At 36.6% G+C, this 243,793-nt stretch overlaps 3 protein-coding genes, 1 non-coding gene and 1 pseudogene across 10 annotated transcripts; 1 reads left to right on the top strand and 4 right to left on the bottom strand.

Annotated features, from left to right (window-relative positions):
* Positions 1-6,826: 6,826 nt before the first annotated feature.
* On the bottom strand, positions 6,827-57,296 carry ARSK (arylsulfatase family member K). Of its 6 annotated transcripts, none has more exons than XM_063665016.1 (9): positions 56,972-57,068; positions 55,726-56,036; positions 46,301-46,430; positions 44,372-44,531; positions 29,196-29,478; positions 25,642-25,813; positions 20,254-20,478; positions 10,806-11,030; positions 6,827-8,650 (listed from the first exon to the last, which is right to left on the bottom strand). In XM_063665016.1, exons 3-9 carry the CDS (start codon positions 46,368-46,370, stop codon positions 8,361-8,363), a joined length of 1,425 nt encoding a protein of 474 aa, XP_063521086.1. In that variant the 5' UTR covers positions 46,371-46,430; positions 55,726-56,036; positions 56,972-57,068; the 3' UTR covers positions 6,827-8,360. The 6 variants fall into 6 exon arrangements, with proteins under 6 accessions (XP_063521086.1, XP_054345161.1, XP_054345159.1 ...); XM_054489186.2 differs by lacking the exon at positions 56,972-57,068 and adding an exon at positions 50,189-50,417 and having other exon boundaries at positions 55,726-56,165; XM_054489184.2 differs by lacking the exon at positions 55,726-56,036 and having other exon boundaries at positions 56,972-57,296.
* A 56-nt stretch (positions 57,297-57,352) lies between these two features.
* On the top strand, positions 57,353-153,614 carry SKIC3 (SKI3 subunit of superkiller complex). Of its 2 annotated transcripts, none has more exons than XM_054488010.2 (43): positions 57,353-57,440; positions 61,733-61,804; positions 63,665-63,820; positions 65,228-65,318; positions 69,072-69,215; positions 70,489-70,580; positions 71,014-71,089; positions 71,570-71,710; positions 75,194-75,292; positions 75,410-75,518; positions 82,117-82,257; positions 83,240-83,341; positions 84,187-84,326; positions 86,691-86,777; positions 86,863-86,966; positions 87,795-87,921; positions 88,553-88,732; positions 89,060-89,184; positions 90,085-90,338; positions 91,571-91,673; positions 95,057-95,233; positions 95,323-95,467; positions 95,633-95,711; positions 95,797-95,858; positions 95,973-96,029; positions 97,464-97,532; positions 98,739-98,813; positions 99,766-99,907; positions 102,713-102,806; positions 105,385-105,462; positions 108,462-108,586; positions 109,401-109,524; positions 113,819-114,040; positions 114,957-115,029; positions 117,427-117,480; positions 117,652-117,763; positions 121,058-121,186; positions 127,171-127,292; positions 129,380-129,538; positions 133,554-133,706; positions 147,596-147,726; positions 149,517-149,640; positions 152,827-153,614. In XM_054488010.2, exons 4-43 carry the CDS (start codon positions 65,229-65,231, stop codon positions 152,899-152,901), a joined length of 4,695 nt encoding a protein of 1,564 aa, XP_054343985.1. In that variant the 5' UTR covers positions 57,353-57,440; positions 61,733-61,804; positions 63,665-63,820; position 65,228; the 3' UTR covers positions 152,902-153,614. The 2 variants fall into 2 exon arrangements, with proteins under 2 accessions (XP_054343985.1, XP_063521085.1); XM_063665015.1 differs by lacking the exon at positions 57,353-57,440 and adding an exon at positions 59,164-59,380.
* LOC129037661 (U6 spliceosomal RNA) lies at positions 90,912-91,018 on the bottom strand. The gene has a single exon (XR_008502896.1). It is a non-coding gene; the product is annotated as a U6 spliceosomal RNA (small nuclear RNA).
* Positions 153,615-167,053: 13,439 nt separating the features above from the next.
* FAM81B (family with sequence similarity 81 member B) lies at positions 167,054-227,540 on the bottom strand. Its single transcript, XM_054487111.2, is given in 11 exon segments — positions 167,054-167,344; positions 169,041-169,236; positions 170,780-170,915; positions 180,574-180,680; positions 188,782-188,911; positions 199,072-199,190; positions 205,274-205,517; positions 223,088-223,152; positions 226,031-226,134; positions 227,418-227,498; positions 227,501-227,540. Coding segments are annotated over 11 exon segments (1,356 nt in total). The 3' UTR covers positions 167,054-167,210.
* On the bottom strand, positions 170,818-179,357 carry LOC129037087 (RNA transcription, translation and transport factor protein-like; annotated as a pseudogene).
* Positions 227,541-243,793: the final 16,253 nt, after the last annotated feature.

The raw sequence follows: 243,793 nt of genomic DNA, 5'->3' as shown, positions 1-243,793 counted from the left end.
AGTCCTGGCTACTTTGGAGGCTAAGGTGGAAGGATTGCTTGAGTCTGGGAGATTGAAGGCTGCAGTGGGCTATGATTGCACCACTGCACTCTAGCTTGGGTGACAGAGTGAGACCTTGTCTCCAAAAAAATTTTTTTGGCGGTAAAAATTCTACCTAATGAAAGTTTAATATACATGATTGTAAATAATACATACATAATTGTAAACAATATATATGTATATGCACACAAATGCGTATGACCAGTGTAGAAGGGGGATAATAGTTCTAACACAGGTCTAGATGGTCTGCTTTCCACATGAGCTCCTTCTACCTAGTTTGTGTTGAGTCGTCTCTTTTTTGCTTCATGGCCCCTCATTACCAAGTTCTTAGTTTAATTCAGTGGTTTATAGTATGTTTTAATAGCCAGTAATATTAATCCCACCTTGATATTATTTTCCCATAATTTTATTACTTCAAATATTATTTTTTCCATAAAAACTATAAGACCATTTCATTCAATTTAAAAAAATCAAACAAAAATATATCTTTTCTGGAATAAAATCAGGATTGCACAAAATTTATACATTAATTTTGGGGAAGTGATATTTTGAGATTAGATCTTCCCATCCAAGAACATGCTGTCATTGCATATTCATATTTTGTTTATATACTTCAATAGAAGTTTATAGTTTTTAGAATCTAGGTTTGTATACCTCTCATTAAAATTTAAAGTATTTTCCAGCCTGACCAACATGGTGAGACCCTCATCTCTGGAAAAAAACTTAAAAATTAGCCAGGCATGGTGTTGCACACCTGTGGTCCCAACTACTCAGGGGGCTGGGGCAGGAAGATCACTTGAGCCCAGGAGGTTGAGACTGCAGTGAGCGAGCTGTGTTTGCACCACTGCACTCCAAACCTGGGTGACAAAGTAAGATCCTGTACCAAAAAGAAAGAAATAAGTAAACAAATAAATAAATATGTATAGGATAACATGAATGTAATATTTTCTCTAATTTCTGTTTTTACCTAGTGATTCCTATTACAGATACATGTTGAGTCAACATATCACTCTTGTTGCTCAGGCTGGAGTGCAGTGGTGTGATCTCGACTCACTGCAACCTCTGTCTCAAATGATTCTCTTGCCTCAGGCTCCCAAGTAGCTGGGATTACAGGCATCCGCCACCACACCCAGCTAATTGTTTGTATTTTTAGTAGAGATGGGCTTTCACAATGTTGGCCAGGCTGGTCTTGAAGTATTGACCTCAGGTGATCCACCTGCCTCAGCCTCCCAAAATGCTGGGATTATAGGCATGAACCACTGTGCCTGGCCGTTGATTTTTGTATATGCAGCCATTTAACAAATTCCATTCATTCTAGTAGTTTTTACGAGGATATCTTGGGTCTAATAAATTGAAAAACCACAAACAGTAGAAAGAATACAAAATCCATTAAAAAACAAAAACCAAAACAAGATAAGGCTCCTAGTCGATATGGATGCTTCTTTTCTGAGGATGGTAGTTTGAATAACAAGGTTCCAGACTAGTGGTTCCCAGATTTTGCTGCATATTAGAATCACCTGGGAAGCTTTTTATTTTTTTTTTTTTGAGCCTTTTTTTTCTGTCACCCAGGCTGGAGTGCAGTGGCGTGATCTCAGCTCACTGCAACTTCTGCCTCCTAGTTCAAGGGATTCTCCTGCCTCAGTCTCCCGAGTAGCTGGGATTACAGGTACGCGCCACCACGCCCGGCTAATTTTTGTATTTTTAGTAGAGACGGGGTTTCCCCATGTTGGCCAGGCTAGTCTTGAACTCCTGACCTCAGGTGATCTGCCTGCCTCAGCCTCCCAAAGTTCTGGGATTACAGGCTGGGAAGCTTTAAAACTCCTGCAGCCTGGGGTAGGAGCCAGGCAATGATAGTTTTTAAACATCCTCAGGTGATTCCAATTTGCAGCAAAGTTGCGAACTATTCTAGGCCAGCATTGAGCAAACTATGGCCCACAAGGCAAATCCTGCATTTTTGTAAACAAAGTTATATTGGAACATAGCCACGCTCATTTGTTTACATATTGTCTTGCTGCTTTCACACTTCAGCGGTAGAAATGAGTAGTTGTGAAAGAGACCGTATGGCTCACAAAGCCTAAAATATTTAGTATCTAGCCTTTTTTTAATAGAAAAAGATAGATCACAATGAGGTGTAATCTCACTCCAGTTAGAATGGTTATTATCAAAAGGACAAAGAATAACAAATGCTAGCAAGGATGAGGAGAAAGGGGAACTCTTTACACTGTTGATGGGAACGTAAATTAGTTCAGCCATTATGGAAAACAGTAAAATGGTTCCTTAAAAAACTAAAAATAGAAGCATCATGATCCAGCAATGCCACTATTAGGTAAATATCCAAAGGAAAGGAAATCAGTACATCAAAGGGATACATGCACCCCATGTTTACTGCAGCAGTATTCACAATAGCCAAGGTATGGAATCAACTTGTGTCCATCAACAGATGAATGGATAAAGCAAATGTGGTATATATACACAATGGAATACTATTTAGCTGTAAAAAGAATGAAATTCTATCATTTGCAGCGACATGGATGAAATTGAAGAACATTATGTTAAGTGAAATGAGTCAGGCACAGGAAGATAAGTACTGCATATTCTTACAAGTAGAGGCGAAAAAAAGCATTGATCTCATGGAGGTAGAGAGTAGAGCAGTGGTTACTAGAGGTGGGGATGGGTAAGGGGAGAGAGGAACAGCTAAAGATTCATTAACGAATACAAAAGTACAGTAGGATAGGAGGAATACATTCTAGTGTTCTATAGTACTATGGAGTGACTGTAATTAACAATAATTTATTATATATTTTCAAATAGAAGAACAGATTTTGAGTGTACACAAAGAAATGATCAATGTTTGAGGTAATTGATATGCTGATTACCCTGATTTGATCATTATACCTTGTATACATGTATGGAGGTATACTCTAGTCCATAAATAGGTATAATTATTTTATTTATTTATTTATTTATTTATTTATTTATTTTGAGATGGAGTTTTGCTCTTGTGCCCAGGCTGGGGTGCAATGGCGCAATCTCGGCTCACGGCAACCTCCGCCTCCCGGGTTCAAATGATTCTCCTGGCTCAGCCGCCTGAGTAGCTGGGACTATAGGCATGCGCCACCACACCTGGCTAATTTTGTATTTTTAGTAGAGACAGGGTTTCTGCATGTCTCTACTAAGACATGGAGAGGTTTGGTCAGGCTGGTCTCGAACTACTGACCTCAGGTGATCCGCCAGCCTTGGCCTCTCAAAGTGCTGGGATTACAGGCGTGAGCCACCGCACCTGGCCAATAGGTAGAATTATTATGTGTTGATTTTAAAAAGATAAAACAAAGGGGGATAGTGTCTATTTGTTAGTTCTTTTGTGTAAGATTTTGCTACAATTTACTGTTTCTAGAAGGCTTTGCTTTATTAAGAAAACTACTCCCTTGGCTGGGCTTGGTGGCTCATGCCTGTAATCTCAGCACTTTGGGAAGCCGAGGTTGGCAGATTGCCTGAGGTCAGGGGTTCAAGACCAGCCTGGCTAACATGGTGAAACGTCATCTCTAGTAAAAATACAAAAATTAGCCGGATGTGGTGGCACACGCCTATAGTCTCAGCTATTTGGGAGGCTGAGGCAGGAGAATCGCTTGAACCCAGGAGGCGGAGGTTGCAGCGAGCTGAGATGGCGCCACTGCACTCCAGCCCGGGTGACATAGCAAGACTCTATCTCAAAAAAAAAAAAAAAAAAAGCCTACTCCCTTTTACTCCCCACCCTGCTACAGCCCAAATTTGTTGGTTTTCTAAACTAATGTGATATTTGAAAAGCTGTAATTCCCAGTAAATTATTTCAAGTATTTACTAACCTTCTACTATGTGTTAGGCATTTGAGATACTTTACGGAGAAAAGGGACAAAATGCCATGCCTGTTTGGAGCTTTTATTCTAGTAGCATCAGGAAGGGTAAAAGACAGCTCAAACACATTAATTATGTAAAACACACACTAAATTAAATGGTAATAATTTCTATGGAGAAAAATAAAGCAGGAAAGTCTTTGTGAGATGGTGACATTTGAGCCATGACCTCAAGGAAATAACAGTGAGCCATGAAAATATCTGAAGGAAGAACTGCATTCTAGGCAGAAAAAATTGACAAGTGCAAAGAGGTCTTGGTGGTGCATGCCTAGTGTGTCTGTCTCGAAAGCAACAGGGATGCATGTGGCTGGAGCACAGTAAATCAGGTAGGAGTATAGGAGGAGAAGCGGTCTTAGAGAGAACATGCTACCAGATTATTTGGGGCCCATAGGCTATTGTAATGACTCTGGCTTTTACAGAAAAAGATGGGAAACCAGTGGGAGCTTTGAGTATCTAGGGGTGTGGTCTGTATTTTGACAGGCTCACTCTGGCTGCTGTTGAGAACAGACTGAAGAAAGCCAAGGACAGACTCATGGAGACCTCTTAAGAGTCAACAGCAAAATTCCAAGCACAGATCATGGTGGATTAGAACAAGAAGTTAGTAGTAGAGGTAGTAAAAATGGAAGCCCAAAGGTTATTCTCATTCCAGCTTCTAATTAGTGTCAGTTCCTCTCAGATTCTGGCATTAGATAATTGTCTTGATTTTGTAAGTTTTTCTTAATTTTCGGTTTTCATGATTGTTAGATACCATTCTGAATTAGATATTGTCCTGAATATTCAACTGTACCTAATTATGATCCTATACTTAATATGCTTAAAACATGGCAGATGCTTGGTAAATTCTTACAATGAATGTGTATCTTAAAGGGTTTGGGTGGAATGAAGTAGATTTATCTTCACAAGCCTATTTTCAGGACCACATTTCTATTATTATTGCTTTTCTCTCTATTATTAGCATATATACGCATACTTTAGCTACTTGTGTTCTTTAGGCTTATTTAGGAGATGGATGGTGGATTTGTACAGTTTAATTTTAACCTTAATACTCAGTCTTTCTTTTTAAGGGTTTCACTTCAGAATGTGTGTGTTTGTGTATGCATGTGTATATATTCAAAAGTAAAATTATTTCTCAGAAATTCATAATTACAAAGGTAAGCTCATATGAATTCACTGAAGAACGATAAACAAATAAATAAAGGAGATGAACTTACTCATGAAGAAAACTTCAAAGACAGTTTGAAGAAGTATTAAGTTGGGTAAAATTATTTGCAGGTAAGATTTTTACTTGGAAAATAATATATCACTTGAAAAACTATTACTATGAAGTGATTCAGCATAAAATAAATATGTGGAAATGGAGTGCACATATAAACAAGAAGATCTTCTCTTAGAGGATATAATGGAAGGAAGATTCACTTAAAATCACAATAACTGATAAAACAACTGGAAATAAAACCACCTCTGGCTACACATTAGAATCATGGCTGGAGGGATTGACCAGCAAGACAACAATAATAGCACAGCAGGCCCAGGCTGTCTTAGAAGCTCTAATCAACTGGTGTAGGTTAGGGCCTAGGGGGGTATTTTTTAAAGTCCCTGCTTTTCAAAAATTTTTCCAGAGAAATTGATCTATATGAAGAAAACTTAAGACTACTACTGAGGGATATAAAAGAAGACTTGAATAAAGGGAAAAACATACTAATTATTTAGAATAACTATCATAAAGAATTAAATTCTCTCTAAAGTAGGCTATACATTTAATGATTTCATTTAAAAGGCCAACAGGACTTTTCATTTTTGTTACTACACAAACTTATTCTAAATTTGTATGGAAAAATCAAGAGCTGCTAGGAAGGACAATTCTGGAAAAAGAAAACTATTGCAAAGGGACTAGTCCTACTGGATACTGTCTACCAGACTAATAAAATAGACTGGTCTGGCTGGGTGTGGTGGCTCATACCTGTAATCCCAGCACTTTGCGAGGCTGAGGCAGTCAGGTTGCTTGAGTGCAGGACTTTAAGACCAGTCTGGGCAACACAGCGAAACCCTGTCTCTATAAAAATTTAAAAAATTAGCTGAGTTTTGTGGCGTGTGCCTGCAGTCCCAGCTACTAGGGAGGCTGAGGTGGGAGGGTCACCTGAACCTATGAGATTGAGGTTGCAGTGAGCAGTGATTGTGCCACTGCACTCCAACCTGAGTGACAAGGCAAGACCCTGTCTCAAAAAAAACAAAAACAAAACAGAAACAAAAAAAATAGAATGGTCCAGTGCAAAATAAAGTGTTCAGAAATGGCATAAGTATAAATGGGACTTTGGTATAGATAAAAATGGCATCGCAAATCAAGGGGGGAAAAGATAATGTGTTCAACCAAAGGTATTATATGATGAAGTGACATTTTTACGAATGGGAGAAGAGACAGTTTACTCAATGAAAGATCAATGGGTAGGCATATTTAAAAAAACAACTAAAGTTAGATTTCCAATATGTTTAATACATTCCAGCTGGGTCAAAGATCCAAAGGTGAAAAATAAAATTCTAAAAGAAGACAAGTGGAGGCTGGGCGCAGTGGCTCATGCCTGTAATCCCAGCACTTTGGGAGGCCGAGGTGGGTGGATCACCCGGTCAGGAGATCAAGACCATCCTGGCTAACACGGTGAAACCCTGTCTCTACTAAAAGTACAAGCCGGGTGTGGTGGCGGGTGCCTGTAATCCAGCTACTTGGGCGGCTGAGGCAGGGGAATCACTTGAAACGGGGATCGCGCCATTGCACTCCAGCCTGGGTGACAAAGCGAGACTCTGTCTCAAAAAAAAAAAAAAAAAAAAAAAATGACAAGTGGAGAAGGCCATTCTAAACATGATACAAAATCCCACAAGCCACAAAAGCAAAGATCTGTAAATTTTGTATTAATATTTTTAATTGACAAATCATAATTGTATATACTTATGGGGTACAAAGATTCATAAATTTGCTTACATGAAAATAAAAATTTCTACATATCAAAAAATACCAGAACAAAGTCAAAAGACAAATGACAATGACAAACTGGAAAGAAGATATTTGCAGGATCTCTTACAAAAAGCTAATATCTAAAGCACACCTGTAATACAAAACAAAGACCAACAACCAACAGAAAAATAGGCAAAGAATAGAAATAGGAAAGGCCATGGTAAGCAGATTCCAGTGGCTGTTAAATACATGAAAATATGCTCTACCTTACTCATAAAAATAAAAATAAAAATAGAACATTTTTATCTGTTAGGTTGGCAAAGGATAAGAAGACATGCATTGATGGTGAGATTATCAGTTAGTATACCTTCTTTAGAGGTAATTTGTAGAATCTAGTGTAATTTTTCTAAATATAGTCTTGACTCAGTAATTTCACCTCTAGATATCTACTGTTAAGTGAAAAAAAAAAAAAAGGAAAAAGAAGCAACATGCAGAACAATGTGTGCAGTATGTTACCGTTTGTGTAGGGGGAAAGGAATATACACATTTGTTTATAAATTTGTGGCCAATCTCTAAAAACCCATAAGCAGGTGGTTTCGATACCTGCTTCTTGGAGGGGGAACTGGATGGCAGGGAAGAGGGAAAGGACAGAGACTTCATGATCACTGTTAACCCTTTTGTACCATTTGAAGCTTTTGCTCTGTATATATATTACCTATTAAAAGAAAACAGTAACAAAATCAGGTACATCCAGGATATACATCCCGTTAAATACTCCAAATACTCCCATCAAATACAATCCAAACAGTCCCATCAGATACAAGTAACTCATCATGCACCATCAAATGCTCACACACAACTATTTTATGATACGTATTATTACAACATTTTATATTCTCTATTATTTAAAGCAACATAACTGTTAGAGTATTTGCTTCAATCCTTTTGATACTTCCACTAAATTGTTAGAAATTGTACAAAGGTCTAAATAATAACCATTTTTGAAAATATGTGATTTTATAATCATTGGCATTTTATCTTAAAATACACTACATTCTTACAAAGTAATGAAAAGTTGGTAATTATTATTATTATTATTATTTTTTAAGACAGAGTCTCACTCTGTCACCAGGCTGGAGTACAGTGGCACGATCTCAGCTCACTGCAACTGCTGCCTCCCGGGTTCAAGCCATCCTCCTGCCTCAGCCTTGTGAGTAGCTGAGACTACAGGTGCGCACCACCATGCCCAGCTAATTTTTGTATTTTTAGTAGAGATGGGGTTTCACCATGTTGGCCAGGATGGTCTCGATCTCTTGACCTTGTGATCTGCCTTCCTCAGCCTCCCAAAGTCCTGGGATTATAGATGTGAGCCACTGCGCCTGACCAAAACTTGGTAATTATTAGAACTTTCATTTAAAATACATAATTATGATCTTGTAATATATTTATATGTATCTCTAGAACATTATTTTTAAACCTTTTGTTCAAACTGCTCTTGGATTCATATGGGTTTTAAGCCACTGATCAATTGCATTTTCATACTTCTTTGGTTCCTTCTGCCAGTCTTGATGCCACCTAAGATTTGCTATAACGTTTGAATAATTCTGTCCTATACTTTGTTTCCACTTGATAAACTGCTCTTTATTATATTGGTGGACAGAAGCAGAAACTTTAGGGTAGTTTATAATGGAACGAAGCTTCTGATCCAAAGAGTAAGTAATTTCTGGAAATTTTACAGCAACATTTGTTAATTCATCTGGATCCGAGGAAAGATCTGAAAGAAAAAAATTAAATATCTGTCAAAATAGTGACCTGCTAAAAATTATTTTAGAATGTCATTATGACAGGTAATGTATTAGATTTTTTTTTTAGATTTTCAGTTCCTGTTAGTGTAATAAAATGAAGGACAGTATAAATGGTAAAATAACATACCAGGAGTTAAACACCCTATGTTGCATGCCCAAATTCCCTCCTTCCTACCATTGTCCAGCTATTCCACTTTTTTTTTTCTTTTCTTAAATGCCAGAAAAAGTCAAACTTTTATCATTAGTAAGCTGGTTTAGATCAAGTTCTTCCTGTTTTTGATGTCCTGCCTACATTGACAGGCAGAAATGAATACAGTAATGCTTATACTGTACCATTTCAACAGCCTCAAACTTTCTACAAATTCTGTATATAGATAAGTCACGTTCCTGCAACTTTACTTAGTCCTAGTTTTCTTTACATATTAGTATCTTATGCTTGGAGTTTTGAAAGTTACATTCGGCAGTACTGTCCATTTGAACAAACAGCCATGGAAATACAAACTTCTCAATCACTGCCAGCAAGAAAATAATGATAAATATTTCAGATCCATAAAGATACTTTTTAGATATAGTGTGGGAAGACAGGGATATAACTAGTATACCAATCTAATTGGAAAAACAGCAAGTCAGAGATCTTATGACAATTAACTTCAGATAGTAAATGAACACTGTATGTTGAGGGAAAAACCTCCATAGGCCTACTTAAGTACACTAGCCAAGAGGCCCCTGAAGAGATATGTGACTTTGCTAGGTAATTTCAGATGGCATATTTTTAGGAAAGGGAAATCAATAAGCCCTAAGAAGTGCAGAAAAGGGTGATTCCCCACTTCTGACATTTTGACTGTCACGTCAGTTTTTTGGTAGAACATGGTATAAAAAACAAAATTTCAACAAATTTAAAGATCAAATTGGCTTTTATTTAATGATTCCTGAATTGGGCAGCAACCCCTTTAAAGATTTAGAAAAGGCATTCTGATGAGCTGAGCAGAGAAGGTGGGCTTTATAGGCAGAAAAAGGCTGATGAAAAAGTCCCAGAAACATGGAACAAAAAGCAGATTCGTCATTATAGTGTTACTTTCTTTGTCCAGTAAAAACAGAGGAGACTTCCTTATGCTGGTTCAGGTAAAATGAGCCCCTTCGGATTGGTTATTGTGATCCTTTTTTTTTCTAAAGTTCAGTTTGATTATGGGGCACCTACTGCCAGTGACCCCATTCTGGTTTGATTTGGTCTGTTGAGCCTGGCGTAGGAACTCAGTTCAAAACAATGGCCTCCCATGAATTTCATTTGACAATGGCTAATGAACAAGCAAGAGATGCCCATTACTCATCAGGATGAAAATGTAAAGACTTCCTTTTTCAGCCAAGAATCCTCCACTCTTAAAGTGAAGGGGGTTAGCCAGTTTGGCCCCCAAAGTATTATTTTGATAATAATTTTGCTATTTGTAACTGGGAAGGAGCCTTAGGGAGAAATAAATATTACTAATGGCTTTAGCACATATTTTATGTACTAAATGGGGACAAAGGGTAAGTAAAACCCTGAATCTAAAAATGCTGCTTAAAAATTAATTCATAGAGTAGTGAAGCTGGCAGACTTTAGAAGCTGTAAGAAGCATCGATTTTACAGTCACAGCTTCGTTGAAATCTCAGTTCTGCTACTTCTTAGCTGTGAGACCTCACACAGGTATCCAAATTTCTCTCATAGACTCCTCTGTAAAATGAGGATAATGGTACTATCTTGTGGGGTTGTGGTGAACATTAAATAATACATGTAAAATGTCAGGCTTCATAAGATAGGTGTTAATCCTTCAGAACAATGAGGTACAATGAGGTGTTGACTTCAAATTGGGAAAGATAACCATGAGTACTGAAAGATGCCCTGATCAGAGAAAACTGGTTTCAATCATGAGATCCAGATCAAAAGCCTTAGGACACTTTCTCTGAAATTCAGCTGCTGATCTGCAAAGAGGCTGTTCCTCACATGGGCAACATTTTGTAGATCGTCCTAGCATGAGAAGCAGCAGATATTCATTTATTTAACAAGGATTATTGGATATCTTGAGCGATGCTACATAGGGCAGTTCATTACACATAATATTACACTTAAAAATATATTAACAAATTTACCAAAGAGTTGAGGCAATATTGAAGCGCCATCCGAGTAGGCTATATATTTCCAGTGGTTAGTTCGAAGCATGTAGGTGGAGGCATTCACATTACATCCATGGAATTCACTCAGAATCCAGGGTGGATGCAGGTTTTTGACTTTATGTTCATTCTTAAATGTTTCTGATGATAACGGCAATAAAGAGTATCCACTCAGGTTCTGAGGCAGAGGAATTCCAGCAATATCTATGTAACAAAAATAACCAAATATCTTAAAATAGCTCATTCTTTTATTAGCTGAACATTCACAAATAGCATCATTCACATTTTTTTCATACCATTAAATGCCATGGAGACTGGAGATTGTATATGGATTTTGTAAACAGGCTGCCAAAATTCACATGCTTACCCCACTTGCCATGTGGACTTCAGCAAGTCATTTACTTATCTCAACCTCAGTTTTCTCATCTGTAAGAAGGGGATGACCACAGTACTTGTATTTATTAGGTTCATTTTAGGTTTAAATAAGATACTTTATGTAAAATTCTAAGAACTCTGAGGACAATGCCTGGCAGATAGGAGCCTTCAACAAATAGTTAATATCACTAGTCCTTTTTTCTCTAAATGATTAAATAATCATAGTTGTTTCTCAAAGTTTCTTTCATGGGATATTAACAAGTCTTATACAAGAAAGGGGTTTAGTAGTCTTATATGTTTGCAAAACAATGGTTAAACAAAATTAAATACATAAATTTGTTGTAGATGTAAATTTATTGCCAATATATACGATAAACCTTCAGGAGTGGTATACAGTATACTATGTGCCCCAAAATTATGTGATAACAGAGCTTTTTAAATTCTCAAGTAGCATCTTGAGGGACTAGCATCTTGAAAAACATGCTTTCAGGAATTGCCGATTATATTTATAAAGGGAAAAATAATTTTTAACTTACCAAATATAGACATATAGAACAACAGCATGAGAAATGTTCAACTGAAAAATAGCTTATACTTTTAAAAATTGCTTTCAAGGTAATTAGACCTTAAACTTCCCTGTTCCTATAGAAAAATTACCATTAATTATGTCTGGGTAATTAGGGTTGTTCCAAAATGAGTCTGCAGTTGTCTTCCCCAGCCCTTTTCTGGTTTCAATGTTCATATTTTATGTATAAATATTTCCAATGAAAAATAGAATTATATTTGTAATGTTAGAAATTAAACCAAGTTGAATAAGAAAATTAATTTAACTTGACTATCTTTGACAAAAACTGGTTAATTAAAGGATAATAGGGAAGTAGATGAAGACCGCTATAAATCTTCTGAAGGTAGTTGTTTCATATGTAACTTGATAAAAACAAGTTTGTATCTTCCATTTTCCTTGGAGGAAGACTATCACAAGTATTAGTTTTCTGCCAACCAATCAAAATTAGTGGCTTTTTTGTTCAGAGATAAGGAAAGAAAGAAGAGAGGAGTATTTCAGAGGTGACTGGTTAAAAACAAAAAGAGGAGAAAAGAGGTTAAAGAGGATGCGCCCGGGAGAGAAGGCTTGCCAGGGTGAAACTAACTGTGCTCCAAGACACAGAGACTACCTAATGTAAGCAGTGGAAAGAAGGCAGTGAGGGAAGAGGCTGGGTAAGGGTGGTCTGTGTGTCACTCAACAGGAGGCACCACCAGCAAGGCATGTAGAGAGAAGAAGTCTTTAAGGAAGGTTGGGAGGCAGGAACTAACTGGCACATACTCATGACTATCGCAAGTTCTTGTACTCAGCATTTTAATAACCTTTAATACTTAGAAATGCCTTATTTTAGAACCATTCTTAATTTTCCTAAGGAAGCTTGGAAGACTAAGAAACTTATGTTTCTCCTGTGTTTATGAGAAGTCAGTAGTAAACTGGGAAAGAGTCCATCCAAGTGTTCATTTTTAAAATTCATTCAGCAAACCAGGTGCTGTTCTAGCTGTAGGGAAACAACACTGGACAAGGCAGAAAAGCTCTCCCAGAGCTAACATTCTAATGTGGGCAGACAGAAACAGCTGTGTCAGATGGTGGTAAGTGCAATGAAGAAGAAAGCAGGGTAAGGGAGATAGAGAGTGATGGCAGGCATGTGGGTATGTGCTGTTTTATACACGGTGGTCAGGGAAGGCCCCTCTGAGAAGGTCACATTTAGACAGTGTCCCGAGGAGGAGCTAGAGTGAGCCCTACAGTTATCTGGGGAAAGGGCATTCCCCCAGGGGAATAGCAAGTGTACAGTCCCCAAGGCAGGAACCTACTTGGTTTATTCCCCAAACACCAAGCAGACCTGTTTGGCTGGAGTAGAGTAAGTGAGGGATAAAATTATAAGAGATGAGTTGGGGAAGAGAAGAGATCATGTTGGACTCTCAAAGCCTAATTAAAGACACTGAATTTTTACTCTAGGTGAAATGGTAAATCAGTAGAGGGTTTTGAACAGAGGTGTGACAGTCTGACACTAACAACGGAATGGTGAATTGACTAAAAGTGGGTAAGGGCAGAAGGACAGAGAGAGTTAGGAAGCTATTGCAGGAATCCAGGCAAGAGATAAGGGGAACTTAGGATTCCAGTCTATTATTGATAGAATAAAATACCTTTGTAAATTGATAAAACCCATGCGAAATATCCATAATATTTAATAAATACTTCAAGTATTTATTGGTTTTTCTGTGCCTCAGAAAATTGGGTTTTCATTTTTCATATATTTATCAATAATTTCCTTAAAAGCACTTTAGCTTAGACTGCTTTTCAAAAAGCTGTTTTATTTTTATTTAAAATCATTTTTCATATTTATTTCTCCTGGCAAACCTGTCATTCTAACTCCATTTTAAATAAGCTTCATCTTTCATGGGAGTATAAGCACAGACTAGAAGTAACCGCAGGGTTCTTAAGCAAGAGTGACTTAAATGTAAAACAGTAAACAAATGGTAAAAATGCAGGCCTGGATCTGTCTGATGATCTCCTGAAGAGAGATGATATTATATTTCTTCCTGGCCATATCAGTACATAATGGATTTGAGTGGTATGGCAACGATGCAAACGAATATACACATTTTTTAGAGCATATCTAAGAAGAATGAAACATATTAATGATAACCATAACTAACATTTAATTGTTTACCATGTTCCAGGCATTGTTCTGAGCTATGAAATAGCCACTATTACCCCCATTTTTTTTTTTTTTTTTTTTGAGGCAGAGTATCACTCTGTCACCCAGGCTGGAGTATAGTGGCGCAATCTTGGCTCACTGCAACCTCTGCCTCCCAGGTTCAAGTGATTCTCCTGCCTCAGCCTCCTGAGTATCTGGGATTACAGGCGCACGTCACCACGCCCAGCTGATTTTCGTATTTTTAGTAGAAACAGGGTTTCACCATGTTGGCCAGGCTGGTCTTGAACTCTTGACCTCAAGTGATCTGCCCGCCCTGGTCTCCCAAAGTGCTGCGATTACAGGCGTGAGCCACCATGCCTGGCCTATCCCCATTTTCATTGATGAGAAAATTGAAGACCAGACATGTTGAGTAACCTGCCCAAGGTTACGCAGTTGGTAACGAGTAAAGAGGGGTTTGAACTTAGGCAGTCTGACCTCACAATCTCTGTACTTTTAATATTACACCATAAGTCTTGCCTTACTGTGGTTAGCCAACTTCATAATATTCCTCAGCCAATAAAAACACAAGAATCTATGCAAAACACCTGCCAACCCCCAGGCTTCCACTAAGGTCCTGTAACAAGAAGGGTTTTGAAATTTAAATCACTAGCAATGAAATATTCTTTTAACTACAACTGCATTTTTATATAATTACATTCTCAAAATTAAAAAAATCTAGACTTATCTTTTAAGTGGAGAAAGGCAGGTGTTTTACAGAAAGACTATTACGGAAAACAATTCACATGAAAATAAGCTTAAAAATAAAAATCAAAACAATTTTAACTACAAAACGAGACACCTTTAGTTCTTACTGAGCTAAAGGATACTGATACTAGGTATTAGAGAAGAAAATATTTTGGGAAGTAATTTTTAAATAATCTCAGAAATAATAACAACTTTAATATTAATATTATAAAGAATTCCTATTCATAAATGTCATTTTCCTGCTGGTATTAGGAAATGATAATGTAATAGTATCCTATCACACTAGTGATAGAATTAGTTTATTTGATCCAAAAGCACAAATAAGCTAAGCATATTCTTCCTACTTTATCATAAAATATTTTATTTAAAAAAAACCACTCTTTTAAAATACCTTTTAAAAAATGACTTGTAAATTCAAACTTTTAAATAAAGTATTGTTGCATCTTAAATTTCAATAGCCTCTTGATAGTAAGATAGGTTTATTAAAACAGGAATTCCAATTGGTTTTTCCTATTCAATATCTTTCTATTGAAGGTAGAATAATCATCTTTTATACATTTCTAAGATCCATAGAATGGAAGTGAGGAGAAAATATCGCTTGAGGTTTTGGCTTGAGATATATATATATATATTTTTTGATACCGGAAATGTTTATTTCTGTTTAACAGACACTTCAGGATTTTAATTTCATTTTTAGTTTCCAGAAGACTCAAATACTTTAAAATTCAAATACACTATAAGCAAAGTTTATCCTTGAAAAATCAATTTCAAAACAAATTTTTCTCTTTGTATCATTTTTCTTTATAAGCTCTAAACAGGATTCATACAAAATAATACAGGTACAGCTAAGCTAATAAAGAAAGGACTTTGAGAGCTCTAGAAATACATACTGGCTTATATCTATTTTAAGCTCCTAATTGGTTAGAACAAAATAAGAAGTCCTTTGTAGATGCTTTATCAAAATATGTATAAGTTTGTTTATTAAGCAGAGGTGAAGTAGAACATACTGTCTCACAGGTCTAATTTTAGAATTAATCACTAATAAAGTAGCTTTAAACTGTTCCAGCACTGAGGAATCTTATCTTAAAAGGTTGAATGATCCATCAGATTAAACGTAGACCATCAGAATGATCTTTGTTTTGTTGGCTCCTAAGGCTGTTAAATAAAGAACAGCCTCAGTTTCTGCCTGTTAATGCTGGTGTAATTGTTAATAGTACTCTAAAAACTTGCTAATTTGGACGGTAAATTAGATGGACACAGTATCTAAAAAGGAAACAAAACAAAACAAAAACATCAATTTGTACAGTTTTAAAGCCTTCATTTTCTTTTTAATACATGGGGGCAATTTTCACACATTTCACTTTTTAAAATTAATTGACTTTTTTATTTCAACGTTTTAGATTCAGTGGGTACGTCTGCAGGTTTGTTCCCTGGGTGTATTACTTGATGTTGAGGTTTGGGATAGGAATGATTACATCACCCAGGTACTGGGCATAGTGCCCAACAGTTTTTCAACCTCTGGCCCTCTGGCCCCCTCCCTCCCTCCCTCCCTCCCTCTGTCTCCCTTCTAGTAGTCCCCAGTGTTTCTTGTTGGCATTTTTATGTCCATGAGTAACCAATGTTTAGTTATCACTTATAAGTGAGAACATCCGGTATTTGGTTTTCTGTTATTGTGTTAATTTGCTTAGGATAATGGCCTCCAGCTCCATTCATGTTGCTGCAAAGGCCATTATTTCATTTTTGATGGCTTTGTAGTATTCCATGGTATATATGTGCCACATTTTCTTTATTCAGTTCACCACTGATGGGCACCTAGGTTGATTCCATGCCTTTAGTATTGTGAATAGTGCTGCAAGTACATGTCTTTTTGGTAGAATGATTTATGTATTTTTTGGTATATACCCAGTAATGGGATTGCTGGGTCTAATGGTAGCTCTGTTTTAAGTTCTTTGAGAAATCTCCAAACTGCTTCCCACAGTGGCTGAACTAATTTACACTCCCACCAACACTGTATAAGTGTTCCGCTTTCTCTGCAGCCTCACCAACATCTGTTGCTTTTTGACTTTTTAATAATTGCCATTTTGACTGTTGTGAGATGATATCTCATTGTGGTTTTGATTTGCATTAGAATTGACTATTTTTAATCCAATCCATTACTACTAGATATTCATATTGTTTCTAATTCTTAATATGGTAATAAATATCCAGGGAGATAAATATTCATGTATATCTAAGGGTTATTTCCTAAAATTAGGATTTCTAGGTCAAAACATATGCACATTTCTAAGAAATTTTAAATGTAATGCCACATTTGCCTACAAAACATTTGTATCGGTTTACATTCCCAGTAGCAGTATATGAGAAGGACTATTTCTTTTTTTTTTTTTGAGAGGGAGCCTCGCTCTGTTGCCCAGGCTGGAGTGCAGTGGCACGACCTTGGCTCACTGCAAGCTCTGCCCCCTGGGTTCACGCCATTCTCTTGCCTCAGCCTCCCGAGTAGCTGGGACTACAGGCGCCCGCTACCACGCCGGCTAATTTTTTGCATTTTTAGTAGAGACGGGGTTTCACCATGTTAGCCAGGATGGTCTCGATCTCCTGACCTCGTGATCCGCCCGCCTCCACCTCCCAAAGTGTTGGGATTACAGGCGTGAGCCACTGCGCCCAGCAAGGACTATTTCTAATATAAGATTTTCTAATTCTTCTTAACCTTTGTAAACTTTATATGTGAAAGAAAAATATTTTTCTGTTTTAATATTTTTATGACCACTGACTTTGATTCTTTAAAAATATATTGGCCATTTGTGTATATTTTTTGTTGTGAATTGCTTATTTCTTTTGATCCATCTGTTAATAAGGTATTCCTCTTTTTCTTACAGATTTATAAGAGCTCTATGAATACTAAACCTTTATCATTTATAAAAAGATTGATTTAAGTAAATAATTGTGTTACAATGTTGTCTCCTGGCTCCAGCATAAGGCTCTTGTTGCATTGTTCTCTTTCTACCATTATCACTGGTTAACATCTGGTTAATAGAATGTTTCAGTGTTTATATAAAGAACCATCCATAGGTATTCTCCTCCACTCACTCTTCCCCAACTAAAAAAATCGTTTAAATGTAGCTTTCCCTCTTCTAATAATAAAAATAATATTTAATGTGAAACACATTATAAACTGTGCTAAGCCATGAAGATGTTAATTTTTCAGTTTAGAATTGGAGAGATTTATTTTTGACTTTATTTCCTTTACTCTTATTGAGGAGGTCTAATCAACACATGATCTAAATGCTGTTAATAAAACATATTCTGCAGGGAAATGTGACTTAGAAGGAGTCTATTACCAAGAATCTTATGAAAAATAAAAATCTATATAAAACTATAGTTTTAGAAAATTATAATAATTGACAAATTGCAGGAAAAAACCTACAGTTGCAGGGAATTTACATCATTTACAAAAGAGTTGGGACGGAATTTAGAGGGGTTTCTGAGACAGTATTTTCTTAGCTAGAGAAATTCTTATTAGCAAGTAACATAAATTAGGCAGTGATAGGTAGATGCATGAGAATTTCCCCATTCTAACAAATTTTATTTAGTATTTTCTTATATGACCTGTTAAATACATTATGAAATCTGCTAGTCTGCAGATGACCTTTAACTTTTATGATGTATAAAATGCAAGAAGTAATAATGGTATCTTCTCAAGATTGTAGAGTACAAAATTTGCATTGTGGGCAAATATAAAATAATGTTTAAAGAAAAATGATTTAAACCATGCATTTTAATTAACTAACATATATGATGACAGAATGTCTAAGAATTGAATAGGGCTCACTGTAGACAACTCCCTAAAGATATTTAACTATTTAGCTGCTAGAGTCAAATAGATAAAATGGCAACTAGCACTATGAAATATACTGAGGGAAAAACGGAGAAAGAATCACCCCAGCTTTCCATAATCTTTTACAATACCTTTTTGCAGTTGTGGTCACTATACCTCAAGAAAACAGAATGAGGCTAAAAAGTCAAGCAAAGATGACCCAAGGAAGATTTTCTTTGGGAATGGGGAGGGTAGGGAGAGTTCTACATGAAGAAAAATTAAGGAAGGAAATTGTAAAGAATATAGGCATATATTCATAAAACTCTAAGTTCATATATATTCATAAAACTCTAAATATGCTAATAACAGAGACCCAAATATACACAATTCTATAAAAACTTCTTTAAAAAAACACAGAAATGAGGAAAAGTAATAGTGATCGGCTAGAAACTAATGGAATGAGAAAGTGGCCAAGATATGGCTGAGTGTGATCATTACTTTGGGATAAAGGGAAACCAGCAAATGATGACTAAGAAACAGAAGAGATTAAAAATTCAAAGAACTGGCCAGGCTTAGTGGCTCATGCCTGTAATCCCAGCACTTTGGGAGGCTGAGGTGGGCAGATCACAAGGTCAGGAGTTTGAGGCCAGCCTGGCCAACATGGTGAAACCCCATCTCTACTAAAAACACAAAAATTAGCTGGGCATGGTGGCAGGCGCCTGTAATCCCAGCTACTCAGGAGGCTGAGGCAGGAGAATCACTTGAAACTGTTAGGCAGAGGTTGCAGTGAGCCGAAATCACGCCACTGCACTCCAGCCTGGGTGAAAGAGCAAAACTCCATCACAAAAAAAAAAAAAAAAAAAAAAAAAGTTCAAGGAACTGGAAAGAAGTATGTGTAATTATATGAGAAGGGATATGAAATAAAAGAGAAAAGGAAAGGACGCTGGTTTAAATTAACTCTAAATAAATTTAGTTAAATTAAGGGAAGAACTTTGTGGCAGAAGGAAGCAGATAAAAAGAACTCTGATTTCTTTGATTTTAAGATGCATCTTTCTTTCACATTTTAACATTTCTGAAATTAGAGAACATATCTTGTGCTATTTTTTTTCTTTCACCAAAATTTATGAATTGAGGGTACTTCTTCCAATTGATGGTACCTTAGAACAGAGAAACTAGTGTTTAAATGCTAATGAATTTAAAGTACTTTGCTAAATTAGATAGAAACTAGAAGTTAGTTCTGTGATTTCCTTTGAATTTGATTATGTCGTTATTCTAGTATCTTCAACAAAAACTGCTAACTACCCTTATCCATATGTTGCTTTTCTAGACATATGGCTATGCTTGTAGACATTAAGAAGCTAGTAAAGCAAATAGTACAGAACTATCTAAAGAGTCTGAGGAGGAATATGTTCATATTAGTTTCAAAGTGGATAGAATAATTCAGAAAGGAAATGCTTACATTTTAAGGAGGTGGTGGTAGACAATCAAATGATGTACAAATCATATCTATAAGGTTATGAACCCGAATATCCTACATGGCTTACTTTACAGTCATATCCTGAATACAAATCTTTTGAGGGAAAATGACTATAGTAAGTGAAGGCCACAGGGACATGAAAAACAATCTCTTCATTCTTCAGAGTACAGATTTGACTCAGAGTTGAATGAGTTGCTCAGGGTTATAAACAAGTCAGCAGGGCCTCTGACTACTAACTGAAAGACTGACTAACTGACCTCTTCAGTTGCATTCTCCAGCATTATTACAAATAAATATTTACAGAACTGCATTACTTACTAAGCATGGTAGGGTAAATATCCACAAGAGAAACCACATTTGACACTTGTAGGCCGGCTTTAATTCCTGGTCCCATCATCAAAAGTGGAACATGCGCACTAGCCTCGTACATGCTCATTTTATAAAACTGTCGATGTTCCATGGCCAGCTCTCCATGGTCTGAGGAGTATATGACAATAGTTTTCTGAAGAAGATCTAATTGATGAAGGGCCAAAATAATTTCACCTACAATAGAAATCACGATAAACCGATTAAAACTTTCAGTTCATGTTTTATTCTATCATATTAAGTTTATAACCACTCTACCCTATAAGAGTTTGTTACTATGCTTCTTAACATCTGAATATTACCTACTGTTCTCAAGTTAAGTCTAAAGTTGACAGTGGTCTGTCTACTGCTTGCTCTTCAGCTGACTAGAGGAAGAAGAAAATATAATACCCATGGGAACTCTTGCTCAAAGCTGCTTATCTGGAGCTCATGCCGGCTTGTTTTCTAGGTTTCTATCAGGGAATAGGGGAAAAAATCTTCCCCTAGTGCCTTGAATGAGAAAAGAAAGATCAGTCGGATATGAGCACTTTACATGTCTCAGATGATAAAAAGATTGGTATCACCTCTGACCCACAGTTTCTGTGCAACAGAAAGTGGTAAGAGCAGTCAGAACTCCTCTTCTCTGCTACTTTTTCTCTCAAATCTCTAAGCAATCACCAGATCATGCTCATAAAGTTGGCTGAGGATTATGGAAATCCCACCTTTGAAGAATGGCTGGAAGCAGGACAGATAGTGCACAAGTTTGATTTAGCATCTTCTTGGATAGGGAATAATGGGACAGTAAAATTCCTCTGACCAGTTCCTGTCTCAGTGTTCTCAAACTTCCTCCTACTGTAATTAAGAGAATCACAAGAAAGCACAGGTCAGAGAGAGGGGTCATCCCTATTTTGGCAGTTCCTGAATCTGGGTAGAAGAGTCTATATTAATTTAAAAACCTACAGATTCTGAGGTGTAATCAGGATTGACACTCACTGCTCTATGGAGTTATTCGCAGAGTTGAGACTCTCTTGATTTTTCAACTAGACAACTGGAATTACTTCCTAATCGGTATTGCCCCTACTCCTCTTTCCTCTGCTTGTACTATCCTGGTGTCTATCTTTCTAAATTACCTAATCACTCCATCGTGTCACATCCCTGCTTGAAACTTTTCCATGGCTGCCCACTGTCGAATTCTTTAGCATAACAAGCAAGGCCCCTGTCCACCCTCCACACTCAGCACCCTCGGCTACCTGCTAGACCTTTACCTTTCAACAATCCTAACCTGCTCAGAACCTCCTAAACACACACCATATTAGTTTACGCTTTCTTGCCTCTGCATATACTCTGCCATCTATGGTGAATGCCCTTTCTCCCAAAGTCTACTTGACAAATTCCTATTCTTCCTTTATGACCCAGCTCAAACATGCATTATCTCTCTGGCAAAGCATCATTCCCTGCTCTTCTAGGTAGAGTAAATCACTTTGTTCTTCAGGATGCCTACAACTTGCCTATTACTGTAGTTACAACAACATATTGTAATTCTTAGCATTTATGCTAATTCAATAAATGTTTACCGAGTGCTTACTATATGCCAAGCACTATAGATATGATGCTAAGCACCTAGGATGCAATGTTGAATAACAATGATTAAAGACTTACATGTAAAACTCAAAACTATAAAAAACCCTAGAAGAAAATCTAGGCAATACCATTCAGGACATAGGCACAGGCAAAGATTTCATGACAAATTCACTGAAAGCAATTGCAACAAAAGCAAAAATTGACAAATGGGGTCTAATTAAATGAAAGTGCTTCTGCATAGCAAAAGAAACTATCATCAGAATGAACAAGCAACCTACAAAATGGGAGAAAATTTTTGCAATCTATCCATCTGACAAAGGTTTAATATCCAGTATCTAAAAGGAACTTAACCAAATGTACAAGAAAAACACAACCAACCCCATTAAAAAGCGGGCAAAGGATATGAATGGACACTTCTCAAAAGACATTTATGCGGCCAACATATTAAAAAAAAGCTCAACATCACTGATCACTAGATAAATGCAAACCAAAACCACAATGAGATACCATCTCATGCCAGTTAGAATGGCAATTATTAAAAAGTCAATAAACTACAGATGTTGGAGAGGTTGTGGAGAAATAGGAACACTTTTATACTGTTGGTGGGAATGCAAATTAGTTCAGCCATTGTGGAAGACAGTGTGGCAATTCCTCAAAAATTTAGAACCAGAAACACCGTTTGACCTAGCAATCCCATTACTGGGTATATACCCAAGGGAATATACATCATTCTGTTACAAAGATACATGCACACGTGTGTTCACTGCAGCACTATTCACAATAGCAAAGACATGGAATCAACACAAATGCCCATCAATGATAGACTGGATAAAGAAAATATGGTACATATACACCATGCAATACTACCCAGCCATAAAAAGGAATGAGATCATGTCCTTTGCAGGGACATGGATGGAGCTAGAAGCCATTATCTTTAGCAAACTAACAGAGGAACAGAAAACCAAACACTGCATATTCTCACTTATAAGTGGGAGCTGAACAATGAGAACACATGAACACAGGGAGGGAACAACACACACTGGGGCCTGTCGGGGAAGGGAAAGCATTAGGAAAAATAGCTAATGCATGCTGGGCTTAATACCTAGGTGATGGGTTGAGAGGTACAGCAAACCACCATGGCACACGTTTACCTATGTAACAAACCTGCACACCCTGCACATGTACCCTGGAACTTAAAATAAAAATAAAAATAAAAATAAAAGAATGTCCCTGCCCTTATGAAGCTTGTGTTCTTCAAGGGAGACAGATGGTAAACAGACAAAAGAATTAGTACTACTATGTAAACAACATGACAAGGTATAAAGTAAGCAGAATGATGGAGCTGGTACACTGAGTTAGAGTGGTTGGGGAAGACATTCCTGAGGAGGTAACAACTGAGCTGAGAGCTAAAGACAGAATAACCCAGCCATGTAGAAAGCAAAGGGAAGGGTGTTCCAGGCAGACGAAACAGAAAACATAAGACGCTGAGGTGGGAAAAGACCTTAGAATGTCTTTAATTTTTTTTATTTGTTTTTGAGACGGATTCTCGCTCTGTCACCAGGCTGGAGTGCGGTGGCATGATCTTGGTTCACTGCAACCTCCGCCTCCCGGGTTCAAGTGATTCTCCTGCCTCAGCCTCCGGAGTAGCCGGGACTACAGGCGCACACTGCCACACCCAGCTAATTTTTGTATTTTTAGTAGAGACGGGGTTTCACCATGTTGGCCAGGATCGTCTTGATCCCTTGACCTTGTGATCCGCTTGCTTCGGCCTCCCAAAGTGCTGGGATTACAGGTGTGAGCCACAAATGTCTTTAATTAATGAGTAATTTCTTAATAGTATTCAACATACTATACTCCCCCAGTGCCCAACATAGTGCCTGACAGCTAGTAGGTACTTAATGTTTGTTAACAAACACAATGAACAGTATTAAATACTATTTGGTGACAAGACCAGTGTAGATTTTAAAATTTACAGGCCAGTCACGGTGGCTCATGCCCGTAATCCCAGCACTTTGGGAGGCCGAGGTGGGTGGATCATGAGGTCAGGAGATTGAGACCAGCCTGACCAACATGGTGAAACCCCTTCTCTACTAAAAATACAAAAATTAGCTGGGCGTGGTGGTGCATGCCTATAATCCCAGCTACTCGGGAGGCTGAGGCAGGAGAATCGCTTGAACCCGGGAGGCAGAGGGTGCAGTGAGCAGAGACCCCGCTACTGCACTCCAGCCTGGAGACAGAGCTAGATTCTATCTCAAAAAAAAAAAATTAAGATACAATATATTCCATAAACTTTGTAACTTGATATAAGCGAGTTGCTACATATTTTTCTTCTCCCAAGAAACTTCAAGAGTAGTATTCCCACACTCCCTACGGCAACATTCTTTCATTTTAATAGATACGGATGAATGAATGGCTATAAACTTTCAAATGCAATTTCTAGTGTGCAAATGGGAGGATATTCTCTAACATCAGAGAATATCAATGAAATACAATTTGACAGATGTGCTCATGATTAAAGAAAATTACTTAAGATCTTATTTGCATTGAGTACTTGGAAAGTTCTTATGAGTCCTTAAATACATTTTTTTTTTTTTTGAGACGTAGTCTTGCTCTGTCACCCAGGCTGGAGTGCAGTGGCATGATCTCCACTCACTGCAACCTCTGCCTCCCAGGTGCAAGTGATTCTCTTCTCAGTCCCCTAAGTAGCTGGGATCACATGTGCGCGCCACCACACCCGGCTAATTTTTGTATTTTAGTAGAGACAGGGTTTAGCCATGTTGGCCAGGCTGGTCTTGAACTCCTGACCTCAGGTGATCCGCCTGCCTCGGCCTCCCAAAGTGCTGGGATTATAGGCATGAGCCATCGTACCTGGCCAATACATTTTTATACTTGCTATATTATAAATAATTTGTCCATATGGCCTTTTTGCTTCTTGCTGTATACTTTTCTATTTTTACCTAATGAATTTTTTTTTTTAACAAAAAACATTCACTTGTCACTTCCAAAGTTTACTCTGTACAGAAGAGGTGCTACCTACGCTTCACTAGTACAATTATGCTTCATTCCTAAGTGCAGCAAAATAAATGACATTACTTTATGAAAATAACTTTTGTTATAAAACAGATTTTTAAACCAGGGTTTTTCCACACATGAACTGGAAACTTCCATAGCTCTATAAGTGAGCAGGCAAAACGTCTTGACAGTCATGTGATGAAGGCAGTTTTAGTTTTGAGCTGGTCCTGAGCTTGAATGAGGGAAGAAAATTCAGTATGATTCTGGACCAGAATATACATGGAGAAACTTTAGTTAAGCCATGCTCTAAAGGGCCTGCGGAGAATGAATTTGTTTCATGGTTATTATAAGTTTGGGGGAGTCACAAGATTCTACAAGTAAATTTTCTCATCTCTAGAAACCTAAGCTGCCTTACAATTACCCATCACATGTGTACCTGTGTTTGGCTGAATATTGATTCCTGTTTAAGGACAGTAAAATGTTTCAAGTAGATGATAGCCTTCCGTGACCCTTTCTTTATGTATGAATAAATCTAAGCATTTATGAATCTGAGAATTTCTGAATCATTAAGATATAAAGAGCTTTTCATTCTATCAATAACGCAAGTTATCAAGTTTTAATAAGTGTCAAGATTCCTATAGTTATAAGCAACTGTTGTAAGAAATATCTGAGGCTGTTCATGCAAGTCACCAAGCAGCATGATTACAGACTGTTGGAAAAATATTATACTTTTTCTTCATGTAATTGCTTATTAATTATACCACCTACCAAGCATGGCATCTGTCTCAGCACACATAGCATAATAAAATGCTCTAATATTCTTCATTTCTTTTTTTGTAAATCTTCCAGTGCAGTTTTTTGTATAAGAAGAGTAATAATCTACAGGGTGCATTTCTGACAAAGGTGACCACTTTGGGATTTTGATGGCATCATGAGACACCTAAAAAGGGGAGAAAAAACTTAGTTATGCTAGCAAAATAGTGCTATTTCTTTCCTCCAATAAGTATGTATGGTGAAATCAACAATGTTTAATTACTTAGAATAGTAGAAAAGAACAGTGTAAATATGTAAATAAAATAGTAAATCAATACATAAATTAGGAACAAATTGTTAATACTGTCATAACAACAAAAGGTATATATCAGTACCTGTATATATATCATGAGATAGTGGTAAATTTTTTAAAATTATACAGGCCAATGAAAAATATGAGCTATACTAGACAGTACATGCTAGTCCAGAAAAGTATCCAAGCACTTTAATATATAGTTGTGTGACCAAAACTTCAGAATCAACAACCTAAGAATACGGACTTCTTTTCTCCAATAATTCACTAGTAAAAATGACAATATCTAGTGAGATAGCCAAGCACTTGTCAAAAACAAATATGACTTTTTAACACATATAAATGCTTACGTACAGTGTTGGTAAAAAAAACAATTAGAACTAGATCTTTAATTCATATATATTTTAGTCATGTAACTTTCAAAAAGTTCAAACATTTACTTAGTATTTGGTTGAAAGTCATTTAACTCATGTCATTTGGCTAGTACTAACTCCAGACAAATTTTTGAAGATGAAACCACTTAGAACTTTTAAAGAAGATATAAAGTATCTAAAACACTGACATTATTTTCTTTAAAATAGGATGGACTAAATAGTGTTTCTGATTAGTTTTTTTAAACTAACTTTTAATTTCCACAGGTTTTTGGGGAACAGGCGTGGTTGCATGAATAAGTTCTTTAGGGTGATTTCTGAGATTTTGGTGCACTCATCACCCAAGCAGTATATACTGTACCCAATTTGTAGTCTTTTATCCCTCACCCCTATCCACCTTCCCCCAACTAGTCCCCAAAGTCCACTGTATTATTTTTATGCCTCTGCGTCCTCATAGCTTAGCTCCCACTTATTAGAGAGAACATATGATATTTGGTTTTCTATTCCTGAGTCACTTCATTTAGAATAACGGTCTCCAATTTCATCCAGGTTGCTGCAAATGATTCATTCCTTTCTTACGGCTGAGTAGTATTTCATGGTATATATACCACAGTTTCGTTATCCACTGGTTAAGTGATGGGCATTTGGGCCGGTTTTATATTTTTGCAATTGTGAATTGTGCTGCTATAAACACGGGAGAGCAAGTATCTTTTTCGTATAATGACTTCTTTTCCTCTGAGTAGATACCATGTAGTGGGATTGCTGGATCAGAAGGTAGTTCTACTTTTAGCTAAGGAATCTCCACACTGTTTTCCATTGTGGTTGTACTAGTTTACATTCCCAGCAGCAGTGTAAAATTGTTCCCTTTTCACCACATCCCCGCCAACATCTATTATTTTTTGATTTTTTTTGATTATGGCCATTCTTGCAGGAGTAAGGTGGTATCACATTATGGTTCTAATTTGCATTTCCCTGATCATTGGTGATGTTGAGCATTTTCTCATATATTTGTTGGCCATTTGTATATCTTCTTTTGAGAACTGTCTATTCATGTCCTCTTTTTTCTTTGAGATGGAGAGTTTTGCTCTTGTCGCCCAGGCTGGGGTGCAATGGCGCAATCTCGGCTCACTGTAACCTCCACCTTCCAGGTTCAAGCGATTCTCCAGCCTTAACCTCCTGAGTAGCTGGGATTACAGGTACACACCACCACACCTGCTAATTTTCATATTTTTGGTAGAGACGGGGTTTCACCATGTTGGTCTGGCTGGTCTCCAACTCCTGACCTCAGGTGATCCACCCGCCTCAGCTTTCCAAAGTGCTGGGATTACAGGCGTGAGCCCTATTCATGTCCTTAGCCCACTTTTTGATGGGATTGTTTTTTTTTTTTTCTTGCTACTCTGTTTGAGTTTCTTGTAGGTTCTGGATATTAGTCTTTTGTCAGATGTATAGATTGCGAAGATTTTCTCACATTCTGTGGGTTGTTCATTATGCTGATTATTTCTTTTGCTGTGCAGACGCTTTTTAGTTGAATTAACCGATTAGTTTTTAAAGTAACTTAAAATTGATTTAATATTACACATTTCAAAATACAGGTAGACCATGCATCATGGGGTTTGATATGCATGAATTTCAGTTATCACAGTGTTGTTAAATAATACCAGTCCCCTAACAAAATTACCCCGGTAGATTTCAGTTACCAGGGTATGTTAACTGTGAATAACTGCAAGAAGTACAAACTTTCACACTGATATGCTGCTAGCTCTTTAGTATAAATCACTGAGTATACAACAGATATGTATGCCATTCAGTGACTAATCATTATTTCTTTTAAAATGTGTCAGTGATTAGTTATCTGGTACATGCACAGACAACAAAGCATGTACTTGTATCCTAGTAATAAATTAATGTGACACTTTATAAAAAGAGATAATGAAGGGAAGTCAACAAAGATGAACATGGGTAAAAAAAGGAAAAGTGACAAGGCTGGAAGTGAAATTCAAATCAAATGTAAATGAAGTTATAGAAGAAATAGCTGAGCTGGGAATGTTGACACTGCTGTCATTCAAGAGACACTAGAAATGTAGCCAGAGGAACTTAGTGAAGGCACATTTACCAGCATAAATGAGGAAGGCTGTTGTGAAGAAAAGGACAAAGGTGTCCCATAGAAAGCGATATTGGCAAAATTTTTCACATTAAAGGAACTTGGAGATATATCATTACATTGAAAGTGCAAAAGTTAAAGTGTTGGAAGGTAATCCAAATTTAGAAAGAAATAATGACAATTTGCCAAGTCTTAGAAAAGATGCTTTCTCTGTATCATAGGTTTTATGATGAGACAGCAAGCACTCTTCAATCTACTGGTAAGTTTTTTTAACCAAAAAAATTCCCTCTTTAATTCTCAATGTTTCTAGTGTTTTCATTATAGTGTACTACATAAATATTAGTTTATTTTTTCTTTTTCAATTTTTAACCAAAAGTAACATAATTCAAAATATTTTGATAAATGTTTTTAAAGGTGCCAGAAAATGGTCATTTTCCCCATTTATTAAGGTTGTTTTACATGGTTTCAGCTTGCATGGTCATTTTTACAATCTGGAATGGTGCAAAGTGAGAACTGCCTATATTTCTAAGAGAATGCCTTTCAGTTTCTCTTTTTATAGACATATCCTTAGCAAATGAATTCAATCCAGAAGCAGGCTTCTGACTTTTAACACTTATTTCTGTAAAATTGTCCCTTAAGTATTTATCATACTAGTTATTGGTCAAGTTTGAATATATAATTTTCAAATTTTTCTTTAAAAGCGATAATAAAAGAAACAATGAGCAAATACCAATAAGCCACATATATAAATCTACTTTTGAGCACACACAATGTAGTTACTTACTTTTTCAAGCCAATAAAGAGATGTGTGAAATGTTGAAGATCCAAAATTTTCTCCAGAAGATGGTGAAGGGTAAGGGTGTGGTAAATTTAATCCCAAGTAAAGAACAAATGGTTCAGTGTAATTAATTGCTTCCTTTCTTAACCAATTTACTGCTTTGTGTGTATTCTGCCAATCCCTTTCCATTACTCTGACTTTAGTCCTGTTATGGATAAGATTAACCATGGGCCTGCCTTCTTGTCTGAGTAAAAAAGCAACATCTCTTGTCCACGCTTCCACACGATTACTGAGGGAGCAAAAAGACACGTATATTGTCAGGTATATTAAAAAGTTTTACAAACATACTAAGCATACACTAAGAAAACAACATGGAAAACAATTTTTAGACTCAGTCTTGTAAATGTTCAGAATAACTATATTAGATCTCAAAAAGAAAGTTATTGAGCATTACAAATTAAAAAAATAGAAAAAAGCCAAGAATTGAATATTCACTTATGCGTTCTTTAAAACTATGAAAGATTATGTAGAATGGTTAACTTTTCTTACAGCAAGATATTTAAACAAAATGTTTTAGATTTCTAGTATTTCTCCTTATTTATTGAATTTTCTAACATTCTTCTTTTTTTCACTTAGAAGATATTATTCCTAACCAAAGCTACTATAATTTCCTTTTATCACTAAATATTTATAGTTTTAAAAATCTACCTACCATGTATACTTCATGTGTTGCTGAAGTTTCAGGTTTTAAATTGTTTCCAGCTCTATCATTTTTTATTAAAAGAACAATTTTAACTGTTCTTTTAATAAAAGAACAGTTGTTTAATCTGAGCAATCTAAGCTAATAGTGATACAAATTTCATATCCATTATAAACCAGAGATATTTTCTTTATTACTGATTTACAAATTAAATAATTCAATTAATTCACTTTCTCAAACGATTAATTCACTTTCTCTAAATCTTTATTTTATCTGACTGCTTGATTTTTCTCAATCAAGCTCTAAGTATATGTAGCTGACATAATTGGTTAGAAAGCAGTCCTGGGCATTTCTAGGAGGCTTGCTTTTTAAGTTTCTGTTGAAATAGGTATTTCTGAAGTGATCTATCAATTGAGAAAAGTGTTTTAAAAATCCAGATACCAACTCACAAATAAAAAATATTTTATACTAAAACATAATACTCCACTTAAGAGAAATTGCAATCCATACAAAATGACTAACCACCCATACATAAGCTAAAATAGAAAAATTTTATGCCCTGCCTTCTGAATGCAGGTAAATAAATTTAAATAGCTATAATAAAAATTCATTTTTCTTTGTAGATATTCAATATATTTTGATAAAAATAATAAAAACCATAATTTCAGCAGAATTACATCTATCCAACAGATTCTAATTAATTCTAACAGATGGGAAACCCTAAAATAGGAAGTTTTGTATTCATCACACCATCAAAACAATCTGACATTGGCGTCTCATCTTTTGCTTAAATCATAGCTAAACTCTTACTATATGTGACTATTAGTATTGTTGCAGAGGTGGAATTTTAGGGGTTTATAACACCAGCAGTATGTGTGGTAGAACTCAGATTTTGAGAGAAGGAATAGGACACAGATTTATATAGTATGTTTAGGAACCAAAGTACTTTCTTTTCAATCTGAGAGTATTACATGAGAAAATTTGGCTGAGAAACTATTACAACAAGCAGGCTTTTAATACAACCTAATTAGTTGCCACTCTTTGGATTAACTCAGGTTAGACTATTGCCCTGATTGTGCTAACTGACCTAACCACTGGACTTCACGATGTAGTCTAGACCATGAGCGAGTCTAGACCATCTCAAGGAAAGATTTTCAAGCCTTGAAAGATGGCTATATTGAACCCAGCTTGCTGCATCTTTTGCTACAACAGTGATTAAGTGTGACATCATTTAACCTTTCTGGTAATAAATTTATGCCTTCTCCCTATTTTTTTTTAACTGTGTTCCTGAGATTCTTTTAACTGAGGTCCCCTTAAGTGTAAAATGGCCAAATAAAGTTAATTTTGGCCTACTCTAATCATTATGGCCAGATTTCAGACTTGGCTTTTAACTAAATCATATGCGATTGTCCTCTAACTAAATAATATGTGATTTCTCTATTATCTTAGTGGTATCCTCTCTTGTCTTTTCATAAGTATGGCTTTAGCATGCTTCCCATAACTGCTGGTACTTAAGTAGAGTTGTAACAAATGATTTCAACCACTGCTAAGGCAGCAGAGACAAGATTATGGTTAAAGGTAAAAGGTATTTTTACCTTTCTCAAACTTTTTCACTTCTTTGATTAGTTGACCCATGTTCACTGTGCTTAAAGTGTAAAATAACAATTTATTTCTTCGCAACTTAGTGAGGAAGAACATGAGTATAAAGTGATGTATTCAGTAGATGAATATACTACAGTACTTTAAAATCATTTAGCACTTTTTAATGTATTCAAAAAAGATTAATAATTATAATCAATGACTCTCCATTCTACTTTCACTACTTCCTGGGCCAGCCCAACCTTCCTGGGCCATCGTGAAGCACAGTAAGAGCAGTAGATGCAGCCTAAACAGTAGGCTGCTACAGGAGCTGCAATTCTTAGTCCAGAAAGTCCCTCTTTCCGGCCCAAGGTAACTTCCAGTCAGCCAGTCCAACGAGTAAAATATAGAATGAGAATATGAATATGCAACTTCATAATCTATTACAATTACAATAACAAGATAACTCTTTTGACATTATAATTCTCTCTACTAATCAATGTATCCAGCCCCTTCTTACAAGAGTGATGGTCTCTTAATCAGGCTAAGCTATTGCACCTGGAAATCATATCCTTTGCTCATATGCTCAGAGCTACTTCTTTGTCTCATCCTTCTAAGTGTTCTTCCCCCTCACCAGTAATTGCTATAACTTCTTCCAAATATAAGCCTTCTAATTACTTAACCACTGGGAGTATTTTGAACCAATTTTTTACCATTCCATTTCTATGTATTTTGTCCAGAATACCAAGAGTATGGTTTCAGTCAGGACAATTGAAAAGGGCTTGCATCAATGAGGAGGATCCAAAACTACCTGTGGCTCAGATATTTTATGATTCAGTGGCTGTTCTCAATATAAATTTACCCTGCTGCTTGCAATAGGCACAGCTATACAATGTATAGTTTCCTCTACGCCAGCATCTCTCAAAGTGTAGTACAGGGATCCCTAAGGATTCCCAAGACACTCTCAGTGAGCCCATGAGGTCAAAACTATTGTCATAATAACAGTAAGATATTATTTACCTTTTTCATTCTCATTCTCTCATTACACACAGTGTGCAGTGGAAGAGACCACTCTAATCTATCCTCAGGTAGGAGCTCAGATATGGAGCATACCTATCTTGAAGAAGATTGTCCTCTATAAACTTAGAGAGGCTTCAGTGTTTCATTATATCATGCCCCTTTTAAGTGGCCCAATGTCTACTTCAACTCTTTATAGAAATATAAGAGGGGCTTTTCTTCTCAAAGGGATACAAATAATCATCACGCATTTCTGATAAAGATATTCACAATTTGTGAATCTTCTCCTACTTCCACCAGAGGTCCAGTTCTTTATATCCTTGCTACTCCAAGTGTGGTCCATGGACCAGCAACATCAGCAGCTCCTGGGAGATCCCATAATTCCCACATGTTGTGGGAGGGACCTGGTGGGACTCATCATAATTGAAACATGGGGGCGGTTTCCCCCATACTATTCTTGTGGTAGTGAATAAGTCTCCTAAGATCTGATGGTTTTTAAAAGGTTTCCCCTTTCACTTGATTTTTCATTCTCTTTTGCCTGCTGCCATGTAAGACGTGCCTTTCACCTTCCACCATGACTGTGAGGCCTCCCAAGTCACGTGGAACTGTGAGTCCATTAAACCTCTTTTTCTTTATAAATTACATCTTTATAAATTATGTCTTTAATTGTAGCATGAGAACAGACTAATACACCATCCTAGACTCATCGAATCACAAAGGGCATCTAAGAAGATGCCCAAGTCATTTGTATGTATATTAAAGTTTGAGACGCACAGTTTAAGAATTTTTTTTCTGCAAAAATCCTCAATTTTTAATCAAAATTCAATCAAAATGGAGGATAATCAAAATGGAGCTTCAACAGTAGCCTATAAGTAGGAGAATTTTCTACCTTGGTTCAATTCCAGAAAACAGATGATAGCCAAATATACTAACCAACAATCAGCAGTTAAATTCGTTATTTTTAACAACAAAAAACTCCTCACTAATACAAATGAAAAACAAAACTACTTAACACATCACCAACTAATTATTACATAAATTTGTATATTTGCCATTACTTTGTGGGTTTTCTGTCACAGTGTGCCAAATTCTACTGCTAAAATATTGGATACAATCAGTTTACAAGTAGCACAGGATTAGTTTACATAGTAACAATTATATCTGAAAAAATATACCTTAAAATTGATGATGAGAATATGACAGTTTTCTTTCCACATGAAGTAGGAGCCTAAACATAAACTTTCAGCTTCCTAAGAGTCTACTGAAGATGATTAACTATCTCAGACTTAGAAGTCTGTGATCTCTCTATTTTTCTCATTGTTATTGATGGGATTGTAGCAGCTAATGTGTTTCTGGTAAGTCTCACAGTCAAAAAATTGGAAAAACGATGATTCTGAAAAACGCCCTTGCAAATTTCTGTATCGACCTAATAAATTCTGTAAGAAAAAAAGGAATCTATATTCATTCCCATTAAATGCTCTTTTCTGGACTTGGTGTGGGGGCTCACACCTGTAATCCCAGGGCTTTGGGAGGCTGAGGTAGGAGGATTGTTTGAGCCCAGGAGTTTGAGACCAGCCAGGGCAACATAGTAAGACCTTGTCTCTACTAAAAAAAAAAAAAAAAAAAAAAAAAATCCTTAGCTGGGCATGGTGGTATGTGCCTGTGGTCCTAGCTACTTGGGAGGCTGACCAGGGAGGATCACTTATGGTCAGGAGTTTGAGGCTGCAGTGAGCTATGATCCTGCCACTTTACTCCAGCCTAGGTGACAAAGTGAGACCTCATCTCTTAAAAAGAATTCTTCTCTCAAATTTGAGAGAAACACACATACAATTTTTAAGAGGATTTACAAGGCTGTCATCCATCTTCTTTACATATGATCACTCCCAAAAATAGTCTGTTTTAGTTGAATGAATAACATCTACCCTGGCAAATTCAGGTTGGAACATCATTTTAAAATATACATTATTTAAACGCTCAAAATATGCATGCTTTTACATTTATTAGTTTTATTAATTCCAACCATTTCAGTTTTTGGTAAAATTATTATAGCTAATGCCCCTTAATCTTTTCTTATTCATGGATTTCTTTGTAAATATGATTAAAATCACAGATTTTTCTCTATTAAACAGTAATATTAATTATATCACAAATTATATTGGTTATAGGATAATAATAATAGTAAATATATTTCAAAGAAAAGTTTTGTTTGCATGTGTGTGTGTGGAGGTGAGTACTCAGGGATTTTATCTTGTGAAATCTCACCTAGCCATTTTCCGGTCTGCTTGTGAATTCATCATTGTGGAAGCACTAATATTTACAACTTTGAATTCCTAGATGACTATAGCCCTTGAGAGAGTATACATGTTTATTGTAGTCTGAGCTTAAACAAAGGCAGCCTTTTTGATTCAATTAAAGAAATAATGAATATGTACTACATGCAAGACATTGATCCAGGCAGGTGCTTAATGAGACTTGCTAAGCTAACAAATTGGTATTTCCACCTCATAATCACTCAGACATAAAACCCTCCTACTATTGTACTTTTAAAAATAAATGCCAAAGGCTACTTTATGGAAAAAACTGTAATAAAATACTTCAGCTATGAATCTAAAAATGGTTTAGATCACATTCACCATTTTATATCCAAAAGGAGATTATTTTTCTTATGCTTTTAAAGTAATTAACATATCAATTTGACTATAACATTTACAATTTTTGTAAACCTTTGTTTTTCAATATTATACAGAAAATGTAACCCAGACAAAATGCCATCAAATCTGAAAAAATAAAGCGGGTGGGTTATTCCCGGATTATCTGTTGTTAATAGAATTTACTAAGCAGTCATTGCAGCAGACACATCACCATATCCACAGCTCTTGCTGAAGGAGTGACCTAGTTGGCCACATTATGTAGGATTTAACTCCCTTTCTAGCCTGTCGACTGGCCAGGTATGGGCACCTAACGTAAGCACTAGCACTTAACGTGGCCAGCACTTAACTTATGATGGAGTCTTGCATGAAATATAAGTTAGGCCTACCATCCCTATTTACAGAATTTAAATTTAGAAAGAAAATAATCCAGTAACTGGTGGTTTTTAAGATGCAGCTACGAGGTAGAGAAAGAGTCACAAGGGAGATGGAACTTGAGCCAAAAAGGGTCTGGCAGGTCAAAGTTGGGATTAGAAGTGATATAGCTGAGAAGACCCAGAGTCTGGGTAGTTTTTTGTATTTCTAGTAGAGACAGGGTTTCACCATGTTGGCCAGGCTGGTCTCGAGCTCCTGAGCTCAAGTGATCTGCCCACCTTGGCCTCCCAAAGTGCTGGGGTTACAGGCATGAGATACCGCGCCCGGTCCCAATCCAAAAAACTTAATGAAAATGATCGCCATATTGAGAGTACTAAGTGCAAATCTCAATTTTTAAGTCTCAGAATAGAAGACATGAAAAGTATAGACTTGGCTGGGCGCAATGGCTCACGCCTGTAATCCCAGCAATTTGGGAGGCCGAGGCGGGCAGATCATGAGGTCAGCAGATCGAGACCATCCTGGCCAACATTGTGAAACCCCATCTCTACTAAAATACAAAAAATTAGCCAGGTGTAGTGGCGTGCACCTGTAGTTCCAGCTACTCAGGAGGCTAAGGTAGGAGAATCGTTTGAACCCGGGAGGTGGAGGTTGCAGTGAGCTGAGATCCTGCCATTGCACTCCAGCCTAGTGACAGAGCAAGACTCCATCTCAAAAAAAAAAAAAAAAATATACACTTATGTGAGACATCATATCAACAGAATGAAGGACAAAAACCATATGATCATTTCAACTGATGCTGAAAAAGCTTTTAATAAAATTCAACATCCCTTTATGGTTACCCACCCCCCACAACAAAAAATACTGGGTATAGAAGGAACATACCTCAACATAAAGACACATACAACAGACCCACAGCTAGTATCATGCTGAACAAGGAAAAACTGAAAGTCCTTCCTCTAAGATCTGGAAGACAACAAGAATTCCCACTGTCACCACTGTTATTCAACATAGTACTGCAAGTCCTAGCTAATAAGATAAGAGAAAGAAATAAAGGGCATCCAAATTGAAAAGGAAGGAGTCAAATTATTCTTGTTTGCAGATGATGTAAACTTTCATTTGGAAAAACATAAAGACTCCACCAAAAAACTATTAGAGATGATAAGTTCAGTAAAGTTGCAGGACACAAAATCAACAAAGATCAGTAGCATTTCTATACGCCAACAGCAAACAATCTTAAAAAGAAATGAAGAAAGTAATCCCATCCCATGAAGTAATCCTTCAGAAATGAAGAAAGTAACAGCTACAAAAAAATACTTAGGAATTAACTAAAGAAGTAAAAGATCTCTACAATGAACACTATAAAACACTGATGAAAGCAATTGAGAGGACACAAAAAACTGAAAAGATATTCCATGTTCATGGATTGGAAGAATCAATATTGATAAAATGTCCATACTACTGAAAGCAATTTACAGATTCAATGCAATCTATATCAAAATACCAATAACATTCTTCATAGAAATAGAAAAAAAATCCTAAAATTTATATGGAACCGCAAAAAAGAAAAAACAAACAAACAAACAACAACAACCCAGCATAGTCCAAGCTATCCTGAGCAAAAAGAACAAAATTGGAGGAATCATATTACCTGCCTTCAAATTATACTACAGAGCTTTAGTAACCAAAATAGCATGGTACTGGCATAAAAACAGACACGTAAGACCAATGGAACAGAACAGAGAACCCAGAAACAACTCCATACACCTACAGTGAACTCATTTTTGACAAACGTGCCAAGAACACACATTGGGGAAAGAACAGTCTCTTCAATAAATGGTGCTGGGAAAACTGGATATCCATATGCAGAAAAATGAAACTAGATCTCTCTTACCACATTAAAAATCAAATCAAAATGGATTAAAGACTTAAATCTGAGACCTCAAACTATGAAACTGCTAAAAGAAAGCATTGGGGAAACTCTCTAGGACACTGGACTGGACAAATATTTCTTGAGTAATACCCTGCAAACACAGACAACTAAAATAAAAATAGACAAATGGGATCACATTAAGTTAAAAAGCTTCTGCACAACAAGGGAAAAAATAAAAAAAAAGTGAAGAGACAACCCACAGATGGGAGAAAACATTTGAAAACTATCCATCTGACAAGATATTTATGACCAGAATATATAAGGAGCTCAAACAACTTAACAGGAAAAAAATCTAATAATCTGATTAAATAATGCGCAGAAGATCTGAACAGACATTTCTTAAAAGAAGACATACAAATGGCAAACAGATATATGAAAAGAGGCTCAGCAACATTGATCATTAGAGAAATGCAAATCAAAACTATAATGAGATATCGTCTCAGCTAAAATGGCTTTTATCCAAAAGTCAGGCAATAACAAATGCTGGCAAGGATATGGAGCAAATCCTCCATATCCTGTTACATTCCCACTGTTAGTGGGAAGGTAATTAGTACAACCACCATGATGAACAGTTTGGAGGTTCCTCAAAATACTAAAAATAGAGTTGCCATATGATCCAGCAATCTCACTAGGTATACACCCAAAAGAAAGAAAATCTCTATATCAAAGAGATATCTGCACTTCCATGTTGCTTATGGTACTAGTCACAATAAGCCAAGATTTGGAAGCAACCAAAGTGTCCACCAACAGACAAATGGATAAAGAAAATGTGGTACTTATACACAATGGAGTACTATTCAGCTATAAAAAAGAATGAGATCCAGTCATTTGCAACAACATGGATGGAACTGGAGGTCATTATGTTAAGTGAAATAAGCCAGGCACAGAAAGGCAAACTTCACATGTTCTCACTTATTTGTGGGAGCTGAAAATTAAACAATCGAAGCAGAATTATGGTTTATCAAAGGCTGGGCAGAATAGTTGGGGTGGGAGCAGTGGGAATGATTAATGGGTACAAAAAAATGGAAAGGATAAAATCTAATATTTGACAATAAAACAGGGTGACTATAGTCAATAATTGTACATTTTAAAATGACTAAGAGTATAATTGGATTGTTTGTAACACAAAGGACAAATGCTTCAAGGGGACGGATACTCCACTTACCTTGATGTTTTCATCACGCATTATATGTCTGTATCAAAATATCTCCTGTACTCCCTAAGTCTATATATGTATTACTATGTACATACAACAATTAAAAATATTGCTTATTTTGACTTGGCTTAGAAAAATATTAACCTACATGAGCAGACAACATACATAATTACAATGGTAAGATGAAATGATAGGGAATTTGATTTTAGATTTTCAACAAGATAGAAGCTAGGAAAAACAACACAGCAGCTTGTTTAATTTCTCTTCTGATAGCATTAGAATGTAAGTTCCATGACACTGGAGAATTTTGTGTTGTGACTGCTATTGTATTTGCATCATCTAAAAATAATGTCTGGCACATAGTAGCTGGCTCAAAAATATTAGCTTAGTGGATACTACAAATACCTGATTTTACTTTTGTAACTTAAATAAGGGTCATCTTCTAGTCTTAGTACTTTAAAGAATTCTACTTAATATTAAATTTTTTATTATACTGATGTTAGAAATTAAGTTTTTAAAATTTTCCGTATAAAATCAATTACCTCCTAATTCTATACACTTTCTATACACAATTCTATACATTTTTTGTTAATTCTAAAAAAAAAATTGATGTACTAGTGTCAAGTGGATTTGATCCCTTAGAATATGAAAGAATAAACAATATTTAAAATGTAGGCAATTATTTTAAGTGTGACATTCCTAAGACCAGGCTGACGAGCATAAAATATCTAGTTTTAGACACGTTTTCTCAATCTCTATACTTAAGACATTTTGGACTTGATGATTCTTTGTGAGGGAAGGGGCTGTTTTCTGCATTATAGACTGTTTAGCAGCAACCTTGGCCTCTACCCACCAGAGGCCAGCAAAATAACACCGGTGTTACCAACCAAAAATGTCTCCAGACATTGTCAAATGTCTTCTTGGCAGCCAACGGGTGAAGGTGGGGTGTATGGCGGGGAGGGGTGACTGCCCTCAGTTGAAAACCACAACTTTAGGAATACATAGGCAACAAAATTTTACCTGAAGGCAAATACAAATGTTTCCTTTTTTTTTTTTTTTTTTTTTGAGGCGGAGTCTCGTTGTTTCACCCAGGCCAGAGTGCAGTGGTGCAATCTCGGCTCACTGTAAGCTCCGCCTCCCAGGCTCACACCATTCTCCTGCCTCAGCCTCCCGAGTAGCTGGGACTACAGGCGCCCGCCACCGTGCCTGGCTAATTTTTTGTATTTTTAGTAGAGACGGGGTTTCACCGTGTTAGCCAAGATTGTCTCGATCTCCTGAACTCGTGATCCGCCCGCCTTGGCCTCCCAAAGTGCTGGGATTACAGGCGTGAGCCATCGCGCCCAGCCCAAATGTTTTCTTTCAATTGATAAGAAGACAGCAAATTTGAACTTAAACCTGTTATAACACAATACATATAATGTGAAGGGACAGATGAGTATCAGAAATTTATAAACCACTTAACTGTACTCCATTGGAGTTATAGAATTTCAGAGTAGAAGAACTTTTAAAGTCATCTAGTGAAAGCTCATCTGACTAAACTGGGATTCTAAGCAGATAAATTACTTGCTCAAGGTCTTATCATCAGTAAATGGCATTTTTATGAGTAATACTACCAGTATCTCTTTAACAACTCTCCAGATAAAACAACCGTGCAGCCCATAGAGATCCTAGTATGGTGTGGTGTGTCATATATAATAAGGGACACTTAATTAAATTAGTGTTCCTAAACTGGTACAAGAAGGAATGCCTAAAAAAGACAGATGGAAGTATTATAATAATAAAGAAACCTGTAATTCTGGCTGAAAATAAAAGCAGGTTCAAAAATGGCCAATTTCAGTAATAAAGAATTATAATAACTTGCATTTTGATTTTGAAAGTCAATCTATCAACAAGACTGAATGCCCCTATTTATGAAATTTGATATTGAGAGACCATGTTTTGTTCTGAGACCCATTTTTAAGTTTACACTGAAAAATAATGTGCTATAATTCATATAACCTTCAGACATGCTATTAACAGCAACCTTGACCTATTTGTCAGCCAAATGTCTGTGTGGGTACATACAGCGCTCATAAAAACACTCCTGGTGGCTTATTTCAATTTCCTAAGCTCTGATGAGAGTGTGAGTAAATGAAAATATGCTTTAAGCAAGTATTGCACTGAAAACCATCTTTGACGTCCCAAACATCAACATCTAAGTGTTTTTTTCCTCTACTAATTTTAGAATTCCACATGACAAAGAAAGAACTCCTAAATAATATTTAAAGAATTTTAAAAACTTAAAAACAGGATATCCTCTATTAGTTGTAGATATATACAAAATACTAATAATGAACAAGTGATATGATCCTGCGTTACACAGAATATCAATGTTTATCAAATAATAAACTGTAGGTACTTCAAAATAACTTTTTCATTCATCAAAAATTTAATTGTGAACCTACAATGTACTGGTACTATGCTGGCAAATGGGAATAAAGCAGAGAAGAAGAGATAAGGTCTTTGCTCTGCATGGATAATTATCCTGCTGCGGAATATAAGTCAGGTCATATTTTAACCGTGTCACATAGAAGAATAAAAGTTACAAGGAATATATGGCATTCAATCTTAGATTTCTTTTATTATAAACAGTTGTATCTTACTTTAGATTAAGCTTACATTCTAAAAAGGAGAAAGATTTTAAAGAGAAATTTGTGAAACTCCATAAAGTAACTAGCAATGCAACACTTTAGAAAAATGATGGTTATGGCCAGGTGCAGTGGCTCACGCCTATAATCCCAGCACTTTGGGAGGCCAAGGCGGTCCAGATCATGAGGTCAGGAGTTCGAGAACAGCCTGACCAACATGGTGAAACCCAATCTCTACTGAAAATACAAAAATTAGTTGGGCGTAGTGGCGCATGCCTATTATCCCAGCTACTCAGGAGGCTGAGACAGGAGAATCGCTGGAACCTGGGAGGCGGAGGTTGCAGCGAGCCGAGATCATGCTATTGCACTCCAGCCTGGGTGACAGAGCAAGACTGTGTCTCAAAAAAAAAAAAAAAAAAAAAAGATGGTTATATAAATGTTAGACTGCAATTCTGGTTAAGCCATTTTCATAATAATAATCTTTCCACTGAGTAAATGCTTACTCTGTGCCAGGCACTGTTAAATATTTTATATTATTCCGCTTAATCCTTGTATATTATCTTTTAACTCATATAAAACACAGTCATCCAATGAGGTAGGCATCATAATTCTTACAAATAACTTACAGAACACTGACACTTAATGCCAGGTAACTTGCCCAAGAATTCTTACAGAACACTGACACTCAATATCAAGTAACTTGCCCAAGGTTACAAGGATGGTGAGCAGGGAAGCTGGGCATCTGACTGCTCTGATGGACACAAAGCCTGTGCTCCTCCTCCTACATGTACTTCCTCAGCCTCCCTTTCTTTCTGATATTAGCAGGGAAGAGTAGGGGAACAGGATTTTGCTCAGAGAAACTAGCTCATGCAATAGTCCAGAAGTAGCAAAAAGCATATTAAGGAAAGTTTTAAAAGACCAGGTGCATACTGAGGGATGGAGAGAGTGGTATGAAATGAGACTGGAGGTAGACAGGGGCTAGATCATGTAGGGTCTCAAAAATCATGTTGTGGATTTGGGATTTTAACTAACCTGAAGAGAAAAACCATGGAAAGATTTTAAGCAAGTGTGTTATGTAATCAGACATACATCTAAGAAAGATCATTCTGGTTGCCTATAGAAAATGGGTCAGATAGAGTAAGAAGAGTCCAGGTAGAAGCCCATTTTAATAGTTTAGGCAAGAGATGACAGTAGCTTGGTGGAGAGAGTGAGAAGTGAGTAAGTTGGAGAACTATAATTCAGAAGTAGAACTGACTACATTTGGCAATGCATTAGAAGACAGAGTAAAGAATAGGAATGTCAGGATTACTTCTGCATTTCCTGTACTGCCATCTTTTAGATTTTGGAGGACAGAAAAGGGAAGAAATTAAACAGTAACTAAGAGAGCAATTTTAATGTTCAGATTATTTTAGATTATTTTAGTATCTGTTACCCAAAACTCACTGTATTCATCTCCTAGAATTGTCAGAATAAATTATTACAAACTGTGTGGCTTAAAACAACAGGAACCTGTTCTCCCACAGTTCTGGAAGCTGTAAGTCTAAAATCAAGGTGTCAGCAGAGACACATTCCCTCTGAAGACTCTGGCAGAATTTTTCCTTGCGTCTTCCTAACTTATGGTGATTCCTGGCAATCTTTCATTCTTTGGCTTGTAGCTGCCTCACTACTATCTCTGCCTCTGTCTTAACATTGTTTTCTTCTCTGTGTGCCTATGTCCTTGTTCCTCTTTTAATAAAGACAGCAGTCATGATTTCATCTGGAGATCCTTACTAATTACATCTGCAAATAGGGTCTATTTTCCAATAAGATCACATTCTGAAGTTCTTTCTAGGTGGTCACGAAATTTGGGGGAACATTATTCAACTCACTACATTCATCACTATTTTTGTTAACTTAATTTTTTCTTATTATTACTTATCATCATTAGTATCATCATCATCATCACAACAACCATTACCAATAACGCTCAATTAGCACTTGCCTAGGTAAGAAAGAGGCACTCTAATCCCTAATATGTATTTGTGCTGGGGTTCACAAGTGTTGGGGGATCCCAAGATCACACTGAAGTTCAGTAGGAGGAATTGCAGGACCCAGAATACAGCTGCACTCATGGCTATAATTTATTACATAAAAGGATACACAGCAAAATCAGCAAAGGGAAAAGGTGCTTAGGGCAAAGTCCAGAAGAAACTAGGCACAAGTGTCCAGTTGGAGTCGCAGAGGACATAATTCTTCCACCATCAAATTGCGACAACACATGTGAAGTGTTGTTTCTGCTCATTAGAGAATCAGTACCCAAGTTTTTTAGGCGGGGGTGCTGATTATATAAGCAACCTCTACTTCGCACATACCAAAATTCCAGACTCCTGGAAGGAAAGCTGGTATTCGGCATAAACCACAATGCACAAATGCTCCAGGCACACAATAGGCCACTCTTATCAGTTAAGGAATAGTGGGAATACTCCAGAAATCCAAGTTCCCAGATGCCAGACAGGGGCCAACTTTCCAAGCAGGCCTTTCTAAGCAGAGCAGTCTCAGGCCTCCTATGTTAGCTCTTTTCTGAACTTATTGATACATTTAATCCTCACAGCAAAGAAATTAAAGTACAGTGTGAACATTTAGACAATGTGTCCAAGATCAGACTACTACAATGCTAGTAGTAAACAGAAACTATAATCCAAAAGTAGGCAATCCGATTCTTGACCTCTACTCTTAACCACTTTGCTTGGCTGCCTGGTTTTTCAGGACTTGGTAAAATGAAAGAAAAAAAAGTTATAATAGACTCAAGTTAGAGAGAACTGACCAACGAAAGCAGCAAGAAGGCTATGGTTTTAAAAACAGATTTTAAAATTAATAATACAGTAGCCATTAAAGGAAATTCAGTGAAAATAAAGCATGGGCTAAACGAGTTTACAAACATTATTTATAGACCTTTAATATTTAAGAAAAACAAAATGACTAGTATATTAGTCATTTTAATGTTTTAGGAAGATGAAAGAAAGCTAAAATTTCAGCCTAATTAACACAATGAAGGGATTAAAAGATTTACTTTCACCTTTGTGGAAAAATAAAAAAATTAAAGTCAAAAAGAGTACATGTACATGCTATGGCAGAGGGCAGTCCATGAAGATTATTTTTGTTTTATTTTTACCTAATGGAGTGATGTCCTGAAGTATAGTCCAGTTTCCCAAATTTCTGTGTTCGGTAACCATGCCTCTCCATGACATCCATCCATGTTGGATAATTTGGATCTAGACCCTTAAAATTATTCCAAGATTCTGTTAAGTGAGTGAAGAGGCCACTCCACATTGCTGAGAAAAAAAAAAAAAAAAAAGGAATTGGGATTAAGGTAAAGGTTAACAATTTAACTATTAGGACAATTACTCTGAGAGAGCAGTCCACTAGTGTAGAGCTCATGCTCTGCAATAAGACGTACCCAGATTAGGTGCTTTACCAAACATTTCTGATTGTCACCTCATTTTATCAGGGTGATACTCTGTGGGGAGTTACTATTTCCATTTTACAGATGAGTTGACTAACGCTTAGTGGTTAAATTACTTAAGGTAAATACAGCTGGAATTAAATACAAAGCATGTGTGACTAGAGGCCTCTTTCAATCATAAAAACAATCCCTAAGTATTTATTCGTTAATTTTCTAAATCAGACAATTGAAGTACAGATCTCATTTCCCCAACATCCTTAAGGATCTTCCCTTATTCCCTGTCCTTTTGCTGGCTTTCCACAAAAAAATGTAAGTGTGTTATGCCTTATCTCTCACTTTCTACAACTATGATTGTTTATTCAATAAACACTTTTTTTCCTTTTCCCATTTCTGTGTACATAAATAGAAAGTTAGAATAAGCTTTCTGTTTTCATCTAGCAAGATGTTTTCTGAGAGGTGGGATGGGGGATTACCTGGGTTTGAATCCCAATAACACCAGTTACAGAGTGGTCTTTGACAAATTATTTAACCTTGCTTACTCTTCAAAATATACTTCTTCCAGAAAAAACATCTAACATTTTGAGACATCTAGGGTTCATTGGCCACTTTCTCATTCATTATTTAATGTGATGCTCAGAACAACCCTGTGAGGTACACAGTACACACAGCAATTTGCAGATAAGAAGACTGAGTGACTTGCATGAGGATTAGCATCCAGGTCATTGTCTCACCGTAGCCCACTGCTCATTCTCCTTTACAGTTAACAAAACTATTTTCTAATATGCCTGGTCCTTCATTATTGAAATATCATTTACAATATAGTTTAGTTTATTTTAATCACTGGTGATAATATAGTTGTTAGTGCTGAAAATATAGGTGAAAGAAGTTATAACTCAAATCACAGAGAAAATCATCTCATTTACAGACAAACCAAATCACTGAGTGCCGTTTATGGGTTCCAAGGCAACAAACATAAACCAGAAGACAGGGGAAAAGGAAAACAACCATCAGACAATAGATAGAATTTATAAAAATGGCAGTTTTTTCCTATTTGTTAATTATTCATGGCTTAATGTCACTGACATTCTGCCAATAAAACTATGCCTATTTGTTAAATTATTATAATAAAAGTGAACAATCTGACTTGGGATAAAAGTGAATTGAGACTGAAAGAAAGAGGTAAAGTATGTAATCTGAAATAATAAGAAATAATTCAGATAAATCTGAATATAAGTTGTAATACTTTATGGTATACTCTAATGTTCATAGAAGTCCTCCCAATTACCTATACCATTACTGAAAAATTTCCCTGGAAACAGAACTTTTCTAGGAAATATGAGTATTCCCTCATTTTCTTGGATGGTCAAAAGATTCTTAGTCCCCAGTCACAAGGAAATAAAATGGTAACACATGAACTAGACACCATTCTAAATGATAAAAATTCCTACTCTTGAAAAATACAATTTGAACAACCCCAATAGCCAACATATACCTTAAAACACACATCTTTTATAGTAAAACAATTTTATTGAGGCCAAATACTATTAACTATTCTACTTTTAGGTATAATCTTTTAAACTGTGAATATATTTTCAGTGTGTAGCCACTTTCTCCCATTCATATTAAGGATGTTCATACCTGCGCGTGATGGGCAACAGATTGGAGAGTTTGTGTAGGCATTCAGAAAGGAAGTCCCACGTGCCTTCATAAAGTTGATAAAAGGAAGTTTCACTACCTGACTTCCTGGATGAAATGTTAACCTTCCATCCTGGAAACAAAGAAATTTAATTAGCATTGATTACATTATCAAAGAAGAAAATTATTTTCTTCAACCATAAAATTTACAATAGCAGAAGACTTCAATATGATTTTAAGAATCCTCCAAAGATAAAAACAAAACAAGTATAGAGAGTGTTTCCAGTATCTGGTACATAAATAGCTAGAATTCAATGCAGTGTTACACTTGGATTCATTTCACTATGGTAAATAAAGGACTTCCTGGAACATTCTTTTGGGGGATGATGAACTGACTAAGTATTTATTGAATACTTAACTATGTGCCAGGCACTGTGCAAAATCTGAGAATGCAATGGTGAATAAAACAGAGTCCTAGGCCCCATGAAACTTACAGTCTAGTGGGAGAGGCAAAAAGTATACTGGCAAATCAACCATGAATAATTACAAATTATGATGTGTGCTTTGAAAAAAATCTGAGATACAGAAGGACAAGAGAGACCTATGTTAGACGGTGTGGACAGGGAAGACTTCTCTGGGATGTATGAGACCTAAAGAATGAACAGGATCCAGCTATTCAAAGAATTTAAGGGACAAACAAAGTTTGAGATATCTGTGAGATGGAAGTGGTGATATCAATTAGGCAGCTGGGGTGGGGTGTGGTGGCTCATGCCTATAATCCCAGCACTTTGGGAGGCTGAGGTGGGAGGATAGCTTGAGCTCAGGAGATCAAGACCAGCCTGGGCAACACAGGGAGACCCTGTTTCTACAAAAAAAATTAGGCAGCTTGATAAATGAGTCTGAAGATTAGGAGATGTTTGGGCTGGAGATATGCATTTTGGAGATGAACTGGGAATTGAAGAACTCACCTTGGTAAAGAGCAAGAACAGAAAAAAGAATGTTCCAGTCCTGGAGTTCTACCTATTATATGTTTTCAACATAATTATAAATAAATTCCAGTTTAGAACATGAGCCAACCCAAAATATAGAATATATCTAAACCTTTGAGATAGCTGAGATTCCCAAATAGAGATATGAAGTAGGCTGTTGGATACAGATAGGAATCTGGAGTTGAGAGAAGTCTATCTTGGCGAAATAAAACTTGGGAGTATTTAACATATTCATGGTTTTGAAAACTGTGAGATTAAATAAAACCTTTCAGGGAGAGAGAAGAAGGAGGGGAAAGAAAAGGGTCTAGAGGAAGCTATAAGGAGTCCCAAGTAAGAGGGGAAAGCAGCATGGGAAACTGAGAAAGAATGGCCAAGAGAGGAAGATGTGAGGAGACCGAGTGCCATGACAGCTGAGAGAAGACAGTGTGCCAAGAAAGAGGTAACATCTGCTGTGTTGAGAATGCACCTGAAATGAGGCCAGAAAATGCACATTGGAACTGGTAGTATGGAGACAGCTGGTGACCTTGACAAGAGCACTTTCAATGGGTGGTAAAGATGAACAGCTAAATTGGAAAGGGGAAGGAATGGGAGGCAGGAAAGTGAGGCAGCAGGGGGAAAAAAGAAAAGCTCTTTTGAGAAGTTATTTTGCAAAGCAAAACAGAAAAATGGGATGGATGTTAGAGAATGGTGTGTTAGCTGGAAGAAAATGTGGGATTAAAGTCAGTTCTTTTTTTAAGATGGGGAAAATTATGCATGTCTTATGTCAAAATAAATTACCACTTCTAGCAAAAGTAATCATTGAATGCTAAGCAAATACCTACTGATTTCCTCAATGATGAGCTAGAAAGCCGAAGACAAAAGTGCATAGTGGCCAGGCACAGTGGCTCATGCCTGTAATCCCAGCTCTTTGGGAGGCCGAGGCAGGCAGATCACCTGAGGTCAGGAGTTCAAAGCCAGTCAGGCCAACATGGTGAAACCTTGTGTCTACTAAAAATACAAAAATTAGCTAGGCGTGGTGGCAGGTGCCTGTGATCCCAGCTACTCGGGAGGCTGAGGCAAGAGAATCACTTGAATCCGGGAAGCAGAGGTTGCAGTGAGCTGAGATGGTACCACTGCACTCCAGCATGAGTGACAGAATGAGACTCCATCTCAAAAAAAAAAAAAAAAAAAAAGTGTATAGCCCTCTCTCATGAGAATTTAAGCCCTTCAATTCAAATTCTCAGAAATTTATCCTCACAAATTCCAAATGTATATATGTCTTATGCTTACAATCTTTTGAACATGGGGAGATAACAATTTGTGGCCACTGCCTAGAATCTAGACAACCCAGGCTTACCTGGTTGGGGGATGGAGCAGAAGGTCACAAGGTAGAACTGTCTTAAAGGTGCTATATAATTCAAATATTGGGATTTGGACTCCAAGTCCTGCAGGCTAGGTTCAAATTGGTGTAACTACCACTGCAAACGACTACTGCAGCATATCAATAACTAATGTGTCAGATTAAAATCGATGTTAGTGATTTCTTGACTCATCTCTATGACTAGTACAGGGACATTATCTGTATCAAAAGCAGGCTAGAAAGCAGGACTTTCTGAAATATAGTGGCAGAGATAACCAGAAAGGGAGGGGGCGACTGCCCTCATGTGGGAAAGTTCCCAACGATTCCATCAGTGAAAGATGATCTATGTTAAGATTGCTGTCTGAGATATATATAAGGCAGTGAGCGGTATGCAAATATTTAGTGAGTGAAATGAAATGAATCTCTAATCCAGAGATTTGTTGAATTTTAAAAAGAAGACAAATTTATGCTCAAAATTCAACAGTGTATTTTTGCAAAGCTTAATAAACTGGATTAAGCATATCAATAGCAAAATTTGGTTCCTAGGAAATATTTAAATTATGATATACATATTCTCAATGTCAGAAATATCAATAATAGTCTAAACGAAGACCAAAATGTTATTAGAGAAAATATTTAAAAATTTTCTAGAAGTTTTGGTTTTTGACTTCATGTAATTTTTACATACTAACAAATCATTTAAAAACTAGGCTACTACTAGTACTGCTGATAATGGTATCAATGGGAGACGGTCTATAGAATATTTCATTCTGAACTGAAAGGCATCTTAACACAGCTGGCTGATGAAAAACACAGAAAGTAAGTTTTCCATAGTATGTTAATGTGGTTTACAATGGATAGCCAGTTATAAGTGAAAACACAGTTCTGTCAAATTTAGTTGGGAGAGAAAATCTTGAAAAATGGCTTTTGGTATAACTTCTATAACTTACTAATAGCCCATTTCAATTTTCTCAAGTCCATTTAAGAAATAAAAATGACCCATTAATTGGCTTTCTGCAAAAGTGACAGAAATGATACCAACTGCCTTTAGTTGCTGCATTCTGCTCTTGTTAATTCTCATGGGTCCACACATTTTTCCCCCTTGGGGTGGGTAAGCCTTTTGGTAGATACGATTTTGTGATTTTGATTGCTCCTTCTGAACCATGGCTTGTACTTGGTTCCTTATCATTATGGGCCATGCAGAATCAGAGAAGTTTAGATTTGAATTCATCATCCTAATGAAAGAATGTAACAGCAACTTAAATTTGCCATGTTAGCATGGCAAGACTGCTTATAGTGTTCTTCCCAGATCTGTCCATCAGACTGAATGAGATTCTCACTAGACTCTCTAGTAAACACTCCTGTACCTACTCTCCCCCGCCACTCCTGAAACCTCAGCAAAACCAAAACTGACACAGGTGCAGTGGCAGGGAGTAGAGGTAGGAGTAGGAGTGGGGATGCAGAAGATGCCTCTGTCCTTTAAGACCCAGGCAGAGATGCTTCTTTTCTATTATTTATTTAATTTTTAAATTTTTATTTATTTTTTTTGAGACAAAGACTCACCCTGTCACCAAGGCTGGAGTCCAGTGGCACAATCTCGGTTCACTGCAACCTCCGAATTCTAGGTTCAAGCGATTCTCCTGACTCAGCCTCCTGAGTAGCTGGGCAGGTGCCCACCACCATGCCTGGCTAATTTTTGTATTCTTAGTAGAGACAGGGTTTCACCATGTTGGCCAGGTTGCTCTCGAACTTCTGACCTCAGGTGATCTGCTCGCTGTGGCTTCCCAAAGTGCTGGAATTACAGGTTTGAGCCACTGTGACTGGCCTGTTTTCTATTCTTTTAAAAATGGGTTTATTAAGATATAATTAACACACTAAACAACTCATCCATTTAAAGTGTACAATTCAATGGTTTTTAGTGTATTCAGAAAGCTGTGCAACCATTACCATAGTCGATTTTAGAATGTTCTCATTGTCCCCAAAAGACATTCTGCACTCTTTAGCCATTACTCTCTATTTGCCTGAAGCCTAGGCAACCACTAACCTACTTTCCGGCTCTACATATTTGCTTTTCGTGGACATTTCATATGAATGGAATCATACAATATGTGGTCCTTTGTGACTAGCTTCTTTCATTTAGCATAATCTTTTTAAGTTTCATCGGGCACATTGTAGCACGTACCATATTTTTTATTGTTGAATATTACCAAATTTTATTTATCCATTCATCAATTGATGGGCATTTGGGTTGTTTATACTGTTTGGCCATTATGTATAATGAACATTATAATGCTATGAACATTCATGTACAAGTTTTTGTGTAGACTTATATTTTCATTTCCCTTGAATATACACCTAGGAGTAAAACTGCTGGATTATACAGCAACTCTATGGTTAACCATTCGAGAAACTGCCAAACTGATTTCCAATGGCTGCATGATCCTACCAGCAGTGTATGGGTTGTAATTCCTCCACATTGTTGCCAACTCTAGTTATTGTCTTTTTCATTATAACCATCCCAGTGGGTATAACTGGTGTCTCACTGTGGTTTTGATTTACATTTCTTGAATGATTAATTATGTTGAGCATCTTTTCATGTATTTATTGGTCATCTGCAGATCTTCTGTGAAGAAATGTCTATTAAGATCTTTTGGCCGGGCATGGTGGCTCATGCCAGTAATCCCAGCACTTTGGGAGGCCTAGGCAAGTATATCCCAAGGTCAGGAGATCGAGACCATCCTGGCTAATACAGTGAAACCCCATCTCTACTAAAAATAAAAATAAAAAAATTATCTGGGTGTGGTGGCGGGCACCTCTAGTCCCAGCTACTCGGGAGACTGAGGCAGGAGAATGGCTTGAACCTGGGAGGCGGAAGTTGCAGTAAGCCGAGATTGCGCCACTGCACTCCGGCCTGGGTGACAGAGTGAGACTCCATCTCAAAAAAAAAAAAAAAAGATCTTTTGCCCATCTTTTAATTGCCTAATCCAAAATCACAAAGACTTACACCTATGTTTTCTTGTAAGAGTGTTTTAGTTTTACATTTGATTGATCAATCAATTTACTTAAAGTTTTTTTGTGTGTGTGTATGGTGCAAGGCAGGGTCCAAATTCATTCATATTTTTTTTTCCAGCACCATTTGTTTAAAAGATCATTCTTTCCCTATTAAATGGTCTTGGCACCCTTGTTGAAAAATCAATTTACTATAAACATGAGAGTTTACTTCTGGACTTTAGATTCTATTCCATTGATCTGTATGTCACCTATCCTTAAGCCAATAACATACTACATTGATTGGTGTAGTTAAGATGTAAGCTTTAAAATTGGGAGGTGTAAGTCTTTCAACTTTGTTCTTTTTATTTCAAGATTTATTTTTGGCTATTCTGGGTCCCTTGAATTTCCATATGAATTTTAGGATGGGTTTTTCCATCTCTGCAAAAAAAAAAAAGGTTCTAGGGATTTTGACAGGCGTTGAATTGAATCTGTAGATCAATTTGGTGAGTACTGCTATATTAACAATATTCAATCTTCTGATCCATGAAAAGGGGATGTGTGTTCTTTTATTTAAATGTTCTTTTATTTCTTTCAACAATGTTTTGTAGTTTTCAGAGTATAAGAACTACATTTCTTTGATTAGATTTATTTTAAGTATTTCATCCATTCTGATGTTACTTTAAATGGAAATGTTTTCTTAATTTGACTATAAGTGTGTTAATCAATTAAGTATATAAAATACTATTTATTTTTGTACACTGATCTGGTATACAGCCTTACTAATTTATTAGTTCAATAGTTTTGTAGTGGAGCCGTAGAATCCTACATACAAGATTACTGCAAGTATAGATACTTCTACTTCTTCCTTTCCAATGTGAATGCCTTTTATTTAATCTTTTTTCTAATTCTGTGGCTAGAACCGCCAGTACAATGCTGTATAGCAGTGGTGAGAACACACATCCTTGTCCTCTTCCTGATCTTAGTCAGAAAACTGATTTTTTTTTTTCTTTTAACCATTCAGTGTAAAGTTCTGGCTTTTTTTGTAGATGCCTTTTAGTTCCCTTTTATTTCTAGCCAGCTGAATGCGTAAGGATTGTTAAATCTTCTCAAATGCTTTTTCTGTATCTATTGAGATGATCACATGAGTTTTGTCCTTTATTCAGTCAACATGATGTATTACATTAATTGATTTTCAGATATTAAACTCATTGTACATTTTGGGAATAAATTCCACTTGGTAATGGTGAATAATCCTTCTTACATACCAATGAATTTGGTTTCCTAGTACATTTGTCCCTTGGTATCTGCAGGGGATTGTTTCCAGGACCTCCCAAGGATACCAAATCTTTGCAGGCTCAAGTCTCACAGTCAGCCTTGTGGAACCCATGGATAGGAGAAGTCAAGTTCTGTGAGTTCCACATCCCATAAATACCATATATTTTTATCTGAGGTTGGTGGAACCTGCGGATTCAGAACCTGTGAATATGGAGGGCCAAATCCATTTTGTTGAGGATCTTTGCTCTTATATTCCTAAGAAATACTAGTCTGTGGGTTTCTTTCCTTGTGATGTATGCCTGGCTTTGGAATCAGGCACGAACTGTTTGTTTGTTTGTTTGTTTTTGTTTTTTGAGATGGAGTCTTGCTCTTTCGTCCACGCTGGAGTGCAATGGCACGTCTCGGCTCACTGCAACCTCTGCCTTCTGGGTTCAAGCAATTCTCCCTGCCTCAGCCTCCTGAGTAGCTGGGATTACAGGTGCCTGCCACCACATCTGGCTAATTTTTGTATTTTTAGTAGAGACGGGGTTTCGCCATGTTGGCCAGGCTGGTCTTGAACTCCTGATCTCAGGTGATCCACCCACCTTGGTCTCTCAAATTGCTGGGATTACAGGTGTGAGCCACCGCGCCCGGCCAAACTGGTCTTATAGTTTGGAAGTGTTCTCTCCTAATTTTTGGAAGAGTAGATGAAGAATTAGTATTAATTATTCTTTAAGTATTTGGTAGAATTTATCAGTGAAACCGTTTGGGTCTGTGCTTTCCTTTGCTGGTAGTTTTAAAATTACCAGTTTACTCTCTTTACTTCTTATAGGTCTATTCAGATTGCCTATTTCTTCTTGAGTCAGTTTCAGTAGTTTCTGCCTTCCTAGCAATTTGTCCATTTCATTTAAGTTATCTAATTTGATGACATACAGTTGTTGTATGTAAGTATTCCCTTGTAATTCTTTTATTTCTTAAGATAATGTACCCACTATCTTTCATGATTTTAGTAATCTAGCTCTTTTGTCATTTTTCTTGTTCAGTATAGCTAAGGTTTGTCAATTTTGCTGATTTTGTCTAAGAACCAATTTTTGGTCTCATTGATTTTCTCTACTATTTTTCCATCCTCTATTTCTTTAATTTCTGCTCTAATCCTTATTATTTCCTCCATTCTGCTTGCTTTGCAGAAGCTTGTTTGGTCTTCTCAGCTTGTCTCTCCTGGTATGGAACCTCTGTCCTACTAGAGAGCTAGGGCCAGGGCAATTAGGGCCCTAGTATTCTCAACTTTCCACACCTGGCATAAAGCCTCTGTCCTGTAAGTGGGGGCTGACTGAAGTAAGGGAACCCTCAACTTCTCAGCTGCATTCATTAGGAATTTAACCTCTCCAACTTGGATTAGGAGAAGATGAGAAATCTCACAGCCTGTCCCTTCTGGTGAGATACCATAACTGGTGATTGGGAGCTGCGGGGGAGGAGTCCTATCTTCTTGGCCACACCCACCCGAGTGACACCTCTGTCAAAGCCATAGTTCACTGCCACAGACCCTTTTTGCTATTCTTACCAAGTTTTAACAGATTTTCTTGAATAAATGTTTCTTCATTTGGTGTATGCCCTTAGGACAATTTCCAGACACTTAAAGTGTTTCAAATATTTAATAGTTTTTATGTATAGTTTAAAAAAGAGTTTTCATTTGGTTTGCTTGTTTTCTTGGGAGTTGGTCTACAAAGCTCTTACGTTGCTATCCTGAAAGTAAAACCAATGTGCTATTTTCTTCCTCAATTATTTTCCAGCTCAACTGCTCTATCTTAGCCTGCAGAGTTTTAGAAATGATAAATCACAGTGTCAAGAATCTAACAGCATACCAAACTGGTATAATCATAGAGAGAGGAATTATTTTAAGTTTAAAGACCAATATTTTTACTATACAGTTGAATATACCTAAAACAAAAACTTCAAAGAAACTGTTAGCTGCACTCAGGATTAGCATTATTTCTAGTAATACTACAGTCTTATTTTCAAACACATTGATATATACATATTATATGTTTGGATAAAGCAAATAAGTAATTGTATTAATGTATTTAGACCAAAATATTTGGCATAAAACAAAAAAGATGTAAGTATAAAAATCAAAGAATAAACTTGTAATCTTAAATTTGAATAGAAAGTATCAGTATGATCTCACAATTTATTTTTCTCGTTCTAAAATATATATACTTTCTAGATTTGTCCACTGGAAAGGTCTAGAGGCAATGAACGCCCTAACACTCAGATTGTGGTCTCTAAATACAAGATGGGACAGGAAATATGCATTGTGGACATGGAACTCTGTTAAAGCAAGCTGTCAAATACTAATGGGGATGGGTCAAAAGGACTCAGAACCACCTGAAGGGGCTTCCACTGGCCAAAGATAGGACAGTTTGAATATTAACAAGTATGTGAATGCAAAATTTTTTTTTTACTTTTTATTATTTTTTAATTTTAATTTTAATTTTTTTTTGAGACGGACTCTCGCTCTGTCGCCCAGGCTGGAGTGCAGTGGTGCAATCTCAGGTCACTGCAAGCTCTGTCTCCCAGGTTCATGCCATTCTCCTGCTTCAGCCTCCCGAGTAGCTGGGACTACAGGCGCCCAAAACCACGCCCGGCTAATTTTTTTGTATTTTTAGTAAAGACGGGGTTTCACCGTGTTAGCTAGGATGGTCTCGATCTGTTGACCTCGTGATCCGCCCACCTCGGCCTCCCAAAGTGCTGGGATTACAGACCTGAGCCACCGCGCCCGGCCGTGAATGCAAAAAATTTAAGCACAAATATAGAAAAATCTATGCATTCATACTATACTAAAAAAAATAACAAACCTATGTATCTCAGTCATCTTTGGAAGTTTCTGGGATGTTGTGATCCACATCCGGATTCCCTTTAGGAATGAACAATTGCCTCTGCTGAAGATAGCTGCTTTGCCCAACATCATGCCCCATTCTAGGAGCAGCCCACAACCAGTGGCCATCCAACATGCAGGTAGAAAGGTCTGTTCTCCTCACTCCAACTGGAAAGCAGCTCTGAAGCACCATACTAGTTTGAGAACTGTCATTCATAAGATAGCAACAAAATTCAGCTTCTCCTCTGCACAATCCTGCTTCCTTCATTTGCCTTTGATTACAAGAGCACTCTGTAATAAAATGCCATCTAGTCAATTTCCAGTACTGCCCATTCTCTAAGTTTAAATCACAAAGATAACTTTAAGTAATATTTTCAAAAAATCCCATGGGCACATCCAGACTATGTAATTTTAATCATCAGGAATCTACGAGAAAGGAAATACAACATATGATTACAAACACTCTTTAGTGCCAGATATGCTTAACATCAACATCTGTGTGACCACAGTAACACCGAGTAATAAACTAATAATACAATCAATAACCAAACGATTGTCTAAGCAGCACTTTTTAAAACATGGATCATCCTAAAAGCATCGGGTAAGGTTGACAGTAGCACCTTTGGCTTGGGAAAGTTTCAAAAACTGTTTAAGTTTGGGATTCAGCCACATTACCAACACACACACATACACACAATTTCTCTGGAATACGGGGGAGTGAATCAAGTTATACCAACGATTCCATTTGAATCAGCACTAACAGGATTATCACAGACCTGGGTAATAAAAATAAACTTTCTTCACTTCTCACCCAAACATGAATTCCTGCAAACTTGAGGTGAACTGGAAAATGACTTTTGGAAAGCTAACACGCTTTTATGGAGATGCAGAATGTTATTTTACCACACAATTAAACCAAACGGGGGTATGGACTGAAAGTTCATTAGTAGTGGTAAAATAATTTAGCGAATCGAGGTCAGTATTAAAAAAAAAAGATCTGCAAAGATGTTTTCAGTGTTTCACTATTGTTTTACATGTTTGCATAGGTATGTGGTGTACGTGTGAGTACACGGGGCCTCACATAAAATGTATTTCTTTCTTTGCATCGGGGTAAAAGTTGTTTGAAAATGTCTCAGGTTCTGCTCCCCAAAGCCTGCAGCACAGGCGGCGGCAGGGAGGTCGCCGGTCCCTAGCGGGGCGCCCCTCCCCTGCCTCGCGGTACTTACGAAGGAGTCGCTCACGACCAGCGCCACATTGGGCGCTTTGGCTGCTCCCCGCCTCTGCTCCCCTGCTCCGGCGGCCAGTACTGCCAGCGCCGAGGCTGCGACCACCAACACCCACAACAGTAGCATCGCCGGGAGCGGTTCTGAGAGCCTGCCGCCGGGCCAGCCGCCTTCCTCTGGCGTTCTCTCCCTAGCAGAGCAGGGCAGGGACAGCGAACAACTCCCAAAGCTTGCAGTTTGGTTGCTTGATAGTAACGCCGAGCTCCACCCGCAGAACTACAACTCCCATCAGGCGGAGAGAACGCACATGCGTAACAGAGAAATCCCCGCTTTTACCCACGTTAAGACCTTTTAATCAAATACCGAGCAAATCAGAACCCAGCCACTTCCAGTCACGTGAATGAGTCCTGGGAAAGGCGCATGCGCTCTCATTGCAGCCTCGGCGTTTGTAGAAGAGGAGCATCTGTCCCAGGTGGGTTCGGATCTCTGTCGCTTTTGCACAAGGGATCCTAAAGGCGATTGAAATGGTACTTAGGGAAAGAAAGGATCGGGGCCGGGGCTGTTCATTTTGGGCCGCGCAAGCGTGGCTGAGTGTTCGGCGAGAGCGTGAACTGGGCGGCGATGAGGTGGCGGCGCGGCTGTCACTTAAGTTGAATAGGGCGGTTCCTTGTGGGGCCTCTGGGTGGACCGCCTCAGGTGCGCCGTGAATGCCTTAGAGCCCCCCGAATACCTTCCCAGGGAAATCTCTAGCCTGTCTCATCTTATTGCTTCTCTTACCCCGTGCAGTCAGGATTTACTGTGCTCCCATGGGGCGAGGAGCGGGGCCTAGTAAGGAGTTTCAGGCTGTAGGCAGGGGAAAGCATAGCTGTTCCTTGCCTTCAGAGAGCAAAGGAGATAAGCGAAACTGGAGGGGGAAATGGGCTGTGCGACATGTTCAGTTAGTTGACGTAAGTTCAGAATATCATTGTTTTGCTGCAGAATAAAAACCGATCTCTTCTGACTGTTCAATTCCTTTGGAGAGTTCTGGAAGAAGCAGATTTCTGTCCCAAAGCCAAATTCCAATTTCAGTATCTAGTTTCGGGTATATAATTTGCACATCACACTAGTAGTTTTAATATTCTGACAGTTAAAAGAGGAGTTATACTACTTACTTAAGTCAACTGAATACTAATATCTGGCAGGTTTTTTTTTGCCTAAGATAATTGTAATAAGGAACAGATTTATTTATTTCTCACATGGCACTTAGGTGCTGAGCGTTATACTAAGAATTTACTGAGCATCTGCTGCATGCTAGGTACTTTTATATGGAATATTTTCCATAATCCTCACTTTCACCATATTGCAGATAGGAAAACAGGCTTAGAGAGGTTAAATGACTGGCCTGACTTTACACAGGGAGCCAGTCAGAGCACGACTGAAAATTGAAGTCTGTGCCGTAACTCACTAAATGCTCTGTCTGCAGTTAATTACAAAATTTCATGACAGTCTGCTGAGTTTATCTGTTAGTGTAGCAGAATTGTTACTCAAGCAGCATGATAAAGATCTGCGGGAGCATGCAAAAACGTAAACAGTGTTGGGCCTGGTGGCTCACGCCTGTAATCCCAACACTTCGGGAGGCCGAGGCGGGCGGATCACCTAAGGTCAGGAGTTCGAGACCAGCCTGGCCAACATGGTGAAACCCCGCCTCTACGAAAAATACACAAAATACCGGACGTGGTGGCGGGCGTCTGTAATCCCAGCTGCTAGGGAGGCTGAGGCAGGAGAATCACTTGAACCCAGGAGGTGGAGGTTGCAGTGAGCCGAGATCGCACCATTGCACTCCAGCCTGGGCAACAAGAGCAAAACTCAGTCTCAAAAAAAAAAAAAACCTAAACAATAGTCTCAGTTTACACGAGTTTAGATTTCAGGGAAGCAAAACCTAGCATACATGAAATAATAATACAGCATGGAAGCTAATACAAGTGGGCTCTCTCATCAAAACAAATTTGTTTTGAGTTAATTTGGAATGTAGAACGTATTTTCTACCATAGTGTCAGTATTAACTGACATTTAAATTCATAAAATTTATATTTAATTTTGTGTCTGATTCCATAAACTGTGCTTACTCTCTACAGCCTTGTTTCCACAGGACATGTACTCTGATGACAGGCTTACAAGAATACATCTTTTTCTTCTTTCTCCCCTTGGCAGTGTCAATAGGAGCAGGTGCTGCAGTGATTTGGAGCAAGACAGATATTTTAGAGCCTTAGAGACATTGCGCTGGAAGAATCTAAGAGGCTTCTAGTCCTACTTCCCATCTGACATTCAGTTTATTCTAAAACATTCCTGCTGAGTGGATTGTCCAGCCTGTGCTTTTTTATCTCCAGTGATGGGAAACACTTCCATTGAGTACCTCATTCCACATTTATATAGGTCTCATTAAAAGTTCCTATTTTAAGTTGAAGTTAATCTTCCTCTATTTTTAACCATTCATTAGTGCATTTTTCTTCACTTTTACATGGATAATGTCTCCCTTTCAACAGTCCTTCCCCCAACTCCCTTGCCACCATTTATTTATTTTTCCTAGTCCCCAGTTTCTTCAGCTAGTTCTCATAATTTCAGGTTTCCTCATTGTTTTGATTACTCTTTTGTGAACATACAACATTTTTGCTAATCAATAACTCTATGCTATCAGAAAAGGTACTCAAGAGAATGTAACCATTTGCCTCACTGCCTCCTTCCCTCCCGCCATTTTTCACTCCTGCATGCTCTCCTCTAGAATACTGAGTTCCCAAAGCCCTCTTTGGAAAGTGGGGGTCACAGATGCTTCTGTGGCTTGTTTTTCCCCAGGCGTGTGCTCAAAGTATGGCTCAATAAACCTCTACTGATTGAGACACTTCCCTCAGTCACCCTTTTTTTTTATTAACACTGGTAAGCCTTAGAAGCTGGAAGATCATTAGCTATTTATTGAATATGTATTATCCAGTAAGTGTTGGGTATATAAGAAGCTCTGAAAATATAAGACTTAGACATCTAAGAATTTATTGAATTGGGAGACAGGTTATATCTATATAGGATAATAAAAATAATATTTGTTAAGTTGCAGTTGAGTAGCTCAGTTTGGAGGTTTGGAGGAGGGAGTGATCCCTGTTGTAGGCTGTACTCTAGTATTCATGTAGTGTAGTAACTAATATGAAGAGGATACTCATGTTTGATGATAGCTGTCTTGAGGAATACAGATGCTTCTTATGGTGGGTTACACCACGATAAACCCATTTTAACTTGAAAATATTGTAGGTCAAAATGCATTTAATACGCTGATAAGCCCATTGTAAAGTCAAAAAATTGTAAGTTCAACCATTTGTAAGTCAGGGGCCATTTGTATAGGTAAGAAGTTTACTTCTTGAGAGAGCAAGGAAGAAGGAGGCTGCAGGAGGGTTGGGGATTTGAATGTGTAGAGAAAATTTTTAACACTGAGTTATCACACTAGTTGTTTTAGGAATGGCAAGTAGCGAAGTTGATTGAGAGAATAACAGTAGATAGGACATTATTAGTGTAGATTATGTCCAAGTACTCCATCTATGTATGTATCAGGTAAGTGACGTAATTCTTACTTTACCAGTGAGGAAATGGGCTTTGAGTAATGAAGTCATGTACCCAAGGCCTAATGGCTTTGATCCTAGATCCATTTGATTTCCTAAGCTCACTCTCAACTAGGATAAGCCTTGGTGGGTGGATATGACAGATTAAATGGGCTGACAGGATCTAGGGTACTTTGTAAGAACAGAGTTGAAGTGACTGAGTGGGAAAACTAGATTGGGTGAGGAGGGCAGCCAAGTGTTAGCAGGGCTAAAGAAGCCAGTGAAATAGTCATGTTTGTACCTTTTTTTCTTTTTTAACTATTATCTTACTTTCCTAAACATTGTTTGGATTACCATACTTTCTTTTCTTACCAGTAAGACTTTCCACTGTTGGACTGACACTTCTATTTAGGTAGATCACTAATGAGTGTTTTGGTTAGGGTCATTCCTTGTTCATCCCTACCTGCCTCGCCTAAACATTGTTTACTTCCTAGTTCTGAAGTAGCATGTTTTTTTTCACTTTATTCAGTTTTTCAAAACCACCTCCATTCTCTCCAGGGACCATTCTAGATTATTTTTTGTTTGACAGAAGCCACTTCAGGGATGCTATCAAAATATCCTTAGAATCTGTAGATGTGTAGTTGTGTTACTATTTTTAATGACTATTTAAATGCATTATTAACCTTAAAAAATTCCTCTGTTTTCATTAGATTACAAACTAATATAATTGTATTATATTATACTTCTTATGTTCCTTAGAGAAAAGTTCTATTCTAATATAATTAGGCTGCAAATTGGGTGTAAATAAGTACCCTTAGTTGTCTGTAGGTGTCCTTGATTCAAAGCAAAAATGGCACAGAAATAGTAGATATTCTTCTTTGGCTCCATTTTTTTATATTGACATCAGTGTATTTTGGGTTTCTGAAATGGTTTTTCAAAATCCTTCTGATCTCTTGTAGAAGCTTCCTTTTATCATCTGAGGCCCTAGGAATATAGTTTAGACCAATTCAGAAATTTGGAGATTAAGAATAATGTCTCTCTGGGAAAGAATAAAAATACTAAAAATTATACATAATTATTTCTCATGTTTTAAATTATGACTTATGAAAATTGAATCTGATGCGTTAAAAAGTTTAGAAGGTTTTGGGTTGTGGGTGTCATCCTTTTTATATGACTGTCTCATACTTGTTTTTGTTTAATTTAGATGGAAAATGGGTAAGGAACAATCTGAAATTCAATTTGGGAAGAATGTAGAGGTGGTAATAATTGGTAAAAGGTAAGTGTCTACAATGCTAAATAATAAATTGGAATCTATTTTTACTTAATGATTGTTTTTACTCATTCCTTTCAGAAGAAAGATTTAATGGCATAGTTTTTTTTTTAAATGTCAGACTATGGGTCATTACAAAATACCTTTTGTTATTAGATTTAAAGGTATCATTTTTTTTCCTTTCTGTAATTAGCTTATATTGTCGTTATCATTACTATTTATTATTGTTGTTCTTTTAGCTTTGTGGAACCTTTGTATGAACATATGGGAATATTATTTAAGGTTTCATAGCCTCAACTGGGGACATATATATCATACCTATATACGTTGTCTTTGAGGAATATCATTACCTTTATGGCATGACTGTCACTTTCTAACTCTTTTTAAGTGCAGTTGTTGCCACTTTTTATGCTTGATTTATGTTGGATAAAAATATTTTGGGTTGGTAGTAGAAAAACTTGAGTGAAAACATACAAAATGAATACTCTTATTTAAAAAAAGTCAGTTGAGATTGAGGAGAATAGTGGGAAGAGAGGTATAAGGCGGAAAGAATTAATAGGGAGTTGTATTGTGGAAGAATATTAAAGACATCTCCCTCTCTTGCAAGAGAGCTAGATGTTTCTTTGACATGTTAGAAATCCTTACAATCAAGGGAAATATCCAAAATAGAGGAGTATGGGGTTACGTGGAATCATTTTGGGTAGTAGGTTTTTACCCTTGGAAGGAAAATGGGTTTAAGTGGTACCTAGTAGATGGTTGGATCTCAATAAGGGTTTGTTTAGAAAATTGGTGAATGGACGTTTCCCTTTCCCCTCAAAAATAAAAATTAAAATTAAAAAAAAGAGGAAGTAGTAGTTTTTAGAGTTGAAAAGGGGCAGATTATTTTGTCTTTTTAAAAATTAACCTTCTGAAACTTACATACATATATGTGTGTATGCATGAGTGAGAGAGGACCTCAGTGCTAGTGTATTGTGTTAAATGTTGCATCAAATGAAGAAGGAATTGGAAGAGAATAGAGGGTTCCATTGTAGCATGAATAATTGTAATTACATATGGAGACATACAGATACTGAAGGATATTTAATATTAGAATTGATTACCAAGAGAAAAATGGTGTTTGTTTCTATATAGTGGTCTTTAAAAACAACCTACTTAAAAATTCCTAATGGCTTCCTATTTGCTGCTGTATTTAACTTCACACTTGTCTGTTTGACTTTCAGGATCTGTAATCTGAGGCTCTATTTACATACCTAACCTAATTTTCTTCTCTATTAAGTCCCTTCTGATCCATTCAGCCTGGCTTTCTCACTGTTTCCTATACTTGTCACAACTCATTCCCACGTCTCTCACTTTGCTAATGCATTTGCCTCTGAGTAGAGCAATTTTCCTTCTTCGCTCCATTGTTAAGTCTTGTCATCTTCTATTAATAGAAGCCATTAATAACATCACACCACACACCTTTCCTTCTCAAAATTCCTATTGCACTTCCACTCATTACCCTTAGTTTAGCATTTGATTATTGAATGACTTATATGTCTTAAGTCTTTCTCTTGATTTAGATTATATTCTTTATATATTTTTTAATATCATGCACAGCAAATAGCTTGGGGGCTGCATGTAGTTTAGTAGTGGTTGGTTCTACCTTGTTTGTATACATACCCTCATGAATGTTGGGTGATAGAAGAGATGGTGAACTTCCTCTTTATGTAATGGTTGTGATCTTCTGTTTGTTTTTAATTTGAGACTGTTTTTGTTCCTTTTCAACTTGGACACCTTTTAATTTTTTTACTTGAGTGTCTCTTTTTGTCTCTTTTTATTGATCTAGATCAGTTGTCATCATCCTTGAAGTTATTTTCTTCTTTTTAGTCTGCAGGGTTTTTTTTAACCAAAGGAAACTGGCTTGAGAAAATTGTGAAATCAGCGTTGAAATTTGTTACCTACTCCAATCAAGATTTGCAAACTACAAAAAAATCATTCTGAAGCTTTCACCTATAAATATATACCAAGATAATTTCAGATAAGGTAGTAGTTTCTAAAGCAAGAACATATGAAATATGGTGCTTTAAATTATATAATTATTGTAACTAGGCAAAAAAGTTACTTATCTGCCTATTTAGGGAATCTGGTTCTAGCTGTAGATAAATTGATTTTATGGTATCTTAATTTTTCTATTATTTTGAATCCTAACATTTTTTAAGTCAAAAAGATTAAAAAATATATATCTAACTTCTCAAACTTCTTTGGTCTCATACTTCTGTGTTAGCTTCTTCTTTGGATATAAAGGACTGTCAGTGTACCATGTCAGTGATTCATCTTTTTGGTACCTTTTACTCCCTTGAGCATCTGAAGCCTATAAATACTTAATATTTACCCCAGCTTTGTTTTACCTTTCTATGAGATTAGAGGAGCTGACAGAAAATACAAATTGTTTCTTTTTTTCAACATTGAATTATGATTGAATTACACTTGTTTACAGGTAAGCCAGAATAAGTTGTGTAATCTTAAAATATGCTAATGTATTTAAAATTAATATATCTTAAGATTAAATGAAGAAATACTTTCTCTACTAATTAAAAAATCTTTTTATGGCTGAAATTAGTGTACAACCCTTTTGCATTATCCATTGCTTCCATTCAAGTTTAAACATTGTTTTTCTTTAGAGAAACTACGGGTAATAATGGTACAGTAATCCTTATTGTGAAGAAAGTTAATATCTTGATTTATGTTTCACAGAAACTAGCATTAAAACAATGCTTTCTTAAACTTTCATATCACAGTCACTGAAATTATTTGTGTTGGTGTTTTATCTGTGACTTGGGCTTATTCTACTAGATCTTGCTTTGTATAGAGTGGGAGAGTTGGATTGAGATTAGTATGTGTTTTGAGTCCTGATCAACAAGATCATTTGTATTTTAGCCAAAATATATAGAGAATGAATGTAAATAAATATAACTCAATTTCAACCTTATTAATTGATCATCTATAATTTAAGATACTAGGTCCTGGGGATGCGGCAGTGAAAAAAAAAATTCTTGCCTGCATGGAACTTACATTCTTGTGGGGTTGGGACCCAGAAAATAAATAGGATAAATAAGCAGAATATATAGTATATTAAATGTGACAAATGCTTTCAAGAAAAATAAAGCAATGGAAGAGGTTCAGGAAATACTGGGTTGTAGAGAGTAGGGGGATGGCAAGATTAAAATGTTAAATAGCATGTCAAAGGAAGGTTTCATTGAGGAAGTAACATTTGAGTACAGATTTGAAGAGGTTAAGGAATAAACTGTGTATATTCTAGAGGGAAGACTGTTCCAGAGAGAAGGAGTCTTTTCTTTTTCCAGGTTCCCTTTTCAGATGGCTAAGTTTGTTGGAAACTTTAGGGTTGGGTAGGTATTACTGTAGATTCACTCAGGCTTTCTGCCTTGACAGAATGTCCAGCAAGGAAGTGAAGACTGCTCTAAAAAGTGCTAGAGATGCAATCAGAAACAAAGAATACAAAGAAGCTTTGAAACACTGTAAGGTAACCAGTATTTTTTTCTTCCACAATGAAAGTATGTTACCCATTTATAAACATTGTTGATTTGTAATATGTGAATTATTTACTGTCCAAACAACAAAAATGGTAAGGCCATTTAGTAGAACCATTAGAATGGTTGGACTTTTAACCTCCAGTTAGCAGGATAAACTACCTCTGCCAAACTTAATTTTCTCTGTATTGGTAACTTACCAAAACCAAGTTCTTAAAACCTGAATATCCCATAAATGTCTTTTGATGGTTGTATCGTGGAATGCTACTGTATCTTAAAGTTTTCATTGTTTAATGGCATATTAGTGTTCTATTTCTATTTGGTTTGTGGATGAGAGGACCAAGATTATAAAGCTTATTTTTATGCTGATGGGAATGTTTCCATTCAGAGGGAGAAATTGGACTCGGGGGAGAGACAGAGGGTAGTGGTAGGAGTGAAGTCATCAGTAGGTGAGAGACACACTGGGCTCCAGAGCTTGAGGGAGCCCTTTAATCCTTCTTCCATCTTAGCAGGAGAGAAGATAGGTGCCCATCCATACAGGGTTGGGCTTGTAGATTTGGTGGTGGGAAAAGCTTTCTTCTCTAATGGCTTCTATTTTCTTGGTGAAGTATAATATGAGACTGGGAGAAGACTTGGTTAGGAGGTTTGAGATAACAGAAGGTATGAAATGGTTTCTTTCTTTCTTTTTTTTTTTTTTTTCATGGTGGGAAAACAAACTTGCTAGTAAGGATTGGAAAGATTAGCAGGCCCTAGTGATTGCCCATTTGAAGTTTCTAGCTATTAAAGTGAAATTAGTGAACTCCACTGTAGTTTTCTCTCTTTGTATTCAGCTTCTTAGGTTTGAAGATGGGCATGATGGGGTTCAAGCATGGATGGAGAGAAAGATGAGAGGAAAGACATGCAAAGGAGTAGAGGTTGCAATGACAAGGGAGTGATGACAGTGGTGAGCCCTGGAGTCTAAGCTGGATAAGGAGGAATGAGAAATGAGAAGTGGGCTGATAGGCAATGGAAAAAGGGGTTAGGATAGAAAAAATTAGAGAAATCAAAGGTTAAAGATTTGTTACCATGGGAACACTACAGTAATTGAAGTGGGATGGTAGGAGAGGAGCAGAATAGTACTGTGCTGGAAATTCAGATTTTGGATGGGTGAGTAGTGTGGAGGTCACATAACTGAGAGGCCAGAGTGTTCAACGGGATGTCAACATGAATGTTAGAATGAATACAGGCACTGAGGTGGAAAAGAAGGATACAGAATTTTCACTGAAGGAAAAGGGAGTTAGGAAGTCGGTAGATTGTAGCAACAAGAAGGCTATTTTTAGTAGTATAGTTGGATGGCCTGAGCTTCAAAGGTAGTGGGGTTGCTGAAGGAGGAAGGAGCAGTAGAGGACTGTAGGTGACAGTGTGAGCAAGGAGAAGTCGTTTCTCACCTCCTAGGCCTGTGGCATGTGAGCCGTAAAAGAAGTCAACTGCAATCTGTAGGATGTACAGGGGAATTAGCCATGTTTTCATTGAGGCAGAGTTTGGTGTGGTTAAAAGAAGGGTTAAAAATATGGAAGGAACTTGGCTGACCCAGATTGGGAGTTCCAGAGGGCACAATGAAGAATTTAGGAGAGTGGTAGGGAGGGAATTGGGCAAGACTCGGGGCAATACATGGCAATATGAGGATGAGTCTAAGGAGTAAACAGGTAAAGGATACCCTTGTGAGGTTTAGGTTTCTGGTGGTGACTGATGGAGCCCAGCAGGGATGCAAGGCCACGATAGTATTAATCTTGATATAGAAGAAGGTGGGCAGTATGTTCCAAGTGGGGACAGGTTATGGATGGAATACAAGAAGGGAAGAAGGACCGTTTCCTTCAGCACTAGGTTTATCTAATTGATGCACGTTTCAATTATTATATACAGGACCACCGTAGCTGTCTTCTTTCTGTAGACTTTCTGCAAAATTCAGATATGAATTCCACCAAATAGTTAATAATTTATACTAGAGAGACCGAATTAGAAAATGCAAATGGATAGCTAATCAGTTATAAATGCCTGATTACTAATGTATAGTAACCCAGAATATTGGTTGAGACTAAATGAATTTTTGAGTAAAGGAATGTTGCATTTGCTGTGGTTTTGTCTGTTCATCACCTTGTCTGCCTGTGGTGCTTTATCACATGGTATGAGTATCCCTTCAGGGAAGCCTTCTCCAGTTTGTGCAGAGTTCGGTACTTTTTTCTCTATGTTCTTTCAGAATCTCATACCTGCTTTCACCACATTGTTGATAATTATTTTCTTAAACATCCATTTCAGATTCTGAAAACCTGGTCATCAGGCAGATAGTCGGTACTTAACTAACTGCTGGTTGAGTATGACATTTTGTTCAGCAGTTAAGTGCCAGCCGTTGTACCTGGTGTTGGGAACATAAGCATTAATAAGGCCCCAGTGTTTAGAGCTTAACTTTGGTAGTTACATCATTGTTGTGGTTTGTTAGGAGGCAGCATTATTATGTTGAAGTCAAAATAAATAGAGAAACGAATATTTAAATTGAATTTTATTTTGGGAAGCAAGAATTGCAATTTGGGGCATACACACACAGGCTAAGTGGTCTTTTGTATGTCTGAAGAACAGAGAAGGTTGGCCATTTTATTGGAAAGAAAAGTGTTATGTATTATTTTGAAAGAAAGCTCACTGGTACTAGAGAAGCTTTTGGGAGCTGGCAGGCTCTGATTGGTGAGTGACAATGGTAAGTAAAACTAGACTTAGAGTCATGGCAGCTACTGGGGAAAACTGGTCTTAGGGTTACAGCAGGCCCTCTCAGCAGCTGGGTTTTTGGAAAATTTAAATCTTGGAGCAGGTGCTATGAGGCCTGAGTACCTTTTCCCCCTGGTGCTCCCTTTACTCTGACTTAGGTGACAATGACCCAATTTGTGTAATCAGTGTGTTCACAGATAGAATGAAGCTTGTACTGCATATTAGGGACAGATTATTAGAAGTGTTATGTGGATGCACTCAAGTCTAATAATATGACTGGCTTAACTCATGGAAATGTTCTTATTTTCTCTAGAATAATGTAAAACCTTAAGAGGCTAATTTCGTTTTAGCTACTGGTTTTGTTTTTCTTTCCCTAGAACATACTTGCTAACTGCTTCAAGCTATTTTATTTTACCTTAGCAAGTAGCTGTTATTTCTGAAAGCAATTATCTCTACATATAATTTTCATTCCAGTTGGCAGGTGTTGTTTAAACATTCGTTGCCACTATTTATTTTGAATATATTTGGTATAATCACACTGGGGTGAATCTACTTTCCTAGTCTTAATCTCGAGAAAAATCCATGTGTCTAATATGGGGAAACTATCATGGTGAAGGAAAATATGAGAGTTGGATTAAGTGAAATGAAATGGAGAACAGCTTTGTGAGTTTGACCAGTAGCAGTATGGAGACAGGCAGGATGATTGAGTAGTTACTGTTCTTTTTATACCCAGTATTCTCAAAGAGCATGGGGAGGCATTTGGTGGAGGTGTCAGTATCACTTGGGCAGCTTTAAAAAAACCACCTGTTATTTCAAAGCCATTGTGGTCACTCATACAGTCCAGCTCCTTCCCCTGAGGAAACTGAACACAGATAGGTTAAATGGCATTCTGAAGTTTGCCCTGTTGGTGGTAGATACAGATTTCCTGACTCATAGTAGACTTTCTGTTATTGTTAGTTCATTTGCTTCCAAAATTTACTGACCTGCTCTTTTAATTTTTTTTAAATCAGACAGTGTTAAAACAAGAGAAAAATAACTATAATGCCTGGGTTTTTATTGGTGTTGCTGCAGCTGAACTAGAACAACCTGATCAGGCCCAGAGTGCCTATAAAAAAGCTGCTGAATTAGAGCCAGACCAATTACTAGCTTGGCAGGTATGTAGAAATTTTTTTTTTCTGTATTATGGGAATGGATTTATTTTTTTTGCATTTTTCAGAATACAGGTTTCAACATTAAACTAAGCATTTAAACCTACATTTGCCCCATGTAAGAAAAAATTTAAATTTATTGGTTTTCTAAACCTAAAAGTTAGTTTAGAAAAAAAGTGGTGCAAAGAATGTTGTTTAACACTATTTAACATCCTACCTAATGGATTATTTCTAATGTAAGCACTCAAATATAAATCTCTACCTTAGTTATATGTGCATATAAAAGACCACAATATTATTCTTTATGCTTACCTGAGGAAAAAGAAATGTTTTTCAATGTTTCCTAAAAATAAAATAATATAAAAATGTTAATGTTTCTATCTTTGAGTGCAAGTTAAATTCTTTTTTCTTACTTAGTGGCCTTAATGTTTTTACTTAGATTCTCCAACTTTTTCACATTTAATAACTTTGTTTAGTATGTCAATCTCACCTTTGAAACTGATTAATACGATGTAGTCAGCCCTGGAGAGTGTGAACCTGTTTGTCTCAGGTTCATGTGAATAAGAACTTGAGGATATCTGGTAACACACTTAGAGAAATTGCTGCTTTGATAATGGACTGAGTGGTTTAGGATATCTGATCCTTCTTTAAAGCAAAAATGACAATTTTCACAGACTGCTTGATTTTTCTTTTTGTTTGATCATATCATAAAAGTAGTGTCACATAGATCTTAAAATTATATCTTCTCATCTCCCGCCCCCGCCCCGCCGAACCAATGGTAACTATGTAGCATGGTTATGCTAGTTAGCTTGATTATGGTGGTCATTTCACAGTGAATACATGTATCAACACATCAAGTTGTACACCTTAAAAACATACAATTTTTATATGCCAATGATATCGCAATAAAACACTTTAAAACACATGCTGAAATTAAAAAAAATAGTGTCATATAGTAATCTTAGATGGTAAGATTGTAGAATAGCCATTAAAAGTGTTTATTGTTGTGAAGCACTTCAAATAAATTTTCAAAAGAAAAGGGAATGGTATACCTCTTTGTTCCTGTCACCCATACTCAACAATATCCACTTTACCTGTGCCCTCTGACCCCCAGCTATTATATTTAGAGGCAAATCCCAGACAGATCATTTCATTTGTAAATTATAATCTTTTTCATAAATAATCTTTATAGATTATCATATTATTTAGCAAAATAAATGAATGTGAGAAGAGCAAATGTTTTAGGAAAAAGAATAATCATGAGTACTTCTTCTTTTAGGGGTTAGCAAACTTGTATGAGAAATATAATCACATAAATGCTAAGGATGACTTGCCTGGTGTTTACCAAAAGCTCCTGGATCTTTATGAAAGGTAGGAAATGTATGAGGAAAGTCCAGTTTCTTTCAAAACTTGAATTTTAATAAACTGATTAAAAATCATATAGAAGTATTCCAACATTTACTGGGAATTGGGAAGCTTTTTTCTTTCAAACATTTGTCACAGAATCTTTTGTGATTGAAATAGAATCAAAACACTACTAGTAAGAGGATTGACTAATTTTGGAACTTTGATATTATTTTCAGTCAATATAATAGAAGATAATATTTCTTAAACCTTTTCTTTTTTATGAGGAGCTCATTTTAGAAAATTTTACTGTAATATGAAAGAAGATATGTTCTAATTTAAAATAGTACCTGAAATTATTATTGGAATACTTAAATTTTAGTGTTTTAAGTCCTTGGTTATTTTTATTAATCAGATTCAAAATCCTTTTGTGTGTGTGTGTGTTTTGTTTTGTTCTAAGTGTTGACAAACTGAAGTGGTGTGATGTCTGCAAGAAACTTGTGGATCTATATTACCAAGAAAAGAAACACCTAGAGGTTGGTGAATGATTTTCTGACTTCTTTTAATAATAGATGGGCTGGGCGTGGTGACTCACACCTGTAATCCCAGCACTTTGGGAGGCTGAGGTGGGCAGATCACCTGAGGTCAGGAGTTTGAGACCAGTCAGACCAACATGGAGAAACCTTGTCTCTACTAAAAATACAAAATTAGCTGGGCATGGTGGCACATGCCTGTAATCCCAGCTACTCAGGAGGCTGAGGCAGGAGAATCACTTCAACCCAGGAGGCAGAGGTTGTGGTAAGCTGAGATTGTGCCATTGCACTCCAGCCTGGGCAACAAGAGCGAAACTCCATCTCAAAAAAATAAAATAAAATAAAATAAAAATAGATGGGGTTCTATGCTTTTGCTATTTTCATATATTAACAGATTAAAAATGTTTTTATTTGCAGATTTTACATTTTTATTGGCATTTTTACATTTTGGACAAAATAATTTAAAATCTCCTTCTTTAATAGGTGGCTCGAACATGGCACAAGTTGATAAAAACACGGCAGGAAGAAGGTGCAGACAACCAAGAGCTTCATCAACTATGGAGAAAATTGACTCAGTTCCTGGCTGAAAGTACAGAGGACCAGAATAATGAAACTCAGCAATTGGTATTGACTCATTTATTCCTCAAGTTTGTTCATGAAAATTGATCATTTAATTGAATTTAGAAAATGGAAACATAATTGATCATTGTCATTTTAATTTCCATTTCCCTAGTAATGTTGAGCATCTTTTCATGTGTTTATTTGCACCTGTATATTTTCTTTGGTGAAGTGTGTGTTCACATCTTTGCTCATTTTTTATTGGGTTTATTTCTTTCTATGGGGTTTTTTTAAAATTTTTAATTTTCATAGGTTTTTGAGGAACAGTTGGTATTTGGTCATGAGTAAGTTCTTCAGTAGTGATTTGTGAGATTTTGGTGCACCCATCACCCGAGTAGTATACACTGAACCCAATTTATAGTCTTTTATCCCTCACCTTCCCCTAAGTCCCCAAAGTCCATTGTATTATTCTTATGCCTTTGTGTCCTCATAGCTTAGAGTGAGAACATACAATGTTCTTATCATATGTTCACATATGAGTGAGAACATACGATGTTTGGTTTATCATTCCTGAGTTACTTCGCTTAGAATAATAGTCTCCAGTTCCATCCAGGTTGCTGCAAATGCTATTAATTCATTCCTTTTTATAGCTGAGTAGTATTCCATTGTGTGTGTATGTGTGTGTCTGTGTCTATCTATATATATATATCACAATTTCTTTATCCACTCATTGATTGATGGGCATTTGGGCTAGTTCTGTATTTTTGCAGTTGTGACTTGTGCCGCTATAAACATACATGTGCAAGTATCTTTTTTGTATAATGACTTCTTTTCCTCTGGGTAGATACCTAGTAGAGGGATTGCTGGATCAAATGGGAGTTCTACTTTTAGTTCTTTTTTTTTTTTTTTTTTGAGGCAGAGTGTCACTCTGTTGCCCAGGCTGGAGTGCAGTGGTGCAATCTCGGCTCACTGCAACCTCTGCCTCCTAGGTTCAAGCAATTCTCCTGCCTCAGCCTCACAAGTAGCTGGGATTACAGGCATGTGCCACGATGCCTGGCTAATTTTTGTATTTTTAGTACAGATGGGGTTTCACCATGTTGGCCAGGCTGATCTCAAACTCCTGACCTGAAGTGACCCGCCCATTTCAGCCCACACTGTTTTCCACAGACAGAGTCTCCACACTGTTTTCCATAATGGTTGTACTAGTTTACACTCCCACCAGCAGTGTAGAAGTGTTTCCTTTTTACCGCATCCACACCAACATCTATTTTTTTTATTTTTTGATTATGGTCATTCTTGCAGGAGTAAGGTGGTATTGCATTGTGGTTTTGATTTGCATTTCCCTGATCATTAGTGATGTTGAGCATTTTTTCATATGTTTGTCAGCCATTTGTATATCTTCTTTTGAGAATTTTCTATTCATGTCCTTAGCCAACTTTTTGATGGGATTTTTTTTTTTTTCTTGCTAATTTGTTTAAGTTCCTTATAGATTCTGGATATTAGTCCATGAATTACATTGGAAATAGGACATTCAATGATGATTCAATGGATGCTCAAAAAAAAAAGGATTGTATGTTAGACAAGGTATTTTGTAAATGTACAATTTTAAATTCACAGAGGCTCTTCTAGATAAAGTCAGAATTATTGGCCTGTAGTCTCATACGGAGTCTGGATGGAGTGGAATTGGTACTCATGGTATCAGAATTTCATTCTCTTGTGTTCATAAGAATCTGCAATACATCAGTAACTTAATCGCTGTAAAAAAGAAACTGAATTGGCTTTCACAAAACTGCTTATGGTGTCTAAAAAGTTATACCTTTAAAGGTGTGTTTCTTTACACTTCTGAACTAAGAGTACTGAATTACTTTGAGGTTTAGCAATTCCACTGTTTAGAGTATTTATATTTAGTATTTAGAGTAAATTTAGTATTTAATATATTTATATTTAGTATTTTTCACCTAGAAAAAAAGTCTTTATGGTGCAGATTTTAAAGTAATTGAGAAGAATTTTTGGAAGACTAAAAAATAATTGGTTTTGAACCACATTTGGAAAATATATCTGTCATTCTCCTTTTTTTATTTGTAACTTTAAAAGTCAACTTTATGTCTTATTATAGTAAATAGCTACTTAATGTACATTTGTTAAATTGAGTAGAATTTTTAAATAAACAAATATAGACTGTATAGGATAGGAAGTTCATTTCTTTGTATATGTGTTCATTTATTCACTCATCAATTTGTTTATTCAGAAAATATTTATTGACTAACTATTATGTGTCAGGCAGGGTCCTAAGAGCTGGGGATAAAAATGTGAGAATAAGATTTCTTTTTTGTGTGTGATAACATGATTTATCTGTGCATAGATTCAGTTGTGGAAAAAATTGAGCAGTGACAAAATTAGGTAGCTTAGCAGTTTCTCTTAAATTGTATATCATAATATAACTTTATTATTTTCCTTAAAATAGTGTAGGTTACCAGAATATCACACACATTTCAAAATAAGTAAAATAACTTTTTGGATGGTCTATCCTACCCTCCTCCATGACAGAGAATTAATTGTACTTATGATTTTAAGAATTGATTTCTAACTGGTAGTAATAGATAAAAGGATGGGGGGATTTATTGTTACCTACCTTGAATACTGAGTATTTAGAAAAAAATGTATTACAGATTTTTCATTTGGAATAATTTTATTACTGTTTTTAAAAATCTTTTATGCTAGACTGTTTTGAGCTATGTTCCTTCTTTGTAAGATTGTTAACTTTATCAGGGCAGCAAAATTTTACTTATTTACATAGACTTTATACCATACTTTCCAAAGAAATTTGAGATATTGAATTACATTATGGCTTTTTGGTATTAAGTCATGAGTATTCATTTTAAAATGCAGAACGTGTAGCCAGCTGAGTGGTATGAAGTGCTTTATACCACTTGCCTTGGATTCTAGTATTGCTGTTCTTATTCAAGACATATTTAGAAGGCCTGTTGGCCTTCAAAGCCAGTTAATACTGCATAAGAGAAGTGATGGAATGTTCTTCAGAGTCAGCTAATACTGCATAAGAGAAGTGATTTCATAACAGTTCAGTCATATCTCTGCTTTTCTTTTACCAAAAGTATCACCCAACTTTATAACTGTTTTTTAAAGGTTGAAGATTTGCTATCATTGAAGATATTTCAAAGGACGTGCTAGTGATTTCAGAATTGTTTTAAAAATGATATGTGAGCAGTAGCAGCTATACTAGCATATAAGACTACACTCTGGTTGACTACTTTGTAGGAGACAGCAGGCACTTGGAAGTGCGTTTTGTTAAATTAATGTTGTTAATGTATAGTTGTTACTTACCAGTTGAGTGCAGTTTGCTGGCCAGTTGGAGTTAGAATGCATTCCAAAACTTACATATACATTTTTTTCCTCATTGAAGTTGTCAGGGTCAGACTGTAGAATACATTTGCAGTTAATTGAAGGTGTAGTTTGTGTAAGAGAGTCTTATACATTTAATCATTTGTCATTTAAGTATGATACAGATGATAGCTTTTTTATTTGTTTCAGCTTTTAACTGCTTTTGAGAATGCACTGGGATTATCAGATAAGATTCCTAGTGAAGATCACCAAGTACTTTATAGGCATTTCATTCAGAGTTTATCCAAAGTAAGTTGATTTTTTAAATCTCTAATGTGACTGGTATGTATTTCTAATCAGGAAAGTGTTCATAAATACATTTTACTACTACTAGAATGTTGTGTATTTCGCTTTTATATTTTCAAGTTTCCTCATGAGTCTGCTAGATTGAAGAAGGCCTGTGAAGGAATGATAAACATCTATCCTACTGTACAGTATCCATTAGAAGTGCTTTGTTTGCATTTAATTGAATCAGGTAATTTCTTCCTTATTATAGTGTGTGTCCTAGAGGTGTGTGATTATGTGAGTGATGTTATTAATCAAAAAATGTTTTAGTGTCTACCATGTTTAAGGTGTTGTTTCTGTGTTTCTGGACATAAAAAGAAGTATAATGTGTAGTCTTTGTGTACATGAAAAGACTAATAAATATAGGAAAGTACAGTAATACAGAAGAATTATGGGTTGCCAGATTTATTGTTAGTCAGTGAAATCTTTTTAATGGTGGGAATTGGAGGGGGTCTTGAATTTAACTAGATAAACAGGAGTAGGGGAAATGTATTCCAGCTGGCATGAGCAGAGATGTGGAGCTGGGTGCATTTTTTAGGAATGGTAAAATAGGTTTACTTGCTATAGTGGAAGAAATAACTAAGATATATTTTGGCTAAATAGGTCAGGCTATATTACACAGAGCTATGAATATCACAGAAAGGATTTTTGGAAAGTTTAGCTGCCTCAGTGTTGATGTTATGTCACAGTGTCATAAGAACACTGTTATGAATACTGTAATATTATAAAGTAATTAAATTCCTGAATCTCCTTTTTTAATGAAATAGAGCATATTCAAGTGGGAGAATTTGTCTCTGTGTATACTTCATGCTCTTGTATCTTCATGTACTTTGTTTGGGAGGAAGAGAGAAGTGATGACAACTAGCTTGCTGGGAGTTGGCTAACCTGTAGCTGTGGATGTCTTGTGTCCAGGGCTGGTATTCCATTAGTTTACAAGAGGTTGGCTATATTGGTTTTTCACTAGCCTCTTTCCTTTTGGTCAGTATCTGTGCTGAATAGATTTTTTTTTTTTTTTTAAATAACCTGAATTTCATGCCTTATTCTCTTGAGGTGAACAAATTCACAGAAGTTAGTCACTGAAATAGAAATATTAGTACATACACCAGTGTGGTAGTGATTGTCAATTATTGTGGAGCTTTACTAATCCATTTAGTTTTTTTCACTTTGTTGCTAAATGAGTATGTACATGAGAATGCTTTGTATGTGAATGACCCTCACATGTGTCATAGTGAAAAAAGGGTTGAAAACTACTGCTAAAGATAACTGTGAAGGGAAAATTCCTTGGTAGAAAATGACCATTGCACCTATCTCAGTTCTCCTCATTTTAACTCTCCTTTAAAGTCCTCTTTTACTTTTTTTTTTTTTTCCCCTGGTGTCTGAATAAAAAAATGCTATTACCGGCCGGGCGCGGTGGCTCACGCCTGTAATCCCAGCACTTTGGGAGGCCGAGGCGGGCGGATCACGAGGTTAGGAGATCGAGACCATCTTGGCTAACACGGTGAAACCCCGTCTCTACTAAAAATACAAAAAATTAGCCGGGCGCGGTGGCAGGCGCCTGTAATCCCAGCTACTCAGGAGGCTGAGGCAGGAGAATGGCGTGAACCCGGGAGGCGGAGCTTGCAGTGAGCCGAGATAGCGCCACTGCACTCCGGCCTGGGCGAAAGAGCGAGACTCCTTCTCAAAAAATTAAAAAAAAAAAAAAAAAATGCTGTTACCTTCAGCTCTGGTTTTGGTAGAAGCAGATGCCCTTTGCCTTACTTTAGCTGAGTCAAAGATAGACTTAGGAGAGTACTTTTTACTACCATAAGAAGAAAGAGAACATAAAAAGTATAGTGAGTGGAGTATAAAGTCTTAAACTAACATGGTGTGCAGGACAGATTGTATAGAAGGTGGACCAGCTCCAGTAGACTAGGTGACACTAGGTTTGAATGAACGAGGAGTACGATAGTGAAGATAGAAAGGAACAGATGAATGAAAAAATGAAAGTGATTTCTTAGAGGGAAAGAGAGGCAAAAATCAATTTTAATTTTCACCTCTCCTGAAAAGTTGGCCCAATATGGCATGATGATTTGTGTGAAATGTAGGTTATTGAGAGGAGATGTTAATGGGGCAGTTAATGGGAAATGCCCATCAGTGGTTTGCCGATGAGAGATCAATACTAAGGGCAGACATATGGTTTGGAAGTCATTTGCATGTAGGTGAAAATGATGTGGAATGGTTGCCATCAGAGGAGGACTAAAGGGAAAAATACTGAGAAATGTACTTTGGGCAATGCTGGCTGGCTTGGAGGGAAAGAGATGAAAAAGAGAAAGGGAGTAAGTGGAGGAAGAGAAGGGATGAGGTCAGAGAAGAAGGTGGACTCTGACGAGAAGCAACACAGACGACAGGGAAAGAGCATTTCAGAAGTGAGATTATTATGGTCTGTCTTGACAGATTGAGCCAACTGAGTTTATGATTATGAGGCTTTTTATTAAGGCTATCTTTTTAAATGAAAGTGATTGAATTAGAGCTTAGATTACAGTGATGGGGAAAGAATGGGAAAAAGCAGGTATACAAAGGAAAGTGGACTTGACTAAGTGCATTAGGGAGTAGTAGGATGAGAAAGTGAAGCCCGCAGAAGGGATAGTAAGCTTTTAGAGGGGTGGCAGAAGAACTGCAATAGCTGCCTGGCAGGAGTGGTGTAAGAAGAAAGAGTTAGTAGGTTAGTTAGTTAACATTATGAGTGTTGCACTGAGGCTGAGGAGGATGAGGTACACCAAGTACAAGGAGCATACTTATGAAGTCTTGTGATTTTTTTTTTTTTTTTCCTGATAGGAAGCTTAGTTCCAAAATCACCCAGATCCTTCCAATTTTAATATAAGACTCAGTGTGTTCCAAAGATAAGTAGGCTGATTTTCTTTATTGTATGGCCCCTGGTACCAATTCTTTTTCCCTATTCTGCTGTTACTGTTGTTATTGAAAAATTAATGGCTGGTGTTCATTCTTTTCTCTTTATTTCCTATTCATCTGTTTAGGGTTTGCACCATTACCTCAGTCTTGCCTTGTTCGCATGCCAAATGACACAGTGAATACTTTGAAAATTCTTTTTGAGGACTAACGGAATGCTTTCTCAATAAGCATAAATGTACCTATAATATAGACTTGTCTTTATATTCTAAAAAGCCTACAAAATAATAGAAAAAAATAGGATCAACAAATAGTCTACAGAGTTTTGCATATAAATTCAGTGGTTGACAAAGTGCTCTGATAAAGAGATAGTGAAGGGATTATACTGATTGATTAGAAAGTGTCTTGGTTTAAATGAAAAAATCATTTTTGAATAAGGTTCTAGATTTGTATTATGTAGAATGGAAAGAAAAGAAGGTCTATATCACAGCAAAAAGAGTGTATATGTGGATATTTACAGATATGGTAAAACCAGGGAAGAGTTCTTTCCCTTCTGAATTGTGTTGCAGAGGAATTTGTGGAATTGAGCAATTTAGGTTTAGGTACATTTCAAGTTAAAGTAGTATTCTTGAGGTGGAAGTTCAATAGTTAATGTAGGACAATAGGAATCTATGCTTTTTTCTTTTTACTGCTCCTCTAAACCCGACTTTCAGTGTATTGAGAACTGAGAATCTGTAAGGTCTCTGAAGTCTGAGCCGCCCTCCCACAAAGTACTTCAGTATGTACAGAATTTGCTTCTTCACAGCAGTTAATCACTGGGTTCTCCTCCACTGAGAACAAATGTATTTCATTCTCCTTTGTCCTGCTTTGCCTGTTGAGAATTGAAAATTCGTTTTCAAAATGACTCAGTTTATTAAGCTTCATGTAACAAGTAGTGAATGGCTTTCACAGTTGTCATCTGTTGAAATTTTTTTTCATGCTAAATGACTTTTTTATTTATCTTATTTTGCTTTGTTGCTGAAATGGGGGAGGATAAAAAAGCTTGGTTCTTCAAATTCAAGCAGAAAAGAGCTGGTTTAAGATTTTGTGCTTTAAAACTATTAGAAAATCCAGGTGAAAATAAATATGAATGCCACCAAATTGTACATGTTTTTTGTTCCCCCTCTCAAGCTAAGTTTATTTAAAAGAAAAATTAGATAGTATTGATGAGCTTTTTTTGGGATGTCAGAAATTGATTTTTTTAAAACCGACTTTTTGTAGTAAACTTTAAGAAACAGAATTTCATAGTTATTACTTAGCATCCAACATGGACCTCTTCAGAATACCCTCTACCCTTGGAATTTTAGCATTCATCAGCCCCAAATCTGGCTTGCTTTTTTGAGAAATAAAAATAATATTGTCTGACTGTTTTAAAGTTGTTAAATGTGGAACCTTAGAATCCTTTAAATGTTAAAAAGAGCAGGTAAGTAAATGATTTTCTATTCATTTGCAATGAATAGAATTCAAAAGCAATGAATTCTATTTCCTCTGTTTTTGTCCTCCACCAAGGTATTTATTTAGCTAGTATTCTCAACAAGAATAAGTATGAAGAAGAGAAGGATTGAAAGTTGAAGCTGAAATATTCCTTGTCTCTTTATGCAAGGATTATTAGTGTTGTTATTACTGTTGCTAGTTTTGGGAACACTATAGAAAATTCCTCTCAGTGCCACTTGGTCATATGCAGAGAATTGTTACCCAGGGCTGAACATGAACATAGTCTCCCCAAATCTTATTTTGTTTTTATTGTTATGCTCCCAGGCTTTAGCAAAGGAAATATGTTAGGAAGGTTTACCTTGTTTTAAAAGTCATTTATGTTCATCTCAGCCTTTTGGAAACTATTTTCGTGTACCAACCCACACTTTGATTACCTGTGTGTTGTTTAAGCTACCCTAAATATGGATGTTCATTGGAGAGATGCAGATTTTTCTTTCCTGTTTTCATCCCAGGTATATTTCCTGTAATACAGGCAGTTTATGTAGTCAAGGTAGTCTGTCATAAATTATGTTTCTATGGAGGCAGAGTGTTTAGACTCAGTGGGTAGAGATAAAAGATAAGAGTTTGATAGCTGTTTTTTTTTTTAGGATGGTGAAGATTTTTAATTTTTTATAGTAATTTTCAGCTGTTACCTGTTAACAGACTAAGCCTTTTTGAACATCAGTTCATAATGGTATTTTTAAAGGATCGTCACAAAATTTAATGAACACCTACCATGTATCAGATGCCATGCCGGTCTCTACTCTCCAGAGGTTACCATTTAGCCACAGAGGCAATAAGGGCAGGATATACATGTTATAAGACTAATAGTAAAGGTGGTATATGGTGTTAGCAAATATTGTAGACCTGTGGCCTTTAAGTATGATCTCTGGACCAGTAGCATCAGCATCACCTGGTAATTTCTTAGAAATGCAAATTCTTAGGTCTTAAACAGACCTACTGAACCATAAACTTCAGGGATAGGGCTCAGCAGACTGTGTTTTAACAAGTCTTCCAAGTGATTCTGATAGTGCAGACAATGTCTAGTTTAGACAATACCACTGGATCAAAAGGGAAAAAGCCGCTAGTTTTCTTGGGAGGATATAGGGTGTATGGAACTAGGCATATCTATTTTTGGAATTCATATTTATGGAAGCTATGGTGAGAACATACTGACAAGGAAGTTCATGCCTGGAAGCATAATAGTAGCAGGCTTGTGTCTTTTTCACTGGCTTACTAATCAAAGTAGTATTTCTTCCAATTTGTTTTCATATTTTGCCAAACATACTGAAGTTTTAACTCTTTAGCCATTATGAATTCTTTTCATTTTTGGTGCTAACTTGGATTTCTAAATCAGTATTTAACATATTACTATGTATTACTAATGGATTATACATTGGTTTGCAAATGGTTTTCAAAAATTGGAAATATATGAGCTACATGGTATTATGCAAATAATTTACCTTTGACATCTGTGACTGAAACAGTGGTTCTACATGTGGTTTGGACTTATATGTTTTATATAGTTATTAAAGCATCGGGTCTTTTTTTTTCAGGAATTTTTTTTGTTTCCCATATTTATTGCTTCAAGTTGTAGTCTGTCTTTTTAAGAATTCTCCTGTGTGATTAAATGATTTATTAAACTTGTGAATGCTATTCACAATTTATTCTAAAACAGAAATTACAAATTGTTGTTTGTTTTTGTGCTTTTCTGGGATTGAGATTGGGGAAAATGGAAATATTACAAAATATATAATGTTTTCTAAACTATTTTACCAAAATAAATTTGAAAATAAAGTAAATGTAGGCATCGATGACTATTTCATAAGTGTCACAATTCACTTATATAGAAAAAGATAGTTTTAGAAAAATGTGGAAATGTACTGGTAAATTTGTAGACTTCAGAGGAATGTGACTAAGTCTTTGTGCAGTGTCCTGATGAGTAACCCGCCTATCTTGTGATCCTTGGATGCTGGAAGAGTCCGCTGGATCTGACTGCCATGTCTCTAGCAGCGCATGGTTGCCCAGGAAGAGAACTTGAGGAAGACTCTCTGCTGTGACAAGGGCCCCTTCATTTAACAACCAAATTGTTACAGCTGGCAAGCAGTAGACTATGCGGCTTAGTCTACTGGCAAGTAGCAGGTTTCTTGTCTGAAATCCTAAAGTGGTTTCTACTTACAGTATTTAAGAAGATGAAAAAGCATAATTATTTAAATTAAATGTTAATATTTTCTGCATTTGCTGGTCTATTTAAGTTTTTCATTTCTGGAGTCAGCATGTGGTGAAGGATGCATAAGAATATAAAGGCAGATTTTGAGATTTAAGAATATGGGTTTGGGCATTTAGAAACTCGATATATGTGTACTAATAACCTTTTCTTTTAATTCCAGGAAATCTTACTGATGAGGGGCAGCAGTATTGTTGTAGATTAGTGGAAATGGATTCAAAAAGTGGTCCAGGCCTCATTGGCTTAGGCATTAAAGCATTACAAGACAAAAAGTATGAAGATGCTGTTAGGAACCTAACAGAAGGTAAATGTACGGTGTATGGCATGTAACGTGAAGTATCATTATTATTCAGTCAGTAGGCATTTATCTTTGAGCCTTTCTTTAAGGAATGTCTATCTAAGATGGAAGGGAAAAAATGTACCTGCATACCTTGAACTCTGCTTAGGTTTGAACTCTGATTCTGCTTATCTCTAATTTCAAGACCTCAGAAGAATTAAACTTACTGTGTGTCAGTGTTTTCATTTGTAAAATAGGGATATCTATATAGAAAGAAAGAAAAAAGAAAGAAAGCAAAGCGAAAAGCAAATCGGGAGGGAGAGGGAGGGAGGGAGGAAGGCAGGAAGGCAGACATGTAGATATATATGCATTAGGAACTTAGGCTTTAACTTAGTCTTACTAGGTATGATGTTTCTGGAAGAATCTACATTCAAATTATAGATCTGAATGGTAAATACAAGCCAGGTAGGTGGTTGAAGGGAATGGGAAGAACATTTTAGGCAGAGATGAATCTGTGAAATAGCCTTAGCTAAGAGGAAAACTGTTGTTCAGAGAACTGCAGGTAGTTCACCAGGGTTTGAGAATGAAGTGTATGTACAGGAGGGGACAAGAAGTGAGATTGTAGAAGGGCCTAGCAAGACCTTGGTAAGGAGTTTGCACAGTATCCTGACAACAGTGGGGAATCAGTAAAAGATTTTTATCGGGGGAATTTTATAATCTGATTTGTTTTTTTAGAGATATTCTAGCTACAGTGTAAAGAATGCATTGGGGTGGATGGCAAGCACTTGTAGTGATTTGGGATAAAGATGGTGGAGGTCTGAACTGATGTGGAGATGGAGAAAAATGTATGGTGGGGAATGAATTGAGGCAGAGAATCAGTGTGACTTTGTGACTGATAAGATACGAGAAATGAAGAGGGGAGGAGTCTGATTTGGAGAGTAGGCATTGGTGCTGTTCATCTATGTAGTCACAGAAACCTTGTTTTTTGTGATTTTTTTTATCCTTTTAGGGTTAAAGGAAAGCCCTGTCTGCACAAGTGGATTGTATCATCTGGCAGAAGCCCAGGTCAAAATGCATAGACCTAAAGAAGCTATTCTTTCATGCAGTCAAGGTATTTTTGATACCTTTTGGGTTGACACATAAGGGTGACCAACCCTATTTGTTTTTATCTTAAAGGACAAAGATAGTGATTTTAAAAACCAAAATGCTATATTTTGTATTTTAAATTGCTAATTTTAATTTCAATGAGGTTAAATAAAAGTATGCATGCATGTGTACTAGTGTGTTTATTTTTAAACTGACAATGAATATTTAGCAAAATTTTCCTGCATTTGGAATATTGACATAGTCAGTTTAGGCTTGGGTGTAGAGGTCCTGTCTTTGTAACAAGGAAGTTTCTGGTGTGTCCAAGACACATGAGTTCTTAATTTCTCTGATATAGAGAGGGGAAACCTTAGGCATCTTGGAGCCTATTTGAATGTGACAGGGTGAGGGGTGGGGATAGGAAATCATGAAAGTGGTTCACTGTTTCTGACCCACCTGGTAGCTTGCCCCCTGTAACTAAGAAACAGTTCACCTTGGTCCATTCTAATTCAGCTGCTTTCCCCTTCCAGTATCCTTAATTTCTTATATTTGTTACAGGTGCTTTGGTTGTGGGCTAACCTTTATTGTTTAGCAAATATAGATAGCCATTGTCGTTTTTTAGGATATTCAGTTTTATTATATGTTGTGTGAAGATAGAGGTTTTAAATTCAGATATGTTCTGTTTTAAATTCAGGTCTTTCCATAAGGAAGTCAGGGAAGAATTTATATTTAGCTTTGAGTTAGTCTTCATGTATATTGTTTTGGAAATTTATGCTTATTGTATCTGCAATTTATTATATGTCATCCTTAAAAAAGAAAAAATAAACAGAAGTGATATGGCTGTCTTCATTTGGATACGCTTAATTTTGTCAGCTCTGAAGATCATAGATAATCTTGGTGCGTCTGGTAACAGTCTTTATCAGAGGAATCTTTGTCTTCGTTTGAAAGCAGAGGCTTTGATTAAACTCTCAGATTATGACTCTTCAGAGGAAGCAGTTCGTACGCTTGATCAGGTAGTCTTGTCAAGTTTTTTTCTTCAACTCTAGTTAGTTGTTTCCAATCAACCAGGCAACAACCATTCTCTGCCTACCACAAAATTTACTTATACGGATTTTGTGTTAGAGGTATGAATTCACATCTGCACTTTTATGAGTCATTCATACATTTGGGAACTTCTAAAGTTATTTGTTTGCTTTTTGATTAAGGACTTACAGTACTCATCATATAAGACTATTTCTTTAGTTCTAGACCTCATTCTCCTTTCTTCCTTTTGCCCTCTTAGGTTATTACTACTTGATTATTATTAATTTGAGATTCCAAATTTGTTGCTTCAGGAAGTGTTCTGCAGATTTGACAAGAATAGTTAAGGACACTGTTAGCTTCATGGTAGAGAATGTTTATTTGTTTCATTCAAAGAAAGATTGATATTTCATAATGAAACTGATTTCTTAGTGTTTTGAGTTAAAGCAATTTGAAATTCTATAGTGAAAAAAACAATAACTGGTAAATTATGAATTATAGCATTATGCCCTAAAGATTTTTGTCAGGTAAAGACTATTACTGGTCTAAAATTAAAATTGAGTTTTTAAATCAGTTTTATATATTTCAAAGGGCTTTGTATTTCATAATATTTCTTTAAAATCAGAACCGTTGTCAGCATCCTTCAACAATTAATATTTTCTTGTTTTCTTTTTGCCATCCCACCAATAATGTGTTTTGTGTGAATGCTTTATAAAGGTTTTTCAAATAATGTTTTCACAAAAAACGAATGACTGCTATTTTGGAGAACTAGCAGAGTCCAGGTCTGAGATAGAAAATGTACAAGATGAACCAAGAACACCTTGTCATGCTAGAAAGCAAGAAACTATAAACGGGCTCAGACTACAAAAGGGCTCAAGAGCTAGCATAAAGAGATTCTTACTGGCTAAAGAGGGCATTACTAATGTGGTATATTGAAACACATCAAATATTTTAAATCCATGTGTTCATGATGATTCAGAAAATTCAGCAAATATCCTCAAGAAAACAAATGTTTGGGGGGATGCTAAGAACCCAACTATGAAGAATGAAGGCATTTATCCTGCCTTTTCTATCTGAATCATTCCTCAGGATAATGAAATAATGAAGGTAGGAGAAATTTGCCTTTGTCAAAGTATTCTGTCTAATAAGAGAAAATGACAGAAAATCACCATTTTGCAATCCCCAATGAATTAATAGATCTAGGCATCAAGGGTTAATGGCTACTAACATCACACAAAGGCAATCAGGCTGGGCACAGTGGCTCATGCCTCTAATCCCAACACTTTGGGAGGCCGAGGCAGGTGGATCACTTGAGGTCAGGAGTTTGAGACCAGCCTGGCCAATATGGTGAAACCCTGTCTCTACTAAAAATAGAAAAATTAGTCTGGCTTGGTGGTGCGCACCTGTAATCCCAGCTACTTGGGAGGCTGAGGCAGGAGAATCACTTGAAGCCAGAAAGCAGAGGTTGCAGTGAGTCAAGATCAGACCATTGCACTCTAGCCTGGGCGTCGAAGCGAGACTCTTGTCTCTCAAAAAAAAAAAAAAAAAAAAAAAAAAGACAGTCAGACACAACCAAGTGCAAATACACCTGAAGACCTGAAGTATCCTTGGGAATCTTCAAACCTCTGAACCCAACTACTAATATAAAGAAAATACAGGGAACCAAGGAACATGTTAAACACCTTGAGAATACGTTTAGCAAAATCCAGACTCTGAGAAACTGTGACAAATAGGCCATATTTTTCAACAGTTAAATTGTAAGGAAATAAAAAAAAAAAGAAGGAGGGAGACCTTATTGAGTAAAAGAGACAAGGCATTATCAGTCAGTTCAAATGTATGTATCTTATTTAGATTTTGATTTTTAAAATTGTTCAAATATGAGGTGACTGAGAAATTTGATAGTGTTAAGGATGTTTGTTGGTTTTGTTTAGGTATGATAATGGTAATGTGGTTATGCAACTTAGAAATGAACTTTGAGATATAGATGCTGAAGTATTACAGGTAAAAAGTTAAAATATCTGGGATTTGTGTCAAAATAATCTGAGCAGAAGTGTGGTAAAATTAGTGGAAGTATAGATGAAAAAAATGATTGCTTGTGAGTTTGTGCTTTTGTAGCTGGATGATGGGTACATGTGGGTTTATTATACTAGTTTCTGTAATTTTTTTATGTATATGATATTTTCCCTAATAAAAAGGTTATGAAGAGTGAAGATGTGTTATTAGTGATAGAAATCAGGACCTCTATTTCTTTATTCTATTAGGACCCTGCTTTTCTGTGTTCGTTCTTTAATTAAAGCAAATATTGCTGTGGTTGTGTTGAAGGAGATTTATAGCAGTTCTTTACAATTTTTTTCTAGATTTCTGATGCAGATAATATCCCAGGACTTTTGGTTCTCAAAAGCTTGGCCTATCGGAACAAAGGTTCATTAGATGAAGCTACAAAGGTTGGCTTTTTTATTCAAACTGAGCATTTTTTGAGTTAAAAGCATTTTTATTTGGGTATAGAATTGACAGGTGTCTACTTTATAGATTATGGAAGACCTTCTCTCTTCTTACCCTGACCTAGCTGAAGTTCATGCCCTTGAGGCTTTGATTCATTTCACCAAAAAGGACTATCTACAAGCAGAAAAATGGTAAGGATATATAGATTGCTCATAGAACCATTTACATCTTAGTTCTTTATATTTCTGAAAAATTCAAAGTGAGTAGGCTTGATGAAGATTTGATTTTGCATGAATTTGATCTTTGCAGGCTTTAAGTTTTAGTATTTTAAAGAAATGTATTTAGCCTGTATTTAGAAATACATTTAGAAATGTATTTAGCTATAAAAAATTATATGATGGGTTTCAAATCTAATTAGCTGATCTTGGCCGGGCGTGGTGGCTCACACCTGTAATCTCAGCACTTTGGGAGGCCAAGGCAGGTGATCTCTTGAGCGCAGGAATTTAAGACCAGCCTGGGCAACACGACGAAACCCCATCTCTACTAAAAATACAAAAAGTAGCTGGGTGTGGTGGCACATGCCTGTAGACCCTGCTTCTCAGGAGGCTGAGGCACGAGAATTGCTTGAACCTGGGAGGTGGAGGTTGCAGTGACCCAGGACCATTCCACTGTACTCCAGCCTGGATGACAGAGCAAGACTCGGACTCAAAAAAAAAAAAAAAAAAAATCTAATTAGCTGATCATAATGTTCACTAAGCAGATGTAATGTTCAGTATAGTCTGAACACTTAGCACATGGTAGTGCTAAAAGGCCACTGTGCTTTTTTAAGATCCTCTTCTTCAAAAACAAATCACTTTTTTCCTTATGATAATATAAATCCTAAAGTGATGATTGGTTTCTAATTTGGCACCTCTGAATCACTCAAACTTTGATTGTTCCAACTAGGAGTCTCCTATATTGCATGTGGGTGTGTGTGTATTTGTTTTACTATTTCTTTTTATTACCCTTTGGTGACTTAGTTTTCAGAGAGCTCTTGAGAAAGATACTGAAGTTGCAGAATATCATTACCAACTTGGATTAACATACTGGTTCATGGGTGAAGAGACAAGAAAAGATAAAACAAAGGCTCTTACCCACTTTCTGAAGGTAAAGCAAGTGCTACAATTCAATTCCTAGTTGAAATGGCATTATAAAATAATAAATAATAATCATATACATTAGTTACAATTACTCTTTACTGAACTGTTTTTTGTGCTTTATCTTTCATATGTCAGGTTTTGTGATGGTGTTATATGGGTTTTCAAGGAAAAAATTAAAACATAAAATGTGAAAGTTACTTTTTAAAAAGCATGTGTTGTAGAAAACGAGACGTAATTATCTCTTGTAAACAACACTTTTTTAGGTAATTTTCACTGTAGTTTTATGAGCATACAAGTTAGATGTTTAAATTCCTGTTTTTTTAGATGTTTAACATCTATAAGTCCTACATTCTTATCTTGACTTGTAAGAGCAGATTAATTCAGTAACAGCTCTAATTTCACATTTCCGTTACCAAAAAAGAAAATATTTTTATATTTCCGTTTACTTTCTATAGGCAGTGAGGGACAGCTTTCCTGTCTGTTTTAAATCTTACATCAAAGGATTTTTTGGCATATTTTTGTATGTTTAATGAAATTATTTCTTTTTTCTTTAATCTGTGTATTTACCTTCTGTATTTGTAAAGATACTCATTAAATGAACTTTTAATGTTCTGGTATTATCAATATTTATTTCAAAGGCTGCAAGACTGGATACATATATGGGCACAGTTTTCTGCTATTTAGGTCATTATTATAGAGATGTAGTGGGAGATAAAAACAGAGCTCGTGGATGTTATAGGAAAGCCTTTGAATTAGATGACACTGATGCTGAATCTGGAGCTGCAGCGGTTGACCTAAGTGTGGAGCTTGAAGATATGGTATGTCTAATAACCACTTTTGCTTTTTGTTTTTTAATCCTGAGTATATAAATGAAAATATTTTTATATATGTATACTTGAAAGTTATCATTAGTTTTTTTTCTATAGGTGCAATATAAATATTTTTGCCTGTGTAAGTGAAGTTTTTTTCCATTGGCAAATACTAAATTACTAACCACTTGTTGTTGAAACTGTAGTTTGATGTATACCAGTGTAAGTTTAAAAAATCAGAAGTGGGAAATGAAAATATATTTGTGTACTTTACATGAGCGTTCTTTCTTTTTATAATGTTCAATATATCTAATATTAGTTTTTTCTTATTATTAGGAAACTGCTTTAGCTATCCTAACAACAGTAACTCAAAAGGCAAGTGCTGGAACAGCAAAATGGGCCTGGCTTAGGCGAGGACTATACTATTTGAAAGCTGGTCAGCATTCTCAAGCAGTGGCTGAGTAAGGCACCTTATTGTATTTAAACTATGTTAGACAAGCATAACGGTTCCTTAAATTAAGCATTTTAATTGTCTCTTACCAGGTTGTATTTTGAGAGAAGAAATAACAAAATTACTTTATGATTGATTGGTGTTTATTGTCTGCAGGGCAGTGGAATTGCAGAGATGGTTTAAATGGTGTCCTGTTGTTGAGGAGATAGCCAGATTAGTGAATTGAAGTCTTAAAAAATATGTATAGTAGTTCTCAATAGAAATGTTAGTGATGAGAAGCTGAGGTACATATCTTTGTTGTTCTGCTGACATACATTGTTTTTGGCAAGGGAGACATTTGGCAGCTTAAAGGGCATTGGGAGCAGCTCATATATGATCAATTTGAGTCATTTGATTTGAACAGTACTTAAATGTAAATAAATGTATTTGAATCAAGATAAAATTGTTTCTGGTTTATGTTAGTATCTAGATACAGGCATTTTCACGGAAATGGAATTTGATCAGATATTTAAAGCATGCCTATTGTTTCCATGTTTTAACTGTGGTATTTCTGTTTGGTAAAAGGATTGCTGGTGGGGGATTATGGGCTGATGTGACAAACTGAGATGGACACCTGTCCTGGTAGGATAGAAAACTCGAGTTCTTTGAGATAATCAAGGAAAAGAAATTTTGTTCAGCACTTTTTCAAAAAAAGCATTTTATTCTTATTTGTTATGAAATTAAAATAACATTTCTTAGTATTAAAAAATTAATCATAAAAGGAACAGATTTACCTGCTTTAAATAGCACTTTTGTAAGTAGAAGGAGCCACAGATATATATGATTACTTGAATTATTTATTTTATATTTTCCTTTCAGATTTGGAGATAGTTCTATACTTTTAGTTCTCTTACGGTTTTTTAAATTTTAGTTTACAGGCAGCATTAAGAGCAGACCCAAAGGACTTCAATTGTTGGGAATCGTTAGGAGAAGCATACTTAAGCAGAGGAGGCTACACAACAGCCTTGAAGTCCTTCACAAAAGCCAGTGAGCTGAACCCAGAATCCACATACAGTGTGTTTAAGGTTGCAGCAATACAGCAAATCCTAGGCAAATATAAGGAGGCTGTAGCTCAATACCAGATGATCATTAAAAAGACAGAAGATTATGTGCCTGCTTTAAAAGGTAATTTATTTTTAGTAGCTCCTTTGACTTTTATGATCCTGAAGTATAAAATCCTTGAGTAGATTTCCTGCCTAAATGTATTGAATAACTTGAAACGGACTTCTTTAGTCAACAGCAGGCATCCATATGAACGTCTTACAGTATAGCTTATATAAATTTGAATATAAAAATATCAAATCTTGTTTCATAAGTTAACAGTAATGTGATAGAGATTTAACTTTTAGACAAACAGTATGATAACTATTAGATCTAAAAAGCAATCCCTAAAACATGTTTCCCTACTCTTACATTTTGATAATTAATTCATCATGTCTCCAGAATATCTTAATACCTTTAATTACTTTGTAAGTTATATAGGCTCATTAAATTTTTTTTAAACTTCAGAGACAACTTGCATTGTTTTGTAGTTATCTAAGTCATTTTTGGTAATATAAAATAAAATACCACCATCCATATATAACCTACATTTGTAATGATTGTATTAAAAAAGCTGGGAGCTCATTATATATGCTTACTCTCCTCCATTTCCTTCTTTCTCCTTTTTAAAGAAACTGGTTTTTTTTTCTGTTTGTTTTTTTTAAGGAACGCTTTATGAATTTTTGTGTCATCCTTGCTCAGTAGCCATGCTAATCTTCTTTTTATCATTCCAGTTTTGGTATATGTGCTGCTGAAGTGAGCACATAAATAGTATATTGTAAATGACATATAACTCAGGGCTTGAAACTTTTTAAAAAAAATTTTGTAAAACTCTTTCCTCAAGAGAAGGATAACTCACATTTAAGAAATCTTTACTAGGCACTTTAGGTAATCACTATTTCATTGAATTCTTATAGTATAGCTTGCTATACAGATTTTAATATAAAAAGATCATATCTTGTTTCACAATAGTTAATAAATAGTAATATGATGGAGAGTAACATATAGATAATATCCGCATTTTTTGTAGCCAAAGTTTTAGCAGGTAAGTAACTTGCCCAAAGTCAAGGAAATTCTTGGGTTCCGTAGATAACTTTTTTATAACTTCTAGTGCATGTTTACTCCAACAGAATTCTTCCATTTGAATTTCTTATTGAGTGAATGTAGGATCATGCTTTAAGATAATTTTATAACATACCGTTAAGTTTTATTTTCTGGAAAGTGCTTTAAAATAACACCAATAACTTTATTTGAAGTTCATTTTAAGTGTTTGTTTTATATGTTTTAATAACAGTGACAAACTTACCTGATTTTAGGTTTGGGTGAATGCCATCTTATGATGGCAAAAGCAGCTCTAGTTGATTATCTTGATGGAAAAGCCATAGACTACATAGAAAAAGCACTGGAATATTTTACTTGGTTCGTATTATTCTTATTATTTATTGTTTATTTTTGTAATATTAAAATGAAGCCAAATTTAGAAGATCATTTTATGTATTCTGCTAGATATAGCAATTACTCAGAATGTCAAACATAAAGAATAACAGACAAGCTAATTCTATAACATACATGTTGTATTAATTTTGCACTTGGGGAAACAGATATAATTTCTTCTGCTCTTAGTAGTGGCTGGCATCCTAGATGCATAGGAAAGAATAGGAAGGAAGGAGCAGTCTGCTAGTGGAACAGCAGCTCTGACACCATGTGTTAATGTTCTCTTTCAGTAGGCCTGGAAATGAGTATCTTTAATTGGAACCGATTGGGAAATAGGGCTTCAGGTGCTCAATATGCTATACATTCAGTGGTAAGAGCCAATTGTAGGATTATTAGTAGGTCTTGAAGTTAAGGGGAAATGACAATCTAATTGCTCCTGAGGAGAAACTGAAGGAAAAAAGTGATGTGTCTAATAACAAGAAAGGAATCAGAAAATTTTGAGTAGATTTGTCATTTTATAGAACTGTGAATTCATTGGTTAGGTCAGAAAAAGTGTTATCTGTGGTAGATGACTTCCGAAAGTCCACAAGTTAGATGTACATTTGAATTTTTTGTAACTCTTAAACATCTTCTACTTCCCCTCTTTTCCTGCTTGGTTTCTCCTCTGTTTTCTATTTATTGGTTGTTCCAGAATTGCTTTTCATATGAACCAAATATGAAATGAAAACCTAACCCTTTTTTATCTCACTGAATTTTATTGCTACTTTTCAAGCCTCACATAATGTAGTTCTTTCTAAAGAGAAGGTTACTGTGTAAAGGGCATACTTTATTTGAACTGCTATTTCAGAGTAAATGTGAACCTTTGGGTGACAGTACCTTAGCTATAAATACTGCCTTTCTGAGCCTAGGAAATGTTATTCCGGATAACATGTAACATAACCCATTAGAAGGTGGCATATAAAACAATTATAATCTCCAAATTTATATTTACTTCCAGACTTACAAGGCGTTAATACTATCACAATTATTGTGTAAGGGTGATATAAGTTACTTCAATTTATAGATATTTTATTTTTATTGAACTTAAAATAAGAATTTAGGCTGTTAAAATCGCCTGTTTCACTTTTTTTCTCTCTTCTCATTTTTTGCTGTCAATTTTAGAAATTTTGCTAAGATATTTAGGCAAAGGAACTCCAAATCATATTGCCCTTCCTTTGGATTCTCAGTGGGCTTTTAGTCATGACCACAATAATTAATATTATTTCTTAGGAAGACATTGGAAAATTATTTTTGGCTGGACTCCATGAGTAGAAAAGGCTATGAAAAATGTTCCATCTGCTTTTCCATCTGCCAGTAACATAGCAGCTTGTGATAGCTGATTATTGAGACTTGGCTTAAATGAAATTGCCATGTTTTATTTATAAGATCTCAAGAAGAGAAAAATGAAGAAAAATGTATAGCTGAAGTTTTTCTCATTCCAAAAGGAATTGCCCTCTGTCACCATAATTAATATTTCTCTTTGCTTTTTGAGCTTGTTCATTCAGTCTGCTCTTGTTTCGGTAAATGTAGTTCTTCAGATTTTTATGTTTAGATTTTTGGGTTTTTTTGGTCTCAGGGTATTAATGTTCAACATCACCAATCATCAGGAAAATGCAAATCAAAACCACAGTAAGGTATCATGTCACCCAGTTAGGATGTCTGTTATTCAAAAGACAAAAAATAAAGGCTGGCAAGGATGTGGAGAAGAGGAAACTCTTATATGGTTTATGGGAATGCAAACTAGTATAGCCACTGTGGAGAACAGTATGGAGTTTTCTCAAAAAACTGCAAATAGAACTACCATATAATCCAGCAGACCCACTACTGGGAACTTATCCAAAGGAAAGAAAATCATTATATCAAAGAGACATCTGTACCCTCATGTTTATTGCAGCACCGTTCACAATAGTCAAGATATGGAATCAACCTAGATATTCAACAACAGATGAATGGATAAAGAAAATGTGGTATTCATATACAATGGAATACTATTCAGCCATAAAAAAGAATGAAATGCTATCATTTAAGGCAATTTGGATAGAACTGGGGGACATTATGTTAAGTGAAATAAGCCAGGAACAGAAAGTTAACCACCATATGTGCTTACTCATATGTGGAAGCTAAAAAAAAATTGATCTCATAGAAGTAAAAAGTAGAACAGAGGATACTAGAAGCTGGGAAGGGTAGGGGGAAAGGATATATGGGTAATACTTGTTAAAGGACACAAAATTACAGCTAGATAGGAGGAATAAGTTCTAGTGTTCTGTAGCACTGTAGGATGACTGTAGTTAACAATAATATATAGTTTCAAATAGCTAGAAGGAGGATAGTGAACATTCCTAACACAAAGAAATTATAAATGTTTGAGATGATTAATATGCTAATTACCCTGATCTGATCACAATACATTATATGTATCAAAAAATCTCTGTACCTCATGAATATATATAGTTATGCCAATTAAAAAATAAAATTTACAAAAATCTTTCAGATCTTACCAAATATATTTGGTATATTTTATTTGAGGTGTCTTCATCGATTTTTTGCTGCCATAACAGAATACCACGGACTGGTTAATTTACAAAGAATAGAAGTTTATTTGACTTGGTTCTGGAGGCTGATAAGTCCAGGAGCATGGTGCTGGCATCTTGGTGAGGGTCATCCTATGGCAGAAGGGCAGAATGCAAGAGAAAAAAATGGGACTGAACCTACCCTTTTATTAGGAGCTGACTCCTGTGACAACTAACCCATTCCTACAATAACAGTATTAATCCATTTAGGGAGGTAGAGCCCTCATGACATCATCACCTCTTAAAGGTCCTACTTCTCAACATTGTTGCCCTGGAGATTGAGTTCCCAACTCATGAACTTTGTAGTCAAAACTACACAGCATGAGAGAAGATCTAAAAGCAAAAACCTGAGTTTACAATTGTCAGTTGTAAGAGAGTTACGAACTTTACTGCCTTGGTCGTTGCTTAAACACAAAAAGCATAGTTTTAACATTTTAATATTAAAAGGAAATTGGTCCTGGAAAACTTATTTATTTATTTGTGTGATTGCTGCTACTTCTAATAAAAATCGTGAAGAGTAACAAAAAAAAGTGTCCACAAAATTTCTGGCACTTAAAGTAATCCCTTCCTCCTTCCCTTTCTGCTTTTCTTCTTCCCTTCCTATTAGGGAGGTGATATGATATAATTCAGTTAGGAGGAGGCTAGTAAAGCATTTGCAGTGCTTAATGTACAGTTTTTCTGTTTTAAGTAATAATCAGGGAGATAAACTTCATGCTTTTTATAAATAATTTGTAAGAATCACACTGTTTCTTTTTTTAGTGCTCTACAGCATCGAGCTGATGTGTCCTGCCTCTGGAAGCTAGCTGGGGATGCTTGTACCTGTCTGTATGCTGTCTCACCATCTAAAGTGAATGTTCATGTTTTAGGAGTCCTTCTAGGTCAGAAAGAAGGAAAACAAGTATTAAAGAAAAATGAGCTCCTCCACCTTGGAGGAAGGTAATTTGCAAGGATTGCCAGTTAATAACATTTGAATTGAATTAAGGCATTGTAACAAAAACATAACCTTCACTTTTGTATTCCCATAGGTGTTATGGTCGTGCATTAAAACTGATGTCTACATCTAATACATGGTGTGACCTTGGAATTAATTATTATCGCCAAGCACAACATCTAGCAGAAACAGGCAGCAACATGAATGATCTTAAGGAGTTGCTGGAGAAATCTTTACATGTATGGTATAAATAAATTTTTTATAAACTTTTTTAAAAATATAATGCTTTTCTTGAAGATGTTTTGGATGAAGTAAATAGTATTTTCACATAAAACCACATATATCTTGATATACATGCTGCTATTCCAAGAAATAAAAATTAATCTAATTTAACTTCTTTTCAGTGTCTGAAAAAAGCAGTGAGACTCGACAGTAATAATCACTTATACTGGAATGCTCTTGGTGTGGTTGCATGTTACAGTGGTGAGAATTGAGTAACACTTCAATATTTTTAGAAGATTGTGTATTTCAAACAAAGTTCAGTTTCATTAAGTTTTGTATTTTTCAGGTATTGGAAATTATGCCCTTGCTCAGCACTGTTTCATCAAATCAATCCAGTCAGAACAAATTGTGAGTATTCTATGTGTCTATGAAAAAGAACTTCAAAATTTAGTATTACTAATTTTCTGAGACTTTCAAGTAGACAAGGGGCCTATTTTAAGAAAAAAAATGTATGTTTTTTAGAATGCTGTTGCATGGACCAACTTGGGAGTGTTATACCTCACAAATGAAAATATTGAGGTAAATATGTTGCCTGTCTGTCATATTTAAAATAAAGAATGTTTTCTATATTATTATCTCCTCAATAGCTCAGCTTCTTGTGAAGAAATGTTTTTGCACATCGTTATCTAGCCAGTATGCTCTCCAGTATGCTAGTTAATTGATGATATTCAATTTATGTCGAATAATTAATGTGTAGGATTTATTTTCCTTTTTATGACCTTCAAGAAACTTCTGGTTTTGTGATTATGTTGGTTTTTCATTTAGAGATTAAAACGGTTCGATTCTGAATCAATTCGGCATTTTTTAAAATCTGTACACATGTAAGAGAAGTCCTATGTAGATAGTGCTGGAGGTGGAGTGGATGAGCGCAAGGGAGACAGTTAGTACTCTCTAGCAGCTTAAATTTAACCTTTCTTGGATGCTTTACATTTTGGCTTTAGTAGATACTAATCTCTTTAAATAGCAAGTGTAATTTGTCATACTTGAGCAATTATACATTAGGCAATTAGAACTAAAGTGACTGGGAGTATGTTTATAGGTCGGGTTTGGAAAGTTTCCATAAATCTATAGGTAATACCACGTCTGAACTGTTTTGTGTTTCAGCCGGTATATTGAATCTCATCCCAAAAAGCTTTCTTAATATTCTCAAGGATACATTAAGTCACTGCAAAAAAGACTGGATTTAGAAAATTGTAAATAGATTGAAGAAAATATTAATTTGGATTTTAAAATACATGAACTTTTAAAAATTTAAATAAAACAATGTCTTAATAAGCTATGGATGTGGTTTTATTGTAGCATGGGATAGTTATTGCCCATGAGCTTACTTTTTAAAAATAGGAAAAATAAGACTGTTTCCTGCCATACATAGATTGTTGAGAAAATAGTATAAAGCAGTGTGTAACAAAAAGTTATTTTTTGTAGCAGAAAAAAAAGCATCCGAGTTAATGTGTCCAAATTAGATATTTTTGAAGTTTCCTGATTGCTTAATGCAGAATTATGTTGTTGATCACTCCTTCTCTAGTAGCAGGTATATACATGTCTAGGACTTCATTGGTTAGGACTTCATTGGTTGTGAGTTCTTATCCTCCCAGTTAAGCTAAAAGAAAGGGGAATAGATAGCCTTATTTAATCATTGCCTTCAAACCTATGGCTAGCTAATGGATGGATGATTCGTTGGTTAAAAGTTCTGCAGACGACAAGGTAGAACCCTTTTTTGCTAGGGTTCAGAACTCCTAACCTGGGGAGAAATCTGTTGCACCCAGGAGTGTTCTAGAACTGGGTAGTTAAAACACTGCTTTTAAGCATTGCTAATTATGCTTAAACAGTGAAATTTTATGTTCATACATATTTATGATGAGAGGTTTGACTTATTTTATGCTTTTTAAACATAAGGGGTTTAATAAGTTTATAAAATGACTTGCTGTAATATTTTTTGCCTTTTTTTCCTAGCAAGCTCATGAAGCTTTCAAAATGGCCCAATCCCTTGATCCATCTTATTTAATGTGCTGGATTGGACAAGTAAGAAATATAATATATAGTTACTAATAAGCTTGTTGATATCAATAACTGACTAATATGCATAACAGTGATAATAATGGTAAGGTATAGCATTTGAGGGCTTACTTTGTGCCAGTCACTGTGCTTAGCTCTTTGTATACACTATTTCAGTTAATCTATCAATCATCAATTCTTTGAGATATGTTTGATGTTATACTCTCTTTATAGTTGTGGAAATAGAAACTCAGAGCTCCTAATGTCATTCCTAAGGCCACGTAGCTTGTAAGGATTTAACTCTGACTTGGGGGGCCTTTGAACACTTAGCAGTCTGACATTACCGTGCCTAAAAAATAAACCCAGAACTCTATTGTTTAACTCACATGTACAAAGAAAATGCACATTTACAAAGATCATTTTGAATATTATGTTTCTGTAAAACCTTCGTATTTGGTTTGTCACTTGTTTATGAGTATTCTTTCCTCCCCCAAATTCAGATTTTTGTATTGCCAAATAGGAATCAGGATACTTTGTTACTAGTCTGAGTCTGTTACCTACTGATTTTTTTTTCTTTTTTTTACCTTAACATATCACTTTTCTGGAATTTAATTTTCTCACCTGAAAAAGAAGGGGATTAGACTGAGTGGCCTTGAAGTTCTTGCCTGGTTGAGAAATTATAATGAATTAGTAAGCAGTCAGTTGCTTATCAGAAAATTATTAATCAGGGTTTAGAGATCTTTTGTTGTATTTTAGACTCTTGGGCCTAATTCTAGTTAATTGGTGAAGCAAGCAGAGCTAGAAAGGCAAACTCCTGTTCCTATTCACTGTGGTAGCATCTGGGAGCAGTGGCGTTACTATGCTAGCCTCTGTGTCAGCCATTGAACCCACTGAACCCAGGGAGCATTCTAACTGCTCCCAAGTGATGATTATGAGGCTGGTCCAAGGGACTTCACTTCGCGTAGTACTGCTCTAGCTCAGTAGATCTTAGATGATTATCAGAATCACTTTTTAATTTTTATTTTAAAAGTATTTTTGGTTTTAAAAATAATTTATTTTAGCAGGTAACTGGAAGATTTAGTTAAAATAATAACAATAGAAGTGAAAAACTTAGGTTAACTTTGCTGTTAAGCTCAGCTAGTAAACCTTTGGTTCTTCTAGACAGTTTCATTTTGTATTATTATTATTACTGTCTTTTAAACACATTAAGAGTCTGTTTTTTTCCTTTTATAGGCTCTTATTGCTGAGGCAGTTGGAAGTTATGACACCATGGATCTCTTCAGGCACACTACAGAACTAAATATGCATGTAAGAATCTGAACATTCTTCTCGAGGATTCATTAATGAGAAAAGTGTTATCCTTGTTAAGGGAATGAATAGATATTGGGCTAGGCATAGTGGCTTATGCCTGTAATCCCAGTGATTTGGGATGCCAAGGAGGATTGCTTGAGGCCAGCCTGGACAACATAGCAAGACCCTGTCTCTTAAAAAAAAAATTAAAAATTAGCCAGGTATGATGGTGTATACCTGTAGTCCTAGCTACTCAGGAGGCTGAGGCAGGAGGATTGTTTGAGTCCTGGAGTTTCAGGATACAGTGAGCTATGATCACACCATTGCACTCCAGCCTGGGCAACAGAGCAAGGTTCTGTCTCTAAGAAAATGAAAAAGAAAATGAATAGATAGTGGTATTAGACATTAATGACATCAGTTGTTTTTATTCTTTATTCTTTCTTAGAAACAGATTAGTTGTCTTGAATTAAAGAACTACCATTTTTCTTTTTTCTACAACTTTCAAGAGCTGGTGAAGAAATGACGTTGAGATTTAATAGATATAGTAGCAGTCATATATGAATAGAATAGAAACAGACTCTAGGAAAAAGATAGACATGAGATAAGGAGTAGGCATGGTAGACATTTCTAGATTATTTATGAAAATGTTTTAGAATTCATTTTTTTTTTTTTTGGTCTGACCTTTGGCAATGGTGCTGAGGAAGGGAAAGCCAGCCCATCAGGCAAGGCTCTGCTTTCTGCATTTTATCCCATTTGATTCTTCTAGTTAGCATTGGAGCAAATAATTTCAATATGTTCTTAGCTGTGTTTTATCATAGTGACCCTTCATTTAAAGGTACTTTTAACAGTTGACTTAAAGAACACTGAGATGTGATATTTATTGTATTGAAGTGCATTGTTTTACTTCTTATTATAATTTTTATTGACATATTTATTATCCTATGTCTGCTTAACGTTGGCTTTTTTAAAGACCGAAGGAGCATTAGGTTATGCGTATTGGGTCTGCACAACATTGCAAGATAAAAGCAACAGAGAAACAGAGCTGTACCAGTACAACATCCTCCAGATGAATGCTATTCCAGCAGCACAAGTTATTTTGAATAAATATGTAGGTAAGGTATCTGTTATATAATAGCAAGATATTTGAGTAACTATTGAAATAATTTAAATAATTTTTAAAATTAATTCATTTCAAATTAAATATTGGTGTTCTTTAAGACATGAATTTGCCTTCTTTTTGCAACAGCGAAGCAGTCTTTATTTTGTAAACTTTAATAAAGGCTTTTGAAGAAAGATAAAAATTGTTACCTAATGATGCAAGAAAAAAGTAATTTCATTGTTATAGTGGAGAGTGTATTAGGCTTTAATACACTCTCCACTATACACTATACACTAGAACAGTTGCTGCTGTTCTTGCTTTGCCTTTAACTTTCTCTGCAGTCTTAGGCCAAGTGTTTTTTACCACCCTTAACTTCTGTTTACTCCCTGGATAGTGGATATAACAATACCTGGATTGTAGAGTTGTGAGAACTAGATGAGATAATATAAATGAAATGCCAAACCCAGTGCCTTTAGCTTCCCCACTTAACACCTAATTTTTCTTGAAGATATTGGAAAAATACGGTTAGGTTTAGGAAATTGACAGAGTGGTGAAATTTTATTAACCATCTATTGTAATAATTCCATCTTTTTAAATAAAACTACCATTGGGTTTTAATCTCTGCTCCACCACTTAGTAGCCTTGACTGAAACCTTGGGCATGCTACCAAAATTCTCAACAGGAAAGTATTTATTGCTTAGTGTTTAAACAAGATGATTTGTACAAAATGTTACGCAGAGTGCCTGGCATATCCTAGATGCTCAAGAAATGTTAGTTTCATTAACTTTTGACAAAGTACTAATAAAGAAGCAAGGAGTTTAAGCAAGAATACTGAAAACAGTAAATATTGGCAGTCAAATAATAGAAAGAATCAGATAAATTGTGAAAAACGGGAGAGAAAATGCCTCACTGTAGATATTGTGGGGATTGTGGCACTCTGCATGCATTTAGCCTGAGGCACTAGAGACTAGGCAATTAATTTACAAAGGTCAGTACTTAGGGTGGGTTTGCCTTAGGGTGGGTGTGGCATGTGAAGGCATGGATCTCCTCATGCTTATTTTGTATTTATTTATTTATTTTTTGAGACGGGGTCTCTCTGTGTCACCCAGGCTAGAGTGCAGTGGCGCCATCTTGGCTCACTGCAACTTCATCTCCCAGGTTCAAGCCATTCTCTTGCCTTAGCCTTCCGATTAGCAGGTAGGCATTACAGGTGCATGCCACCACGCCCGGCTAATTTTTTGTTATTTTTAGTAGAGGTGAGGTTTCACCGTATTAGCCAGGATGGTCTCAATCTCCTGACCTGGTGATCCACCTGCCTCGGCCTCCCAAAGTGCTGGGATTATAGGCGTGAGCCACTGCGCCTGGCCTTCATGCTTATTATGACTCAATTTTGTTGACTCTTTCTTTTGTGACTTTAAGGATTTTTCAAGAATAACTTTGACTATTTGATTTTAACCTTAGTTGTTGATCGATCTTAGAACCTAACAATCACGTAAGATATGGTTAGTGTACTTTGTTAAATAATCTAAAGGATTTGAAGGCTTACTTTCCACTACTACTTTTAAGTACATTAGATCAGATATGTTTCTTTTTCTACATTTTACCTTCGTAGATAGGTAATCACCCAATGGGTTCACTTTGCCCGCTGCCTAGACAGAGCCAATGTATCAAGACAGGGGAACTGCAATAGAAAAAGAGTAATTCACACAGAGCCGGCTGTGTGGAGGACTAGAGTTTTATTATTACCGAAATCAGTCTCCCCGAGCAAGCATTTGGGGATCAGCATTTTTAAGAATAATTTGGTGGATGGTGGTGGGCAGGTAGTGAGTCGGGAGTGCTGATTAGTTGGGTCGGAGATGAAATCATAGGGAGTTGAAGCTGTCTTCTTGTGCAGAGTCAGTTCCTGGGTGGGGGCCACAAGATCAGATGAGCCAGTTTATCAATCTGGGTGATGCCAGCTGATCCATCAAGTGCAGGCTCTGAATAGTGATGTTATCCCCAGGAGCAATTTGGGGAGGGTCAGAATCTTGTAGCCTCCAGCTGTATGACTCCTAAACGATAATTAATCTTTTGACTAATTCGGTAGTCCTGCAAAGGCATGTCTAGTCGCTAGGCAAGAAGGGGGTTTGTTTTGGGAAAGGGCTGTTGTCATCTTTGTTTCAAACTATAAACTATAAATCAAGTTCCTCCCAAAGTTAGTTTAGCCTGCGCCCAGGAATGAACGAGGACAGCATGGAGGTTAGAAGCAAGATGGAGTTAGGCTGGATTTTTGTCACTGTCTCAGTTATAATTTTGAAATGGTGGTTTCAGATACATTATGTTTTTTGACATTAAAATTTCAAAATACTGCACCAAAAGTACCAAACTTTCCTTCTGTTTCTAGTGTACAATACTGACTTTGTTTTTTTTTTTAAATACATACATGTTGGAACAGAACCGCCAAGAGAAATTATTGCTAAATTTAATCACAGGAAGGCTTAAGTAATTAGCCAAAGAACTGAATTTCTTTATAAATCTCATGACTGGTTTTAACAAGAACTATAATTTCAAGTTATTATGCCTTTGGGCATAAAAATGTTTAAATTCTAAAATACAACTAAAAATCAAATATAACTATTAAACATTATTCAGTAATTAGAAGAGTTAATAAAGTTTTTACTGACATATTACATTCAAGATAAAATTAGGCCACTATTCTTAACAGTGTGAGTGATCTCAAGAGGTAATCTGATATTTAAAATACTGAAAAAATAAAACTAATATTTTGTTAATACCATCAGTATGCATATGTAAAATGAAGATATTTCTCATTTTCTAGAAAGAATTCAGAATTATGCTCCAGCTTTCACAATGTTGGGTTACTTAAACGAACATCTACAACTGAAAAAGGAAGCAGCAAATGCATACCAAAGGTAAACTACATTTAATTGTGATAGACGCAGGAGGAAGATGAGAGGAAGGGTTCCTGGAGAATCTCTGACTGGCCTGTGCATTGGGAGAATGGGTTGAAGCCAGGGGAAGTTCACGCCATTTGCAGGTGGGGAGGAGCCTGGCCTCTTCAGTTCTTGAGTGTGTGGCCTGGAATCAATCTGTGAGACGGGGGCCTCTTAGCAGGAACCCCTCTTGCTTTGCTGAGAGGTTTTTTTTCTTTTTTCCTTTTCACCCAATAAATCCATTCCCCTCACCCTTCAGTGTGTCTGTGTGCCTAACTTTTCCTGGTTGTGTGACAAGGACCCGGTTTTAGCTGAACTAAGGAACAAAGTTCTACATCAATTGCAATGTTATCATTGTTTATCGGTTATCTTTTCAAATGTTAGTTTCATTCTCAGGAAGAAGGTACTAAATAATTGTTTTGACTCCTTTCCTGATATTTCATTGTATACTATTATTACATCTTAGAAGATGAAAAGATGTGTTCCCAAATTTTCAGCTATATTTTGGTTTTTGTTGCTCATCTTAAGGAGGTGGGATAGAGAAATTGAGAGAGAGAAATCGATAGAAAAGAAAGAAGAAACAAAACAAAAATCTTCTCAGATTTTTAGAAAAGTCTGTCTTTTAAGAACTTGTCTAGCTTTATTAGATTTGAACATGTTTCAATGAAACAAGAAATGAGAACATTGTGATGTGTTTGTTTGAATGACTTTAATATCTACTATGTATTTATTCATTTAATAAATATTTGTTGACTACTGTGTGCCAAACAGTGTTCTTGGCACTGGCTATTTTGCAGTAAATTAAAAAAGACAAAGGCCCTGTTCTCATGGAGCATGTGTTCTGTGGCTGAAGAGACATGATAAGCTCATAAACATCTGTGATGATAGTAATTGCTAAGAAAGAAAATTAAAGTAGGGTAAAGGGCCAGAGAATGCAGGGCAGGAAGTGACATTTCAGGTGAGTTTAAGAATGGATAGGTTTACTAAGGAGGCAGTTGAGGCCTGACTTCAGTGAACTGAGGCCACAAGCCACTTGTTTATCTAGGCAGGACCATTCTAGGCAGAAGGAACAGCAAGAGAAGTGGAGAAGTGGAGAAGTGGATTTGGCATGTTTACAAAATAAGAAAGCCAGTGTGCTACAATGGAATGACCAGCTGGAGAGTGGTAGGAAATGAAATCTACATAAATTTCTATGTAAATTAATGGATAGGTGATAAGAAAATAACTATTGATCTCATGACCAACTACTAGATGAAAAGTAAAAAGACCTGGTTGCCTAATCTCTGAGGCACATTATTGCCCTAAATCTAAATAAATATTTACAAGAAGCCTTGTCAGGTAAAAAATAATTGAGGTGTCCTGAATGCTTTGCCATATGCTTTTGTGGATCTCTCTGTAGTTCAAAGGAGTAATCACTAGACGGTACTGGAGCCTGTGTAATCAAGAAGTTATTTTTCCAGGTGTGTATGGAAAGAAGTATATGAAAATAAATGTATATGAAAAACCACTATTTTGCTTCTTTCAAAGCCAACAAACTTACCAGTAAACTGTATAAATATGACAGACTGCAATAGTGAGCAAGATTTTTAAACAGAGAAGACTAGGCAGCTAGGGAGTTTGCTATTTTTTTTTTTTTTGGCACATATCGTTATTATTGCAGATATTGTGATTCTAACATTGGTTACACCTTAGGCTTAAAATGGCATCTCCACAGTCACTTGGGTGTATGTACCACTTTCTTGACTGATCATCACTGCTGTTTTCTGCTTTAAACAACTATTTCATGGTTGAAACCACAAATTAGGCATAAATCAAAATAGGGGTATAGTTTTTCATCTCTATAACACTGTCTTTAGGCTTCTCTAGCAAATTCTTGTTTTTCATGCAACATCAGGGAGATAAAAAATCTTTCTTGGCTATTTCTCCCTTGCCAGTCCTCTTTAAATGGGAAAGAAAATAAAAACCAAAAATCTTGTTAAATAGCCAACTCTTTATAGTCGTTAAGACATTTCCCTGCCTGCCCATAGGGAACTGAGCATGAGAAGGAAATACACGTTGTCAGCAGGTTATTTATTCCAATCCTTGAGGGACTTCTAGTGACTAGTCCCTTTCCCTCAACTTACTTTTCTTTAAATATTTTCCTGTATGTACAAGCAAGGGCACATGAAAGCATTCAATTTCCTGGCTTCCTAACTCAAACTACTAATATATAAATAGTTTCAAGAGTGTTTTCTATAAACTCCAAATATGTCAAAACTTTAAACTGTGACAGTCATTTCCCATATTTAGATTTTTGGAATATTTAGAACTCAAATGTCATAAATGATTTCACTTACTAAGAGGTCATTTAGATGTTATTTTCCTGACAGTCTAAAATCTAAGTATATATAAATGCTTTTGTGGTACCAACTTAATAAAATATGAATAAGCTATTGTAACTAGCACCAAAGAATTAGCAGAATTAAATGAACAAAAATCTGTGGATTCAGCTAAAGAGGAATGTAACAGAATGCTGTTGCACAGAGATAAATTAAAATACCTTTTTTTTTTTTTTAAGGGCAATTTTGTTGTTACAGACTGCAGAAGACCAAGATACTTACAATGTTGCAATAAGAAATTACGGCAGATTGTTATGGTAAGCATTTTTTTCTCTATTAATTCTGTCAATTGATTGTATTTTTCTGGTGAAAGCTATGGGACTGGTGATATGCTGACTAGTTCCTAGAATACTGGGACATGTAGGATACATAATTTCCATAGAAACAGGGTCTATTAACAGTTTCCTGTACCTATAATGGTAACCAACCCCAGTGTGCTTTATGTGGAGCAGAGTTAGAACTCATGGTTTGTTGACTGGAGATGAGAACATTTGGAAGAGAGGTAGTGACTGTCTTTAATAGTAGAAGCGTCGTTAATTGGAAGAGGAATTAGATTTATTCTGATTTGCTATATATTATTAAACTGGGGAGGGACATTAGGGGTCCAGTAACCCCTTTGAAATAGTACACAAAAATTGTTGCATGGGTACCTTTTGGGGATGGGGAAGGAGCTCTATATCTTTCCTCAGTTTTTCAGAGACTTCTAACTCTAAAAAAGAATAAAAGAAAGAAAGATTAAGAACCAGTTGTTTTAGAGGGTAGAACTAGGACCAGAGAATAGAAGTATTGTAGGAGGATGATTTTTGATTCAAGTTAAGGCAGCATCCTAGAGCTGCCCTAAAGTTGAATGGTACAGTTTGAAAAACACTCTTAGAACTATACTTTGATGTCTTAGGATTAGTGCTACATCTTTTAAGGAGCTACCTGGCAGACCTTAGGTAGCCAGTTATTTTCTTTTATAATTGTGTACCTGAATTATATCCAAAATTGGAAAATTGCACTGTTCTGACTGCCTCTCCTTTCAATTATTTTAAACTGTTAAATTTAAAAGTTGAAAAAAAATTTAAAATTTGATAGAGCTGTCAGATCCAAGATTTTGTTGAAGCAGAGGACAGATATTGTATAGAATAAAGTATCTGTTCTTTTTAGTTTTGATGTTTTGTATAATCTAAGTACTAATGTAAGTATTTTAGAAGAAAATATATACCTTCCATTGAAAACAGATTATGTTTTTTTAAATTTACTTTTATTATGAAATGTATGAAATGTGCAAACATGCAGTAAGTAATGGAATAATTTAATGAAAAGTCGCCAATCAAATTATATCTTAAAATTCTGTCAGCTTGCTTCAGGTTACTTTTTCTTTTTCTTTTCTTTTTTTTTTTTTAAAGACGGAGTCTCGCACTATTGCCCAAGCTGGAGTGCAGTGGCGTGATCTCGGCTTACTGCAACCTCCATCTCTGGGGCTCAAGAGATTCTCCTGCCTCAGCCTCTCGAGTAGCTGGGATTACAGGTGCCCACCACCATGCCCAGCTAATTTTTTGTATTTTTAGTAGAGACGGAGTTTCACCGTGTTGGCCAGGCTGGTCTCGAACTCCTGACCTCGTGATTCGCCTGTCTTGGCCTCCCAAGGTGCTGGAATTACAGGCGTGAGCCACCACGCCCGGCCTTCAGGTTACTTTTTCCAAAAAAATTTCAGATAGATTTGTTGAAGCACCCACATTCCCTTCTGTAGTTCCATTATTTTCTCCACAAAAACACGGACATCTTAGAAGATAGTGTTCATTTAAAGAAATACTTTTAATATATATGTATGTATTCAAAAACAATCTAAGGTAGTCCTCTTTCCTTTATCAAAATTTGAGTATTGATTTTATAAGTCCTTTCACCTTTATAGAACTTATTTAGAAGTGAAGGTTGCCTATATTTTTAGCCCCCATTCATATCTTCCAAGATTAAAAAGATTTTATAAAAAGATTTCCACAACACATTAAAAATAAAAACAGATTCAGGTTATAGTGATGGATACCAGAAAGAAGAATCTCAAAGATATAGTGTTTCTCTTCAGATGATGGCAGTTGAGCTTATACAAGTTCGTTTTATATTTAGGCAAAAACAAGTTATTTTTCTGTTATTAATAAGTATTGCACTTTAGTATATATTACAGTTTATATTTTCTTCCCTCTTTTTTTTTTTAAGATGGAGTTTCTCTGTTGTCGCCCAGGCTGGAGTGCAGTGATGCAATCTTGGCTCATTGCAACCTCCGCCTCCTGGGTTCAAGTGATTCTCCTGCCTCAGCCTCTCCAGTAGCTGGAATTACAGGCACCCGCCACCACGCCCGGGTAATTTTTGTATTTTTTTATTAGAGACGGGGTTTCATCATGTTGGCCAGGCTGGTCTTGAACTCCTGACCTCAAGGGATCCCCCTGTCTTGGCCTCCCAAAGTGCTGGGATTACAGGTATGAGCCACTGTGCCTGGCCTCCTCTCCCTTAAACACAAAAAAGAATAATATTTTGTTTGTGGAATTTTAGTGTATCTGTGTGCCCTCCAAAAAAGAAAAAAAAAATATGCAGATAAACAGCTTACACAAAAGATAGGTTTGATTCTGACTAGACATTTTATGACTTGTTAAGCTTGGCAAAGATGCTAGAACCATACTCATAGGGTGATATTTAATTAAGTATTCAGCTTAAAAAAATTAGAGATCCGTATTAAATTCAACTTCAAATCATTTTTATAATTTGGGATTTTAATTAAAGCTTGTTAAAAAAAAAAGAGACACTTTGTAATTTAGTAGACCACTATAAAAAAGGAAGTACACATGAAATTATCAAAAGAAACTTAGTGTAAATTTTTTTTTTTTGAGACCAGTCTTGCTCTGTCTTGCCCAGGGGCAAGATTGTGCAGTGGCACAATCTCAGCTCACTACAACCTCTGCCTCCTGGGTTCAAGCAATTCTCCTGCCTTAGCCTCCTGAGCAGCTAGGATTATTGGCATGTGCCACCACGTCGGGCTAATTTTTGTATTTTTAGTAGAGACGGGGTTTCACCATGTTGGCCAGGCTGGTCTCAAACTCCTGACCTTGTGATCCACCCCCTCCCCCCACCCCTCACCCCCTGCCTGGGCCTCCCAAAGTGCTGGGATTACAGATGTGAGCCACCGTGCCCGGCCTAACTTAGTGTAATTATATCTCAGTATTTTCATGATACACACCAGAATTTTGATATTAAAAGTAAGTTGTGTTTTACTTCTTAGTTCCATTGGTGAATATGATAAAGCTATCCAGGCTTTTAAGTCAACACCCCTTGAAGAGTTAGAAGACATCATAGGTTTTGCATTGGCTTTATTCATGAAGGGGCTTTATAAAGAGAGCAGCAAAGGTAAGTATATTGCTCTGAAGCTAAGGACACATTTAGAGTTGAGTTTAATCATGATGAGCATACATACAGAAAGATGTAATAATGAGATGGGGTGGGGGTTGCAATGTTTATTAAAATCTGACTAGGAGTCAGCAGCGATAGTAGGCACTTTTTTATCTGTTACCTCATTTAGAATGTTATTATGATGAATAGTCTTTATAGTAGTGTATAGAGCTGAGTATTCATTATACAGATGAGGAAACTGGGGCCCAAGATCACTTATGGCAAATATGTGACTTAGCATTTGAAAACAAATGTTTACTACTCTACACTGCTTAGATGTTAATTTCTGATAAATGAAGACCTCAACCACTGTTAGTAATAGATTTTGATTTCTCCAAATATGTTAAATGATGCATTTTCACGTATATGGGCTTAGCCCACATGTGTATAGAGCATTGAAGTATCTACTGCTTGATGGAGTTGCTGGGCTGCATGTGGGAATTTTGTTGATATCTCAGTGGCTGCAGGCCTCTGCTTCTGGCCCAAGTTGGCTCTTACAGACAGTGACCTGGATCCCCATATAGATTCTGAAGGTAGAAGTTAGGGATTGTCACATAATAATCCTAATGATACCTCAGAATCACCTTGGAACAGTGAAAACAAGTTAGATTATTATAAATTTTTATTCTATCTGCTTGAGAACAAGAGAATACAAAGATATAATTGTATTTAGACCTTTCTGAAAAATAGGATTCGGAAAGGAAATATCCCATGCTTCATCAATAAGGATGGCTTTTATATTGTTTTGTTTGTTTTCACTTCTATGTAACAGCCTATGAGAGAGCCTTGTCTATTGTTGAATCGGAGCAAGACAAAGCCCACATCTTGACAGCTCTGGCAATAACTGAATATAAACAAGGAAAAATGGATGTAGCCAAGACATTGCTATTTAAGTGGTATGTATAGTTGACATCAACACTTAACATGACCAGATACTTAGATATTTGGGTTGAGATTTGGAGCAATGTAAGTTCTTCATGTTTTAGGAACTTTTGGGTGAACAAAAGGGATTGGGCCCATGTAGTTCTGAATTGATAGTCACAGGTGGAGCTACAGATTGTGATTTAATTCCTATCCCTTGATCTATGGGATTCTTCAAAACTGTCCATTACTCTGTTGCATATTATTTGTTTTTTAAAAGAGAAACTGATCACCTGATAATTAGTATCTTAAAATTTTAATGAAGATAGTTGTAATGAAGCCTTGTCTTTTGGCTTCTTGGAATCCCAAAGAGATATTTTCTTCTTTCCTTTTCAAGATAACCTGTTAAAAGGTTCATTTAAAGGTAAATCTTTTTAAAAATGTTTAACAAAACTTAAAACTATTTCTGTGTTTTTGGAGTAGGTTAATAAAATAACGACCTGTGTTATTTGTGGTTACTTATATAATACTTTTTAACTTCTTGAAGATTAGTTTTTTGAAAAGTGACCTGAATTCCTTCACAAGCAGTAGTGATTAATGTATGCTATTAAACAGTGGCCTCAGTGAGTGTTCTATTGGCATTTTTGAGTGGTACCAATCTTCATGGTACAGAGATATCCTCCCATTGCAAAAAGCTTATATCCTTGCCTCCCACTCACTAAGTGCTAATATTAGCACTCCTCAGTCATTGTGACAACAAAAAGATTGCCTCTGTAACTACCCCATCTCCAAAGGTGGGGGGCTGGAGATGGTTAGATGGTACTTGTTGAGAACCAGTTCTATAGGATAAACTTTACATTTGTTTATTTGATGTAATGCCTTTGTCCTATCCTGTGCCATTACAATCATTTCCTTGTCTAATAAATAAGCAATTTTTTTCTTCTTCTTTGCTGGTTAGGAAAAACCAACCCATTTAAAAGAAAATTCTGTCACTTTACATGGCTATATCATTTTAACATGTATCTATCGTTATATATAACATGTTCCAAGAACTTAAATTTGCAAATGGCTTGGTGACAAGAATCGTAGATAACCATGATTACTGCAGTTATCAAGGGCAAAAGTAACCCCATATTAGAGTCATTAGATTAGTCTTTGGTTATTGCTTAAGAGAGGAAATGAAAGTGGGAAAAAATAAATATATATACAATCCTTTTTTTCTTTTTTTCCCCTTTTCCTATGTGAAGGAAAACCTTTAACCCGATGTTTTATGTTGTTGGATCCAAGCCTAGGTTTTTTGTTTTTTATGTTTCTTTCTTTGTTTTTGATTTTCTGCCTGTCTTCACCCAAACTTGACACTACCAACTGCTTCTGTCTCTACCCGTTGGCATTCTTTTGTTTGATTTTCTTTCTATGAAAAGTTCAGTTACTTAGTCTATATTGCTGTTGTTTGGCATTCATATGTTGTGAACTGAACAGTGTACTAGACACTGATTTAAGGGGAATACGATTAAGTTCATTATGGGAAAAAAATCTGGTTACCAACTTTATAGACTTTGTGATAATAAGTAACCATGTGTAAAATCCTTAGAACATGGTAAAAGACAACATACAGATATTGAGCATTCAGCATGTGTTTGCTTAATATTAGAATGTAGTCATTTCAGTCATAATTTAGATTTTGTTTATTAATAAGTGTTAAAGTAGGTAGTTTTTTTTCCTTTGAGCAAGGCACAAAGTAGAATTTCTTTTTTTGTTATCAATATTGAAATGTATATTTTACTATCTGCTTTTTGGCTTTGTTAGTTGTACCCATTAGCCATGTGGTTATTTGCTAGACATGACACTGACTGACATACTTCCATATCTGGACACATATGTATTAACTCTTATTGTAAAAAGAGTTACTATAGATACTTTAAGTAAGCTGTTTACTTCAGCACTGCCTCAGAAAATTCATGATTTGATACCTGTTTGTCAAAATGAAGTATAAAACTTTTAATTTCCCCCTTCCAAAAATAGTCCAAAGACGTAATGGTAGATATGTGACATTTTATAATGTTATAAATATTTGTTATATTTCAGTGAGCATTGTTTAAAACTTAGACCTGCTAAATTATTAGTTTATTTTTTATATAAGGTCATTTAAATGAAAAGTGATTAAAATATATTTTTCCTACACTGCCATCTACAAAACATCAGATATTACGGATGTTAGATTGCATCTCAGTGTTAAATCTTCACCGATAGATGTACTTATGTAAATCATGAAAATTCTACTTATAACTATAGAAGTGAATTGTGGACATAAAATGGTTATGCCATTTGGATAATGGCACTAGGCAGCATTTGTGTGATAACTAATGGCAAAAATTCATGGTTAGTGATGTATAAAATAAAATGTTATTTGAGTAAAATATTCCCTTTATTAATGTTATAGAAGGGGGGATACAACAAGGAACTAACGATTTGTATGACAGTGTCAGATATTATTTTGATTTTAGTATTTCCTGTTTTGGTTTATTTGCATCTTAAAAGAGCATAATGACATTGTTTGATGAAGCCTAATTATGCTGGACTGTTTTGACCTGGTTTAACCCTTCTGGTAGGAATTTAGGGATGAAAACCGAATAGTCTTTGCCTGGAGTGACACTACACTCTAGAATATCCACTTTAGAAAATACTCAGTTCTAACTTGTGATTCCTGGTACAACAAACTTTATTTTTCTAGCCTAGCAATGATCTAGAAGCAGAGGAATCCCAGTGCCTTTTAAAAGTTATTATGTGGTTTTCTTTTAAAAAGCTCCTGTTTTTGGAAAGTAGAATTTATGGGTACAACATCTGTTCATTATTTGCACATAAAATAAAACCACTTAAGTAAAAAAAAAAAAAAGTTTTTAAAAAATTCCTTTATTTTTATTACAGTATAAAATTCATAATAATTCTTATAAGTTTGGTTGTTAGTGGGGAGCTAAGATTTTCTTTATTTAAATTAACTGGGATTCCTAAACATTAATGAATTTTCCTCCATAAGGCTAAGTCAGATTTTATAGTTGAAAGAGGAAAAAACAGTGCTAGATGTTTACCTATAAAATGTAAATTATCCTTAAATTATAAAAATACTCGTTTGGAGTATAGTGGATATAGAGACAATTTGTACTTATTATGTAAAATGCTGGTTTCAATACCATAGAGCAAATAGGACAAATCTTTATCAGAAAGATAAAAATCATATTTTAATTGAAGATTTTTTTATTATTTATACCTTCTAAGATTTTATTGGAACTCAACATTTTAGCAAAATTGTGCTAATTACTTACCTGGAACTGAAACTCAAAGAAGCTAATTTATATTTGTTTCTAAAACTTAGTGTATTAGTTCTCACACTGCTATAAGAAATACCTGAGACTGAGTAATTTACAGAGAAAAGAGGTTAAATTGGCTCAAGGTTCTGCAGGCTGTACAGGAAATATGGCAGCATTGCTTCTGGGGCGGCCTCAGGAAACTTACAATCATGACAGGAAGTGAAGGGGAAGCAGGTATGTTTTACATGGCCAGAACAGAAGGAAGAGAAAAGTGCTGCACACTTTTAAACAACCAGATCACGTGAGAATTCACTATACAGTACCAAATGGAGGTGGTGCTAAACCATTCATGAGAACTCTGCCTCATGATCCAATCATCTCCCACTAGACCCACCGCCAACACTGGGGATTACAATTCAACATGGAATTTGGGCGGAGACACAGGTCCAAACCATATCACTTAGATGTAATGACCAGAAAATAAGTTTGGCTTTTGTTGCTCTGTGAAAAGTCATTGATGCTTTTAACTGCTTCAGTCAGGGAAATTGCTATCTCTAACCACCAAGAAATTTGCTTTTATATTAATCTTAAAGTTGAGTTTAGTTTGGTGACTCTTTACGTAAATTGCTTTTTATACTAAATAATGTTTTAATAGTTACAGATAAAGACTACTCTAGTCATAGGCCGGCCGCGGTGGCTCATGCCTGTAATCCCAGCACTTTGGGAGGCCGAGATGGGCGGATCACGAGATCAGGAGATCGAGACCATCCTGGCTAACACTGTGAAACCTCGTCTCTACTAAAAATACAAAAAATTAGCCAGGCATGATGGCGGGCGCCTGTAGTCCCAGCTACTCAGGAGGGTGAGGCAGGAGGATGGCGTGAACCTGGGAGGCGGAGCTTGCAGTGAGCCGAGATGGTGCCATTGCACTCCAGCCTGGGCGACAGAGTGAGACTCTGTCTCAAAAAAAAAAAGAAAAAAAGACTAGTCATAACTAATGGGTAATTTTAAAATATATTTACAGCTCTATCTTAAAGGAACCAACCACAGAAAGCCTTCAAGCCTTATGTGCTCTGGGGTTGGCAATGCAGGATGCTACACTGTCAAAAGCAGCACTTAATGAGTTACTGAAGCACATCAAACACAAAGACAGTAATTATCAGAGGTGCCTTCTTATATCAGCGATTTATGCACTCCAAGGCCGCAGCGTAGCAGTGCAAAAACAAGTATCTAAAGCTGTTCACAGGTAAATTCTGTATTTGTGAACTTGGAACCTAATTATACTTGATATGGTTGCATTTGACATTTGGACTTTATTAATACTATAAAATAAGGTAAGAATATACATTTGAAAACCAAACCCTGGTTTTATGAAATTTTACACAGGATCAGGTAACTGACTGTATATATTATTTTACCTATAAGGATTGTGTTTTTTTAATTCATATTATTTTACCTATGAGGATTGTGTTTTTTTAATTCAATTGATAAATTTGGCCCTTAGTCAGGTTAAGGCCCAAACTTTGTTTTGCTATTAAAGTTCTTAATTCCCAAGTTTGTAATATTCTTAGTCTGTTGTCTGGTACTGTCTAGATTGATGGTTTTAGTAATTTTCAGCCGTTTAAAGATTCATTAATTTCTTCAAAATTTTAAAAAAAAGAAAGCTGTCATTAGCAGCAGTGGTTAATTATTATATTTTATTTTTAGCAGTAAAGTGTCATGTCTGTAGTCTCTTTTCCTTTCAGAGTTCATTTTTATTAACAATCTTTGCTTTTTTTTTTTTTAGTTATTTTAATATAAAGCTTATTCCTTATGTCATTTTTATTAGTAGTCATCTTCCTGCCATGCAGTATTACTTATCCTATAATTTTTAATCTCTTTGTGTTTGAACACAATGTGTTAAATTTCCTTAACTTTTCTTAATTATCTCATGACTTTATAATCATCCATTGTTGATTTTTTTCTTATTTTCATAAAGACTGTTGGTGTATATAGGTGATATAAAGTATGTTTTCTAAAAATACTTTCAACAAAACATGCACAATTAATATGAACTCGTTTTAGATGTCTGAAAGGTTTTAAACTTAATAAATTGTTGGTTGCTTGTACATTTTGTGGTTAAAGTAGCTTGTCCCTAAGCCTGCTACTTTTGATTCCTTTAGCAACCCTGGTGACCCTGCTCTTTGGTCTCTGTTGTCTCGAGTTGTTGCACAGTATGCTCAACGAAATGCAAAGGTAAAGTAATGTTTCAAATTCTAGCAAAAAGATAAAATAACTTGTGATATGGTAAATATGATAATTTTAAACTATGGCATTATTCTTCTGAAAGATAATTTATACAATGAAGAAAGTTCTGTTATTAACTAAATTTTCCATTAGTCATTCAACGAATACTAGACTGAGTTTTCTCCATGTACGGTTGCACTGTTCTAGATGTTGTGGGAGCTGCAAAGAAGTACAAAGAAGTGGGAGCTACAAAGAAGTAGGAAGATCTCTTTGAACACATGCAGATTATGTTAATGATATGTGATAAAGTAATGTAACACTGCCATATAGTGATCATTAGTTATGTATTTTTGAATCCCAAAAGATAATTTTATTTAAAATCATCTTAAAGTTAAGGCGGTAAGAACAAGAACACTGCTAATATACAAAAATGTAATTATAAATATGAAGTCACTGACATACTATAAGGGATTATATACTATATTTTAGTTTGTAACAGCCAGATATTTTCAGGAGTCTATTCTTCTATTAACTGCTGTGGTTAATATATCCTCTCATAGTTCACTTCACTAGTTGGTAAACATAATGGTAATAGCTAATGTTTTGAACACTTACCAAGACTAACAATTCCAATATCTGAAGTCTGCAAGACCCACAGACTTGTTTGATGTCTGTGAGTCTTGTTCGTTATTCCTACTGATTTTCATTCTTGGTGGCTTTGTTTCTTTGTTTACCCAATTGTATGTACTTGAAAATTATTTGTAGGAATAATTTGAGGCCTAGAATTAAGGTGCCTTTCTACAGAAATAATTTGTACTTGCTTCTGCTGTGTGCTTGGGAGGTCCATCAATCTGGGACTACGTTATACAAAGTTTAGAACTTGGGGTTTTTGGACAAAGCAGGCTACTTTGTGCTTGGGTTGCTAGTTCTTGAGACCTGGAGTAATTCTGATTCACCTTGAACCTTAGGGTGTGGCCTGTTGGGGTCTCAGCTTATTCTGATGTAGGTCTCCTCTATACTCCCCTCCTTGTGTTAACCTGGGCCTTAATTTTTGTCCTACTAGCCCATACGTCCTTCAGGATTAAAATTAAAATTTGTTAGCATTTGGGCCAGGCACGGTGGCTCATGGCTGTAATCCCAGCACTTTGGAAGGCCAAGGAGGGTGGATTACCTGAGGTCAGGAGTTCATGACCAGCCTGGCTAACATGGTGAAACTACTAAAAATACAAAAATTAGCTGGGTATGGTGGTGCACGCCTGTAGTCCCAGCTACTCGGGAGGCTGAGACAGAAGAATCACTTGAACCCGGGAGGCGGAGGTTGCAGTGAGCCAAGATCGTGCCACCGCACTCCAGCCTGGGCGACAGAGCAAGACTCCATCTATAAAAAAAAAAAAAAAAAAAAAAAAGAAATAGAAATTGTTAGTGTTTGCAAATGGCAGAAGCGGCTTCCCTGCTCACTTGTCTCTCTGAATTCCAGTTTTCCCTTTCAATTTTGGCCTGGTAAATCCTTAATATCTTGTCAATCTTTCAGTGCTTTCAAGAATATGTTTTTAAAATCTTTTATCTCAGTGCTTTTCAAACTTTAATGTGCAACTGAAGTCACCTGGTGATCTTGTGAAAATGCAGATTTTAATTCTGTAGGCTTGAGATGGGACCCAATATTCTGCACATCTAACAACCTCTTAGAGAGGGTGGATGCTGCAGATGCACAAGCCACAGTTTGAGCAGCAGGGTTTTATTTCATATTTTTAGTTATTTTTAGTGAGTGAGTTGGCTCAAAGGACCTGGAAGACCATTGTTACTCGACTCCAAAATTACCTGAATAAAGTGCTTTATTATGTGTCAGCTGTCAGCATTTTTATAATCTCAACAACCATTTGAAGTAGCTGCAATTATTTATAGATTTCAAATTGACGTAATGAAAACACTGTGATGCTATGTGTATTTTTCTTATTTTTAGTATTGAGTTGATTATTGAAGCAATGATGAGCTTCATGGTGCCTTGAACTTTATTTATTTTACTAGAGTATGTAAGTTTTAAAAATACTATGTATTTTCATATAGTAAGTCATGTTAGTTTATCTTTGTGATCTCTCTCAGTCTTTATAATATTTTATATTGTTAGAAAGTTTATACATTTGGTTGGTAAAATTATATAACTTTTGAACCTTCAAATGAATATTTTGAAAGTAGAGTTGGTCACAGTAGAAAAGATTTCCTTTCACAAGATTATTAGTCTTTTCAAACAGCAACAATAAATTGATACTTTTAAGAAGTTTAGGAGTTGTGAATGTGGTAAAACTGAACCTTTCCAGTGATTTAGTGGAAAGGTCTTATCAATCTTAATTTTTACTTTTTCATGAAAGTTTTTGCATTTGTATAAATCATCAATATTTTCTGTTCTAGGGAGGCGTTGTAGCAGGAAATGTGGCTCATATTCTGGACTCAAATCACGGAAAGGTTAGTTTGTCCTAGTACAAAGGAGATGTTGAATTTATTAAATAATATTGATGAAGGAATAATAAGTTTTCATAGTCTTAGGGATTATGTCATATCAAATAGAGTCTTTTAGTCAGTTTGAAAGAGAGGGAGCTATAAGGAAAATTAGCTAACATCTTTTCTCTTATTTAGAAGGCGTTACTGTACACTGCAGTAAATCAGTTGGCTATGGGAAGCAGTTCAGCAGAAGATGAAGAAAATATTGCACTAAAGACCATTCAGAAGGCAGCTCTCCTTTCTCCAGGTGCATATAATATCTATTTCATTAATTCCAATGCTTTTTTTTCTAAATACATATTTTGTAAGTGGGGGAAAAATCTTGCACACTGTATATATTTTATTGGCATTGTTTATACCAGACAAAAATGTACATAATTTAGATCTTCTACAACAGGAGTTTGGGTGATTAAAGTATTTTGCACTATGTAAGTGTTTAATACAATATATAATGCTATCAGAAATGACTTTTTAAATTGATGCATTATAGATTCACGTAGTTTCAAGGTGCATGTGATAATTCAGTACATTTATATTCTTGAATTTAGATTCTATCAATCATGCATTTATTTGTGATTTATAGGAGCAAAGTTTATATTTCCATGAAATAAGGCAAAAGGGGATTTTAAGAAAATATTTCAAGATTTTGCATATCATTTGATTATCTGCTTTTGGCTACTGATTATTAAGAGAGCATCGATTATTGAAAGAGGCCTAAAGGAATGTCTGCTTAATGATACTTTATTACCTGTTACTGAAAATCTGAACTATACACATATTTTCAAGAAACAGTTTATTTCTGTTTTGCATCAATATAGTTTAAAGAGTTTTACCTATAGTTACTACATTATTTAACATACATATTTAGATATTTTTATGTGTAGTTAGCTTCTTGAAGGATGGGGATGTATCTTGTGTGGTAACTGTTAGAAATGCCACAGTTATGGGCTCACCTGAGCTAACTGTGTCATATGTAGGCTGTTGATCACAAAGGTACTGAGGAATGTTACTTAAGCATGTTCCATCACCACTACTGGAAAAATGCCATAGAAGACTGGAATGTCCAGCAGTATAGGGTTATAAGGTATATTTTTGCATAATATAATATTATTTTAAATATGAAATAATGTATTAAATGTATTCCCTTTTAACTCTTCAGATGTGTTAGATCAGAATGCTATTGCTTTTGGCTAAGCACTGTTGGGAAAAAAATTACACCAAGCACAAATTCAATGTTATCTTCACAATAAATTGTAAAGACCCTCATTAAGCTGCAAAATATCTAACATTTCAGGGATTATTTTGCAAACTAAGTAAAAAAGTCAATATTCTGTTGTTTATCTTTTCTTTCATTTCGACATAGAAACAAAGAGACTAAACATTTTGATTTGTCTATGTTATATATATATTGGTAGGTTTTTTATTTTTGGAGTTCTCAATCAGATATTAGATAGACTTACTCTCAATAATTCTTATCGTGGATCCAGAATGATAAAAGATCTATTATCCTTTGATTGTGTAAGGACATAAACTTTAGAAAGGTGAGATTGCCCAGATTAGGTCCTCTCTAATGATCTCTGATGTTCCCAGATTATCTGGATAAATACATACTCAAGGAAGCAGAGACATCACATAAGATGCTAAAACAGTGACTGAGTGACAAAGATGAGTGCCTGTTTGAGACTTGTCCTTAGAGTCCAATGAAAATGAATATAACTGTAGTTATGTGTGGTGGCTGTACACCTAGTCCTTGTAGATCTGTAGATGAACAAATCACAGTTTTGATCGATGCTATTCCAGGGAGTCTTGTCAGGAATTTAAAGATAATTCCAAGAATTTAGAATTGAATGGAAAAAAATCCAATTTCTGCTAGATTAGTGCTTCTATGATACTAAAAGGTATCTTTAGCAAGCTATAGTTTAAAATTTTTAGGTTTGTAGTTTATATATTATCTTAGAGTCACTTTATTTTATAGGGAATTTGGGTTGCTGGTTATCTGTGGAAGAGTTCATGGAAACAGTAATTATTTTGTGTTGTGATAGAAGAAATTGCTGCCAGCTATTGTCCATTCTCCAATCAGAAATCCAAACTATACAATACTGTAAGATCCCTGAAGTGGCTATCCCCTTAATCTTAGGATTAAGTTAATATTCAGAGATTGAGTCCACTTCAGTTGGAATCATAGAATTTAAGACCCTATGGCATCTCAGCTATTATCTAGTTTAGTTGTCTTGTTTTATAGGAAAATGAATCCTAAAGGAAGAACTACCACACATTAATTAGTGGCATGGCTAGACCTGAAACCCAGATCTAAGGCTGTCACGTGCTTTTCTTTAGATAGTTATCAGATTTCATCATAAATTCTAGGAAATAGTCACCATTTGTTTATTCCGGAATTTGATGATGTCTGTGCTCCTTAAAATAAGGTAGTCATTATTTGGAGCAGAAATTGTTTCATAATATGGAGGTATGTATTTAACTTTTTGTAAAAGTATTTGATCTGCATAAGATTTTAATGATTCTTGTAATTTTGTTGATTTTTGTACTTTTAGCAGTAATACTGGTCACCTATAACTGAAGTAGATATATATTTCAGATATATGATAAGAAACATATATTGGGTGGGTGGTCAGCTAAGAAAAAACAGAAAACTAAAGCTAGTAAGTATGATTAAGTGACTATATTGTTAACTAGCACCCCCTTGTGAGATTTTAAAAGCATTCATTTGTTTTTTTAAGAGTAGCAGGACTAAAATATTAACTTGTTGAAGTAAATGGCAAAATAAGATTTCTAAAAATAAATGACCAAACAAATGAAAAGAAAAAAACTTCTAAATTCCATATTCCCTTCACGTTTCTTTTTTCACAGCTTCCTTAAAAAGAGAAGTCGTTATGCATAATCTTTTCTATGCATAAAAAGTTCCCTTCCAACTCACTGCTGTTGGACTTTTCTCCTTCTCCCTACCCTGAAGCTGCTGTCGAGGGTGAAGGAAAGAAGGAAAGATCAAATGAATGAAGAATATATAGTCATATAAATGCTTCACTTGGAATGATGAAGTGACTTTCATGCTTGCCTATTAGAATATAATTAAAATCTTGAGCCTTTCCTTTGGCTTAAACTTTTCTTAAGAACTGAAAAATTGTGTTATCTTCCTTGTCCTAGGACTGAGTCTTTAAAACAACAACTACTAAGTCATGAAGATGAGTGAGACTTGTCCTTGGTGTCCAGTGAAAGTGAATCTAATTGCCCTTTCCACAGTAATACAGCACTGTAGGCAGCTGAGCTAACCAGCCATGGATGAACAGCTTAATAGGATGTTTATCATCCTCTGATATGTTTGGAAAAATTGGCAAAACTGGAAAGATGAATGTAGCAATGTGTCTCTGAAAACAAGTGCAATTTAATTTTCCTTTGAGAAAGTGAAATTTATTTTTGGATACAATTTTTTTTTAACTTGTAAACTCTTAATCTCATTTTTGATAGTTTTTAAGCAACATGTTGATTTTAACAAGACTTATCACTGTGTATTTCCTGTTTTCAGGTGATCCTGCTATCTGGGCTGGGCTAATGGCAGCCTGTCATGCTGATGATAAACTGGCCTTAGTGAACAACACTCAGCCAAAGAGGATAGATTTATACTTGGCACTGTTATCTGCTGTTTCTGCTTCAAGTAAGTTTGAAAAAGCATCTTTATACATGATTTAATTCAGATTTCTTGAATGGTTAAATCCAGAATACAAATAGCTTCAGCATATGTTGTTATAAAAAATATATTCATTAGGCCGGGCATGGTGGCTCACGCCTGTAATCCCAGTACTTTGGGAGGCTGAGATGGGTAGATCACGAGGTCAGGAGATCCAGACCATCCTGGCTAACATGGTGAAACCCCGTCTCTACTAAAAAATACAAAAAATTAGCTGAGCGTGGTGGCGGGCACCTGTAGTCCTAGCTACTCTGGAGGCTGAGGCAGGAGAATGGCGTGAACCCCGGAGGCGGAGCTTGCAGTGAGCCGAGATTGTGCCACTGCACTCCAGCCTGGGTAACAGAGCGAGACTCCGTCTCAGAATATATATATATACATTAAATACATTAAATAATGTATATATATTCATCAAAAATCCATAGTAAAATATTTTTATAGAAGTGGGATAAGCATATGTATTTTCTCTTCCAGATAGCTTAAAAGCCCAATAGGTTCTGTTAGCTGAAATCTTTGTTTTGTAGCATTTACTTACTTTGAGACTTTACCAGCATTTTAGGATAGAGGTGATCTGGAAAGTCCTTTACTGAAACCAGCATTGAAATTGTCCCATGATTCCTCCTGGGAATCTTGGTCAGAATAAGCTGTTAATCTAATCAGATTTAGTTAACATTGTTTTGTAAATCTATAAATTTCTTCACTGAAAAGTGACATAGATTAACCTACTTAAATTAATAAATAGATTAGCCTACTTTTGTCTTGGGACATTAGCTTTTCACTGAATTAATTTTAGGTTATTAATCATTTTTTAGTAAATGTTAAGCATCATTACTGCCTATCTTTTGACTACTAGGGCAAATTAAGAAAAGTAGGCTTTTGTTTAATGGTATTAGATTATATAAGGTTGAAATATTTTAATAAAATGAATTTATTAAGTGGTAAATCAGAAATACCTATAACATAGTTATTTTGAAGCCATGCTCTTCAGATGAAAAGAAAGAACAATCTACCTATTTTTATTTTTTATCCATGTTGACAATCTCTTGTCTTTCATTGGTTATGTTTAGACTATAGGTGTTTGAAGTGATTGTTGATATAATTGGTTTAGTATCTATCATATATTTTACCATTTTCTATTTGTTGCCTTTGTTCTTTGTTTCTATTTTTGTCCAACTATTTTTCTGTGTTTTGTAGTTTTAATTGTGCATTTTATTTGATGCTATTTTCTCTTCTTTGTTAGCATGTCAGTTATATTTCCTTTTCTACTTTTTTTTTTTTTTTTTTTTTTTACTGGTTGCCCTTTTTTACTGGTTGCAATATACATTTATAATTAATCCAACTCCATTTTCAACTAACACTATACTGCTTTATGGATAGTGCAAGTCCTTATAGTAAAACAATCCTAATTATTGTCCTTTATGTCATTGCTCTTTTGCTTACACATAAGCATACGAGTCTGTATACATCCACATACACGTAAGCACACATAATCAAATACATTGTTGCTATCATTATGTTAGTTGTTTTTTTTTAAGAGATGAGGTCTTGCTGTGTTGCCCAGACTGACCTCAAACTCCTGGGCTCAAGTAATACTCCTGCCTCAGCCTCCCAAGTCATAGGTACAAGTCACTATGCCCAACTAATTTTTTTATTTTAGAAACGAGGTCTTGCTATGTTGCTCAGGCTGGTCTCAAACTCCTAGGCTCAAGCAGTCCTCCTGTTTTGGCCTCCTAAAGTATTGGGATTACAGGTGTGAGCCACCACATCCAGCCTATATGTGTTGTAATAGGTGAGACTAGTTTCTTGTATGCAGCATATGTTGGGTAATTTTTTTTAATCCATTCAGCTAATCCATGTATTTTCAATGGAAACTTTAATTCATTTACATTCAAGGTTATCATTGATGTGTGATGCCTTATTTCTGTTGTTTAATTAGTTGATTTTTTTTTGGTATATTCTTTATTTCTTTCTCTCTTTATTGTGTGTTATTGTATTTTGGTGGTTTTCTGTAGTGGTACCATTTGTGTCCTTTCTCTTCCTCTTTTGTATGTTTGCTTTACTAGTGAGTTTTTACTTTTGTGTGTTTTCATGATGGTAAATGTTGTCTGTTCTCTTTCAGGTTTAGATTCCATTGAGCATTTCTTGTAGGACTGGTCTAGTGGTGATATTCAACTTTTACTTGTCTGGGAAAACTTTATTTTCCCCTCATTTATGAAGAATAACTTTGCTGGGTATAGTGTCCTTGGCTGACAGTTTTTTTTTTTCTTTTCAGCAGTTTGGATATAGTATCTTATTCTCTACTGGCCTATAAGGTTTCTGCTGACAAATCTGCTGTTAGTCTGATGGGTGTTCATTTATAAGTAGTATGCTTTTCTCTTTATGTTTTTAGTATTCTCTCTTTGTCTTTGACTTTTGATAGGTTAACTATAGTGTGCCATGGAGAACATCTTTTGGAATTGTAAATATTTGTGCATCTCTAAGCCTTCTCATGTTTTCAGATGTCTAAATCTCTTGCTAGAATTGGGATATTTTCATCTATTATTTTGTTAAATTTTTTTTAAACAAAATAATTATGTTTTCTTTTTGCCTTCTAGGACACTGAAAATTTAAATATTTGGGTGTTTTATGGTGTTCCATATGTCATGTAGGCTTTGCTTATTTTACATTTTTGTCTCACTAGGTTATTTGAAAAGATCTGTCTTCAAGTTCTGAGGCTCTTCTGCTTGATCTAGTCTGTTGTTGAAGCTTTCAGATGTATTTTGTATTTCATTCAATGAATTCTTCATTTCTAGAATTTCTGTTTGGTTATTTCTTATGACATCCATCTCTTTGGTAAATTTTTCATTAGTATGCTAAATTGCTTTTTCTAATTTCATTGTACTGGTTTTTAGCATTCTCTTGTATCTTACTGAGCTGCTTTGTTATCAGTATTTTGAATTTTTCCCCTAGGATATCATAAATTTCTTTTTGATTGAGATCTGTTGCTGTAGAATTATTATGTTCCTTTGGAAGTGTCATATTTCCTTGCTTTTTCTTGTTTCCTTTGTCCTTACATTGATATATGCATATCTAGTCTAACAGTCACTTCCAATTTTGGAATTTTCTTTCGTAGGGGAGCACTTTTTCCTGAAGATGTATCCATGGTGGTGTTTGGGTAGGTCACTTTGGCTTTGATTCTGAATGTAGTCTCTGATTTCTTTGGCTGTAGACAGCATCAGTGATATTTGTGATTTCTTTGGTTTGTTAGGATGTACTTGTTAGTGGAGGCTTGGTGAAGTTATGGTGGGGCCTGGGATGCCAGATAGGCTAGTCTTTGGGTCCTAGTGGTGGCAGCAGTTGGCTAAGCTTGCCTGTCCTTGGGTGCCAGAGCAATGTACTGGTGTTAGTGGGTTTAGGCAGGCCCATTCTTGTGCCTCTGTTAGATGGATTGCCCAGGTTCCAGGAATGGCAGCATTGGTATGTTAGGGTTCTCCTAGAGGGACAGAACTAATAGGAGATAAATATATGGGGAGTTCATTAAGTATTAACTTACACGGTCACAAGGTCCCACAATAGGCTGTTTGCAAGCTGAGGAGCAAGGAGAGCCTGTCCCAGCCCCCACACTGAAGAACTTGAAGTCTGATGTTTGAGGGCAGGAAGCATCCAGCATGGGAGAAAGATGTAGGGTGGGAGGCTAGGCCGGTCTCTCTTTTTCATGTTTTTCTGCTTGCTTTATATTTGCTGGAAGCTGATTAGATTATGCCCACCAGATTAAGGGTGGATCTGCCTTCCTCAGCCCACTGACTCACATGTTATTCTCTTTTGGCAACACCCACACAGACACACCCAGGATTAATACTTTCTATCCCTCAATCCAATCAAGTTGACACTCAGTATTAACCATCACAATCCGGCTGGGTAGGTGGGTGTGTTCTTGAGTCCCTGGGCAGCACACGTGGTGTGGGTGATGGTAGTGGCAGTGGGACCAACCCTCTGGGACCCAAGCAGTCCACACTGGCATTGGTGGTGGCTGCAATGGACTGAGCGCACCAGTCCCCAGGCCCACAATGTGGCACATGTAAGTGAGTGCCAGCTGCGGTGTTAGCGGCAGATTGGATGGGCCCAACCTCAGACCCCAGAGGAGTGCTCAAATGCTAATGGTGGTGGTCTGAGCTGGGCAATCCCCAGGCCCCAGGAGGGTATGCTTGGGTACTCTGGGGAATGGAGCCAGGCCAGGTAGACTGTCCTTAGGCTCCCTGGTGGTGCATGCGGGCCCTGGCTGTGATAGGCAGGGGCAGAGTGATGCCAGGCTGCCAGGAAATGCTTTGTTGGGAGCAGCAGCTGCTGCACTGTGACCCTGCTACTGGGTAGGGTGGGGTTGCTTTCAGTGTGAGCACCATAGGGTTGCAGGCTTCAGTCATGCCTCAGCTCTGCTGTATTCCAATGCAATGGTACCTGCAGGGCAGTGGAATTTGTTCTCAGGGCACTTGAATATGCATGGCTGCTCCTTACTGGCAGCTCATGGTGGTTGACAGTGGCTCTCACCTCAGCTCCAGCAGCAGTGGCTGTGGGCAGGGGATATCAGTGGGGCTCCAGGACTGTGGAGATACAGGGGCTGTTGGGCTGCATGGCAAGACACAGCCTGGTAGAGGGCTGGGCTCTCAAAATAGTGCCTCACTCTAGCTGCTTAGGACTCAGGGGTTTGTGGGACTCAGCGTGAGCTCCCACTTTGGACCAGTGCCATTATCATGTGCTCTCTATGTTAGTTTTAGGGCCTGCAAGGGTCACGAGGTTATCTTATGGCTAGAATTATCGGAGTCCATGGCAGGAATGTAAACTGTTAGGGATCTCTTTCCTATCCTTTCCCTGCATTCAGGAGCCTTTCTAGGCTCCCAGCTGATCCCAGCTGAGCAGACGACCTCACTGCCCTCTCCTTCCTTGCTTTTGGTGTTTCCTGTCACTTTTCTGTTGCTGTCCAGTGTGCTTTCTTAGATAATATATCTGAAGTGTGATTATCTACTTGCTATTTGGTTCCTTTCCATGGACGAGGCGAGCACCAAATGCATCTAATCAGCCATCTTGAATAGCTATCTTAAATTCACTTACTAGTGAATTTTACCAAATATTTAAGGAAAAATAATACCCATTCTACTCAAATTCTTTCAGAAAATCTAAGATAGTAACACTTCTAACATCTTCTATGAGGCCAGCATTACCCTAATACCCAAACCAGGCAAAGAACAACATTGCTTGTGAAGGTAGATGGAGAAATTCATAACAAAACTTCAGCAATTCAAATCCAACAATACATAAAAATGATAATAATACATTATGATCAATTATGGTTTATCCCAGGAATGCAAGGTTGATGTACCATTTGAAAATGAATGTAATTTGCTGTATTAGCACCTGTGAAAGATGCCAAAGAGTTTATACTATATGATTCCACTTACATGAAATGTGTGGAAATGCAAATTGGTCTATGTGACAGAAAACACATGAGGAGCTGACTGGGGAGGCTAAGGGAGGATGGAGTAGGTTGGGGACAAAAGTGGTTACAAAGGGACAAGAGGAAAATTTTGATAATGCTGAATATGTTCATTATCATGATTGTGGTGATAGTTCACTGATATACATGTCAAATATCAGATTGTATAGTTTGAAAATGTGCAGCTTATTTTACATCAATTATATCACAGTAAATCTTTACATGTTTTCAGCAAATTATTTTATTGTTTCTTTAGAAGTCACAATTATATGAGGCTTTGAGTTATTTAACCACAAATACTCCTGCCATGAAACTTTTCAGAAACCTGCCTCTTGTCAGGATAGTCTATGGTACATGTGGCACATGTAACTTTGAAAAACTGTGTATGGATGATAAGTCTAATGGTAATTTTTTAGCAACCAGTTATTTCTCTGAGAACACATTATAAATTGCAGATGAAAGTAACATTGACATTTTTTGTTTACAGTTAAAGACAAAAAATTCTTTGAAAATTACAACCAGTCTCTTGAAAAGTGGTCTCTCTCACAAGCTGTCACTGGTCTAATAGACACAGGAAGAATATCTGAAGCTGAAACTCTCTGCACAAAGGTATTATTATGGAATGTGCATTGAAACTCATGGATTCTTATCTTACTGGGAAAATAACTTCAAAAATGGAATGTGTGAGGCTAGATGCGGTGGCTCACTCCTGTATTCCTGGCACTTTGGGAGACTGAGATGGGAGGATCACTTGAGGCCAGGAGTTTGAGACGAGCCTGGGCATCATAGCGGGAGGCTATCTCTACAAAAAATTAAAAAATTAGCCGGTCCTGGTGACGCATGCCTGTAGTTCCTGCTACTCGAGAGGCTGAGGCAGGAGAATTGCTTGAGCCCAGGAATTTGAGGTTGCAGTGAGCCATGATCACACCACTACACTCCAGCCTGGGCAACAGAACGAGATCCTGTCTCAAAAAAAAAAGAGGAATGCATGATGTTTAAAGAGCAGGTAGTGGTGGTGATGACAATTATGATGATAACAACTAAAATTTATTGATTACTGTACTTGCCACAAACCAGTCACTGCATTTAGCATTTTGTATTTGAACTTCACAACAATCTTATGATATAGGTATTTATTATTATCCTCATTTTTACAGATGAGAAAAACTAAGGCTTAAAGAGGATAAGTAATGTGGACAGGAGCTTACAGTTAGGAATGGATAGGGTTGTGATTTGAACTCAACATTTGTCTGATTCTAGGACTCAAGCTCTTATTATAGGTCTTTTAAAATTTTTTGATTTGGGTGCCATTAGAGAGGCAGTATTTTCCTTTGATTTCTGATTGGTTCCTTCTTAATGCTATATTTTCCAGTATCCTTTCAGTTTTCCAAAGTTCTGGATCACATAGAATGACTGTGGAGATTGTCGAGTGGGTGACTGGAATCTACTCAGTAGTCTGTTTTTACATGCCAGGATTGGAGGGCTCTATGCTTGCAGGCTCTGTGAATAAATGTGTATTACCTTGCCTAGAACATAGTAGGGGCTCAACAAATATTTACTGAATGAATGAATGATTTTCCAAAGCTCACTTAGAAATAATGTAATGGTTAAAGAGAGTTTTGAACATGACTTTTCCTGAAAACATCATATTTCATAATTGCTTACCATGGGGGTTGTGTAATTTTTTTTTTGAAAGATCAGTATACCTTTTACAGAGAAAGAAGAATGGACTTTTGAAGATTTCTTTGGTTCTTAAATTCTATGAAAAGCAGAGTGATACATTTTTGCTTTTATTTAAGGAGTTCCACCTGAGATAAGTTCAGGACAGGGTATTACACAGTAAGTGTTTACTAAGCATAAATTGACAGTTGCTATGTGCTCTCTGATAGAATAAGTCATGCCTAATGAACGTTTCCTTGTCAGTTTGTTGTTGCAATCTCTTACTTAGAAGAAAGCAATCAAATAAATTTTAGAAATACATTTAAGATTTCATGAGTAAAAAATAGAAAAGTATGCTACTGAGGGACAAGCAATAAAGAAAGAAATATTTGAAACAATACTGGGAGGATTTGTTTACAGAAATTCTTCATATATATAATATATACACATACAGAGAATATAAGTATATACAATACATTTATGTATGTATGTAGGTAAGTATTTTAAGATATAAATAGTAGCTTAAGGAAATGGGGAAAATAGGTCATTTTTCTTACTCGCAATACTCAAAAAGGCTGTGCCTAGAAGAAAGACATGTAGAGTGAATACCTTTGTTAAGAGGTTAAGAAAGGAAAAAATGTATGCCTCTTTTCTTCTTACATAGTATAGTTTATTCCAGTATGGAATAGTGATAGCCTTCCCACTTAATTTTATATTTATATTTTCTTAGTTCAACTATTTACTTACATTTAGAACCTAAATTTTTCAGGATATCACTTAAGAGTAAACTAAGTCAAAGGGAAATACATGTAGACTACAATAATAGCATTACTGATTTTAAAGGTTATTTAAATGTAAAGTTTGGTATTTACAAGCTGTTCATTGTTTTGTTTATTTAATTTTTGCAGTTGTTTTCTCTTTAATAAGAAAAGGTATAAACATTCAGAATTTTATTTTCACAACTTGGAGAATATGCCTTTTACTTTTAACACTTAAGAACCTATTTGATGTATTCCTCTTTGGGATTTGATTTCTAGAATTTAAAAAGTAACCCTGATCAGCCAGCCGTTATCTTACTTTTGAGACAAGTTCAGTGTAAACCACTCCTGGAGTCACAAAAGCCACTCCCAGATGCTGTACTTGAAGAACTACAAAAAACAGTCATGTCCAACTCAACCTCTGTTCCAGCTTGGCAGGTAAGTTTTCTCCTTTCTTACTTGAGTCCTCAATTAAAACACTTCATAATATTAGTTAATGTCAGGGCTATGCTCCATCTTTGTTTGGCTCGCTGTCACTCTCACCATGTTACCTCTCAGTTTCAAAATCTAAAAGGTATTGTGGTCAGAGGAACTAAGGAAGTTTAATACTAGTTTCAGATCTGCTACAATGATGATTTAAAGCTTTTTAAGTTATTGATTCTAAATTTTCTCACTTTAAAACAGTGATGAAAATACTGTCTTTTATATGGGTTGATATGTTATAGACATTTTATAATAAGGGTATCATAATGGTGTTTAACTCTGCTTTTAGAGGAGAGGTGTATAGTTTCTCTCTAGCTGCTTTACAGATAACCTGTATTTAGTGCTTTTAGAAATAATTATTTTCAGGATTGATGCTTGAATCAACAGATGTCTGCTCTTTCAAGTGGCTCTGGTTATCCACAGTGACAAATGCACAATGATCACAGTGTGCTTTGTTCTTATTGATATTAAAATACAAGGAAGCACATAATTATTTTATACGATTTGTTAGATTTCCTCTGTGCCCCAGAGAAAGTAACAAAAGGGCTTTTTGATATAGATTTATAGAAGCTTATCTTACTATAATTTGTTTTTTATTCTGATCTTTTATTATATCAGCTTTTTTATATCCCTGCTTTAGATAATTTGAAAAAATTATCTGGCATAAAATTACTGGATTATGAAAACTAAGCCTCCCTTTTACTGTAATTCTTTTTTCCCCTTTCTTAGAGTAAGTTTTCCGCATGAGATTTAGGATTTAAGATCAACATCTAGTTGACCTCAGAACATCTAGTTGACCTTAGATACTTAATCAACAACTATATGTTGTTGATTTCATATTCATTATCAAAGGGAGAAATACATTGTCAAACTAAAAGGGAAAAATTGAAGGATAAATTATATCATAAGTGTATTTGTCTATTTTCACACTGCTGATAAAGACACCCGAGACTGGGCAATTTACAGAAGAAAGTTGTTTAATGGACTTACAGTTCTCTGTGGCTGGGGAGGCCTTACAATCATGATGGAAGGAAAAAGGCATGTCTCACATGGCAGCAGACAAGAGAAAGAGCTTGTGCAGGGAAACTCCCCTTTTTAAAATGATCAGATCTTATGAGACTTATTTGCTATCATGAGAACAGCACAGGAAAGACCTCCCCTCATGATTCAGTTACCTTATACCAGATCCCTCCCATAATACATGCGAATTCAAGATGAGATTTGGGTGGGGACACAGCCAAACCGTATCAGTAAGTAAAGTCTTAAGAGACTACGTGTGTGTGTATGTGTTTGTTTTCTTTTATACTATGATATAATTCACAAGGAATAAACTGTAAAAATCTTAAGAGTACTACTCTATATATGACATACCTGTTTAACACCTCCCATATCAAGATACAGAACAGTTCTAGCAACCCAACTGCTTCCCCCAGGCCTCTGTCAGTTGATCTCCTTGCTTGACTCCCCCCACCCCAAAACAAGGAAAACCTCTATTCTGACTTCTATTTAGTTTTTCCTGTTTTTGAACTTCATATCAATGGAGTAGTACTCTTTTGTATCTGGTTACTTTCACTCAACAGGATGTCTGTGAGATTCATTTGGTGGTTTCATGTAGCCATAATTTTTTTATTTCATTTTATGAACATACTATAATATTTATTCATTTTACTGTTGATGGGCATTTGGGTGTTTCCAGGTTTTGTCTAGCATGAATAATGCTGCTGTGATCATTCTTGGTCATGCTTTTTGGTGGGACATAGGTTATATGTATGGTTACTTTAGTAGATCCTGCTGAAGAGTTATCTAAAATGGTTATACCAGTTTACACTTGCACCAGCAGTGCATGAGCATTCCAGGTGCTGATATTGCTAGATTCTTGTGTTTTTCCCCGATTTTGGTGAATATATAGGTAATAATATGTTGTAGTGATTTTAACTGGTGTTTGCCTGATATCTAATGACATCAAACAACTTTTCGTATGCTTATTGAGCCTTTGGATATCCTCTGTGTAAAGTGCTTTGCATAATTTTTAATGGACTTTTCATTTTTTACTTACTGAATTATTGGAATTTATTATATTTCCTGAATCTGAGCACATTTTTGGACATTTATATTGAAAATATTTTCTTACACCTATGGCTGCCTTTATTAATGTTATTTTTTGATGAATAGTTCTTAATTCTAATGAAGTCTGATTATGGTTAATGCTTTATTGGGATATTTTATTTAAGAACTTTTTCCTTACTCTAGGTTCATGAAGTTTTTTAAAAATTTTGTTTTAGAAATTTTATTGTTTTACTTTTCATGTTTAGGTCTATAATTTATCCTGGATTAATCTTTGTGAATATTGCAGGAGTTAAGGTTTATTTTTACCCATAATTAACATAGTACCAATCTTTGAAAAGACTATTCAGTCCCCATTGAATTACAGTGATGCCTTTATCATAAATCAGCTGTGTATGTATGGGTCTTCAGGCCTCATTATTTTCCATTGGTCTATTTGTTTAATCTTTTGTTTTTTATTCTTGAGTATAGCTTTATAATTAGTCTTAATATGTGGTAACATTAAAACCTCCAACTTTTTGTTCTCCTTCAAAGTTTGTCTTAGGTCTTTTGCATTTCCAAATGCAGTAGTCCTACCTTATCTGCAGGGGAGATGTCCCAACACCCTTAGTAGATGCCTGAAACCACAAATAGTAATGAACTATACACACACACACACACACACACAATGTTTTTTCCTATACATACATACATACCTATGATAAAGTTTAATTTATAAATTAGGCACAATAAGAGATTAACAACAATAACTAATAATAAAACAGTTATAACACTATATTATAATAAAAGTTATATGAATGTGGTCTCCCTCTTTCTCTCAGAGTATTTTATTGTGTTGTACCACAGGTAACTGAAACCATAGTTAAGGAGAGGGTCTACCGTAAATTGTTAATTCTCACCCAAAAAAGCTCTGCTGGGATCTTAATTGAGATTGTTTAGAATCTACAGTTTAATTTGGGGACAATTGACAAAGTAATACTCTACTGAATATTTTCTGTCCACAAGTGTGGTATATTCCTCTATTTAATTTAGTTTGAAATTTCTCACAGCATTGTTTTGCAATTTTCAACCTAGAGGTCTTTTATACTTTTGTGTTAAATTTATTTCTAGGTATTTGGTATTTGTTGTTGTTGTTCCATTGTGTGTGTGTGTTTAAATTATCTCCAAACATTTAAAAATTCAGTTGATTTTTATATGTTGACTTTCCAGCACCTTGCTAAATTCACTTATTCTTTGAAAGGTTTTGGATTTTGTATATGGAGAGTTATGCCCCTTTTACCTTTTTCTTCCCAATATTTACATATTAAGGTTTTTTGTTTATTTGTTTGTTTTGCTTTATTGTAGTGTCTGGAACCTTTAATACAATGTTAAAAGTGGTGAAAAGTAAACATTCTTGTCTTCTTCTTACGTCAGGTAGAAAGCATTGACTATTTCAGTACTAAGTATGGTGTTTGTTATAGGTTTTTATAAATATCCTTATCAGATTAAGAAGATTCTACTTTGAATATGCTAAGAGAGTTTTTTCTTAAAAAATAATGGGTCTTGAATTTTATTAAAACTTTTTTAGTGGCATCTATTAATCTTTTTCTTTATTCTGTTAATGTGGTAGATTACATTGATTTTTATATATTAAGCCAACTTTGCATTCTTAGAATAAGCCCTAGTTGATCATTATATATTATTGTTTTTATATATTGCTGGAGTCAGTTTGCTAATAGCTGTTGTTAAAATAATTGGCAATATGACAGCCCCTTTTTGACCTCTAATTGTTTTTTGGGCACAGAACTTACCAATAACTAAAAACATTTTTACTATGACAAAGTTTATTGAATTTGTTGGAAGTGGGGGTAACAGACTGCATAGTAAACTAAAATCCTTTGCCTCCTTCTCCTTTTTTGTTTCTTAGTGGCTGGCACATGTGTATCAGTCTCAAGGAATGATGAGAGCTGCAGAGATGTGTTACAGAAAGAGTCTACAAGTGGCATCCCAACAGGGCAGTTGGAGTGGGAAGCTCTCAAGTCTGTTGAGACTAGCACTACTTGCATTAAAAGTCTGTATGGTAAGATCATGTTATAATTATGGTCATGAAAAATTGATTTTTTATCTTTCTTTGACATGAAGGCTTTTTACATAGTAATATTTGATTGAATTCCTGTTGTTTCATTGTCTTCTAGTGTGGCTTCTTGATACACTTTGTGTTTTGGGTTTGTGATGGACATAGAGCAACATAAATCTATAGACTACAGCAGAATATTGTTGATGTTTGGGGAAAAAATATTACAGTTTTAAAAGTTGAATTATATTAGGATATACATTTTTGTTTCTTGGTGAAACAAATTGTATTAGAATTAAATTTAGCTACTCAACTGTGACAAAAATATTCATAGTGAACATTTCGGTCATTCTCATTTCAATTCAACATTCTCTAAGAGGGATTTCTAGTAACTTATGACCTAACAAGCTATTTTCTGATATGAATTTACGTATATGAATCTGAAAGTTTTACATGCTGGTAGGGAAAATTTGTGAAGATACATGTTTAAGTGGGAGTGAGGGCAAACTGCAGAACAGGATGTATGATATAATTCTAATGGAGTGTTCATATATGTGGTATGAATTTTTAAGGATGTGTATCTCTAAATACACCATGTATGTTTGTACATATGCTTAAAAGCACAAAGATATAATTATATGGAAACATATATAAGAAATATAATGGCAGTTATTTGGAGAAGGGGACTGGGGTTTTTTTTAATTATTATTATTATTATTATTATTATTATTATTATACTTTAGGCTCTATGGTACATGTGCGCAACGTGCAGGTAAGTTACATATGTATACATGTGCCATGCTGGTGCGCTGCACCCACCAACTCGTCATCTAGCATTAGGTATATCTCCCAATGCTATCCCTCCCCCCTCCCCCCACCCCACAACAGTCCCCGAAGTGTGATGTTCCCCTTCCTGTGTCCATGTGTTCTCATTGTTCAATTCCCACCTATGAGTGAGAATATGCGGTGTTTGGTTTTTTGTTCTTGCGATAGTTTACTGAGAATGATGATTTCCAATTTCATCCATGTCCCTACAAAGGACGTGAACTCATCATTTTTTATGGCTGCATAGTATTCCATGGTGTATATGTGCCACATTTTCTTAATCCAGTCTATCATTGTTGGACATTTGGGTTGGTTCCAAGTCTTTGCTATTGTGAATAATGCCGCAATAAACATACGTGTGCATGTGTCTTTATAGCAGCATGATTTATAGTCCTTTGGGTATATACCCAGTAATGGGATGGCTGGGTCAAATGGAATTTCTAGTTCTAGATCCCTGAGGAATCGCCACACTGACTTCCACAAGGGTTGAACTAGTTTACAGTCCCACCAACAGTGTAAAAGTGTTCCTATTTCTCCACATCCTCTCCAGCACCTGTTGTTTCCTGACTTTTTAATGATTGCCATTCTAACTGGTGTGAGATGGTATCTCATTGTGGTTTTGATTTGCATTTCTCTGATGGCCAGTGATGGTGAGCATTTTTTCATGTGTTTTTTGGCTGCATAAATGTCTTCTTTTGAGAAGTGTCTGTTCATGTCCTTTGCCCACTTTTTGATGGGGTTGTTTGTTTTTTTCTTGTAAATTTGTTGGAGTTCATTGTAGATTCTGGATATTAGCCCTTTGTCAGATGAGTAGGTTGCGAAAATTTTCTCCCATTTTGTAGGTTGCCTGTTCACTCTGATGGTAGTTTCCTTTGCTGTGCAGAAGCTCTTTAGTTTAATTAGATCCCATTTGTCAATTTTGGCTTTTGTTGCCATTGCTTTTGGAGTTTTAGACATGAAGTCCTTGCCCATGCCTGTGTCCTGAATGGTATTGCCTAGGTTTTCTTCTAGGGTTTTTATGGTTTTAGGTCTAACATTTAAGTCTTTAATCCATCTTGAATTAATTTTTGTATAAGGTGTAAGGAAGGGATCCAGTTTCAGCTTTCTACATATGGCTAGCCAGTTTTCCCAGCACCATTTATTAAATAGGGAATCCTTTCCCCATTTCTTGTTTTTGTCAGGTTTGTCAAAGATCAGATAGTTGTAGATATGTGGCGTTATTTCTGAGGGCTCTGTTCTGTTCCATTGGTCTATATCTCTGTTTTGGTACCAGTACCATGCTGTTTTGGTTACTGTAGCCTTGTAGTATAGTTTGAAGTCAGGTAGCGTGATGCCTCCAGCTTTGTTCTTTTGGCTTAGGATTGACTTGGCGATGCGGGCTCTTTTTTGGTTCCATATGAACTTTAAAGTAGTTTTTTCCAATTCTGTGAAGAAAGTCATTGGTAACTTGATGGGGATGGCATTGAATCTGTAAATTACCTTGGGAAGGATGGCCATTTTCATGATATTGATTCTTCCTACCCATGAGCATGGAATGTTCTTCCATTTGTTTGTATCCTCTTTTATTTCCTTGAGCAGTGGTTTGTAGTTCTCCTTGAAGAGGTCCTTCACATCCCTTGTAAGTTGGATTCCTAGGTATTTTATTCTCTTTGAAGCAATTGTGAATGGGAGTTCACTCATGATTTGGCTCTCTGTTTGTCTGTTATTGATGTATAAGAATGCTTGTGATTTTTGTACACTGATTTTGTATCCTGAGACTTTGCTGAAGTTGCTTATCAGCTTAAGGAGATTTTGGGCTGAGACAATGGGGTTTTCTAGATATACTATCATGTCATCTGCAAACAGGGACAATTTGACTTCCTCTTTTCCTAATTGAATACCCTTGATTTCCTTCTCTTGCCTAATTGCCCTGGCCAGAACTTCCAACACTATGTTGAATAGAAGTGGTGAGAGAGGGCATCCCTGTCTTGTGCCAGTTTTCAAAGGGAATGCTTCCAGTTTTTGCCCATTCAGTATGATATTGGCTGTGGGTTTGTCATAAATAGCTCTTATTATTTTGAGATACGTCCCATCAATACCTAATTTATTGAGAGTTTTTAGCATGAAGGGTTGTTGAATTTTGTCAAAGGCCTTTTCTGCATCTATTGAGATAATCATGTGGTTTTTGACTTTGGTTCTGTTTATATGCTGGATTACATTTATTGATTTGCGTATATTGAACCAGCCTTGCATCCCAGGGATGAAGCCCACTTGATCATGGTGGATAAGCTTTTTGATGTGTTGCTGGATTCTGTTTGCCAGTATTTTATTGAGGATTTTTGCATCAATGTTCATCAAGGATATTGGTCTAAAATTCTCTTTTTTTGTTGTGTCTCTGCCAGGCTTTGGTATCAGGATGATGCTGGCCTCATAAAATGAGTTAGGGAGGATTCCCTCTTTTTCTATTGATTGGAATAGTTTCAGAAGGAATGGTACCAGCTCCTCCTTGTACCTCTGGTAGAATTCGGCTGTGAACCCATCTGGTCCTGGACTTTTTTTGGTTGGTAAGCTATTGATTATTGCCACAATTTCAGATCCTGTTATTGGTCTATTCAGAGATTCAACTTCTTCCTGGTTTAGTCTTGGGAGGGTGTATGTGTTGAGGAATTTATCCATTTCTTCTAGATTTTCTAGTTTATTTGCGTAGAGGTGTTTGTAATATTCTCTGATGGTAGTTTGTATTTCTGTGGGATCAGTGGTGATATCCCCTTTATCATTTTTTATTGCATCTATTTGATTCTTCTCTCTTTTTTTCTTTATTAATCTTGCTAGTGGTCTATCAATTTTGTTGATCCTCTCAAAAAACCAGCTCGTGGATTCATTTATTTTTTGAAGGGTTTTTTGTGTCTCTATTTCCTTCAGTTCTGCTCTGATTTTAGTTATTTCTTGCCTTCTGCTAGCTTTTGAATGTGTTTGCTCTTGCTTTTCTAGTTCTTTTAATTGTGATGTTAGGGTGTCAATTTTGGATCTTTCCTGCTTTCTCTTGTGGGCATTTAGTGCTATAAATTTCCCTCTACACACTGCTTTGAATGCATCCCAGAGATTCTGGTATGTTGTGTCTTGGTTCTCGTTGGTTTCAAAGAACATCTTTATTTCTGCCTTCATTTCGTTATGTACCCAGTAGTCATTCAGGAGCAGGTTGTTCAGTTTCCACGTAGTTGAGCGGTTTTGAGTGAGATTCTTAATCCTGAGTTCTAGCTTGATTGCACTGTGATCTGAGAGATAGTTTGTTATAATTTCTGTTCTTTTACATTTATTGAGGAGAGCTTTACTTCCAAGTATATGGTCAATTTTGGAATAGGTGTGGTGTGGTGCTGAAAAAAATGTATATTCTGTTGATTTGGGGTGGAGAGTTCTGTAGATGTCTATTAGGTCTGCTTGGTGCAGAGCTGAGTTCAATTCCTGGGTATCCTTGTTGATTTTCTGTCTCGTTGATCTGTCTAATGTTGACAGTGGGGTGTTAAAGTCTCCCATTATTAATGTTTGGGAGTCTAAGTCACTTTGTAGGTCACTCAGGACTTGCTTTATGAATCTGGGTGCTCCTGTATTGGGTGCATATATATTTAGGATAGTTAGCTCTTCTTGTTGAATTAATCCCTTTACCATAATGTAATGGCCTTCTTTGTCTCTTTTGATCTTTGTTGGTTTAAAGTCTGTTTTATCAGAGACTAGGATTGCAACCCCTGCTTTTTTTTTGTTTTCCATTTGCTTGGTAGATCTTCCTCCATCCTTTTATTTTGAGCCTATGTGTGTCTCTGCACGTGAGGTGGGTTTCCTGAATACAGCACACTGATGGGTCTTGAGTCTTTATCCAATTTGCCAGTCTGTGTCTTTTAATTGGAGCATTTAGTCCATTTACATTTAAAGTTAATATTGTTATGTGTGAATCTGATCCTGTCATTATGATGTTAGCTGGTTATTTTGCTCGTTAGTTGATGCAGTCCCTTCCTAGTCTCGATGGTCTTTACAATTCGGTATGATTTTGCAGTGGCTGGTACCGGTTGTGCCTTTCCATGTTTAGCGCTTCCTTCAGGAGCTCTTTTAGGGCAGGCCTGGTGGTGACAAAATCTCTTAGCATTTGCTTGTCTGTAAAGTATTTTATTTCTCCTTCACTTATGAAGCTTAGTTTGGCAGGATATGAAATTCTGGGTTGAAAATTCTTTTCTTTAAGAATGTTGAATATTGGCCCCCACTCTCTTCTGGCTTGTAGGGTTTCTGCCGAGAGATCCGCTGTTAGTCTGATGGGCTTCCCTTTGATGGTAACCCGACCTTCCTCTCTGGCTGCCCTTAACATTTTTTCCTTCATTTCAACTTTGGTGAATCTGACAATTATGTGTCTTGGAGTTGCTCTTCTCGAGGAGTATCTCTGTGGCGTTCTCTGTATTTCCTGAATCTGAATGTTGGCCTGTCTTGCTAGATTGGGGAAGTTCTCCTGGATAATATCCTGCAGAGTGTTTTCCAACTTGTTTCCATTCTCCCTGTCACTTTCAGGTACACCAATCAGATGTAGATTTGGTCTTTTCACATAGTCCCACATTTCTTGGAGGCTTTGCTCATTTCTTTTTATTCTTTTTTCTTTAAACTTCCCTTCTCGCTTCATTTCATTCATTTCATCTTCCAGGGCTGATACCCTTTCTTCCATGTGATCGCATCGGCTCCTGAGGCTTCTGCATTCTTCACGTAGTTCTCGAGCCTTGGTTTTCAGCTCCATCAGCTCCTTTAAGCACTTCTCTGTATTGGTTATTCTAGTTATACATTCTTCTAAATTTTTTTCAAAGTTTTCAACTTCTTTGCCTTTGGTTTGAATATCCTCCCGTAGCTCGGAGTAATTTGATCGTCTGAAGCCTGCTTCTCTCAGCTCGTCAAAGTCATTCTCCGTCCAGCTTTGTTCCGTTGCTGGTGAGGAACTGCGTTCCTTTGGAGGAGGAGAGGTGCTCTGCATTTTAGAGTTTCCAGTTTTTCTGCTCTGTTTTTTCCCCATCTTTGTGGTTTTATCTACTTTTGGTCTTTGATGATGGTGATGTACAGATGGGTTTTTGGTGTGGATGTCCTTTCTGCTAGTTTTCCTTCTAACAGACAGGACCCTCAGCTGCAGGTCTGTTGGAGTACCTGGCCGGCCGTGTGAGGTGTCAGTCTGCCCCTGCTGGGGGGTGCCTCCCAGTTAGGCTGCTCGGGGGTCAGGGGTCAGGGACCCACTTGAGGAGGCAGTCAGCCCGTTCTCAGATCTCCAGCTGCGTGCTGGGAGAACCACTGCTCTCCTCAAAGCTGTCAGACAGGGACATTTAAGTCTGCAGAGGTTACTGCTGTCTTTTTGTTTGTCTGTGCCCTGCCCAACTGGGGGTTTTAAAGGATGGTAGAGGAGAATTTTTCATTTTATATCTTTTGATAGTGTTTGGATTTTTTTGTCGTATCCTTATTATTTTGTAATTAAAAGTTAAATTGTTATTCTTTTGGTTTTATATGGTTAGAGGAAATTATCCTAGACAGCCCTAAAGTAACTCTTGTTTTTACCATAGTAACCGATGAGAATATTAGTTATTCACTTTAACTAGGCATTTGACAATGAAATGTAGAATTAGGACTTTTTTTTTTGGCTTTGGTGCCATTACTGTAGAGCACATTTAAGAGATTCTTACGTCAGGGGCTATTTCTGTTCATTTTTGCTTCCTTGCTCTGTCAGTCTGCCTTGCGCATAGGGGGTTCTCTATAAATGGTTTTGAGTGAATGGATAAATAGTAATAATGTGGCCAACTAATTGTAGTTCACTATTTTGTTTTATTTGCCCCATATTTATATATAACAAAGGTCTTTATGACCTTGGTAACTGGTGAGCCATAGAAGCCGCACATAGTACCTATAACATGCCCTTCAATTTGTGAACTGGAGAAGTAGACACTCTTTTAGCATAACTTATCACTTGTTACTTTTCAATATTATTTATTGATTTTTATTAATGCTGGGAAATTAAATCTGACCTGGAATAGAGCAAATTAATAATAGTTTTAATAATAGCAAACTATAGCACTTAGTCTGCGCTAGGTACTGTTATAAGTACTTTACTCTTATTAACTTATTTAATAACCAGAATAACCCTATTTGACAGATGAAGAAATTAGCTTGCAGTTCAGTAATACCCATGTATACCTGTCCCCCCGACTCCCTCGCCCCACCTTTACCAGTACTACACCACAGAAGTATTTTCTCTAAGAGCACATGTTCTGGTTCTGCCATTTACTACCTGTGAAACCTTCAGCCAGTTAAACTGTTTAAAGCCCTTAGTAGTGGAGATCAGAATACCTATTTTACCTTCTTGTGGCATTGTTTGAATAATGAAGGAATGTTTACACATGCCTTTGTAAACCTTAAAGTGCTATCAGTCCAATTTGTTCTTGAAAAAACATTTGACATCCAATAATTATAAAGGAATAAAAGGTATATCATATTTCTATGGTAAACAGCTGGCAGTATGGGGAGGATGGATATATTAAAATAAGACATTTATAAAAGTCTTTATCTGAAAGTTTTATTATGTGTGATAATATGTGATCTGGATATAAAACTGACAGGTTGGCTAAGATACTAGATATCAGATTCCAAAGTGAGATATCAGATCAAGATAGATTGCTGTAGTATATAGACTCCTCCAGTATAACCTGAACTCAGCCTTGAGCCATGGGACATTCCAGTGCCCCCAGGGCTGCGGCATGCAACTCAGGAGTACAGAGCTGAGGTCTGTGGCTGGCACTTGAGTTGGGGAGGAGCCGCTACCCTCAAGAGCTAAGAGGGGTGAGACGCATGGGTTCCTAGGCAAGGACAAGAGTGGGGCATGCCTCCCTTTGCAGGGCCAGTCCAGAAAAGTTTTGGCATATCTCCCTGTCATAGCCCCTACACAAGGGGACCCCGCATCCCAAATCACCTAACAAAAGTAATGTGGGCATGGAGTGAATGATCAGAGGGGGCTTCCCCTAAGGCCCTGCAGCAGAGCTGGTGAGGGGGTCATTTCTATCCAGTCCCCGCCATCACCACTGAAGAGCATGCCTGTGAATGTGAAGAAGTACAAAAGAGCCATGTGGCTAAGTGTTAACCTAGGTACCCACCGTTACTCTTATGCACTGTCTACTGGATTGCAGCCCAAACTACAACACCAAAAATTATCTTGCTAATATATACACCTATGAAACCAAGTGCAAGAATTCACCTTCACATAAAGATCCTGTACAGAGTCCTGGCTCTTTAGAAGCATCCAGAAATAAGCCAACTGACTATACTCAATTTGTACCACAGTTAAAAGAACACCAACTGTATTAGTCTGTTGCACTGCTATAAAGAAATACCTGAGATTGGGTCCTTTATAAAGAGAAGGGTTTTAATTGGCTCATGGTTCCACAGGCTGTACAGTAAGCATAGTGGCTTCTGCTTCTCGGGAGACCTCAGGAAACTTACAATCATGGTGGAAGGCAAAGGGGAAGCAGGCACGTCTTACATGGTCAGAGCAGGAGCAAGAGAGAGAGGGGGGAAGTACCACACACTTTTGAAAACCAGATCTCTGGAGAACTCACTCAGTGTATAGTACCAAGGGGGAATGGTGCTAAATCATTCATGAGAACTCTGCCTCCATGATCCAATCACCTCCCACCAGGCCCCACTTCCAACATTGGGGATTACAGTTCAACGTGAGATTTGGGCTGGGACAGAGATCCAAGCCATATCACCAACCCTCCCAGATGAGAAAGAATCAGCACAAGAACTCTGGCAATTCAAGCAGCCAGAGTGTCCCTGTGCCTCCAAATGTAGCCTACTGGTTCCCCAGCAATGGTTCTTAACCAACCTGAAGTGACTGAAATGGCAGACATAGAATTCAGAATCTGGATGGCAAGGAAGCTTATCAAGATTTGGGGGAAAGTTGAAACCCAATCCAAGGAATCCAGTAAAATAATCCAAGAGCTGAAATGTGGAATAGTCATCTTAAGAAAGAACCAAACCAAACTTCCAGAGCTGAAAAATTCACTACAAGAATTTCATAATACAATTGGAAGTGTTAAAAGAAGAATACATCAAGCTGAGGAAAGAATCTCAGAGCTCGGTTCTTTTAATCAATTCAGTCAGACAAAAATAATGAAAAATGAATGTTTTAAAATGAACAAAACCTCTGAGAAATATGGGATTATGTAAAGAGACCAAATCTACAACTCACTGGCATTCCTGAGAGAGGATGAGCAACTTGGAAAACGTATATTAGTCCACAAAAATTTTCCTAAGTTTGCTAAAGAGGTTGACATAGAAATGCAAGAAATACAGAAAACCCCAACCATGTACTGTACGAGATGATCATTCCCAGGGCACATAGCATGAGATTTACCAAGGTCAATGCAAAAGAAGTCTTAAAGGCAGCTAGAGAGAAGGGTCAAATTATATACAGAGGAATCCCATCAGGCTAGCAGCAGACCTCTCCGCAGAAATGTTACGAGCGAGAAGCAGAAGAGTTTGGTGCCTATTTTCAGCATCCTTTTTTCTTTTTTCTTTTCTTTATTTTCTTGTTTTGAAGCATCCTTAATGAAAAGAAATTCTGACCAAGAATTTCATATCCCACCAAACTAAACTAAATAAGTGAAGGGCAAGCAAATACTGAGGGAATTCATTGGTAGTAGTACAAAAACAGACACATCGACCAATGGAATAGAATAGAAAACTCAGAAATAAAGCTGTACACCTACAACCATCTGATCTTTGACTAGGCTGACAAAAACAAGCAATGGAGAAAGGACTCCCCTATTCAATAAATTGCATTGGGTCAACTGACTAGTCATTTGCAGAAGAATGAAATTAGACCCTTACCTTTCAGCATATATACAAACTAACTCAAGATGGATTAAAGATTTAAATGCAAGACTTCAAACTGTTAAAATTCTAAAAGAAAACCTAGGAAATCCTTTTTTGACATCAGCCTTGGCAAATAATTTTTTGGCTAAGCCTCCAAAAGCAATTGCAAGAAAAACAAAAATTGACAAGTGGAACCTAATTAAAGAGCTTCTGCACAGCAAAAGAAACTATGTACAGAGTAAACAGACAATCTACAGTGTGGGGAAAAAATACTCACAAACTATGCATCTGACAAAAGTCTAATATCCAGAATCGATAAGCAACTTAAATCAGCAAGCAAAAAACATAACCCCATTAACAAACAGTTAAAGGACATTAACAAACACTTCTCAAAAGAAGGACATATAAGTGGCCAACAAACATATGAAAAAATGCTCATCCCTATTAATCATCAGAGAAATGCAAATAAAAACCACACTGAAACACCATCTCGCACCAGTTAGAATCGCTATTATTAAAAAGTCAGAAAATAAGAGGCTGGATGTGGTGGCTTATGCCTGTAATCCCAGCACTTTCGGAGGCCAAAACAGGTGGATCACTTGAGCCCAGGAGTTCAAGACCAGCCTGAACAACTTGGCAAAACCCCATCTCTATAAAAAAAATTAGCCAGGCGTAGTGGCAAGCACCTGTAGTCCCAGCTACTCGGGAGGCTGAGGTGGGAGAATCACCTGAGCTCGGGAGGTTGAGACTGCAGTGAGCTGAGATCTTGCCCTCTCACTCTCTCCTGGACCACAGAGTGAGACCTGTCTCAAACACACAAGCAAATAAACAAACAATAACAACAAAAATAACAGGTGCTGGTGAAGCTGCAGAGAAAAGGGAATGATTAAATGCTTATATACTGTTGGTGGGGATGTAAATTAGTTCAGCCACTGTGGAAAGCAGTTTGTAGATTTCTCAACTTAAAGCTACCGTTTGACCCAGCAATCATATTACTGAGTATATACTCAAAGGAAAATAGATCATCATACCATAAAGACACAAGCATTCATGTGTTTATCACTGCACTATTCACAGTGCAGACATGGAATCAACCTTGGTGCCATATAGTGTATTAGATAAAGAAAATGTGGTACATACATACCATGGAAATACTATACAGCCATTAAAAAAAGGAACAAAATCATGTCCCTTGTAGCAACATGGATGGAACTGAAGGCCATAATTCTAAGTGAATTAACACAGGGACAGAAAATCAAATACTGCATGTTCTCACTTGTAAGTGGGAGCTAAACATTGAGCACACGTGAACATAAACATGGGAACAACAGACACTGTGGACCACTGGGGGTGAAGGAGTGGGACAGGGGTTGATAAACTACCTGTTGGGTATTATGCTCCCTAACTGGGTATAATATACCCATGGAACAAACCTGCACATGTATCCTCTGTATCTAAAGTTAACCTTAAAAAAAAAAAAAAAAAAAGCATCAGAAGAGTGGAGTTAGAGAAGGATTTGTGAAGACATTTCTTTGGAGAGGGCTGTTGCCTCACCCATTTTCCCCCTGGCATGTTTCTACAGACAGATACACACAAAGTTGAGGAAGGGGGTCCTACCAGAAAGAGGGAGGCTTCAATCTGTGTCCTCTGGGGTCCTGGAAGCATGTGTCTAGAAGCATATAAACAGGTATCTAACATGTTTCAGAGACTGTGGCACTCAGTCTAAGGTGTTAGGACAGAGAAGAGGAGAGTTGCTAGCGTTTTAGAAAGTGATCCCATGTTTCTGGGAGAGAATGGTCAACAGTAGATTAATCCCAAGGGTCGGCAGGAGTATCTCCTTGTGCTATAGGGAGGAAGGAAAGAAGGAGGGTTGTTGCAGACAGAATTAGCAACACTCTCAGAGTTTGTTAGATCCAGAAATGAGCAATGCCAGTGGTGAGAGTGGGTTGGTGTAGGAGTTATCCTAGATCCTGTTCAGTAAGGCCACCTAGAGGGATGATGGGATGTTAGCAGAAAGGAATCTGAAGTTTCTACATTGCTAGAGGATGTGGAGAGAGTGAGAAGAATGGAATACATTTGCTAGATTAATGGAACTGCAGATGAGCAGGGCTGGCTTCATGGGCATGCAGCCTCTGCAGTTACCCAGGGCGTCATACTTGATTTAATGTTCTGTAGTTGCTATCTTGAAACTCCTGGTAATTTTTAAACAAAGGGCCCTACACTTTATTTTGCACTAGGCCCCACAGCTTATGTTGCTGGGCCTGCAGATGAGAGACTACCCATGAAGTTGGGGTCTCTGCTAAAGCCAGGTTGAGAAAAAGAGCTTTAGATATCTGTCAACCCTGGAGAGCTTGGCACCACCTTACAATGGCACCAGTTAAATGCAAATTTCTAGTATTTCAGTAGGGTCCTGAAGCTACAATTAGCCACAGGAGTTGGGAGTACTAGGGAAAAGGAACCAGCCACACGCTACTGCCTGTAACCATACTCTAGCCTGGGGAGCTGAGGGGAATTGGGGCGGGGCAGTGAAGTATGTGCAAGTATTACTTTTCAACAAAGACTGAAGTGTTGAAAAAAAAGAGGACATTCTAATTGAGACTGTATTTGTGGATGAATGTAAGAAAAATGGAATAAGACTCATGGGGCCTAATGTAATTTACATCCAGGGACACAGAAAAAGTATCTCTCAAATAAATGTTGAAGAGGTAGTGGGAAAAGAAAATAGAAGTGCATTCTGATCACTTTGTTTAATATGCCAGGTATATATAGTAACTTTTTCCTTATAAAGTCATCTTTGGGCTAACTTTACAGAGTGTTTTGTATGATTTCATAGAATTTAGAGAGTGTATTATTAAAAGCATCCAGTGAGAGTTTTATGTTACTGGTTTTTAATAAGATATTAAGAATAATTGTATTAGAATGTGCTTTGCCTTACTTTCTTTGTCAGATGTACCCAAAATAGCCACTATTTATAGAAGATGCATCATAACCACTGTTGTCTATTTTCACATTCATTATAGCTTCCTCTTACTTGATTATACAAATTGCTATTGCCTACACTGCACTCAGAGATAATTGCTCTAATTTTTGTTATATAATTTAGCATTTGAAATAGACTATATATATTGACTCACTATATTGACTTTATTAAAATACATATTTTAGATACTTGTGGTTATGAAATCTTCGTCAAAATTTGAGATTTTTTAAATGAAACTTTTTAATGCATTTTTTCTCTTTACCTAATTCAGTAAAGTGTTCATCACTTTAGTTTGTTACTGTTTCTTCAGAAATACTTACCTTTGTTATTTCTGAGTCAATACCTAATATGAGAATAAAGCTTGTAACCCAAGTAATATATAGATACATTAATATCTTAGCCATAAAGTAAAATTTTTAAAAAGTTTTTAGTACTGATTACTTTGATTTAATACCTTTATCTCTGATCTGTTTTGTACTTTTTTATATTGGGAGTTTATTAAAATACTTTATTTCAGCCTTTCCTCTCTCCTTAGATAATTTTTGAAATGTAGAACTCTATATTTATCACTACCAGTTAAAGAATCAATTATGTTAAATTGAGTTTTGTATATTTGGTAGACACAAGACTGATAGATTTTATTCACCTATGTAGTATAATAGTGCATTTTCTTTAAACAAATATTTTAGTGTTTTTTAAATATCTCCTCTTTGAAAACCTCCTTTATCCCAGTCTACCCCATTTTGTAGCTCCTTTAGAGCAGGGATCAGATCTTAAATCTTTTTATAGTAATTATACTCCTTGTATTATTTATATGGTGACTTGCACAAATAGGTACTCGATAAGAATTGAATTGTTGGCCGGGCACGGTGGCTCATGCCTGTAATCCCAGCACTTTGGGAGGCCAAGGCGGGCGGATCACGAGGTCAGGAGATCGAGACCATCCTGGCTAACATGGTGAAACCCTGTCTCTACTAAAAACACAAAAAAATTAGCTGGGCGTGGTGGTGGGGGCCTGTAGTCCCAGCTACTCTGGAGGCTGAGGCAGAAGAATGGTGGGAACCCAGGAGGCGGAGCTTGCAGTGAGCCGAGATTGCGCCACTGCACTCCAGGCTGGGTGACAGAGCGAGACTCTGTCTCAAAAAAAAAAAAAAAAAAAAAAATTGAATTGCCTACTTTTCAAATAAATATGCCAAATCTTTGAGTTAATATTTGTCTTATATTTTTATAGGCTAACATTTCCAATGACCACTGGCCATCTTTGGTTCAAGAGGCTACAACTGAGGCCCTGAAGCTTTGCTTTTGTCCACTGGCTGTTCTTTTACAAGCTTTGTTACAATTCAAACGCAAAATGGGGGCAAGGTATGAAGAATCTTCTCATCTTTTTCTTATAAACGCTTCTTCACTTTAAATCTTTCTAGGAAATAATCAAGGAAAGATTATAAACTTTAAAGTTTGTAACAGACCAATTTAACAAACTTTGGAGGGTATTTATATATCTGTATCTACTTTGGAAGAACTGGTTCCAGAAATCCAGTAAGGGAGAAACAAAGCCTTATATTTGTTTAAAAAGGCAATCTGATACATATTTATAGGGCATGAGGGGTTTGGCATGATAGCATTTCCAGTGAAGAAGGTCTTGGAGTTTTTGTTCTTCACTGTGTTAGGAGACGCCAACAGTGTGATGTGGATTCTAGAAACAAACAAAACCACAAGACCCCAATTCAAGGCTACATTATCAGTTCTTGCTATTGTAATAAGCTATGAAAAAAGTAATAAATATTGAAAAGGCAGAGACATGTTGTTTATAAATGATGTGTTTTCCTATCTAGAAAATCCAAAAGCTGCTCTGATTAAAATACAAAAATTCTATAGCAATGTTTATGTTGGAAGAAGTGTACTTAAATTTGAAGAAAATTGCTTAAAGATCACATGGGTAAAAAATACAGGCAAGAATACTTTAATATTTTGAAAATATCTAGTTCTAATATATACTACATATAATACAAAGCATCTGTAAGTAAAGCAGTGATTGAGGAGCAAACATGACTGGAACAGGATAGGTATGGTAGAAATGGAGGTTAGTACATATAAATATGTAGCAAAAGACACATCACAAGATAGGGATGGTGGAAGATTAAGACCATATGGCTGATTAGCAACTCCAGCACTATTTATTAACATTTATTTATTTGGGGCCATTTTTATGTGTGACTAATTTCACTAAGAAATGTTTTAGGCTATAATTTAAACTTCCTAATGAACTACTTCTGCTCATGCTCAGTGTTGGTAACTTAGAGAGTACTATCTCCTCTTCACCGCCTACCCCAATAATCTTTGTTAACACCTCCCATAATTTTTATCGCCTTCAAAACCTAGCCCAAATAAATATGCAGTCTAAGAAAAATAACAACGTGCTTACTACGTGATCCCTCTGCAAAAGCATCTTCAAGACAAGTTATTTAGTTCCTGCTTCAAACTAATTGCTACTTAGAAGATCTTTCTGTTTAGCAGTTCTGAATATATTAATGGTTTATGTTGTTTTTAGCAGTACAGAAGTTTTGGAGTCATAGATGTTAGTAAATTAGGAAAGAAAAAATTAGAACACAGCTGTAAATCAGCCTGTTACTACATGGGTTTACATTATCATACACATCCTTGAAAACATGCTAAAAGCTTGATATGATATACATAGCCTGTAATGTAGACGTTGAATATTTCTTGTTCCACTCTTTATCACCCTTGTATTATTTAGTGACTTATTTAGTTTCTGCCTACTTTTCAAAAAGATTGGAGGTAGAGCACTGAAAGTAGATTATAAAATAGGGACTGTCTCCCTATTCTCTTTGGAATGAGAATAATTTGGAATAATGCACTTCTCTGCCATGTTGGAATAATAATTACCTACCTAATAAGGTTGTGAACGTTAAATACAATCATATGTATAAACATTTAGCATAGTACCTAGTGCGTGAAAAACACTCAATAGATATTAACCATTATTACCTTTATTGTTATCTGAATTAAAAAATCATAATCAGGCACCACATCTGCAAAAATATGAGAAAGATAATGTGTGTGTGAGATTAGTACAGGAAATATCTTATGGTAATTTGCGTGCTTTGGACTAAATGTAAATTTTTTTTTTCCAGAGAGACACGGCGTCTTTTGGAAAGAGTGGTATATCAGCCTGGGTATCCCAAATCTATTGCATCAACTGCACGTTGGTACCTACTGAGACACTTATATGCCAAAGATGACTATGAGCTTATTGATGTAAGGCATTGATTTTATTTAAAATGTTTAAGGCATTGATTTTATTTGAAATGTTTTATCTTTGATCTAAGGGTTTTAGAGTTATTGTTCAAAGTTACTTCACTTTTATGATTGAATTTTTAAAAACTGAGTGTGTAATTTTTTGGCTAATAAAACACTACAATGTCTACTGTTACATCTGTTGAAAATGAGAAATATTTATGCACATGGTTTGAAGGCTAAATATATAGTTTGTGTCTTACCATGGGTTAGTTATGAAATTCTCCTTTCAATATTAGAACATCAAAAGCTGGGGCTCTTTGGCATAAATAACAGAACTGTTAAAACCTGTGTTTAAAAAAAGTTTAATGTTGATTTAACCTGTATATGTACAAGATGACTTTATATGGGGAAACTATACAGGTTGAATATCCCTAATCTAAAAATCCAAAGTCTGAAATTCTCCAAAATCTGACACTTTTTGAGTACCAACAACCTTGGGGTCGTGATCAGTTGTGAAGCATATTGTAAGTAATTACATACTAACCATAGGTGACAAGTGGTTTTACTTTTTTATTTTCAGTAATAAAATATAAGAGATTCATGGATATTTTGATATATCTCTCTATTGATGCGTTCCTATAAGCTTTTTTAGTGAAAGAGAAGGGTAGAATTTTAAGGAGCTGTCTAATTGCAGGACTTTATCTTTGAACCAATGAGAACATCACAAGTTTAAAAGTCATCCATTAAATGTACTGAGGTTTGTAAAAAGTTGCGAACTGCTGATCTAAAGTCCTTACCTAGTGAAGTTTATAACAATACAAATATATGACCATCTAAACCCAACCCAAAGCAGTATCAAAAATCAACGTTTTCTTTCCCTTTTTTGGCCAGAAAGGAACGACTTAACTACACTTTCTTTCATATTATTTATTTACCTTTGTTATTTCTTTATAAATTGATGGATAAAATATTTTGTCCAGTTTTTTATAAACATTGGATTATTTTATAGTAAGGAAACAAAGAAAAATCCGTAAGAATGAAGCGATGAATCAAGACTTTTTCCCAAAGCGACATTTGTTTAAAACTATAGTTATTCATTCCTTTTCTTTTTTAAAGAAAGGACTCTAAAGAAGTTGAAGGTTTTAACTGTATTTAAGCAAGAAGCAAGGCTAAGTAAAAATGGCCAGCTGGTAAACCAAAGGAGAGAATGTCCATGCATGAATTGTCACTGGTCTTGTATTAACATCACAATAATTATACTGTTTTTGCCTGCCTATATTTCTCTTTTCCTGAAACCAGGATATGATATACCCCTTACAGTCTTTTTAACCCAAAGTTTCTCATCTTCAGAGATCTCAACTCAATGTACTGAGATTGTGGAATGCACAATTTTTTCTTGGGTGTGGGTCGAGGGTGGGTACTGTCCTGTGCAATGTTGGATATTTGGCAGCATCCTTGGTCTGCTAGGTGTTAGTTGTATTTTTGCAGCCATTGCAGTGGAGGCAAATAGGCAAATAGGATGGAGTTAGAGGTAACAGAATCCTAATGGAATGTTCGTGTTATCTTTAAAAAAATTATTTGCCTTATTCTTGCCTTTACTATAAAATACATGTGACAGTTTCTACTCTACTTCTCATGGTATGGCTCTGGCATCTAAATATATAAATATATATGTATCCAAAATTATTTTGAATAATGTAGAGAATATACAAATATATTGGGTTAAAATTTTCATAGCTTTAGCCAACAATTTTAAAAACACAATAAAAATCACTGAAAAGCTTTTTCAGTACCTACAGCATTTTGAAATACTGTTTGCCTTTTGGTGAAACATAAAAGCTGAAAGAAATAGTAAAGAAAACAATGCTTGGAGAAAGGCATTATAATCAACATATTCCAAATCAAAAAGGTAGAACATATATGAATGTTGGGAGACAGTTCACCATGGATCTCTTGCATTTCTAAATATCCTGTGAGCAGGAGGCCAGATTACTCTTTGTTCTAGTCTATCTTTTCGAAGATATTCGTACAGTGAACATCCTTGGAAGACAGAGATAGTATCTCCCTCCAGAACAAAGGGTAGCTATTCCTGTCCGTTATAAAAGATTAAGCATCCTAGGCTTAGGGGTCCCTTCTTGTAATGCAACCGACTGCATATGTGGGAAACTATATCAGTCCATCCACGTCACAGGCTGAGAGGACAAGAAGAACAGAGGCAAATATGTTGATGCTCATGCTGTTTGCCGTACCTTGAATAATGAAGACTTTTCTCTGTGACCTAAAAATCCTGTACCTTCTGGCAGTATCTATAGAACTCTGTCAGGCTAACTTGTTTGCTTCCGAATAGAACAGAATCTCAGACCCTTCACAGTGCTTGACAATGAACAACCAAAAAATGTTTTAGTATGAAGGATCAGCTGAAATGGAATCTTCTAGTTTGTGAAATAGGTAAAATCATGGAAAAATTCTTGATAAAGCCTAGAACTTATAGCCTAGATCCTGAGCTGCGGTTTCAAAGAGGAGCAACTTCATTTGAACAGTTCTATGCATAAAGTGGTTTTTTTGAATAAGGGTTTAGGGTGACAGTATTATTAACAAAGCCAACAAACAAAACCTTTAATTTTATGTAGTGCTGATAATGATAGCAATCAGGCCGGGCACAGTGCCTCATGCCTGTAATCTCAGCACTTTGGGAGACCAAGGCCAGCAGATCGCTTGAGGTCAGAAGTTTGAGACCAGCCTCTGGCCAACATGGTGAAACCCCATCTCTACTAAAAATACAAAAAATAGCCAGGTGTGGTGGTGGGCGCCTGTAATCCCAGCTACTTGGAAGGCTGAGGTGGGAGAATCTCTCAAACCCGGGAGGTGGAGGTTGCAGTGAGCCGCCAAGATCGCACGACTGCACTCCAGCCTGGGTGACAGAGCGAGACTCTGTCTCAAAAAAAAAAAAAACAAAAAACAGCAATCAGAATGTTGGCATCTATACTAATTTGAATGAATTGTGCATCTCTCTGATGTTAGCTTCGTTTAAACAATTTATATCTGCAAAAGTGACTGAAAGATTGCACAGAGTCACTTTTCCTAGTGTAGTTTGATGTTGCCTTTTCAAGACTGCCGCCCTTGGATTACTTGGCTTCAATGAATCAAAATACAGATATTGTTAATAAACAAAATACTAATGTTCCTGTATGTGATTTCCCATAGGTGCTGGTAAACAATGCCAAAACTCATGGAGATACAAGAGCATTGGAACTGAATCAGAGATTGTCCTCACAATAACATTGGATTATTTTATAGTAAGGAAGCAAAGAAAAAGCTGTAAGAATGAAGCAATGAATCAAGACTTCTACCCAAAGCAACATTTTTTTAAAACTGTATTTATTCCTTTTCTAAAGGAATCTAAAGAAGTTGAAGTTTTTAAGTTAGGAATGCAATTTTCTGTTAACTCCAAACCTGATTTTAATATGAAAAAAAAAAAATTAATTTGGGAAAACCAGAGTGAAAGGAAAACCATTATTGCCTTGGTTGCTTAACATTATTTGTAAACCAGTATTTTCTGCATCTTGCATGGTGCACAATAGAATATCTTTTACTGTAATCCCTTACAATAAAGCCTTAATAGCCATTTTCTATGTAATATGCAAAAGTAGATTAGCACAATGCACAATTTTCTTTTGTTAAAAATCAAATTCAAAGATTTAATTCCTCCTATGAATTCTAAAGTTCGGCAAACCAACTCATCATAAAATCCAAATAATCTTGTAACCTATTTATCTAGTGATTCATCTCAGATTCTGTTGAAAAAGCATAATATAAATGTTGATGAGTCTGGACTCTAATGGATATGTTTATATAATTCCAAACACTCAGGTGTGTGAATGCATTTAAAAACATTAATGGAGAATAATGCTGATAATATTTAATTGATCATGCAATTCCTTCAATTATGATGGAAAGACTTGAACTTTCTGAAATAAAACAAAAATACAGCGTCTTGTTTTCTTTAGAGTGTCAATATCAGACATAATTTCTAAATTTCAAATTTTAAAACTTGAAAGCACAGTTATCTATTTTTTTAAGCTCTTTACATATTTGAAGAAACTGTCACTTTGGATTTGTGGTTTTAAAAATATTTTCAGACACATATTTATTGTACAGAAAATATGTGGTTATGTGATTTATGTATGTGGCTTTTCTAAACCAGCAGCATCAGGATGTTATGTTTTAAGATAATATAAATTGATAATATCCTATAGTTAAGTTGTACTTCAGAGGTTAATAATTGAACTGAATTTTCATCTGGTGTTTCCCAAATCTGGCTGAACATTATAATCATTCATGTCTATGCAATCAGAATCTTTAAGGATGGGGACAGGCCTAGGACTCTGCATTTTAAAGGTATGCCGAAGAAATCCTAACGTTTATTCAGATTTTCAAACTACTATGTTACTCCAATGATGATTCTTCCCTTTTTTTCTTCAGCAAGGTTCAACACGTGCCATTCTTTGCTCTTCTTCCTTATCTTCATAACTGTCAAACTGATTCAGTGATTTTAACAACCTGATCCACAGACTTAGCCACAGATGCACTTCAAAAAGCTGCCTGCATAGCCCTCATCTCCATGCCCCCATTTCCTCAGGAAAACACTTCAGCTTTTTCTTCCAGAATGGGTTGGCTCCATCTACCTAAATGCTTTGTATTCACTTTTTGCCCTCCATCTGTTTTCTGGAGTGTCACTTGCTTCACAAGATTACCCTTTGCTTCAGGACCATAATCAAAGGGTAACCTTTTGACTTTCTTGCCAAATTCTGCTTTCCAGGGACCTCAAACCCAGGTTTTTCTAGACTGGAGTATCAACACCTGAGTTGATACTGTCTCAGGTCATTCTTTTTTGCATTTATGTGCACACATTCTCCCTTAACTTTCGTTGCCTTCTTCTCAAATTGCTGCCCAGTTACTGTGAGCCTCAGATCATTTCTGCTCACATAATTTTTATGGAGCTTACTTTGTGCCAGAGCTAGGCTGTGTTCTTAACATTGTCATCTAATACTAATTAATAAAGGTGAATGGTGTTAAACAACATGCCTAAAGCAAAGGAAATTCATGAATCAGTGTTATCAGATTCCAGAAACTCTAAAACAGTGGCCAGAATGTCTTTTGGGAGTTTAAAGTTTTTTGTTTTTGTTTTTTTTTAGATGGAGTTTCACTCTTGTTGCTCAGGCTGGAGTGCAATGGTGCAATCTCAGCTCACCGCAATCTCCGCCTCCTGGGTTCAAGTGATTCTCCTGCCTCAGCCTCCTGAGTAGCTAGGATTATAGCCATTCACCATGACACCCAGCTAATTTTTTTGTATTTTTAGTAGAGACAGGGTTTCTCCATGTTGATCAGGCTGGTCTCGAACTCCCGACCTCAGGTGATCCGCCTGCCTTGGCCTCCCAAAGTGCTGGGATTACAGGTGTGAGCCACCATGCCTGGCTTTATACATAAGTTTAATTAGAGAAATTAGATTAAAAATTATTTCCTGAAGTACCAGTATTTAATATTCATATTAGTATTTCTTTTGTTATATTTTGTTTGAGAATTGTAGTGAATTTTCTGCTATTTTTATCCATTTTTATTATTGATTAATTAGATGTTTATACACTAGTTTGGCATCTGATAATTTCCTATGGGAAAAACATGTTTCAGCTTCCAAGTAAACTTTTGAAACACAATCTGTTTGTTTGGGGTCACTTGTCATTTTTCATGAAATGTCCCTTTTAATTTCTGGTCAGGAAAAAACAATCTAAAATGCTGTGCTCTCTTTTCACGTTGAAAAGGAGCTATTAAACTTCCTTTAATTTAGAATTCTCTACAGAATAGGATTAGATAGAAATACTCATACATTAAGGGAATTAAAAGATGTGGTTATTTAAAACAGTATAAAACATTAGGTAAATATTTACTAGTTTGTAACGTATGAATATGAAGGTATACATATTTGGTTGCTGCATAAAAAGTTTGATACCTGCTTTGGGAAAGCTTTATAGGAACACAAAAATGAAGCCTATTTTGGAGTATGAGAGAATGTTGCTTGCAGATCCCTTTTTGTCTTGGCACATTAAAAAATATAGAAACTTTGTTTTGACAAGGTTGACCCTTGTCTCTCTACAGGTCTTCCTTTCACTCACTTTAGTTGTTAATGGCTAGAAAATGTCTCAGGCTGCCATGCTGCTTGTTGTAAGGTATAGCACTCACCTGCTGGTTATAAATTGACCCTCAGTTTCCAGGAGAGGTTTTTTTGTTTTGTTTGTATTTTTGTATATTAAAAAGGTACATTTATGTATTATATACAGGTACAATAATTTTTCCATACAGATGAAATGAAAGTCCAAAAACTCCCTCATTTAGAGTATGTGCCTCATTTTTGGTTTAGAAAAAGTAGTTAGTCACATAAGATCTATTGTAACTCCAGACTATTCATGGTGTCTAGCTGTCCCTATGCTACAATAGTGGGTTTTTCGTTCTTTTGGATTAGAAACTTTTTGAATAGCAATATTTTAAATCCTGGTATGCCTAAATAAACACCCTATACAACCATAATATTTTTATAAATGCTAAACTATCTTTAGACGTCAAAATGTTTTGAAGTAGGAAAATAAAGGTATCTCTTTAACAAGAGCTAATATGAAACATTTGAAATATTTGTTCTTATTAATTATAAACTTAGAATTGAAAATACCTGTTTGTTTTAGGGAAGGGAAATGGCGCCAATAGAATGATGATTGAAGTTGGGGTATCCACCAAAACAAGGGCTGGATTTCATATTATATCACTGGACTGTTGAAATAATTGTGATGTCATGAGGGTTCGAATCAGTATAAAAAGGTTTATTTGGGCTTCATTTTTCACCATATACTTTCCCTGTATGTAATGCTTATTATAAAAACATATTTAAATTACATTAATTTTTTGGGGGATAAGGTGGGTATGAAAAAAAATGCTTATCTTGCAGCTGTTTCTTATAGTAAGCAGAATAATGGCCCACAAAGATATTCATGCCCTAATTCCCAGTTTGTGAAGATGTGGCAAAAGGAATGTAGTTGTTCATTTGTGTAATAGCTAATGTATGAACTACTTTCACCCAACATGCTACTTACAGCATGTTACACCAACACCATTGTTAAGTACTTCACTCTAATTCTCTTTAAAGTAAACCACATTAAATTATACTCACAAAACTTAAGTGGTATGTTTCAAGCTGAGTTTCAATATTGAATGGGTATGAGACTAGATAAGTCTTGGCCTTTAGTTTTTATTTGAATTTGTAAAATAGGCCTTGAGCTAGGTTTCTAATGGCAACATTCTGTTGTTCTAAGACCACCAATGTTTTCCAAGTCAGAAGTAAGCTGAAACAAAATACTGAAATAAACTGCTTGGTGCAGCACCTGTGAAGCAGCAACACTGGTTTCCATTGAACAGTGGGACCCCCTGTGCTTGAAGCCCTTCTTAGGGTAGGACCCCTTTGCCAAGAAACCTATACTGTAGAAAGAGATGCGTAAACAGTCTTGGTTCTTGGTGCTAAGACTATGAGAAGGAAAGTTGTTCTATGCTCAGAGACTATTTTAATGGAAGCCAACATCTATGAATGGCTGAAAGTAATTACATGTGCCTGCTACATGCCAAACAGGTTCTTTTTTTTTTTTTTTTTTATTGAGACAGAGTCTCACTGTCACCCAGGCTGGAGTGCAGTGTCGTGATCTCTGCTCACTGCAAGCTCCGCCTCCCGGGTTCACGCCATTCTCCTGCTACAGCCTCTCCGAGTAGCTGGGACTACAGGCCCCGCCACCACGCCTGGCTAATTTTTTGTATTTTTAGTAGAAGCGGGGTTTCACTGTGGTCTCGATCTCCTGACCTCGTGATCCGCCCGCCTCGGCCTCCCAAAGTGCTGGGATTACAAGCGTGAGCCACCGCTTGTGGAAAGACTACCCACATTAAATACAACATTTGCATTGTTTTATTATCTGACTCCCAGGTGACAAATAACTTGAGTTTCTAAGACCCTGCCTTTTTAATGCCATTTCCTTCCCCTTGATCATATAAAATATGGTCATTAATCTTCAGAGAAGAAATCCTACATACTTTAGTATTAAGCAATCAAGAATGTTTCTGGAAAACATCTACATAATAGTGGTTTAAAAGTTCTAACCTTAATTTGTTCGATATAATAGATAAAGGGAGAATACTGTACAAATAGTCTTTATATACACCCTAGCTTCAGAAGTTTGGAAATTAGCCTGTGAAGAAGTTAAGTGCTATGAAGAAGTTAAGTGGTGTGGAATAAAAGACAACTACAGGTTTGGTCTTTGCAGAGTGAGTTATGTGTTTTCTTGCCTATACATATTCCTGGCAGTGCTAATTTCTTTTGTGTTGGGGACACAAGTGTCTCTGGGCACAGGAGAAAAGCCACATGGAGCAGAAGGTTTTTCATGTGGAAAGAAGGAGGAGTTTAGGCAGAGAGAAAAAGCATTGCTGAGAAGGCAAATTTATATTGTTGTAAGCAGCTTCTATTAGGTGGAGATAAATATATTTCTGAATTGCCTGAGGCCAGCCTTCCAGTGCCTCAGAACAAGTGTTATGCGTATGGTTGGAAGGTTTTTCTAAGAAATAGATTGAGAATAAAGAATCAACTCACTGGGCCCAGATTTACATAAACAGTGGTGAATAATTTGTAAATATTGGGAAATATATAGGCAGCATAAAGTTTTTGTGTCAAGTAGCTTCTAAGAAAGCCCAAATAAGATCTAGTATTGCAAAGGATCTTGATACTGCACCAGCCCACCCTTTGCTTCAGGAGAGGAGCTTTTTGTGCTTATGAAGTAGTAATCATGACCCACCAGGGCTTCAGCAACCGGGGATAGATTGAATGCCCACCATGTGCCAAGCTCTTTATTGCCTCATTTAATTTTCATGTTATTTTTTTATAGTGGCTATTATCCTTATTTTACAGACCAAAAAACTTTTATAAAGAAGTCTCAGTGATTATCTCTTCTAAAATTATCTGTATTCTTAGGCAAGCAGAATCTGGCCCCAAAGATGGTTTCCAATACTGTTGTCAAATGTTGTTAATGATTGCTGTCAACTCAAACAAATGTAAAAAAGTTGAGGTGTGTATCTTTGAGTCTGACTCAGTTATCCTACGAACCTGTATTCAGATGCTGCCATTTACCTTTTGGTACTATCTGAATTCTAGGAGGAAACTTAGGAAGAAGGGAACCTCCTCCCAAGGATTAACTTTGCAGATTTAAGCCTATGTAATGATAGAGAATAGAATACTCCACTCTTACTACATTTTGAAGTTGATATAAGCTGGCTGAAGTGAGCTTATTGTTTCATTTAATCATTTAATCCTTGATAACATCACAAATGCCAGCCCTTGGTTTTCTCTTTGGCTTTTTCTAACCTGTCTTCCCAGAGTTCAACTTTCTTTTGGCCATCCCATGTTAAGGTACAAAGGACCTTACTTTTTTTTTCTTTACCAACTAATCCCTGCAGAGAAGATAGTTGGTAAAAGCTCATGGGTGTGTATATGTTCATTCATTCATTCTTTTCTTTCTTCCTCTACCTATCCATCCATCCATCCCGCATTTTTTAAATATTTAATGTTGGTATTATGAATACTTCGAAGCTGTTAAGTGCTAAGTGATAGAATTTTGGCCTAGAGACTAGGTAGATTCTTTAGTATAAGAGTCATTTTGGGTTGTAGGGGAGGGGGTTTGTCCAGTACCATGTAGGCCCCACTCCATTTGAAGTCTATCCCTGAATGTTTGCCTTATGAACACAGTGCATTACTTTTTTGTAGAAGGATCTACTGGATGTGTACTAATGGCTTTTACCTGGCTGTAATGGCTATTGGGTTTGCTTTGATGGCCAGGACTTTTGGAGGAAACATCCTTCACTGGACATTAGCATCAGCATCTTGTGCACCTCCAGTCAATGTCCATAATGTTGCTTCAGCTGTTAGCCTCTTTCTCCAGAGACAGTTGAAAGAAATGCTTTTAAAATAGAGGAATAGTTCTGCATTATAATTTGTTCCAGGAGAAATCTATATTTTGTACTTCCCTCTGCTTTTGTCCATTGCTAGAATTATTGCAAGCCAAGGTATTTCTTCTCATACATAGTAAAAGAACCTTTTTTAAGCTCAAGTATTTTTAGATACTAATCTGAATCAGAGTTGTATGACAGTGCACCATGGAACTTGTCTTTCTTTTCCCATAAAGATAAAAAGCTCTGTTTACTTGTATTAATACCATTTATCAAGTACAGTACCTGTTATGTATCAGACACTAGTATTAGATGGTTTACATATATTTAGAGAAACAGTGTAGCATAATGTTTAAGAACAAGTTCTCTGCTGTTGTGAGTTCAAATCCTTGCTCTTTTACTGGCAGTATGACCTTACATAAGTTATCTAACCTCTCTGTGCCTCAGTGATAGGCATCTGGTAGATTAAATGCATTAATCTATGGAAAGTTTGAGCCGTCTCTAATATCTGATGATAGCTCAATAAATGTTTCTTCTAATGCCTCAGTAGCCTACAAGATAGGTATTGTTATCCCCATTTTAAGATAAGGAAATTGAGATTCTGAAATTAAGGAATATATCCAGAGTCACACTGCTAATGAATGGTGGCACTGGGTTTAAACTCTGACTTGTTAGGCCACAAGACCCTTCAAGACTTCTCAGCATAGAAGTTTGGGTTATTTTTCTGTTTTCTCAGTGCATCTTTTGAGACTGTTGAAGAAGACCTGGTTTATGACGTAGTGCTGAGTTCATCAATGATTTCTGATTTGTAAACATCACCTTTGTATTTGTAAATATCTTCTGAAAGGAAGTAGCAAAACTCTACAAAAGAACAGAGAGTTATGGAAATTTAGTCTGTGGAGTCACATTTTTATAACTGTATATCAAGGGAACGATTTGACATAATATTAAACCCTTAACACAAGTGTGTGTAACTCTAATCTGAAGAGGGAAATGCCTAATTAGGTAGAGGCCAAAACAGCCTAATGTTTTTCCTGGCAACCATCCTTCCTCTCTCAGGGAGGGCTCCCCACCCTCTCTGCATTGGAGAAGATGCAGCATGTTTATTTTATGGCATGGAAGGAGACTCAAGAAAGCATTTGTAACTATTCTTCACTGTGTTGCATAATACACCTTGTCAAGTTTACACTGTAGGTTGGGGTCCTCTTTGATAAATGGAAAACTAATGGTGGGTCTTGAAGTAATACTAGTAGAACTCCAAGTTGATTACTGACACCGTCTGCCAGCAGGAACTCCCAAGGAACACTGAAACCTTCAAATGATTACACTCCCTCTCCTACTTTACTGCTGCATGTCTCCCCATACTCGCCCAGGACTCTTCTGCTGTTCCTTCAGTGTTAGGTGTCTTCAGTGTTAGGTTGTTCTTGGTCTCTAATTCTCACTGTAGTCTTCATGTCTCCAACCCCTATCCCACCTAACCAAGGCAATGCCTTCCTCCCCAGTAATTCCAGTAACCATTTCTCTGCTGGTGACTTCCAAAGCTAAATCCCCAGTTCAGATCTTTCTCTCATGCTCCAGGCCCAGCTCTCTCACTAACCACTGGACATCTCCATTTGGATGTCCCACAGATGCCTCAAAATCAATTAGTTTAAAACATCTCATTATCCCCTCTCTGCTGTATTATTTCCCTCCTTTCCCACCCGAATTTGCTTCCCACACTGCATCTAATGTATTCTCTACACTCCAGCCAGAGGGATCTTTCTATAAAATGCAAATCTGTCACTCTCCTATGTAAGATCTTTTAAAGGCTACTCTGGATCCTTAAGATAAAGCCCAAGTTTCTCAATATGAGTTACAAAGCCTTTGTGATTAGACACCCCACTTTCCCTAACTTCTCCAGCCTTCACTCTCACTACTTACCTCCCCAGCATAGGCTCTGACCTACACTTATTGAGCTTCTTGCAATTTCTGGCATATATCCCCATTCTCTGTTCGCCTCCAGGCCTTTGCTCAGGCTGATCAATCTGCCTGAGCCCTCACCTCTACCAATCAAGCCTCTTTCCCTTGACTCATGTCTGCTTATACATTGGAGGTCTCAATTTAGATACTCCTTCTTCCGGAAGACCCCTCTGCCTGATTCCCTGTGTTTCTGGTAAACACAGGGAATGTGTTTCCTCTCTCTGGCTCTCCCATTACACTCTACTTTCCCATGTATTTGCAATTTTAATTGTTGGTCTTTTCCACTAGACTATAAATTCCCTGAGGGCAGGGTTTGTGTTTAGGTTGTTCAATATTGTATTCACAGTGGCTAGCCCATGGATGTATGGAAGCTGGAAAGATAGAAATAGTAATACTTCACAAAAAGTTTGGAGATCCCTTTTGTAAGGCAACAATGTACACTGTGCATGTGTGTTTGTGAGGCAACAATGTGCACTGTGTGTGTGTGTGTGTGAGTGTGTGTGTACTATAGATAAAATTTTTCCTTCTTGGTGTTTTGGAATGCTACTTGCTGCTACTATGGGTGAAGCCAATGGAAGGGAGTCTATGTTTGGAAAATTAGAAGACGGGAGGGCTGCTGGTGTCTAGAGTACTCTGGGAATGCTGTTTCTTTGACCAAGGTCTTGGGCCTTGCTGCTCTCCTGACTACCAGATGGCGAGCATATATACCTCACAATGGGGCTGAGAAAGCAGTTACCTGTGTGGCAGAAGGGGAGGGATTTGTCCTTAATTTTTAGTGCAGAAGTAAAACACTTTGAACATGACCATTAAGTCCTCAGTATGAATAATTTCATATGATTTTTCCCCAAAGAGCAAGTTTAAAATTTTTTATTCTACATATGTGAGATGTACAATGTGGGTTTTAATATACATTGTGATACCTCAATCAAGCTAATTAACGTATCACCTCACATAGTTACCATTTTTGTGTGTGTGGTAAGAACACTGAAGATCTCTCAGCAAATTTCCAATAGACAGTACATTATTAAGTATGATCCACATGCTGTACATTAGATCTCCAGAATTTATTCATTTTAACTTTAAAGTTTGTATCCTTTGACTGAAATCTCCCATTTGCCTTGGCTCCCAGCCCCTGGCAACTACTGTTCTATTCTCTGTTTATTTCTATGAGTTCTGGCAACTACTGTTCTATTCTTCATTTATTTCTAAACAGATTCCACATGTAAGTGAGTTTGTACAGTATTTAGCTTTTTGTACCTAGCTTATTTCACTTAGCATAATGCCCTCTAAGTTCACTCATGTTGTCACAAATGGCAAGATTTCTTTCTTTTGTAAACTTGAATTATATATATATATATGTATATATATATATATGTATATACATAGATGACAGTTTATCCACTCATCTGTCAGGTGGTTTCCACATCTTGGCTATTGTGAATAATGCTGCAGTGAACATAGGGGGCAAATATCTCTTTGACATGCTGTCTTCACTTTATTTTCCAGAAGTGGGATTGCAGGATCATGTGATAGTTTTATTTTTAGTTTTTTTGAACAGCCTCCATATTGTTTTCCCTAATGGCTGTACCAATTTACAGTCCCACATACAGTGCACGAGGGTTCCCTTTTCTCTACATCCTCACCAACACCTGTTATCATTTGAGTTTTTATATATCTGTTGGCTATTTGTATATCTTCTTGGAAAAACATCTATTCAGGTCCTTTGCCCATTTTTTGATCAGGTTATTTGTGTTTTTGGCTATTGAGTTGTTGAGTTCCTTATATATTTTTGGATACTAGTTCCCCATCAGATATATGGTTTGCAAACATTTTCTCCCATTTCTTAGGTTCTTTCATTTTGCTGATTGTTTCCTTTGCTGTGCAGAAACTTTTTAATTTGATGTAATGTCACTTGTTTACTTTTGTTTCCTGTGCTTTTGGTGTTATATCCAAAAAGTCATTGTCAAAACTAATGTCAAGGGGCTTTTCTCCTATGTTTTCTAAGAGTAGGTGTTGATAATAGGAAGGAAACAACAGGAAATTTAAGGGCAGCAGGACCCTTAACTATCCAAGACTGTTTAAATGGTGTTTATACTTAAAGTAAAAACTACCTGAGAATATTTTAACATATGCCTCAAGTCTGTAGTGTGGATCTGGATTGCAGATTCTCCAGTGCTCAATCATCCTATATTTGTGGGAAGAGAAGTCTGACATTTCCCAAAGGTTTAAGTAATATTGTTTGGTACGGAATAAAGTGCCATGTATATTGAGCTGCTTTAGAAGGATAGTTTTATTTATCTTTTTGGATTTCTGTCAAAATAAATGCAAGGGGAGGGAGGCCCAGTGCTCCACTGGTTCCTTGAACAGAGGTGAATTCACTGTGAAACAATGGCTCTTAAGCTTCAGGGGCTCCTGCTTGCATGAGCTCTAGCCATGTATTTACAAGATCATTGTCAAATTTACAGAAGTAAGACATTTTAAACATAATTGATGAATGCCACTGATTAAGACCACTGCCTCTTTTCACTCCCACTTCCCTTGATGTCGGGTGGTGCTGGAGTGGCTGTGGACAAAGAGAAGTTGAGTTGGGGATACATTTGGATTACACGGATATATTCATGTTGTTCACAGCCACTTCTGTGTTGAGTTACTGCTAGCTGTCCTGATTAGCAGTGGCTTCCAGGAATATTCTTATAGACTTCTGTGCTAACTCATCTGGCATCAGGACAGTACATCAATAACAAACTGAAACATCATAAGCTTTAGACTCTGAGAAACCTGGATCCACCTGCTCAATGAGCATAGTTCTTTGACTGTCTAGAGTCTGTGCAAACCTGTGAACACCTCAATTTGGCATCCCAAGTAGAAGAGTGGTGATAGAGGATTCTTTGTTCCTTTGATCTACTGCCCCACATGTTACTGTCCTGGCCAAGAGCAATGAAAGATCTATTGTGGGAAAATTTTGGCCTGATTTTACACTATTATTTGAACTACAATCTAATTTAGAACATTTTAGAACATTAGTTTAGAACATTTAGAACAAGGAGAAAATATATATTTTTTTCAGTTGCTGTGTATCCTCTGCTTTTGTAGCTATGTCTGTATAGCAAAAAGGGAGTGAGATGGCTTGACTCTTAGTCTGTATTAATTCCTAATTTAACCCTCCCTACAATCATTTATTTAGTTCATTACAAAGAGTTACTCTTTCAGCCTATTATATTTGTTATTGTTTTTTATAAAATATTTTTAGTAGAAACAAAAATATTATATAAAAATATAAAAGCTTTCATAAATCCTTAATGTAGAAAACAGAAGTTTTTTAAAAAATAGAATCCACTAAGTTTGTCGTAAATTCTTACCTTTTTTGGCATGCAGTATATGCATATTATGTTTAACTTAGTTAAAACATTTTATGACAAAAGTGGATCATATCCATATTGCTTTTAAACTTGTCTTTTTCACCTAACAGTATACCTTGGACATCTTTCTGTATTCTTTTTAAAGGGCTGTCCAGCATTGGGTGGTAGGGGGAGTGGTCTGGTTAATACCATTTAGTCAATCAATTCCTTATATTTGGATGTTTTCTGGTTTTGGTGTTTCTTTTCCTTTCTTTTTTTAACTATAAGAAATGATGCTATAATGAGCATTCTTGTTCATATATCTTTGCACACTTTGGGAGTTTTTTTCTCCCTGTAATATAAATTTCTAGCCACGGATTGCAGGATCAAAAGATATTTACATTTAAAAACGTTAACAGATGTTTTCAAATTGCCATCTAAATCATTGTACCAATTTATAGACTCGCCAATAATGTACGAGAGTGCACTTTTTCTCCACCCTTGCCAGCCCAGTATTATCAATCACTTTAATCTTTGCCAATCTTGAAAATAGTAGCTGAGGGTTTCTTTAATTTTTATTTATTTAACAGTAAAGTTGGACATCTTCTCATACCTTCATATTATTATATTCTTCTGTGGCTTGCCTGTTCATATCCTTTGCCCATTTTGAAAAAAAAATTGATTACTTTCTTACTTACTTGTAAGAGTTATTTGGGATTACTTGGGATATTAGCCCTCTGTCTTAGCATGATACTTGGTTACGAAGGACACTTACTATTGCATTATTTTAATATTTCTTACTTTTTCATTGGATACCATATAATCACTGAACATACTGCATTTTAAACTCTTAAATTCTGCTATGAAAATCCCTTCAATTATAGACTCAATGATGCTGCATGTGGGTTATTAATAGCAATAAAAGGAGATATTTCATACAGTTAAAAAATTACAGAAGTGAGCATTAGTCAAAAATTTACTCAGAAGGTAAACTTGTTCTGTATTAGGGGAGGAAGGTGTCACTTTTCTTCCCTAAGCCAAGGAAGGAGCCTAAGTCGGAAGCGAAGTTTCCATTGCCAAGCTTACAAAAGTTCTGTGATTAGAAATTAGTCCTTGTTACAGCAGAGTGCATATCCTGAATAGTTCACTTTTATTTTTCATGAATTTACTGCTCAATATTAGGCTGTATATTTAATATTTATATCTAGAAAAGTTAGACAATTTTTTTTTTTTGAGACAGAGTTTTGCTCTTGTCGCCCAGGCTGGAGTGAAATGGCGTGATCTCGGCTCACTGCAACCTCTGCCTCCAGGGTTCAAGTGATTCTCCTGCCTCAGCCTCCTGAGTAGCTGGTATTACAGGCACACGCCACCACACCTGGCTAATTTTTGTGTTATTAGTAGAGACGGGGTTTCACCATGTTGGCCAGGCTGGTCTCAAACTTCTGACCTCAGATGATCCACCCACCTCAGCCTCCCAAAGTGCTAGGATTACAGGTGTGAGCCACCGCACCTGGCTGACAATTTTTAATTGTATAGAAAACTAGCGTTTTTGAAGTACTTCTGAATTTAGCACCTAGGTCAAATTATGTTGGATATGTTTTCATGGAAACTGTTGTATTCTCTTATTTTGCATGGTTTGGCTCTTAATTGCTTATAATTCTGGTACATATTGAGTACAAGGAAAATATATTTTAAATATGCATAAGTTAGACTTGCTACAAACATTGAGATTAGAAGTTGCAAACTGACCACTAGGCCATATCTGCTCCACAGACATACCTCACATAGTTTGAGAACTATTTTGAACTAGTTGCTAAAGCTTAAAAATAGAGGAATTTCTCTTGAAAAGTGGAATTTTGGATAATAATGGATTTTATATATATATATATGTTAGTCATGGACTGTCACTACATAGTAGCTATTGTTTTTAGACAGAGTAAGTGCTCTCCAATTTGCCAGAGCTCCTGTCATTCTTTAATGTATTACAGCTGGCCTGCTTCACTCATGTACCTTATGTAGATTTCTCTTTCATTATTTGTAGGTATATATATACATAAAGGCAGATATATAAAGCAATTTCTTAGTTTTTTCATTAATAAATTCAAGACATCCAAAGCTTCTTTGCTTTATTATTTTTCTGGTACATTCATCTCCTTAAAAGGAGACATTAGAAGCAGTAAACATCCCAGAGATAGTAACTTTCTTCTTCAGAACTTTTTCCAACAAATCACTCCATTGGCTGGTGAAAAAGAAGATGACTGAAAAGGTTTATACTTCCTGGAGTTCCACTATCTTGCGCTGTAATTTCTTTAGATCTTTCTGTACTTTATATTTCTCTAAATCCATCTTTGTTTTCTGTATTTGTTGGAGGGAGCTGAGAGAGTCATGAATTGATTTAAATCCTGTAAGAGGGTAAAAGAATAGGTACACTTAAACAATGCATTAGAGCTTTTTTTAAAAAAAGTTGCTAATCGGCAGTCCTGCCATAATTGATTATCATTTAATTCCAAGCGCATTAAATTCTATTAAGACCAGCCTAAAATTGTACATAATATATTTCTTGTATGTCATGAAGATCCATTCACAATAGTGTTTCAACTTATATCTGGTTATCTGGTTTCGTTGTGGAATTTAATTATTTTTCTCCTCCTCTCCCCAAATATATTGCATAATTCTATATTGCAAGAGAGAAATTCAAAGTATTTTATTCTTTCTGAATGCTTTGACAAGAGACTTGTGTGATTTTTTTTCACTCTTGTTACCAAATTGAAGGTAAAGATCACAGATGAGATTTTAAAACTTCTCTGAAAGTAGCCTATTTGAGGGACCTAACAGTGGCCCCCTGCTGCCCTCCTCCGTCCTGGCACTTTGTATCTCTCTTATGCATGTCTAGTCACTCCTGACCACAGACCTATCAAACCTCAAGGCCTTAGGGCACAACCCATTTGTTATTCACTGGGGCCTTTCACAGAGTCGTTTCTCAACACATTTTTATTAAAGGCATAAAGCAGCAAACCATTAATTTGAATTTCCCCCTTTTTAGAACTCCTCCTCATTAGTAAAATGAAAGAACTTGCAGATGGTAAATTCCTTTTCAGTTCACCGTGAAGTTTTACTAATGGAATAAGTAAAATTAAACCTCTGATAGTTAAACAGAAAGCAGGGCCTTTAAAGGAAGGGCCAGTTAAGTTTGGGACATAATTCCTGGCCAGATAATTCATTATTTTGATATGACAGTGGGAGGGATATATTGTGAGGGTTGAATTTCCAGGCAGCAAATTCTACTTATATGCCAGGAACATCTGGCAGATTGAGACCCTCATGTCCTCCCAAGGCACCTCCAAGGTATCTCTATACAGGACCAAATTTGGTAGAATTTACACATGAATTTTTCTGAGATCTAGAAGACAAAAGAAAAAAAATTACTTGGGACTTTCTCTAGTAAAGAAACTCTTCTGAGTCCTGGTAATTCCCTCAGAATTATGACTCAAGGCAGATGGCTGCTCCACAGCACCTATCCCAAGTCCTTCCCTTTGAGAAATTAGATGAGCCTTTCAAATTAATCCTCTTTGATGTTAGCTCAGCTTGACACTGCTGCCATTAGCCTCTTTAAAAGAAAAGCAGTCATTATACTGGAATCTGCTAATTCATTCCTCTTTCTCACTTCTAAAGGCCAGATCTCCAGTCTGACATCTGTCCAAGCTCATTACTTGCAGTTCAATGAGAAGGGCATTTGATTTAGGCTCTTAAATTCATAGCATACCCACAAATCACGTCTTGGGTATGTCCAAGGATTTTCCAAGTCTGACAATTCCATGAATTAGTAAAAATTCCCTGATCTTAGTAAAAAAAAAAAAAAAAAACTCACACCAATGGCAGGCCTGTGACATTGCCAAGTATAAGTGAAGAAAGTTAATTTATTTATATGCCTTCCAGTATAATATTCATATTCTATAGGATATTTAGAAAAGTGGATTAAATACATAATGATGTCACTAATGACAAGACTGATCCCAGGCCATTAGCTCAAAGTGGAAGACTGAGGGATTGAACAGGAAAGGACAGATATTCTTTACTTAATAAAAGGTATCTGCTCACCCGATTGATATTCATTCTGCATTGTCTCTAATTCACCCCAGATCTGCTTTTCCATTTGTTCCATCCTTTTGGACAATTTATTTTCCGTATGCTTTACTTTACTTAGTTGTGTTTCCTGTTTCTGTGTGTTAATGAAATTCTCCACTTTGCTTGAAAGCTGCAGCAGTTTTTCTTCCATTTTATTTTCAGACTTTTCCTGTAAAAGAGATTATGGGATAAAACTTGAGAAACGTACATGGATTTATCTTTCAGCTTAGAGAAAATATTTTTAACATTCATTTTTCTATGTTAAGGATGAAAATTCAAACCAAGTTCCTTTGTATCTAAAACTGTGTTCATAAGTATAAGAGTTAATCCCTTTGGCCCTGTTCATTTGTAGTTTCTGGAATTCAACACGTTATGGAATAAAAGAAAAGGGCTGTAGCGTGACCCAAATGCCTTGAGAATTTGGCATTTAAGTCTAATATTCAAAGACATTTTGGATACTGCTTTTCCTGAGTTTCTTGGACATACTCCCTCAAATTTCATACCTCCATGTGGACAGACTTCAGCTAGAATAGTGACTCGCCATTCCAGTCGTTTATTAACATCACCTGGACCATACCCCAGCCCCAGGAATTCTGATTTAATTGATCTGTGATGGAGCGCAAGAACTGATAGGATTTAAGCACTCTCCAGGTGATTCTAATGTGCAACGAAGGTAGGGACTGCAGAGGCAGCCGCTTTTCTCCTCACTTCTCCACAGGGAATCTGGGAGCAGGAACTGGGCATGGCAGGTATGACCCCTTTGGTTCTCTCTTTGGCCCCATCTGCCTCAGGAATGACAGTTGGTGGATTCCAGTCTCTGTGTTCCTTATGGTGGGAGGTTTCTGCCTGCACAATGACCCCACGGTTACCTAGTGCTGCTATAACTGGTAAAGGAATCTGCCTAATTCAGGAGTGAAGAGCTAGCAGCCCCACTTGGCAGCTGCAATCTTACCACACATACTTCGATAGCCTTACCAGTGATAAAGCTTTATGTTTGTCTCGAACTCTTGGACTCCTTTGTAACTCCATCAGCTGTTTACAAACTCAGGTTGGAGCTGGGGACATTATTTCCTGAGCTGCTTCTGCCTAAAGTCTCTCTACCTAAGTTCTCAAAACATCTTACTTTAGTCACCTGCAGGACTGGCAGCCATTGACCACAGTGATGGCGCTGTGCTGCCCTTCCCATTGGGTAAGATGTGCTGGTTGCAGTGGGAGAGGGGACCCCTGAAATAAGTATATTTCTCATAAACCTTGGTAGCCTCACCCCAAAGCTTGGGGCTGTCTTTACATGGTCTGATCTGAAAAAAGAACTTTGAAAACCTTTAATCTACTAACAGATCTCCAGAAAAGTCAAATGACTTGTCTGCACATCACCCAGGGAGTGTGCCTTTAACCACTGATTCCCAGGGGAGGCCCCCAGAGAGTCAGACTCCCTGGGTCTGGGGTGGCAATCTATTTTTTTTTTAAAAAAACCTCTTCAGATTCTTTTGGTACAGGTAGAGCACACTCTGAGAAACACAGGTTTGCAGAGTTGGGGAGTAGCAAACAGGACCAGAAGACAGGCCTCCGGACTCCTATTGTGGTGCTTAAAAAAAAAGTTACTGAAGCAGTGAAGATTACCGTAAATGTTGAAGTACAAATTCCCAGACCTTTACTCACTGCTAACAAGGACCATGCAGGTGTTTACTTCACAAAATAACAGAACTCCTCACCAGTTTCTCCTGTAGGACCTTCAGACATTCATTTATATGGCCCAGGTGATCTTTTCTATATTTGAGAAATTGGTTTTCTGTCCATTTTTTATTATTCTCAACTTCTTCATACAGATTACTTGAAAGTGAATGAAATCTAAGGGAAAAAATGTTTTGTTTCGTTTTAATAAGTGAATTTAAACATAAAAAATTAGTATTGAAAAAGTCTGCAGTTTTTTGAGGTGATGAGACTCAATGTGCCTAGCCAAGTATTTGTGGGGTGATGTGAGAGGTGCCAGAGGCAAGGTAAGTACACTCTGGGTTCCTGTCCTAAGCTTGAGTTCAGCCCAGCTACTGTTAACACCCCCTCTACATACCCTAAAATACAAACACACAGTGAGAGGAGCACTGCCAGCTAGGAGCTAACCACAGCCACACTGTGGTTCCATGCAGAATTCCTCTCATGGCCTGGGGCTTACCGGTTGGTTGTGTGTGGAGGAAATACTTTGATAAGTTCCCTTGGGGTGGGGATTATTACTCATGCTAGGAGTTGTCTGTCAAAGGCCAGATAGCAAATATTTTAGGCATTGTGGGCCATATAGTCTCTGTTGCTACCACTCAATGCTCCATTGCAGTGGGAAAGCAGCCACAGATAATATGTAAAGAAATGGGTATGGTTATAGTCTAATCAAACTTTATGTAATATTCACATGTCATGAAATAGAACTCTTTAATTATTAGAATGCATAGAAACCATTCTTAGCTGTGGGTAAATGTGGCTAAGGGTGATAATTTGCTGACTCCTGCTAAGTGTCGGTATGTGGCTGGGAGAGGAGCAGGGGCAGAGAGGACCTGCATTGTCTAGCAGAGGAGAGAAAGGTCAGAGGCAGGAGAGTGGAGGGCAAAAGCCCCCAGAGAACCTGGGGAATGCACCAAGGGGGACTTTAGGTTGCCTTTGTCTCAGGCAAAATCTTCCATAAAGTCCCCATTGCTACCAATGAGTCTGTGTGAGTGGATTTTTTTTTTTTTTAGGGGGTGTTTAAAGAGGCCCTGAATTACTCATGTGGGGCAAAAGCAGAAGTAATAGAGGTACAGGAAGGTATCTATGGGACCTATCAAGATGATGCACCACAGAAGTATTAAATAACAGAGAATGAAAGATTTTTAAAAATGGAAGTGGATAGAAGGGTTGGAATCATATATCATCAGTTGAGAAGTCCCTGTAGAGTGGCCAAAGGTTTGAGGAGAGAGGGGAATCCAATCTGAATTAAATGAGGTATGGGACTGGGAAGGGGTAGGATGAGGGATGGGGACTTGTGAGTGGTTTCTGTGTGTGTTTTCTGCATGTGACTTGCTCATGATAAGATGTTGGCTTTAAATTCCCCTTTAGAATAGGTAAAACTGTTAGATTGGCAAGAACAATGTTTGTTATTGAAAATATTCAGATTGTCTTACAATGTGTGGTACAGACAGTTAAAGTAATAATTGCTCTGATGTTTTCAGACAAAATTATATGCATATAATTTAGTTTGTGATGTTTATCACTGGAAATTAATTGATTAAGTCATGCTGGACATACACTGGATGTACATGCCTCTCTTGCTCTTTGGAAAAAGTGTTTGGGCTAATTATTAGAAAATACAACTTCTGTGAAATCATTATTTTTAGGCTAATAGCTTTCAACTGGGGGCAGTTACCTCCCCTCCCACCTGCTTGCCCCTGGGGGACATTTGATAACATCTGGAGACAATTTTGGTTGTCACAACTGAGAGGTGTTACTGGCATCTAGTGGGTAGACACTAGAGATGCTGCTAAACATCTTACAATGCATAGGAGAGACTCACAACAAAGAATGATCCAGCTGAAATACCAATAGTGCCAACATTGAGAAAACCTGACTTAGATGATGAAACCAAGGAATGGGAAATGTAAGTTAATTTTCCAATAGTTATATTAGTTACAGTCTAATAGCTAAATTCTGATCTTTGTCCTCTGAATTCTCTCATTATTTTTGACACAGAGTGATATTTTTCACATAGATATGAGGCATATCTTGATTGACTGTTGAGTACCTCAACACTGAAGAAGATGGAGTTGGTTTCTATTCGTGTTCTTAATCGAATCATGATTCCCAATCACCTGTGCTATTGGTTAACAGCTGTTGGATCTCAGACAAATAAGCCCACCCACTGGATACGCAGACTCCCTCATTTTAGCCAATTGTTTTCTCTATCTGGAATACTCTTCCTCAGAATATCCATTGGCTCCTGCCCTAATTTCATTCAGATTTACATTCATACACCACCTTAAAAAATAGAACTCTTTCTCCTTATTTGAAACTTCCTATTCTCTTACCCTACTTAATTTTTCTCCAAAATTCTCATCACCATCTGACATACACTAATTTATGTTCCTTCTCCTCCACTAAAACTTAAGCTCCATGAAAGCAAGAATTTTGCATTGTTCATGGCTGAGAACAATGCCTGGAATATAGTAAGTGCTCAATAAATAGTTGGCTAAATGAACAAATGGGTCATTCTTTCTCATTATCTTTTATTAGCATTGCTGACAAATAAAAATTCATAGATTTGTTAAGCTGTTTAGAAATCTAATCTGCTTTGGTTTTCATCTTCCTTTCCCTGTCTCTGGTGGAAGTATTAATTAATAGTCATAGTTAAGGGGGCCAGTAAATCCCCAGATAATCAAGAGATAGCTTTACAATTGAGAATCCAGCCTTCAGTGCTCACATTTACTGTATAACAAATAAATGAGAGCATTTACTCTTTTATCACTGATACAATATTAACATCCCTCTGAAAACCAAGGAAACATTAAGTATGCCCATGTAATATCTCTGGAAGGGCATATCAGTAATTGAAATTCTGAAATTAAAGCCATAAAGAATGAATTACTACTTATCCTTTTATTACAAGATTTGCTTGCAGTTGGGGATTAATTTTCCTAGTAACACTCAGAAGTTGGACTCTGTTGGTAGTTTATTAAAATTTGAAAGCATTTTTGAAACAGCAATCTCCTTGAGAGATGAAAAGAATAAGTAAAATAAAGGTTTGTATACTCTTTTTCTTTGCATAAGCTTTTCCCGGACATAATGGACGTGATTTGCCATAATATTACAGAACTTATAGTTAAAATTTCAGCAGTATGAATCTATCTTAGATGACATTCACATTTTAGATCCCAAATCTTCTATTTCAATAGGTGTAAGAGCATTTCTATTAGATGTATATAGATAGGTGATGAGATAGAACTTTTTCTTTCCTTTTCCTCAAAACACAAAAGTCAGACATTTAAATTATAGCTAGAGACCTCACTAGGATGATGAGGGCTATTGGTTGTTTTTATGTTTTTAAGTGTTTATGCTGATTTAATCAAATTAAAGTATACACCGAGAGCAATTATAAGGGAGAAAGTTACAAAAGAGTGAAGGAAAGCTGAGTGAAGATCTACAGACAAGGCAGAGCACAAGGCAGAGAGCTGCAGTGAGGGATTAGTGGTGAAGGCAGCTAGGGTCTGCCTTCCTTGGTCATGGATGACATACAGAAATGAGGATGTAGCTCTATCCTAGGCCAGTTTTGCCAGGCACTTATGTCCCAAAACCAATGTCTTGTGTTAAAAAAAAATCTATTGAATGAACTTTTCCAAGATTTTGAATTCTTAGAAACTATTACTTCTAGCAGGCTCTCAAGAACTTAGATAGGGCTTTGACCAAGTGTGAATGTAAAAAGAATTAGTGGCCTTTCATTTGCTGATAAACAGAAGATATTCTCATTTTTGTAATCATATTTGAAAAAGAGCTTAAGACAGACCATATGTTATTATTTCTTTGGAGACTGAGTCTAAGACTCTAAGTTTCACATTAGAAACCAAAAATTAGTTCCAAGAAATACTGTTTTTCTACTAACTTTACACCTACAGGTAGAACTCTCAAACTAATTTCTTCTTAATGTTATGTGATTTCTAATTAGTGACACTAAAAATCAATTCTGCCTCCACTCTGATAGAAAGACTTTTGTTTCTTGGATATTCCAAATTGTTCAAATCCCAATACATTCACAGCCTGTTTCCCAGCCACCCAAGTCAATGTGGTCTTTCCCTTTTAAAAATTTCTGTGGTAGAATTAGTTTTCAATAGACAGAATTGTGAGATGGAAACATCATGAATTGATCAAAACAATTTGAGCTTTAGAGTCAGACACTTTCTAGCTGTGTGATTTTGGGCAAATTAATCTCCATGATTTTATATGTCCTAATCTTTAAGATAGGGATAAATAAGATCCACCCTGCAGAGCTGGGTGCATTGAGTATCTTCAGCGCTAGTGGTTGGTAGGCATTCATAAATGACAATTACTATATTTATTATTTCTGCCTATTGATATATCTCATTTAACATTGTCTTAACTTTTACTTTTCCTGTGTTTAGCTTTTCACTTATGTTTTTTCTTCCCAACTAAGTGGCAGGGATTATGTTTGGATATTCTAAAACACAGTTTACATAATATAGGTGCTCAAAAATCATTCATTCATTCATTGGCTTCTACTTCTGTTTCAATGTGTTGGGTGCTAAAGATACAAAGTTGAATGTGACATATCTCTGTACTGGGTAATTATTAGCTTTCTACTGTGGTAGTGTTTTCAAAGTTGGATGATATTATTTGAGTCTATGCATTTGCTTCATTGACCAAACACTTTTTATTTTCTTATAAAATCACTGTCTACTAAATAAGTGTCAGCAGTAAGAGCTATCTAGGGAGTGACTGGTAAGTGCTGCCCCTGCCAAACCCTTGTTAAAAGACAGCTTTATTTCCTGATGGCCAAGACTCTTGCTGTGTAAGAACTAAGTAGTAGGCTTAGGACGTTATTTAGCAGAAGCTCAGAGGATGATCCTTCTGAGGAGGCAGCACAGTGGAGGGGTTCAATGCATGTCTTTGACGGATCTAGTGATCAGTGCCCAAATCCCAGCAATTCACTAGAAAACTGTCAGAAAACATTGTAGCTTTTAAGTTCAATATAAGTTTAGTTGACCATTAAACTTGAATTTGTAAATGTTTCTAAATGGGAAGATTGCCTATTTAACCTTTTTTTTTTTAATTTGTAGACAGTTTTTTATTTATTTATTTATTTATTTAGATACAGAGTCTCACTCTGTTGCCAGGCTGGAGGGCAGTGGCACAATCTCTGCTCACTGCAACCTCCACCTCCTGGGTTCAAGCGATTCTCCTGCCTCAGCCTCCCGAGTAGCTGGGACTACAGGTGCCTGCCACCATGCCTGGCTAATTTTTGTATTGTTAGTAGAGGCGGGGTTTCACTATGTTGGCCAGGATGGTCTCCATCTCTTGACCTCGTGATCTGCCTGCCTTGGCCTCCCAAAGTGCTGGAATTACAGGGGTGAGCCATCGCGCCCGGCCAGATGCATAGTTGTAATTTTGAAAAATGTGCGTGTAAAGTTTGAGGTTCCTCGGCAGCTGTTTCTGGTGCTCAGCCGTCAGGAATGGTGGCTATGGAAGCCGAGGCTCTTTGTATGTTTTAGCCACTGGTATCATTTTGACAACCTGTCTTGACAGGTTTTAACTGTATCTTGGCAAGTGAGGTGACATGAAAGCCATCGTCTCGGGTTTCAATTTACTAATGAGGATGGTGGTGGAGATGGAATTACCTTGGCGTTTTGAAGGCATTTGCTCCTGGATTCCCTGCCAAGACACCTGCGAGTAGGTGTGGCATGGGGAAACTTTTTCAGTATTGCTCTTCTCTTCTCTCCCACATTTTCCATGATTGACATCTGGTAACCACAGAGGTATCCTGAGTGAAGGTGGCCCTGGCCTGCAGCAGCTCTGCTCTTTTTTTTTCCCTACTTTCCTAAACTTTATTAAAGAAAAAAGCACTAGAACATAGTCACTTTTCTGGGATTCCTCCCCACAAAATGTGATGTTTGATTTCCAAACATGCCAGAAGTGTACATGGTTCCCAGTTGTACTAAATAGGTGAGAAGCTGAAATCCTAAAGTGTTCATCTTCCAACTTTTCCCAGTCTGTGGTCTGTCCTTGGATCAGTAATAATTGTCTGAACAGCTACTATGGCTTCATTAATTTTTGTCTGTAGTTCTCTGAGCTCTTCTATATGCAGCAATTGCAGAATTTGAGCAGCTTCATTAAGAACGGCATCTCCTGCATCAAAACCAATAATATTTTGTCTAAAGCAACAGGCAAACCCTCTGTTTGATTTGCCTTAGCAACTGCACCCTGTCAGGTGCTCCTGAACCAAAATTCGAATTGCCTTAGGCATTACCAGGTAGTCGTGAAGACATTGAATCTGAAGCAGGTTAGCCTTCACACCAGCCTTAACATCAGGATTATTTATGTCCAAATTGATCAATGGTTCTGCATTTTTAGTTGCATTGTCAGCAGTTTTTGCATAATCAGGTACTAAGTCCTTGTATTTTTCAGCATTATCTCCATATTCAAGCCTAACAGCTAAACCAAGAAGCCAGTCAATAGTTTCTTGTTGATCCTGAATCTTGAAAGGACAGTCAACATCTCTGAGACACTTTTCAAAGAACTTGTGCCAGTCACTGCTGTGGATGTTTCTTAAATTAGCTGTCTTCAATCTTGTAGTGTCTAATTTTCTGGTCTTCAAGCCAAACAAAGGTTAACCTTAACCTTTGTTAAAAGACTTTTTTAGAGACCAGGTCGTGCTCTGTCATCCAGGCTGGCATGCAGTGGTGCAATGATAGCTCATTGTAACCCGAACTCCTGGGTTCAAGCGATACTGCTTGCCTCAGCCTCCTGGGTAGCTAGGACTACAGGTGTGTGCCACGGTGCCTGACTAAACTTAACCTTTAATGTTATTAAAACACTTTTATTTAAAGTTAATCTCTTTATTCAGAGAAAGTTCTTTCTTTAAAAAAAAAGCAAATTCTATACCTTATCTACTTTATTTTTAAATTTATATGTACCTCAAAATCCTAATATTAGCAGCAATTTACTTTTTTTTAAAGTAGTGGAACTACTTATTTTTGTTCAAAGTTAATCTTGTTAAAAACTAAATCCAATATACTAGATTGAAACAGAAGTCCTCTGATTGAAAAAAAAAAAAATAACCCTGTCTTACTTTCTCTTTGAGCAAAATACATTTTCAGTACATATCTCAGTCAAATGGTTAATATCTCTAATGTGAAAGAATCCTACAAATTGATAAGAAAATGACAAAAATCCCAATACAAAATTTGATAAATAATAACGGGCAATTCACAGAAAATTCAAATGGTAAAAGGGAATGCAAATTAAAACAGATGCTTTTTTCATCCTTTGGCCAGTATTAAAAAGAGAACACATTCATCATTGGTTAAAATGTAGAGAAAGGTCTTCTCATACATTGCTGGTGGAAGTGTAAAACTCTACAACATTTTAAAAAAGAAATTTATAAAATTAAAAAATATATATATATATATATACTCTTTAACCTAGCAAGCTTGCCTATAGAAATAAAAGAGCCAGTATTTAAGGATATCTAAGGATATACACATAATACTTTTTTTGTTTTTTGTGGTAGTCCTAAACTAGAAATAATCCATTCAGCAATAAGATAAATGGTTGAGTTAATTATGGCACATATATAAGTTAAAAGATTGTACAGCTATAAAATATTTAGAATATTTACTGATCTGGAGAGATATCCAGGATGTACTAGAAAAATCAAATAATTGAGTAATATGTATAGTAATTATTTTTAAAACCCATGCTTCCTCTATATGTATAACATATACATATCCTTTCTCTGTTATATACTTATATTAACAAGGAGGAAATTGAGGATGACTACATTCCTGGTGTTAATACTGATTACAACAGAAGGCTGAGATGATGACCTCTTTTTTCACTGTTGTTGGTTTTTTTTTTTTTTTTTTACAATTAATGCATATTTTTAATTTTTAATATTGGAGAAAATTTAAATATAAAAGTCAGTTGTGTAACTAAATGAATTATTAGAATTATTTGCCTGGGGAAAAGAATGGTTTATAGATTCACTGCCACCTACTGTAATATTACTGAAATGTTAAGACTTCATTATTTAAAGTGAGAAAGAGTCAAGTTTACACTGTTATAAAAGTGTCCAGATTCAGATTTAACTACTCAGATGACTTTCTATAAGCCCAATTCCCACAATACCAAAGACAGAAAAAATAAGCATCATCAGTAATGCAGCAGTTAGCCCTGGATCTCAAACATTCCCTTTTCCTCTCTTTTCCACTTGTTAATATACATCATCCCTTTAAGTCAGCCTTCCATTTCAGTTTATAAATCCCATCCCTTCCCTATACAATCAATTCTTAATCTGTATATCTAGAAACAGATTATTTTTCTACTTTTCCTTTGGACAGTTTTCTTTGTCTTAATTCCAAGCTAAAGGTATTAGATCTAGTATCACACAGCTATTCACTGAACACCCTCATTGTGCTAGAATTTAAGAAAGTAGAAATGCTTTCTTAGAGTATGAAGAACATGAGTATTTTCTGTTTACTCGACAACTACTTCTCCAAGTTTTAGTGAGGACAGTTGTTTTACATCAACTTGTAAGACACACATATTTCGCATTTTAGCATCTTCAAAATCAAGAAATATCTTAAAATGATGATATGCTATGGTTTAATTGTTAGCTTCATGTCTTATAGGTACAAAATTATAACGGTGCATGTTATATTCAATGGTACTTAGATTTAATAAAATACAGTAGAGACGGGAAAAAATGGAGAAAGTAGAGTATTATCAGGATACTGGATTTGATCAAGGCATTAAACCCAAATGGTGTGAGACATAGAGGAAAAAGAATAAGAGCATAAGGGACAGCATGATAGTATCCAAGTAACTAGAATTTCCCTCTGCCTGCACCATGACCCTGGGAAATGATGATCATTTAAAAATAAAAAGGGAGATTTGATAATAAGGAAGCCAGTAATTTGAACATTTGTGGAGCTGTCTCTTTTACTGCTTTCTCCATTGAATGGAGGAAAAAATTCAGTTTAAGATGGGGTAGAGACCAGTCTTAAAAAGAAATAATGTAGGCCAGGGGCAGTGGCTCATGCCTGTAATCCCAGCACTTTGGGAGGCTGAGGTGGACGGATTACCTGAGGTCAGGAGTTCGAGACCAGCCTCAACGTGGAGAAACCCCGTCTCTACTAAAAATACAAAATTAGCTGGGCATCGTGGTACATGCCTGTAATCCCAGCTACTCAGGTGGCTGAGGCAGGAGAATGGCGTGAACCCAGGAGGCGGAGCTTGCAGTGAGCAGAGATCGCACCACTGCACTCTAGCCTGGGCGACAGAGAGAGACTCTGTCTCAAAATAAATAATAATAATAAAATAATAATAATAATAATGTAAAGGAGTAAATAGAGGATGTTAGGAAGAATCTTAAAGGAAAATCTTGTGTATCAAAATCGTTTTTAAAAATATTTGATAATCTTGAGGAATGAAATTATTTTCCATAGTGCTTTACATTGAGACATTTTAATATACAATTGATAATAAGTAAAAATTACAGGAAGGGTAAAAATGATTGTGTCAATTCAGTTGAGATATTGTGCAGTCAAAGTGAATGATAAGATTAATCTTCATAATTCTTCTTTTATTATAAATATTGTATAAGTTATTTAGTGTAGAATACTCTCTGTGTTAGTTCACTGCTTTATTTCTTGGCCAGGTTCAAATTCCTGGGATAGGTTTTTATTTCATGCCAATGCTTTCATTAGGCAAAACTCTTTGGAATGCACTTAACAGAATTAAAAATCTTCTATTCACTTACTTGAATTCCAAAAGGTTCATTTCACGGCGATAATCCCCCTGGACCATCTTTAAATTAGAGGTTTGCTCAGAACTGGCAGTTTCTATCTTTCCTAAGAGCTGCATCACCTAGTCAAAGTACAAGAGGGTTTGTGCATATGAACAAAACCACCAGCATTCACATTAATATACTTTATTCCTTTAAGGAGCCGGGAAACAGATTAATATACTTTATTCGTTTAAGGAGCTGGGAAACAGACTTGAACCTAAAGCATGATTGCACTTGAAAATGCCTTGTGTTCAAATGAGTATTATAGTTAAACTATCTTCAAGGAAAAAATAATAGGAAGTGTTCCATTCTGTTGTCTAGAACATTCTTTTTGATCATAGGCCATCTAATGATGTAACAAAAACATGCTATTTCCATTAGTTTGTTTATTAGTCTGTTAATTTGATTATATTTCTACTTCTCTATTGTCTCCAGTTACAATACAAGATATGGTATGCTATTACCACCATATCCTCAGTGCACATTAGATGATCAATGGTAAATGCTCAACAAATACTTATTGAATAAATGTTTAAATGCACAATCAGGCTCTGAGGAAAACACACATGACTGGCCCAAGATTTCCAGACAGTATTCTGACATGAGCACAAGTGAATCCCAAGTGAAATGACTTAGGGCATTAAAGGATAGGAAAAAAACAAATTCCAGTTTTAGAATTTAAGATTAGAGCACTTTTCAAATTGCCAGAAACATTGAGAAAGTTCCTTTATGTAAAAGAACTGGATTAAAAAATAGATGCAGAATTGCAACCCATAATCATGCCTAAACTAGTCACTTCTAAGCAGAATGAAACTACATGATTGGCTTTGGTCAAACAGAATTCAGCTCCTAATAAAGACGGTCATATGGAGGAGAGTGGACATTTAATAAAATGAGTTCTTATGAAAGAAAGAGGGGAGTAATGGAAGGATTTGAATAGGTAAGTGTTGGGTGGGCAACCAACAGCACTTGAGTGGCTATTTACAGGAGAGAGATACACTTAAAACAGGCTAAAGATGGAAATATTTGAAATAAAATAATAGGCAATTTATTATAATAATAAGCAATTATAGGTAAAGGCAAAGGAAAATAAAGCAGCAGAGCAATATTAATGTTAGGTAAAATATCACTTAAAGCAAAACACGTTTAAAAATGGGACAAAGATGGTCATCTTTATAGATGAAGAGTAAAACTCATTGTGAAAATAGAGAGCTGTGAATATTTATATATTGAGCAAAAAAGCAACAGCTTTTCAAGATAAACAGAAACAATATATTAATGATTTTAAATGACTTTTCTTGACTCTTTACTGGTCAAGTAAGTAAAATACAAATAATGATATAGGAAAATGTAAAAACTATAAATGTATTTCATAGATTTATATACCAAACCATGTAACTTGGAAACAGCATTCATTTTTTTCCCAGTGCCCACTAAGCATCTGCAACAACTAAGCACATATGCAACATTAAGAAAATCTCAAATTATTCCAAAAAGCAGGAAAAGCACAGGCCATAACTCTACACTGTGCTAAAACTAGAAATTAATAAGGAAGTATAAAGGAACAAAAACCCAGTCACTTGAGAAAAAAAAAAAAAAAAAGCAACAAAAAACCCACTCTTGATTTTAGTGTTTCACTTGAAAATGTGCCTCTCAGATGTCCTACTGCAAGAAGCATAATTGGCCAAGGGCTGTGACTACTGTGCTCAAAATCCGTCACGAGTGTCCAGACCATGCTTTCTACAAGCCGCTCCTAGCCAATGTCTGAGCCAAAAGTCTGAGCCAAAAGTCCTTTGATGGGTGACTTTTGTTGAAGGAACAAAGGAACTTACTGAAATAATCTTAGAATGGCACTGCAATCCTAAAGCCTTCTTTCTCCATCTTTTTCACAGAAACCAGACCTGTGTCATAGTCTCCCTCCCAATTTTTCATCAATTTTCCTCTCAATAAATTTCTTGCACATCTAATTCCTTTATGGCATTTGCTTCTCAAAGGATCTGGACTAACACAAGTGCTGAAGAGTAAATCAACACTGCAATTACAAATTTACTTAGGAGAAGATAATGGAAACATTACATATCAAAAGGACACAGCCAAATATATAATCAGAGGTAAATTTGTGGCATTAAATATTTTCATAATTATACAAGAAAGAATAAGGCAATGTAAGTGAATCATTGATTTCACAAAGTTTAAAAGGAATAAAAAATTCCTAATCAAAGGAAAGCAGGATGAAGAAATTGACAAATTGTGGGAGGCAGAATGGGCTCGCAAAGATGTCCATGCCCTCGGTCTGAAACCTGTGAAGGTGCTATGCTGTAGAGCAAAAGGGATTGCAGCTGTAATTAAAGTAAAAGAGGGAGATTATTCTGAATTATCCAATTGGGCCTAACTTAATCACAGGGGCTCCTAAAAGCAGAGAAGTTTTTCCAGCTGGTGTGAGAGAGATGCAGCAGAAGGTGAAGTCAGAATGACTTCAAGCATGAGGTGGACTTGACCTGCTGTTGCTGGAGAAAGGCCACATGGAAAACACAAGAAGGAAGGTAGGCAGCCTCTGGAGCAAGGAGCAACCCCCAGCTAACAGCCTGCAAGGACCTCAGGCCTACAACTGCAAGGAACTGGATTCAAAACTTTGAATGAACCTGAACAGAATTCATTCCCAAAGCCTCCCCAAAGAAACACAACTCTGCAGACACCTCAATTTCTGCCTTATGAAATCCTGAGGGTCCAGTCTAGCCCCTCCCAAATTTTGACCTACAGAAAGCATGAGATAATGCATTTGTGTTGTTTTAAAGTATTATGTTTATGGTAATTTGTTAAGGCAGCAATTGAAAACAAAGATTTTAAAAGTAAATGAATAAAAACAAAAGGTATGGGGATTGATGTGTAATCCAAGGGCTGGTTTTTTGAAAAGGTAATAGGCAAAGTTTGTTCTACTCTACACATGAAGTGAGGAAACTTAAGTATTAAAATTAAGAAAGAAAAAAGAGTAGTTATAAATATCTGTAAGCCAAATAACATAGCAGAAACATTCTCAAAACTGAAATTATAGGTGAAATGGAAGTCTGATAACCAGAGGAGACTTTAATTCACCTCTCAATCCAAGACAGCAGTAGACTAAAAAATAAGTAAGGATCAGAAGATTTAACCAGTAAGTTATTACCTATAAGTACTGATTGAACTTTGTGCCCTAAAAATACAGAATACACTTTTTTTTAGAACATGTATGAAAATGGACTATCCAGCCACCAAAAACAACCCTCAAAATATTCCAAAAACTAAAACATATATTAAAAATTTTACCTACAATGAGATGAAACTAAAAATGAATACCAGCATAACAAAACAAAAAGTCCTTAACTCAGAGGGTGGGGAAAAAACTTCCTTGATATGGTTTGGTTGTGTCCCCATCCAAATCTCATCTTGAATTGTAATTCCCATAATCCCTACATGTCATGGGAAGGACCCCATGGGAGGTAATTGAGTCATGGAGGCAATTACCTGCATGCTGCTATTCTCATGATAGTGAGTGAGTTCTCATGAGATCTGATGGTTTTATATGGGACTTTTCCCCGTTTTGCTTGGCACTTCTCTTGCCTGCCACCATGTAAAACATGCTTTTGCTACTCCTTCACCTTTCACCATGACTGTGAGGCCTCCCCAGCCATGTGGAACTATGAGTCCATTAAACCTCTTTCTTTAAAAAAATAAATTACCCGGTCTTGGGTATGTCTCTATTAGCAGTGTGAAAAGAGACTAATACACTCTTTTAACTATTTAAGGGAAAATACCACATGCAATTGCAGAATTTCTAGGAAATAATAATGAGAATACTACATGTTAAACTCTGGGGGATATAAGGAAAAAGAATGAACGCTCAGGAAAAGTTCACAGCCATAAATGCTTATGTCAGCAAAAAAGAATACAAATACATGTGGTTTAAAAAAGTTGCAAAATGAACAACAAAATACCCTGCAGGCAAGGAAAAAAAAAAGATAAAATGTGAAATTGGAGAGTTGGAAAAGACAATAGACGCAGAAAATAAAAAATATATAAAAGGATTTTTTAATTGTAAAACAATTGTTAAGGCACACCTAACCTAATCAAGGGGGAAAAAAAAAGAAAGGCACAAATATACAAAATAATAAAATAGAATAAATAAAAGCAGAGAGAATTAAAACCACCCTAAAAGCATTTTGCATAACTTTATGCAAATTCAAAATCTGAAGGAAATAGATATTTTTTCCAAGAAAAAGTAATTTATAAAAGCTAACCTCTGAAGAGATAGAAAGTTTAAGCAGACTAATCAACAGAAAGAGACCTTGTCTCAAAAAAATAAATAAAATATAAAAAGTGAAAGCTATCAAAGGGCTTCCTTCCCCATCAAATCATCAGGCTCAGATAATATGTCAGAAGCAAAGCTATCCAATCCTTAAAGAATACTTATAATACTCTTTAAACTGTTTCAGAACATAGAAAAATAAGAAAACTTTCAAATTATTTTTATGAAGTCAGTTCAATGGTGATTCCAAAATCTGAAAACGATGGCACAGAAAATAGGTTAATCTCACTTAAAAGCACTAATGCAGAATTCTTAAGTAAAATGTCAGCAAACATTATCCTGCAGCACAACAAAATACATCATAATGAGTGTAATTTATTTTAGAATATGAAAGGATGGTTTAATAATAGGAAATAATTACACTAGTATAACAGGAGAGAACACATCATTTCATAAATGCTGAAAAGGTATTTGATAAAATTCAATAATCATTTTTGATTTCTAAAAAATTCAATAATATAGGAATAGTTGGCTACTAAACATGCTTAATGGGGAAACTTACTTTCCCCATCATAAGGGAAACACAGGACAGTTAAAGTTAGGAAGAAGACCAGGATGTCCACTATTACCACATACTATCTAACATTGTTTGGGGTTATTAGTCAAAGCAATTAGAAAAGAGAGAGAAATTTTGTTTATGAAAATGAAAAAACATGAGCTAAAACTATTACCATTTACAGAGCATATGATTGTGTTCCTGGGGAGGAAGGGAAACTAAAAACTATAATCAAGAAGAGACTACACTGTGGAATATAAAATTAATATTGTCTTCAAAATATACAACTAACAATGAATTAGAAGGCATATCGAATCCCCTGTTACAATAAACTAAAAAGAAAAAGATTTCAAAATCTCAAAATACATTTAAGAAGAAATTATGCCAAATCTACATGAGAAAAATTTGAAAATACTCAAGAACTTAAAAGCAAACTCAGACAAATGGGAAGCACACTACATTCTTGGATAGAACACTTAACATTATGACTATGTAAATTCTAAAATTTATTTACAAATTTAACATGATTTTAATAAAGATTAAAAGAGTTTATTTTTGATTTATTTATTGAAACAAGACAGGCTGATTTTAAAATTATAAGCAAAAACAACTAATTATACCAGGAAACTGAAAAAAGAAAGTAATGGAAGGAACTAGCCCTACCAGATATAAAAATACTATAAAGATTCAATAATTAAAACCGTAGTTAAGACACATACTAGGAAAACTACAAATGGACGAAGGATTTAAGTGTAAACAACAAAGCCATGAAAGTGCCTGAAGAGATATGAGGAATTCTTTCAAGACTTTGTGTAGGGAAGCTCTTTCTAACTGATTTGAAATTCCAGCAGCCACAAAAGAACTGATAAATTCAACTACAACCAGAGGACTATTTCTGCATGTCAAAAATCAAAGACCTATGACAAACTGGGGAAATGCATTTGCAATTCGTGTCATAGAGAAAACAGCTCATCTCCTTACCATATAAAGAGCTCCTAGAGATAGAGAGGAAAAATAGCCCAATAGAGAAATAGGCAAAAGACATAAACAGATAATTCACCAAAAAAGAAATACAAATGCCCCTTAAATATGTGAAAAGATGCTCAACTCCATCCATAATAAAAAAGGCTAATTAAAACAAAAAGATACTGCCTTTTTCCTATAAGAATGGCAAAATTCAGAAGTTGAACAACACTGCATTGGTGAGGCAATAGAGACATAGGACATTTTACATATTGTTGGTGGGTATGCAACGAGGTGAAAGCCATATAGAAAGCAATTTGGCAAGATCTTTCAAAACAACACACATGTATTCTCTCTGCTTAATTCTCTCTGCTTTTATTCATTCTATTTTATTTTGATCCAGAAATCCCACTTCTGGATATTTATTCCACAGATATATCTATATGCATACAAAATGACATATGTGCAAGGTTATTCATTGCAGCATTGTTTGAAAGAGCAAAATATTTAATAGAACCCAAATGTCCATCTATGCAAGAGCAGTTAACTGAACTATTACATACAAAGGAAGGGTATGCAGTTGTAAAAAAGGATAAGGAAGGTCTCTGTATATCAATATGGAAAGATCTTCAGGATGTATTTGTTTAGTTTTTTTTTTTTTAAAAAGAGGCATAGCTCTGTCTATACATACACAATTTATATATACTATATATATATAGATACACACTATTTTTTGTGCAATAAAGGGAATAAAAATATGTATTTTCATTTGCTTATATCTGCATAAGGGCATACTGAATGCATCCACAATTGACTAATAAAAATGCTTACCTGTGAGGATCATGAAAAAAATGTGATGAATGGTTAAGGGGTGGGAATGAAAATTCTCTGGCTATATTTTCTTACGTAGTTTTGTTTTTGAGCTATGTGTATGCATTATCTTTAAAAATATACTAAACAGAGAGAGAGGAATTATAGTCCAATGTCACTTTTGAATCCTGATGCCAAATTAAATATTGAATTATTATACAATAACTGTATAGCTTTCATTATAGAAATGCAAGATTGTTTCAGTATTGGGAAATGTATTAACACATTAGAAGGCCAAAGAAGCCAACAAACAACACAGAAATCCCCAAACCAAAAAACAACCAATATGGTGATTCTAGATATTTGTTGATATCTAAAAGGCATTTGATTAAAGTAGATATTCCATCCTGATAAAAACTAAGTAGGAATCACTGGATACTTCCTTAACATGATTAAAAAATATTTCTAACCAATAGCCAGCAGCAAACAGCAAAGACTTTTCCAGGATAATCAGGAACCAGATAAGTTGCCTTCTATGAATACTTTTATTTAACAGTATTCTGGAATTTCTGCTCAAGACTTTAAGAAAAGCAGTGAAGTCTTAAATCAGAAAACCAGAGATAAAATTGCCATGTTATTGATATGATTGAGTACCTTGAAAAACAAAGAGAGTTTAAAAATTATTGGGCCTAATAAGATGGGTGAGTAGGAAGTAGATAAGGAGAGCCAGGTGGGACTGGAGTAAACTATGTGCTCAGTAACATCCGCTCTGGACTAACTGGCGCCTACCAACAAATAATCAAACGCCAAACTTTCATATTCCCAATTTCCAGAGGATGTCTACTTTGTTCTGCCTAAATGACTTCAGAGGAGAAGAGAAGTGCTTCTTTTGCATAAGATATGTGACAAAGTGGAGCACAGAAAACTTTGCATTGGGCTCCACTTTAGTGAAACCATTGACTGGGAAGGTGGAAAAGAGACACTTCAGGCAGAAAAGAGCACAAACTAGGGGAAGATGTGTAATATCTTGGTGTGAGTGGGGACCTACCTACAGGGAGCTCAGTATTACTGGGCGTAAAGGGTGAGTCAAGAAGCACAGATGGCCTTTAAAATCCAGACCAACCAAAGGATTTACATGTTATTTTGTAAGAGATACAACCCATTGCAGGGCTTTAAGTGGGATGTAACATGAACAATTCACATTTATGTTGGACTTTTAATAATAATAGCTTCCATGGGAAGTTCTTTTGTTTATATTCCTTGGTTCCATAGTCTTTGAGTAAAAATAATTTTACTACTTCCAGAGAGTAAAAAAATAACAGCAATGGTGGACTCAAGCAGTATATGCTTAGAGTAGATGGCTGTGTTGGAACACAGCAGACATTCATTAAACATTTGTTGATTGAATTGACTGTTTCCATGGCGTATATGAGTGAGCTGTCAGAATTACACCCTTTGGAAGAAAAGAGTACTCTTAAAAAATTACCACCTGATTGGGCATTTTGATAAGCTATAATGATCTTACTTCTGGCAGTAACACGTAATATGAGTCCCATCTATTTTCAGTTACCTTCATGTCCAAGTTCTTGGAAAGAGTTTCCAGGGCGGGCACGAATTCTTGAATGGCTTTCTCAATTTGCCGGTACTCTTGCCTGAATAAGTGAATGTCTCCAGAAAGCTTCACAATGCTTGAATCACATCTAATGGCAAGATGGAAATTGGTGTGAGATCAATACGTTTATAACATTTTTAACACTATAGTAGACACCTGTGCATTCATTTGATGGCCAAAGTTCTAAAGTCATTTGAAGAATGAGTTGGTAGATATAGGAGTGTATTCAGGAATCTCTCTTCATTTTTCCCTTCTCTTTCTGATGAGAGAGAAACCAGGTTGAATGCATTGGCTCAAACCAGAGCACCAACTTGAAATAGTTTAGATGGGGATATTGTGGTAAATTGAGGGAATTTTTACATTTTCAGCTTGATATTAACTTAGTCTTAGGAGTTATAGCAAATTTTGATGTTTTGGAAATACAGGCTGCTGCCTATGGTTAGGCAAAATTAAAATTTGTTCCTCTTATATATCATGTTCTAAATCCACTTTCCTCTCTTTATCCTCTTTTCTTGGCCCCCAGCCTATCAATTCTTCGTGGGCAAGAAAAGGTGTCTCAGCAAATCAAAATCTTCCAATCCATCTTCTCCAATTTCTCACCCTTTTAGCCTCAAACAAAACTCCTGTTCCTTGAATGGTCTCAGTCAGGCATTGTCATATTAGGACAAAACCAATTCACACTAACATATGAATGAAGCTTTGGTCCATAAAGCTGCATGTGATAATTTAGGGAAGGAATTCTGGTGAGAAGGAGCTAGTGAGGTGAGCTGAAGATTATCTTCCCAGTATGTTAGGAAAGATAACACACAGAACCACATCCCCACAACCATTACCCGTGACTCTCTTGGGGGAGAGCAGGTTGCAGTGTATTAATGGTCAGTTTCTGTATACTTTCACATATGCATGAAGGATAAGTTGAAGAGCACTGAAGGACTTTATCTTTTGTATATCTGAGTTATCAAGGATTATTTTGATATTTGTCACTTTTATAAAATAACTGTTTTGACTGTCATCAAATAATATTAATTAGGAAATACATTTTCATATTATTATGCTAAGTGATATAAATATTGTTTGCTTTATGATGTCAACATTTTTAGGATCCCAGAATGAATCTTTTTTCCTTAAAGTTTTTGGTGCAAAAGATTTGAGGCAAAGGTGAGTTAAGATGGCAATTTTGCCTGAGCATTTCTTTAAAAAGATACTAAAGGCATCCCTTTAGTATCACCCTTAAAGATGGCTGTAGTGGGGGTGAAGAAGCTGCTGGGAGAAAAAATTAGGAATTAGTCTGATCAAGAATGGCAGTAGGATGGTACGCACAAAATTCCTGATTAAAAGATGTTTTATACCTTTGCATATACAAACTGTCATTGTTAGAATGGCACCTCTATTGTTGGTTACTTAGAATGTCCTGATGTGAGTCCATATTAAGACCCCCAAAGGCTACTCAGGAGTGGCTGCTGCTACCACCACTTCCTGCCATTTCCCTTCTATCCTCTTTTGATTTAATTCATTCATCTTTTATTCTTTTTTTTGGCAAACATCACATAATATAAGCGAAACTATGCTGTTCACTATAGTTACACACATTCTTTTTAGCTTTATACAAGTTGTAAACAAATTTAAGTGAATAAAATTCTTGGCTAAAGACATATTCCAGAACTCTGACATATACTTTTCAGAGTTAGGACAAAAGAAAGCGTATGTAACTTCCATTACACCATCATCATATGAAAAAGTAAATTAGCATATGCTGCTTTTAAATTAACATCTGTCATTTTATTTAAACACTTTTTTAGATTATAGCTAAAATGTTATTTATCTGAAGTTTTAGGAAAGAACAGAGGCTGATCATACAAATCTTGTTCATAACCACATTGGCCACTTAAATTAAAAATATAACAAAATTGAAAAATAGACATATAACCAAAAAGATTCCAAATCTTGTAAGGAAAAAAAGAATAAAGCTGCCAATAAGTTATTTTAGAATACTTTAGATGTAGATAACATTTATAATACTGGGTTTCATAATATCTTGTTTTATGACTTCCTAATGCTGACATTTTAATTTTAAAGTAACAGATTACTTCAAAATAAACCCAAAGCATTTAGTGTTTTACAATTTCAATTTCATTCTTTTGTAAATTTCAGACACCAAAAAATTCACATCAAGGGTTACAAAACAGGCATCTTCAGAATATAATTTATTTGGCAGGCAGAATGGCTTGTAATATTTTGAATTGGAAAGCCTTCAGGAAGTACTTACTTGCTATCAATGACCCTGCCAGCTTCCCACATTGTTAACCTGCTGGGCGTGTGAAAAGACCGACACCCCATTTTTCATATAAACCCAATATTATAAAAATTAGTTGTACTCATGTAGCAAAAATTCAAATGTTATAAACGATGCTAAATCTTACTAGTTTTATCTCTAGTTTGGGAAACATACATCAAACTAAAAAAGTCTCATTTTCATAATATTTCCTTACATAAATTATGATAAATTTGTATATATCCTCTTAGAAAGAATACTGTTGTGAGAAACCTGAAATCTGAGCTAGAACAACCATTCATATACAAAACTACTGTATACAAGTCTTAGTTTCCAAACAGTAGCTTTCAACTTCATTCATATATGTAACATAAAATTTCTCAAATATTTGAGTTGAAGGAAAGGTGACATTAATAAGGCTAATAAAATAAGTGGCAAAGGTTTTCTTCAAATCCTAGAGGATGAAGCAAGAAGGGAAATATCTGGTAAGACAAATCAGAAAAGAGGAAGAATTTCAAGTAAACGTGGTCTTGGACATTTTATACTGCTACTCCCTAAAATTACACAAGGTAAAGGCCACAAAATGCTTGTTCCTTCAAGGAGAGCAAAGTAGAAAACACAAAAGGAAATATAAAAATGTGTAGTTATGAAAGAATCAAGAGATGATGGTACTAACTCCAGTCCGATGCTTAAAAAATACCAAAGAATAACAAATGCATTAAAAAGACAGTAATCTATTAGGTCTTTTTTAAGTTATACACAAATAAAAAACTAATCTCTAATTCTTTAGAGATTTAAATTTGACAGAGAATGCCTATTTACCTTTGAATTTATCTCACCTCTTTAAACAACTGAATCCCATCTAAACAAATATTTTTAAATTCTTAATTATTAAAGCAAGCTTCTTAGCTATGCTTTGATAAGGCTATATATAAATAATAAAGCTTCACTGCATTAATCTCATCAATACCATGGTTACTGCAATCAAGTTCATTTTATAAGCAATAATTAAATTGACCATCACCATACTACATTATTGCAATGACAAAGATATTGGGTAAACTTCTTCAAGACAAATTACATTGAAATGGTTATTTTGAAAGTTTTTAGGAACAGGCAGAAAAGGGAGAATGAAAAACACTGAAAATTTGTCCCAACACAAAACAGAATGTCCAGGTCTATCCTCCTTTTGTTTCCCACCCTCAGGGACAGCAGGGTCTGTGCAGTGCAGGCTACTGGTTAAAAATGTGGTTTCTGGTGTCAGATAGACCATGCTTCTGCTACTTCCTAGGTTTATGATCTGGGACAAGCTTCTTCTTTTTTTTTTTTTTTTTTTTTTTGAGACGGAGTCTTGCTCTATCGCCTAGGCTGGAGTGCAGTGGCACAATCTCGGCTCACCGCAAGCTCTGCCTCCCAGATTCACGCCATTCTCCTGCCACAGCCTCCCGAGTAGCTAGGACTACAGGCATGCGCCACCACGCCTAGCTAATTTTTTTGTATTTTTAGTAGAGACGGGGTTTCACCGTGTTAGCCAGGATGGTCTCAAGCTCCTGACCTCCTGATCCGCCCGCCTCAGCCTCCCAAAGTGCTGAGATTACAGGCGTGAGCCACCGCACCTGGCCTGGGACAAGCTTCTTAATGCCTACAGATTTTAGTTTTCCTCATCTGAAAAAAAGGGGAAATGATGCCATGGTCACTGCATACAGTTGCACAACTTGTCTACCACACGACTCCAGGAGTACCAGAGACACATGGTTGACAATGTGAATAATGTCACCTGGAGTGCTCAAACTTCAAAACTGTAAGTGGCTGTCCTGAATAGTGTTACTTTGTAGGTTATTTAGGGATGGAAGGAGGTGATGCACGCAAAGCATTTAGCCAGTGCCTGACACAGGGGGAGTACCCACATAAGATTAGCAGCTATGATTTATTTACTCATCTCGAGAGTTGCCGCCTATTCATTTTCACCTCCCCTAACCACCACCCACTAGCCTAATCCCACATGTTGAAGTCCAGCATTGATTCATGGCTTTTCAAAGCTGTACTCTATATTCCAAAAGGAGTTCCTCTGCCGCCTCCTCCTTTAGAATGATTTTATTGTTTCTGTTAAAATAGTACATGACCATTACAAAAAATTTCATATCATGCCTAAAAGAACAAAGAGGAAAGTTAAAATCTTTCCAAATCCCTTTTAAAAAGTAACATTATTAATATTTGATTATCATTCTGTTCATCATTATACATATATACTTAAAATATATGTGTACATATATATATACACACAGAGATAGGAAGAAAGAAACATAATTTAGAATACTGGGATTATATTATATGCATCAACTTTAAAATAATACATTTAATTTTACTTTAACCTAAGAAAAGGTAAATGTTGTGAAAAATGAAGAAATTGTTAAGTTTCAGATATGTATTTCTTCACTATGAGAGAGATTTCTCTTCTAAAAAAGGAAGCTATAGAAAGCTATCATAGATTGGGATTGTTATACTTGTCACAGCTACCATCTCAATACCAATTTTAGATATTATCTGTTGACCATATGCCAAAAAATGAGAAAATAAATAAGTTTATATACTTTTGCCTTCAACATTTAAAAAAATAATTTGTTAATTTTAAAATGTTAAATTTTATGACATTTGCACTGTGTTCTGTCACTAGAATGTCTATGGTTATTTAATGTTCACTTTATATGTAGATTAGATGTTCACTGATAATCCTTTCAAACCATGATTTCTTTTCTAAGATCCTTACTTTGATTTATTCCATGGTTGGCCAGATTTTGTCGTCCAGATTTTAAAAGCAGGGCTCAGGAGTACTAGAATTCTCAAGTTCTTGAGTGCTTGAGAATGCCTGACTTCTCTTGTGATTGAAAGGTAACTTAGTTGGGATAACATTTTTTTTCTTTCTTTCAGAACATGATAAACATCAATCCATTATTTTCTAGCATTGGTTGAGGTGGAGAAGTCTGAGGTGATGACATTTCTTTCCTTTTTTATGAGACTTGCTTTGTCTACCTGGATGCTTGCTGCAGTCTATATCCTTATTGTTCAGCAACTTCAACCAGGATATCTTGGTTTCATTGTTCTTATATCATTTTTTCCATGGTCACAGTTTTTCCTTTTAATCTATAGATTCAAATCTGTATTTCAAGGATGCTTTCTTCTCTTATATGCATGATTTTTTTTTGAAGAATTCGTTCTGTTTCTTCTTTAGGGCCTTCTATTAGTTCTATGTTGGATGAGTTTTCCTTGCCAGTCATATGACAATTTTTCTACAATCATTTTTATATTGAAAAGTAACTATCTCTTTTCATTTGGTGTGGTTTACTCATGTTTTTACTTTTTATAACTCATTATTTTCGGTTGCATTTGTTCTATTTTAGGAGCTTCTAAAGTAGATTAATCTTCATAATATCTTGACTTTTTCTTTCATCTATCTATCCCTGAGCAATTCCAGTTTGTCTATCTCCTTTTGTTATCTGATAGTCTCTTTTGGAGGGAAACGTTTTTATACCTTACTTTTAAAATTATTATTTATCAAAGTAAAAGATGCCTGTAATTTGAGAGTTGATAATAACTAATAAGCTAATAATAAACTACAGTGATTTCTGATCCTTCCTCTTACTGCCTCTCTCAGTTCCTCTCCCTAGTGGCAAGGGCCTGAAGCCTTTTGAGAATTCTGTTGCATAAAGTTAGGTCGTTCTCAGCTTATCCTACAATTTGAAAATTGGCCTTCATTCTGCTAAGGCAGTTTTCATGTTTCCATCTGCTTTCTAGGTTCCAAGACTTCTATGCTGATATCCCCGGTCCTTATGGGTTTATATTTTAAAGAGAAAATCTTTTTACTGTAGATTCAGTGGGGCTTTTGGAAGGGCCAAATTACATGTGACTGTTCACAAGTAATCCTTTTTTTTTTTTTTTTTTTAAATTCTTTGTCTTTTGTTCTTAATTTCTTTGAAACCGGGAGAACTTTTGGCTTGAACTCTTCCTATACTTTTCTGGGTAGTTCCTTCGTGAAGTGTATTCACTAGCCTTTTGCTTATGTTTTATGTATCTATTATCTGTCTGTCTGTTTATCATCTATCTATCTGTCTTCTGTCTATCTGGGGATGATAGTGGAAGTGATTCATATGCATGACTGCATTCTAACAATAACTATTATGTCTTTGAATGTTTCTGCTACCTGCAGAGGATCAGTGAGTGTGTTTGGTGGCTGGTAGATCGTATCCTCTATTCAGGCTTGCAGTATCAAATCTCTCTCCTTCCTCAGCCTGTTGCACTTCAGCCAGTTTCTCTCAGGTATAAGTGGGCAAGGAGGGAGGTCCTAGATGATAGAAATGATAAAGAACATGGTTGCATCTTTGGCTATACCTCCCGGATGTTCAGTGTTGCTGACCTGAATCTCTAAGGGGACATGTTGTATTTCTCCGATGACCCACCCGAGCCTCTAAGTAATGCTGCTTGATTCCATTTTGCCAATGTCTCTCAAAATTATGACTGTTGACTAGTGGGAAATCATTATGTTTAAATCTGAGAAGGACTGTATCAGTCCAAATGTCACAATAGTTGGTAAGTGTGCTCTGTTTGTGGTTAGTGGTTACAGCAACTTCCATATTATATTAAAGATGGAGTTTTTTGTTTTCCTTCTTTTATTTTTCACTGGCATTGAGTTGTCTCAAGTAAGAGGAGTGGAATAAAAGGTTTTTATTCTGCCCTCTGTGACGAGGCCTGTCATAACATCCACATTATTATGTTTCTTTAAAGAACGTGATTTTGCTTTTAATCACAAATCAACAAAATTTATCTTTTTTTTTTTTTTACCCACATGCAGGTTTGTTCTGGAATCCTAAAGAGCCAAATGGGGCTAGAGAGTTGGCCTCTGACTGCAGCTACGGATTGTAAGTCATATCCATCCCTAGGGGTGCACTTCCCATGCTCGCCTTTTCCTTTTTTGTACTTCACCTGAATCTCTGAGGCGACATGACCTCTCTCTCTGATGACCTACCCAAGCCTCTAGTCTATTAAATAAAGGACAGGGTGTCAAAAGCAGGCTGGCAACTTTGGGAACCTCATCTCATTGGGAGGACTTACTTTTAAACTGCAGTGTATTGCCGTGGAAAATAAGGTGTAAAATTCAAATCTCATTTTAGTTATTAAATATTGAGACTGATTTATGAAGCAGTAAAATGTTTGCTAGCAATTATGTTAAAACAATCAACTTAATTTTACTTATGCCAAAATGCTCATTGGAATAGAGGTCCCTCTATGTGGAAAGACAGTAATCAATCTGCCTTAGCTTGTCCATTAGTCATTTGCCTGGCAAAGGCACAGAAAAGAAACAGGAGAGGGAGGGTGAATTTAAGTCTCATGGCCCTTAGCCAAATTCTGTCTCAGATTGCCAAATAGATTTCAGAAATTTTCCATAAAAGGGAGACATTTCAAGGAAAAATAAGACCTTGTCCTAAAATCACTGCTTTTGATTGAAGGGGAAGGTAGGCAAAAAGCAAGCAGAGCAAAAAGAATTGCATATCTTGATGTAATTTCATTGATCTCTTAGTTTCTTTGAGATCCATTTGCTATTTTGTCTTGTAAATAAAACAGGGTTTACAAAAATAAAATAATTGGTTTGTAAGTGGTTTGCAGAAAGAAATAGTTGGTAGGAGTGTCATCAGCATACTACCAAATTGAACCAAATTATATTTCATTTAAAACATGTTTGAAATTAGCCAGTCATGGTGGCATGCACCTGTAATCCCAGGCACTCAGGAGGCTGAGGCATGATAATTGTTTGAGCCTGGGAGACAGAGGTTGCAGTGAGCCAAGATTGCGCCACTGCACTCCAGCCTGGGTGACAGAGCGAGACTCTGTCTCAAAAAAGAAACAAAGAAACCATGTTTGGTTTTATCTTCTTTGCAAAATCTTGGCACATCTAAATAGGGTTGCGGGTTTGCTGATATTTGTTTTGTTATCTTGTTTCATAACTTACCCAAATATTGTAAAACTTCTTTGGTATTGATCAAATATTAATGAAATAAATATTTCTATATATTATTTATTTATATATTAATATACAATATAAATTCACCTGTTTATTCTCTGGACTGGCTGACAGTTATTTTTTTCTTGGATGAGAGTTTTTCAACCATATGTATTATTTCCAAGACAGCATCTTTTATTTTTAACAGAAATGAAGCCACACTCCAGAACTATAAAGTCTTTCCCAAAGCCACTAAGTCGTTTATGTTGTGGGCCAACCAGAAACTTGGGCACCCCTGACACCTCCTCCCTTCCTCCCTTTTGAGCTCCATGCCCATTCCAGTTAATATCCTGATGGCATCTCATACACAACATGGTAGAAGCCAAACATTTTATTACTCCGTTTCTCTTTCCACTTCCTTGTTATAATTGCTCCTTGTTTCATATTTTCTTCTCCGTGGAATAACATGAGTATTCAACCAGTCTCCAAGCCCAGAAACTTTGGTCATTATCCTTGACCTCCCCCTGCTTAATTCATCCTCCATGTTTATTCATGCACTAATCCTGTAGATTCTATTTCTCTAATGTCTGTGTTGTCTGTCCCCTCCTCTGGGCTTTCATGGCTAGTGCCTTGGTTTAGGACCTGCCACTTCTCACCTGGATTGGTACAATAGCCTTCCTCTGATCTCCACAACCTTTTTTTGTATTCTACCAGTTCACTACAACTAGAACGTCACAAAATATGATATGCCACCCCCTTACTTAAAATCCCCCCCATGGTCATTTATAACCTTCTACATAAAGTTCGAACTCTTTACCTTAGCCTACAAGACCCCTCATCCTCCAGGTCTGGACTGCTTCTCTGGCTTCCTGTCCCAACTTTCTCAAAATGCCTACTCCAAAATACCATAACCAAAATGCCATTCTCCCAGGTAGGCCCATGAATATGTCACAGTGATCCGTCCCTCAGTTCTTTTGCACATATTATTCTTCCAGGTAAATTGTCTTTCTCACTTTTCCTTGTCTAGTTAACTGTTATAAATCCTTCAAAACTCAGCTCAAGTGTCACCTCCCCTGGGAAGCCTCTCTTCTGTGTGGGTCTGAATTGGACACTTCCATAGCATCCCAGACTTTTAGTACAGCATTCACGGCATTGGTTATTGATACAGCTTGTTTTTCCTGGTAGACTGTAAACAGCTATAGAAAGGAGACCATGTTGCTGAATTCTAACATTACACGGCCTGGCATAAGATGAGTGCTTAATACATTTTTGTTGAATTAAATGGGTAAATACCCTAAGAGAGCTTTGTCTTAGGTAGTAATTATCTAATTCTTAGGTAGTAATTATCTAATTCCAAGAGGATTAACCAGATGGAGATGGGAGTATTTCAGGAGAGAGGAATGAGGTACTGGCAGAAGATATAGAGATGGAAAGGTGTCCACAGTCAGCCATTCACAAGTCATCTTTGATGTGTCCACCAGAGTGGTCCTGCCATTCTCGATACCTACACATATTTGCTGAATTGCATACCATCAATTCTTTTGATTTAGAAATCTTGTACAAAAGATGTTATTCAAAACTTTATCCATTTGGCAGTAAATCCCATTAAACTATTATAATTCTTGTATATTTTAAATGTTTTACTCATTAGCATTTGACACATGGGGATTTCGTACATGGTTATGAAGGTGCGTCTATGTATGGATGTTGGCATTTGGACGGTTGAGGCTGTAAAGACAGAACTCTGGTCACTTCCATTGGAATCAAACTGTGTAAGGGGTCTTTACAGAAACTTTGAATCTCACAGGTAGGATGAGGCGTTCAAAGTTCAAAGTTCTATGGCACACTTTCTCAACTGCCATCTCATTAGTTTAGCTTAATGTGTAGACAATATCTTTTTTCCTCAGCATGGAGCTTGTTTGGGAATGAGAGTTCACTGGCCAAGAACTGACTGTTAAATATTAGTCAATATGCTTCTTCTCACCTGGCTACTCTTCCTCGAAGATCTCCAACTCCTTGTAGGTGTTTGATGTTTATCTCGTGTACTGCAAAGTTAGTTCCTGTGGCCGCCTGATCTCGAGCTCTTATTTGGTCTTCTAAAATCTGTAATTTTGAGTCAAATTTCCCATTAATTTCCCATCACACATGATAAGGAAACATCATTTAAAGCAGGGATTACCTAAATGAATGCATTTTGTAACTAGGCTGATGGTGTACATGAGTGAGAGAGTCCTATCTCAGAGAGAAGTGATCTCTGCTAATTTATCTGAGGGAAGCAGCAGTGGTTTGATTCTAGCTGATTATTGCCAGGTGGGAAAGATGTCTCAATAGTGTTTGAAAGAAAGCTAGAAATCCAGATTTTATATGAAATTGCTCAAATTAACAATATTGACGTATTATTCAAGATCTTTTATAAACCATGTATGGACCAAACAGAACATACATACATTGTGTTGATATGGTCATGGGTTGCCGTTGGCCATCACTGACATAAAAGCTTTTCACAAAATTGTATTTCACAATTGGTGCCATAAGTTTGGAAAAGGATTTTTTTCAATATGGCATCAGGCAAGATTTTTTATGGATTGAACCAGAACCACAATGAAGTTAACACAGTGCAAGCAAATCTGAATCAACCTGTTTCATACACAATGAAAAAGAGTTTATCTAGATTTTTTAGAGAATACGAGAGATTTCTGGCTCATTTATGTCCAGATTTTGTCCATGAGCATTGTTAGTCACGTCTTTATTGTGTTTTGGTGTTCTGGAAATAGAACTGACTTTCTTGTACCACCAGGCTAGTGGTCCCAAGAACCATGGTTTTTAACACTTTGTACCCATTTATAAGTATTGATTTAAAAAATAAAAAAAATTCTGCTTGTCCATAGAAAAAAATTGTATTATACTTGACATTCAAATAAATTCCAATGTAAAGTGAAGACATAAAAGAAATTGGTATTTACTAAGAAAAAAAGTGAGAGTTCTGTGTAGGCCTTTGAAAAACACAAATCTGTTACTTGGGGAGACATTCCAGTTTAAGTATTATATTGGACAAAGTCCTAAATTATGTTTAAACTATGGTTATGAGTTTTACTAGGAAAGGAAGAATTTTTATAGCAAATAAATTACAGGAATTTCAAAGACCACAGACAGACTGTTGCTCATTTTTTAACTGGGATTGAGACAACCCAAGGGCAAATGAAATGTTAATTGAAGATGTAAAAGTGTCAAAAACACTAACTAGAGTTTGGTTTTGTCTTTTTGCATGTATGCAGGTATTTTGTTTTCTGTTTTGGTAAAGATAGTGATGAAAGGAAATTTACTCTACTATATACTAAAATATTTTCTAAAATAAGGATAAGTAAATCAGTGTAGTAAAGGTATATAGCTACCTGTAATGTCATGAAGACCTTGGTGAGTGTAGGAAAGGAATATACTCTATATGCAACTCATAAATCAACGGGGGAGTAATTTCACAAGTGGGTTGGGGTCTCTAATTACTCAGAAAATAATTAATTTAGATCCTTACCTCATGCCATATATCATTATAGATTTCAGAAAAAAATAGATCTAAAATATTTTTAAAATTAAGCCATAAAAGTCACAGATAATAGAGGAGATTATTTCGTCTTTGAATGAGGAACTTTCTAGTCTTAGAAGTACAGTAGTCTCCTCTTATCCAAGGGAGATACGTTCTAAGACCCCCAGTGGATGCCCAAAACCTCATATAGTACTGAACCCTATATATATTGTTTCTCCCGATACATACATACCTATGATAACGTTATTTATCAGTAAGAGATTAACAATATCTAAAAATAGAACGATTATAACAATGTACTATAATATCATACACACTGTGGCTGTAACTCTTGTAGCTTGAAGTGTGACAGCAAAACTAGCATGAATTTATTTTTCCTTTGTCACAATTTCATGGCTAGAAGATTTGTTCTTACCATAGATTTTAGCAAACTCAGCATACAATTTTTTTTTCCTTATTAAGTCGAGAACTTCAACCTTTTCCCTAAAGAAAGCTCTTTACGGCTTCTCCTTGCCATAGTGGAATTGTCGGCATCACTACTTTTGTGCTTTGGGGCATTATTAAGTAAAATAAGGGTTACCTGAACACGAGCACTGTGATACCTCATCTGAACAGTTGATCTGGTAACCAACAGGCTACTGAGTGACTAATGGGCAGAGAGTATTGACAGTGTGAATGTGCTGGACAAAGGGATGATTCACACCATGGGTGGGATGAAACAGGATGTGCAAAGTTTCATCCTGCTACTCAGAACAGCACACGATTGAAAACTTATGAATTACTTGGTTCTGGGATCTTCCATTTAATATTTCTGGAAACTTTTGAAATCACAGAAAGTGAAACTACAGATGAAGGTGGGAAGACTACAATAATGAGAGAAATTACAAAGCAAAATATTTGAATATTTACCTTTGTGTAAAACTTGTAAAGACATTGTAAATACAATTAAGAATGAAAAAGCAAACTGAAAAAACATTTGTAACATATACTATTGCCAAGGGTTTCAGTGATGTACTGCAAGCAGCCTGGAGCTGTATGTGAAAGTAGATTGTATACATCTCTTCTCATCTTTGTGTAGTGTCATCTTGCTGGTTGTTTGAAATCATAGGAGTATTTACACCATAGAAACAGGCAAATACTACAAACCAGGCTTTCTTTTCCCCTAGAAAAGAACTGATTGCTGATTGTTAAACACTTACTACCGTATTACCAGTTATTATTTCTAATATGTAAAATAAAAGAGCTCGTCAAATTAACAAAAATTTAAATGTACTAAAACTCAAAAGATAAATTAACAAAAGACATAAATCCTTAGCAGAAGAAATGAAGCTGTCACTTTATTATTATTAATTTTGTTGTTGTTGTAGAGACAGAGTCTCACTGTCTCAAACTCTTGGCCTCAAGCAATCCTCCCAAGTCAGCCCCCCAAACCACTGGGATCACAGCTGTGAGTCACAGGCACTCAACCAAAATTGTTACTTTAAATAGTCACTTTAAAAAAGTGGATTCAACACTTTCACTAAGGAAAAAAATCTTATTTCTGTTCTATGAAGTTAGCAAAAATTAAAGTGATAAATTTCAATTCTGGCATAGGTAAAGTGGAAAAAAAGCACTCAATGCTAATGGAAGTGTAAATTAGTATAAACTTTCTGGAAAACAATTTGGCAACATGTATCAAGAGCTTTCACAGTATTCATACCTTAGTAATTCCACTTCTAAGAGTAGATACTATGGAAATAATCCAAATGCAGATACATATTTATGCACAAAGATATGTCTATCTTAAATTATTTTTATTTTGAGACAGGGTCTCCGTCGCCCAGGCTGGAGTGCAGTGGCATGATCATGGCTCACTGCAGCCTTCACCTCTTGGGCTCAGGTAATCCTCCCACCTCAGCCTCCCAAGGAGCTGTGTCTATAGGCGTGCACTACCCTACCCAGCTAATTATTTATTTTTCCTTGTAGAGACAGGGTGTCACTATGTTACCCAGGCTGTTCTCAAACTCCTGGGCTCAATTGGTCCTACTGCCTCAGCCCCCCAAAGTGATATTTTGACATTAGGATAATAATTAAGCAAATCATGGTGTATGCACCATGCAAAGAGATTTTAATGAGACATGATAGAGTTTAGGATGAATGTTAGAATAAAAATCGTGCTTACACACATAGTCTCAGCCTCCTAAATGGAATACTTGGAAGGACTAGAGGGAGATTCATCTGGGTATTTGTAGAGATCACCATTTGGTGGCAGAATTGTGAGATATTTTTTCCCCAAGTTTAAACATTTTTTTCCTAAACTTTCAAAATAATTATGATGAACAAGTATTGCTTTTGTAAGTTGAGGGGAAAACCCACAGTAAAACAATGCTATATATAAAATTTTCTTTGAGTTAAAAATAAATTAATTCTAAAACTTGTAATCAACTGCCTCCTTAAAAAAAGGAATCATTTGATTTTTAGAAAGAAACAAGCACTTTGATGCAATTGTGGTAGATTAAAATAATTTTTTTTTGATTTCATTTGAGGACCTGTGTCAAGCTTTAGCTCACACTTGAATTGATCTTGTTAGCCAACTTGCAAATGGGCTGACCTGGTTAATGAGGTTAGGTTCTTTTAAAATACTTGAATAGCATCCATTTCTCTATAAAGTGCTTGTAGTTATTTACCAAAGGTAGCTGAATATTTTCTTCTTCATAATGTTTTAACTATGTTATCTACAGCCTTTAAAATATTTTCTAGTTCAATTTTCCACAAACTCAATCCAGTCCTTTTCATTTTCCTATATATGCCAAACCCTTAATAGGATTGTAGGCATTTTGAGGTTTTTGTCTTTGTCTTTTGGAAAGTGTTTTGGATTTGTCTTTTTTCAGAGAGCTAATCTAAGATAGTCAATTATTATACAAAAATAAACTGTTTACAAGATTTCTAGAGATTTGAAAGAAAGACTTTCTCCTTATTGCTAATAGTATTTTACTGGGGTATAATATGTATTGAACGCACAAGTCAAAGTGTACATCTGGGTGGATTTTGACTCAATGTAATGTAATCAACCATATAACAATCCAGATCAAAATATAGAATATTCTTAGAAACAGTTCAATGTTTCTAAGAATGTTGTTGGCTTTTTCAATTACCAAGAAGTTTTGACTCCTAAATTGGCATCTTATTTTAGCACTATGCTGTACTTACTTGATTTTCTAGTCATTTCAAAAGGCACGGGGCTGCTTGCCTCTTGTCACTTTCATGATACTTCATTATGCATGTAAATACCTTCAATCACTTTGAGAGTGGCATTGACCTTTGAGGCACTGAGGTCAATTCAAAATGTGCTAAATACCAATAAAGTGCCTTTTAAAAGTTTACTGAGAGTTTTAACTTTTCACACTGCCTCAGATACATTATGGGGTCTGCTAAATCCTGCAGATGGAAAATAAATTAATCAATATCCTTGCCCTTAAGTACAAATTCATAAAGAAGTAATTGCTGGTTCAATCCCATAATTTTAATAAAATCCAGTATTCTCTCTGATAGTAGAAAAGGACAAGTATTGTGAGACTGCATTGTTGTCAATTCTCATGATAACTCCACAAGTTTTGGGCCAGTTTCCTATAAAGTACACTATCTGCAGCCCTTGCATGAAAATTGTTAACCCAAATTCATCACATACATTTGCACCCTAACAACTCTCAAAGACCTCTTGTACAAGCATGTTTCTCTTGATTTAGACAAAGAATTTTCTTTTTTTGATGAGAAACTCTATTTTTACTCTAATGCCTTAAAATTAATTTATTTATTCACTCATCAATTTAAGGAATATTTAGGGTGCTGACTACAACACCACTGTTGTCTGGTATGGGATATGGGATTTAGCGTGAAGAAAACAAACTCTGCCTTTATAGAGATTATATCTTAGAAAACAAACAGGAATCAAATATAGACCATGGTAGTTTGCGATGAGTGCTATGTGACAAAAAAAAAAAAATAAAGTAGGCTTTAAGGGAGATTGAAACCATGTGGGTAGAGGTGCTATTTTATAAAATGTCATGCAAATCCTCTGTTATGAGGCTATATTTGAACAGAGACCTGAAGGAATGAAGAACATTGCATAGGAATATCTAGGGGAAGATGATCCAGCCACAGTGAATTATGAGTGCAAAGACCCCAAGGCCAGAATGTGTTTGGAATGTCCTAGGAACCGCTGGGAGGCCAATGTGGCCAGAGTGAAGGAAAGAAGGGTAGAAGATGGGGCCAGAGAAATTACTGGCATCAGATTGCGATGGCTATACAATGGAGCATTACTGATGTGCGTTATGAAAACCTCTATTTGAAATTATTACATTAATAGAATCTTGGAGATTTAGGCTAACATAAGCATCTTAGCACAATGTCTGACATAATGTCTTTGTTGTCACAAAATAAATATACAGTAAATATTTTTTGAGTAGAAGTTCCTTCTACTTTTTTGGCATAAATGAACAGCTGAAAAATTGAACTGTTTCCCTCTTAGACCACTAAAATGTAATTATCTAAACTTAAGCAATAGTGATATATTTCTGCACTTGAAAAATGACACTGATGGTTGATAATCTTTATCAAGCAATGCTGCCAAAATACAAAACAAAAACAAAACAAAAAAGAGAGCTACCTCAATGTTTTGGCTGAGTTTTTTGACGATGCTGGTGATGGTCTGGATGTGGCTTTCCAGTAACTTCCTGGCTAGCGATTCCTCTTTTCGAAAGCCATGCGTTCCCTGCAGGCAAGCAGAGATGTCCTCCTTGATGCGGAAGGCTTGTTCAAGAAGGAAAGCTATGGTACGCTCCTGGTTGTTCAGTCTGTCTTCCAGCTGACCTCCTTGGGTGTTTGGAATGATGGGGAGGAAAGGATGACTCCTGATCAGGAAAAGGAAAAGGAAAAGGTAACACCAGGGCATTACAAGAATGAGCTGGAGGAGCCAGGAACCAGAATTAGAATCCTCACTTCTGATCCTTTATTTTTGCCCTGTGAGAAGTTTGATAGGATTTTAAGCACCTGCCATGGTTAGAATTTGGTGAAGGTCTCATCTAAGAAGCAGATGCACTTTTCATGCTTCAAGCCAATTGGTGGTAGTTAGGAGTGGGTAGAGGGATTCATGAAAGAAGATATTAGAAGACTTCTTCCAAGACTGACGCCTTTATATACTCCTTATGAAAATTCTACTTTAACGTAGAAAAAATCAAGTTTTTATAACTATAAAGATGCAAAAGTGACTGTGTTAGAGAATTTTCCAAGGTGTGAGTCCTGGAATAGGAGTCAGGAGAATAGGCCACTACAAAAGAATTCTATGATCAAATACACTTAGAAAACCTTGCATATGATGTCTCTCCCTTAGAGATTCACATTGCACATTTTCATATTGTCTAACAGAATTATTCTAATTTCATAGTTAGGGAAATTAGTTCATGAATGGTACCAATCATAATCCCAAAAGACATAATCTCAAACATTGAAATTCCTAAAGTTTAAAATCCCTTGACTGGATGAAGGGATACCTAGAAACTGGAGAAGCAGTGTATCTGTGAGGGTGTTTCCAGAGGAGATTAGTGTGTGAGTCTGAGTGTACAACGTGAGAAAGATCTATTCTCAATGTTTTGAGTGTTTGGAAAATCATAGAAAAAGTAAAAACACAGGTGAAAAATACAACAAATGTCCCCTGCCAAATGATTCAATCATGTATGACTTCTGCCCCTTCACACATAGTGCCATGCTTGCCTTCAAAAAACACTCTTCATCAGAGAATAAAAAGAATTCCACAAGCTGAGCAACATTCTGAACCAAAGATGCTTGCTGATATAGAGGTTCCTCCAGTGTTCTGAAACTCATTGAGTGATGAAATATTCTTAGTTAGGGATTCGACTGTCAAAGAAGATAGACTTCCTATATTTGCCACTAAATCTAACATAGACAAACTAGTGCATGCTTCACTTTGGCTGAGGAATGACACTTTCAAAATTGTCCCCATCTTTCTTATCAACTGTATGCCATCATGCCCCACTTGGATCCAAACATTCTTGAACTTACCTGCTTCTTTATATATTAATGACTGGAAAAAGTGAAGCACTTTATAAACATTTATTTGAAGATTTGATGGACTTTGCAGAAGAAAATGGATTTTAGTAGAATCCCCAAACCATGACAGATTTGGAATTAAGTCCCATCAAGGCTTCTAAAAGTGAATCTCAAGGTGTCATCAATAAAATTTGTTTTTGTCATTCAGCCCAATGCATATGGTGAAAAATTCAGACAAGTGAATTGGCCACCCCATATGGTTTAAAAATATTTCATTTGTTTGCAGTGGCATTCCTCCCAGCTAATGACATTTTAGGAAATTTTAATGAATTAAAGCCACATTTGCCTGAAGAAGCCAGCAAAGTTACCAACTGGTTCAAATATAATTATGCACACAGTAAGATAAGAAGACACACAATAGTGTGACTATTTGATTATCAGTATTGCTTCTGCATATGAGTGCATGTGAAATGAATTTCTGTCTACCCAAAACAGCATAGAAAAATTACGCAAAGATGGAAATATTTAATAGGGAATGCTCATGTTGGTGTATGTCGAATCATAGAAGAATTTCAAAAAGAGCAGTGCTATGTGGAAAATGAATGAAATGTGAACATATTCTCTGACGAGAGCCATGTCTTAAAAGAAAAAAAAAGCAGCAATTCATTGCCATGCAAGACTTCAAAATATGACTGTGAAATTTGGCCAGCTCTAATGGACTACCTCCATGCAATTGCCCATAATGTAGCCCTGTAATACACTTTTTCAAATATTGAATTTTCTTTCTAGTTTTTTCCCACTATCTTAAATTGTCAGAATTGTTATTATTACTTTTCACAATTTGCTATACTATGTATTTCATCTTCACATCATTTGCAATACTGGAGTATAAATTGTATAATGACTTTCAGAAAGTTCTAATTTGTTTTATTCATATTTTGTCAATTTGACTCCACAAAAGTGCATTATCACAACATTGACTTTGTGTGTAAGCATTGTTTATGTAAAAATGTTGAAACTTCCCCAATAAATGAAGAGATGTCCTTTTTTGTACAACTGCATTTGTGAAAGATAACATTTCTCAAGATCTCAGCTCTTTGTGCAATTGCATATGCCGTAGTGACTCATTGAAGTTTTGGATCAATCTTATCAAAAGACTTAGGTTATCATCATGGTGTTTCAGATGACTACAGTTATAAAGCTGGTTGCACAAAATTACCATCCATAGTGTTATGCATTTATACATTTTGAATTTTGACTTATTTCTTTATGAATATGGTTCATCCACTTATAACATTATATCCATATGACTGTTGTTAGTATACCTGTATGTTTATGCTTGTAAAAATACAAATGTTACTGTTGACTATTTTATTATGTAAAGTGGCCTGTGAAATGCTCTGTCATGTTTTTATATGCTTCTAAAATAAATCTCCTTTTATAAATGTGGAGAAATGTCTTTTAAATTATTTTTTCCAGAATTATATTTTGGGGATTTTGATCTTTTTGGTATTTCTACACTTGGTATTATGACATTCAGGATTGTGTTTTTTTGGGATTATCAAACCCATTAATGGAATAGTTAACTGGTCCTAGGTCATCCAAAGCCCATGTGCTAAAACACTTGGTTATATAGTCCCCAAATACAGGTTATTTCCAAAGCCCTTATGTGTACTGATTTCTGACCCTATACCAAGTCACATTTTTTATACATGAACATGACAACATTCCTTCAAATCTATATAACTGAGTGAGAGGTTTACTTTAAATTTGTCTTTAACGCTATTAAATTTCTTGGGGATTTCTTATTATCCTATGACCCAGTAGAAGGGGCTGTGGGTTTTCTCTCTTTAATCTTACCTGCTTAGTACATTGAATTTCTGCATGAGTTTTTATTTGAAGAAATGTTTCAGAGTCCCAGAACTATTTATTTGGTAGAGCCAGGATTAGCTCTAGGTCACCTGTAACTTAGCCTAGGATGTTTTCCATGTTGCCGCCTCTGAACGGTAGCAAATTATGTTGTGAATATCACTGGAAAGAGAAGTCAGCCTTAAGGAAAAGGAGATTTGGCCTTTGTTAGGGCCTGGAAATAAAATGATGAATAAGACAGATAAAGCCCCTGCCCTCATGGAAATATATATTTGTATCTATATACTTATGTAGATGTATAGATATATAGTATATATCTTTTAAAAATGACTATTATATATGCTGGATCATAAAAAGCCAAGGCCAAATAATTCATGCTTATTCCCATTGCATAAGCCAAAATAACTATTTGCTTTAGGCCAATACTGACAAATTTTCTTGGAAGTGAAAATGTCCTCGGGACAGCAGATTTTAGAGCCAGATTGTGAACATTAGCATTTTCTGGACTGCAGGTTTCAGCTGGGGTTGTGTTTAGCTGTGTTTATCAGAAATCCAAAGAGAGTGACTTAAGCAAGCAGGGTTTATTTGGCTCAAGTAACAGGAAGTGGAGAGGTAGAGCAGCTGACTGAGGAAGTCATCAGGTGCCCAGCTCCTTCCGGCTTCCTGGCCCACTCATAGTGTGTGACCTCTACCCTCAGGTCTCAAGGTTGTTGTTCCACCTTGAAGTATTGTGTCCCCATTCCCGATAGAAAAGACAGAAGGCAAAAAATAAAATAAAATGTGTGCATCTGTTGAGTTTGTCCCTGCCCGTGCTTTTTAAAATGGAAACAGCCTTTCTAAAAGACTCACCATGACACTTTTGTCTATATTTCATTGGCTGAAGCTATGTCATATAGCCACCTCTTATACCTTATTTTGTTTTGTTTTTTGAACTGGGTACATTGTAGCCTTAAACAAAATTGGGACTTTTATTAGCAAAGAAGAAGGAGAAAGTGTCTACTGGATTGACTACTGGTGGTATTTGCCTCATGCAGTTTTCCTCCTTTTTACCTCCAATTTGATATCAAGTATCTCTGCCAAAGGAATTTAAAAAATAAGAAGTTTGTTTCTTCCCTGTTGGTTGTTTGCTGTCTGAGGATTAATCTGTAGCTAAGTTTTTTTTGGGCAATGCCAGAAGCTGGCTAAGGTTTGGCCACAGATATAATTTTATTACCCTAGTGATGGATGGTTGCTTACAAGGATCAGTGTGTGCAGACGGCAAGGCTTCAACTGCCCAGTGAAGGTCAACAGAAACTGGTTGGCTCATAAAGGAAGAAGAAGAGCTCATGCTATGCAGATAAATAAAATATAGAAATATATTACTTCTTTTTAATTTAGTAGCTCTGTAATTTCATTTTTATAAAACTGCTCAAAAGAAATATAATGTAAACCTTATAGACAATTTTAAACTTTCTAATAGCCACATTAAGAAAAATTTTTAAAAAACTGATGACAGGCCAGATGTGGTGGCTCACACCTGTAATCCCAGCACTTTGGGAGGCTGAGGTGGGCAGATCACTTGAGCCTGGCCAACATGGTGAAACCCCATCTCTACTAAAAATAGAAAAGTTAGCCAGATGTGGTGGCACACGCTTGTAGTCCCAGCCACTCGGGAGGCAGAGGCACAAGAATCACTTGAACCCGCAAGGTGGAGGTTGCAGTGAGCCGAGATTGAAGTACTGCACTCCAGCCTGGGCGACAGAGCGAGACTCCATCTCAAAAAACAAAATAAAACAAAACAAAAACTGATAACATTAATTTTAACAATGTAACTTATTTAAACAATTATATCTAAAATGTCATTGTAACATGTAATCAATGTGAACTTTTTAGTGGAATATTTTACATTCTTTTTAAAAATAAGTCTTTGAAGTCCAGTGTGTATTATACACTTACAGCACAACTCCTCAATTTGGACTAGCCACATTTCAAGTGCTCAACAGGCACATGTGGCCAGTGGCTACTGTTTGGGATAACATAATTCTAGAACCTGAGAATCAGAAAGAGGGAAGAAAACGTCACTGAGCAGTCAAAAGCATTACCACCATGTCCATACACTACTCCTGCACTTTATAAATAGTTATAGCTAGTATTTTTGAGCATTTAATACAAGCCAGACCTTGTGGCTAGCACTTTAAATGAGTCATCTATTGAATCTTCATGATAACACCACGGAGGGTCTATTAATATTACCCTGTTTTTAACGATAATGAAACTGAGGCTTAGAAAGATTGAATAACTTTTGTCCGAGTTTACCCAGCTAACAACGGTGGACCAGTATTCAAGCCTAAGCAGACTGAAGTTCATACTACATTACATGCAGAGAAGAGGTCCCCTCCAAACTCTGCCTCCAAATCACCCCTGGAATGTGCTTCCTCCTCAATTTACCCACTATGCTAACAAACCAAGTTGGATGATTTCCGGATCCATATAAATGTAATACCTGATAATTCTATGTTGAGGAGACGGCTGCCTACTAATAGATGAAAGAAATCAGAGATTAAAGGCAAAGACGAGCAAAAGAGTCAGAAGTTCAACGAAAAGTAAACAAAGTAAATTAGAAATGGGAAAAGACAAAGGCCAGGGCTATTTCATGTACAGGCAAAGAAACTTAAAAATCCTGATACCCTCTCTTGGCATTAATATATTACTCCTTCCCTTCACTGATCAGCATCTTGAAGAAGCAAGCTGGTTTTGTTGTGCCTTTCAATATGTGTGGTTTGCTCCTCACCCTATGATAATCAGATTCTTCTCTTTCTCTCTCTTCCTCCCTGCTTCCCTCCTCTCTCTCTCTCTCTCATTTTGGGGGGAAGCCAACTGCCATATTGAATAGCCCTATGGAGAGGTCCACATGGTGAGGAACTGAAAACTCCTGACAACAGCCAGCAAGGGTCTGGGGTGTCGACCAAGAGCTATATAAGTGAACCATCCTAGCATTCCTGATCCTGAGAAACTGTGAGATAAATATTTGCTGTTTTATGCCGCTGAGTTTTGGGATACTTTGCTACACAGCAATGGATAACTAACATGGACAGTAATCTACATGAAAAAATGAGGAAGGTCTGAGACTCAGATGGTGATCTTGGACATAAAGAAAGAGGATAGATGTTACAGATATTATAAACCTAGAAGTTGTAGAACTTTGAGATAGATTGGAAATGAGCCTGAAGGAGGGAGAGATTCTGATGTTTTGGATTTGAGCTTAATGTATGATGCCACTTTTCATCAAGACTGAAAATTCAAACAAAAAACAGTTAGGTTTTGGGAGAAGAAAACAAATTTGAGATTTTGTATATGGCATCTATCAGGAGATGCCCCTTGAACAGTCTGAAATGTGTCTGAAAATAGAGATTTGGATGTTATCAGAGAAGTAAATGGTGGTTGAAGACTTGGGTGAAGACAATGAGAAGGCCTGAGCTGGCAGGTGTGTATATGTGTGTGTGTGTGTGTGTGTGTGTGTATGTGCAAAAGAGAACAGGCATTTTTGGAATCACTTAGGTAGCTTTCAAAAGGAAGAGTTGCACCACCACTACTCACCTTGGCTCCTACCCCAACCCACATACTACAACTGTCTGGTGGGGTGGGGGCCTAGGACCTGAGAAATGATGGGGGATTCTGTGGGACTCACAGAGCAGACTTTGGTCCCATGGGAAATATTGCCATCCCCCATGCCCAGGGGTCCTGTTGTCTCTGCGGAGCCAGCACACCTCTGCTCAGCTCTGGCTGGGTCTTCAGAGGACTAATTCAGCTTCACCTCCTGGGAAAATAAAGCTTTCAGCAAGCAATACAGAATTGAGAGTTAGTGAGAACATGGGAGCTAAAGTAAATCAGCCCCAGAGGGATATGACAGCTCATGTGAGACAACGTGCAGAAAGAAAGGAAATGAGTTAGACAGTTATCCAGAGGTTAAAAAAAATCTCGGGCTGACTATGGTTTTGACAAAAATGTTGAATTAATGTGGCTTCCCATCCTCTCTCCCTTACAAAATCCTGAAGGACTTAAAGAAAGTGAAAAACCCCTGGGGTGGTGGGGGCTATTTTAAACTGGTGCATGTGTGGGTGGTGCTGTGGATGCCATGATGTGCCACCCAGCTCCCCGTTCAGGAAGGAAGCACTTATACCCTCCAACTGTTGGCAGTGCTGCCAGCGGGCAGACCTCAGCTGTTAGCTTTCTCTGAGAACTGCCTTGCAAAGGTCATGCCCACTTTCTAGGGCAGCTTCATTCAGTGATTGGACAGTGTGTGGGTATAAAGGCCTGGCATGCTTGGTCTAACTCCGGACAACTTTGAAGGGCTGTCCTAGCTCCAGAGCTTCCTGCGAAGTTGGTTGAAGTCTTCTTTGGCTCAACTATTGCAGCCATGGTACCTAATATATATAAAATCCATACATAACTAATTGAAGTTAGTTGGCTCAACTCACTTCATATAGTTCAACTATTCCTTCTGTTCAGTTCCATTCCTTTCCCTTCCCTTCCACAGGTGTTGATCCCAGTGTGCTCTGTAATAAGCCTTCTATTCACCAATCTCCATCTCAGAGTCTGTTCCCTGGGCAACCCAACCTGAATCAGATGGCTGCGTTGGCCTGGGACAAGAGACAGCTTGGGAGGGCTGTGGGAAGATAAAATAGGAAAAGGGAACAACGTAACTCTGCTCTTCTTCTCTATTTCCTTGGGACCAGTTGTTCTGACTCCTGTGAAATGTCAAACTGTTCTAGGTGTCCTCTAAAGAAAGATTAGGCAGGGCAGAGGGACTGTGTTGGTAAGGAGTTGGAGCAGTAACAATAACAAGAAACTTGGGGGACGATTGACTTTGGGGAGTTGCTGCCACCTTGTTTCACTTCTAAATGTCCACAGCGTGGGAAAGCAACTGTCCTCCTAAACCTGCTTCTTCCTGGGGAGCAAAAGGTGAAGACCTGACAGGAGAAGTTATTCTGTGGAATAGGCAGTGGTTTTCTGTTACCTGGGGCTCATCCACACCCCACCCCTGGACTCACTGGAGCTGACAAGGCTCCATTGGAGACTAGGATCTGGCTGAAATGCCCAGGGGAAATGAGTTCAAAGGCCAAATTAAGAGGACTTTTGAGGAGCACAGCCTTTTTAAAAGTAATTAACCTATAAATAAAAAACCTACTAGATTACAGATTCCCACAGAAGAGAAATATTAAAATGCACACAATAAATTTTTAAAAGGCTAATAAACATATTAAGAGAGAAAACAACAGAAGATATTAGTAAAATAAGAAAAAACTAGAAAATGTAAAAAGTAAGTAGAACCATTAGGTATGGAAAATATAATTGAAATAAAAAATAAAAGGTAGGATAAATATAACAGAAAAATAGCTAAAGAATGAATTAGTGATTTGGAAGACCAGACTGAGGAAATTTACCAGACAGAACAAGGAATGGCCACACAACTTGGAGATTCAGGGTCATGATTTGAAACTCACAGATTCCAAAATCAAATGTTAACATAAACTCCCACATTTTCTCACCATTCCAACAATAAGCAGGGGACATTAATCCTAGTCATGTGACCTAATAGAGTAGCTGCAGAAATAACACCCAGAAGTGTTCTTAGGCTCCAAACCCACAGTTTTTTAAGTTCTTTCTTCCTTTCTTGATCCTGGCCACCATTATCTTTTCCACTTTTCCTCCTAACAAATAGCACATCCTCCATACAGCAGCTAGAGTGGTCTTTCTAAAGTGTAAATGGTAGCCCTTGACTACTTAAAACCTTCCTATGGCTTATCCATTCTCTCAGAATAAAATCTTATCTCCCTTTCTAACCTCATCTCCTCCCATTCTTCCCTCCATTTATCTCATTCAACCACATAGGCCTTCTCTCATAATACCCCATTTTATCTTCTCGAAAGCATTTGTCATTACCTAAAATTATCTTACTTACTTATTTCTGTTTATTGTCTATCCTCCATCACTAGAATGAGAGCTCCCTATGTGAGGCACTTTTCTAACATGTTCTGCACAGTCCCCCAACATTGAGAAGAATGTGTGGCACATAGTAGGCAGTCAATAAATATTTGTTGATTGACAGACTAATTTCTCTACCTGGACTGTTCCCTTAAGTCTCAGTTGTTGGAAAACTGGACAAAAAAAAAAGTGGCTCCATAAAGTCACAGCTTGTTGGAGCCTCAAGACATAGTTTACTCTCTTGAGCAATAGAAAATAGTCTCAGCCTGGGTGAGATTCTTCTTTTCTTTTTTTTTTTTTCAAATTGAATATTTCATTAACATGGTAGTTTTTGTAACATGTGCACACACACTGTCACACTCAGAGATTCTTTTCTATCACCTGTAAATCTGAGGTGCAAAGAAAACTTTGCCAAGGGGTTTTGTGAGTCAGATTGCATTTACCACTCATTTGGTTCAAAAATGTTCTTTGGAAAATCACCAAATGGTACCTACCATATATATAATCCATTCCCCTAAAACCCCCACCATGTCGTCAGTGCTACCCTGGATTGGACGTATGAGTCAGAGGCAGAAGGGAAGAAGATGCCAGGCTCTGCTGAAGGTGACACATAGCCTGGTGGTGTACTGCAGATTTGCTCTTTATTTTCTTTGAGCCAGTGCTGCTTTGTGGCCTCTAGACAATCTATATTCCAGATTTGCCAGCAAAGGTATTTGATCTCCCGGTTTTCAGTCTTGTATAGACACTTATAAATTATGCTTCACTTCCCCCCAAATTTAGAAATTGTTTTCTCCTAGATGTTCTAAGTATGGCAGATACCATTGGTTACCCTCCCAACAGCTGCATCCAACTTCTGCCTGACTTGATTCATCCTTCCTGTCCCCCATGTCCTTCTGAGGGGCAAACTAATCATAATGGTTCCATTCTTCTGGGTTGAGATGCAATTAGTTATGGTAAGAGCATGTGAAGCAATTCTGGCCCATGAGATGCAAAGAGAAACCTGCTATGGGGCTTCTAGGTAAAGTGTCTTTGCCTTCAAGAAGGGATACACAGAAGAAACTTCCCTCTTCTTCGCTGAATGTTTTCCTGTCTGTGCATGATGCTTGGAACTACCAAAGCCATCTTGTGATCATGAGGAAAAAGGAAATGGCAGAGAGAAAGAATAAAAAAAAACCACCTGGCTGCTTAATGATGTTCTGAAGCTACTAAATTTACCAAACTCTGGTTTTTTTTTTGTTATAGGAGCTAATCAGTATTTCTACATTTAAACCATTCTTGGTTAGTGCTCCTATTATGTGCAGCTGAAAGCATTGTGTCTGTATCTAGTCACTTACCAATAAAAATGTCATTTCAAATAAAGATACATTAAGTACTTACTAAATATTTACCCTAGTTCACACACAATATTTTCTCTAGTCCATACACACATTTACTCTAGTCCATACCTGTAATACTACATATTTACATATAATGGCTCTGTTCCTCAAGGAACTTAGGTTAATTCAGTATTTCTTATACTTGAATTGGTATCACAGGGGAGGGTGAGGGAGGGAAGTTGTTAAAATACAGATTACTCCACTCCAACACAAACCTACTGAGTCAAAATTTTAGGGTAGGCGGGGAGAGTAAGAATATGCATTTTAAGCAAGTGCATAGGTGATTCTAATGTATCCTAAAGACTAAACACCACTGATTTGTTTAAGACTGGTCATGTGAATCAGTGAATAATATAAGGCAGGATATATAATGAAGTGCTAAAGTAGTGGACTATGGAATATGAGCTCTCAAGTTCTGTAGACATCCAGAAGCAGCTTGGCAGGTTGGAAAGCAAGGTAGACTGAGGGTAGAACACAGGCTCCACCACTTACCAACCAAGTGTTCTAATTACTTCATCTGTAAACAGGGCCAACAAGGCCTATTTTGCTGTGTGGTTGTAAGTTCTGAGATAATAAGTGAGATGCATGCAGTAGAGAGGGTGGTGAAACCAATGCCATACACCTGCATGTCTGGGGTTAGGAGGGTCCCAGTGCCTCAGTCTTGGGGGTGAGGTGCTGTTGGCTAATGTCAAGATTATATCCAGAAAGAGCAATGAGGGGGCAGACCCAAGCCAGCAGGTCTGTGGTCCTGTCTGTCAGGGCTGATTTCAATGCCGTGGCTATTTGGCCCATCGAAGGAAGCCTTTTAGGAGGATATCACCTACTGCTATGCAAAGCTATTTGCCTGCAACCGTGGAGACATTAAGTGGGATGCAAATGCTGGACTGTAGTTATTTCTTTTCCTAAATTTTTAAAGTTTATTTTTAAAATTTATTTTATGTTTAAGTGGAGAGCTTTCCTTTTTGAAATTCCTTTTCAGGCCTGGGATTTACTATTAACTGTAGTCTTATTATTATTGCTAATTCTTAAGATTTAATGAAGCACCAAATGATGGCTCTGTTTGGTTTTATTTACATGGTTCCTGAAGATCAACAGACAGCTTATATTTTTTCCCGATTTGCATTGCCACCAGGACAGAGAATATTGTTTTCCAATTGACCTTTCTAAATCAACCATGGAAGAACAAACACATGAGCATGTCTCAATTTTCTAAGAGAGATTCCTGATGAGGCCATTATTCAAATCATTAGGTATTCTTAAGGGATAAAAACTGAGGGCTTTCCCTAGTAGTAAGATGTAAATTTAAGAACCTCACTGCTTTCTTAGTATGTTATGTATGTCAGTGGGACCTAGATCTAAATTTAACTATGAAAGGAAAGAAATAACTGAATATTCCAGACTAGTGCAGATGGAGTCACCAACCACAGGAGGAAAAATTCCTAGGGGGCCTTTTCAGAGAGATATTTGGGCTTCACATAGATCATTGATTATGTAGCTGACAACTGAATCCGAACAGATTTTCCACAAACTCTGAGTTCTATTTTTCTGTAATTCGGTGTGACTTACACCAGCTGTGCTGTAGCTGGCAGATCGGCCGGTACATGGAGCCTCTCACTTCCCTGCCTGTTCTGTTCTTGTGAATAGAGCCCTAAATTTACTGAGGAGATTCTGATAACCATTTTGGCAACCTGTAATACTCAGAGAATCAAACTTGAAAGTTTAAACCTTTTTCTAGAACACAAAAAGGCATACCGAAGAAAGATTTCTACATTTGTATGAGATCTAATATATGACTAGTTACAGTCTGAGTGCAGAGAGTCCTACAAAAAAAAAAAAAACCTAAAGTGAAATCTCAGAGAATATTTTGATGCCTCACAAAAATAATCTATGAGTGTGTGTGGGGAGTGATGAAATAGAATAAAACATTTTCTGTAGTTTCTATGTTGCTTGTTTATAACCACCCCGGCAAGTGGATGTTTGTAGCTGGAGAGACTTCCACTGCTGAGTTTTAGGTAGGGCTGAATGCTCTCGGGGTCACGTGAGGCAGGCAATTTGGGTTCTGGTGGGCCCAGTGCAGGAGGAAGTACACCAGGCCAACAGGGCTGGGCCAGCACAGAGCACCAGGAAGGGCCCAAAAAGAACTCCATATAGTGGCATGGTCCAGAAGAGTCTGGAGAAAGAACTGGTTGTGATTCTTTTCCAGTGAAAAGTGATGCGCTCTGTAAGGCAGACACCTCATGTTCAGCAGAATTTTTAATAAGATTGCAAAATGAGTGATGTGCCTGGTACGATTGGTTTTCCTTCATGTGGAGGCATCAAGGTTGACAAAGGTTCCAAACAGAGTCCCTGTGTCAGTGAGGGCAGGGTCGATGTCTGGGTCATACTTACAGGTGAAGCATATGCAAACTGCAGTAGCAAATTGTTTTGATGATGTTGGGAGTTCCTGTAGCATTTGTGGCCCTCTTGAGATACCTTCCCATATTACCTTGGTCTTTGGGGGTGGGGGTGGGGAGTGTTTAATGTGAGTCTCCAGGGGGAAGAACGCTGTACTTGGAGTCAGAAGACCTGGGTTCAAGTTCTATCTCTGTCACAAGCTATCTTCAACCTCTCTGAGGTTGCCCAGAAGAGGGCTCCCTCTCTGTTCTGTGGAGAGAGAGACTCCTGACCCTCCCACCCGCCTGACGAGATCAAGTTAAAGGATGTGTACCTGAAATATTTTGCAATGTCTTGTAAATAGGTCTTGTACAATGTTGTATATATGTGTTCTTACAATTATTTATAATTATTAAATGGTGTTATGGGTTGAATTGTGTCCCCCCAAAAGAAATAGTGAAGTCTTAAAGCTTAATACCTCAGTATGTGATCTTATTTGGAAATTGGGTCTTGCAGATATAATTAGCTAAGGTGAGGTCCTACTGGAGTAGAGTGGGCCCCTAATCCAGCATGGCTGGTGTAGATGTGAAGATGGCTGTATGTATGTATGTATGTGAAGGTGGCTGTATGAAGACAGAAACACAGGGAGACACCATGTAAAGATGGAGGCAGAGATTGGAGTGACACATCTACAAGCCAAGGAGTGCCAGGGACTCCCAAAAGTCACCAAAAGCTAGGCAGGAGACAAGGAACAGGTTCCCCTTGGAGCCCTCAAAAGGAACCAGTCCTGCTGGCACTTTGATTTCAGACTCCAACCTCCAGAATTGTGAGGTAATACATTTCTATTGTTTAAAGCCACTCAGTTTGTGGTAGGGAGCTCCTAGCCCAGGAGAAATGTAAGGAATTTATTATAACACTATCTTATTTCTGTTTAGTGCTTATAGTCAGTGTATCATTTTCATTGCATTCCCACCACTACCCTGTGGCATGAGTAAAATTTGTCTCTACTTAGGAGGAAACTGAGGCTTGGAGGCTATGAGTCACTCAGCAGCGAAACATTTTAGTTAGCCTCTCCTCTTTCTCCTACATCACAGCAGCTTTGCTTAGGCCAGTTAGTGGCTCTTCCTGTTACATTTGCACTTTTCTCAAAGGAGAAAGGTATGTCTTTCCCTCTGCTTCTTAATATGTAACTTGCTGCCAACATCATGTAATTTTTCACCAAGTCACCTTTCCTGCCTGGCTCACATCTCTCCTCGGAGTCCCAAGGATCTTCTCAGAGGCCCAGAGGTTGGAGGGGGCTCCCCCTGTGCTCTAGAGATCTGAGATCAGCATCAGCCTGACCTCAGTGGAGTTCTCACACTTGAGCAGAAGGTCTTAAATGTGACAAGAATCCAGACAGCCTCCCGGGAGGGACTGAGCATCATTTGGGCAGCCCCTTCCCTTACTAATTGGGGGTCCCTATGGGTAATGCCCAATCCCTGTGACTGTACCCACTCTCAGCAGAGCCTTGCCCATCACAGGTGGGTGGGTAGGCATGTAAAGAAGAAAGAGAAAGACCGAAAGACCGCCCTGTGGCTGATAGCAGCACCATCCAACCTAACAAGATCTATCCATAGAAAGTTCAACCAACAGAGTTCTGTCTTCCTTTCTCATGCATTGTAATGTGAAATATCTGTCTTCATCATGTAGTAACAAAAGCAATGCATCACGGAATAATAAAGTGTCTGCCATGGTGCTAAGAAAAACCTTGAAAATGAATACTTTCAGAACCTGAATTCCATATTCTACTCATGAGGGGAAGTCATTAATCATTTATTATTTTGCCCATTTGACTTGCTGAAAGTTTTATGTATCCAGATTTTAAATATCATTCTTTGGCTGTCAGCCAGACCCTCATCTTCACAAACTGTACTCTTGAGAGAATTCCTGAGTTATATATTGGCTATAGCCCAGCCTGGAAAACTCCTCAGTATAAAACCTCATTTCCTTGGCCTCCTTTTTGTTCAGGAAAGTTGGAATTTGCCTCATGGGCAGCAGAAACTCAGGATTCATTCTTTCCAGAGACTTTCAAATAGAATCCCAGATGCTATCATAGTTCCAATTTGTATTTCCCTCCTTTTCACCCCAGCCATCCTTGCCCCCTTTCTGTTCCTGCTACACCATAAGAATATTCCTGCCTTAGAAACTTTGCTCTTCCCCTAGATGTCCACATGGCCAAATTCCGCACTTCCTGGTCTTTTCTCAAATGTCAGATTCTTAAGGAGGCCTACCCCGGCCAGCTATCTAATCATTCATTTCTCTCCTTCCTGCTAGAATGGCTCCAAACGCATTATTAGATAGCTCCCTGAGGGACTGGATTTTTACTTTTTGAGTTGTTATTCTTTGCTCATAGTATTACCTGTAAATATACCCATATAAGTTTTAAGGCCAAACCTCTGAAAACCTGTAATATAAATTCAGGCCATTTAATGAGTTGATAATGACTTTTACTTAAGTACTCTGTTTGCATGTCAATCCATTTGTTGTCACCCAATGAAAACTATGAGTTAAAGGCTGAAGTTTATTTATTTATTTATTTATTTATTTGTTTGTTTATTATCTAGAGATGGAGTCTCACTCTGTGACCCAGGCAGGAGTGCAGTGGTACAATCTCCATTCACTGCAACCTCCACCTCCCGGGTTCAAGTGATTCTCCTGCCTCAGCCTCCGGAGTAGCTGGGATTACAGGTGCATGCCACCATGCCCGGCTAATTTTTGTATATTTAGTAGAGATGGGGTTTCACCGTGTTGGCTAGGCTGGTCTTGAACTCCTGACGTCAGGTGATCTGCCCACCTCTGCCTCCCAAAGTGCTGGGATTATAGATGTGTAAGCCACTGTGCCTGGCCAGTGAAGTTATTTTAAAAACCATTGTTCTTTGTTTTTATTTTATTGGATTGAATATCTCAATTCAAAATGTCTGCACTTATTACTGAAATGCCCAAATGCTATTTTGCTTTTCCAGTTAATCAGCTGATTTAAGCAGAGCTCTAACAATTCAATTGTTCTACCATTACTTTCCATTAAATCTGTCAACTACAGTTCATCAAGTATATTCAGTACATCATGATAGGCTACTGGAGGGGTATCAAAAATCATAAGGCCATAGAGTGCCTGCCTTTAGGGAGTTTGCAGCCTGTTCTGAGAGATGAGAAGAGAGAGACCAAAAGACAATTAACAATGTGAAATCATAAATAGAAAGTTCCAGATAATATGGTTTAGATAGTAAGAGAAGGGGTAAGGGAGAGATTAAGGTAGAAATAAATGTTGGAGTCAAGTAATCTTTATCATGCTTTTGCTTTGCATTATAGACTATTTCTTCCTCTTTGTCTTCATTTTAATTTATCTGAAAGTCAAATCCAAAAAGTTTATCTTCTGCTGCTTAAGTTTGTTACCATTTTCCAGGAATTCATTTTCTCATCTCCTGGGATGTACATCACCAGCTTGAGCTAAAGAAATCCACACAGGTTTGTAATAGAATTTGACGGATCAGAAGAATGATTTTTATTTTCCATTTGTCATGTAGAGAGTCAGGTAGGGACAAGTTTCCCTTTTCTCCTTGGAAGATAAGGTTAGCTAATACGTTTATTTATAATAATTATTTTTGTGCATACTATATTCATTGTCCTTAACTCAGAAAAAAGTCATCTGTCCAAATATTGCATTTTTTAAACATTTAAAAATATTTTTCCCATGCTTGGTTTTATTTTTTTCTAAATCATAGACTCATATAAACAAATACAAGTTACGCGGAACATGAAAAAAGGGGCTAAAATACTGTGATTGAACTATTTGGAATGTATTAAATTTAACTGGCCAGGGAACAGGGGAATTCTTGTGAAAAAAAAGCAGTAAAAATTAGTGAAGAAATCTTATCATCTTAATTGTTAAAGATAATTTTTAAAAAAATCAAAGTTCAAGGTGTATTTATATTTTTCTCTTCACATGAACTCATTTCATTCATTTGGCCATTTTTTTCTTCTGTGGTCATGATGATTAAAATCAGAATTGTTTTAAAGCTGCAGTAGTTTCTAGTCCAACCTCTTTGTTTTTCAAATGAAAAATCTAAAGCCCAGAGACATTATGGAACTGACTGGTGTTACACAGCAAAGTAGTAGAAGGACTGAGACTAAATCCCCAGTGCCCTGAAAACATGAATGACAGCATTAGACCAAATCCTGCTTTGACATATGGAATAGAAAACAACTCAAATTAATATGCATTGCCTTTGCAATGCCACCTTCATCACTGGCATCCTTGGGTATTTTGGACAATGTGCATGTGTTAACAGTGTGTTACTCTATTTCCAAGTGCCTGGAGTTGTCCCTCTGTGGTACACCTTTCCTGGGGGAGCTCCAGGTATGGCACTGTAAATAGCAGAAACAACATTTTCTAGTGATTAGTGAAATATATTTCAAAATTTCCTGAGTTTTTATCATGAAATGTTAACAGGTTTACTTGGTTTATTTTGAAGTCAATAGTTAGCTCTATCTGATATTGTCCCAATATGCAATATGTTGTATTGCTTTTCACATAAATCTACAGGAACCTATGGAGGTCATTTAAAGAAAAGGTAGTTAAATCTGCTTGTTCTGTCAATCAGAAAGGAACAGGATCAGGTTTGTCTTTCTGACATGATTTAGTCTCTTCTGAACACAGAGAACTTAAAGGTTTCATTCAGGTACATTCATCTCTGACTGAATAATTAAACACAGGATTTTTTCTTTTTTGCGTGTGAGATTTGCCACAATAAATGCAGTTAACAGTTAAAACTAGTTGTAATTTACACACTTACTTGTCAACATATTCAACTAGATCTGTATAATTCTTGGTTGACATTTTGGCTGGAGATAATCTTACCTAAAACAAAGGTTACAGATTCAGAATATATCATCTGCTTCTTTACAGATTACTTCTATGCAGTTTATCTTTAAAAAGTTTTAATTTTAAACAAAATGTATACCATAGACCAGATAATCAGCTCAGTTAATCTTACACATGCCCCCTTTGTATTGCTAATGACTAAAAACAAAATTAAGTTCTGTGGAGATACTAGAGAGGCTGTATTTCATAGATTTGGTATCACAGTCAAGAAAACCTTTTTGGAAAAGTGAAAGCCATAGATTATTCTTAGATAATTTAAAAATGAAATATCTAATGATTATTGACTGAGTTACTAAAGAAGTCTTCACAGAGTGAATGATTCCTGACATGCTGATTTCTAAGGAGAAACAGCTAATTTTCAAACACAAAGCCCCGAACTAGGAAACTAGCCTATCCAAGTACCTGGATGTCAGATTATTATAGCCAGAGCAGTCATATACATGATTTACTAACATTAAGTATAGCTCGCCATATGTACACTTAACTGGCAACTTCTAATTCAATAAAATGGTACTACTAGAAAGTTCTATTTTCATGAAAGTTGATAATTTGCAGCATTTTTATGACAGGGAAGAAGATACCCAATGTACTCACTGTTTTTCATATCTCAAAAATGCCTTAAATTTTTTTTTTTTTTGAGACGGAATCTCTCTCTGTTGCCCGGGCTAGAGTGCAGTGGTGCAATCTCCGCTCACTGCAAGCTCCGCCTCCCGGGTTCACGCCATTCTCCTGCCTCAGCCTCATGTATTGCTGGGAAGACAGGCGCCTGCCATCACGCCCGGCTAAATTTTTTTTGTATTTTTAGTAGAGATGGGGTTTCACCATGTTAGCCAGGATGATCTCGATCTCCTGACCTTGTGATCCGCCTGCCTTGGCCTCCCAAAGTGCTGGGATTACAGGTGTGAGCCACCGCGCCCAGCTGAAAATGCCTTAAATTCTAATGTTCTTTTAAGTTTAAAAAAACAAGACAGATTTATCCTAATTTTAATAGCCTATTGCTGAACTGGATTCAATATGGAGAATATGAGTGGTAATCCACCTCAGTTAAAAACTTTAACAAAATATATTCCTAGGATATTTTTTCTTGCTTTATGTTACTGTGTACTATAATGGTGGGCAGAATATGTTAAGACTCACATACAGAAAGCATTCCTTTTTCAAATGCCCAAGGAATTACTACTTCTTAAGTTTTAAGAAACTTAATTAGATAACTCCCCCCTTCAAAAAAACTTAAAAAAATGTGAAGTCCATTATCAGGGATGCTAATAAAGAACACCTGACAAAGTCTCTCCTGACCCAGCCCTGTTGGTGGTGGGCAGGCAGAACAGGCTCGAGGCTGCTCACGAGGGAGCCTGTGAACCCCCAGGAGAGCGCTTGTACCCTCCCCCCATTGCTGAATGGGGTCTCCAAATATTTGTGGAATTAAAGTGTACGATGAATACAGTGTCCAAGGGCACTAACTTGTCCTCCTCCTTCTGGAGTATAACAATTAGATCTATGTTTTATTTTTATTTTATTAATTTTTAAGTCTGATTTGAAAGACCATAAGTAGCATCTTCTTAAAAACACACCTATAACACACACTTTTTAAGTGACAAATGTTAAGCACAACAATGGAGGAATATTTGGAAAAGTATAGAAAAGTTAAAGATACAGAATAAAAATTCTCGCTTGTAATTTTGCTACCTAGAACAAAAGCCATTGATGTTGGCTTTTGGTGCAATTTTTTAAATGTAATTTTTAGGTATCTAAGACAGTATTAAATTTTTATATCTTTGCTAATTGAACATAAGAGTCAGTTCTGTTTTATCCTCATTCCTATAAGCTAGGATGTTATTATATATAAAAATTATCTCACAAACAACTTGATGGCCACTGTGGGAATTTTTTGACATATATCAGTTTTATCCATTTCATAATGATACTTTAAATGTTATAGCTTTTTGGTTTTATGCGCTATGAAATACGTTCTTGTATATGACATAATTTTATTTGACATGATGCCCTATAAAGTGGATGTCATTACCTTCACGTTAGTGTAAGGATGACATTAGTTACCTTAAGTAGCTGAAACCCTTCTTATGGAAAGAAATTGAGATGATTATTTTTTATAGGTGAGGAGCTTCAGGATCAGAGAAGTACGGGACTTGCCCAAGATCATGTAGATGATGATGATAATCATACTATAGCCCTTCCTACTTGCTAAGCACTTACTTAAGTGACTCATTCAAACCCGTAATAACTTTGTATGATAAGCCTAATTCACCCATTTTACAGAAGAAGAAACAGAGAGGTTAAGTAATCATGCCAAAGTCCCACAGCTAGTATGTGGTACAGCCTATTATATAATACATACCAAAAATCAGTGTTTGATATTGTGCTATGCTTTACATAACAAGTGACTGCATCTGCCTCTTGTTATGTAAATTACAAGGTGTTAAGTACAAAAAAAGTCTGAAATCACTGCTTTAAAAAATGTTCTTTTTAACAGAGAAGATATGACAAGTTCTAATAAAGGAAACATTCTATTTAGCTATACCGGTTTTCATGTTAAGAGATAAAGTCTGCACCTTGAGTTTATCATGGTTCCTTTTGAATCATCATAAAACATACATCATGATCAACTTAAAAGAATTTTAGCCCCGTATATTCAAAATCAGTCTAATGAAATTATAAATTGAGGTCATTTTTCTTTTCAGCTTGTGTTGTCAGCAGCCACTTTGCCAAGACAGAACAAACAGGAAATGTGGGAGAACTATTCTTCCAGGACTTCTTAAACTCTCTAAGCACTCTAAGCCTTAAAGAAGCTGAGCAAAGTATTCTAATTTTAATGTGAATATTGAAAAGTACTTGCTTTCTTTTCTTGGTTATTGTCTGAGCCAGGAAGGGTGCCATCAGGTTCTACTGGCTGTTCCTCTGCAGTCGCAGTTGGAGAGGCACTTTTGTTTACATTTGTATCTAGGTAACCAGAATGCTGAATCAGGTCAGGAACTATGACAAGTGAATTTTTGCAGTGCTGCTAATTTTTTTTTTTAATTGAGGGCAGTTTCTGTACATATAGCTTAGCTTAAAGGGAGGCTTTCAATTTGTTTTACATTTCCCCTCTCCTCACTTATCCCAATTCTCCCCCATCCCCCCATAACATCTATAGTTAGCTAGAAAGGCATTTCTTTACAGATACTTTTATAAGACCTTTAGAAACTTTGTTAGGATCAGACAGCTCTAAAATAATCAGGAGTGTATTTTTTTTTTTAATTATACTTTAAGTCCTGGGATACACGTGCAGAACGTGCAGGTTTGTTACGTAGGTATACACATGCCATGGTGGTTTGCTGCACCCATCAGCCCGTCATCTACATTAGGTATTTCTCCTAATACTATCCCTCCCCTAGCCCCCCAACCCCCACAGTGTGTGATGTTCCCCTCCCAGTGTCCATGTGTTCTCATTGTTCAACTCCCACTTGTGAGTGAGAACATGTGGTGTTTGGTTTTCCGTTCCTGTGTTAGTTTGCTGAGAATGATGGTTTCCAGCTTCATCCCCGTCCCTGCAAAGGGACATGAACTCGTCCTTTTTTTATGGCTGCATAGTATTCCATGGTGTATATGTGCCACATTTTCTTTATCCAGTCTATCATTGATGGGCATTTGGGTTGGTTCCAAGTCTTTGCTATTGTGAACAGTGCTGCAATAAACATACATGTGCATGTGTCTTTTTAGTAGAATGATTTATAATCCTTTGGGTATATACCGAGTAATGGGATTGCTGGGTCAAATGGTATTTCTAGTTCTAGATCCTTGAGGGATAATCACCTCACTGTCTTCCACATGGTTGAACTAATTTACACTCCCACCAAAAGTGTAAAAGCGTTCCTATTTCTCCACATCCTCCCCAGCATCTGTTGTTTCCTGACTTTTTAATGGTTACTATTCTAACTGGCATGAGATGGTATCTCATTGTAGTTTTGATTTGCATTTCTGTAATGACAAGTGATGATGAGCTTTTTTTCGTATGTTTTGGCTGCATAAATGTCTTCTTTTGAGAAGTGTCTGTTCACATCCTTTGCCCACTTTTTGATGGGGTAGTTTGTTTTTTTTTCTTGTACATTTGTTTATTACTCTGTTGTGCCCAAGCCTTCTGAGGATCTTCATTGGGATTCATTATTTTGTTTATATGTAATAAGAAATATAAGAAAGATACTGAAGTAGGAGAAATTTAGAGACCTCGAATAGTCCATAAGTACCTGAACTCATGATGCTTGATTTTCCAGCTTTATTTTTTGTAGATTTGTTATTTTTGAAAAAAAATCTCTGTGATTTTTTCTTTTTTCTGAGGAAGCCAGCGTACCAAGCAATTGTAATTGCATCCTAACTAAGGTCTTCCTGTTTCTGGGGCCTCTTCCCAAGGGTGACTTAGTAGCATTGTGACTGCAGGAAGGATCTATGATGTCAGTGTGGCTGGCCCTCACAACTGAAGTCAGGAAGTCCCTGGGATTTAGAAGCTTTGAATGTTTTCTGTAGTGCTCATTGTCATACAAATCACTAAGCCCTTTACTTCTTTGTCTCATGGGGTGGGAAGTGGCCATTGTTATACTGATATTTCACACTCTTCTCCTGATTTCATCTTCACAGTTTGAAAACAGACGAGTTATCATCAAGCTAGACAAAGAGGAAATGAAATGCTGCGGTATTCCCAAATCTTTCTCCAAGTATGTTAGGGAGGAAGCTAACTCTTGTAGGTTACAAGGGGACTTCACAGATAGTGCAGCACTGATGAAAAGTGACGTGGGTCAGAGTTTTAGAGAAATGAAAATATTGAACTTTGCCTTTGTAGGGGAAATTTTGTTCAGTTATTTAGCCAAAAAGGGGTGGATTGTTTTCGCTGCAAAATGTTTGTCCGAGTTTTAAAATTAGAATTTGCATGTTTGTTAGTACTACTTGGCCTCCATATACAGAAATGATGCTTTGGCTAAGTTGTTGTCCAAATTATGGTATCAGATTTGCCTTGTTTAAAGGCACACAATGTTCAGGATGCTGAGTGACAAACTTTGACCCCACAGATAAAGGACATCTATGATTTGGGCTTCCATGCATATCCCCTAGTCCTAAGCTAAGCTCTTAAAACTCAAAGATGCAGTAGTTCATGGTTTGCAAGCAGTCCAAAAGGCTCATTTTGCTACCCTAATCATCATTTTATCTAGTGCCAAGGGAGACTGACACACAGCAGTGACTAAGAGCAGGTGGCTCCAGATTCCGAGAGAGTGGATTGGAACCCTGACTCCTCAACCTACCAGCTATTTACTTTGGACAAAATTACATCACCTCTTTAAGCCTCAACTTTCTCCTCTGTGAAATGAGCTAATAATATAGATCCCATAAGATGGTTGAGAGGATTAAATGTAATAATATACTTACGGTGCTCAGCTGAGGGCAACGCCAGGAATCCACTAAAAGATAACTATTATTAGTGATTATTTCACAAGGTGCCAATTATCCAAGAAACTGACACAAGCAGAGTCTGTGTGAGAAAGAAAAACTAGATTTAACCTTGCTTAACAACTTTTTAAGATTCTTTCTCTTCTTAAATTCAGCTTTTAATCCATGGTATTTGGTTAGAAAAATGGGCCCTACTAAAATGGACAATTTTGGTAGGTTTGTTCTCTAAACATAAACGGCTATTCAATTTTAACATAACAATGCACATAATATATATGTATATTATTAATGTCTGCTCTGGTTTGAATCTCTCCACCAAAACTCATGTTGAAATGTAATAATGTAATTGCCATTCTTTTTTTTTTTGAGACGTAGTCTTGTGCTGTCACCCAGACTGGAGTGCAATAGCGCGATCTTGGCTCACTGCAAGCTTGGCCTCCTAGGTTCATGCCATTCTCCTGCCTCAGCCTCCCAAATAGCTGGGACTACAGGTGCCCATCACCACGCCCGGCTAATTTTTTGTATTTTTAGTGGAGACAGGGTTTCATTGTGTTAGCCAGGATGGTCTCGATTTCCTGACCTTGTGATCTGACCACCTCGGCCTCCTAAAGTGCTGGGATTACAGGCGTGAGCCACCGTGCCCAGCCTATTGCCATTCTAATAGTATTAGGAAGTGGAGGCTTTAATAAGTGATTAGGTCATGAGGGCTCTCTCCTAATGAATGAATTAAAGCCCTTATTGTGCGAATGAGTTATCATAGGAGTGGGCTCCTGATAAAAAGGATGAGTTTGGCTTAGTTTCTCTCTCTCTGTCTTGCATTCTTATTTCCCTTCTTGCTATGTTATGATGTAATATAAAGATGTATCCTCTCAATCTTGGACTTCCCAGCCTCCGGAACCATGAGCCAAATAAATACCCAGACTATAGTATTCTGTTTTTAGACAGAGTCTTGCTCTGTTGCCCAGCCTGGAGTGCAGTGGTGCGATCTTGGCTCACTGCAACCTCTGCCTCCAAAGTTCAAGCAATTCTCATGCCTTAGCCTCCTGAGTAGCTGGGACTACAGGTGTGCACCACCATATCTGGCTAATTTTTGTATTTTTAGTAGAGACGGGGTTTCACCATGTTGTCCAGGATGGTCTCAAACTCCTGACCTCAATTGATCCACCCACCTCAGCCTCCCAAAGTGCTGGGATTACCGGTGTGAGCCACCATGCCAGGCCCCAGACTATGGTATTTTGTTATAGCAGAAGAAAATGGACTAAGATAGCTTCCCACTTGTGTAAAATGCGTATGTAAAATCCTTCTCGGAAGTCAATAATCTTCATATATCTTTTCTAATCTAGGGCTAATAAAAGCCCAGAAATTAAAAATGTTCAATTTCAATCTTAAACGTGGCCTTATACTATAATATATTTAATATAGATCTAAAGACATAATACTGACATGGTGGTCAGTGATGGGGGATAGTCAATGCTGAGGGTCATCAGACAGAAACGCTATGTGTTGTGCACTACACAACCCTCTGGGGCACTCATGGTAACACTGTAGATTTTCATATTTGTTACAATAATTTTTCAGGCATATATCAAGAAAATATCTCATTTTACCAAAGAAAGTCAGGATAATTTTCTGACATGGAAGTAAAGGGTTTTGAGAAAGGGGCACCTATTTTTAACGCACACAAGGAGTGTACAGTGAGGCACTGTCAATGACCAACTGCATATATGATGGTGGTCCCATAAGATTTTAGTGGAGTGGAAAAATTCCTATTACCTAGTGATGTTGTAGCCATCATAACATTGCAGTGCAATGCATTACTTATGTGTTTGTGGTGATACTGGTGTAAACAAACTTGCTGCACTGCCAGTTGTATAAAGGTATAGCAGGTGCAATTCTGTACAGTACATAATAGTTGCTAATGATCATAAACAACTATGTTACTGGTTTATGTATTTACTACACTATACTTTTTATCATTTTTTAAAATTTTTAGTTGACACATAACTGTACATATTTATGGGATACAGAGTGATATTTAGATACACGTATACAATGTGTAACAACCAAATCAGGGTAATTAGCATATCATCACCTCAATCATTTATCATTTTTTTGTGTTGTGAATATTTAAAATCCTCTCTTCCAGCTTTTTGAAAATATACAGTAAATTATAGTTAACCGTTTTCACCCTACAGTGCTGCAGAACATCAGAATCCATTTCTCCTATCTAGCTGTAATTTTGTTTTCATTAACACACTCTCCTCATTCTCTCCTCCCCTTACCCTTCCCAGCCTCACAATTCTATTCTTTATTTCCATGAACTCAATTTTTTTTTTCTGCCACACGTAAGTGACAACATGCAGTATTTATCTTTCTGTTCTTGGCTTATTTTGCTTAACGTAATGTCCTCCAGCCTCATCCACGTTGCTGCAAATGACAGGATTTCATTCCTTTGTATAGCTAAATAGTATTCCATTGGGTATATAAACCACATTTTCTTTATCCATTCATCTATTGATGGACATTTAGGTTGAATCCATATCTTAGTTATTGTGAATAGCACTGCAACAAACATGGGAATCCAGGTGTCCCTTTGATATACTGATTTCCTTTCCAGTAGTGGGACTGCTGGATCATATGTTAGTTCTATGTTTAGTTTTTTGAGAAGCCTCTACAGTGATTTCCATATTGCCTGTACTCATTCACATGCGTACCAACAGTGCATAAGTGCTCTCTTTTCTCTGCATCCTCACCAGCATTTGATAACTTTTGTCTTTTTGATAATAGGCATCCTAACTGGGGTGAGGTGGTATTTCATTGTGGTTTTAATTTGTATTTCCCTTATGATTAGTGATGTTGAGCATTTTAGCATTTTTTCATATTCCTTTTTGCCAATTGTATGTCTTCTTTTGAGAAATGTCTTTTTTTTTGGCACGGAGTTTCATTCTGTTGCCTAGGCTGGAGTGCAGTGGTGTGATCTCAGTTCACTGCAACCTCCGCCTCCTGCGTTCAAGCAATTCTCCTGCCTCAGCCTCCCTAGTAGCTGGAAGTACAGGTGTGTGCCACTACACCTGGCTAATTTTTGTATTTTTGGTAGAGATGGGGTTTCACCATGTTGGCCAGGCTAGTCTTGAACTCTTGACTTTGATTGATCCGCCTGCCTCGGCCTCCTAAAGTACTGAGATTACAGGTATGAGCCACTGCACCTGGCCCTTTGCCTACTTTTTAATCAGATGATTTGCTGCTGTTGAGCTGTTTGAGTTCCTTATATATTCTGGATATTAATCCCTTGTCAGATGAATAGTTTGCCAATATATTTTCTCATTCTAATAGTTGTCTTTTTACCTTTTGATAGTTTTCTTTGCTGTGAAGAAGTTTTTGAGTTTAATATAGTCCTATTTGTCTATTTTTGTTTTCATTGTCTGTGCTTTTGAAGTCTTTAAAATCTTTGCCTAATGTCCTGAAGTGTTTCCCCTGTTTTCTTCTAGTAGTTTTATACTTTCAAGTCTTACATTTAAGTCTTTAACTTGTTTTGCATAGATTTTTAAATATAGTGATGGATAGTGTTCTAGTTTTGTTCTTCTGCATATGGATATTCCATTTTCCCAGCACCATTTATTAAAGAGAGTATCCTTTTACCATTATATTGTGCTTGGCACCTTTGTCAATAATCGGCTGGCTGTAAATATGTGAATTAATTTTTGTTCCATTGGCCTATGTGTCTGTTTTTATACCAATTCCATGTTATTTTAGCTACTATAGCTTTGTAGTATATTTTGAAGTCAGATAGTGTAGTGTCTCCAGCTTTGTTCTTTTTGCTCAGGATTGCCTTGGCTATTCAGGGTCTTTTGTGGTTCCAAATTTTAGGAGTTTTTTTTTTTTTTTTTCTGTTTCTGTGAAGAATGTCATTAGTAATTTGACAGAGAATGCATTGAATCTGTAGACTGCTTTGGGTAATGTGGTCATTTTAAGAACATTAATTATTCCAAGCCATGAGCATTGACTGTCTTTTCATTTGTTTGTATCCTCTTCAATTTCTTTCATCAGTGTTTTATAGTTTTCAGTGGCGAGGTCTTTCACCTTTCTGGTTAAATTTATTCCTAGACATTTTATTTTTTTGTTAGCTATTTTATTTCTTTTTCAGCTAGTTCATTATTGATATATAGAAATGCTACTGATTTTTGTATGTTGATGTTATATTCTGCAAATTTACTGAATTTATTTATTAAGTCTAAGAGTTTTTTTGTGGAGTCTAGGTTTTTCTAAATATAAAATCATGTCATCCTCAAAGAGGGACAATTTGACTTCGTCTTTGCCAATTTGGATACACTTTATTTCTTTCTCTTGCCTAATTGCTGTGGCTAAAGCTTTCAGTATTATGTTGAATAGGAGTGGTGGAAGTGGGCATCCTTGTCTTGTTCCAATTCTTAGAAAAACGGCTTTCAACTTAACCTCATTTTTTCTAATTTTTAAACATTTTTGTTAAAAACTAAGACAAACACACACATTAGCCTAGGCCTACACAGGGCCAATATCATCAATATTACTGTCTTCCATCTCTTGTCCCACTGGAAAATCTTCAGGGGCAATAGCGTATAATGTTAGCTATGAGTTTGTCATATGTGGTGTTTATAGTGTGGAGAGATGTTCCTTCTATGCCTAGTTTGTTGAGAGTTTCTATTATGAAGCAATGTTGAATTTTGTCAAAAGTTTTTTCTGAATATATTGTGATGATCATATCATATTTTTCTGCATTCTTTTGATATGATATATTACGTGTATTGACTTGCATATGCTGAACCATCCGTGCATCCCTAGGATACATCCCACTTGATCATGGCATATGATCTTTTTGACATGTCATTGTATTTGGCTTGTCGTATGCCTGATGCACATAAATGCAAAAATTCTCAACAAAATATTTTGGGACGAGAAATGGAAGACAGTATAGGCCTAGGCTAATGTGTGTGTGTCTTAGCTTTTAACAAAAAACGTTTAAAAATTAGAAAACATAAAATTTTAAAAATAGAAAAAAACTAGGATGTAAAGAATGAAAAATTTTTTGTACAGCTCTATAATGTATTTGTGTTTTAAGCTATGTGTTATTATAAGAGAGTTAAAAATTAAAATGTTAAGTAAAAAATTATAGTAAGCTAAGGTTAATTTATTATTAAAGAAAGCAAAGGTTTTAAATAAATGTAATATAGCCTAAGTGTACAGTGTTTATAAAGCCTACCTTAGTGTACAGTAAAGTCCTAGGCCTTCACATTCACTCATCTCACTCATCACTCATACACTGACTCACCCAGAGCAACTTCCAGTCCTGCAAGCTCCATTCATGATATGTGCCCTACACAGGTGGGCCATTTTTTATCTTTTATACCATATTTTTACTCTACCTTTTCTATCTTTAGATACATACATACTTACCTTTGTGTTGCAGTTGCCTTCAGTATTTGGTACAGTCACATGCTGTACAGGTTTGTAGCCTAGGAGCAATAGGCTATACCATATAGCCTAGGTGTTTGGTAGTCTATACCATGTAGGTTTGTATAAGTGCACTCTATGATGTTCACACAATGATGAAATCACTTGACACAGTTCTCAGAATCTGTCCATTGTTTGACCTTTGTAAAGCAATACATAACTGTATCTGGGCCACTGACAGCCAGTACCCTGGGTGTCCTCTGTTGAACCGGCCTTAACTAGTCATGGGCCAAAGCAGCCAGTCGTCATTGGCAGGCTGTGTCCTCCTCGACTCTCTTTTATTTCTTTCTTACTTTTGCCTAACCTTCTACCTGTTGTCTCAAGAGCTCTTAGGGTGTCCTTTGGGTCTCCCTTAGGGCTCCTCACCTTTCCTTGTGCTATTCTGATTTTATCTGCTCTGGCCTTCTAGTAATCTCGAATGTGTTTAGCACTTAATATTTAGGCGATGTTCTTCATGTTTCACCTCATCATTCTTACAAGTGAGGCTGCACAAGTGTGAATATCCTGATTTTACAAATAAGAATACAAGGAGGTTCAGAGAAGTAGAGTGACTCACTGAAGAAACTGGTGAAACTCTGACTGAGTAGACCTCAGGCCTGCTGACCCTTAGTCTTGTGTACCATTCCTCCCGGGATGCATCACACCGAATTCCACTCAAGTGTGGGGCTTTGACTTCCATTCTCTTCCATTCTGTGTTTGAACCCAGTGGAGAGACTAGGGTTGCTATTTCAGTGAATGGGGTATTTTTGAGGCAGGGTATATTTTCATTCCTCTCAAGCTGAGTGACTGATTTCTCTAGTCTTGAGGGAGATGATATGGATCATCTGGTAAAGTAGTTAGAAACATGTTCTCTGGCAACAGACTACCAAATTCAACTCTCCTCTCTGCTGCTTACCAGCTGGATAGTCTTGCAAAATGATATAATCCTGTATTCCACCTATAGAATGGGATGATGATAATAGCACAACATTAATGATTCTATAACAATATAATATTATAGAAATTAATCAGATATGTAAAGCTGTTAAAACATGGGCTAGAGCACAGTAAGCACTCAATAAATCTTAGCTCATGTTCTCTTAGGTCTAACCATGTCTGTTTTATTGAATTTTCTAGGTGGGTTTCTTAGTAGGAACTCAATAGCTGTCAAATGAATAAATGGAAGACTTTGTACTTTAGCTGTGAAAGATCCAGCCTGTGGAAGGAGCCAGAGGCCAGTTTCCATGCACTATTTCTGAATGGCCCCAGCCTCTCTCCTAGTGCGTGGATCTGGCCCGTCTCCCATTACCACAAATCTCATTCTAGGAACCCCTACCACTAACTCAGCATCAATGGAATTCTCTAAGATTTCTAGAACCATTTATTTAAGAACAATTCTCGGCACCTCCTAATTTAAGGCATTGATTGTTCTGGGAACATTAAGAAAACGTTGAAAGTCTCCTTTTCTCAAGAAACTTCATTTCTCTGTAGGAGAGAGGGGTGAGCCCACAGCTGACTCTAAATCAAGGCAGCCAGGGCTACATTACATGGTCAAACAGTTCAATCATCCTGTGCTTCTCATGCTTCCTCAAACTTTCTTGGCTAAACCAAACCCAGGCTAAATCCATCTCTCTGCTCACTCTGCCAGTATTTTTGCAGCAGAACATGGCTGGGAGAAAACATGCAACCATGTTGACTGGTCTCAAAATTTATGACCACAAACCTTAAGTGGGTCCTTAATGCTTCCTGGCAATTATAGTATCAGATTTCCTTAGTTCATCACTCTCCTACTCGCCTAGATGACTCTCATGCCTTTTCCTCTGACTTCAAACTGCCATCAACAACCCTGTCACCTGCTGACCTTTCCGTTTTACTTCCCCAAGAAAACAGAAATAATCAGAAGGAAATTTTGACAAGCTCCACCCCCACCCCCACATCTATCCGTGACCTGTGTGCACCCATGTCCATATATTCTGCCTCCTCCTGTTCAGCAGATGAACCATCTGTGCTCCTCTTTAGGGCCAATGCCCCTGTGGTCCTCAGATCTCACTCCCTCTCAACTATTCAGGGACATTGCTCCAGGGATTTTCCCCTCTGCCCTCTTTATTGGCTCATTCTCATTGGCATGCAAACATACATTTATTTCTCCCACTCACCTTAAAACAAATAAACAACTTTCTCTTGATCCTATAATATATCCCCTTCCAGCTACCACTCAATTTGTTCCTTTTCTGCACAAGAACATTCCCTGAAGTGCTGTTTATATTTTTTCTCTTCATAGTTTCTCTCTTTGCTATGGTCTGAATTGTGTCCTGCCCCCTCTGATTCTTATGTGGAAGGCCTAACCCCCAATGTGGAGATAGGGTCTTTTGGAGGTAATTGCATTTAAATGAGATCATAGGGTGGGGTCCCAGTCTGACAGAATTGTGGCCTGAGAAGGAGGAAGAGGCTGAGCATCGTGGCTCACCCTTATGCCTATAATCCTAGCACTTTAGGAGGCTGAGGCAGGAGGATCACTTGAGCCCAGGAGTTCAAGACCAGCCTGGACAACATAGTGAGACCTCATCTCTACAAAATATTTAAAATTTAGCCAGGCATGATGGCAGCGAGTGCTGATAGTTCCAGCTGAGGCTGAGGTGGGAGGATTGTCTGAGCCTGGGAGGTCAAAGCTGCAGTGAGCTATGATTGTGCCACTACACTCTCTCCTGGGCAACAGAGAAAGACCCGGTCTCAAAAATATAATAAAAATAAAGAAGGAGGGAGAAAGAGAGATTGCTATCCCTCTGCCATGTGAAGACACAGGGTCTGCAAGCCAGGAAGAGGGCCTCACCAGGAAACAAATCTTCTAAGCCTCCAGAACTGTGAGAAAATTAATTTTTGTTTTTTTGAGCCAGCCTGTTTGATATTTTGTTAGGGTAACCCAAGTAGACAAAGACTCTTGAACCACTGTTTTCTCGGCCATGTTCTGCAGTACAGATAAGGGCACGAGTAAGCAGAGAGATGGATTTAATCAGGGTTTGGTTTTGTCAAGAAAGTCTGAGGAAGTGTGAGAAGCACAGGATGATGATGCTGTTTGACCATGTAATGTAGCCCTGGCTGCTTTGATTTAGAGTCAGCTGTGGGCTCACCTTCCCCACAGAGAGATTAAGTTTCTTGAGGACAGGGGCTTTTTTTTTTTTTTTAAATCCTTATATTTCTCCTTACATTTCTCAATGACCTCAGCACAATAGATCCCTTAAATTAAGAGGTGCTCGGAATACTTCTTAAAGAACTCCTGGAGAATCTCCTGAGGCTAAGCCACTAGGTAGAGGCTTTCTATCTATCCCTTGTAACTTCCATTGATGCTGCTCTTGTCAAGATCCCCTCTGACCTGTTTTTCAGTAAATCCAGTGGTTAATTCTCAGCCCTCATCTTACTTGCCCCCTTATCAGCATTTGACAGAGTTGACAGCTGTCTTCTCCCTGATACTCTTCCTTTACTTCTCTTCCACTTTTCTGCCACTCTTTTGCATGGATTTCTTGTTCATCTCCCTGACTTCTGAGTGGTTGATCCATCATCTCAGTTGCCTAGACCTTTCCTGAAAATCCTGCATCCTTAGAAACCCCTCCTCTACCTCTGAAAGTTGACGTGCCCTAGAGCTCAATACTTGGACTCTGCACTCGCTACCTTGATGATCTCCCCTAACCTAATGGCTATAAGCTGATGTTCCCTCAAATCCCCTTCCCCTAAAAGCTGCTCCCTGTATAGTGTTTTCCATTGCAGTAAATAGCAATAGCCTTTTTCTAGTTTGCTCAAGCCCCAAACTTTGGAATCCTGCTTCACCTCTCTCTTTCTCTCATATCCTACTTGTTTACCCCACCTTTAAAATATATCCAGAATTGGGAAGTTTCTAGCTGTTTCCTCTGCTAGTCCAAGCCACCATTATGCTAGCCCAAGGCATCATTCTTTCTCCCCTGGATGATTGCAATGGCTTTCTAATGCATTTCTTATTGCAATGGCTTTCTAAAATCAATCTTGCCCCCTCTCATAAATTATTTTCAACAAAATAGTCAATGAGGTCAAAGTTGAGACTGAACATGAAACTCTCTATTCAAAATCCTCCATGATTTTCCATCTTGCTCAGAGTAAAGGACAAAACTTTTCTAAGATCTGGAAAACCTTCTGAGGCGACGAGACAGGGTCCTCCCATAGCTGCTGATGCCATCTCCTGCTACTCTTTCCCTTGCTTACTCTCCTCCAGCCATGGTGGCCCCCTTATGATTCTTTGAGTACACTGGCAGGCCCTTGCCTCAGGGCAGTTGACCTTGCTGTTGCCTCTGTTTAAATGCACTTTCCCTAGATCTTTCCTCTTTACCCCCTTTCTTGCTTCTTGACTTTACTCAAATACCACTTTCTCAGACAGCCCTTCCCCGGCTATCTAAAACCACTGTTTCCTTTCATATGACACATACTTCCTGTTACTATTTCCCTGTGAGTATTTTACCTATCTGATATATGTAAGAGTTAAAGAAAGAGGAAAGAAACATGAAGAGTGGCTCAACAGTCAAAGACAGGTTTATTTTGGAGGATAGGCCTGAGAGGGACTTCTGACCAATTTCAGTCAGGAGCACTCTCACCGACTAAGAGTATTTAAGAGTTCAGGGTGGGAGAACTTATCACAGGTTTGGAATGTTTCTGTGTGGAGGAGAAGTTCATTGCAGAGTTGAAATGTCTCTGGTTGGAGGGGAGGTTATCCTGGGGCTGACATCTCTCTGGTCATAGGGGAGATTATCTTGGGGCTGGCATATCTCTGGTCAGGGAGGGGTTCATTTTAGGGTTGGAATGTTTCTGGTTGGAGATGTCATTTGTGTTTTATGGTTATGCTGACATTAGCCATTAGGCTGATGCCCTTTGGATTGGATTTAGGCAGTTTTTGATCAAGGGGAATTTTAAAATCGTAGTGCTTGTCCAAGATGGTGATGCTCCTGCTCTGTCAATATACATTTTACTTTTCTTTTTAATTCTTTACCCCGCTAGAATCTAAGCTTCATAAGAGCAAACATTTTTATCTCTTTATTTCACTGCTTTGCCTCAATGCCTAGAGTGGTGTCTGGCACATTGTAGGTGCTCAATAAATATTTTAACAGAATTTGGCACAGTCTGTCACATATATTCACATGTGCAGAGTAAAACAAACAAACAAAAAATGACTAAAAATCAGATGAAATCTCATGTGATGGCAAATGCAGTACACAGATAGGTGAGCTAACAATTCAAAGACAATGACCACTCCTGTGGCTGTTTATTTATTATGTTGCCACCAGGTATAGGACTCATAGGCCTTTGTGGGACCAATAAAAGCTGTGCTCATTGTTACTTTATAGAATCTATATGTAGTAGGTCTATACGTAGTAGATGGATACTATATGGCAGTAGGAATATTTATTCTAGCTGCAAAAATCTTTTTTCCTGTGGAGGAGTTTCTTGTTCTGCCAGAGAGGCTCTGAGCAAGCCCTTGTGGACCCAGCAGTCTGCTCTGAAAAACGCTTAGTCAAGCATCCCTGAGACATCAGCCTACCAGGACCAGGCTGGTGGTGGGCAGCCATCCTAGATTGCTGCTCTAATGATGAAGATCTATTTTTGTTGTGTAGCAAGACTGGTGTCCCCAGCTCTCCAGCCTGACACAAGCACCTGTACTTCAAGGTGACCAGAAATATCAGTTTGAAATGCATATAAATAGATTCTAATTCCAAAATCAATGGATGTATTTTTGGCCCTAGGCATCTACACATTTAGGCAAATGGCTCTAGGACAGAAGTTAATATTGTATCTGTTTTGTCTCATCAATTTAAAGAATAATGAAAGCCATAAGAGAAAAGTTTTCCTGTGCTCTGGGAATACCTTTTTGTCCCACCATTAAAATATATGATTCTATTCTGTACAAAACTTACTCCTGAGGAACCCTCTCTTCTGAAGAAAGGCCCATTTCAATAGAGGCTACATACCCACATCTCCCTATGGCCATGATTACTTACCTTGTAAGAGTTTGGGCATCTTCCATTCATTATTGTTGCTGTCTAGCATGCCTTATCTTCTTAAAAATCAAAGTAAAAATAATTTGTCTGATGCATGTATTTCCCTAGAAATGTGTGATTGATTTTCATAGGTATAGAAACACCTAGGCCATATTGTAGAGTAAGGAGATAGGAACAAGTCAAACATTTTACTGAATGCCTACTATGTGCAAGGCATTCTACATGTATACTCATATATTTATAATTCAGCCATTCTCATAACAACCCAATGAGTATATTATCCCATTTTACAGGTGCAAGCTGAGAAACTTTCTGAAAATGTGACAAATCCATGCTCTTCCCACCTTACCAAGCACCTTATCACTGAGGTCTCTCTATATCTTGTCTTCTCCTGCCCCCTTCTTTTTGGCATCACTTCTGCCCTTTGCCAGGCACCTTGTGCTTAGATACTCAAGTTCCCCACTGAAGTCATCCAATCATTCATTCTCTCATTCATTCAGGCATACAAGTATTCAAACATTTATTGGGTACCTTCTATGCACTTTTCTAGGTCTTGGGAATACAGCAATACCAAACAGAAAAACATCTCTGCCCTTGCCAACATTCTAGAAGGGAACAGTCAATAAGTACCCAGATAGCTAAGATGCAGTGTGGTGAGTGCAATTGAAGAGGAAAGTCCTGTAGCTGCAGGAGTGGAGAGGAAGAACACATAGAGGCCTGCAGGGAAGAGGGAGGGAAGAAGACTTCTTGGAAACTGTGACATCTGAGGGGAGTTATGTGGCCCTGTGAGAATTAGCCTCATGCAGTGGACAAAGCATTTCTGCTCAGTGAATGTCCATTCCCATAACAGGTAGTGCAGGGTGGCAGGACCAGAGGGTTGACAATCAGAGATGAGGCTGTACAGCTGAGTAGAGGCAAGACTCTGAAATGCCTTGTATCTTTGTAGGCATGATAAAGAGTTTGCAATCTATCCTGCAGGTGACGGGGAGCTGAGTTGTCAAGTAGTGTTTATTGAGTCCTTGAGTCCTGTGGATGCGCTTATGTGCTACAACAAAGCCTAAAAAGATGCTGATGAAATGCAAACGTGGGCAAATGTATGAACTCTGATTCTACTTTGGTGTAAAGGTAAACTTAATACTTCAAGTCAATAGTGTAATATATGATGAAAACTTAAGTCCTTGTGGAAAATTCTGTTATATTTCTTCCTTGTGTCTAAAACTGCTGTTTTTTTTAACCCCTTCAAACTATTTGGAAACTTGGGACCCTGAGGCCACACTACTGCTGAGGAGTTTCACAGCACTTTGTCAAAGAAATACCTATTAATTACAAAGCAGTTTCATTTTTGTGACATGAAAAAATATACATATGAATTTGAAACATCTCTGTGCAAAACAAAAAGACAAAAAATCAACTTTGAAAAATTATTTCCCAGAATTGGGGTGCCTCTGTAATTATTTTTATGTTTTAAATGTTATATTCAATTTTCACACATATATAATTTTACATAAAAGCGTAAATGTCATATAGCATAGAAATACCAGAAAGGATTAGTATTCTGAATATATAAAAACATATTCCAAAGTATACAGGAATGGACACCTGTAGTTGTCCCTTTTGAAATAATCACTGTATACGTTTTTATGTGTTTCTTTCTATGAATGTGTATGTATATATATACATATATACACACACATATATAATTGAGATCATATTATATATAATTTTATATTTTGACCTTTTTCACTTAACCTCAATTATAGGCTATATTTTGACTTCTCACTTGTTATTACATATTTTTGAAAATCTGATTTTATTGGTTGTATAAAGTACATTCTATGGAAAATGTAATTTTGTTTATCTGCCTTTTTATTTCAGGGCCTTTGAATTGTGTTCTTTTTTTGTGGATATAGTACTCCAGTAATATTGTAAACAAAATATTTTCATATATTTCTTATTGTTTTCTAAGTAAATAGTAGACTGATATGGTTTGCTGTGTCCCCACCCAAATCTCATATTGAATTGTAGTTCCCATAATCCCCATGTGTTGTGGGGAGAACCTGGTGGGAGGTAACTGAATCATGGGGATGATGGTTTTTATAAGGGGCTTTTCCCCCTTTGCTCGGTTCTCACTGTCCCTCCTGCCATCCTGTAAAGAGGTGCCTTCTGCCATGATTGTAAGTTTCCTGAGGCCTCTTCAGCCTTGTGGAACTGTGAGTCAATTAAACCTCTTTTCTTTATAAATCACCAGTCTTCATAGCAGCGTGAGAATGGACTAATACATAGACCTAACGGTACAAATATTTGTGAGGATATTGATACATACTGCCAAATTGCTCTAAAAGAGATTATTATATTTTTGCAAAGCAAATTAAAACTATGCAACAAGAAACAAATTTTCATACCCAAATGTGGTAATTACAGGTCTGAAAATATGTCCTAGGGAAATAACCCAAAATAGAGAAGAAGACATATATCAATGTGTTCATCACAGTGTTAAAATTACCAAAAAGTGGAACTTGCTTAATTGTAGGAAGTCTGAAAAGTATTACTTTTGTAGGACTTAACTATAATATGACAACCATGAAAAAGCATTTATAATTAATTACCTATAATATGGAAAATTTATGCATTACAATGCTAAGTGGAAACTCAGGATAAAAAATGTCATATACAGTTTATTGTATTTTTATTACTTTTTTTATATTTTAAAAAGTGACTAAAAGACAACTTTTCCTTTGTTGTAGAATTATACTTTTTTATTCAAGTTTCCTTACCATTGTCACTTTTTGTGTAAAACTTCAGTCATCTTTTCATTTTCTAATGGTGTACTCCAGTTTTTACATTTTGCTAAGTCATGATAGAAATCACAAGAACTTTCTAACTGCAGCCTGCCTTGAAGTAAACAGCCTGAAGATTTCTGCTAATTCCAGAATGCTTTCACAGATTCTAGCTGATAGAGATAGATGTTTAGAATCAAGAATTCCAATTTGATTACTGACTTGCCCAGCTCTCTGCATCTATTAGAAAGCAGTGCAGGGGACGTTTTGGCTGGTCTATTATTGATCTGTGAAGCATGCAGGAAAGCACTTTCGGAGGAGAATGTTCAGCTTCAGACTGAGAAAGCGCTTTTCACTCCAAATCTCAGACTTGATTTTCATCAGTCAATAATACATTTTAGATTTTACTTTGTTTTTATTTTTTAAGATGGAAGAGAAAATTATTTGATGTGACATAAAATGAGAAATATTTTGAAGGCTATTCAGCAGGAGAGCGCTAAAATTTTTGTAAGAATTGGGAGGTTGCTGTAATTTTTATATTTTAAATGTTACATTCAATTTCCATATATAAGCATATAATTTCACATAAATGGTTGAATGTGATTTTTTTTTTCAGTAGAGTCTTTTTTTTTTTTTCTTACTATTTTTACTTCCTTTATCTTCTAGCCCTCTTACCCATGTAGCCTTGGTAGGAGACCTTTCTAACTTCAGAACATGTCAAGTAGGTTAAAACACCCCTATTCGACTCAGATTTTTGGGCGGATACTGCACTTCAAATGTTAGCCAGGTTTGGAAGCTCTGTAGCAACAGATTCTCGTTAGTAGTCTGCTAAACCTATACTTAGAGAAGTGTTATTTGATTTTACACAAAGAATTGAAGACCTAAAGTTGCTGGCAGGTAAACAGGTTCTTTTTTTTTTTATGGTAC

Source organism: Pongo pygmaeus, chromosome 4, assembly GCF_028885625.2.
Source record: "Pongo pygmaeus isolate AG05252 chromosome 4, NHGRI_mPonPyg2-v2.0_pri, whole genome shotgun sequence".
Lineage (NCBI taxonomy): Eukaryota > Metazoa > Chordata > Mammalia > Primates > Hominidae > Pongo > Pongo pygmaeus.
This window is presented reverse-complemented; position numbering and strand designations above follow the sequence as displayed.

What these genes read in the sequence shown, in the direction of transcription:
- ARSK (XM_054489184.2), bottom strand. Translation starts at nt 57,097, where the DNA reads ATGCTACTGTTGTGGGTGTTGGTGGTCGCAGCCTCGGCGCTGGCAGTA. An exon ending in CTCTTTATTGGCTTGAAAAA is followed by an intron (nt 25,814 to 29,195) that starts GTAAGTAACTAC and finishes TCCCCTTTTTAG; the next exon opens with GTGTCTCATGATGCCATCAA. An exon ending in TATTTACCCTACCATGCTTA is followed by an intron (nt 11,031 to 20,253) that starts GTAAGTAATGCA and finishes TTTGTTACATAG; the next exon opens with ATATTGCTGGAATTCCTCTG.
- SKIC3 (XM_054488010.2), top strand. Translation starts at nt 65,229, where the DNA reads ATGTCCAGCAAGGAAGTGAAGACTGCTCTAAAAAGTGCTAGAGATGCA. An exon ending in ATCTGCTGTTTCTGCTTCAA is followed by an intron (nt 121,187 to 127,170) that starts GTAAGTTTGAAA and finishes TTTTGTTTACAG; the next exon opens with TTAAAGACAAAAAATTCTTT. An exon ending in CCTCTGTTCCAGCTTGGCAG is followed by an intron (nt 129,539 to 133,553) that starts GTAAGTTTTCTC and finishes TTTGTTTCTTAG; the next exon opens with TGGCTGGCACATGTGTATCA.